Source organism: Syngnathoides biaculeatus, chromosome 8 (genome assembly GCF_019802595.1).
Source record: "Syngnathoides biaculeatus isolate LvHL_M chromosome 8, ASM1980259v1, whole genome shotgun sequence".
NCBI classification, from domain to species: domain Eukaryota; kingdom Metazoa; phylum Chordata; class Actinopteri; order Syngnathiformes; family Syngnathidae; genus Syngnathoides; species Syngnathoides biaculeatus.
Window position 1 is genome coordinate 32,400,512 of NC_084647.1, and position 207,573 is coordinate 32,608,084.

A 207,573-nucleotide genomic window follows, 5' to 3' on the forward strand; every position below is an offset into this window, starting at 1 on the left:
GAAAATAGGGACTAGTACACTTTTCCTCCATTCTTCTGGCATCTTCTCTCCCGCTAGTACACAATACCCTCAATTTCAAATTTCAGCCTCATCACTCAATCTGATACTCTTTTCACCTCCAAGACATTCTTAGGCAGCTCTTCTTTTAAAACAACCCCTACTCCATTTCTCTTCCCATCTATCTACTCCATGATAAAATAATTTAAACCCTGCACCTAAACTTCTAGCCTTACTCAGTGTAACATGCATAAATATTGGAAAGTGGAAAAACTCTTACAAAATCTGAGAAAAAAGAAGAGTTTCCAACCTGGATTTAAAAACATCGACACTTGGGTCTGACGTCACCTCTGTTGGCAACTTATTCCATTTGAATGCAGCATAATAGCTAAATGCTGCTTCACCATGTTTGCTTTGGACTCTGCACACCACTATTTGACCTGAGTCTGTCGACCTCATTGCCCAACTGGGTTTGTAAATCAATTTGCATTTCTTTCATGTATTCAGGACCTAAGCCCTTTAGTGATTTATAGACCAGGAGCAGAACTTTAATCACTATTCTAAAGAGGACTGGAACCCGGTGTAAATACTTTAGAATTGGATTTATATGCTCTGACCTTTTTGTTCTGGTCAGAACCGAGGTGCAACATTCTGAATGAGCTCTTTAATGTTCTTTTTAAGGAATCCAGTCAAAAGTTCATGACAGTGGTCAAGTCGACTAGAGATAGTATATTATGATCTTCCGTATCAAAACTTGCCCTGAGATCCAACAACACCAAAATTAAAAGCATTCCTGAGTCAGTATTAAACCTTATATCAGTGGTCCCCAATCGGGCCACGCACCGGTACCGGTCCGTGGATCAATTGGTACCGGGCCGCCGAAGTACTAATAAATTGACCCCTCCATACAGGGCACTTAACCACGTCTCCTGAAGTGACGTCACGCCATGTGCGCCTACGTCAAACAAACAATTAGCAAAAAGGGCGGTGCAGCAAGAAAAGAATAGAGCGAAACTGTCCGATTTACCGGTTGATTTCTCACTCACATTCTTAGCTAACAGTGAAATATCGTTGAAAAGCAGACAGCAGGGCTTCAAGTATTTCAGCGAGGGGTATTTCAATGGTATTTCCATGCATATCGACGGAGAAACCATTGACATTAGCGCAAGATCTTTCCAGAGTCAGAGGAAGACCGAGAAGCCACATAATTTAATATATTATAACCCAAAGACGAATTCGTCATTGACAGTTTCCTATTTTCGTGTTACATATCACACTTGTGTGCAGAATCTGTATATGTATCTGTATAGCCGTTTCTGAACCGCCGTATGAAGGAAAAGAAGAAGGCGAGGCTTGATTTACGAGTTGTTTCTCTCGTTTTCTTTGTGTAACGTCATGTGCTCCCCTCAATAATTATTCTTGAATTAGTGACGAACCTACGTAAATCCCGACCGAGTACGACAATCACTACTTTAGTGTACTCAAACATCCTTCCTTCAGTCTTGGTGTCTCGGTGCATGTCGAAGGCTTTTAGGACTGCTAGTCCGGTTTAGCTTAGCTAATTAGCCGCGAACAAAGGGACACGTTTGTGCAGTCAGATCATCGCAAAATATGGCTCAAGACAGATCAAGTGTGTCAATCATTCACACTTAGCTATGTTATGCAAGCGAAGAACTGCTAATTCATTTATATGAGACATGTAATGAAATTCTAATATAGGGCTTACCTTCGTGCAAACATATCTGTTCCGGTTGATTTTAGATGGATTCAGTTGATCATGCGATCTTCCACAAAGTGTGATCCATCGAAGACATTTTTCGTACTTGGTCTTCTGTTCCGGTTGATTTTAGATGGATTCAGTTGATCATGCCGTCTTCCACAAAGTTTGATCCATCGAAGACATTTTTCGTACGGGGTCTTCGGTTTTGGAAAGGGTACGAATTGAACTCCACCAACAAGCCTTTCAAGATACCTGTCGTCACTATTATAAAGTCCGTGACTACACCTCCTAATCATATCTATTGTTAAAGAACCCAAATACGCGATAAAACGCCAACAGAAGCTCTACTGGACCATGCAGCGTTGTCTGAGAAAACTGCCGGTCCAAAAATGGGGCGTGGTTTATGCAGATCTCTGGCCTCTGATTAGTTAGCGACGCAGATGACGCAATTTCTACGAAGGGGTCAATTAGTTCCGTTGTATTCATTATCCGAGTCTGAAAAATCTGTTATTTTGAAAAATGACCAGATTCTCTGGCTTACATCTCACTTGAGTGTCAAATTAACCCCCACAAGGTAGAAAAAGCACATCTTTGGAAAATTTATTTTTGAATGGGAAAAGGCCCAGTGAAGAGATCGAAGAAGAGCCTACAACTAACTCACGCCTTTGTGAGGAGCTTTGTGAAGAGATGGACACAGATGCTTCTCTAATTCACAGAAATAAGATGGTTATCCAAAGGGGAAATCGCTCACAAGAGTGTTTAAATCACGAGAGTCGCTGCAAAGATTTTTCTCATTTCTGACATATCTGTGAACCAGGGTTTTCTGGAGTGACAAAACAAAACAAAACTACGTAATAGACTGGATATAAACAACACACTTCGGGTGTCATTGTCTCCCATTACCCCCAGAAAGGACAATCTTGTTGCAGAGGAACAAGCTCAGGGCTCCCATTGATTTTGTGTTATGGTGAGTTGAAATTTTCATGCACTTTAAATTTATTTTCGCGGCGTATATGTATCTTATTTTGAAGGCCTGTTTAAACGTTACTCTAGCGACCAGTGAAGAGAGTGCTCGGGCTGTGGTTGCCAGCAGTGGGAAATGGTTCAAACTGACAAATGTATTTCAGCTGTTGAAAAATAACATTCATGGAGTGTTAATAATTGAAAAAAATGTTGAACTGAACGGTATATTTAGATAAAAGAAAAAGAAATTTAGAATGGCTGGTTCTTGTTCTTTATTTTTGCATGTGTATTTTTACATGTATTTTAATTAATTTCATGATTATATTCTTAGTTTAGTATTCATTATCATGTGTATTGTATTCGATATTCTATACAAACGATTTTCAATACAAACAAACTACGTAACGGCGCCTGTGTGGCTTCAGATGATGTATCATTTTATCATTTTGCTGATTTGTGCTGACATTTGACCTGACAGATTTTATTTTTTCACCAAAATAGGCAAACTCATTGCATTTATCAGCTGTTACGAGTGCTGGAGCTATCTGATTCGTGGGGATGTGAGCTTGTCAACCACAAGTATTGTTGAAGTTCTTCCTTGGGATTTCAGGAAATCTAGTCTTGACTAACTTAAAATTGCATTAAAATTGCAAAGACTTTGTCTGTAGAGGACATGGTAAATTTTGAGTTTAGTTTTTCTCCACTTAGCTTCTGCTTTCTTACACTTTACACATTTGATTTAGTGGTCTTGACGATCATTATGCTACTACTACAGTCTCCATAAACTTTGTGGCAGTACTCTCATTTATGTGCTTTTCTTAATAGTCATAGGATTGTCTGAACTTTTGGACAAATCTGTAATTTAAAAAAATATACAAAATTGTCAGAAATACCCATATTCTTATTGTCAGTTGATAGAATTTCAACATCCTTAGAGATGACCAGGTCTAAGATGTGACTTTGAGTGTGAGTTGGACTCTTAATATATTGAGAGAGGTCAAATATGCCTCATAGGTAAAAGGGTTCCTTGGATTTTTTTTCCCCCATGTTATTGCCAACATGAATGTTTTGGCCTCCCGCTTTCACAAAATAGTTGTAGTCAGTACAAATAATGGACAGCAGTTCTGAAATATCCTCCATGAATTCTTTAATGTATATTGGGTGACTAATTATTACAACAATAATCTTTTCGTCACCTTTCACTAAAAACACCCCCTGTATAATTTCTTTACACTGAAGTAATGACTTAAATATATCAATACAACTGGCTTTTCCCCCCTACAGTATTTGACACCTGTTCATAAAAATAAAATTTGCTGGTGTTGCCTCATTTAAAATATTATGACAGCTAGTTTCTGTTAACTACGTTTCGTACGATAAAAAAAATACAGATCATAGGTTGTAATTTCATCAATCAACATTAATTTGTTGCCAAGTGACCTGATCTTAACTGGAGACAATGTGAGAAGTTAGCAGCTCTACGTGTTTCGTGCCCTTTGTCTTTCTACATCTCGTGTCACTTTATCTCTTGTTCCTCTGTTTGTTTGGGAACAACTGCACCCTTTCATCCATGTGTTGTGCATGCATTTCCACTGTTTCCTTTTTGGGCCGTTGAATCACATGCACAGTAAAAAATATTGGCAGCCAATAACTTAACCACTTGTCTATTTTGACAGAACCGTTTGCCTTTTAAAGATGTCTGTGCTCCCAAACAATACAGAAATTGTCAATGAAACTAATTCATAGTTCAGTACACGCTTTGCTTAACCACTTGTTTAATTGATGGAGCCTCGAGAAACGTTCATCTCCAAATCATACAAGATGTTAGAATTACCTCACCCCACACACAGGTGCATCTCCTAATCTTCCAAGAGGTGGCCAGGGACAACTTCATCAACGCACACACATAATGATCAAAGAATGTGCCTTTATTCACTTGCTCACCCCTCCTTTTGACCTTGAGTGTTTTCGGAAATAAAGAGAGTACGCGAGAGGCTGGTTCAGAACGTGTTTGTAGACTGTAACTAGGCTGTCTCTCACATCCTCCTGATCAGAAGAAAGACGACTTCTTGTCCGTTATTTGTGCAATTATTCCAGCAAACTAAGTGATAAATCTAACATTTTATTTGGTCCTTCGAGCTGGATTCCAAGATATCTGAGAATCCAAGCATCAGAGTCGACCTCTAGGAAGACCCTGGGGCAACACAGACCCGTTAAGGGCCTAAGATGGGTGTGACAATATCCAATGGTGGTTACAAGAGAGAAAGCAGTCGGAAAAAGGAAAGGACAAGAAAAGGTGAACAGAAAAAAAAGCAAATGGTCAGAAAGATCTGTGGCTTCACAGACAGTAAGAAACCTGCCTTACACCACCACACAGAATGACTTGATGAGACGGAACTGACTTGAAATGGTCGAAAAGACGGTGAGGACTACTATCTCCCGCACAGACTGCTGCACAAATGACCAACTTATCACCAAGTCAAGGTGACTTGTACCCAATGATCCAAGCCATCCACCCCTACACACAAAATGGCGCTGACCTGACTATTTCAGTGTATAGGACTTGGACTATGGGTGATGTTAAAAAAAGGCTGTGGAAGATAACACTTCACACAAAGCCGACATGAATCAATATGTAGAAGATTTGGAAAATTTGAAAATTCAGAGAGCAACCCAGCATTTTAGACACAGCAAATTACACTAAAATGGGAGGAGAAAAACAAAAGATGAGTCCTTTGAGGAATACAGAGTGAGAATGACAGCTTTATTCGAGATTTACAGTGGCTTGCGGGAAGATGGAGAATAGGCCATTTCAACAGCAGTTGACATGGTCTCCATGCAGGTTCAAAAGACACAATTCACACCTGGGTTAACACACATTACATTGGCCTAACTACTGGCACGTTGGAAGACTATGTTAATCATGCCCTCCATGCAAAGAAAATTTGTGAAGGATAAGAAGAAACAAACACGCTACAACTTTTTATGGGAAAAGACACTGCTACAACAAAGCACAACAACAGGATAAAATGAATGAAAGACTGTTAATGTAACAACAAGGTAAAAAAAAAAACCCTCCAGGCCCAGATTTTCATTATGAAAACAAACTCACATATACACTCCCGAAAAAATAACGATTATCTGTACACAGATAATCTCAGAACAGCGTCCACTCTGATTCAATGTCCCCTGCCTCCTCCGGGACGTGAGCAAAGTTCTTTCGGAGGTGGGAGTTGAAATTCCTTCTGACAGGGGAATCTGCCGACGTTGCAGACCCTCACAATACGTTTGGGCCTGCAACGTCGGACTGGCATCTTCCCCCACCATCGGAGCCAACTCACCACCAGGTGGTGATCAGCTGACAGCTCCACCCCTCTCTTCCAAGGCATGCGGTCGCAAGTCCGGGCAAGGGAAACCAAGATCAAATTTTTGTCATCATCATAGGGGTTTTGGAGTCGTAGTTTGTCTGGTCGTTCACCTAGGACCTGTTTGCCATGGGTGACCCTACTAGGGGCACGAAGCTCCAGACAACTTAGCTCCTAGGATTATCGAGACACACAAACCCCTCCACCATAAGGTGACAGCTCGAGGAGGGGACAAATAAAAAAAATAAAATCATACATTGTGATTTCTGGATTTTTCTTTTTAGATTATCTCTATCTAATTTCTGGAACGGATCGGCTACCCCCCACCTTACAAAATAGACACCCCCCACCTTATGGCCCATCTCACAGGTGGTGAGCCCTTGGGAAGAGGGACCTATGGACCTTTTACTCTATTGGGCTGTGCCCGGCCGACCCCCAAGGGCGCCGGCCAGGCCAACAGGCATTTGCCTTTGAGCCCCACCTCCAGAGGGGGGCCCCAGTGACCAGGGAAGGGAAACCTGAATCAATTTGTGTAAACTGTATCATTATGGGGGTCTTTTCTGGTTTGCTTTATCTGGCCCCTCACCTAGAATTTGTGTGAAGCTCCAGACAACTAAGCTCCAAGGACCATTGGGACACACAAAGCCTTGCAACACAATAAGGTGTCAGCTCAGGGTGGGGTTCTACTGCCTCATTATTTATAAGTAGGTTGTTTTGGCGCATTCATTCAGATAGCTTGGATCCCAGATAAGATATATTTTGTTATAGACAATCCACTAATTTGTTGATGTCTGTACTGTAGTTGTTTCAGCGGTTTAAATTAAGTCATTTGGATACACTACCGTAGCTTTTTGTAGATTTATAGTAGTTTAAAAAAAAATAAAATAAATGGTTCAAGACTACTACCCTGTGGAATTCAAGTATTCATTCATTGTGGGGTGGAAGAGAATAGAAACTAGTCAAACTGTTTATATATCACCCCTTCTTACAAGTCTATGGTCCAACATCTCATTTGCTCTATAACTAAGCACCAACTGTATAATCTGTTGGAAAAAATATGAACTATTTAAAGTGTGTTGTACCATGACTGCAAACAAATGCAAGGTAATATACAAGATGTGAGACGAAACCAGTTTTTCAATGTTTTATTCTACTTCAATATGCTCTGTACAATGTAATTCATCTTCAGCACATGTATGTTTGATACAGAATTTAAAATAACTTTTGGCAGAAAATGCAAAAATATACTATGTAAAAAAAACACTTATGGAAATATAGAAATATACATAAAGCTCACAACTACAGTACTGATAAAATGAAGTAGCTGTAACTCAATGGCATTAAGGTTTTAAAGATTCAAGAAGGAAAATATAATACAAGTCTCTCACAAAAACATTTACACTGTAAATTTACAGAGACAACATGAGTACCAAACTTCAAGTTAAATAAACACATAACACAGTGTAGTGCTTGAAAGCTTTGTTTTTTTCCCCAGAAGAACGATGAAAACATGTTTGATGACATTTTGGGGTTTCTTGGATCAGTTTCCTGTCAAATTAGGTTGGATTCTTGCTTGAATGAGAAGGAATCTCTGGAAATTATTGATTAAACTCTGTGTCCAGCACAGGGGTTTTGCTTCAAATGTAAACACATTGAATAATTGGACAGGTAGAGAAATGATTTCGGCAGCAACCTCAGGTAAATTGTCATCTCTGACACTCTCTCTATATATGGAGACCTTTTTTGTCTTGTAGTGGACCCGCATGTAAATTTTTTTTGTCAAAAATAGGACATCTAAAAGACCTTGATCGAGGTGGTGTCTCCGACCTATAGCACCACATAGCTAAGAGTGACAAAATAAACAAATGGTTTATAGAACTGAATTAAGTGTCACATTTGAAAATTAGAGTTGTGTTGGCATTTTTTCTCAAGAAGTCCTCAGAAAGAAAGCCCAGCAGGACGCCACAGTGTGTTGTGTCATTAGTAATGGTAGACTCTGATCTGGTCCTTGTCATCCAGGCCCAGTTGGACAAGGTTGTTCTGGGAGGATGAAGCCTGATAGCGAGTGAACAGAGGTCTGAGGTACTCAATTAAGGACACTTACAGTTCACGCAACAGCCTGTTTCTTGTTTCTTCTTTTTTTTTTTTTTTTTTAAATCCCTGTCCTATTCGGCTCCTTGGTGGATATGTCAGCATGCTTTATCATACCGGAATAGAGAATGTGATCTACTGTACACCCCTGTTTAAATGATACTGCAATTTTTTAAAATGTAGGATAGATATTGAGAAGTGAAATAATACAAGATCAGTGTTGGGATCATTTTCTTGGCTAAGTCTTTCAAAGTTCGGTTAATTCTTCCCCAAAAAAACTACTTCAGTTCACAGTTTATAATTGAAAATTTAGAACTCATTTTACCAGTCAAAAAATTAACTAGTTCAGTCCCACCTCCTCAGTGGTACATATAGTAGTACCTCTACTCATGAACGTCTATAGTAACGAAAAATTCAGTTTACGAAATACAGAAAAATATTGTTTCTACATACAAGGGAAAATTCAGGATACTTCGTTTGAAAGTGGTGCGATAGAGCTGCTCTCCTATTGGCTTTCGCTGTACCATCTTCCGTGCATCTCATTGCTTAGAAGGTACGTCAATCTTTACCCATGATGCTTTTTGTTTCCCTTGGACACTTGAGCATCACGGAATCCCATGCCAGAACACATCAAAAAAGTACAACTTTTTCGTGAGTTTTCCATGTTAGTTCACCATGGGCTCCAAGATACTTTAGTGGAATTAAGTTGTGTGGGTACGTATGTTTTCTCTCAGCTGTCAAAGTTTCCTTCCTCCTCCACCCCCCACAATGCCTTTTTGCTTGTCACTCATTGTTCTCTTTGGCTAGTTTGCACAACACCAATGTTAAATGAACATATTTTTAGGATTTTTGACATTATGTACTTTAGATGCTTGATTTTATTTTATTTATTTTTTTTTTTTTGGGGGGGGGGGGGGGGGGCTGGGGTTAGGGGTGGATGGGGGGATTCGAATAGATTAGTCTATTGAGATGTAAAAAGCTCTTCTTCTTACCAAAAATTCACGTTACGAAATCACTTCTGGAATGAATTAATTTCATAAGTAGAGGTACCACTCTATATTACTGAGGGCCTATTACCATTACCATACTCGAATTTTACTTCCCCATCGTTGCCACCCATTCAGTCCACAGTAGTAGTCTGCTGCAGCTTTGACCATACTATCTCAAAACCGTGAAGAAAATCTTGATGAAACCATGGTGAAAGGACACTTGAGAACTTTGCATTCTTCACAGATCTGGCTGACTATATTAACAAAATTATTATTGTTGGAATCCATCTTTACATGACAAAACAAAATTCCATATTTTGAGATTATATTGTTTTAACAGATTTACTAATAATCCATCCATCCATGCATGCATTTTCTGAGCCGCTTATCTTAACAAGGGTTGTGGGAGTGCTGGATCCTATCCCAGCTATCTTCGGGCGAGAGGCAGATTACACCTTGCATTGCTTGACAGCCAATCGCAGGGGGAAAATACAAACAACCACTCACATTTACACCTATGAGCAATTTAGAGTCTTCAATCAACCTACTAAGCATGTTTTTGGGATGTGGAGGAAAACAGAGTATCCGGAGAAAACCCACATAAGCATGGGTAGAACATGCAATCTTTACATAGTAATCCAGTATTTGAACCCAGGTCCTCAAAACTGTGAAAAAGACTCTCTAACCAATTGTTCACCGTGCTGCCTACTAATAATCCACTTTTACAATTATGTATGGTATTATAAAAGAACACTTTCACTCCCATTTACGCAGTGTCCCTCTATGCACCTCACACACTGAAGTAGCTCCCGCGTGCCTAACTAATTTCATTCTAAACAGCGAAATAGAAAATGCAGAGATCTTTTAGTCTTTTGAGCATGTCCAAACCAGTCCTTTTGCTGGTCACTTTTAATATTACAGTTGATTCATTATATATGACAGTACACCAACATCGCAGCAGACCCTGTGATGTGACTATTGTGCACATGTACACCGCTATGATGATGCTCCAACAAAGTATTGTGCTTGCCTAACTTCTACTAGCCGTTTCCAATAGTGCTCATAAACAACAATCACCAGTCGTTACAGAATGTGTGCATTGGAGGATACATGCTGCTCTCTTTCTTTCGCATCTCCAGCCACCTCTTGTTGCTGTCAATAAGTTTCTGCAGTCTATGGCCATCCACTTTCATAGACTTTTGAACATGCAGGCTATGGGGACAAAAAAAAAATAAAATTGAATGTAGATACATTTGACATGACTGAAAGAAGCAGACTAGAGACTACTGCAATTAAAGGCACAAAAAATATACCCAGCAGGAGTAAAGGATACATCGGACGTGTATGTCCTCAGGGTAATGGAGTTGAGTGCTGCTGCTTCTGGGGAACAAAAACAATACTCAACACCTCAGCCTAAAAATAAAAATCACGCACTCAAACAAACAAGTGATACAGAATGACTCTATTGCGTATACCAGGAAAGATCTCTCTCCATCTGCGCCGAGTGACCTCGTCAGATGATCTCAGTCCACTTGTGATGGACCTGTCCAAGTAGGTAGTCATTCCAGAGCCACCTTGTGTTGATGACTTCCAGAGTGGAGAGTTGGGTTGGCCTAAAGACGTTGGGCGTGGACTGGGTGAATCACTTGTGAGAGGAGTACAATAAGACAGGGGTGCAGGAAAGGCTGGGAGAGATGCATTGCTATGCTTCTGGGTTAATGATCCCAAAGCACCCAAAACAGTGTTGAGCTGGCCTGAGATCTGCTGTTGGGACTCTGCTAACTCCTGGACTTTGGCCAAAAATGTCACATTGCCTCCTGATAAGTGAAAGGATAAAGAGATGAGAAGCAGACATTTGTCAAAATACTTTTTATTTCAATTTTCATGAGCAGAAGTCCATCATGCATCACCTTTCACATCAGGTGGGTCCACAGTGCTACTAAGGTCTGAATCTGTTAGATCAAAGGTGACCTTCCTCTTGCCAGCCAAAAGCGACGCACCTCGAAGGAAGGACTGTAAAGGGAATAAAGTAATCAGTGAGAGCAACATGCAGTGGTTATTGTTTTTTTTTTTTTTTTTTTTTACACCAAGTACCACCACTATAAACAAAATTAAAATACACAAACATTGTATGCAAAAGTATCTATAAAAATTGAGACACGTTTAATTCCTTAAAGTATTCTTTTAGTATTGTAAGACATTGTCGTATTATGCAGCTCGACACTGCGCTTACAAATACAAAACTAAAAACTGTACTTAAATAATGATGCAATTAAAATGTATTGCACCAAAGTTAAATTAAATGCATACCTAAACAAAAGGTTAAAAATCGATCCATTCTAAATAATGCTTATCCAGGGTCACTGGAGCTCATTACACCTGCCTTTGGAGAAAAGGTGGACTACACCCTGAACTATTCCCCAGTGACTCATCGGGCACATATTGACATGGACAACCATTCGCAACGTCATTGAGTGGGAGCTGAACTCACTCTGCCAAACCAAAGTCACGTGAGTATACCAAAACACCATTAGTGAACATCTTTAAAAAAAACAAACAAAAAAAACATCAACAGTTCTAAAAGTATTAAACGCAAACATATCCGTCAACAACAACTTTCGTGAGATAGTGATTTTGTGTCGAGGGATCTCTAGTTAATTAGTGTTACAAGTACCAGACTGAGAAAAACTGTTCTTGAGTGCTTTCTTGCAAAGGGCTTGGCTCGCACCTCCAGCAGCACAGAAAGAATTTCAACACTTCCTTTGATTGGGATTATTTAGGCTTCAACTACCATACAGTACAATTAGAACATGTGTATCGCATCAGAAAAAACTCACTTGCTGATGCAGAAAACTAGTTTTTTTTTCTTTCAAAAACAAATGGATGGATTATTGTAACTCCTTTATTGACAATTTGCTCCAGGAAATTTCAATTATCTTCAAAAATATTGCTGCCCATGTACTGTCTAGTGGTAATCAGAATCATTCAGTACTAGAGTCTCTGTACTGGCTCAGACAAGAATTTAAAATCCTTGGCCTCTCCTCAACAGCATCGAGTACCATTTTTTACAGACATACAGAACACCCTTGCCTCCACTAATTACACACAAACAGTAATATTACTATGCATTTTAACAATTTGGGAAAACCCAGATGATGATAAGTGTATTTGAGACATGAAAACACCAAAGGTATAAGAAATGTGACCAAAAAATTGTAGGGGTGGGCCTGGGGGGATCCCCCACAGAGAACTTTTTTTTTTTTAAACATACATTAGGAAACATGGAAGACTGATGAGCACAATTAGGCAAAATTAACATTTTCTTCACACAGAAAAACATTTATTTACATTTCTTATGTCCACATTGATGTACAAATTTAAGAATTAAATTGGGAAGTTAAAATAAATTAAATTAGCTTTTTTTTTTGGGGGGGGTGCCTACGACTTGAGCCAGGAACAAATCTCCACCTGTACCTGACACCTTCTTCAACATGTGCCATACAAACATCATCTTCTTTAAGTACTCTCATTCTGGAAAATAATTGACTAAATTTGTCTGTCTCACTTCGTTTTTCACTGTTATTACATTCAAAGGCTAATCCCAAATGCATCCTCCAGGAAAATATTAGGTGAAGGATTTTTCTTCCCTCATTTTTATTGTCCATTTCTGAATTTGAAGTTACTTCATTCTGTGTTGTGACATAATCCCTAACATCGCTTTGTCACTTAATAAATTTAACATTAACATCCGTAAACTAATTAAATAATTGTAGGCATGTTTAATACAAGCTGTACTAGCGGGTCAACTCTTGTCGCCGTGTGTTTGGCTCTTGTCACCGTGTGTTTGATGGTTGCGCTTGGACCGCAACAACAACAAAAAAAAAACTATTACTACTACTTCCACTACTAAAATTACTCCAAAAGTAACATCATAAAGCCAGATTATAGTTTGCAAATGCATAGAGGGACAAATGTATTTGAGAAATATTGTCTGATAAAACAAACAGCTGTTTGGTCATAATGAGGATTGTAATGTTTGTAAGAAAAATGACGAGCCTGAGAACACCAATCCAACTACGAATTACGGGAATGGCAGCATCAAGTTTGTGATCCCCCCCCCCCCCCCCCCCCCAGAAAGACATATGCGCTTCATAAATTAGATGGCAATATCACAACATTATGTGGAAATACTGAAGAAACATCTTCAGACAACAGCCAGCAAGTTAAACCTTGGGGACAAATGTGTCTTCCAAATGGATAATGACACAATGTATGTTGCAAAACTGGTTACAAAGTTTCTAAAGCAGGGGTGGTCAACCCATGGCTCTTGAGCTGTATGCTGCTCTGCCTCCTTTCATGTGGCTCTCATGAAGGCACGAAAGCATATTGAAGTTCTGTTTTTGTTGTTGTTTTTTTTTTTTTTTTTAATGTGCATGCACATTTTGCCTGAATTCATTGCAGTAGTTTGGAGCACTCTTTGGTTGCATTTCAGAATCAGACTCAGAATCATCTTTATTTGGCCAAGTCTGTGAAAAAACACACCAGGAATTTTTCTCCGGCGGACGGTGCTGCACTGGTACAACATACAGAACAACGAACAAAGCAGCAAGAACAAAGAACAAGAGAAATTTTTATTTATAGGAACTATTGCTTATAAAAGTCATGCAAGATGTAAAATCAAAACCAGGTACGAGATAAGTGTCTCAATGTCCGACATTGTATAAAGCTTGTACACTCCCTTTACCTGTTCGCAGTTCCCGTAATAGACCAGTGCAATGACAGTAGTGCAAAGGGAGCAGGTTAAAGTGACAAATCATGCAATAGTCTACAAAAAAAATTACTAATATTGTTGTTATTGATTGGACGAGCAGAATGTGAGTGTCCCAAAAATGGCACAAGGCACAAAATAGTAAATTTGCTGATAAAGAATATAATGACTTAATTGCCAAAGGGAAAAAAAAGTTTGAATGCATGTGCTTGTGTTTCGAGGGCTGAGTGAGACGGGACTATGCAGGCGTGTGCAGCGTGAGGATTTAGAAGGGGGAAAAAAAAAAAAATTAGTTTTATTGTCCCCACCAACCATCTTAGCTGTGCAGCGAGAGAAATTAGTTAACTCCGACGAGGACAACCACGGTCACGTGACCGTAGCAGCAAAGGTTAACACGTTATTTTCACAAAACTGCAATGCACATTGAATGAAAATAGCTTCAAATTTCTCAGTTGGATCGTGATCTGTGAAGACAATAATTTGTCAATTTTGCTTTCAAAATGCATGGATAAACAAAAATATGTGGATGAACACCAGACGTTTTTACCAGAGCGGGAGAGCTCATATTTTTTTTGTCGAGTGCACCGGCAAGCCACTTTGCCTTTTGTGTCAGACATGTATTTCATTCCACATCTTAAACTCTTCACTTCACCTCACTCTACACTAACATCGACCTGGAATTTCCAAAAGGGACTGAACTTTGCAGTCACACACAAAAGCAGATGCAGTTTTCAAAAATAAATAATGAATTATCCAGACACTAACACAGGCATCAAAAAGCCTAAAATGAAGGTGATTTTTTTTTTTTTTTTTAAATGTCTTGGTGACATAGCTGAAATCCAGTTTCCTGAAAACAAAAATCTTACACAGATGGCATCAGACCTTCAACTGTCCCGCAACACTGAACAGACTATCAGATATCATATATATATATATATATATATATATATATATATATATATATATATATAGATAGATACTATCAGCTACTGCTTCACAGTTCCACCCAGACCTCCAATCTTGTGAGTATTTTAGTGTTGCATGAGGTGAGAGTTGTGACATAAGCAAGACTTGGTTGAAGATATTTCTTATTTTGGTGTGTGACATTTAAAATAAATCTGGCTGAGCAAAGCTATGTGTGAGGAGAGAATGATGCTCATGTATATGATTTGGCTCTTTGCAGAAACACATTAAAAAATGGTGGCTCTTGATCTCTGAATGGTTGGCCTTTAGTCACTAAAGGATATAAAAAAAATAATGTTTTGGAGAGGGCATTGCAAAACCTTGATCTGAATCCTATTGAAAATATATGGGGAGACCGAAAAAGGCATGTGTGACCAAGGTGGATAACGAACTTGGTTCCGTTAAACCAGCTCTGTTATGGGAAATGGGCCAATATTCCTGCCAACTATTGCTTGTGGAAGGTTGGAAGATTTGACCAAGGTCATAGAGTGTGAAGGCAGTTTCTTTAACCCTTCCGGAAAGGCTTGTCACCAGGTTTAGGACTGTGTTTATGGGAATACATTCATTCATTTTCTGTCCCATTTCACCTCTCTAGGGTCATGGGAACAGTGGAGCCTATCCCAGCCATCTTCGCGGGAGAGGCACCATCCATCCTGAACTGTTTGGCAGCCAATCGCAGAGCACATTCAAACAAACCTTACTTTGATTAACACTCGCTTTCACACCAACGGTCAGTTTTGAGTCTTCAATCAATCAATCATGCATGTTTTTGGAATGTGGGAAGAGACAGGAGTACCCAAAAAAACAGCTATGGAAGGGAGGAACATGCAAAGTTCACAAAAGCAGGGCTGGGATTCGAATCTCGGTCCTCAGAACTGTCAGGCAGATGTGCTAAACTCAACCTAAATTTTCTCACAGGCCACAGTCCAGTTACCATTTGCCTCAGAGGGCCTTTAATCACCTCTTATTATTAAATAACCACAAAAAAGGCTTCTGGACAGAATGCCTGGCTTTCAGCCTCTACTCTAATTCCAACAAAAGTGTTCTATAGAGCTCGTGCACGTGACGTCACCATTTTCACAGTACCATGTTGCCGGTCAAAAAGAGCTCTTGAACAGTGTGGGGGACATTGAACCGGAGCAGACTACTTGCCGAGACTTGTTGTTACAAGAGACAAGACAGATATTCAAAGAGGTCATTTTGTAGAATAAAAGCTGAAAACACCAGAAAGGTTTGATGGATTTCGCAATAAAATGTGATAGATGGTGCCCAACCAAATACACACGACTGTGTAGCGGTCACTTCATTTCAGGAAGGAATTATTCTTCTCAATCTCAAATTCCCAAGAAGTATTTATAATGCCAAGTTGCCTCATTTGAAAACAATGGGTTAAAAAAAAAAAAAAAAAACAGGGAGTAGTCTGCAACGTACACAGAAGTGTGTTGCGGCTACACGTTAAACTTCGGTAAACCTCTCGCTGACAATTGTTTTGTTTTTTTTTTTAAATATGCATTGTTCTCAAATGAGTCCAAAGCGCATTTTAAAAAAGAAAATAAACTGTCGGTCACAGAGAGGTTTATGTAGGATAACGTGACTGCAACATGCTTTCGTGTACGGGAGCTGAAGCCTATCCAAGAGTGACGGGGAGAGGTTTAATGTGTGGCTGCAACACGCCTTCGTGTATGTTGGAGACTACTCCGTGTCGTTTTTTTTTTTTTTTAAATATACATTGTTCTCAAATGAGTCCAATCCGTATTTAAAAAAAAAGAAAAACCGTCAGTCACAGAGAGGTTTACCGAAGTTTAACGTGTGGCCACAACACACTTCTGTGGACGTTGGAGACGACTCTGTCTTTTTTTTTTTTTTTACGCATTGTTCTCAAATGAGCCAACTAGGCAAAATACTGTGAAGTATAATACTGCTATATTGCAAGTTCTCCCACTTAGGGATCAGAATACTGACCCTCAAAGACCTGTTAGTCCGCATTTAAAATTTCACCTCCACTCCATGTGTTATCCTGAATTAGTTGCACCTGTGTGAGGTCGTTGGCTGCATAAAGACACCTGTTCACCCCATTCAATCAGTAAGACTCAAACATGTAACATGGCAAAGACCAAAGTGCTGTCCAAAGACACCAGAGACAAAATTGTACAACTCTACATGGCTGGAAAGGGCTATGGAGAAATTGCCAAGCAGCTTGGTCAAAAAACCTCCACATTTGGAGCAATCATTGGAAAACGGAAGAAGCTAAACATGACGGTCAATCTCAATTGGAGTGGAGCTCCATGCAAGATATCACCTCGTGGGGTCTCAATGATCCTTAGAAAGGTGAGGAATCAGCCCAGGACGACACGGCAGGACTTGGTCAATGACGTGAAAAGAGCTCGGACCACCGTTTCCAAGGTTAGTAATACACTAAGACGTCATGGTTTGAAATCATAGATGGTACAGAAGGTTTCCCTGCTAAAACCAGAAAAGGTCAAGGCCCATCTTAAGTTTGCCAATGACCATTTGGATGATAAGAAGAGTCAAGGGACAAGGTTTTGTGGTCAGATGATACCAAATGCAACGTTTTGGTCATAAATCCACGAGGCGTGTTTGGAGGAAGACGAATGGTGAGTTCCATCCTAACAACATTCCTACTGTGAAGCATGGGGGTGGTAACATCATGCTTTGGGCGTGTTTTTCTGCACTTGGGACAGGACAACTGGATTGTATTAAGGAGAGGATGACCGCGGCCATGTATTGTGAGATTTTGGGGAACAACCCCTTTCCCTCAGTCAGAGCACTGAAGATGGGTCGTGGCTGGTTCTTTCAACATGACAATGACCCAAAGCACACTGCTAGAAAAACTAAGGTGTGGCTCCATAAGAAGCATATCAAGGTTCTGGCATGGCCTTGCCAGTCTCCAGACCTAAACCCAATAGAAAATCTTTGGAGGGAGGTGAAACTCAGTGTTTCTCAGCGACAGCCCAGAAACCTGTCTGATCTAGAGAAGATTTGTTTGGAGGCGTGGGCCAAAATCCCTCCTGCAGTGTGTGCAAAGCTGGTGAACAACTACAGGGAACGTTTGAACTCTATAATTGTAAAGGCTACTGTACCAAATATTAACATTGCTTTTCTCAGTTGTTCAAATACTTATTTGTAGCTGTGTCACACAAATAAATCGTTAAAAAAACATACATTGTGATTTCTGGATTTTTCTTTTTAGATTCTCTCTCTCACGGTGGACATGCACCAACAATGAAAATTTCATACCCTTCCATGATTTCCAAGTGGGAGAACTTGAAATATTGTACGGTGTTCAAATACTCATCTTCTTCACTGTATATGATGCTAAGACTAAGACTAACCTCCTCAGCGATAGAACTGTCGAGATGTTCTTTTCTATGGTTGAATGTATTTCCACTCTTTACCAACTGCTGGAGTTCAGACAAATTTCCTGTCTCCTGAAAAGAGAAAAGAAATATAATAAGATAGAGTGCTTCTTTAAACATGTAACTTGAAAAGGAATTCCACCATTTTCTACCATCTGCGGATTTACCCTTCTGTCCACCTTGGATTGCTGTGCGGAATTGTTCTGGGCCACATGCAAAGTCTGTCTCTGCATTTGTCGGTTGCTTTCCTTCTCAAGGAATATTTGAGTCTTTTGGATGGATGAATTTAACCCACCAAATCTGAACAGACAGGTGTGAAAACCTGTATTAGTGTTATGAACTTAACATCTTGATTGAATAGTGTTTCTTTAAAACAGAAAAATATATTACAGGTAGTCCTTGGGTTAAGACGGTCCCAACCTAAGACGTTTCGACTTTACAACGCCGATCCCCTGTCCGCCATTTTGTCTGGCTAATGCTTGTTCATGTTTGTGTGCCGGGAGTATCTTCGCATTTTTCGCCCTCCTTTTTAAACATTATCGCCCCAAAGAAGAAAGCTGTGTCTTTTAGCAATGCTTCTGCAGCCAAAAGAAAATCCATTATCATGGAAACGAAGCTGAAGATCATTAAAAGATTGAAGAAAGGAAAGACACCAACACCATCAATGCTTCAGTCGGTCGACCAAGGTGACAATTATTAAACACAAAGCCTGTATTTTAGCGCATGTGAAAGGTTCCGTTCCTATGTCGAATACAATGATCACAAAACAAGGTTCTTCGATACTTGTCAAGATGGAGAGGATTGAGGACCAGGTGTCTTTGCAATAGCTAAGCACAGACTCCCTTCTTCTTCTCCATCCACCTCTCAACAGTAATGCTCAGTACATAATCTTGTTTATTTCACTGTATTTGTTTTTTATCCAAAGTATTTTGATGTAAATTCTGATGTTAATGGTGTTATCCGACTTAAATCGAAGTTCGAGTTAAGTCACTACAGTAGGAAAGGATCTCAGTCGTAGACTAAGGACTCCCTGTATGTGTGTATATATATTTGAATTGAACTGAATGTCAGGAATACTGACCAAATTCTGATATGAATTCGACAATATTTAAAATGACTAATTGGTTTGGTGTTCCATGCAAAGCCCTCTTTGAAGCAAAGATTGTGATTTAAAAAAGAAACCAAAAATAAATAGAAAAAAAAAAAATATATATATAAATATACTGTAAATATACAGTGCTTTGTGAAAGTATTCAAGAATCAACAAGAGGGACACAATCATGGAGTGGAATGATATTTATTGGATATTTTATACTTTTTTAACAAATAATAAACTGAAAAGTGGGGCGTGCAATATTATTCGACCCCTTTACTTTCAGGGCAGCAAACTCACTCCAGAGGTTCAGTGAGGATCTCTTAATGATCCATTGTTGACTGATGATGATAAATAGAATCCACCTGTGTGTAATCAAGTTTCCATATAAATGCACCTGCTCTGTGATAGTCTCAGGGTTCTGTATCAATTGCAGAGAGCATCATGAAGACGAAGGAACACATCAAGCAGGTCCGAGATACTGTTATGGTGAATTTTAAAGCCGGTTTTGGGCATAAAAAAATTTCCTAAGACTCGCTTAAAGTTTGCCACAAACCACCTGGGAGACACACCAAACATGTGGATGTGCTCTGGTCAGATGAAACCAAAATCGAACTTTCTGGCCACAATGCAAAACGATGTTTGGCGTAAAAGCAGCAGTGTTCATCATCCTGAACACACCATCACCACTGTGAAACATGGTGGTGGCAGCCTCATGGTTTGGGCCTGCTTTTCTTCAGCAGGGACAAGGAACATGGTTGAAATTGATGGAAAGATGAATGGAGCCAAATACAGGACCATTCTGGAAGAAAACCTGTTGGAGTCTGCAAAAGACCTTAGACCGGGATGGAGATTTATCTTCCAAAAGGACAATGATCCAAAACATAAAGCCAAATCTACAATGGAATGGCTAACAAATAAACGTATCCAGGTGTTAGAATGGCCAAGTCAAAGTCCAGACCTGAATCCAATCGAGAATCTGTGGGCAGAGCTGAAGACTGCTGTTCACAAACGCTTTCCATCCAACCTAATTCAGCTTGAGTTGTTTTGCAAGGAAGAATGGGCAAGAATTTCAGTCTCTCGATATGCAAAACTGATAGAGACATACCCCAAGCAACTTGCAGCTGTAATTGCAGAAAAAGATGGCGCTACAAAGTATCAATGCAAGGGGGCCGAATAATGTTGCATGCCCCACTTTTCAGGTTTTTATTTGTTCAAAATAGTTTAAAATATCCAATAAATTTTGTTCCACTTCACGATAGAGTCCCACTTATTGTTAATTCTTGACAAAATATTTTAATTTTATATCTCTGTTTGAAGCCTGAAATGTGGCGAAAGGTTGAAAAGTTGAAGGGGACCGAATAGTTTCACAAGGAACTCTTTGTGTGTGTGTGTGTGTGTGTATATATGTATATATACACACACACACACACACACACATATATGCACACACACAGCTAAGAAAATAAGTATTTGAACACCCTGCTATCTTGCAAGTTCTCCCACTTAGATATCATAGAGGGGGTCTGAAATTTTCATTGTAGATGCATGTCCACTGTGAGAGAAATATTCTAAAAAGAAAAATCCAGAAATCAATCTATGATTTTTTTTAACGATTTATTGTGTGATACAGCTGCAAATAAGTATTTGAGCACCTGTCTATCAGCTCGAATTCTGACCCTCAAAGACCTGTTAGTCCGCCTTAAAAAGTCCACCTCCACTCCATGTATTATCCTGAATCAGATGCACCTGTGTGAGGTCGTTAGCTGCATAAAAGACAGCTGTCCGCCCCTTTCAGTCAGACTCAAACTTGTAACATGGCCAAGACCAAAGATCTGTCCAAAGAGACCAGAGACAAAATCGTTCAACTCCACACAGCTGGAAAGGGCTACGGAGAAATTGCCAAGCAGCTTGGTGAAAAAAGGTCCACTGTTGGAGCAGCAATCATTAGAAAATGGAAGAAGCTAAACATGACAGTCAGTCTCAATCAGAGTGAAACCCCATACAAGATATCACCTAATAGGGTCTCAATGATCCTCAGAAAGGTGAGGAATCAGCCCAGGACTACACGACAGAACTTGGTCAATGACTTGAAAAGAGCAAGGACCACCGTTTCCAAGGTGACTGTTGGTAATATACGAAGACGTCATGGTTTGAAATCATGTATAGCACGGAAGGTTCCCCTGTTAAGTTTGCCAATGACCAGGGTTCGGAATCAGTACAGAGGAGTCATGGGAGAAAGTTTTGTGGTCAGATGAGAGCAAAACATTTTGGTCATAATTCCACTAACTGTGCTTGGAGGAAGACGACTGAGTTCCATCCCAAGAACACCATCCCTACTGTGAAGCATGGGGGTGTTAGTATTATGCTTTGGGGGTGTTTTTCTGCATATGGGACAGGACGACTGCACTGTATTAAGGAGAGGATGACCGCGGCCATGTATTGTGAGATTTTGGGGAACAACCTCTTTCCCTCAGTCAAAGCATTGAAGATGGCTCGTGGCTGGGTCTTTCAACATGACAATGACCCAAAGCACACAGCCAGGAAAACCAATGTGTGGCTCCGTAAGAAGCATATCAAGGTACTGGCGTGGCCTAGCCAGTCTCCAGGCGTAAACCCAATAGAAAATCTTTGGAGGGAGCTGAAACTCCGTGTTTCGCAGTGACAGCCCAGAAACCTGTCTGATCTAGAGAAGATCTGTGTGGAGGAGTGGGTGAAAATCCCCCCTGCAGTGTGCGCAAACCTGGTGAACAACTACAGGAAACGTTTGACCTCTATAATTGCAAACAAAGACTACTGTACCAAATATTAACATTGATTTTCTCAGTTGTTCAAATACTTATTTACAGCTGTATCACACAAATAAAACGTTAAAAAAAAAAAAATCATACATTGTGATTTCTGGATTTTTATTTTTAGATTATCTCTCACAGTGGACATGTACCTATGATGAAAATTTCAGAACCCTCCATGATTTCTAAGAGGGAGAACTTGTAATATAGTGTTCAAATACTTATTTTCTTCACCATATATATATATATATATATATATATATATTATATATATATATATATATATAAGACAAGAAATGTCAGGTTTTATCTAATAGTATCTTGACATTTAATACATGGAATTTAAAACAACAATCAACAATTTCAAAAATAAGAAAATTTTCAAGTGAGAAACAGGATGATAAAATAAAAACTAATCATATTTAGTTGGAAAATCTGCTTGCAATAACTGCTTATTTTCTGTTGAGTTCAAACCCCACATATTTCAGACTTGGGCATTAATCAAGAATTGACCTCAGTGTGCCATTATTTTTGGAGGTGAGTGTAAATGCGAAATGCTGCCATAAAATATCAGACATTAACCAATGAGAGAAATCAGAAAGTCAGTATAATACAAAAAGCCATACTCAAAGATGTCGCCATTACTGTCAGGTACAGTGGAGACCGGTTCCTCCAGCTCATTTACTTGTAGTGATGAGTCTCTTTGGCCAATAGGGGGCGACATCACCCTGTTTTTGTCCATGTTTTGCTTGCTGGTGCATCCTCCATGTAATTCCAACTCACTAACAGGGTAAAATAAGTCAATTGGAGAAGAAATGTTCCGTTTTAAAATCCAGCTCCCAATTTAAACATGACTTAATTCGCTACTTCATGACTACACCCTTGGTTATTTCAGTGTACCTGACTCTGTGACTAAGCCGGTTGCATCTTTGCTCCAGAAAAGCCACCTTGCTCTCCAGTCGCTCTTTTTCCTCCTTCACCTTTCTGCTTTCATCCCTGACTTTGTCTCGCTCCTCCCTCAACCTCTCCTCCTTCTGCCGGGCCTCATTCCTCTCCTCCCGTGCCACACGGAGGATTTCTCGAGTGTGAGATTGCTCCTCCCTCATTCTCTCCAGCTCCAGGTTCAGCTGTTCTCTCTCCAGAGTCACTTTGTGTAAGGCCTGGACACGCATAAAAAAAGAATATTTATCAATATATAGTTTCCTTTCTTTCTTTACATAAGAAAACTCCCAACCCCTGTCCGTTTGTTGACATCTTCCTCCTCTTCCCCTAGTATCTTCCTCTTCATCTTCAGATCTGCTGTCTAATAAGAGAGAATAATAGTCAACACCCAGTTGCTTTGGATGCATTTTGATGAGTTAATGAACACACTACCTTGGAGTACAGCATTTCTTCCTCTCTCTTCAGCTCTTTTGCTCTCAGCTCCAACTGACTGAAAAGATCCTTAAGTTCTGATTCCTGCATGAAGAGAAGAATGATTGGAAGCAATTTGCACACAGTTTTCTAACATTGAAACGTATTTTTTAGGGGTGGGACTTCAATGGATTTATTGTGATTAATTATTTAATTTAATTAAAGAAAACAACACCTTTGTCGATGTACTGTTAGTTAGAAAGCTGTCACTCAGGTCTGCCAATGAACAAAAGCAAAACGACGGTTATGTTCAATAGTTACTGTCTTCAAAAAGATATCAAACTGGACAATTCCTTAGAGATCGTTGACATCTTCCATATTTTCACGACTATAAGTCTTAAATTTTCTCCAAAATGGATGGAAAGCCTTATAATGCAGAGCGGCTTTTGTGTGCACCAACGTCCAAAATTTGTACTGCCTGGGAGCATTTCCTGCTTACACATTGCTTATATAGAGGAAAAGCCAACGTGTAAGAGGATAGCATGAAGGAAGTGTGGGCGTGGGAGAGGACGCTAAAGGCACGCCCCCTGAAGGTATATAATGTTGGTTTGTGTTATGGCTAAGGACCCCCCAAAAATCTGTGCCAATAAAGAGACACAAAGAATAGTTTAAACTACAAGCTATCAGTTATGTGAAGGAACATAGGTTTCGAGCAGCTGCGAGAGAATTCAAGATCAACAAATCCACGGTTCGCAAGTGGAGGAAGCAGGGAAAAGAGCTGTGCTAAGACGCTGAGTTTTTTAGGAAGCAAGGCGAGGTTGCCCGAGTTGGAAGAGCAAATCGAGCAATAGATTAATGATCAAAGAACGAACAAGCTAAGTGAAAAAACAAGGGCAGCAAATGAACTCAGAGCTTGCTATTATTCTGGGAGTCTTGACAAAGCAACTTCAACCAGTGGACATTGGCGTAAACAGGGTGTACAAAATGAAGTTGCGAATGGCATGGGAGTGATGGATGATAGATGGCGAACACCGCATTACTGAGACTGGGACTGGGAGGCAGCGGCGAACGAGTTTCCCCACAGTTTGTGAATCGATTGTGGATCCTTGGGCTTATGTGCATTCTTCCACTGTTGTTTGAAAAGCCGGCATCTTATCTGAGGAGCCACGCGGCAACGAGAGTAACTGTGATGATGACAAAAGGGAACCTGGTGTGTTTGAAGGAGAACTTGCCCAGCTGTTCATTTCGGACACAGAAGATGAGGACTTTGGTGGATTTGTGGATCAGGATTAATCAAAAATAACGTGAGTACATACATTGTTAAATATCTAAATAAAGTGCAACCGAACTCACAGTTTACATTGTTAAAAACTTCAATAAAGTACAACTGAACTCAGTTTTGCTCGCGCTGCCATTATAAAAAGCGTCCATGCATCCTACAGTATATTTTAAGATAATGGTGATATTTAGCATCGCTGGAGGCAATCCCAGCATCCTTTGTGGCACTGAACATGTATGTAAATAGCGTTTGAAGTGCATATTTTGTGTCAATTATTTCTTCACTCATTGTTGTAGTTGTTTTGTTGTCTACTGGTTGTGCTGTTCTGTTTATTGTGGTGTAATAATTTTGGTTTGGTGTGACAACATGAGTGAGGATGCCATGTTGACTCAGTGACTTGCTTGCACCACTTGTCATGGAACAAAAAGTATAAGCTTGTTCTTCTGCCTATAAAAATAAAGGTACAATTGTGCCTCACTGTCTCGTGAGGGCCACCACATGCCTGTGCCCAATAATACGGTGCGCCTTGTGTATGTGTTAAATACTGAAAATGCACCCACAACTGAGACTGCACCTTTTAATACAATTCGCCTTATGGTTGTGAAAATACGGTATTTAGACCAAATTGTAACAATGGATGGAAATACAAGCACTGAAGTTCAATGCTGCATAAAACTTGCCTGGTAGGCTTACGTAAGACTTAGTGTTATATTCAAGAACAATCTTCCCATTTGCTTGAAAAGAACATTTTTCCATTCATGTATTTTACCAGTCCTCACTTACTGTAGTGAAACTTGCACAATGAATGACAAAGTTATACAGTCTACATGTAACTCAAAGGAACATGCAACACCAATTTTTGAAAATAAGCATTTGCAAAAACAAAATATGCAGCTGGATAAGACAGCAGATGCGAGTTAACAACGACATTCGAAAAATAAAAAGTCTTAAATTGGAATGACCTGGCCACATTGCCCAAAGAACTGACAAAAGATGGACCATAGAAACTATCAACTTGATACCACTGGACACAAAGTGACCAGGCAAAGACCTAAAAGTAGATGGATAGAAATCATTAAACACACCAGAATACACTGGCAAGAGATTGCAAAATGTCATAGTTGTTGGAAACGTAAAAAAGAGGCCTTCATTCTGCAGTGGATAGATAATGGGTGATGATGATAATAGTGAAATTGAATACATTATAATTATAATTGCTGAATATTTATATACTTGTAAAATATATTTGTATTGCTTTATTAGTGAACAAGTGTTGACAGACATTGGTGAACATGTGTGACATTCTTGCAAATTAACACTCTCGGGAGAGTGAAGACCTTAATACGGTGGTAACCCATAACTTAATAGATGTGATGTTTGAAAAATTTGACATTAGATTTATATTTAAGGAAACGGCATCTGATAAAGAAGCTATGCACAATTAAAACATAAAGCTTTGAGATCTTGGGAATAGTTCGATTTAATTGGCATTGGTTAGTGATAGACTAAGCCACATTCGTAAAGGAAAGCTCTGCAAAGACTGATCAACAGTGCCCAGAAGATCACTGGCTGCTCTCTGCCCTCCCGAGAGGACATTGCCAACTCCTACTCTCACAGCAGAGCCACTAATATTGTAAAGGACTCTTCACATCCTGGTCATCACTTGTTTAACCTGTTGCCCTCTGGCAGGCAGTACAGGTCCCACAAAACACGGACAACTAGATTCAAGGACAGCCTTTTCCCCAGACCCATCAACTCATTGAACTCAAACCACGAAAATAACAGTACTGTAATGGAATATTATGCAACGGCACTTTTGTGCATGTATTTATTTATTTATTTTAGCAATCACTGTGCCTTGATGTTTTATCTATTGTTTTTACCCAAGATGTTCTTTTTTTTATTGCACCTTGAGGAGAAGCACTCATCATTTTGTTGTATGCACAGCATATAATGACAGTAAAGGCTATTATTTGATTTTGATTTTTTTTTCATTTGATTCAGATTTGTATACAAATTTCCAATATGTTGCCACAGTAGGAACGGAACTCAGTTGTCAAACAAGGAGCCGCTGTAAAATATTTTGCATCTGACATCAGTGTACCAATCTCACTCTCTTGACACCCTGACTCTTTAACTTTCTTTCTTGTCAAAAGTTCAACATTTTCTTTCAGCATATGACAGGTTGCATTCATATCAATATGTGATTTTGATTGACCTTACCCTGTGTGAATGTGTCAGTTGTGCCTTCTCTATTTCACTGTCAAGTTGCTTGCGGAGTCTTTCCAAGTGTATAGCATGTGAGGCCTGAAGATGGTCTCTGTCAAACTGATGATTAGAAAGCAAGCGGTCCCTCTGGATACTTTCCTGTCACAAACAAACACACAAATCCAAACTTGAAAGTTGAAAGCAACACAAAGTTAATGGATTCAAGTTTGGTCCTGCCGCGTTGTACCGGCATCTTCCCTCACCATCGGGGACAACTCACCACCAGGTGGTGATCAGTTGACAGCTCTGCCCCTCTCTTCACCCGAGTGTCCGAGACATGCGCCTGCAAGTCCGATGACACAACCACAAAGTCGATCATCGAACTGCGACCTAGGGTGTCCTAATGCCAAGTGCACATATGTCCACCCTTATGCCTGAACATGGTGTTCGTTCGGGACAATCCGTGATGAGCACAGAAGTCCAGTAACAGAACACCAATCGGGTTCTGATCGGTGGCACCGTTCTTCCCAATCACGCCCTTCCAGTTCTCACTGTCATTGTCACTTGGGCAATGAAGTACCCCAGCAGAATGATGGAGTCCCCAGAGGAAGCGCTAAGAATATTATAAATGTATCCCTTGATGTCTGTGTCATTAATGTGTCAGTTTATAGGTTGCACGATGACACTTAAGAACTGTCCTCTTGATTTGAGGACAAACTGTACGAAATGATGTACTGAACAATTACTTGATTTGCCACAACTTTAAATTTCATTGAGTTTTCTGTAAAATCACTTTTAGATTTAATTAAAATTTTCTACAAAACCTCCTGTTGTGGTGGACCAGAGGATAACTGGTTAGCACATCTGACTCACAGTTCTGAAGACTGGGGTTCAAATCCCAGCTCTGTCTGTGTGGAGTGTGCATGTTCTCCCTGGGCCTGTGTGGCTTTTCACCGGGTACTCCGGTTTCATTCCACATCCCAAAAATGGGTGGTAGGTTGAAGACTAAATTGCCCGTAGGTGTGAATGTAGGTGCGAATGGATTACATGTGCCCTGCGAGTGGCTGGCGACCAGTTTAGGGGGTACCCCTCCTCTTGCTTGAAGATAACTGGGATGGGCTTAAACATGCCTTCGACCCTTGTGAGGATAAGCAAGTACAGAAAATAGACAGACTTCATGTTCTGTTTTGTGAGTTTAATAGTGAAACTACTATAATCAAAAAATTGTATTTCATTTATGTATCAGCCTTCTAAATTTCTGCGATTGAGTGCCATTTTTAATCACTTTTCCTAATTTTTTCACTTAAAAGAGGCATGGCACCTCTTTTCAAAACAAATAGTTTAATTGTAATGTTAAAACGTACAGTGGTACAAACGTGTTTAGTCACGATAAATGAAAAATTCAGGTTACAAAAGGAAAAAAATAGGTGCGGGACTCGCAGCCCACAAATTCCACTGAACGTAAACATCCTTTATCTTGTTTTGTGCGACGCGATAAGAGCTGCTCTCCCATTGGCTATCGCCATAGAATCTTCCTGGTATCCCACTGGCTAGGAGAGACGTCGATCTTTACCCATGATTTAAGTTGTGTGCGTGTGTCCCTCACGATGCCTTTTGCTTCTCACTCACCCTTCTCTTCGCAAAGTCAACCAACGCCAAGGGTAAATGAACTTAATTTTTATTATTCTTTACATTATGTACTTTGGATGCTTATTTTTGGAGAGTCAGGAGGCTCGGAAGGGATTCAGTCTTTTACTTGTAAAAAACACTTCTACTCACGAAAAATTCCCGTTAAGAAATGACTTTGGGGACAAATAATTAATAAAATTAATTCATAAGTAGAGGTACCTCTGTATGTCAAACGACACCGGAAGTAAATGCAGTCATTTGTTTCTGCTGTATTCTTGTATGCTTAACTAAAAAAATGCTGTAGGTAGGCTTTTGTCTTTGCTTAAGCAGGCAAATTAGGACTTGATGCGTTTCTTTTATGATTTTGTGAGACCACTCTGTGAGAAGTGCCACATAGATCAAATATACTTGCTTAATAACAAGCAGTAAACAAACACATGGTTATCAAATCCGTTTTAGGTAAAGGGCTAAAATAGATATCTTCACTATTAACTATTTTTAATTTGGAACTTATCAATGAAAACCTCAGATTTTGTGTTCTCCTGCTGAAATGCTCAAGCTTATACCAGATATCCATCAATCCATTTTCTGAGCCGCTTATCATCACAAGGGTCGCGGGAGTGATGGAGTCAATCCCAGCTGTCATCGAGCAGGAGGCAGCGTACAGCCTGAACTGGTTGCCAGCCAATCGCAGGGCACGTGGAGACACAGTCACCCTCACAATCATACCTAGGGGCAATTTAGAGTCTCCAATTAATGCATATTTTTGGGATATGGGAGGAGTACCCAGAGAAAACCCACACAGGCACTGGGAGAATATGCAAACTCCACAGAGGCAAGACCGGGATTTGAACCAAAGCTCAGGTCAGCCTGAGATGTGAGTGGATAGTCCAGAAAGCCTTCACTGCATGCAATTGTACGCACACATTTTTTTATTTTTGAATTAAAGTAATTGGAAAGCCATTATTTTTTTTTAGTTTGCTGTTATAATACAAATTTAAAATGATAAATTGTTTAGGGATCAAAGTGTTTTGCATTTACAATTTATTCTAGATCAGATGTAATTACCTGAATGCAAGCTTATGTCATGGGTGTGTCTTTCCTCGACCCGGCGTGCACCCGCTCCGATGAGCAGATGCGCTCACCTGCGTCTTCTCTTGGTAATTATGGTCCATTTAAATTGCCATGCATGCGCTCTGGTCCTTGCCAGATCATTGTACTTCTACGTCACGTTCCCGCAACCCTACGTTGATGCTCTGTGTACCGAACCCTGCGTCGTTAACGACCCTGCCTGTACGCCTGTTGATTCTGACCCTGCTGTCTGGTTGGATTGCCTACCTGTGTACTGACATTGGACCGAATAAACACGCTTCCCGAACTGTACCTGGTCTCATGAGTTGTGCATATTGGGTTCAGCCCTGTAACTGGTCTCATGAGTTGTGCATATTGGGTTCAGCCCTGTATTTTGGTCATGACAGTTAACTGAAATTATAGATGGATTAAGAAGGAAGTCTTTCCCAGCACGAGAGCAGATACGGCAGCTGAAATAACTACTTCATTTCACCATATTTCTCAATAAATCTATTTCCAAATTCAGTATTGACCTCAAATTTTGACCAGATGTTGGGAAGTAATCCATCCAGAACAAATTAGCTCAGAAATTAAGTTGTGTGTCATAACGTGAAATGACAGGGAAAAAGTATTGAACGTGAAGAAAGGAAGGTACAAAAAGGTATGGAAAGCCAAAACACCTAAAAACTATCAATCAAAGAGCAATGCAATTGGCAGCTGGTTCAGTCTTAATTGATGGCCAGGATATGAGTCAGACATCTCATGATGGGTAAGAGCAGCGAGTTGTCTTAAGACCAATACAAAATGAATTGTTGCAAAATGCATCAAAGGGATTGGTTACATGTGCATATCTTAGCTTCTGAAGTGAGCACAGTTGAGGACATAATGCACAAGTGGAAAGCACATTATACCACCATAAACCAGGTGGTCCTTTCAGGATATTTGACAGAGGAATGCAAAGAAATATCAGAAGAGTTGTCCAAGAGCCACGGACAACTTGGAGAGAGCTTTAAAAAGACTTGGAATCATCAGGTACCGTTGTTACAAGAAAAACAGTGAGTAATGCACTCTACCGCCATGGTCTGTCACGCAAGACCACAGTGGTGGGAGAGAGAAAAAACAAACCATCTCATGCTCATTTAAAGTTTGCTGAACAACATTTGGACAAGCCAGTTAAATACTGGGAAATACAGTCTGGTCTACTGAGAGCCAGCCAATCACCTGACTGGTATCCAAAATTTTTGGAAATAACTGAAATTAACGGTCCATATAAGAAGCCCGCAGAACCTTGAAAATTTTAACACTGCTTGTGTGAAGCAGTGAACCAAAATCACACCAGACCGTGATCTGACGAGTTTCTCCATGCAGGAGGCATGTTTAAGGCATCATTGTACAGAAAGCCTTTTGTACAAAGTATTAAATAAATAATAGTAGGTGTCTTTAATAGTTTTTACCTGTCATTTCACACTACCCAATACTTAATTTCAAAAGTTGTGTTCTAGAGATTGTAATAATTGTAATAATGATATTGGTAAATTCTTTTACATGTTAATTTTTGGAATTATAATGAACATCAAGTTTACAATTAATTTAAGTGTGTATAAATTTTTTGGGACACCCTGCTTTTTCAGTGAGAAAAATCCTAAAATGTTATATATTTATTTTATCCACTGTATATCCTTCTAACCTCCTCCATTTGTTTCTCTCTGATGATGTTCAGCTCTCGCCTGTGTTCTTCCCTCAGCTGTTCTAACTTCTTCTCATGGTCACGCTGCACTTGCTCCCGCACTTCCAGGAGCAAATCAGAAAGCTGCACAGGAAAAGGATGAATCAGTGTGAAGTTTATTACAATGGGATTGACATCCTGTAGAGTTTCATCGACTGGAGGTAAAAAAAATAAAAAAAGTGTAAAACTAACCTCTCTGTGGTAGTCTGTTAGCTGCTGTTCAGGACGTGGACCAATCATCTCCCTCCTCCTCTCTGTACCAAGGAACTTTATGCAGACAAAGAAAAACATACAGTATATAAATAATCATAATGTTGATGTGGAGTGCTTGTTCTTTCTCTCACACCGGACAAAAATTCGCAACAACTACCTCCTGTTTAAAAGGGTTTTGTTTCTCTTCCTGGAGTTTCTTTTTCTCTACTTGCAGCTTTTCTTCTGAATTAGCCTTTAGACGTTCAATCTCCAACCTCTTTTGAGCCTCCAACCTGTCACGCTCTGCTGCCCTTTCTTCTTCAAGTGTAATACGCAATTCTTTTAACAGGTCTTCACTCTCCTCCCTAAACATGAGAAAATAGTGATACATTAATACTCTGGTATCTCTACTTATGAAATTAATCCATTCCAGAAGTTGTTTTGTAACCAGAATTTTTCTTAAGCAGAAGCGCATTTTACATGTAAATTGCGCAATCCGTTCCGAGACACCCCCCCCCCAAAAAAAAGCAAAGTACACAATGTGATCAATCATTTTAAAAAATTATGCTCGTTTACCTTTGGTGTTGGACGACTATGCGAAGAGAAGGGTGAGTGACAAGCAAAAGGCCTCGTGAGGGATGGAGGAGGAAGCAAACTTTGACAGCCGAGACAAAATATACGTATGAATGTATGCACGCACACAACTTAATTCGATTAAATTTTCTTGGGGCCCATGGTGAAGAAAGACGGATAAATTTGCAAAAAACAAACGAAAAAGTTGTCATTTTCGAATGTGCGTTAGCTTGTGACAGCGCTAGCGTGATTCGGAGACAGTCGAGTGTCCAAGAGAGCAGGTCTATTGTGCCACACAAACCAAGATACAGGAAGTACATCATGGGTAAAGACCGAGGTCTCTCTTAGCAAATGGGATGCCAGGAAGATGCTATGTGATCGCCAATAGGAGAGGAGCGCTGTCGCGTCAAACAAACCATGATACAGGAAGTGGATCATGGGTAAAGACTGATGTCCCTCCTAGCCAATGAAATGTCAGGAAAATGCTCCGATGATAGCTAATGGGAGAATAGCTCTATGGTGCCACACAAATCAAAATATGGGATGTTTACGGTGGAATTTAGGGAATCCAGCGCCTAATCTTTCCTTTCGTATCCTGAATTTCCTTCGTAACTAGAGACAATATTTTTCCGAGGAGGCGTTTCGTAATCTGAATTTTTCGTTATTAGAGACGTTCGTAAGTAGAGGCACTACTGTAATTTTCTTTCACGTGACAATTCAGTCTGGTAAGCAAATATGTCACTATGCACTCATATCAAAGCTGAGTAACTACAGTTAATTGTCAAATAAGTTTACAAAGTGGCAAGTTAAACAATGGCCTTTATCAGGTGCCAATCAAGGTTCACAACAACAACAAAATTCCATTATTCATCGGTAGGGTGAGCACAAATTCTTGGGTTGCTCAAAATCTTCCAGCTTGAATCTTGAATTACCTGGGGAATCATCAGCTCAGTTAGGAAGTATTCTGCTAGGAGCATGCTTTCCTTTGTGCATGTCAGAAAAGGCACATAGCGACACACATTTTCACAATCATTCATGTCATTTAAGCTCCCTCATCCTAGGTACACACTAATAAAATGTGGGCATTCCCTGTCAAATATGGCCGTGCACACACAAATGACAAACACGAATCAAAATTGCCTGTACGTTCCTGGTATCCAGACATTTGTTGGCCAAGTGTCCAGAAAGTAGTTAATTTGAATTTCTCCATCTTATAGATGACACTAGCGAAGATCTCCTCGAAACTCTGCTCCCAAGCAAGTGCTGTCAACATTAACCCTAGAGAACCCATGGGGTCACATATGACGCACTGTATAAACACAATGCACCACAGTTAATCTTTTTACCCTAAAAGCCCAACGCCCCACGTATCTGCATTAAATGCTTTGTTTTTTAGTAGTTAAGGCCCACTGGGTCATATATGACCCATTATCTAAACCGGAAGTAAATTAGTAAATTTTTCAAAATGTGATGTTTTTGTGTTCCTTTGATGCTTATTGATTAATTTAGTGTGTACATGAAATTTTAAAAGAGGATTTGGATGTCTTGGGTTCTCTAGGGTTAATACATGTCACAGGTGGGTCTACTACATGGAGGCAACCTTCATTTTCCAAATATGGACAAAGCATATCCAAAACTGGATTAAACAAGTAGCTGTCAGAGGAGCCTTTTCTGGAAAACCTGAATGACAAAACCAAGGTGTTTTTCAAAAGGAAATTAACACTAAGTCCATGTGAGATTCACTCCAAGGTGATCTAAACAGCCAAAGTATGTGATCTCTCTCTCTCTCTCTCTCTCTCTCTCTCTCTCTCTCTCTCTCTCTCTCTCTCTCTCTCTCTCTCTCACACACACACACATGATATACGTTTCTGTAGAGCGTTGGCCTCACAGTTCTGAGGACTGGGGTTCGAATCCCGGCACCGCCTGTGTGGAGTTTACATGCTCTTGCCGTGCCTGTCTCGTTTTTTTTCTGAGGCTCTCCGGTTTCCTCCCACATCCCAAAAACATGCATTAATTGGAGACTCCAAAAAGCTGATGGAGACTGCTGCAGAGAAGCAAGCCTATACACAGGAGTGCAGCAACTCCAACAGACCAGTGTCATCCTTCATGTGTGACCTAAGCCTAAATCACTCACGCATAGGTCTTCACAGCCACAAATGACGCTGTTCCATAAATAACTAGGATGTCACCCCATTATCAACACTGATGGACAGAGGTCTATGATAGGATATCCAAAAACACAACATACGCTCATTTTAAGTGTACTAAAGAAAAGTCGTGTGCATGTTGCACAACAACAGTAGAAATGTAAGCTGTGTTCATATTTAAAGTGCTCAAGATTTTTTAAATGGATTTCAATTTAAATCCATGCTCTGTGATTTAGCGCCATCTTCAATGAGTCACACCTCTTCGGTGGTTGTGCACAACTTCGCAGGTTACACAAGGTGGGTATGTCAGGAGGGACACCACAATCCATATAGTTGGAAGATTCATGACAAGCAAATGTGAGAATATGGCCCTTACTCCACTGTGACTGGTCCTTTTGTTTCAGTCCCACCTTCCTGCAAGGTGTGACTGTGACAAATTAATATACTTTTCATAATAAAATCACTGCATAGAGTGATTGCACCCACAGACTTTTGTGACTCTGACCTGAGCTCATGAAGCTGCTTCTCTCTTTCCTTCAGAGCAGACTCTTTTAGTTCCTCCAACATCCTGTCAGACTCTTTGTTTAACTTGACTTCCTCTTCTTGCCTCTTCAACAAAAGATGATGTTTCAGAACCCTGATGAAATAGACAAAGTAGTACCTATAACAGATATTAAAGTTTTTTTTTAAACAGCATGCTTGAGGGCAGTGGGGATGGGGTCCAGCATGCTCGCGACACTGGTGAAGATAAGTGGTACAGAAAATAGATGGATGGATGTTTTAACAGCAAATGTAATTTAGGATGAATATCTACATTGTATGTCATATTAAAAGTAGATCTTTGACTGAACTGCACTCAAAATTAATGATGTTCTTGGTAAAACAATTATCAGTACAAAAGATTGAACAAATATTTTCAAAAAGAAACAAGAGATGTTTAGGATTGAGTAAGTGCATAATCTTGTACAACCTACACAACTTGTACAACGAGGACCGTGAGGACGACTCAACCAGCAACTACTGCAGTGAGAGCCATTGGTTTGAATCTCTTTCATCCCCATATCCTTTAAATCTACATATCCTTTATAATTTCATACTCGAACCTTCTTACCCACATACCCTTTTAACTTATCTTTAACACAGGCTAGGTAGAATGTGAATTGTGTTCCTTATGTGCTGACTTTGTTCATTTGATTGCTTTTTTAGACTATCTGGAGCCTGATGGGGAACACCATATTGTGCGACTTGTAGGCAGGTCCCAAGGCTGGATAAATGCAGAGGGTTGCGTCAGCAAGGGCATCTGGCGTAAAACTGTGCCAAACATGTATGAGTGTTCATCAAATGAATTCCACAATGGATAGGTCGTGACCCGGGCTAAATCTGCCCGCACCCGACACTGTTAATCTGCAAGGCGTTGATAGAAATTCAGATAATGTAGGTCGAAGGCAAAAAAGAGGAGGAAAGCAGCTTAGTCGGCAGAAGAAGAAGAGGAATGCACAGACCCTACAGCTGTGTGCAGGGACTTTGAATGTTGGGACTATGACAGGAGTCTATCAGTATATCAGGAGTTAGTTGACAAGATGATTAGGAGAAAGGTTGATATATTGTGCATCCAAGAGAGCAAGTGGAAAGGGAGTAAGGCTAGCAGTTTAGGAGCACGGTTTAAATTATTTTACCATGGAGTAGATGGGAAGAGAAATGGAGTAGGGGTTATTTTAAAGGAAGAGCTGGCTAAGAATGTCTTGGAGGTGAAAACAGTATCAGATCGAGTGATGAGGCAGAAATTTGAAATTGAGGGTATTGTGTATAATGTGATCAGCGGCGATGCCCCACAGGTAGGATGTGTGCTAATTCCCATTTTTAAGAACAAAGGCAATGTTCAGAACTGTGGAAACAACAGAGGAATTAAGATGATGAGCCACACAATGAAGTTACGGGAAAGAGCAGTGGAGGCAAGACTCAGGACAGAAGTATCTGCAAGCAACAGTATGGTTTCATGCCTAGAAAGAGTACCACAGATGCATTATTTGCCTTGAGGATGCTCGTGGAAAAGTACAGAGAATGTCAGAAGGAGCTACATTGTGTCTTTGTAGACTTAGAGAAACGCCATGAGAAAGTACCAAGAGTGGACTGTGGTACTGCATGCGCAAGTCCGGTGTGGCGGAGAGATATGTTCGAATAGTGCAGCACATGTATGAGGGCAGCAGAAAAGCAGTGAGATGTGCCGTTGGTGTGTCAGAAGAATTTAAGGTGGAGGTGGGACTGCCCCAGGGATTTGCTCTGGGCGCCTTCCCACCGTGCTGTCACACAAAATATTTTTGTTTAACAAAGGATGATACAAATAAGTAATAAAAATGTACAATGCTCATGAGAAACACTCTGCCAAGTCATAATTGTACCTACCTTAGTTTTTCGTCACCCTCTTCTTGAAGTTTCTCCTCCTCCTGTTCTTTGCTTCTTAACTCCTCTTGGAGGAGACCCTTTCTCCTCTCGTTTTCCTTCATTAATCGGTTCTTCTCTGCTGCCTCCTCTCTCTTTAGCTCATCTATGAGAAGAGATATTCGCTTCTCCTTCTCTCTTTTCAAACGTTTCTTTTCCTCTGCTTCATCTCTGCTAATTGTCTGCTGGAAATTAAATAACTTGGTGTTCTTCTCCCCAATTATTTTTTCTTTGTCCTCCACTGCACAAATTTCATCCCCACTTTTTCTGTCTTCCTCCCTGCTCCTCTCTTTTTTACATTTTTCTTTTTCAGTCTTCCTCCTCTCACTTTCTTCCTCGTTTTCATTTTTCCGGATTCCAAAGTTTGATTCTTTCTCCAATGGAGTCACATGTTTCTGTATGGTAGTTTCTGCATCATTGATTAGAGAGTTTGAAGTTCGGGACAGGCAACCTCGTGATATTTCAGGCCTGTAAAGATTCACAGCAGAGATGTGACTAGCTTCTGTTTGGTGATTTTGAACGCTAGAAAGGCGGACAACTTTGTCTACTTCTGGAGATTTGGCTTTATCTGCAGGCTGCAAATGCCTAGGGAGAAAGTGCATATTTAGTGTATATTCATTAAAACATCTACTGTTTCACAAAAAAATCTGTTTATTAATTTATCAGTTATACAAAAAATATTAAAATCTAATATTTTACTGTAGTTTTAAACTATAGTTTCATTCTGTCAAGTAATGTACCAGCAGTGAGACACTAATTCCTTTCCGCCCCCTGATATGCCACTGTCATATATGACAGTATTTTCCTCTTTAATTTGCTTGCTTTTTTTGTTCTTCAAAGTTGGCTTGTATCCGCTAAAACGCGATTCGAGCCAGACCAATGTGCCAAGTGTACTGTACCCCACAATCACCTTTTTTGGCGTTCTGTGACATAATGTGATTGTTTAGCCAGTGCCATGGTAAATCAATTTTTTTTTTATCCATCCTTAATGACTTAAGCGCCACTGACAACGAATTTCAAGCGACCTATCACCACTGTGGTTACGCCTCATATTTAGCCACATTAGCTGTAGCTTGTAGGTATCTGGAGCACATAACCGCGTGCAACAAGACTTCCAGTCCCAAACAACAGAAAGCAGCAAGGCTGAGGAACAATAGGGACTATCTTTTGACCAGCAGCTGCTTCAATGATGATGGAAAAGACACATATTTCCCCTAATTCAGTGTGGCATGCAAATTTGAATTATTACTGCAAAAAAGACGTTCATCTTTCTTGTGTTTATGTTACTAGTAGTTTGTTGAATATATGTGTTATTCAAAAACTATCCTTAATTCACATTTATGGTTACTCTTTGGCAGGATGTCATTATCAAAGTGTGCGTGCAACATGTGTGTAATAAATGGGCCTCCAAGGCAATACAATTTGGTATTCAGCAAAGCTTTATAGGGCATTGCTGGTTAATTTTACATGACTCTTTACTTTGATGTAGACAGACTTGCAGGCCACATGTGACAAGTTATACATTTTACTTTTACTTTTTACTATACTTTTTCAGAAGTATTTCACTCCAAAACCAAAAATACAGCTTTGGGCTATTGACAGCTGAAATTTCAGTGCATCACTAGTCGAAACACAATAAAGTAGCTGGAGTCTCTATTCAGAATAACTATACAGTATTCCATAGACAGCATGGAAACAACTGACCTCTTGGCAGCCTCGCCCTTTATATACTTATCCATCTCATCTTCCACATCTTCTCTGTCATCGTTGTCCTCCAATAGACTCACAGGGCCAGATTGATCATTAAGGTCCAAAAGCTTTTCTGACATCTTTATGAGACAAAACAGAGCAAAATAGCTATTCAAAAAAGTTTGTCCAGAAGAATTGGTATTCCTGCTAATATAGTAATAAGTGTATTGTTCAAAATTGTAAGCAAGCAACCGGATTTAAGGAAACAAACTATTTCCTTGGCCATGTTCTTTTTTATTTTCCGACAGAAAACATCCAGTTTTCTCACGAGTTACATTTGACATGTAAAAGCAGGTTCTCACTGAGCACATGACTGTTACATAAATTAGCCATGAGTTAAGATTCATGCTGCCTGTAATATACTTTACTGATGATCTAACAGTTGGGCTACAATGTGGAGAGATTTATTGTTTTGTCAATGCTATAATGGCCAACTGAAACAGCGGTGTCCGAATTACAGACCAGAGAGGATTTGCGGCCAACCATCTATTTTTTTGCACCCCGTGGCACAGAGTAAAAGAAACATTGGATATTGCCTGTGTCATTTGCCTGGCTGGAGCAAAGAAATGTTGCCCATTCTCATCTCTCATTTCTTTGTTTTCAAACAATCACACATCACTTGGTTAGATGCGACACTAAGGTCAGCTTACTAGGGAACGGTCATGTTCTGGTTCTAAATGTGGGGATGTGATTCTGCAGCTGCTCTGTGCAGGAGAAAGTTACAGTTTTTTTTTCTGTATGTGGCCTTGAAAGGAAATGTTTGTACACCTCTAAAACAGAATGTCCCTCAATATACCACAGACCTTTGCTGCAGGCGAGCTGTTGACAAAAGTGTCTTGTTCAGGGATGGGGATTAAAAAAAAAAGGTACAAAACAAACATTCAAGTGAGTGAGGGACAGATGGAACTTAACACACACAAACTGTGTCATGAACAATGTTCCCTCTAAGCTGCGCAACTGCGCATTTACGGACTTATCGCACACTCTCAGAGCAGAGGAAAACAGATCCAGCGCAGTGAACTACAGGCTGAGTATTTTTATTTTTTTAAATCACGGCAGAAAACTGTCTCTCACAAAGAGCTGCTGCTCGGCCACACCGAGCAACACACTCTACTTCCTGGTTTACCTGACACCGCCCTCCTCCATTTTAAAGGGGTACACTCATAATTATAAACACCGGGGTATGTGAATAAAGAAAAAGTGGTGAAACTGGACGAAATTTTCTCTTTTGTGGGTAAAAAGGTCTGGCTGAAATCAAAGTAGAAAGCACGGGATGAGATTGTGTATAATTTTAAAATTCCACCTTGGCACAGCCTGATCGAGGATGAAAGCACAGATGATACATTGCCCAAAAAACTAATTCTGTATTTTAAATACAGGAGGCAACATAACATTAACCCTAAATCTGTTTGGAAGCATCATTCAGCTTTCAACATGCGTTGCGAAAGATATTCTGCAAGCAATAATTCAGTTTTACACCAAGAAAAAGAGAGATCATTGTGGGTAAAAAAAATAATTAAAAAGTTGGAAGCAACATTTCACATTTATAGTAAATAGTTCGCTTGGTATGTATTTGTGTTGTATTTTTTTTTGTTGACATTTTCAGTATAAGTTTGCAAAAACACAAAATTGTTCTTAAAAAGGTTCTGATGGAATGTAATCTGAACCTTTTAATGAGCCATGTAACTTCAATGGATGACACTGATCTGACCACAGTGCATACGTCTGATGTTGCTCACAGTGGTCAAAAGGAGCGCCCATGGGCTTAGTGTGTTTCGGAGTGGTTTAATTCCAGAAAAAGGGTCATACATGATGTAGCAGTCCGATAAGGTAGAGGCACAAAAATCACAAACTTAAGGCAGGATTCAGAAATGTGAAACGAGGTCCAATGGCTATGAAACAAACTAAGAGTTGACAAGACGTGGATAAACAAAAGGGCACAGACTCGCTGTGACAAGGATAGCTCAACACTAGACTTGCAACTTACACACAGTAGCAGAGAATCCAACATGCAACGCAACGAACTGGCAACTGCCAGTGACAAAAACTCCAATTTAAATGCTTGGTCTAATTATAGTACCTAATGTGAAACAGCTGTGACAAGTAACAGGTGTCAGAGGTGGCACCGCCTATAGCAGTGGCCTGGCCACGCCACTCTTGGCAGTGGCCCGGCCTTGCTCATGACAAACTGTAGAAATTACGTAACCTCACAATTATAGAGGATCAACCCGCCATCGCTAGCATCAGAGTGCCACAATTACACAAATGTGCAATCATGTAATTTACAAGAAAATTAATCACTATGTGGTATTGGATTTTTTGCCTTGGTCAAATAAAATCCCAAAAGCAGAGTCTCAAGAAGCCGTACAGGCTGTACAGCTCCCGTGTATAAAATCTGCCAATGCAATTTTTTTATTGTGCAAAGCAACAAGTGTGGCCAAAACAGTGAGCATGTGTGCAGAAAAAATAGCCCAAGTTAGACAACAAAGGATTTGGGACTGTGTGTCTGATCCACTTAAAAGAAAAAAATAAAAGGTAAAACATGAACAGCCAAATTGTGATCTATGATCCTAAAGACTGGAGTTGGATTTTTGGGAATCGACACCGCATGCTTACAGTGGAAGGGTAAGATTGCAACATGTGAGCAAAAAGCTGTAAGATAAGCTAACACATTTCACAGAGGCCTGTGAAATGTATCTCCTCATGTGTCATAAATCTCTTTTAATTACTCTGTTGCTGTGCAGGGATGCGTGTGTGTGCTGTTTGTCTATGGGAAGTTTAAGAGCTCAAGGTGACTGCAAATTTATGATAGCTGCATTCTTGTGGGTTTTTGTAACAGGAAGAACTGTGTCTACTCAGAGGACACCCGGCCTTGAGAAGATTAACTGTCTCTGTATAACAACTTTACTTGTCTTGTGAAACCTGTTCTCCCCCACCCTATGTGTGGAGCTCAATAAAATGTGTGGTTTTGGGGAGACTCGGAGAGAGTCTTACGTGCGGGCTGAAGAATATATTCTTCTTCCCCGAGTTCTCCCCAAACTGCAGTTTGGTAAAAAATAACTCTGCCTCTGTCTCAATCATTCTATCCCGGTGCCGTGAGCTTCTGGGTCCACATTGAGCGAGAAGTCCGTGCTTTGGACCTAACATTTTCTCTGGTGCCGAAACCCGGGAACCCAACAGCTTGACGGCTGGAACGACGCGGGATCAACGAGACCAAGAATCTGGTACCAGTGTCCTCCATTGAAGGATCGGTCGCATCGCTGATCCAGCGCCGGACCGGACTGTCGGGTGACGGGTCCCAACGGACCAGGGCCACGGCACTGAGGTAGGATAAAACTTATTTGGTCTCATAGGATGGTTATATGGTATAACTTAACATCTAAAAATAAAATAGAGCGGAAATAAACCCAGATTTAACAAGTAGTAAAATTACGTTAAAATAGGAGACTAAAAGTGGTGTGTGAGGACCGCTCCGATACTTCCTGCCTTTAAAAACTTGTCTCTAGGTGAGACACAGACAGAATAGGTTTCTGTAAAGAGTAAAATACGTGTAGGTCTCTAGGTGAGACCAAGCAGAATAGGTTTCTGCATACGCGAAGTTTCTAGGTGAAACTAAAATAGAGTAAGTCTCTAGGTGAGACAAAGCAGAATAGGTTTCTGCATACGCGAAGTTTCTAGGTGAAACTAAAATAGAGTAAATGCTGCAGGACGCTGCACAAGTGAGCAGAGGAGGAGGAGGTTCGTGAGCCCCGACCACACCCGTCAAAATTCAGAATTTTCTAAAAAAAAAAAAAAATCTCGCCTTAGGAGCAACAAAGGAAAAAAAAAAAAACAAATGGGACAAGCAGAGACAAAAGAGGTGGCTGAACCTCCTGATGTGAAATTTATGCAGAGACATCATCCGGGTAGTTGTGAGTATTTGAGAAAATGAGTCAATAAATATGATTTCCGACCCGATCTTAAAGATCCGGAGGAAATTAAGAGATTAAAAGCATGCATGAAAACTCGATGGGAAGAGAAGGTGAGAAAGGGAAAGAAGACAGGGAAAGTTGAAAATTTGGGAAGACCAGTGTGTTAAAAGGCAGAGATATATAAAAAAAAAGAACAGAAAAAAAAGGAGAGACGAGAAAGACAAACGGGGGTTGATTGCTGCCCTTGGCATCAAGCCAGATGAAGAAACAACCGCGCCACAGAGAAGATCAGCAACAGGAAACGCACACCAGCAAGCTGCAAGCGCAAGAGGAAGTGAAACCACCCAAGCAGTGGGCCAAAGCCCAGCAGAAGGCGGGGCTGAAGAGGAAGAACAAGATTGGAGAGAGGCAACGGATCCTGCAGCCCCTGCATTCTCGCCGATCGCCACCAGAGGGGGACGCCGGAGGGCTGATGAGACAAAAGTGAAGATCTACCCCAGCTTATCTGATTGGCAGGAGCAGACCCCAGCAAGGAAACAACGCCACACAGCGGGGCCAAGTGGAACTACAAGTGGAGCTGCAAAGATGTACCCACTGTATGCTGTTGCCAATCCTCATTATGGGATGGATGGAGATAACGAACCCACCATCCTAGTGCCAAGGCCATGGACAGCAACTGAATGTTCTGAAGCCTGTACAGGCCTGGGGGCTCCAGAGACAGACCCAGCTTCTTGGTGTTCTAATTTCAGAGAACTAAAAAGCTCTTTTCACCTTAATGGGACTGAAGTGGAGACAGCATTCAAGACAGCGCTGAAACATCGTTGGGGAAGAGTGAGAGGAAATTTTAACCCCCGTGGAGGAAACAATGGACCAATCCTACGCCCAGATGACCCCCTCCTGACTACCAGGATGGATGAAGTACTGGAGTGAGTAATGACAGCTTACCAGAAGCCACCAGATTACAGCAAAATCAGACAGTGCCGCCAGAAACCAGAAGAATCAGTCCATGATTTCAAGATCAGACTGGAAGGAATATTCAAAACCAACAGTGGGCTGCCTGAAGATGCTAACGACAATGGTCCCTACCACAGCCAGCTAAGACAATGCCTTATGGACGGTTTCCAACCACACATCAGCGGGTTCATCCAAAAACACTGTGTGACTCACAGAACTTTGAACACCAACCAATTGATGGACTGGGCCAGTCATGCAGAGGAGAACCATAGAAGAAAGAAGGGAATGGACAGCACAACAGCCATGGCAGCGCTGACTGCAGCCATAAGAGGAATTGCGACGTCTACTGAGACACACGAGTCCTCTGAGGTGTACGCTATGCAAAGAGAAGGAGAAAGGAGAGGTCAAAGAAGAGGTCAAGGTCAACAAAAAGGGGGACCAAGCCTGAAGTGCTACAACTGTGGGAAAACAGGACACCTGACTAGAGAATGCAGGAGTCCCAAGAAGTGTTTCAACTGCCAGAAAGAGGGACACATGGCACGTGAATGCCCCCACCCAGACAGCCGGAAGGGAGGGAGCAACCGAGAACCACCAAGAGACCCCCCATTCAATCCACAATATGATCAATGACTATTAGAGGGAGAAGAAGATGAGGGTGATGAGCCAGAAGAACCACCAGACCCGGAGGAAGCATCATCAATCCAAGTTTTCGACCTCTCCATCTTAAATCTGGAAGACCGCTTAAGACCCAAACCATTTCGGTGGCTCAAAGTTGGGCCATTTAAAAAAACCAACAAAATTTTTATGTGACACTGGAGCAGACCATTCGGTCCTGATAGATCCAGTTAAGGGAGTAAAAGCTTCCAGAAGACAAATCATAGTGATAGGAGCTGGAGGCCTAGCACAACGCGAACTATGGTCTCACCCGGTGTTCGAACTATGGTCTCACCCGGTGTTGGTAGAGGATGAAGATGGCCAACAAATTGAAACCAAGTTTGTTATGAGCAACACCTGCCCTGTGAATCTAATGGGCAGAGACCTATTGACAGCACTGAGAATAAACCTGATTGCCACGGAAGATGGGATCAAACCAATCAAAACTATGGAACAGATGGACGCCTGTGTCAGCCAAGGAAACGGACCACCGGATGAATTTTATTCACTGGACCTTGACAACGTTGGTCCAACCTCAGTTGTCCGTGACCTAGAAAGAACTGCAACACAGATGACAGACGAAGAACAATACAGGCTATGCAGTGGTAACAGAAGAGGCAATACTCAAAGCGGGAAAGCTCCCTGGCAACTGGTCAGTGCAGGCAGCAGAAATCGTGGCACTCACAGAAGCATGCAAACTCTTCCAAGGTCAAGAGGTCACGATATATACGGACAGCCAATATGCCTATTCAACGCTCCACGTCTTTGCTGCACAATGGGCCAGGAGAGGCATGCAAACATCAAGTGGAAAACCAGTCCAGCATGCTGACCTGCTCAAAGCCTTACACCAAGCAGTTCTACTCCCAAGGAGAATTGCTGTCTGTAAGTGCAAAGCCCACACGAAAGCCACAGATCCAGTCTCCCAAGGGAATGCTAAAGCTGACCAAGCAGCAAAACAAGCAGCGATGGGAACCAGCCACACCCATGTTCAAGAAGAAGCAGACAGTACAGATGAAGATAAGTGTGAACGAACGACAGATCCTTCGCAGAAGCAAGACATCATCCCTCTCCAATTTCTGAAGGACATGCAGGACAATGCCCCGCCGAATGAAAAGCAACAGTGGACTGCAGCAGGAGCAAAAATGGACGGCCTGGGCATTTACAGAGTTTTGGACAAACCCTGCCTCCCTCGGAGTCTTTTTCAAGCAGTGGCTAAATTGAGTCATGGGCCAAGCCATGTCTCAACAGGGGGGATGGTGGGGATAGTAGAAAAAAACTTCTACTGGCCTCATTACCTATTTTAAAAATTTTTGCAGATCGTGCCTCACATGCTGCAAACACAATGCTCAGGGAAATGTCAGACCTACAAGAGGGAAGTGCCCACAAGGGTCTTACCCATTTGAAATCATCCACATGGATTTCAAAGAACTGAACAGATCCGGTCCACACAAATACTGCTTAGTAATAGTGGACTCATTCTCAAAATGGGTAGAAATCTTCCCAGTAAAAAAGCCAGATGCACTGACAGTAGCAAAAGCTATATGTAAAAACATCATCCCAGATCACGGTATTCTAAGAGTTATTTGGAGTGACAATGGGTCACATTTTGTTAACCAAATTATTGGAGAAATGGCCCAACATCTAGGGATCAGCCTAAAACATCACTGTGCTTATCATCCACAGAGTGCAGGACTAGTGGAGAGAATTAATGGCACTATCAAACTTAGACTCAAAAAGACCATGGAAGAAACAGGGAAACCATGGCCAGAGTGTTTGCCCTTAGTCAAAACATACATGAGAATAGTTCCAACAGTAACAGGCATCACACCTTTTGAAGCAGTAAAAGGAAGACCTTTTCATCTTCCATTATGGGAAGCGTCAGGAGTACAGGAGGAAAAAGGGGAACTTGACCCCATGACAGACTGGCTGCTTAGACTTTTCCAAAATGACAATGTGAAAAGAGCAAATGATCTGCCAGGTCCTTCTCTCCCTTCCACACAGGAATCGCTGACTCCAGGAGACCAGGTGCTGATAAAGGTCATCAAGAGGAAGTGCTGGTCCAGCCCGAGGTGGGAAGGCCCATTCACAGTGCTCCTGACCACACCCACAGCTGTCAAAATCGCGGAGAGAGAGACGTGGATTCACCAGTCCCACACCAAAAAGATCCATTCTGTCACTTAAAGCAGCTACTATGGGTTCCAGTGTGAGAGTTACAGTTGCAGCTGTAGCAACCGTCCTCCTGATCAGTGTAGGGACACTGATCTGGTTTAGTGGGGAAGGCCCCGAAGCATCGCATGACGAGACTACCATGGCCCTGACGGCCCTGGAGAGGAAGGCTCTCCACGAACTTGACGACCCGGTATAAATACTGACTGATTTCCTACTGTCTACGGGTGCGGTACTGAGAACCAAACCCCACCGGTGAGGACATGTGCTAGTAACCTCTGTCCTCCGCTTTCTTTCCCTCTTTATTTAGGTTTACTGTGTTCCCTGCCATTTTTTATTTGATTCCCTTCTCAGCCAGGCCATGAGGCTGTCGCTCCAAGCGGAGGGCAGGGGAGGAATTTTTCCCTATTAAGAGGGTTTTCGCCTCCCCCTGACTGGGTACCTATGTTGTGAATTATTATGATGTTGTGCTCTAAAACCTGTTATAGGACTGAGGATTGATGTTCCAAAAATCCACAACAGGGGGGAAATGTAAGATAAGCTTACACATTTCACAGAGGCCTGTGAAATGTATCTCCTCATGTGTCATAAATCTCTTAATTACTCTGTTGCTGTGCAGGGATGCGTGTGTGTGCTGTTTGTCTATGGGAAGTTTAAGAGCTCAAGGTGACTGCAAATTTATGATAGCTGCATTCTTGTGGGTTTTTGTAACAGGAAGAACTGTGTCTACTCAGAGGACACCCGGCCTTGAGAAGATAAACTGTCTCTGTATAACAACTTTACTTGTCTTGTGAAACCTGCACTCCCCCACCCTATGTGTGGAGCTCAATAAAATGTGTGGTTTTGGGGAGACTCGGAGAGAGTCTTACGTGCGGGCTGAAGAATATGTTCTTCTTCCCCGAGTTCTCCCCAAACTGCAGTTTGGTAAAAAATAACTCTGCCTCTGTCTCAATCATTCTATCCCGGAGCCGTGAGCTTCTGGGTCCACATTGAGCGAGAAGTCCGTGCTTTGGACCTAACAAAAGCACACAGATTTTATAGCAAACCCTACCTCTGCAGGAAGGAACAATTTTTTATTGACACTGTCCATCTTGGCAGGTTTCCTCTTTTCGTGGCACACTTTTAGGGGACCCAGTGTTCCCTTCTTGCTTTGCACTGCAGACTGAACGGTTTCCATCTCAAAACATTCCAGGGTCTCCTGCACATTCAGAGATGCCGATTCAGACTTTTGGACATCTGATTCATCTTTCAACTCTTTTCTCTCCCACTGTTTCTCTCCATCACTGGCTACACAACTTGCCAAAACATCGTCGTCATCAGTCAACTTTCTCTGGCTCAGGGAGCATCGTTCCAAATCTCCATGACTTTCACCATTTTCTTCTTCTCCTCCATCTTGTTCACCATAATCATTTGCAATTCTCTCATGCACAACTCCCACATGGTTACTTTCCTTCATGTCTGTGTCATTACTTTGAGAATCCTCAATGAGATGACTGCCTTCCTCTTTCTCTTGCACATATTTGTTCTCCTCTAAACATTCCATGTCCCTCTCACAGATCTGATCATTCTGGACTCTTTCAGGTCTGTCATCTTTGTCAACTACATTGTCACAATTATCCTGGTCTCTGAAAAAGTCTATCCCTTCACCATCTTCTTTGCCTTTCTTTTCACCCTCATCATCAGTGGAGTTATTTTGGTCATTTACTAGAGTCTCATGACCACTCCCCTGCTCTTGGTGAATATCGCCATCTTTCCCTTTTTTGTCAACACTTTTCTCGTCTGGTTCCTCATATTTATCTTGGGGTTTTTTTTTGTCCTCTCCGTTCTCAAAATTATCTCCTCCTTTGACAACAGTCTCATTGAGAAGGCTTTGAACCTCCAGAGGGGACACACGTCGTCCCCGTAAAGAGTCCTTGGTAGAGGTAAACAGTCGATCCATTCCAAACAGATACAAGGAGGAAAAAAGAAGGGGGGGGGGCAGACAAAGATAGGTTAGATCAATATAACACACATGCAAAGATGCAGAGATAGTGACAGTGATAATCTTGACAAATAAAAGTTGAACTAACAAGTGGCGTGTAGCAAAACATGAGAAAACAAAACAGTCAGTATGCATGGAAAATATAAAACAGACAAAAAAAACATGAATATCCTCGTAAGGATAAACAGAATGGAAGCAAAATAATTTTTAATGGGAAATCTAAAATGTACATACCATCAAATTTGTTCTTTTGAATGCACCATTACATAACACACACCAATTCAAATAAATATTTTTTTAGATTGGAAGTTAAAGGGAAATTTGCACGTTAAAAAAAAAATCAAGCTTTATCAAATTTGCTGAATCTGTTAACGCAAATCTGACACTACAGTAGTAAACTTGTCAACTGATCTGCACAGGGAAGAAAAAAAATGCCCTAGAATCCATATCTTGTACTTCTAATATGATTTTTAAGGAGGACCTACACCATTGATCTGTTACCTTGGGCTTCAGGACTTTTATTGAAGCAAAGACCGATTATACACCTCTGTAAAATAAAGATACCTATTCCTAATTTTCCAACAACTGTGCATAAGACTAACAAAATGAAAACAGAGCAAGGAACCTCAGCCAGGTGAGGATTTAAAAGTAACACGGTGGTAAAATTTTTGCTCAAGTTAGTCTGTTTATTACTTGATTTTAATTTTTAATTGATTGGATATTCCAAAAGATAAAACAAACAAAACTTCCGACCAATAACGTGGTGTTATAGTAACACTAAAACAATAAATCATGTTACCAATATAGGAGATGTAGTCAGCTTGTTTACAGTGCAAACTACTGTACCTGTGGTAAGTATCTCACGATTTAGTTTTTAGAGTAGTGTGGGCGAGTGGTGTCACAAAACTAAAATTGTGACTTTGATATGATATCTGAACAAAGTACCTTGATACCGGTACCGTATCATTACTATGCTAATCTAAAACATTAGCAAAAGAAGTGGAATGAAAACTGAGACACCAAAACATTATTCAATTTTTTTTTCAAATGTATTTTATTGTACATTTGCCAACACAAAATTAGATAAATATAAATACTATATAAATAAAATTGAATACTCCTGAACAATTGAGCAAAGGTTAGCAAGTCCTTTAGAGGTATCTCTCTTCGACTTAATATAAAAATAATTATATTCTCAGTTTGTGAGCAGGGGACATGGAATCGCTCACTTGCTCCTCATCTCTATTTGAATTTTCTGACTCGTCCCTCTTTTGGCAAGGATAGAAGGATACAAAATAATTTCTCCAGAATTAAAAAAACGTGGCAATCTTGATTATTTGGTTGTGGAGAAAGTTTGGAACCATCAAGACGTTTCCTAGATCCGACCTTCCAACTAAGCTGAAAAATCAAGGAAGAAGGGCCTAGGTCAGAGAAGTGAAAAAGAACCCAATGGTACTAAGGTGGAGCATTATCGTTCCCCTTGTGGGGGGATAAGAGAACCATCAGAAGGTCAACCACTGCTAACGGACTCCACCAACCAGGCCTTTATGGTGGAGCGTTGAGACGGAAGCCACTTCTTTATTTTTAGGATTTTTACATTTGCAGATATAAAATTCTCTGGTCTGATGAAACAAAACAAAATAGAAGCATGTTGGTGGCAGCATCATGCTCTGGCGCTGTTTTGTTGCTGCAGGAACAGGGCAACTAGTCCCACATTGAATGTAAGGTATACAGAAAGAATGAACAGAGCCATGCATTGAGAGATTTTGACTGAAAAACTTCTTTCATCAGCAAGGGCATTGAAGATGAAACATGCCTGGGTCTTCCAACACGACAATGACCCAGATCACACAGCCAAAATAATGTTAACGTGCTTAAGCGGACCAGACCAAACCCTGGACTGAATCTAATCAAACATCTGTGCAAAAACACAAAAAACAAGGTTACCCAAAAAAAAAAAAAAAAAAAAAAAAAAACTTAAGGTTCATAGAGCACAGTGGCCTGCATAATCCTTAAATAGAAGATGATTGGGAAGGTCAGAACCGTCCAGCCAAACTGAGCAATCTGGATAGAAGAGCCTTGGTGAGAGAAGTAAAGAAGAACCCAAAGATCACTGTGGCTGAGTTGTAGAGATGCAGTTGGGAGATGATAGAAAGTTCAAGAAAATAAAGTCAAAGCCACTTTTTGGCAGGGTGACCCAACGGAAGCCTCTCCTCAGTGCAAGACATTGAGGAAAAAAATGAAATTATTTTCAACAAATGGCTGCACTATAGGTAAGAGTGAGAAGTTTCAGGGGGTCTGAATACTTTCCAAACCCACTGTGCGTGTGTGTCAACACACGCACACTATAATCCATCTATCCATTTTCTGAGCCCCTTGTCCTCACAAGGGTCATGGGAGTACTGGAGCCTATCTCGGCTATCATCAGGCAGGAGGTAGGGTATGCCCTGAACCGGTTACCAGGTAATCACAGGGTGCATGGAGACAGGCAACAGTAGCACTCACAATAACAACTAATGGCAATTTAGAGTCTTCATCTGAGATGACACGCTGTGGCGACCCCAAAAGGGAAAAGCTGAAATAAACTTTCTTTTATCATTAAGTGCGTTAATGTGGACTCTCAATTTCAGGCAGCTCTCAACATTTTAATTTTTACAAAAATGAAATAAAATCTGATCTTTAAACTATTTTTACACACATTAACTGTTTCAGTACTTTTTGCATAATTTTCTGTTTCGTAAAAAAAAAAGAACCACAAAAAGCAAAATTCACAGCAGCTGTTTTTTTTCCCCCACCTGTTTTCCAAAAACATCCACTTGAACACCTTTGTTGCCACATATAGACACTGTGACACAGTAGTCCCTTAACTCTGAGAACAACCGGTTAAAAGTCTTGCAATCACAACGTTCTGTTGAACAATTTTTGGGTGGTGCCTGGATCTCTGATGTTAAAATGTCAACAGGATTATCACTGTGAGAAATGTTTAAATACCACTGCTTACTGAAACAGGAAAGGTATTGGTCAAGCACCTATTGTAAATTTTGGTATAAGCTCTTTGTGAGAGAACAGCAAATTGTGCAAAAAGTAAACATTGAACGTGAACTTAAGGGTTTAACGGACAACATAAGTTCAGCTGCTGAAGTGCATTTTAGGTCCACCCAGAAATTTCACCCAAAAGCTGTCTTAATTTTTTTTGTAGTGTATGAGACTGTATGTTGTCACTTAGCGACAAGTGAATCGTGACCTTGTAAATATGACAGGTGACAACGAAATACTGTTGAACATTACAAAAGGGATGACGGAAAAAAATAAAGTTTCATTTTAGATGAAAAATGAATAACAGCAGAAAAAAAATTCAGAACAACAAAGTATTTACATTGCATGTCTGTGAGCATACCTGTCGTGATGGTGGCTCAGAGCTGTGGGCACCAGATATGTCCTGCATTTCTGGTTCAGTCCTTTCCTCTGCTTGGACTACAGGACTAGCATCACTGTCCTGTCCCACATGCACACACGTGGGTAATAGATTAAGTCAGAAAGTAAGTTGAAAAAGATAAACAAATAAAGCACATCATTTTTACAAAGACCTATTATTTGCTGACAAGGGGAGAGAAAGGGTACATTTAACGTAACTAGAGATGCAAAAATGAATTGAAAACTCATTGATGATTTTTTTATAATCCATTAGTCATTTAGAGACCTTGTTTAACTCCAGTGTCCTACTCTTTGTAATTTTGGCTTTTCAACAGTAAGTAAGTTTTCTTTCGGCTTAGCCCTTTCAGGGTCACCACAGTGTGTCATCTCAGATGAACGCGCATATATGTTTGGCACAATTTTTACGCCGGATGCCCTTTCTGATGCAACCCTTCTCAGGGAGTGGAGGCCCCAGTGGGATATGAAGCCACAACCCCTGGTTTACCAAACCAGTGCTCTAACCACTGAGCTACCAGCTATTGTCAGGCGAGAGGTGGACTATACACTGAACTGGTCACCAGTCATTATAATCACGAACGAATAAGAATATATATGATAATAATAAAGCAGCATGATTCTCTTTGTTTCATCAAAATATAAGATTTGAAAATATTTTCTTTTACTTTGGATATCAATTAACATTTTTGCCCATTTTCTGATGTTACAGACCTTACAAGTAACTGAATTCTAATCCATTTGTTTATCCATTTTGTACACTGTCAATTTGAAATGTCTTGCTATCGAATAAATAAAATACCTGTAAATATCATTATTTTAGAACTTTAATAAATTAAAATTATTTTCATCAAATTCATCAATTAATCCCAAAAAAATTTCGAGTATAATTATTTGAAATATTCATTAATTGCAGCCTTCAACATTTTTTCAAATAATCCAAGTGTCATGTGTACCTCGTACTGCATGCCCGCTCTGAGGTCATCCATATCTAGGTGGAGGTTCATCAGTTCCCAGTCTGAAGACTGCTTACTTGACTAAAAAAAAACATTACATGGTGCTTTGAAACAGTGCCATGAAAAAGTATTCGTCCCCTTGCTGATTTCTGTTTTTTGCTTATTGATCACACACAATGGTTTCAACTCATCAAACCAATTTTAAAGTGCCACTGACACCTAAATATACATTTTAAAATGAGTATTGTTCTCAAAACTACATATCATATTACTCACTTTGATGGTAATACAAGTCGGAAAATGCGAGCTGGAAGCATTTTATAAAAGTGCAAAGTTGCAAAAGTATGACTCCACATCCCAGTGGCTACCATATTGTCTGTGACGTCATGTGCAGGCATCACACTGCACACTGGCACGCTATGCCAAATGCAATGGCAGATGAACAAGAGCGATTTTCGGATTTTTCTGATGCCCCTTCAGAGACTGAAGCTCAGTTGGAGGAAGAGGACATCTCAGAAGCAAGTGAAGCGACCGGGGCCATTTTACTCTATAGTTTCGCGTCATATTTAGATGATATGTGTTCACTGGCACCGGACTCCTCATCGGACGAGGGATCCAATGAAATATTCAAAATAAGTCTTGTGTATGTAGCATACTCAGGAGGACCCATGTCGGGTGAAGTAAATAAGTCAGGGGTGCCCAGACACCGGTGGCTTGTGGAGGGGAGAACTCCTTTCTCCTCCCCCCGCCCGGCCAGTTCACCGCTCGACCCACTTCCGCGTAGGGAGAAACAGCGGCGCACGTGCATCGACACATTGAGCACCCCGACTTACTATATATTACTATACATACTTTATTAAGTTATTATGACGCGGATCTTTTGTTACGTTCTGAGAGAAGGACTGGATGACGTCGTCGGACGTGGATTTCTAAAATGTTCCTGTAAGGACGAGGATGGCTGTCGATGGAGCTTTTTTATTAATACTGCTGCTTTCGGACAAGTACACATGTAAACGGACACCACACTGCCTTCTGTCTTTTAGACATATCCAGAATATTCGTCTATTTGGAACATTCGTTCGACTATGGTTACTATACATCGTTTGGCTAGTTAGCTTGTGTTACACGCGACTAAACTGTCTTTGTACTTCTATTTTGTTATTGTTTTGTGTTGTATTATGTGTGATTAAATTGTGTTAAACGAAATACAAGTGCTTTGTTATATTTTGCTGGTTTGACCAAGGGGATTTATTCTAAATTCACACGTAGCATATGCTATGCTATAAACTGTGAAACAAATTAGACCTCCCAACTATTATTTTTTTTAAATAGCTCTATACACATCGACCTGTTCGAGCAAAATCCAGCAACACAGCGAGCTGGCATTTTGGCTAACACAGAAAAAACAGCTAATTTCACACCGGTAAAAGAGGTAAAGTCAGCCAACTCCAGATATCTGCAAAATACACCACTTGCGGTCTTCTTCAACTCAAAACAGTCGACACAATTTTCATGGCAGGAGATTGGGGGGGGGGGGGGAATCGGTACACGGCAACATTCTGACGTGCTGTGAACAAAGGGATGATTCCATTCCAGCTAAATTTTTGGGTTAACAACATACTAGATTTCTGGTTTTAGGTGTCAGTGGCACTTTAATATCACGCAGAGACAACCCAAGAAAAAAAAAAATGTAGTTTTCAAAATGACAAATTTTATTAAGGCACAAAAAAAAAATCCAAACCTTTCTGATCCTCTGTGAAAAAGTAACTGTCCCATTAACCTAATAACGGGTTGTGCCACCCTTTGCAGCAATAACTGAAATCAAGCAAAAGCAATAACTGGTGATGAGTCTTTCACATGCTCAAGAGGAACTTTGTCCCACTCTGTTTTAACTGCTACATTGGAGGGTTTTGTAGCATTAAGTGCCCATTTACAATCACACCACAGCATGTCAAGTGGATTTAAATCCGGATTTGGCAACTCCCAACAAGATATATATATATACACACATATATATATATATATATTTTTTTTTTTTTTTTAATTTAATTTTTTTTTGAGCCATTGAAAGGTGGACATGCTGGTGCATTTCAGATCGTTCTCCTGCTGCATGATCAACGAGCACTTGAGGGAACAAACTGATGGCTGGACGTTCTCCTTCAGGATTTTCTGGTACACAGCATAATTCATTGTTCCAATCAATCACATCAAGTTGTCCTCATCCTGAGATAGAAAACCAACCCGAGACCACAGACTGCCACCATCATGCTGCACTGTCGGCATGTTCTTATCAAATGCTGTGCCATTTTTACACCATATGTAATGGGCCACACATCTTCTAAAATGTTAAATTTTTGATTTGGCAGTCCAGAAAATGTTTCTCCAAAAGTCTTGAGTATCATCAAAATATTTTTGGGCAAATGTGAGACGAGCCTTTGTATTCTTTGCTGACAGCAGGGGTTTTCACCTGGGAACTCTTCCATGGAGGCCAATTTTGGACAGTGTCTTTCTTATGGTCGTGTCATGAACACTGACATTAACTGAGGCCAACGAGGCCTGCAGGTCTTTAGATGTTGTTCGAGGTTCTTTTATTACCTCCTGGATGAGTCGCCTTCACACTCTTGGAGTAATTTAATTGGTCATCAACTCTTGGGAAGGTTTGCCACTGTTCAGACTTTTTTTTTTTATATGTGGATGATAGCTCTGAGAATGGTTCAGTGGCGCCCCAAAGCCTAGGAAATAGCTTTGTAACCTTTTTTTTTTCCATTTCTTCTTGAATTTCTTTGGATCGTGGCATGATGGTTCTTGAGATCTTGTAGCTTACTTCACATTCTGTGACAGATTCTATGTAAGTGATTTAATGATTCAATATGTTTTTCACAGAGGTTCAAAAAGGTTGTGATTTTTTTGGTGTCTTAATAAATTGAATTGTTATTTGAAAACCCCATTTTGTATTTCCTTGTTTTGTCTTCAGTGATATTAAAATCAGTTTGATGGTTTGAAACATTTGTGTGTGGAAAAAAATCAGGAGAGGGAAATACCTTTTCAGGGCACTGTAAATTTAATTCATTCTGTGACTGTTTTCTTATCTCGAATCACATTTCCCCATTAAAATGAACAGAAATACAATTAATCCAATCAAGTCATCATAAAAAACATTTTTAATCAAGAAAAGTAATAGTATGTTGTAAAATACAGTCATAAAAACATTATATAAGAATGTAACATTATCTGGTGTAAGGAAAGCACTATCATGCCAAACGTCACACGCGCGTAAACACACACACACACTCCCACACACACTGTAGTACATCACAGTGGGAAGGCTCTGTCTCTCATCTGCTGTTACTGTGGAGTCCCAAATTTTTTGTTTGACGTCTTTTGATAAGCAAACTTGCACTCAACAATAAAGTATTGAAGACAAAGCAACGTGTGTCGCCCCCTATAACTATATACTAAATAGCATGAAATGCCTCCCATGTTCAGCTGAACACTTCATTTTTGTATCTCCATAATTTCTCCGACGTCGTTCATCTCGTCACTTACCCAAAACGTTTTTTAAACTTTTTTTTTAACACCCTTGAGCGGTATTTTTTTATATTAATTGCAATCCTTATTGGCTGTGCTGTTTTCCAATGTATGTCTAATGAAAGCAATGCGGTTGCTTAAAATACACAGCATGAAATCTTTGCTTTATCGTTATTCTTCAAGTAAATTCCAACTGTAAGCGTCAAACAAACGTTTGAAGCATTTTTTTAAGAATGTTTACTCATTATTTCTGATGCTTGTTACTAAGTGAGTAGAGCCACCTGCCGCCACGCAGCAATTGCCTATCAAGTTTGGGCTCGCAAATCAAAGCAAAAACTCAGCCAACTGACGGTTCATTCTCGAAAAAATAAGGCAGGTCATCTGCATCTCAAAGCACTATTGTATTTGTTTAATAGATGTACTGTACCTCATTATCACCACCATCATCACAGCCAGGCATAGTAAGATATAATTTTTCTTCCTTCTTGGAACTTAAATCACTTGCAGCACCGGTGCTACGGAGTACCTGAGGAGGAGCAGAAAATAAATTGACACATTAATGTGAATTGACAGTCTTTGAGAAACAATGTAGAGAAATGCACAGCGCTGCTTAACTGACAAGAGAAAAAGGATACAGACAAATTTAAAAATGAAATGCGCGGCGAGCTCCTGTTCGTTGTAACGGACCTCTCTCTCTGATACATTGACGGAAATTCTGTGTCATGGAATCCGAGAAATGAAGGAGAAATTAACATAATGCAAATCATTGCGATATAGTACCTTACTAATACAATGTTGCACGGTTGGTATACACAGCACAAGTGATCATATCATTAGGTTGCAAAGATGATAACATAGTAGCAAAGGGTAAGAGTAAATGCTGCTTACTCAGTCGTTAGTGACACTCCAGTTGACATTCACTGTAAGACTAACCACATAAAAGTATACGTATTGAATTTTGAAAACCATCATACTTGGGTTTTTCATTTTTGTTCATAAAAATTACTAGCTCAAAGCGAACAATAGATGACAAACTACGGACAAGCTAACAAAAATCAGAATAGAACTCGCAGCACTTGTACAGTGAGGAAAATGGGTATTTGAACACCCTGCAATTTTGCAAGTTCTCCAACTTCGAAAATATGAAGAGGTCTAACTTTTTCATTTTAGGTGCGGGTTCCCTATCAAGAGCGTTGGCCTCACAGTTCTGAGGACCGGGGTTCAAATCCGGCCCTGCCTGCGTGGCGTTTGGATATTCTCCCCATCCCTGCGTGGGTTTTCTCTGGGCACTCCGGTTTCCTCACACATCCCCAAATAAAACATGCATTAATTGGAGACTGAACTCCCCCTGTGTGTGATTGTGAGGGTGGCTGCTGTCTGTCTCCGTGTGTCCTCCGATTGGCTGGCAACCAGTTCAGGCTATACCCTGTTTACTGCCCGATGACAGCTGGAATTAGCTCTGGCACTCCCACGACCCTCCTGAGGGTAAGTGGTCCAGAAAAATGGATCAATAGGTGGAAAATCACAATGTTTGATTTTTTTAATACAGTGGTGCCTCTACTTACGAACATCTCTAGGAACAAAAAATTCAGGTTATGAAACGCCTCCTTGGAAAAATATTGTCTCTAGTAATGAAGTAAAAAATAACCATACGAAAGGAAAAAAGAGGAATGCGCAGCCCCTAAATTCCATCGAACGTAAACATCCTGTATCTTGTTTTGTGTGGTGAGATAGAGCTGCTACCCTATTGGCTATCGCCGTAGTATCTATCTGGCATCCCACTGGCTAGGAGGTACATCAATCCTGACCCATAATGGTTTTCGTTTCTCTTGGACACCCGACTGTCAATGAATCGCGCTGGCGTTGTCACACACTAGCACATATTGGTAAAGTACTTGAGTTTTTCAGAATCAGAATCATTTTTATTGACCAAGTATGGAGTGAAGAAAATAAGTATTCGAACACCCTCGTACATTGCAAGTTCTCCCACTTAGAAATCATGGAGGGGTCTGGAATTTTCATCGGACGTGCATGTCCACTATGAGAGATAATCTAAAAAGAAAAATCCAAAAATCACAATGTATGATTTTTTTTTCAATGTTTTATTTGTGTGATACAGCTGTAAATAAGTATTTGAACAACTGAGAAAATCAATGTTAATATTTGGTACAGTAGTCTTTGTTTGCAATTACAGAGGTCGAAACTTTCCTGTAGTTGTTCACCAGGTTCGCACACACTGCAGGAGGAATTTTGGCCCACTCCTCCACAAAGATCTTCTCTAGATCAGACCGGCTTCTGGGGTGACACTGACAACATGGAGTTTCAGCTCCTTCCAAAGATTTTCTATTGGGTTTAGCTCTGGAGACTGGTTAGGCCACACTAGAACCTTGATATGCTTCTTACGGAGCCACTCCTTGGTTTTCCTGGTTGTGTGCTTCGGGTCATTGTTGAAAGACCCAGTCACGACCCAGCTTCAATGGTCTGATTGAGGGAAAGAGGTTGTTCCCCAAAATCTAACAATACATGGCCACGGTTATCCACTCTTTAATACAGTGCAGCCGTTGTGTCCCATGTGCAGAAAAACACCCGCAAAGCATTATGGTACTGCTCCCATGCTTCACAGAAGGAATGGTATTCTTGGGATGGAACTCATCACTTGTCTTCCTCCAAACACGGTTAATGGAATTATGACCAAAAAGATTCATTTTGGTCTCATCTGACCACAAATCTTTCTCCCATGACTCCTCGGTATCATCCAAATGGTTATTGGCAAACTTAAGACGGGCCTTGACATGTGCTTGTTTAAGCAGGGGAACCTTCTGTGCCATGCATGATTTCAAACCATGACATCTTAGTGTATTACCAACAGTCACCTTGCAAACGGCGGTCCCAGCTCTTTTCAGGTCATTGACCAAGTCCTGTCGTGTAGTCCTGAGCTGGTTCCTCACCTTTCTAAGGATCATTGAGACCCCACAAGGGGATATCTTGCATGGGGCTCCACTCAGATTCAGATTGACCATCAGGTTTAGCTACTTCCATTCTATAATGATTTCTCCAACAGTGGACCTTTTTTCAACAAGCCACTTAGCAATTTCTCCGTAGCCCTTTCCAGCCGTGTGGAGTTGTACAATTATGTCTCTGGTGTCTTTGGACACCTCTTTGGTCTTGGCAATGTTACAAGTTTGAGTCTTACTGATTGTATGGGGTGGACAGCTGTCTTTATGCAGCTAACAACCTCACACAGGTACATCTGATTCAGGACAGTACATGGAGTGGAGGTGGACTTGTAAAGGCGGACTAACAGGTCTTTGAGAGTCAGAATTCTAGCTGATAGACAGGTGCTCAAATACTTATTTGCAGCTGTATCACACAATAAATCGTTAAAAAAAAAATCATAGATTGTGATTTCTGGATTTTTCTTTTTAGATTATCTCTCTCACAGTGGACATGCATCTACAATGAAAATTTCAGACCGCTCCATGATTTGTAAGTGGGAGAAATTGCAATATAGCAGGGTGTTCAAATACTTATTTTTTTCACTGTAACAACACACAAGAAAATTATCGCCGGCAATCGGTGCCACCCTGGTACGACATTCAGAACAAAGAACAAACTAACAAGAAGAAAGAAGACTAGGCATTCAATTAATCGGAACTATTTCTGATCAGAGTCATAGTTGTGCAAGATGAAGTCTTCTTCATTTAGAGCAGTTCATAGTGTGTCAACGCCCCACATAAAGTAAAGCTTATAAAGAGTGCCATTACCCGGTCGTGGTTCACAAAAAAAAAAAAAAAAAAAAAAAAAAGAGAGAGAGACAGACATCAGCCTATCATCTATACCATCGTGTGATTCAGGTGTGGCAGATACGTCAATCGCACGCACATAAAGCACATTCTAGAAAGCTGGCCTCCTATTTACAGTTTCTCTTTTGCTTTCTCAATGACAGTCGCAGTGATGCTCGCATTTTGATTGTCCGTTGCAGTTTGACTTTTTCCTTTTTTGTGGAAGTCCCAAACCAGACTGTGCTGGAGGTACACAGTACTGATTGAATGATCACTGAGTAGAACTGTCTCAGCAGCTTTTGTGACAAGCAATGCTTACTCAGTAGCCCCAAGAAGTAAATCCTTTGGTGGGCTTTTTTGAGGGTGGGGTTTATGTTCATCCCCCACCTCAGGTCCTGTGAGACTGTAATTCACAAGAAACTTGAAAGTCTCGACGGTTGACACAAGACAGTTGGACAGCGTCAGGGGCACCTGTTGTGAAGGATGCCTCCTAAAGTCCACAAACTGTTCTACAATATTTATTGTTTAATGCCGAGTTGTGTTGGCCACATCAAAGCTCCAATCTCACCACTTGCTGTCTACACACAGACTCGTCATAGTCTTGGATGAAGATAATGATTGTTGTCTCATCTGCAAACTTTAGGAGTTTGACAGTTGGGTGCGTCGAGGTGCAATCGTTTGTGTAGGGCGAGAAGTGCAGAAGGGAGAGGACACAACCTTGGGGTGCTCCGGTGCTGATAGTGCACGTGGATGAGGTGTTGTCCCCCAACCTCACTTGCTGTGTCCTGCCCGTCAGGAAGTTGTAGCTCCACTGGGAGATTGCAGGCGAGCCACTGAGTTGGAGAAGCTTGGAGAAGAGGAGTTCAAGGATGATGATGGTGCTAAACGCAGAGCTGAAGTCCACAAACAGGATCCCCACATAGGTTCCCTTACTGTCGAGTTGTTCAAGGGTAAAGTGCAGACCCATGTTGAAGGCACCATCCGCAGACCCGTTAGCTTGATAGGCAAACTACAGTGGTTCCAGCTGGGGACCTGTGACATTCTTAAGGTGGTCCACCACAAGGAGTTCAAAGGATTTCATGACCACAAATGTCAATGTAACAGGCCTAGAGTCATCATGAGATCGCCTGAGATTTCTGTTTTTTTGGGGACCAGTTTGATGGTGAAGAGTTGGAAGCAAGGTGGTACTTCACACAGTGCTAAAGACCTGTTGAAGATTTTTCATTTGGTTTTTGCAAGTTTATTCATCTTTACTCACCATGGGCCCCAAGAAACTTTAATGCAATGAAGTTGTGTGCGTGTGTACATTAGTACGTTTGTTTTCTCTCAGCTGTCAAACGTTTGCCTTCTCGTTTCTCCCCCACGATTCCTTTTGCTTGTCCCTTCTCTTCCCTACCCTTCTCTTCCCATAGTTGCCCAACACCAAGGGCAAATGAACATATTTTTTTTTTATTCTTTACATCATGTACTTTGAATGTTTATTTTTAGGGAGGGATTTGGGGGTGTTTGGAATGGATTAGGCTATTTACATGTAAAATGTGTTTCTACCTACGAAAAATTCACATTACGAAACGACTTCTGAAACGGATTAATTTCGTAAGTAGAGGAACCACCATAAGAGATATAAGAGATTTGAGATCATTAGCTGTATTTAGACATGTCTATACCCTATATGGTAGTGTTCAAAATAATAGCAATCCAATGTGACTAACAAGATTAATCCAAGTTTTCAGTATATTTTCTATTGCTTCATCTCAAACAAGTTACCAATAGGTGTATAAGAGCCTCAGAAAACCAACAAGACCCAGCATTCTTGATATACACACTCTTAAGGCTGTACAATTGGGCTAGTTCTTGAAAGGTGTGTTGAAGAAAATTACAGTCTTTACAAATGAAAAATTTGTATGAACTTCTTTCTTTCTAGGCTTGACCAATTTTGAATCACTATACTCATATTTAGTCGTTTGACCACAGTTTTTTAAGACTGACTCACATCTGTGTGGCATGGAGTCTTCCAACTTGTGGCACCTTTGGCTGTTATTCCACTCCAAGATTCCGCAACGACATCACACAATTAATTTGCATTTATTGGTTTTGCTTCAGAAACAGCATTTTTGGTGTCACGCCACAAATTCTCAATTCGATTAAGGTCCAGGGATTGGGCTGGCTACTCCATGACATTAACTTTGTTTGTTTGGAACGAATACTTTGGATGTTTATTAGTGTGTTTGGGGTCATTGTCTTGTTGAAACACACATTTCAAGGGCATGACCTCTTCAAGTATTTTGACATATGCAAACCAATCCATGATCTCTGGTATGTGATAAACCAGCCCAACGCTATACAGTGTTCCCCCCTTACTTGTGGGGGTTACGTAGCTGATACGCTCGCAAATCATGAAAATCTGTGAATAAGGGATGCAGTATTAATACTGTATACCAATGTATATGTACCATATTAATGCAACCATAACATGCACTTCAAAGTTTTTATGGTTGTCTTCCGTTTTCTGCCACGTGTGTATAGTTTTGCTCTCTATTTTAAGGCATAACATTTTAGCTAATGTTAGTTAACAGACCATAATTCTTTGCACCTCTTTATAAGGTTTCCCCTCTCGAATGTTTTTCAATGTCCCATTTTGTGTTTTTTATTCATAATTGGCCATTGACTGAGTTACTGCAATTGACAGCTGTTGAATTCAAATATCAAATAATTAACATGCAGGCCTGGCAGTGGATTTAAAAAAAATCTACGTTGCACTCCCCAATGATGTATTATTTTTATTATTTAATAAAACCCCAACATCGGGTAGATGTGCGATTAACCTACAAAAAATTGCTTCTCAAAATTAGAGAGTTGCTTTTCAAATCAAGAAATCTTTGGCGGAAAACTCTCCTCATAGAAAAAAAAATATTTAAAGCCTTGCTATTACTAAGTGGGACTGCTTCCTGTACCCATGTCAGGCAAGTCTACCAAACACAATGACTTTGGTACTGCTGGTTGTATTTCTAGTACAGTTCTATTTTAAAATCAAATTTCCCCATGGTATAAGATTAATGTGAAGTAAACTGATAGGTTCCAGGGTCAAACTAAAAAGCAGACAGACGAGCATGAAGCGCGCCGGCTCGACTGTGAACACAAAGCAGCACCACTCGGCTCAGTCATAAGCCACACCGGCCGGCTGGGATGAGCCGCGATGGCTAATCTCCGCCGCGGAAGTGGATCGGATGGCCTATCATCTGAATATGGCTCAAAACTTCTTCTTCTTCTTCTTTTCCTTTCGGCTTGTCCCCTTAGGGGTCGCCACAGCGTGTCATCTTTTGCCATCTTAGCCTATCTCCTGCATCTTCCTCTCTAACCCCAACTGCCCTCATGTCTTCCCTCACCACATCCACAAACCTTCTCTTTGGTCTTCCTCTCGCTCTTTTGCCTGGGAGCTCCATCCTCAGCATCCTTCTACCAATATACTCACTCTCTCGCCTCTGAACATGTCCAAACCATCGAAGTCTGCTCTCTCGAATCTTGTCTCCAAAACATCCAGCTTTGGCCGTCCCTCTAATGAGCTCATTTCTAATCCTATCCAACCTGGTCACTCCGAGCGAGAACCTCAAGATCTTCATTTCTGCCACCTCCAGTTCAGCTTCCTGTTGTTTCTTCAGTGCCACCGTCTCTAATCCGTACATCATGGCCGGCCTCACCACTGTTTTGTAAACGTTGCCCTTCATCCTAGCAGAGACTCTTCTGTCACATAACACACCAGACACCTTTCGCCAGCTGTTCCAACCTGCTTGGACCCGTTTCTTCACTTCCTGACCACACTCTCCATTGCTCTGTATTGTTGACCCCAAGTATTTGAAGTCGTCCACCCTCGCTATCTCTTCTCCCTGTAGCCTCACTCTTCCCCCTCTACTTTTCTCATTCACGCACATATATTCTGTTTTACTTCGGCTAATCTTCATTCCTCTCCTTTCCAGTGCATGTCTCCATCTTTCCAATTGTTCCTCTGCATGCTCCCTGCTTTCACTGCATATGACAATATCATCTGCGAACATCATGGTCCAAGGGGATTCCAGTCTAACCTCATCTGTCAGCCTATCCATTACCACTGCAAACAGGAAGGGGCTCAGAGCTGATCCCTGATGCAGCCCCACCTCCACCTTAAATTCCTCTGTCACACCTAAGGCACACCTCACCATTGTTCTGCTGCCATCATACATGTCCTGTACTATTTTAACATACTTCTCTGCCACACCAGACTTACGCATGCAGTACCACAGTTCCTCTCTTGGTACTCTGTCATAGGCTTTCTCTAGATCCACAAAGACACAATGTAGCTCCTTCTGACCTTCTCTGTACTTTTCCACGAGCATCCTCAAGGCAAATAATGCATCTGTGGTACTCTTTCTAGGCATGAAACCATACTGTTGCTCGCAGATACTTACTTCTGTCCTGAGTCTAGCCTCCACTACTCTTTCCCATAACTTCATTGTGTGGCTCATCAACTTTATTCCTCTATAGTTCCCACAGCTCTGAACATCCCCTTTGTTCTTAAAAATGGGAACTAGAACACTTTTCCTCCATTCTTCAGGCATCTTTTCGCCCGCTAGTATTCTGTTGAATAAGTTGGTCAAAAACTCCACAGCCATCTCTCCAAATTGCTTCCATACCTCTACCGGTATGTCATCAGGACCAACTGCCTTCCCATTTTTCATCCTTTGTAGTGCCTTTCTGACTTCCCCCTTAGTAATCATTTCCACTTCCTGGTCCTTCACTCTTGCCTCTTCAACTCTTCCTTCTCTCTCATTTTCTTCATTCATCAACTTCTCAAAGTATTCTTTCCATCTATTTAGCACACTACCGGCACCAGTCAACACATTTCCATCTCTATCCTTAATCACCCTGACCTGCTGCACATCCTTCCCATCTCTATCCCTCTGTCTGGCCAACCTGTAGAGATCCTTTTCTCCTTCTTTCGTGTCCAACCTGGTGTACATGTCTTCATATGCCTTTTGTTTAGCCTTTGCCACCTCTACCTTTGCCCTACGTCGCATCTCGATGTACTCCTTTCGCCTCTCCTCAGTCCTCTCAGTATCCCACTTCTTCTTCGCTAATCTCTTTCCTTGTATGACTCCCTGTATTATGGGGTTCCACCACCAAGTCTCCTTCTCCCCTTTCCTACCAGATGACACACCAAGTACTCTCCTGCCTGTCTCTCTGATCACCTTGGCTGTCGTCGTCCAGTCTTCCGGGAGCTTCGGTTGTCCATCGAGAGCCTGTCTCACCTCTTTCCGGAAGGCCGCACAACATTCTTCCTTTCTCAGCTTCCACCACATGGTTCTCTGCTCTACCTTTGTCTTCTTAATCTTCCTACCCACCACCAGAGTCATCCTACACACTACCATCCTATGCTGTCGAGCTACACTCTCCCCTACCACTACTTTACAGTCAGTAACCTCCTTCAGATTACATCGTCTGCACAAAATATAATCTACCTGCGTGGTTCTACCTCCGCTCTTGTAGGTCACTATATGTTCCTCCCTCTTCTGGAAATAAGTGTTCACTACAGCCATCTCCATCCTTTTTGCAAAGTCCACCACCATCTGCCCTTCAAAGTTCCTTTCCCGGATGCCGTACTTACCCATCACCTCTTCATCGCCCCTGTTTCCTTTACCAATATGTCCATTACAATCTGCACCAATCACAACTCTCTCGCTGTCTGGGATGCTCAGAACTACTTCATCTAGTTCCTTCCAGAATTTCTCTTTCAACTCTAGGTCACATCCTACCTGTGGTGCATAGCCGCTAACCACATTATACATAACACCCTCAATTTCAAATTTTAGTCTCATCACTCGATCTGATACTCTTTTCACCTCCAAGACATTCTTAGCCAGCTCTTCCTTTAAAATAACCCCTACTCCATTTCTCTTCCATCTACTCCGTGGTAGAATAATTTAAACCCTGCTCCCAAACTTCTAGCCTTACTACCTTTCCACCTGCTCTCTTGGATGCACAGAATATCAACCTTTCTCCTAATCATCATGTCAACCAACTCCTGAGCTTTTCCTGTCATAGTCCCAACATTCAAAGTCCCTACACTCAGTTGTAGGCTCTGTGCATTCCTTTTTTTCTTTTGACGCTGGATCCGGTTTCCTCCTCTTCTTTGTCTTATAATATGGCTCAAAACAATAGTGTAATATTGCCCTGAGGGCTCGAAACAATAGTGTAAGATTGCCCCGGTAACTTCACTCGGTTGTGTGGTGTTGTCCTTTTCGAAAAGAGCTTCCGTGTCAGAAGGGGCATTGGAAAAATCCGAATATCTCTGTTGTAAGGCTTCCGTAGTTGCGACCACTTGGATGTCGAGGGACACTCAATTGCGCAACTTCGTGCATGGATGACATGCTCTCTGCTCACTTTTTTTTTTTTCATAAAGACATTGAAGTGAATACTATATATAACATATAATATATATATATATATATATATATATATATATAATATGTATTTTTCATTACAATATCTATTTTAGAATGTTTATAGGGATGTCACCCCCACTTTAAGGGTCGATGCTTAATGTTTTTCCCCATCTGTGATGACATAACAAAAAGCCTCAAATGGTTTAACCCCTGCCCCCATTTTTTTTAAAGCCATACTTTTTTGTTCATTTTTGTACTGCGAAGTTGTAATTGTACAACTTTGAGTCATTCAAACTTTGAGGTTGCACTACAGTTTTGAATCAAACTCAAGCATACACTTTTTATAGATTACCCCAAGAGGCCCAGGAGATGCTTTGAGTGGTTCCAATCCACCAGATCCAAGTGAGCGTGTGAATACAGATCCAGATATTGAACCAAGGACAGGAGCAGTGAGACCACCAAGAGGAGCTAGGCTTCCTAGTGGGGGCGGCAAAGACCTCAAGGTTGAACCTGGGCCCTACAAGATAGAGGTCAACAATTACAAAGTTAGAAGCATCAAATACTGTATGCATGTCATGATTGTGCTTAGTGCCATTGATGTTTTCGAACAAAAAACTTTTAATGAGTTTTATTTTTCTTCCCCTCTGGTTCTTGACACTTGTACTGTTGTAATTTTTGTCTCAAGTAAGCCAAGTATAAATGGTGTACTGTTGATTAAACATTCTGGTAAACACATGGCAGCGCCAGCAGGAGTCTCCGAGTGATGAAATGTAACTATACAGTAATATAATACAGTGTTTTATAATTAATATTATAAATTTATAATTCTCTATGTATAATTTATTTATAAGGTTTTATAATTAAGCATTTAACGAAATACCTCTATTTGTCTCAAATATGCAAAGTACAAATATTGTTCACATCTTTTAAACATTCTGGTACCCACATAAAAATACATCCCCTGCTATTTCGCGGTTTTTCACTTTTCGCGAGTGGTTCTGGTCCCAATTAACTGCAAAAAACGAGGGATTACTGTATAACTATCTTGTAATAGTTATGTGTGATGATAGTTTTGGTTTCTATTTTGTGCAATGTATTTCTTTGTATGCATACAAGAAGAATATAAGACATGTAAGAAATTTATGGTTCCATCCATCCATCAATTTTCTGACCCACTGATCCTCACAAGAGTCTTCAATTAATCTACCTCAGTCACTCACATTTGAAAAATGTACAGGCGTGATCAGTTGTGCCCGCAGATATAAATTCGTGGGTGTGTGGTCTGTTTGTAATTATGAGTGTACCCCATTAACAGCGGAGGGGGGCAGTGTCAGGTAAACTAGGAAGGCCGTGTGCTTCCGTGAAAAATAAATAAAGACGTCAGGCTGTGGTTCACTTTGGGGGGCCCCATAGCTCAGTGGTTAGAGCATCGGTTTGGTAAACCAGGGGTCGTGAATTCGTTTCTCAGTGGGGCCTCCAGAGGGGTTGCATCAGGAAGAGCGTCCGGCATAAAAACTATGCCAAACAAATATGAGCGTTTATCTGCAATGACACGCTGTGGCGACCCCTAACGGGAAAAGCTGAAAGAAAGAAGGGCTGTAGTTCACTTAGTGGGCTCAGCTAAGAGGGAACATTGTTCAAGACTACACAAATAAGCGACATCTTTCAAAATATATGTATTTCTACTCGTAACAAATTTTATGTGTGTGATTTTTCGTGCTCGACTGTGCAGATTTGTGAGTGCGATGGCGCGCAGGTGCATATGCACCTGTCAAACCACAGTGACTGCTACCTATTTGTGATAGGTGAGCAAACTGGAGTGCCTAGAAAAAACCTATGCAGGCACCGGGAGAATATGTAAACGCTATATAGGCGGGGCCGGGAATTTAACACGGGGTCCTCAGAACTGTGAGCCAGACGCCCTAAACAGACGACCCAATGTACCGCCATTAACCTCTCCACTTGCATGCTATGCTATGACATATTTCTATATCCACAATTGCTGAACAATGCAGATTTCCCCATTGTGAGACTTGTAAAGTTGATCTGATCTTTGAGGGAAGAGTAACCAACTTTGAACAACAGTTTTATGTTTGGAGGTAAGTATAAAATAATATATGTTCACACATATGCCACAACTGAGCCAGAAATTAAAAAAAAAAACTATGCATTGCTTCACATATCACTTCAGAACGAGGACAGGTTTACATTATGTTATTATGAATATGTAATTTTTTAAATTTCCGGCTCAGTTGTGGCATACGTGTGAACATATATTATTTTATAGTTACCTCCAAACATAACATAGTGTTGTTCAAAGTTGGTTACTCTTCCCTCAAACAGTTTCAGCCAGACCTATGTGACAAGTGCATTGTTTCACCAAATCACTTTGCTTGTTTTGCTTGTAACAATAGTTTAGTACTTATCATGGCTTTGATAATGTCTTTGCCAATCCACTCCTCGTCCTCCGTTCGTGATGCTTTTGTAAGCATGGTAAGAAGTGAAGCTGATTGGCTACCATGGAGGAAGTGATCAGTGACTTACAATGGATTGATATTGGATGCAAACAGAACGTTCACCACCGCAGTATGGCAGCCGTAGGAGCGCAGTAAAATAGAGTGCACCAAGCAGCTGTTCAACGTGGACGCACTGGGAATATCAGATACATTTTTTTCTCCCAACAATCAGTGCTACAGACATAACGAGTCAATGTTCAGTGAAATACCGATGTTCCTCAACATTTGACAGCTTTGAAAAATGATTTCTTACAGTTGCATGATTCATTTTGTGAACAAAAATAACATAAGGCACTCTGCTGAAATGAAAATTGAAGAACCACTCACTCCACTTTTGACTAAATCCTTCTTCTTTTTATCTTTTTTATCTTTTGTTTTCTTCTTCTTCTTGGGCCCCGAGCTACCAGCTGCAACAGTGCGCTGGATGCGTTCACGTTCTTGGATAACAAGGCGGCGGTAGTGCTCATCGCAGGGGTGATCCCAAGTGGACTCACCAGAGGAGAAGTTGTAATAGTAGATTTCTCCAGTTACATCTTGACTGGAGGGAGGATCACAAGATTGCACAAAGATAGCAAAACAATTTAATGTACAGTCACCACAGTGTTTCATAATATATATATATATATTTTTTTTTTTAATTAAAAATCTATGAGGAGGGCGGCATGGTGGCACAGCTGTAAAAATTGGCATTGGCTTCACAGTTATGAGGAACAGGTTTCAATCCCAGCCCTGCCTGCCTGCATGCATGTTCTCGTCATGCCTGTGTGGGGTTTCTCCGTGCACTCCGGTTTCCTCCCACATTCCCAAAACATGCATTAATTGGGTGCTCTCAATTACCCCAAGGTGTGATTGTGAGTGCCACAAGTGTTCAGAAAATTGGTGTGTGTGTCGATCGATCGATCAAAATAGATAGATAGATAGATAGATAGATAGATAGATAGATAGATAGATAGATAGATAGATAGATAGATAGATAGATAGATAGATAGATATAGATAGATAGATAGATAGACACCATTCCATATACAAGCCTCCTTCTGAGAGCTCCTTGGAGATGGCAAAAAAAATAAGTCCATATGTGCTGCCACACTCAGATGTCAAAAGCCATCTTTAACTCTTAACCAGATCATTTCTCCCAAACACTTTTAAAATGTTGGATTCACAGCCTTGACGTGTTTATGCAATCTATAGGAATGTATATTCTGCCCCCAAAAGCCACCAAATCTGAGAATTAAAGGCCAAAATTCCATTAAAATCTCTTATAATTGCACTGGGTTATGTGTGTGTACGCCACACATTTAGTATTATCTTACCTTTTTGGATGCTTTTACATTTCCGTCTTTTACCCCCTATCAAAATCCCATGGCAACTTAACAATAGTACATCACGTGACTTACCAAGGCTTCCACTCTGGTGGGAGAGGGGCAACAATGCCTTCCTTGGCCAGCCACATGAGCTCTGTCTCATTGTCAAGATCGATGCCTATCTGCACTGCATACTCTCTAATATCTGGAAAGATGGGAAAAATAACATTAAGATGCGGTGGTTAAAATAAAAGAACATAATTATGTGTAAAATTCTGGATTTATGAAAGAGTCAGGTATGACAAAAAAAAGACAACACATTTGTATGCATCTCCAATGTTTGTGCACTATGAAAATTCAATGTAGTAAACGGGCATCAGACACCTTTGGAGACACAGGAGCTCAAAGTTAAAAGGGGTTGGCACATGGAACAAAAGCTTGAAATGACTTGGTATAGCATTTCAAGATATTCACAAAAAGAAAAAGGATACTTGTCATACTAGCAAATGTACGCACCACGTGCTTGGTTGTTCATTGGATTGATGACGAGCTCCCACGACCCTTGTGAGGGTAAATGGCCCAGAAAATGGATGGATATTAGCATTGTGTCCAAAGTAATAGTCTCATGTCATGACTTGAGTGACTTTACATGTTTGGAGATATATTTTAGAAAGTGGTCCACTTCACAATCTAAATCCATGGGATAGCATTGCTTGTATGCCCTGAATCACATTGTAATTACATGGGTTTTATTTTTTACAATGTAAACTTAGACGAATTGATGACACACCTTCTGCTGGACTGTAAATAAAATCTCTCCCCCAACACACACACCACACACACACACACACACACGTTTTCCCCACGCCCCTGGTAGTATTTCCACATGCTCATGTTTACCTTGGTCAGATGGAATGTAGCTTTCATCAAAGTCTTCTTCAAGGATAAGCTGGTTTCCAATTACCATAGGCACGCTCATGGTTACTGCAGATATTTATCTCAGCATGAAATAACAATGGTATTTTTTAATACAGTAAAAGTAAAGAGAGAGAGACAGAGAAAGAGATCTACGAGACCAATTTATACATAAACGATTATACTGATGAACTTCTATACAAGGATTTCCGCAAATGAAATCGGGAAAACGTCTCAAATACACTAAATGTAGCTGAGCACCGTTTAGCTACAGCTAGCAAGGTAGGTCCCCAAAAATAAAAAAATACGTGCCTGTTTGTGGCAAAAGAGCTTACCTTAAAGCTATCGGACTGTCCTTTGCATCTCCAAATTCCTCATTAACGTAGGGATGGTTTTCGCTTGAAATGCAAAATAGGAAGCTAATACAAACAGGAAGGACGCTTCCTTGTTTCCTGTTGAGGCTGAGAAATGCGCTCGTTATTGGCTGGTCCGCGTGAGACGTTCAGGAAATCGCCGTAAAGTTTTTCTTCTTCCTCTTCTATTAGTGTTTGGCAAGAAACATTTAGATCCTTTACCGCTACCTACTGTTATGGAGCGTGAATTATGTATGCCTTTGAACGTGCAGTATTTCCCGCCCCAAATACAGTGCAAAAGCAAAGATCAATCCATTTTCCAAGCCACTACCTCAAGCAAGAGTGCTGGAGCCTAAACCAGCTATCGTTCTAACAATTATCCGAGTACTTCACTTGCAGGAATATTTGCAATTTTTAACAAACGGTAAATTGTTTTTAACAACTTTTACCATTTTTCATTTTTTTAAACAACTCTTACTATTTTTCAGGGGAACTACTTCAATTGCTTTTCCTTTTTTCAAAAGATCTATCATTTTTTTCTTTCCATAACATACCATTGACTGCATAATACAAGTGGTAAGCTATTATCTGGTTCTCCTCTTGTGCAACATATTCACACCACGATGGGGGGAAAAAAAACATTGATATGACACTGCTGTCTATAAGTTTCTGGAATTTGAAGTTCACAGTAACTATTGACAAGTGTTGCCAGTTACTATAAAAAGCCATGAAATGTCTAAAACTATGAGTAATCATTCACAGGTAAAGATCTTAAAATTCTGGTCTTGAAAAAAAATAAAACAAAATATGTATTAAATAACATGTGCTGAGATTTAACAATTGTTGGGAAATTAGTGACGACATTGCCTTGAACATCAACCTCTCCAACATGGCCGTCACATAAAAATGTTGGTTAGTGAGTGCTCCAGAATGCCAGTCTTCATATCTCATGCTTCTTACAATTAGATCTAATCCTGCTTTTGAGGTTAAAGGGAAATCCGAAAATCGATCAAAAACGTTTCAGATACTCTACATCTAAAACATTCCATGATTCCATTCTTCGAGCAACACAAAAAATGACAATTTTTTTTTTTTTTTTGCAAACAATGATTCAATTTGCTAACCCCAACACAAAACACCAGTTGTCTCCTGGATTTTACTGACAAGCCTATCCCACCACGCGTTAACCATTCACCAAGATGCGACGATCGGACATAATTAACGTTTTTGTTCCAGAATAACTTCAGCCATTTTTTTTATCCCTGTGATTTTAAGGGACATAAAAATGGTTAAATCAAACCAATGAAACTAGCATTAAAATATAAACTAAAACAATTGTCTCCAGTTATCCAAATCTGGAAACAGAATCCTCTTTATTTTCCAAGTATGTCAAAAACACAAGAAATTTGTATCCGCTAGTTGGAGCCACTATAGTACAACAGACAGCCGTTTTGACAAAAAATACTTTGTGGAGACATAAAAAACCGCAGAGAGTCACTTAGCAATAAAGGGTTACTGCTCATGTGGTCATGATAATAGAATTAATGTTTTGCAATATTATGTCACTACCAAATCACTTTTGGTTCATCACCAATGATGTAGACCACAAATGTCAAACTCAAGACCCCAGCCGGATTCGGGCCTGCTACATTTTTTTTTTTTTTTGTGGCCCACGACAGCAAAACATGTGCATGGAAAATGTGGAGAAAAGTTTTTGCAACAATTTTTGTGTTCCCAATGCCCCTTTTGAAATCAATTGAAAATAGCTCAACAAACCATTTCCATTAGGTTCAAATTTCAAAACATATCCACTGATGTGTATTTGTAATATGAGGCATTTATTTTATTGTTTTAGTAGTTATAACGGCGCTCAGAAGGAAACCATAACTACAATGTGGTTAGCGATTAAAAATGAGTTTGACACACCAGATGTAGACTTTTCGTTTCATAATAAAACATGGTTGACTGAATGTAGCTGTAACACTATTATACTGTTTATTAGGCAGGACCAACAAATTTTAGTTTCATGAATATTTTGAACAAATTGAGGAAAAAGTGGTGGAATTGCTGCCATTTTAGAGCTTTAGTTTCAGTGTAATGAATGTAATTTTCTTAGCATGTTTCCATGAAGTTGCAAAAAACAATTATGAAACATCATTGGACTGATATCCAGATCTTAGTGTACAATCAAGAGTTCACAGGTGTCTTATAACTAAATGAACGTAGCCTGCTGACATTGTTGACTGTAGTGACATTTGACAAAGATAGCTGGAGGCTAATTTAGGTCCCTTGATCAGATAGAATCCTTAGTACGCCTGTGCCAGACAACCATGATATTATTTAAACAAGTGACCAGAGCTCCTAGGTAAGCAGAAAGTCAAATTTCTATGATGTATGTGTATGTTTCGTATGCTCTTCTGGCATTTGCTTGCTGTCATCATCAACAGATGGTTCCTCTGTCAGCATGGCTGTGAGCTTGAGCTCCAACACTGGATTCTTGGACTCTGCAGACACCTGCAAAACAAAAAGCAAAGCAATACTATGATCCTTTGTTGAAACTTGGTAGTTTCAACCTTCGTCTTATTTGGTTATTTGAAAATTTCAATAAATCAATGACTGTCATGTTTCAACGTACTGTAATATTTTTGACAATATATAACATAACCCCTCTTTTATCACAGGAGTTATTTTCCAGAAAACCCCAGCAACAAATTAAATACACAAAGTAGCAATCAATTGATATTACAAAGTTTCATAGATGCCAATTTGCGAAACTCCACTTTAGACTGGAGTGCATGTATTTTATTCGTCCATTTGAGGTCACGTTCCACAAACAAACCAAACGCAATCTCTGCTGGGTATCCCCTGCTTAAATTATGAACATGCATTGTCTTTTTTTTTTTGAGAACAAAAGCCAGATTGACCATCTCTGACTCATTACTGCCACATTTACATCAATTAGCCTACAGTACAACACTAACTGTATTAAAGAGCGGTGAGTAACTGCACTACACTGACATAAAATCTGCAACGCCAATATTCACAATATTTGAAATTTGCGAGGGACTACTGGATATATAGTTTTCATTTTTCATACGCAGTACATGTGTACAAAGTGTATATAGTACGTACAGTATATCTACAGGGGGTTCACCATTTATGACAGATTTCTGTTCCGATGGCAGTTACAGTGAAGAAATTAACTATTTGAACACCCTGCTATATTGCAAGTTCTCCCACTTAGAAATCATGGAGCGGTCTGAAATTTTCATCGTTGGTGCGTGTCCACTGTGAGAGAGATAATCTAAAAAGAAAAATCCAGAAATCACTATGTAGGATTTTTTTAACGATTTGTGTAATACAGCTGCGAATAAGTATTTGAACACCTGAGAAAACAAATGTTAATATTTGGTCCAGCAGCCTTTGTTTGCAATTACAGAGGTTGAAATGTTTCCTGTAGTTATTCACTTGATTTGTACACACTGCAGGAGGGATTTTGGCCCACTCCTCCTCACAGATCTTCTCTGGATCAGACAGGTTTCTGGGCTGTCGCTGAGAAACACTGAGTTTCAGCTCCCTCCAAAGATTTTCTATTGGGTTTAGGTCTGGAGACTGGCTAGGCCACACCAGAATCTTGATATGCTTCTTACGGAGCCACTCCTTGATTTTCTTGGCTGTATGCTTCGGTCATTGTCATGTTCACAGACCGAGACATGACCCATCTTCAATGCCCTGACTGAGGGAAAGAGGTTGTTCCCCAAAATCTCACAATACATGCCCACGGTCATCCTTTCCTTAATACAGTGCAGTCGACCTGTCCCATGTGCAGAAAAACACCCCAAAACATGATGCTACCACCCCCATGTTTCACAGTAGGGATGGTGTTGGTGGGATGGAACTCAACATTTGTTTTCCTCCAAACATGATTCGTGGAATTAAGACCAAATTATTCCATTTTGGTCTCATCTGACCACAAACCTTTCTCCTATGACTCCTCTGTATCATCCAAATGGTCATTGGCAAACTTAAGACAGGCCTTGACATATGCTGGTTTAAACAGGGGAACCTTCCGTGCCATGCATGATTTCAAACCACGACGTCTTAGTGTATTACCAACAGTCACCTTGGAAACGGTGCTCCCAGCTCTTTTCAGGTCATTGACCAAGTCCTATTATGTAGTCCTGGGCTGATTCCTCACCTTTCTAAGGATCATTGAGACCCCACGAGGTGATATCCTGCATGGGCTGCACTCCGATTGAGATTGACCGTCATGTTTCTCCGTAGCCCTTTCCAACCGTGTGGAGTTGTACGATTTTGTTTCTGGTGTCTTTGGACAGATCTTTGGTCTTGGCCATGTTACAAGTTTGAGTCTGACTGAAAGGGGCGGACAGGTGTCTTTTATGCACCTAACGACCTCACACAGGTGCATCTGATTCAGGATAATACATGGAGTGGAGGTGGACTTTTAAAGGTGGACTAACAGGTCTTTGAGGGTCAGAATTATAGCTGATAGACAGGTGTTCAAATACTTATTTGCAGCTGTTTCACACAAATATTGTGATTTCTGGATTTTTCTTTAGATTATGTCTCTCACAGTGGACATGCACCTACGATGAAAATTTGAGACCCCTCCCTGATTTCTAAGTGGGAGAAATTGCAATATAGCAGGGTGTTCAAATACTTATTTTCTTCACTGTATTTATTGAAACTCAAATTCGAAAATGAGTCATTTAAAAAATATCAGAATCTATTAGTGAGAAACGTCAACATGGTGGTAAAGTCACTTGCATGAAAAACAGCATAAATATATAAATATATAAATACAGCACAACCTCACTTCGCAATGCTCCTTTGGTTTTAGTTTGTGAACAGTCGGAGCATCCACAGAGAACTCTTACTTACACTCACTCTCACACAGCGAAAAAAACTGTGTTCTGTGTGTCACATGTTTTGGGTCACTTCATTTTTCATGCCAATTAGCCCTCAGTATGTCTCCAAAGAAAGTGATAAATGGAAGTTATAGCTATCTTTAGTAAGTGTAACTTTTTCTGTTGGAAATAAAAGTTAAAACAACTAAATGTGAATAGTGTTTTTGTTTCTGATCTAGCAATCCAAGTTTAATTTGGTCAAATCGAGCATCTGTTGGGGAGCAGCTTCTTCTGCTTGACGTGTTAATTTGTTTTATGTATTTTGAGAAACAACGAATGAGAAACAAACAAACAACTTTGTTCTAGAACAGATTAAATCTAATTATTTAAAGTGGGATACAATTTGGTTAAGGAACAGAGTCTTGAAACAAATTAAGTTCAGAGAGACCGTAAATAGAAGGCCAGCTTGCTAGGATGTGCCTTTATGTGCATGCGATCAACATGTCTGCCACACCTGGATCAAGCAATGAGATGGATGATAGGCTGACGTCTTTTTTTTTTTTCGGCATGCCATCGCAATCGGCCCAAACTGTCTCAGACTGGCCGATCATGATCAACGCCTCAGCTGCGCCTAGAGATTCTTTCCATAAAAGTTACGAACAAAATCGGTGACAAAGGGCAGCCTTGAACCTTCAAAATTGAATTCAACTAGGTACAATTCGCTGTCTGAAATTCACCGTCCAAATTCAGTGTTAAGAAGGCAGGGTTACTTCAGGTCTTCTTAAAGGTCAAGTGTCATGCCTATAAACATTCTAAAACAGATATTGTAATGAAAAACAATATAACATTATTCACTTCAATGTCCATACGAAAAAATAAATATGAGCAGAGAGCGCGTCATCTATGTGCAAAGTTGTGGAAGTCTCATTTGACATCCAAGTGGTAGCCATATTGCCTGCATCCTCTGTTCATTACGTCACACCGCGACATTCCCCATTGAAAACATGCTGTGCCACCTACAATGGGACACGGAAGCTCTTTTCAGAGAACATCTCACAATCGAGTTAAGTGACAGGGGCAATATGACCCTATCGTTTCGAGCCATATTTAGATGATATGTGGATCACTTCTAACTAACAGACTCCCAGACAGTATGTATGAGCAAGCCCGGCCGAAACCAACCGCTGCCGACACAATCGAGTGAAGTGACTGGGGCAATATTATCCTATCATTTCGTTTCATTTCGAGCCAAATTTAGATATGCAGATCACTTCTAACGAACAACAGACTCCCAAAAAATATGTATGAGCCAGCCCGAACAAAGCCGTCCGCCACAGACACAATCGAGTGAAGTGACCGGGGCAGTATTATCCTATCTTTTCATTTCGTTTTGAGCCATATTTAGATGATATGCGGATCACTTCTAACTATAGAGATGAAAATTCCTGAAAATAGAAATGTGAGCACTGAAGGTGCAGAGTCCTCGTAGCGGGGTCCGGGGGTCATTTTTGAAAAAATGGATGGCTGTGGTGTATTCTGGTGATATCTGTGAACAAAATTCAGACGAAAATTGAAAGTAAAATTTCTAAGTCCTGACCAAAAAAAAGAAAAAAATTCGGTAGAAGTTCCAAGGGCCAAGCCCATATTTTTTTGCCCGCCCCATCCCCCTATCACTGGATAGCACAAAATCCCATTTGTCATTAAAACATGCTTAAAATATGCCATCTTATCTCAAGACAAATGAATTAAGTGAACAATTCAGTAAAAAGACATCTAAAAATGTACTTTTCCCCTCATTATACTTATTATAGTATGGATATAGAACATACACAAATATATCCGAGAATTTCTACACCGTACAGCAAAACATGTTAAAGAAGTTGATCTGTAGTAATTACTATTAACGTTTAAGTCTCAAACTTGTTACGTCGCGTTGTACTGATACTCTCGACCACATTGCTCACTATCTTAGATATAGATCTAGTAACACTAATAGTATAATGGGTTGCTGTTAATAAAATATATTATATATATATAAATACATGATGAGACATTATTTGATGTCAATTATTATAGTGAGATATATATATATATATATATATGTATACACACACACTCACACACACACAGTCACTCACATTTGAAAAATGTACGGGTGTGGTCAGTTATGCTCGCAGATAAAGTTGCGGTGTGATTAGGGATGGCCTGAAAATAACTTACTGGATTAATATAACATAACTGTAGATTAAAAAAAATAAACAAATACATAACTAAAAAAGAAAACTAACAAACTCAGAAATGATAATTTCCAATTTCAACTGATATTAGTAGAACACGATATAAAAACTTTATTTAAAAATTTTCATCAATAAAAATTCTTAATCTGACAAACTTTATCTGAAGAAAAGTTAGATGCACTGGCCTGTCAAGGAATAAACATGAACGGTCTATACCCGCAATGTATGAAAGATGCTGAAAGCTTAGTTCAACATAATCGGCGTTAGTGGCAACGAGCTAGCGATACATTAAAAAAACATTCCTGTCGGCAATCATGATGTATTGTTGGGGGGGGGCACGCATCACGGGACTGCCATAAATAGGAGGCCGGCATGCTAGAACACGCCTTTATGTGCATGCGCTCGACGTATTGGCCACACGTGAATCAAGCGACAATGTGGATGATAGTCTAACATCTTTGTTATTTTTATTTTTTTTTGGGGGGGGGCACGCCGTCACGCTGCCTCACGATCAACGCGATGAGCACCCCTGGTGTAACTGAATTTCCTTTGACATGGCTCATGATGTTAATATGGCTTTCGACATAAATGCACTCCCATTAGGTGAAGCAGCTCTGATCATGCCCTTTCGGCCGTACATGCTCAGTACGATGAACTTGCATTTCCTGTTTCTGGGTGAATACCAGTTGTTTTGGAGCAGGCTTGTTTAGTTAACAATATTAATGAAATAAAAACGTAAATTAATGTCAAGACTACACAAAATAAGCGACGTCTTGAGAGAATGCGAGGGGAGGGGCATTACTGTTACTCGCGTTAGTGCCTCAACATGGCTACGCTCGTGAGAACAAAACAACGAACTCAAACGCATGTTTGTTCAATGTTGTCAACTAATATCCAGATTAATTTGGGGCAATTTTTCCTATATTTTCTGGAGAAATTTTCGTGAAAACTTGAAAATCCGGAATTCCGGGAAAATCCGGAGGACTGTAACTAACAACAGACTCCAAGACAGTATGACCCAACCTGGTCGAAGCCGTCCGCCGCGGACGCAATCGAGTGAAGTGACCGGGGCAATATTACCCTTTCGTTTCGTTTCAAGCCATATTTACATGATATGCGGATCACTTCTAACTAACAGACTCCCAAGACAGCATGTATGAGCCAACCCGGTCGAAGCCGTGCCTCGCCTGCAGGCGGCACCTCGTCCACCCACCTATTATGAGACACTGAAGCTCTTTTCAAAGAAGAGAACATTTCAAAATCGAGTGAAGTGACCGGGGCAATATTATCCTATCGTTTTGAACCATAATTAGATGATATGCGGATCGCTTCTTCCTAACAACAGACTCCCAGACAGTATGTATGAGCCAGCCTAGCCGAAGCCGTGCCCCTCGTCCGAAGCCGTGACTGATGTCTGCGGATCTTTTGTTAGATTCTGAGAGGAGTAAGTCCCCCCCCCCAAACTATAAAAAATTTTTTTTGTAGCTGTATACCCACCTACCTGTTATTTGGAACCCACGAAGCTCTCGTCCTTTGCACCTGTGCAATCCATTTTCACGACAAACCTGGTCTTTTTGAAAAGTATGAAGAATGAATCCATCCTCCTGTTCGAACAATATCCAGCAATACGAGCCAGCATTTTGGCTAACAAAAAGGAACAACAAGCTACCTTCCAGCAGGTAAAACTAGTATAAAACATACGAGACTGCTTGAATGGATGTCTGTTCCTAACGTCAGTTCCTGCTTCTTCTCGAAAACAAATGCCTCTATAGGATTTTCATGGTGGGAGTGACAAAAAGCCAAATGTCAAAATCACGTTGTGTGGTGAAAAAACGGATGGATCCATTACAGCTTCCTTTTTTCCATTAATAACATACTAAAAATCATGCATTTCATGACAGTGGCACTTTAACACTGAACACTGAATTTAGGTGGTATTGTATTGGAATTGTATTGTATTGGAATTGTAACCAGTTGAACCTCAGGAGACTGAAAATATTGAGTTTGAATTTTAAAGGTTGAATTTTTCTATATGACAAATTTGTTAACATTGAAAAGTTAAACTGAAATACAGCTTTTGAAAATATGATCACTTTGAAGTAATGTCAATTTTATAACATGAAATTTTCAGTGCCATTTTTAATTCAAATCCTGATTGCATATATTTACTTCCATCGGTGTTGGCCTTTTCTATCCCTGGAGAAGGGACAAAATGGGCGTTTTCACACCCGAGGTAGAACCGGGAGTCAGACCATTCCCGTTTGATTCTTACTTTTCATTTTAAGATTAATATGATTGGACCAGTGGATTAATATAAAGTTATTATGATTAGTTATTATTGGGTTTCAATTATTGGGTTTCTTCTAGTGTTGACCAGTCCCACGGTCGAATGTTCATGCGTGACTATAGATCAGGAGTGGCCAAACAGTCAGAGATGAAGAGCTACATTTTTTACTGTTATGACAGAGAACCACATTATACAAAGAGCCACATCTCTCATCCATCCATCCATCCATCCATCCAGCAATCAATTTTCTGAGCCGCTTATCATCACAAGTGTCACAAGAGTGCTGGAGCCCAATTCCAGCTGTCAACGGGCAGGAGGCTGGGTACACGCTGAACTGGTTGCCACCAAATCGCAGGGCACATGGAGACAGACAAGAGTCACACTCACAATCACACCAAGGGGCAATTTAGAGTCTCCATTGAACGCATATTTTTGGGATGTGGGAGGAAACCAGAATGCCTTGAGAAAACCCACGCAGGCATGGGGAGAACATGGACACTCTTCACAAATGGTTCTGGGATTTGAACCCCGGGCCTCAGAACTGTGAGGTCAACGCGCTACAGCTGCGTCACCGTGCCATATCATACACATGGATTCCCTTCTCACAAACATATAGTGAAGAAAATGAGCATTTGAACATCCCACAATATTGCAGGTTCTCCCACTTTGAAATCATGGAGGGGTCTGTAATTTTCATCCTAGGTGCATGCCCACTGTGAGAGATAATCTAAAAAGAAAAATCCAGAAAACACAATGTATGTTTTTTTAACAATTTATTTGAGTGCTACAGCTGCAAAAAAGTATTTGAACACCTGTCTATCAGCTAGAATTCTGACCCTCAAAGACCTGTTAGTTCGCCTGTAAAATTCTGCCTCCACTCCATGTATTATCCTAAATTAGATGTACCTGTGTGAGGTTGTTAGCTGCATGAAGACACCTGTCCACCCCATACAATCAGTAAGACTCAAAATTGTAACACAGCCAAGACCAAAGAGCTGTCCAAAGACACTAGAGACAAAATTGTACAACTACACATGGCTGGAAAGGGCGACAGAGAAATTGTCAAGCAGCTTGGTGAAGAAAGGGCCACAGTTTGAGCAATCATTAGAAAATGGAAGAAGCTCAACATGACAGTCAATCTCAATCGGAGTGGAGCCACATGCAAGATATCACCTCGCGGGCTCTTGATTATCCTTAGAAAGGTGAGGAATCGGCCCAGGACTACACGACAGGACTTGGTCAATGATCTGAAAAGAGTTGGGACCACCATTTCCAAGGTGACTGTTGGTAATACACTAAGACGTCTAGCTTTGAAATCATGAAGGGCACGGAAGGTTCCCCTGCTTAAAAGGCCTGTCTTAAGTTTGCCAATGACCATTTGGATGATACAGAGGAGTCATGGGAGAAAGATTTGTGGTCAGATGAGACCAAAATTGAACTTTTTGGTCATCATTTCACTAACCGTGTTTGGAGGAAGACAAGTGATGAGTTCCATCCCAAGAACACCATTCCTTCTGTGAAGCATGGGAGCAGTAGCATAATGCTTTGCGGGTGTTTTTCTGCACATGCGACACAACGATTGCACTGTTTTAAGGAGAGTATGACTGCAGCCATGTATTGTGAGATTTTAGGGAACAAACTCTTTCCCTCAGTCAGAGCATTGAAGATGGGTCTTGGCTGGGTGTTTCAACATGACAATGACCCAAAGCACACAGCCAGGAAAACCAAGGAGTGGCTCCGTAAGAAGCATATCAAGGTTCTGGCATGGCCTAGCCAGTCTCCAGACCTAAACCCAAAAGAAAATCTTTGGAGGGAGCTGAAACTCCGTGTTTCTCAGCGACAGCCCAGAAACCTGTCTGATCTAGAGAAGATTTGTGTCACTCCTGCAGTGTGTGCAAACTGAACAACTACAGGAAACGTTTGACCTCTGTAATTGCAAACAAAGGCTACTGTATCAAATAACATTGTTTTTCTCAGATGTTCAAATACTTATTTGCATCTGTATTACACAAATAAAACGCTAAAAAAAAATCATACATTGTGATTTCTGGATTTTTCTTTTTAGATTATCGCTCTCACAGTGGACATGCACCATACACAAAATTTCAAACCCCTTTATGATTTCTAAGTGGGAGAACTTGCAATATAGCAGGGTGTTCAAATACTTATTTTCTTCACTGTAACTTTGCACAGCCAAATTTTTTGTAAATGTCACACACCAACATATATATAAAAAAAAAAAAATTGTGCGCCCTCTCATACAGACAAACTACCAGTTCAACCAAGTCTTGTCTTGTATATCACAACTCTCATCTAATTTAACACTGAAATACTCACATCATTGGTGGTATGAGTGCAACTGTGAATCAGTAGCCACGCTCATATTCGACATTTTCAGTTCAACAGTGTGGCGGGACAGTTGAATTAACACATTCAACATCAGACATTCAAGTTTGTAGCAATCCAGTCACCAGTGGTGTTCATTCTAGAGCTCAAAGTATAGTTTCATTATGTCCTCATATTATTAGTGAGGAAGACTGGTGTCTGCCGTGGTGCTCCATCGCCTGTAGGCATCGCGCTTGACCCAATCACTGTCCTGACCCGGCAGCCAAAATGGTATCCCTTTCAAATGGGGAACAGACCCCCTGGGCTGTGGAGTCCATCTGGGGTGGCAATTAATTAGTTTAGTGCCACCGTGCTAGCCACGCCTGTCCAGTCTTTTCTCTGATGTTCTTGGTGGTAATCCACTTCACAACAGAGTGCCACAACAACTGTGGTATCTTTTTGTCCTTGCGTTCCCATGGGAACATGGGACAAGTGCACCCAACTACGGGGTGTCATCTTCATGTCTCATGTTCGCAATACACCTGTGGCATGAGTTATAGCTTCAAGCATTTTTCAATATGATGCCACAAGCTCCTCTTTGCACCGCCTCTCAAGCTTTGTCTTTGTCTCATAAGAACGGAAATATGTCTCTCATGATCTAAGAATCCTTTCAGGTGGCTTTTAGCAAACTCCAGGCAGACTGCCATGTGCACTTTATTTAGCTGTGGCTTAGATCTAGCCACTCTACTATACAATGACTAATGGAGTGCTACAAAGATAGTTGACAAGGTTCTCCTCTCTTTACAGAGGACAACTGGAGCTCTGACAGGTTCTTTGTCACCTCCTTGTCAAAGGCACTTCTCTCCCGATTGCTCAGTTAAGATGGGCCGCCAATCCTAAAAAGAGTCCTGGTGGTTCGGAATGTCTTCCATTTACAGATTACAGAGGCCACTGTGCTAATTGGAACCTTCAGTGCAACAGATTTTTCTTTCCTGCACCATTGCCCCAATTTGTGCCTCAAGACAGTCCTTTCTCAGAGGTATACTGACATTTTTTGATTTCGTGCTTGGTGTGTGCTGTGACATACAGTGTCACCCGTGGGACCTTATAAAGATAGTTGTGTACCTTTCCAAATTCTGTCAAATAAACAATGTATCACAGGGGGAATCCAGTTAAGATGTAGGGACCTCTCAAGGATGAGTGGAAACCTGATCAAGTTTGAGCTTTGTGGACAAGGTCACGAATACTTACGTACAAGAGATTTCTTGTTTTTTTTTTAATTAATATATTTGCTAAAAGTTCTAAAACCATTTTTTCATGTCAGTAAGGGGTGTTGTGGGTAGAATTTGGAGCTGGGTGGGAGAACTTATTAAATTTTTGAATGAGGCTTTAAGAAAATGTATGCACTGTGAATACAGTAATCACTCTTTAATTCACAGATCACCTATCGCGGATTCAGATCATCGCAGATTTCCGGAAAAAAAAAAAAAAAAAAAGTTCACTACATACTAATGTGCCATCCCCGGCACGATGACATGGACCAATGAAGCAAAAACAAACAAACAAAAAAAAACATGCCAGCATTCATTAATACAGTACTGACCTGTATATTACGGGGGAAGGCAATGCACCATCGCCGGCGAAACAACATGAACCAACGAAGCAAAAAATAAATAAATAACATTTTTAAAAAGCGCAAGCATACATTAGTACAGTACTGCAGCAGAAAGCCGCATTGATAGGGTATAATGCGGCATCCCCATGAAGAAGATAAGGACCCATGAAGGTTGGGGCATCTGATTCGGATTTGCGGTTTTTCACTTTTTGTGGATGGGTTTAGTACCAATTCACCGCGAAAAACGAGGGATTACTGTACATTCCAGATGCACTGTTCTCTTTTCCCACCATTCAAAGTTATTCAGTGTGTGCTGTCTGTAACCTCAGAACAACGTGTGATGGGACCATGTAAAACAAAGACTAATCTCGACTCTCATCAATGACAACCACGTCAAGTGTTGCTCTACCTAGAGAGTAAGATTTTAAAGGTTTCTTGAAGGAGGAGATACCAATTTTGGGTACTGTTATGAAAATGCAAACTGTAAATATGTTTATGTATTACATACATATGAACATGCATTGCGTGAGATAGGTATGAGATATATATAAAGCCATTTTGACATCTTTGCAATGTGGTTTCACATCTCCGAATTACAAAAATTTATAATTAAATTTTTGATATTAACCACAAATAATTTTTGACACTGTTAAATTTCACAGGAGTTTAGACAAAAGCGATTGTGCTTTTGAGGCAGAGGAACGGATGTTTTCAAATGATCCAGAAGGAAAAACTCTTACCGTTGTTGCTCCTCTCCTTCTCAGAATGACACCCTCTGCAAGCAAAGCCTTCGCAGTCTCCTCAAACAGAGCACAGTCATCCATCCCGTACTGACTGTTTAACTCTGCATACTTGTCTACAAACCTACAGTAAAATATAAAATATTATGTAAATGTTAATGCTAATCTGAGTGTTCCATCAGTACAAAAATAAATTAAAAAACCCAAACGTTTAACATCATTTTGCATAAAAAAGGAAAAACAATACTAACCTCTGACTGGTAGAGACAAAGTTTGATTTGGAAAGATCAAAAGGCCGAAGGCCCATCCCATACTGGTCATAAAAATTCCTTAAAGCATAGTGAGACATAAATATTACGTAATGCAGTACACTGTATTCTACATCAGAGATGCCCACGGGCACATGGTTGCCCAGGAGGACCACTTAAGACACCTCCGAGGCATGTTCTAAAAATAGCACAGGTTACAAATTATTATTTGTGCTTTAAATTTTGAATCTAACTTGCTTCCATGATTTTTTTTTAAATGTCATATAAAAATTAATAAAAATATTTTATGTATAATGAACTCTGAAGTTTGCCGCAAACAGATCACATAGCCCTTCATACGATCATTGCTCACGAAGTGGCCCTCAGCTTCAAAAAGGTTGGTGACCCGTGTTCTATAGGATTTCTGTAAGTGATAAATTGTTATATACCTAGATGCTATTTCATTGCAAGAAATAGTAAAAACTTTACTTACGCTCTAATTTTATCTTCTGTATAGAAAATTTCAGGCACTGGGTCTGGTTTCTTGACCCTGGATCTTGTAAAAGGCTTGACATAAAGTGGTTGGCATTTTGGTGGAAAAACTTCATACACATCATACCAGATTGGTTTCTCCGTTTTCTTTATCACTCCAGAGCGCATTAGATCCCGAACCCTGTTAATCATATTTTGAGTTAGTCATGTTAAATTACAAACCAATCAAATTCAAAATAAAGCTCATACAAAGTCAGACAAATAAAAACAAAAGGAATTAAAATCACTTGTATAAACCACTTTTGCTGAAGATGTGTCTTTAACAAGATAGTTATTTCTTGGACAGGCTTCAGTGAGTTTAATAAAAACGAAAAATTTTCTTTGCAGGTGATTAAATTTCTAATGAATGCTTTTCATCAACAAGCCATTCATGATGGAACACTAACAACAAAAATTGTTGAAATGAGTTTCCTCGAAAGGGTGTTCGGGCTCTCCCTTAGAGGTAGTGAGAAGCTCGGTCATCCGTGAAGGGCTCAGAGTTGAGGAGCTTCTCCTACGCATTGAGAGGAGCCAGATGACGTGGTTGGGGCATCTGATTCAGATGCCTCGCTGACGCCTCCATGGAAGGAGATCCTGACTTCGACCCAGGACACCCTTGAGATGCTACGTCTCTCGAATGGCCTGGGAACGCCTCGGGATCTCCCCGGGAGCTGGATGAAATGGGTGAGGAAAGGAAAGTCTTCTTCTTTTCCTTTCAGCTTGTCCTGTCAGGGGTCACACCACGTGTCATCTTTTGCCATCTTAGCCTATCTCCTGCATCTTCCTCTCTAACCCCAACTGTCCTCACGTCTTCCCTCACAACATCCACCAACCTTCTCTTTGGCCTTCCTCTCGCTCTTTTGCCTGGCAGCTCCATACGACCCAACCTCAGATCAGTGGTAGAAGATAAATGAATGAATGAATGAATGAATATATCAAAATCAGAATCAGCTTTATTAGCCAAGTATGTAAAACATACAAGGAATCTGTCTCCGGCAGTCAGTGCCGCCCTTGTATTACATTCAGAACAAAGAACAAACAAAGTAACAAGAACAAAGAACAAGAGACATTCTGTTAGTAGGAAATATTCCTTATAAGAGTCATAGCTATGCAAGATGCAGTCTTCTTAATTTAGAACAGATAAGACATAAGAGTGTGTCAAGGCCCCACATTATGTTAAGCTCTTTAAGGGGAGGGGTGTCGTGGGCGGGTGTAATCTAAAGTAGGAGACAGAAAGTGTGGAGGCGCACCGGCCATTGTTTGAGAAAGTTCTGTGTGCTGCCAAAAGAAACCAGTGGCTTCCTCTTCTGATTTTTTACAGTACGTAGGTGAATTGTGACGTTGGATGTAACAACCAGTCATGCCTCACTCATTGAATGACATTGCAAAAGGCCACAAACTGAATAGCTGGATGTTATACTTTCAATTTGCGTTGTATTTATTTTTTTTTGCGCCCAACACAGAATATCTGCGAAGAGATTGCATCGGCGGTGGACAATTGCGCATGCGTGCAGTTTAGAGGGAACACTGGCTGATGTTTTCTTTTTTTATTATTATTATTATTGGCACACCGTCCTGCAATTGACCAAGACTGCCTCGCAACACATTGTGTCCCCCTGGACTAGTGCATGACAATAGCACAAAGGGAGCAGTTTAAGGTGAATATGAATATATCTGTTTTGCAGGTCAAAGCAGGTTTATATAAAAATGCATACTCCAAACCAGTCCGCAATACAAAAGGTTCGGGAACACTGGTTTAACACATGTAAATACCATGAAATAAAAGCTGTAATTCTGAATTGTTCTCTCATCTTCATTTTTTAATGGGAAACCCAAATGTTTCAGTACAAAACAAAAACCTGAGGTTAAGAGGGAGGAGGAGGTAGTGGGGGAAATCTGCATTTCAATTTTAGGCCATATCGCCCAACACTAGTCCCAATACAGCAAAATCAAATGTTGGCATCTAACCACCATCTAGCTCGTCTACCACTTTGGAATGAGAGTCAGCTGGAGCCAATTCCAGAGCCTAGATAATATACTTTACATATGTTTTTGGATTGTTCCTGAAAGGCAGAGTACCCTGAGAAAGCAGGGCAATAATGCAAACTCCACTCCAGACGGCCTGTGCTGAGCTTCAAAGCCAAACCTGTGAACTGTGACGCAGACACGGGAATCATTCCCTTCACCATGCTGCCATAAGTGACTGACAAAACAATTTCTCTTGGATTTACTCAAAATTGTGATGTGCCATGAATCTTTTATCCATATATCCATTTCCTACACTGCTTATCCTCACTAAGGTTGTGGGTATACTTGATCCTATCCCAGCTGACGGCAGGTGAGAGGTCCGGTGGACCATGAATTGGTTGCAGATAACCCCAGGACACATGTAAATAATCATTCACACCTACAGGCAATTTAGATTCTTTAGTTAATCCACCGTACATGTTTTTGGGACCACGGAGGAAACCGGGGTATCGGGAAAAAACCCATGGAGGGAACATGTCAACTGCACACGAGCGAGGCTGGATTTGAACCCGGGTCCTCAGGACTGTGAGGCAGACATGCTAACCAGTCAAGTGTATTATCGATGTGTATCTTTTTATTGATGTGTATCTCTTTATTGAGGCGTATCTTTTTATTGATATTTATGTCTTTATTGATGCGTATCTTTTGCTCACACATGCCAAATCATCAGTTAACCTTACTGGAGAGACCAGGGCATAGGAATGTGCCAGTTATTACCAGCTTAGTCATTATGATGAAGATAGTTTGTGATGCTCTTATTTTATGATGCGGTTCTCTTTGTGATGTTCTTTATTTGGGATGATGCTCTTTATTTCCCTTTTATACGTTTGTGATGCGGACCCTGATGAATAGTAGGGGAATGCTGTAAGTCCTCTGTATTGTTGCACTTCTGATCTGCAACAGCCATTGTCTGTCCCTCATTTGTGACCAGAATATTCTGTAAGTAAAAACTTCAAAGAAACTGTTCATCATCTCCAGCCTGTATTTGGATAACCAACATTCTCACTACCCGAAATTAAACGAACACGCGGGGAGGAAAAAAGCGTTCTTTTCGGAGAATCCTAGAGACTAGAATTCCTCATTCGAAATCACAGGACAAAGTGTGCACTATAAAAAGTTGAGAAGAAATACCCGGATGAACAGAAGTTGAGAAGAATTACCCGGATGAACAGTGAATTGCGCAATTGTGATTTTATTTTAGAGAGGTTGTTTCGTTCTTTCAAGAATCCTAGAAACTAAATTCCTCAAATAAAATAAGAGTTTAAGAGTACTTTTGAGAAAAAAAAAAATCAAAGAGGTTCGACCACTTTTGATAAAAGACAATTTAAATCAAAATGCAGGGAGAGTTTGACAAGGAAAGTGAGTGGTTCGATTTGTGGCAAATACCAAAACCATTCTGAACAAGTGGTGCTAAGTGAACAAGTGAGGAATGCATGTGATGTGTGTGTTGGAGGATTGCCTAAAAAGGAACGAGAGAATGAGAAAGAACAGTTGAAAGAATGGATGAGGAAATGTGAGAATGGATGGTTTCCTCCAATGTCTTCAACTGCGTGTTTGGTGACATTAATGAGGGAAACGGAAAAAAGCTTGTGGTAAAAGAGCGGCAGCTCTCAAATTGTAAGTAGAAAAAAACTAACAGGTTGTCTCCAAAAGGTAGAAAGGTGAGAGAGAATGCTGAGAAAGTGTGGAAATGAAAGCAAGAGCAAGGATGATGGCGATGGGATGTGCGTTAAAGTTGTCCCGTTTGGTTGTCAAGGAAGAGAGTGTTGGTCTGGTACCTTCAACACCCAAAGTGCCCTTCGCGCCGCCTCCTTACATCTTTTGGCGTTGTTTTCAAAAGACCCATGTGTACCACCTTACCATGAAGCCAGGAAATTTCAGGCTCCAGTGTTGAATGTAACTGCTGGTCGACTTGAAGTAGATGTAGATGATCAAACGTCTCTCACTCACTCACAACAAACATCAAACATGAATACGGTTGCAGTAATTCTGGCTGCTAGAGTCACCGCCGCCATTAAAGAATTAGAAGGAAAATTGGACAAAGTTGTAGATTTGAGAGCTGACCCATTTACACGTTTGAATCGGCTAGGAATGTACAAGGCGGAATTAAATAGACACCAAGAGGTTCCACAAAATATTAGCGATCAACTTGAGAGAATCACCACTGAACATGAAGACAGAGCGAACGCTGAAGTGGAGGAGCAGAAACGTGCCCTATGCACAGAACAAGAAGCAGCCCAACTGAAGAGAGAACAGGAATTTGCTGTCTACGCTGGTAGAGGCCCTTCAAGTGGGGAAGTGGAAAGCAGGTTGTACATTGATCAGTTCCAGAACCAAGTAACAGAATTAAAGTGTCATGTCCAGAATCTTTCAGGTTCCCACCACGACTCTGTTCTGGATCAAACCGGAGCTCCTGAAGACCCCGAGAAATCTTCCAAAAGGTCCAGCTTCTCCTCATCGGCCTGTGACTCGTTCCCAAATCTTACAGGCTCCCATGATGGCCAAAATTGATCCGGCTACTGGTAACTCTGCTATGTTTTACAAACCTTTCTCTCCCACTGATGTGAGTGTGCTGATGCAGAAACTTCCACCTATGCGATCTGGTGGTGTAAATTGGCTTCAATCAGTGCAGAGAGCAGTTACAGGACAAATGCTATCAGCAGGTGATATCCGTGTCCTTCTTACACAATCATGTTCGATTTCACAGTTGAACACTCTGATGCAAAATTCCGGTTTTTCTTCTCTCCCGGATCATCAGGCTCTTACACGAGAAAATTATTTGACCTTGTCTACAGCACTGGACGCTTTGTTTCCACTTCCCGAGTGTGTTATCTAAGATATAGTGTTTGCTCCCAAAGCAGATGAGGAGGCCGCGGGTTTTGTTGACCGTGCCCTCACTGATTATTCTCTGAAAACATGACACGGTCCTACGGACTCCGCCTTGCATTGGCAAGTGTTCCGAGCAGCTATTTTGAAGGGCGTTCTCAGGTCTGTGGCGCAGGCCATGGAGGCCAATCCAGACCTTCCTGGTGCTGAGGTTGACCGGTGGTTGTCACATCTTAAACATCATTTGAGGAGATATGCTAAAGAGAAAGAATCTAAGGTAGACAAACACAAAAGCACAGAAACAAAACTTGCTATGTTGCAGTTGCAATATCTGAGAAATCAGGAAGAAGCCACTCATGCTGTGATCTCATCTCCCTCTGTCGGTTCTGAGTGCATGATGTATCAAGCAGGTTCATTCATCGGTCGAGGTACGCTCCCTGGTGGCCATGACATGTGCTTCAATTGTGGGCAGCCTGGTCATTGGGCCCGTGCTTGCAGACAGCGACCTCAAGTGTCCGGATGGAGAGGCAGAGGCCAACAACCTGCACGCGGCTACAATCGACGAGGTTACAACCAATCCCGAGAGGGAGGACATCTTAAACAGCACCAGCAGCAGCAACAGGGATATCCCTCAGTGCCAAACCAGCAGTATCTACCGCCCTCTGGTGGACAGTTTCCGGAATGATGGTCCCCTGAATTCACATGTTTAGGCCTGCAGGACCCTTTGATGATCCTGACGGTAGGAGGATTAACTATTAACTTTATCATTTATGGTCGACACAGGAGCTCGGCATTCTAGTATCACAGCCCTGCCACCTGATACCTCTCTTACTAGGAAAACCATCTCAATTGTTGGATTCAAGGGTGAAGAAACTGCCCTGCGATTGACCACTCCAGTGACTGTTCAATGTTTTTCCACAGACTTTTTTGCATTCTTTTGTGTTTGCACCTAACTGTCCAGTCAATCTTTTGGGCAGAGATCTCCTCATCGCCACGTGCCCTCTCATCAAATGCAGCCCTGATGTACTTATCCTGGAATTTCCGGATGGTAACACGTACTGCTGCTCTGCCGCCTCTGCCTCCGATGCCACCTCCCAGTTTCCGCTTGTTGAACAACGCCCTGTGGCATGCGCCACTGCCGACATCTATTGGGCAAGAGTGGATATTGACTCCAGTGGTTGGCTCGAGGCTGAGCACTTTTAGACTCTCTGGTCACCTTGGGTCCGTAATCTCAGATCTTATGATATGGTAACTGATTGTATGCATTGCACACTGTACTATGACAGATCAGGAGAAGAGATCTATTGCGAGGCATTTGAGGACATTCATAACAACATATGGGAATTGAACATGGGTGATTTGTTTGTGGGCAAACCAGGTGTTGCCTTTTCGGTGTTTTTGACTCCTGAACAACTAGAATGGTATAAGATGGCGGATCCTCCGGATCCTTCTATGCCTCCTTGTCACCCACATGTCTCCTTGATGGTTTCGCCTCAGCACACAGCGAAGGATCTTGGTCCGTTTGTCCTGACATGCACCCAGGCCACAGATTAGCAAAATTCATTTCACTCTCAATTGCTCTATTCCTCATCCCTTGATGCTTATTGGATTCAGTCTAACACATTTTTGCCAACTTCTGTTTTGGAGCACCAGCTTCTGGATAGGCACCATGGATGTGAAACAACTGACAGTGACTTTGCTGGTCAACTTCTTGATTCCCTTCCTGCGTCGCTGTGGTCTACGAATCCCACTGATGTTGGTCTCTGCAATGTCTCACCTGTTGCGTTTCAGATGAAACCAGGACGAATATATGTTCCCCAATACTCTCTAAAAGAGGCTGGGATGGTTGGCATTTCGGACACAATTGGCGGCCTGCTCAAAGCAGGGCTGTTATGTAAAATTCCTGAATCTGATTATAACACACCAATTTTACCCGTTGAAAAGAAAGACACTGGAAAGTTTCGCAAGGTCTATGACCTGCGAGCAATTAATGCGGCTGTTTTAACTCCCACTTTGCCAGTCCTGAACCCTCACTCGACACTGTCCCAAATTACATCAGCCCACACTCATTTCACTTGCATTGACTTGGGTAATGCTTTCTTTTGCATTCCTCTCCATTCTTCAATGAGACAATTTTTTGCTTTCACTTGGAATGGTGTTTGTTACTCCTACAATCGCCTGCCTCAAGGTTTTGTCCTTTCCCCCGGACTCTTCAACAACTGTCTTCGCCAGTTGCTGTCTCCGCTTGAATTGCTTAATGGAGTTCTCCTGGTGCAGTATGTGGATGACCTCTTGCTGGCAGCTCCATCTGAAACTTCTTGTCTTGAAGCCACCAGGTCTTTGCTCTCTCATTTGGCCTCTGTTGGCCTGAAGTGTTCAAAGTCCAAACTTCAGATTGCCCGACCACAGGTTTCCTTTCTCGGACGACTGATCTCAAGCCACGGCACTGGAATGTCTCCATCTCACAAAGACGACATCCTTCACCACCCAAAACCAATGTATGTCAAAACCATGCTGGCCTTTCTTGGTCTTTGCAACTACTCCAGACATCATGTTCCAGACTTTGCTGAACTTACTCACCCGTTCCGACATAGTAAATGACCAGGGTATGCGGAACCTTTCTAATAGTCTTTGTTGGACCACAGAAGCAGATACTTCCTTCATTTCCTTGAAACAGCATCTTTCCGCTGCTGCGGCTCTTACGATTCCTGATTACAACCACATGTTTTATCTAGACGCATCTGAAAAGGTCAGCAGTTTGTCTGCTGCCCTTTATCAGAAGGGGGAAGGAGGAAGTCGACAAGTCTGTCTGTATCCATCCACTCCATTGGAAAAATACGAGCAAAGACATCCAATATGTTCTGCTTTCGCATCTGCTCAAGCCAGAGTGATTCAGAAAACATCTCACATTGTTCTCAATCACCCACTGACTGTGCGAACATCACACAGTACAGTCCAGTACGTCACAAGTCAAGCTTTTACGATGACCGGAGGAACACTGAGGAAAATTGAGGCAATTTTAATTCAACCACATATTCTCTTTATTCATGAAGGAGTAAACATGGCTGAAGGTCTGCTCGAAGGAGAACCACATTGTTGTGTACGAAGAACTAAGGAAGAAGACTCACTTCGGACTGAACTCTATGAGACACCGCTTGAGAACCCGGACTTCATTCTTTTCACAGATGGATGTTGCTTCAAGGGCAATGATGGCCTACAATCTGGATTTGCAGTAACCCAACCCACAGAAACAGGTTTTGAAGAAGTCCAGGCTGTAAGAATTTTAGGCTCACAGTCCACACAAAGAGCAGAAATTTTGGCATTGACAGCAGCTCTCAGGTTAGCAGAAAACCACTCAGTAAACATTTACACAGATTCAGCGTATGCACACATGACAGTTCATGTTGCATTAAAAAAATGGCAGCGAAACAATTTCCAAACCTCAACCGGTACACCCATTAAACATCAGGACAACATTCTCAAATTGCGAGATGCTTTACTGCTCCCAACAGAGGTAGCAGTAATAAAATGCAAAGGTTACTCTCGAACTAATGATTCTGTATCAGCAGGTAACGAATCAGCAGATCCAGCAGCAAAAAAGGTTGCAGGGTACTGACCAACACTCCAACTAATTGTGAGTCTGAATGTGAAAATCAACAGGAGGTGACAGTAGAAACAGTTAAGGTGTGGCAGGAAAAGGCAAGTCCAGAAGAAAAGAGTGTGTGGAAGTCAAAAGGGGGTGTCAAAGATGAGGATGGCATATGGCGAAAAGAAGGTAAATGCATTCCATCTCAGACACAATTGAAAAATCTAATTTCTGAAGCCCATGGAACGTGGCATGTAGGTGTGGATGAAACATTGAGACGACTCCACTCCTGGTGGCATCCTTTTATGAGACAAATTGTTAAAGGTGAACTGCAGGACTGCACTGTAAGCTGTAGGTATAATAGTATGCCTACAACAAAACCACCGCAGGGAGTACACGATCCAGACGTGGACGCTCCTGGTCAGGTGATTTCAATTGATTTTACTGACATGATTAAAACTGTGTCAGGTTACCGGTATTTGCTAGTTATAGTAGATTCCTTTTCAGGATGGCCAGAACCATATCCCTGCAAATCTGAAACAGCGAGCGTAGTGGTAAAACATTTGGTTAATCATTACATTCCAACGCATAGGTTCCCTAGGAAAATTAGATCAGACAATGGAACTCATTTCAAAAACAAACATCTCCAGGCTTGAGAAAAAACGTTATGTTTGAAACATCATTTTGGTTCTGTGTATCATCCACAATCGCAAGGTCAGGTTGAGCGCATGAACAGGAACATTAAGGAAAAGATAGGTAAGGCTTTAGCTTCATCTACACTCAATTGGTTGCAAGCTCTTCCATTGGCATTGATGAACATTCGGATGTCATTAAATTCTTCTAAAGGGTGGACTCCATTCGAGTGTCAGACCGTTTCCTGCACACACAGCTCCACTGGCTGTGGGTGACGTTCCAGGGCCACCTGGGCTCAGGCAACTAACCATTAATTTCTCCCATTTAACAGAAAGACTACCAGACGGTCCCCTCGGAATGAACATTTGCGAATCTGTGTGGTTAAAAGTGATTAAACGACAATGGTCTGAACCTAGGTGGACAGGTCCTTTTCAAGTTACTGAGCGGACAGCCACAGCAGTACATCTTGAAGGGGGACACATGGTTCCACATCTCGTCTACACGACCCGCCAGGTCCGCCTCAGGCTCAGTAATCCCTCCACCTGACGACAACCGGAAAACCGCGTCTCCAGTGCCGGCTGGCACCCTTCGATGACATCATTCTACAAGGGTTGATTTCACGGTACACGGGCACCATAATCCCGGTGAATCAACCTGGGACCAAGTAGTCTAACCCCAAGGTCCAGAAGGAGCCGACTGCGCCCCAGCTCGACTCATCCCAGAGGAAAAGGTCCCCTCTCCGTGATGTTCAACATGAGTCCCTCTTCGACATAGACATTGGCAGGGATGGCCATCGTCTGGGTCGTAGCCATCCTGGTGCGGTCAGGGGTCATTGCAGAAGCAACCTCAGGATGTCCCCAATTGATTACTGCCGCCATTGAGAAAAAGGATATTTATGTTCCTCCACCCTATATGATGGCTGAATTGCTTCCTCCTCCATGCTTGTCCGTTGTACCACACGCTCCAAACGATGACGCGGCTGGAATTTTCCTTTAATTCTGTTTATTTCGGCGTCCGAAAGAGGGATTGAAGTGTATTATCGATGTGTATCTTTTTATTGATGTGTATCTTTTGCTCACACATGCCAAATCATCAGTTAACCTTACTGGAGAGACCAGGGCATAGGAATGTGCCAGTTATTACCAGCTTAGTCATTATGATGAAGATAGTTTGTGATGCTCTTATTTTATGATGCAGTTTTCTTTGTGGTGTTCTTTATTTGTGATGACGCTGTTTATTTTCCTTTTATACGTTTGTGATGTGGACCCTGATGAATAGTAGGGGAATGTTGTAAGTCCTCTGTATCTTTGCACTTCTGATCTGCTACAGCCATTGTCTGTCACTCATTTGTGCCCAGAATATTCTGTAAGTAAAAGCTTCGAAAAAACTGTTCATCTCCAGCCTGTATTTGGATAACCAACATTCTCACTACCCGAAATTAAACGAACACGCGGGGAGGAAAAAAGCGTCCTCCAACACCAGTCACCAGTTTTCCACTTGCATGTAGCTTCATAAATTCAATTTAAACTCAAAATAGCAACAATTATGCTGTAACAACTGGAACACGTGTTGTAAATAAATTGTTACTCTACATTGTGAATTCACATTTGAACGATGATTTACCAAAATAACCAGTTACCATTTTAAAAATATGAGGTGTGCAGCATGGAATTTCATCATCTCCAGCCTGTATTTGGATAACCAACATTCTCACTACCTGAAATTAAACGAACACGCGGGGAGGAAAAAAGCGTCCTCCAACACCAGTCACCAGTTTTCCACTTGCATGTAGCTTCATAAATTCAATTTAAACTCAAAATAGCAACAATTATGCTGTAACAACTGGAACACTTGTTGTATATAAATTGTTACTCTACATTGTGAATTCACATTTGAACAATGATTTACCAAAATAACCAGTTACCATTTTAAAAATATGAGGTGTGCAGCATGGAATGCATGGTGCCTGACTTGCAGGGGTGGCCAACCCATGGCACTTTAGCTCCTTTCATGCGACTCTCATGAATGCACGAAAGCATATCAAAGTTCTCTTTATGTGGCTGCACACGCACGTGGGCTTTGCTTGAGTTCCTTTCGGTAGTGGCGAGCGAGCGTTGCTTGCATTTATTCCGGTATTTGCGTGCGCGCTTTGCTTGAGTTTATTCCGGTTGTTATAGGTATTGTGACAACAAGGTCGGTGTGCGTTGATGGATAAGTGAAACAGGACTGCGCAGCATACTGTATGCAGCGGGAGGGTGAGAAGGGAAAAAAGGGACGATGCCAACCAGGGGAGAGTGCCTTTACTGTTCTCCTCACCCAGCTCAACTGTGCAACGACAGAAGGAAGCGTTAAAACCAGAGTAGGAGGACCTCAGCATGGAGAAGACGTCTCCCAACCACAGTCACGTGACCGCAGCAGGAAAGCTTTCTGCAAACCTGCCTTTCACATTGAATGTAAATAGCTTGAAGTTTCCCAGTCAGATGACGATGTTTATAGAATTTAATTTGCCAATTTCACTCTGAAAATGCTAGGGAGAAGAAGGAGTAAAACAAAAATATGTGGATGAACAAAGGACGTTTTTACCAGTCAGGGAAGCTCATATTGTTGAGCGCAACGGCCAGCCACTCTTTGCCTTTTGTGTTAGACGTCTATAGCATTTCACAGCTTCAAATCTTCACTCCAGCTCATTCCAAGGTAACATAGACCAGGAATTTCCAAAAGGAACTAAACTTCCCAGTCACAACTTAATCACTTTGAAAAATCACACTGAAAAGCAGATGGCTTTTTTTTTTAAATGAAGCCTCCAGAGACGAATGCTTGCATCATATCAACTGGCTTGTGATATTTACAATAAAGCTGGCTGTGTGAAGGCATGTGTGCGAGGAGGGAATGATATTCATGTGTATGATATAGCTCTTTGATGTCTATGACCTATCTCTTTGCCAAGAAACAGTAAAAAATGTTGCTCTTCATCTCTGACTTGTTGGCCACCCCTAACTGGTAGAACACCAGCCTCAGTTCTGAGGACCAGGGTTCAAATGCCAGGACAGCCTGGTTGGGTTTTGTCAGGGCGCTCCTCCCACATCCCACAAAAAAATTGGAGACACTAAATTGCCCTGTTATCGTGAGTGTGAATGTTTGGTTGTTTGTATCTGCGATTGGCTGGCAACCAATTCAGGGTGTACCCCGTCCGGTGATAGCTCGGATAGGCGCCGGCACTCCCGAAACCTTTGTAAGGACAAGCAGCTCAGAAAATGGATAGATCATGTAAGGTCATGAAAGCATTTTTATAGTATGACTATACCAATCAATTGTCATTTACATTTTCAGCAGTCAATGTGTAAAACGGTGTACTAACATTGACAAGGGTTTTCTTTTGGCAAGTAGAATTCTGATATAAGAAAAATAAAACAATAATAGTGTCACAAATTAAATCCTTTGTTGACATTGACAGATTTGCACCTCAAATCAGGTAGTGGGCATGTAATACTATTTATCCAGTTGCTTGCTGTACAACTGGAAATGGAATAAAGCTCGTGCACGTGACGTCACAGTTTGTATGGCGTCATATTGTTGGTCAAACCTAGCTGCTTGGCAGTGCGTGAGTCGTTGAACTGGAGCAGATTTTTCAAACTGCCCACGATCTGTTGTGCTGTTGGTTGTCACAATAAATGAGAGGTTAACGTGTGGCCGCAATCGCTTCCGTGTACATTCCGTGGAGACAACTCCGTCCTCTTTTTTTTCCCACTAATAGTTAATGAATGCGAGTTTGTGTAAAACCAGGGGTCATTTATTTAAATATTGGTATTTGTATTGAATACTACCTTAAAAGATTGATGGATTCCGGCAAAGGTTAACGTGTGGCCGAATGCGCTTCCACGTTCACGAGCCGTCAACCCGTCGTCTTTTTTTATTCAATCATAGTTAATGAATGCGAGTTTGTGTAAAAGCAGGGGTCATTTATTTAAATATTGGTATTTGTGTTGAGCGGCTAGAAAGCGTTGACCTCAGAGTTCTGAGGTCCCGGGTTCGATCCCGGACACGCCTGTGTGGAGTTTGCATGTTTCCCCGTGCCTGCGTGGGTTTTCTCCAGGCACTCCGGTTTCCTCCCACATCCCAAAAACATGCAACATTAATTGGACACTCTAAATTGCCCTTAGGTGTGATTGTGAGTGTGGCTGTTTGTCTTGTTCTGCCCTGCAATTGGCTGGCAACCAGTTCAGGGTGTATCCCGCTACCTGGTGTACAACTACAGGAAACGTTTGACCTCTGTAATTGCAAACAAAGGCTACTGTACCAAATATAAACATTGGTTTTCTCAGGTGTTCAAATACTTATTTGTAGCTGGATCACACAAATAAATTGTTAAAAAAAATCATACATAGTGATTTCTGGATTTTTCTTTTTTGATTATCTCTCTCACAGTGGACATGCACCTACGATGAAGATTTCAGACCTCTCCATGATTTCTAAGTGGGAGTACTTGCAATATAGCAGGATGTTCCAATACTTGTTTTTTTTCACTGCACATGTGTATATCCAGTTGTCCAAGACAAGCGGAATTGAATTAACAGTACAATTTCTTATCTTCTTCTTTGACCAGCAATATAGCCAGTCACGTGATTTCAGTGATGTCGGTGTTTTGTCCGATACCGTTAAACATTTAGAAGGTGATAATCAACGAAGGTACGTGGAAAAATGAGAGACGTTTGGCATAGACAACCCATATTTAATGCTGCAGTCGATGTTTTCGGCGATGAGAAATTGGACCGTTAATTCACTTCTTGCTTGTCTTGGACAACTGGATCTACACATGTATCTGGTGAGTAAGTTGTCGAGATTTACATGGAAGAGTTTGAAAGCGGATAAAAGTCTGGACGTATACTAATACTTTGTTGCTGGATCTGTTCTCAATCAAGAATAAATATCACATAGTGATGGAGCCACTCAGATTTTTTCAAAACAAATACCAGCATTTAAAAAAATGATGCCTGGTTATACACAAACTCACATTCATTAACTATGATTGGGAAAAAAAAAAAAAGACAGTGAGTCAGCTCCTCCATACATGGAAGTATGTTGTGTTGCGGCCACATGTTAACCTACGTAAACATCACTGTGACCGACGGTTTATTTTCTTTTTTTAAATACGCATTGGACTCATTTGAGAACAACGGATACAAAAAAAACAAAAAGCTGTCAGAAAGAGGTTTACCCAAGTTTAACGTGTGGCTGGAACATGATTCCATGTACGTTGGAGACGACTCCCAGTCGTTATTTATTTATTTTTTTAAACTCAGTTTTCTCAAATGAGCCAACTTGGCATTATAAATACTTCTTGGGAATTTGAGATTGAGAAGAATAATTCCTACTTGAAATGAACTGATCGCTACACAGTTGTGTGTATTTGGTTGGGCACCATCCTTCACGTTTAATTGCTGAAATTCATCGATCTTTTCAGCAGGTATTCCATAGAATGTCCTCTTTGAATATCTGTCTCATCTGTTGTAACAACCAACAGAATAAAAAACAACCCTCGGGCATAGTGTATCTTTTGCTCCAGTTCAATGTCCCCCACAATGTCGAGGACCTCTTTTTGATCGGCAATATGTTGCTGTGAAAATGGTGACGTCACATGCACGAGCTCTATAGAATGACCTCTTTGTCTGTCTAAGTTTCTTTCGGCTTGTCCCATTGGGGGTCGTTTCAGCGTGTCATCTCAGATGAACGCTCATATTTCTTTGACACATTTTTTACACCGGATGCTCTTCCTGACACGACCCCTCTTAGGAAGTAGAGGCCCCGGTGAGATACAAACTCACGACCCCTGGTCTACCAAACCAATGCTCTAACCATTGAGCTATGGGGCCTCCTTTGACCGACAATATGGCACCGTGAATATGGTGACGTCACGTGCACGAGCTCAATAGGGCATCGTCCTTCAAAACAGATTATGATCACAGTGGCGAGACGGCGTCATCCGAATTTTGCAAAGTGCAAGTTTTTTTTTTTTTATTCAATTTATCCTTAGCCATACATGCCCGTTTTAAATCGTGAAATCTTTTTCAACCTTCTCTAGTAAATGTACAGCTTTTGACACACGTGATTTCGATGTTCGTCGAATATCCGCTTGGAAAATGTAAATACGCGTTAAAAATGTCCACAACCTTAAGCATAGATGGTCTATATTATTGACTTAATTAATAAATGGCATCTAACTCCACATAAAAAACTATCAATAGAGGCGAACTGCTGAACAGATGTTAATGCTCCTTTAAAACATGCCATTTCAGGCCAACAGAATGCTAACACGATCCACAGCGCGAACCACTATTAACTCTGAGGCTACAATAAGGTTTAGTAACAAAACATATAGAATATTACAATACTTTCTAACCGCGTAAACACGGTTCCAACCCTCTCAAGTCTGCTGCCAGCCATTTAGATGTTTTTTTGGTGTTGAGGAACCACTTGGACAACAGTTTTCTTTTCTCGTTTGAAGGAAACACGAGCACTTCCGGTAGTACTTCCACTTCCTTCACAATAAAGGGTATACCCAGATGTGACAGTTAATGTTCTTTCGTTGCCCTTCTTGTTCTGAATGACTTGTGATAGCTGCGCATATCATTCAGAGCATTTTGTTTGTCTTATATTTTGAGAATGAAGTGCAGTAATGATAATAAGATCATAATATAAACACTCAACGGCGAGGAAGATCTATTGGCTTCCAAGTGAACTCACAGCACTTTTTCTTTTGATTTATATTTGTTTTTCTTTTGGTTCAGATTGAATCAAGCAGCAATGCTCTATTTACAAATCTATCAATTTACAGTGGACAGGAAACGTCTACACACTATTCAAATGCCAGGTTTCTGTGATTTAAAATGTCCATCCATCCATTTTCTTAGCCGCTTATCCTCACAAGGGTCACGGGGAGTGCTGGAGCCTATCCCAGCTGTCAATGGGCAGGAGGCGGGGTACAGCCTGAACTGGTTGCTAGCCAATCGCAGGGCACATTAAAACAAACAGCCGTACTCACAATCACACCTAGGGGCTATTTAGAGTGTCCAATTAATGTTGCATGTTTTGGGGATGTGGGAGGAGGCCGCAGTGTCCGCAGGAAACCCAGGTAGGCACGAGGAGAACATGCAAACTCCACACAGGCGGGTCTGGAATTGAACCCGGGACCTCAGAACTGTGAGGCCAACGCTTTACCAGCTGATCCACTGTTCCGCCTGTAGTGTTTCCATATATTAATTGTTATAGCTTTTCTGTTCGTAGAGTCAAATTATCAAAGTACTCCTCAACACCATTCCAAAAAATAACAAAATATTGTTCCACAGAGTTACAGTATTTTTCAGAATTGTGAAGCTTTGTTCTCCCAGTATGCATTTGGGTTTTAAATTTTGCCACACTAAAGATATCAGTCCTTAATATTCATGAATAATAAGGATTAACTTAACAGTGATCATGTGTTTTTGTTTCCCGTAGTTCACTGAATGTGTGGTTGGGTGCAATCGAGTGATGTATGGGTGAGTTTTGCTGTATGCTAAGTGATTTATTCAGTCTACTTCTTTGACAAGTCTTCATGTGTGACCGACTGATACTGCAATTCATCAAAATATTGACTTAACTTAACTTGTATTTAACTTAGTGTATTACTGTTACTGTTTAACAGTGCAATCCCATTCAAATTTATGTTAAATAGGAGTCAGCACACACTTGCCACCAGTGCCGAAGAATATCTACAAGTGATGTTTACTTGTTCTCATCGAATTTTGTTGAATTCTAGCATGAGTCTGGAAGGTTTTGTCCAAACCTTTACCTTTTTTTCCCCAATTATTCATAATTCTTCTTTCCTTGTCAAAGACATTAGTTCCATTTGAAGGAAAACAGCCCCAAAGCATGATACTCTCAGTACCGTGCTTCAATATAGAGATGGTCTTCTTAAAGTGATGAGCAGTATTGCTTGTGTTGCCTTTGTTTTATTGGATAATGAGGATATCTTCAAATTACATAGAAAAATGTGCATTCTTTCAGTTGTTTGTTTTTAGATATTTTAATGGTGGAAACTATATATATACAAATATATATGCGCGTGTGTGTGTGCACGCATGTGTGCGTGTGTGTGTGTGTGTGTGTGGTGTGTGTGTGTGTGTGTGTGTGTGTGTGTGTGTGTGTGTGTGTGTGTGTGTGTGTGTGTGTGTGTGAACCTCCGGTACAGGGGTGGACCCAAATGCAGGATTTCGAGGCAGAGGCATAATGTTCAATGTGCTTTATTCTGGAAACTGGGTCATACATAGTGTAGCAGTCAGACAAGGCAGAGGCACAGAAATGCTAGGATAGGCGGGATCCAGAAGACATACGGCAAGGTCCGATGACTCTGGGACAAACTAACAACCTCAACAGGACAAGTTCAAACAAAAGGGCAAGTCAGGAGGTCGTCCAGGACGCCAAGCACCAATGTCCCCACGGGGCGATTCGGGTGGACGTCCTCGAGGAGGAACCCAACGACGAAGCAGGAATCAGATGGGAGCAGGCGATGGCTCCAGACGAAAACCTACCAGGACATGGTCGTGAGCCGGCCGGGGATTGGTCGCCGCCGAGGCTTGGTCGGAAGGCGGCCGGGGATTGGTCGCCGCTGAGGCTTGGCCATGAGGCGGCTGTGGATCGGTCACCGCTGAGTTTTGGTCGTGAGGCAGCCTGGATTCGGTCGCTGCTGAGGCTTGGTTGGAGGGCAGCCAAGTTTTGGTCATCGCCGTGGCGTGGTCATCAGACGGCAGGGAATCAGTGACCCTTGAAGCGTCGCCATCGAAGCAGGGGAGGGAGGCGGCCGCTGTCGAGACAGGAATGTGAGACTGTAGAATATCTGTCGCTGCTGAGACAGGAGCGTGAGGCGGCCGAGGACGGGTCGCCGTCGAAGCAGGAAAGGGGGGCGGCTGTGGGCCGGTCCTTGTCAAGACAGGAATGTAAGACGGCCGAATACCTGTCGCCGACGGCACCGAAATGAAGGAAACTGGGATGTTGTTGTTACCGGGGCAGCGGGTGACGAGCCTTTGCTGCCGCCCCCTGAACAGGAATGTGCGGCGGGCGACAACCCTTCGCTACTGCTCGGACAGGAACATGTAGCGGGCGATGAGCCTTCGCCGCCACCAAGACAGGAATGTGAGGCGGCTGACAAGCCTTCACCGCTACCTGGACAGGAACGTGAAGCAGCCGCATATCTGTTACCACCGCTGGGACAGGACCAGGAGGCGGCCGCGGAGTCGTCGCCACCGCCGCCTGAACAGGAGCATGGGATTTTTTTAGGGTGGTGCCTGAAGAACTGTCGGCCACAGAATGCTGCGTTGTTGCTCTTTCGGTTTCTGACTTGGGACACCTGAACTGGGTAATTGCCGATGAATGAGAGTCAGCAGCTTTAGTCGGAACCTAAATGGCTTCTCGTCTGGCTCAGAGTCAGAGTTCATGGGGGTAGACTGGCAGAAATTGAGGGGCATACATTGTTCTTGGAAACAGAATGGAGTGACGGGAATTATAAGGTCCTCTCCCTTTTCACTGGAGGAAAGTAGTTTGTCTCGTCTTTATCAGAATCCTCTCCATCATCTGCACTTTACCCTCTGCAGATCGCTTCTGAATTTTTGGAAAACAAACCCTCTTGGCGCTATGGCAGGCTTGTCTTCATTCGCCAAGTCTGCCATTTTACTTTGACCCTCACCCAGAAGTCTCACTGCAACGTCGGTGTCGTATGGCAGCGGGTCTGTTGCCACCTGCCACGTGAGCTAGGTTCGGAATCGGGTCGGTAGCTACCATGGCATTAGCGTGATTTATCAGGAAGTCCGTCGCCACTGCAACGTTGGTGTGGCATGGCAGCGGGTCTGTTTTTACCATGACGTGGATGAGGGTCGGTCGCCACTGCCATGTGGGCTTGGCTCAGTAGAGGGTCCCCTGCTACTGCGGCGAGAGCGTGGGTCACCAGGAGATCTGTTGCCATTGCGACATGAACTTGGGGCAGCAGCGACTCTGTGGCTACCACGACATAGACTTGGCTCGGCAGCAGGTCGGTTGCCACCACAACATGGATCTGGCTCGGTTGTGGGTCTGTTGCCACCGCAACGTGGGTCTGGCTCGGTAGCGTGTTGGTTGCTACCACAGCGTGAGCATGGGTCAAGAGCAAGTCTGTAGAAACTGCTACAACTGCAACTGCATGGCTCAGCCGGTTATCTAATTCCACCGAACCAGGTAAATCAGGACCTTAAGTTCGGCACTCTGCCGCTCTATTTCTGCCCGCATTTCGCGATAGAAGACCTCATGATCCTCGAGTCGCTAACCTCACGATTTACGGAACCCTCCTCCTTCTGGGCTGGAAGTTTCGCCATTAGTTCTGGTTCCGCTGGCTTGGTCGATGCCAGGATGCCCCCGGGTGCCTCCCGCTGCGTGGGGACCAAGACACCACCATTGTCCATCTTCACGTGGGAGATCGAGACCCAAGTGTAGGAGGCACTGAAGGACACTCCCAGCCCGGCAGTTGCCCCACCAACAGATTGTTTGTCATGCCCCCACTGAGGGGGAAGGTGATCGACTGGGCCCACACAAATCGGACGGTGTGTCATCCAGGCACAGCCAAGACCTAGTCAGTGGTGGAGCTGGTGTCCTAACCTCAGAAAGGACATACAAGAATTTGTTAATGCATGCCTGGTTTGTGCGGCCAATAAACCCTCTCGTCAATGGCACATTGGGTAGCTACGTCCGTTGTCTGTTCCCCAACCCCCATGGTCCCATATATCCCACCATCCTCTCGGTGGTGGGCAGGTTCTCAAAAAGGGTCCACTTCATTCTGTTGCCGAAGATTCCTCCCGCCAAACAGTCTGCCAAGCTCCACTTGGATAAGGTTTTCTGTTGCCATGGCTTGCCCACTGACTTGGTGTCAGATAGGGGCCCTCAATTATCTCCCAATTCTGGAGGGAGTTCTGCTCACTTATTGGGGCCACGCCAATTCTGACCTCAGGCCAGCATCCGGAGTCCAATGGCCAGACCGAACGGGTCAACCAGGACTTGGAGACTGGACTTCAATGCTTGGCCTCTCGCTGCCACAGCACCTGGAGCCAGCAGCTCTGCTGGGTGGAGTACCCACACAACTCTCTTCCCTCTGCATCGACAGGTATGGCCCCATTCCATGTTGTCTATGGCTACCTGCCTTCCCTCATCCCGTCTGTAGGTTCTGAGTCCCCGGTGCCGTCTGCATTGGCCATAGTGAGACGTTGCAAGTGGACCTGGGAGCTGGCCAGGCGGATGCTGCTGCGGAAGGGATGCACCGACAAGGCCGCGGAGAACCACAAAAGGAGGAAGGCACCAACCTATAAAGAAGGCCAGCGTGTCTGGCTGTCAACGAACAGTCTCCCACTCCGGATGGAGTCCCTCAAGCTGGCTCCCAGTTATGTTGGTCCGTTGCCCATCACTAAGGTGATTAACCCGGTTGCGGTTTCTTTGAAGCTCCCCAGAATTATGCGTGTCCACCCGACGTTTCATGTGAGCCGGCTCAAGCTGGCGCCGTCATCCTCGTTGGTCCCCGATACCCCAATATATATATTTATATATATTGTGTTATGTGACAGAAGAGTCTCTGCTAGGATGAAGGGCAAAGTTTACAAAACAGTGGTGAGGCTGGCCATGATGTACGGATTAGAGACGGTGGCACTGAAGAAACAACAGGAAGCAGAAATGGAGGTGGCAGAAATGAAGATCTTGAGGTTCTCGCTCGGAGTGACCAGGTTGGATAGGATTAGAAATTAGCTCATTAGTGGGAGGGCCAAAGTTGGATGTTTTGCTGACAAGGTTCGAGAGAGCAAACTTCGATGGTTTGGACATGTTCAGAGGCGAGAAAGTGAGTATATTGGTGGTAGGGTGCTGAGGATGGAGCTGCCAGGCAAAAGGGCGAGAGGAAGACCAAAGAGAAGGTTTATGGATGTGGTGAGGGAAGACATGAGGGCAGTTGGGGTTAGAGAGGAAGATGCAGGAGATAGGCTAAGATGGCAAAAGATGACACGCTGTGGCGACCCCTAACGGGACAAGCCGAAAGCAAAAGAAGACAGTCTATCTCTGATTCCAACATCTCTGGTTCCATCCGCTGAAAAAAAAGTACAGTACTTAAATTTTTCTTACAAAATACATATATTGTCCTTCTTGCCCTACGATATGTCAGGGTGTACCCCGCCTCCTGCCCGTTGACAGATGGGATAGGCTCCAGCACTCCCTGCAACCCTTGTGAGAATAAGTGGCTAAGAAAATGGATGGATGGATATATAGATATAGTGAAGAAAATAAGTATTTGAACACCCTGCTATATCGCATGTTCTCCCACTTAGAAATCATGGAGGGGTCTGAAATATTCATCGTAAGTGCATGTCCACTGTGAGAGAGATAATCTAAAAAGATAAATCCAGAAATCACAATGTATGATTTTTTTAACGATTTATTTTTGTGATACAGCTGCAAATATGTATTTGAACACCTGTCTGTCAACTACAATTCTGACTCTCAAAGACCTGTTAGTCCGCCTTGAAAAGTCCACCTCGGCTCCATGTATTATCCTGAATCAGATGCAACTGTGTGAGGTTGTTAGCTGCATAAAGACACCTGTCCACCCCATACAATCAGTAAGACGCAAACTTCTAACATGGCCAAGACCAATGAGCTGTCCAAAGACCCCAGAGACAAAATTGTACAACTCCACATGGCCGGAAAGTGCTACGGAGAATGTGCCAAGCAGCTTGGTGAAAAAAGGTCCACAGTTGGAGCAATCATTAGAAAATGGAAGAAGCTCAACAAGACGGTCATTCTCAATCGGAGTGGAGCCCCATGCAAGATATCACCTCGTGGCGTGTCAATGATCCTTAGAAAGGTGATGAATCAGCCCAGGACTACAGGACTTGGTCAAAGACCTGAAAAAAGCTGGGACCACCGTTTCCAAGGTGACTGTTGGTAATACACTAAGACGTCATGGTTTGAAATCATGCACGGCACGGAAAGTTCCCCTGCTTAAACCCGCACATGTCAAGGCCCGTCTTAAGTTTGCCAATGACCATTTGGATGTGTTTTAAAACATTTCTGATACCTCACTCAGGAGTTCGGTATCAAATTTTAATAGGTTCGTCGGAGATAGGCACTCAGAAATGAAGACAAGACACACTTCTGGCTACCAACAATTGGCACTTTATTGGTCCCACACAGAAATGGTAACACAAGCACAAGCACAAATCACGTGGTATGAAGCTAAGTAATATCCAACCAGCTCTTAGAAGAATATCCAGCTCTTACCGTGCGCCAATAGGAGGGAGAGCCAACACTCCAGGTAGAGAGCAGCTTCAATACCGGCTGGGCATCCGTACGCAACCCGCAGCAGACTCTACCGAGAGTATCTAAAGTTCTCCTTTTATACTCTAAGCGTGTGCGGAAGGAGGGGTGAGTGGCCAATTCATCCCGCGTGACGCCACACTATTCTTTGTTACCAACAAATGGCGTTGCACGACATCATATAACACAAAAACATCTTTTTATGACATTGCTGGTTATTCAAAGCTATTGCGATCGTCTTTTAGGTTATACAAAGCTATTGCGAAACATATACGAAGCTATTGCGAAACATCTTTTAATTATGGAAAAACAACACAATAAAATTATTCTTACTTCAGGATGATACAGAGGAGTCATGGGAGAAGGTTTTGTTGTCAGATGAGACCAAAATTGAACTTTTGGTCATAATTCCACTAACCGTGCTTGGACCAAGATGAATGATGAGTTCCATCCCAAGAACATCATCCCGACTGTGAAGCATGGTTGTGGTAACTTCATGCTTTAGGAGTGTTTTTCTGCACATGGGACAGGACGACTGCACTGTATTAAAGAGAGGATAACCATGGCCATGTATAGTTAGATTTTGGGGGAAAACCTCTTTCCCTCAATCAGAGCATTGAAGATGGGTCGTGACTGGGTCTTTCAACAATGACCCGAATCACACAACCAGGAAAACCAAGGAGTGGCTCCGTAATAAGCATATCAAGGTTCTGGTGTGGCCTTGCCAGTCTCCAGACCTAAACCCAATAGAAAATCTTTGGAAGGAGCTCAAACTTTCCCAGCGAAAGCCCAGAAACATGTCTGATTCAGGGAAGATCTGTGTGGAGGAGTGGGCAAAAATCCCCCCTGCAGTGTGTGCAAACCTGGTGAACGACTACAGGAAATGTTTGACCTCTGTAATTGCAAACAAAGGCTACTGTATCAAATATTAACATTGTTTTTCTCAGGTGTTCAAATACGTATTTGCAGCTGTATCACACAAATAAACCGTTAAAGAATTCATACATTGTGATTTATCACTCATTATTATCTTATTTATCTCTCTCACAGTGGACATGCACCTAAGATGAAAATTTCAGACCCCTCCATGATTTCAAAGTGGGAGAACTTGCAATATAGCAGGGTGTTGAAATATTTATTTTCTTCACTACATATATATATATATATACGCATATATATATACATATATATAGATATATATATATATAGATATATATATATATATATCTATATATATATATATAAACACATCCCGCCATAGTGGCGCAGCCGCAAAGCGTCGACCTTACAGTTCTGAGGACCAGGGTTCTGTGTGGGGTTTGCATGTTCTCCCCATGTCTGTGTGGGTTTTCTCCAGGCACTCCGGTTTCCTCCATAACCCCAAAACATCCATGAATTGGAGACAATTCCTGGGTGTTATAATGCTTGTGTTTTAAGGAATTCAGAGCGAGAGCTGTAAGGACATTACCAGCTGTCTTTATTGATACATGACCACCGACTCCCGAATGCTGACTGTACATCCTCTACATCCAAACCAACTCCTCGTATGTCCAGTAGAAAGCAAAGTTAAGCATCAAACACATCAAAACATCATGCACATCAAACATCATGTCATGATCGTTACATTGCCTTGTTTTTTTTTTTTTACTCAACAATGTAGTTCAACCACACAAACTTTCAAACTTTCGTAACTGTTAAACACATAGAATATTGGTGTAAAAAAATATCACCAGTGAACTTTAAAAAACATCTCTGACACAACAATAAAAAGACTGCAACGCGAATCAGTCACAATCATAGTTCTGCAAGTAAGATGGAGGGCGTATGTTACATATTGCAGGATACCTTGGTGTCTGTGGTGTGGAATGTTTTTGTGAAGAGGTATTATTATGCCTTGGTTACCCCCATCAACCACCATGAAGATACATTGGGATGTGTAGATCCGGAACCACTTTCTTGAAGAACGATCCATTTCTCACGATGGAGTGCCCTTGTCTGGAAACTGTCACCATATAGCCTCTGATTTTAGTCACAGGGTATGGCAGGTTGTTATATGGGGAGGTGAGCTTGTTCTGTTTGGGCTGACGATACAGCACCGTGTCGCCAAGGTTGAGTGTGTGTGGTTTTGCATGACAATGAGAATCTGCATGTTCTTTCATTTGGGCTTTAGCCTTCTTATCTGTTGCCCTTACTGTAGCATCTGAAGTTTTACTTGCAGCATCTGTGAAAGATGGAATCTTTGTAAACATTTTTGGTGGAATAGCAGTTCAGCAGGGGAGCTATCAATTGTACTTTAAAGTGCAGATCTGTACTCACGCACTCAGATATTTAGGTGCTGTTTCCAGGGCAGTCCTTGAGTGTTGGCCACATCAATAGCTTTGCCCATCGTTCGCATGAATCTTTCAGATGTAGCATTAGGTTGAGGCCACAGTGGTGTGATCCAGCGATGTTGGAATCAGAGATAGACTGTCTTCTTTTCCTTTCGGCTTGTCCCGTTAGGGGTCGCCACAGCGTGTCATCTTTTGCCATCTTAGCCTATCTCCTGCATCTTCCTCTCTAACCCCAACTGCCCTCATGTCTTCCCTCACCACATCCATAAACCTTCTCTTTGGTCTTCCTCTCGCTCTTTTGCATGGGAGCTCCATCCTCAGAATCCTTCTACCAATATACTCACTCTCTCGCCTCTGAACATGTCCAAACCATCGAAGTCTGCTCTCTCGAATCTTGTCTCCAAAACATCCAACTTTGGCTGTCCCTCTAATGGTTGTGTGAGGTTCTCTTCTTCGAAAAGAGTTTCCGTTTCAGAAAGGGCGTGTTCGTCTCCCATAGTAGGGTCCACAGCGTGCTTTCATTGGCGAATGTCCAGGGTGACATCATGGACAGGGGATGCAGCCAATATGGCGGCCACTTGGATGTCGTCAAATGACACTTCTGCAACTTTGCGCATGGATGACGCGCTCATATTTATTTTTTCGTGTAGACATTGAAGTGAATATTCTATGTAGTTTTCATTTTAATATCTATTTTAGAATGTTTATAGGGATGACACTAGACCAATAAAGGTAAATAATAAATATAAAATATAAAAGGTAATAAATAAATATGAGCGTTATCCATGGGCAAAGTTGCGGAAGTCTCATTCAACATCCAAGTGGTCACCATATTGGCTGCATTTACTGTCCATGACGTCACCACGGACATTCGCCATTGAAAACACGCTGTGGCCCCGACATGTTAAATACTTATGACAGCTGCCGACGGCGGAACCACATCCGACTTTTTCTACCGCCTCGCTGGCGACCAAGCCACTGCAGACTCACGGTTCCACCTCGCTGGTGACCGTGCCACAACCGAATCTTGTCCACACCTCGTGGCGACTGAGCCGCAGTTGATTATTATCCATGCCTCGGGGACCGAGCCTCAACCGACTCTCGCCCAGGGCTCGGTGGGGACCGAGCCACAGCCGAATGTCATTCACGCCTTGGTGGAGACTGAGCTTCAGACGATTATTGTTCATACCACAGTGGGGAACGAGCCACAGCCGATTCTCGTCCATGCCTTGTTGCCAACCCATCCACACCTGCCTGTCTCGGCCGTGATAACTCCACGGCCACCTGTCTCGGCGGCGACCCCTCCACGGCCGATCCTCAGCCACCTGATGACTGTGCCTTGATGGGGACTGATCCTCGGCCGCCTCCCGCTCCTGTTTCGGTGGTGACCAATCCACGGCCACCTGACGACCATGCCTCGGCGGCAAACGATCCACAGCCACCTCACAACCACGCCTCCGCTGTGACTGATCCTTAGCCGCCTCCTGCCTGATCTTCAGCAGTGACCGATCCTCGGCCATCTGACCATCACGCCTCGGCAGCGACTGATCCACGGCTGCCTGATGACCACGCCACGGGAGCAACCGATCCTTGACTGCCTCCTGTCCCATCTTCAGCGGTGACCGATCCTCAGCCGCCTGACGACTGGGCCTTGGTGGTGACCGATCCACGGCTGCCCAATGACCACGCCTTGCCAGCGACCGATCCTCAGATGCCTACCGCTCCTGTTTCGGCAACTAATCCACGGCTGTCTGACGACCATGCCTCGGTAGAGACCGATCCTCAGCCACTTCTCGCGCCTGTTCCACTGCCGACCAATCTCTGGCCACCTGATGGCCACGTCACAATGGCGACCGATCCTCGGCCGCCTCCTGCTCCTGTTTTGGCCAAACCACATCAGCCTTTCACCCAGGCCTTGGTGGCCCTCTACCTGCGTCTCGACCACATCTTGGGAGGCCTTCGTCCAAAGCCATCACCTGTCCCCGTTTGGTTCCTGCTGTGCCTTTGGGTCACCCCTCGAGGACGTCCACCTGAGTTGGCCCTGGTGCTTGGCGTCCTGGCCAACCTCCTGACCTGCTCAGCCTGACTCCTTGCTTTCGGTGGCCTCGGCGGTCCCCAGAGAGACTGGGGTGGGGGTTTGTGTCCTCTGCCCTCCCTTGGTCATTTTTTGTTGTTTTGTCGCATCTAGGATCCACCCCTTGGGAGGGGGCTCTGTCAGGGCATGGCCAAGCCACGGCCCTGGGCGATGCCACATCTGGCTGAAGTCCCACAGCTGCGCCGCATTGGACATTAATTGGAACAGGCATTTAAGCCTTGAGTGTGTCATCTACATTTGCCAGCTTGTTGTGTTTGTGTATGTAGAACACTGCTTTATCCGGCGTGAGTACACAAGCGTTTTGGTAGTACTACCCTCCGTTACAGCGATCGTGTGTCATCATAGACTTATGTTTTTGTACATGTTCCCAAGTTTGCCTTGAAGTTATAGGACCTCGGCTTTCATGTTTTTGGACCTTGTCTGTAGCCCCGCATTTTTTGACATCTTAGCCGTGTATGACCTCAGTTTGGAAAAAAAACACAACATTATGCCTTTGGCTGGAAGTTCGGCATTTGGGTTCAGTCCCTTGGTGTGTGCTCATGACAGACCTAAACAATAAATGGTATGGGGAAGGACATTGACATTATCATGAACAACAGACTGACAAGAACTAAAAGAAACCAGGGCGCTAAATACACACAGATTAACGAGGCAATGAGGAACACATTGACATGACACGAGTTGGTGGAGTCAGCTGATAGGTCGATGCAAGGTAGAGCGTTAACGGGAACAGGTAGACACAATCAACTGAGCATACAACACATGAACAAAAATTGAACACGGAAAACATGAAACAAAACAAAACAAAACGCAGACCGTAAGACAGTCGTTACCAGATTACTAGCAACATTTATTGCTCTGCTCTTTCACAAAGTCTTTATGTCTCAAGAGTATTCTCTGTCAATTGACTGTCTGTGGTCTTAATAGAGCAGCTCCAACTACAAGAGACAAATTCCTCATGTGTTTTTGATATACTTGACAAAATAAAGATCTGATTCTGAATTCATATGCCCAGAATAAGGGTACTTTTTCCAAATAAAAAAAAAGATTCCCTGTATGATAAATCCATCTTATTTGATTTGACTGCCAATTTCTTTATATGGTAATAAATTCTAATGTGCCGTAAAACTGCTTTCAGTCTGCTGTTAGGACAAAGGGCGCAGGACACAACATGGTTGAAGAGCGACACATACAGGCTAATTCCTGCTATCTAAAAAGGAGAAAGTGAACTTTAAACTCTTACTATCAGCTGACTAGAAAAAAATGATTTGTTTACGGTGGCCCTGGCTCAACAAGATCAGGAACATTACTTGTAGTTCTTAGCACATACTTTCACACATAGTCACTTACACTATCTAAGTTATTTTAAGTAATTTCTCTCAGCTTTTAACGTATAATTTTACTTTGCTTCAAGGCGGAGGCGAGAATCTTAAATGTAAAGCCACACTACACCGTAATCTGCCAGTGGTTCGCTTTTCTGGTTCGGCTACAGAATGTATTTTAGAGCAGAGAAGTAGCCGGGCAGGCCAGGTTGAGTTTAGGAATGTCAGCGCATTATAGGGTGGTGTAGAGTGTGGGACGGAGCCAAACAGAGGAGGGACAAAAAGTAGGAGAGGGAGTCATAAATACAATAATTACAGTTTAGGTAGAAATGAGGAAAGCACTCTAGTCTCACTGGGTGCCAGCGTAGCTAACAACAGAACTAAATGGAGAAGACCGAAGCAACATTGACCTTTCTGTTTTGAAGATTACACTACAATTCACTGCTCCTGCTTGGGATTTTCCTTCCCGATTTTAATGAATACAGTCACGGAAACCACTCATTTCTCAAGATGGATTTTCTTCTGGATTCTGGTTGATTAGGGTGGATTATTTTCACACTTCTTCCTTCACGTCTTATTGAATTTGATTAGTGCACTTCGAAATCGTGGATACATTCTCCATGTCCGTGGCTGCCCTGTTTAGGGGCAAGTGGGGAGCCAAATCCCAGGAAAGCCCTGACAAGCATCCGACAACTGTGGCTCTACACAGACCTGAGGAGGTCTATGACGATGACGATGATGATGAATCCAGGGTGGGCTTTAGCAGAGAGCCTATTCGCAGAAACTCCCGCTTTTACCGTTCAATGAGGAAGAAGAGAATGGCTGCATCTGAAAACTCAGAAAGTAAGAAAACATTTAATTATCTAGTGATCTAGTTTCACTGTGCTGCGATGCAAGCTGAATTCATACATAATGGCCACTATACATTTCAACAATCATGTCATTCAGTGGTTCTCAAACGGTGGTATGTGGAACCCTCAGTGGTCCCTGAGACAACACAAGTATACTTAACTTAATATTGTGGGTTTTTTTGTGACAGTGCCACAAACTACACATACAGTATAGTTTAAGTTGCATTTTCACATTGTTTACCATTTTGTAAGTGCAAATAATTTTGTTGTCAACTGTAAAACAGGAGAACATTAAAATGTGTGATGAAACGTAACGTTTGAGTACCGCTGGCAAAAAGCAATTTGTTTTAGTTATATTGTTGTCAAAGCTGCATTTCCTTGAAGTTAATTAGTCATTTTCCATGTCCAAAACTTCCTCTTCAGTCTGTGTGTTGACAGAGAGAAATCTGCAACATGGTCCTATGTGTTGAACCTATATTCAACGATAGAACATGTGTAAAGATACTAACACGTTACAAGTGATGTTTTAATTCCACACAATGAGAGAATCGAGAGCTTTTAAACATAATGCACGAATATACAACAAAGTCAGCTGATGTTGCGTTTTCAGGCTTCTGATTTTTTTTTTTTTACCCCCGAGGTCGGATTTTTAAAAAATATGTCTATTTGTGGACATAACCTGAGACATAACCTGATTAAATGGGCCTTAAACTGCAATTTGAGAAAGGATGAAAACAAAACAAAACAAACAGGAGTGTAATTCCATGTCTTTAAATTGAATAAAATGGAAAAAAAATGGACACTCTTCTGCTGGCGAGCAATATACTTGTCACCTCGGAGCTCTTTACTTATGGCTTCAACTTCATACGTCATATTGTGTAGCTCTGTATGACATTCAAATTGGCAAATAGATCTAGACGCTCCTAAAAGCCTCACTATGTCTTGGACTGTAGTGCAAATCTCTGCGACTGAAACCTGAGTAACCTGTTGGGTTAAAATAACACAGTTGTCTGAGTAATACCTGAATGTTCCATGTCAACCTCTGACTTCATCAGACAGAGCAAAAATATTTGGGAGTCAATGTTTAAATCCAGATCCCTTTTTACACACAGATTAACACTCAACAACTATTTGGTGAATGATAGAAATGCTTCATTTTTACTGTGTATAGAAACCATTGTTCTCAACAGGAATTAACCATTTTCGTTAAGCCACACCAAAGTGTTTGGGCTTGGACTTTGCACATAATAAAACCGCCGTCTAAGGAAGGGGTTACAGGGTGATAATACATAATGAGATAGGCGTGCATTAAAATGGCAGTACAAGTCATAAAATTATCTAGGCCTGTCAATGCTTTGTCAGAGATCTGTTAAGGTTGTTGATTTGGCGGCACGTACAGAAAAGTGGAAGTGCTAATATTCAGATTCCTCAGAACTGTGAGGCCTACACTCTAACCAGTTGCTCCAATGTGCCACCGTTGCATATAGTTAGTGTATTTATTCCCAAAGTCTTTCTGTATTCATTGTTAATTTTTCTTACATGTGAAAATGCACAAGATAGGCTTAGATGGAAAAAGATGACACGCTGTGGCGACTCCTAATGGGACAAGCCGAAAGAAAAAGAACAAGAAGTATTGGTGTCTACTTTGAGTTGTTAAAAAACTAAAAATATGTGCGTACAGTGAACAAATTTCATTTATATTTGGTTCTTTACTGGCATTTGCTGCTCAGGCAACTACAAGATTTTTCCCCATTGACAATGAAAAAGTATCCACACTTTTCGAGACTGACATTTTCATACAATTAGAAAATCTTTTCACTATATGCATTATGGACTGATGACACATTAACATGAAGTGCGTGTATCTTTTCAAGGCAATGTTTTAGGGAATGTCTCTGTTCTGCTGCTATTTAAAATATTGTTTTAGTACAAAAGAGTATGCAGGCCACTCAGATAAGAATAATATAATACACAGTAACACTACACATATTCTGCAGTTCAAGTTTGTCATTGGCTTTTTAATATTATTTATTGTCATTATATTGTGAATTTATTTATGTTGATTTAGCTCCTATGTCCTTTGTTTTCTCATCTCTCACTTGTCCGTTTTCTTTATTTACCCTTTGTGCCTCCTTGCTGACTCTCCATCTCAACCCAACCGTCTGAGGCAGACAGTTGCCCCACAGACTGTTCTTAAAGGAAATTTTTCTACACCTCTGTTGCTAAGTGCTTGCTAATATGGGTTTAAAGGGATTTTCTTACACACAAACACATGCACACACACACATCCATCCATCCATTTTCTGAACTGCTTATCCTCACAACTTTGTGGGAGTGCTCGAGCCTATCCCAGACTTATCTTCGGGCAGGAGGACAGTCCCATCCCCAATTACTCCAAGGGACAATTTAGAGTCTCCCATTAATGTATGTTTAATGGGATGTCAGAGGAAACCGGAATGCCCGGAGAAAACAGACGCAGGCACTGGGAATCATGCAAAATGATGATGCTCTCCCAAACCGTTTAAGATTAATGTTATATTGCCTCCTATATTTAAAATACAGAATTAGCTTTTTGTGCACTATATTATCTGTGCTTTCATCCTCTATCAGGCTGTGCCAAGGTGAAATTTTAAAATTACACACCATCTCATCCTGCACTTTCTGTCACGTCCCATCGGAAACGAGAGTAGGACCCAAATGCAGGAACTCGGAAGACGCAAGGTAGTTCAAGAAGAGACACGTTTATTGTGTGCAGAGGTCGGGGATCGAGCAGGCAGTCCGGTGCAGCAGCGGTAGTTGTGACGTCGGGCGAAGAGAACAGATGAGCGGACAGGCAGGAGTCGGTACATGGGGAAACAATCAACGCAGGCAGAAGTGTCAAGGAGTCAGGCTTACAGGGTTGGTCGGAGAACGGACGAAGGTCTGTACACACAGGATCAATCAGCAGTACGAGAGTGCTGGAACGGGACATAAAGGTCAACGAACTGGCGGAGGACCAGTCGTCACCGGGTCCTATATATACCAGGGATGATCAGGCCGCATAAGGCACAGGTGTGTGCCTCCCAATCAGCACAGCCACACAGCTCGTGCTGAAGCGGCAGGATCATGACACTTTCAACTTTGGCTCCAGACCAGACCTTTCCCACTCGGAAAAGAGAAAATCTCGTCCAGTTTAACCACTTTTTCTCCGATTATTCACTCTGACAGTCATTGCATCTTAAAACAGCAGCATTTCTTATTTAACTTTCTCCATTAATATCGAAAGTAAACATAACCAGCATCTCTAGCTCGTCTTTGCTCTACGTTGCCCAGACTGTGTTGGTAACTAAAGCAGCGGTGGTGGATGCTGTCATTATAAAACACATTGATGGGCTGCGTAAGTACTGTAACATTTGTAATTATGAGTGTACGTCTTTAAGAGCACAGGGGGGGCTTGTAAACTAAACTAAGAAAAGAGAATGTGGCGGAGCAGCGGTCATTGTTAGAGAAAGTTACGTGTGTTGGCCAAAGAATCCAGTGGCTTCCGCTTTTCATTTTTTGCAGTACATATGTGAATTGTGCATTGAATGAAACAACCAGTCATCCATCACTGTGAATCACATTGCAAAATGCCACAAACTGAATAGCTGTATGTTGTACTTTTTTTTTTGCGCGCGCAACTCAGAATATTTTTGACTGTATCAGCGGTGCACGATTGCGCACAGTGCAGTTTAGATGGAACATTGGCTGACGTTTTTTTTTTCTTCTTTTTGTGGCACGCTGTCCGCAATCAACCAAGACTGCCTCGCGGTCGATGCATTGAGTACCCCTCCTGTAGAGGAAAGTAATCTTACCAGCTTGTATGCATGACCTTGTTGTTTTCGTCACAACCCACACCTGGTGCCCATAGGAGAGGGTACGAATGTAGAACAAGCAGTAAATCCAGAGCTCCCCATTTCAGGTTAGCTCCTTTTTGAAAACAGATCAGCATCGTCCACATCGGTGGAGATGCTGCACCAATACACCTGTCGATATCCTGCTCCATTCTTGCCTCACTTGTGAACAAGACCCTGAGATGCTTGAACTCCTCCACGTGATGCAGGAATTCTTCCTTGACCAGGAGAGAGAACTTCATCTTTTCTCACCACCTGTGGGAGTGGCCAAACGGGTCGGGTGACCTGTGAGGTGGGTGGCAGCCAAAGGGCAGGAGTTCGATGGTTTGATGTTCTAAAGGGGCTGGCTCTAGAGGCTTGGAACATCATCTCTCTGGCAAAGACAGACCGTGCTGGTGTGCGAGCTCAAGAAATTCTGACTAGACATAGTTGGCCTCACCCCAACACATAGCTTGGCCTCTGGTATCAATCTTTTAAGTGGGATGGTACTCTTCAACTCCAGAGATGCCTAGTGTGAGAGGTGTCAACCAGGTGTGGGTATAATCATTGCCCATATTTTTGTGCCTCAAAGTTGGAGCTTAGCCCAGTATAAAATGCTATTGCAACTCTATTCTTGTAATATCAATCCATCCATTCGTTTTCTGAGCCACCTATCCTCATGAGGGTCGCGTGGAGTGCTGTAGCCTAACCCAGCTGCCAATGGGCAGGAGCGGGGGTACACCCTGAATTGTTTGCCAACCAATCGCAGGGCACATAGAGACAAACAGTCACACTCACAATCACACCTAGGGGCAATTTAGAGTGCCCAATTGACCCCTCTGAAGAAATTGCGTCATCCGCGTCACTGACCAATCAGAGGCCGGAGATCTGCATAAACCACGCCCCTTTTTTTGCACCCGCCGTTCCCTCAGACAACGTTGCATGATCCAGTATAGCTTTTGTTAGCGTTGTTTCTTTAACAATAGATATGGTTAAGAAGTGTAGTCACGGACTTTGTAATAGTGACGACAGGTATCCTGAAAGACAAGTTGGTGGAGTTCAATTCGTACCCTTTCCAAAACCAAAGACCCAGTACGAAAAATGTCTTCGATGGATCAAACTTTGTGGAAGACTGTATGATCAACTGAATCCATCTAAAATCAACTGGAACAGATAATTGTTTGCACGAAGGTAAGCCCTATATTTGATTTTCAATACATGTCTCATATTAATGAATTAGCAGTTCTTCGCTTGCATGACATAGCTACGTGTGAATCATTGACACACTTGATCTGTGTTGATCGATATTTTGCGATGGTCTGACTGCACAAACGTGTCTCTGTTCGGCGGCTCCCGAGCTCAGCTAAACCGGACTAGCGAGTCCTAAAAGCCTTCGACGTGCACCGAGACACCAAGACTGAAGGAAGGATGTTTGAGGACACTATAAAGTAGTGATTGTCGTACTCGGTCGGGACTTACGTAGGTTCGGCACTAATTCAAGAATAATTATTGAGGGGAGCGCGTGACGTTACACAAAGAAAACGAGAGAAACAACTCGTAAATCAAGCCTCGCCTTCTTTTCCTTCATACAGCGGTTCACAAACGGCTATACAGATACACATACAGATTCTACACCCAAGTGTGATATGTAACACGAAAATAGGAAACTGTCAATGACGAATTCGTCTTTGGGTTATAATATATTATATTATGTGGCTTCTCGGTCTTCCTCTGACTCCGGAAAGATCTCGCGCTAATATCAATGGTTTCTCCGTCGATATGCATGTAAATACCATTGAAATACCCCTTGCTGAAATACTTGAAGCCCTGCTGTCTGCTTTTGAACGATATTTCAATATTCGGTAAGAATGCGAGTGAGAAATCAGCTGGTAAATCGGACAATTTCGCTCTAGTCTTTTTTTCCTGCGCGCCATTTTTGCTAATTGTTTGTCTGAGGTTAGCACACGTGGGGTGACGTAACTTCAGGAGGCGTGGTTAAGTGCCCTGTACGGAGGGGTCAATTGATGCACGTTCATGGGAAGTGGGAAGAAACCGTTGTGCCCTGAGAAAACCCACCCAGGCACTGGGAGACCATCTAAACTCCACACAAGCGGGGCCGGTATTTGAACCCCAGTCCTCAGGACTGTGAGGCCAATGCTCTGCAGCTGCGCCACCATTCTTGTTGTATTATAAGTCTATTTAAAGGTCCTGTATTTTAGCTATTTAGACCAAAGAGTGTCTCTCTCACATGGACTTTGTATAAAAGTGTCAATTTCATTAAAATAGAGTATCATATAAGTGTCCAGAAAAGGATTGTTTGACCCAGATTTGTATCCGCTTTGTTTATATTTGGCTTTCTGCTAGCACATTGTCGTTCCGCCAGGCGTATCTCCCAGGGAACAGTTTCACTACAATAGAATGCTAGTTCTGAAATGTAGGAAATCGGAACCACAACTTTTTTTGGGGGGGTCCTTATCCATTATAGATTCTACAGTCCACATCTGTCCTCGTTGTTGAGCTAACTGTCTGTTTATCACACCTCTGCTGACCATTTTTAGACATCAGTAGAGTGGTTTCATTTCCCGACTTTCCATTGACATCCACATACACTTCAAGACGGTGGATATCCGTTTCTAGAATTGACACTCTCTGCCGCGGTCCATTATAATTCTGATTTGAAAATGAAGGCATTTTGATGGCCAATTTTGTTGCTCACACCAGTCTTAAGCTTTAACGAAATGGTGAGAGGTTATCTGAAAATATTTAAATATGGCAATAACTTGGCTAGTTAGCTCATTCGGCATTGAAGGCATCCCTTGGAGAGGGTGACTCTGAAGAAACAACAGAAAGCAGAAATGGAGGTAGTAGAAATGAAGATGCTGAGGTTCTCGCTCAGAGTGAGCAGGTTGGATAGGATTAGAAATGAGCTCATTGGAGGGACAGCCAAAGTTGGATGTTTTGGAGACAAGGTTAGGGAGAGCAGACTTCAATGGTTTGGACATGTCCAGAGGCGAAAGAGTGAGTATATTAGTAGAAGTGTGCTGAGGATGGAGCTACCAGGCAAAAGAGAGACAAAAGAAAAGGTTGATGGATGTTGTGAGGGAGGACATGAAGACTGTGGGTGTTAGAGAGGAAGATGCACTGTCATAACCAGAACGTGGAGTTGGACCCAAATGCACGACTCGGGAAATGTGGAGGCAGTTCGGGAAATATCTTTATTCAGTCCAGAGTCGGTAACCAGGCAGGCAGTCCACGAGAGCAGGAGTGATAATAACGTCAGGTTTACGGGGTAGGTCAGGAGACAGGCAGGGGTTGGTACGCCGGGAGTCGAGATCAGAATCAAGGAAGTGCAGGAACAAGGCATCAATGGAAACGATCTGGCAAAGCCAGACCGTCCGCTGGGTCCTATAAGTGCTGCAGGTAATTACTGGGGATGAGTTGCAAGTGTGCCCCACCTAACCCTAATTGGGACAAGCCGAAAGGAAAAGAAGAAGAAGACACTCTTATACATTCCATTGGGGTTTTACACTAACTTAGTGGCAACAGTTTACTTGATTCAAGTGATTGCTGTAGTGTGTTACTGTAAATTTGTTTACAGTACTTACTGACAAGGCCATTAAATCAACATTTCCATTCATTCGAGTGCTGATGGTTCACACAAGTTAAACAAGAGTTCTTTTGTCCTGCAGAAGAAGCAAGGTGACACTTATGTTAGCCTTTTGTAGGACACACTAAAGCTGACTGGGTTGAAACTTTATTGCACACTGCCCACAATCAGTTTTTTTTTTTCATGCAAGAGTTAATGCACCCATTCAATGAATTGACCCCTCCGTACAGGGCACTTAACCACGCCTCCTGAAGTGACGTCACGCCACGTGCGCTGACGTAAGACAAACAGTAAAAATGGCAAATACAATCCAATACAATACATTCTTAACTGAGACAGACTCCATGCTTCGGATTTCATTCAAATCAACGATATATTAAAGATTCTAAATACAATACATTCTTAACTGAGAGAGACGCCATGCTTCTGATTTGATTCAATCATTCACACGTAGCAATATTACGCTAGCGAAGAATGTCTCATTCATTTATACGAGACGTGTATTGAAAATCAAATATAGGGCATATCTTCGTGAAAACACAGTCTGGTTAAGCTTCGGCCGCGAGCCAACAAGAAAGCGACACGTTTGTGCAGTCCGATCATCGCTAAATATCGCTCTACAAAGAATAAGTGTGTCAATCGATCACACTTAGCGGTGTTATACTAGCGAAGAAGATCTCATTCATTTATACGAGACGTGTATTAAAAATCAAATTTAGGGCTTATCTTCGTGCAAACACAGTCTGGTTAAGCTTCGGCCGCGAGCCAGCAAGAAAGCGACACGTTTGTGCAGTCCGATCATCGCTAAATATCGCTCAACAAAGAATGAGTGTGTCAATCGTTCACACGCAGCAGTGTTATGCTAGCGAAGAACTTCGAATTCATTTATACGAGACATGTATTGAAAATCAAATATAGGGTATACCTTCGTGCAAACATATATGTTCCGGTTGATATTAGATGGATTTAGTTGATGATGCGGTCTTCCACAAAGTTTGATCCATCGAAGGCATTTTTCGTACTGGGTCTTCGGTTTTGGAAAGGGTACGAATCGAACTCCACCAACTAGCCTTTCAGGATACCTGTCGTCACTATTACAAAGTCCGTGACTACACCTCTTAACCATATTTTTTGTTAAATAACCCAAATACGCGATAAAACGCTAACAAAACCTATACTGGACCATGCAATGTTGTCTGAGAAAATGGCGAGAGCAAAAATGGGCTTTGGTTTATGCAGATCTCTGGCCTCTGATTGGTCAGTGACGCGGATTGCGCAATATCCACGGAGGGGTCAATTGAAGATAACATAAACACACAATGAATGTTACGTAAATTTCACGAGCATTAAGGGTTATTTAAAACAAAATAATATGGTGGCATGGTGGCTCAGCTGGAAAGCCTTACAGTTCTAAGAACCCGGGTTCAATCCCAGCCATCCCTGTGGGGAGTTTGCATGTACTCCCCGTCCCTGCGTGGGTTTTCTCTGGACACTCCAGTTTCATCCCACATCCCAAAAACATGCAACATTGATTGGACACTCTAAATTGCCCCTAGGTGTCATTGTGACTGCGGCTGTTTGTCTCTATGTGTCCTGTGATTGGCTGGCAACCAGTTCAGGGTGTACCCTGCCTCCTGGCCTTTGACAGCTGGGATAGGTACCAGCACCCCCGTAACCCTTGTGAGGATAAGCAGCTAAAAAATGGATGGATGGGTGGATGGATGGTGGCAAGGTGCCACCATCGTGATGCCAGTGTATAATTTGCATGTTCTCCCTGTGCCTGCATGCGTTTTCTCCAGGCATTGCAGTTTCCTCACACATCCCAAAAACACGCATGATAAGTTAATTGAAGGATCCTAATTCCCCATAGATGTGAATGTGAGTGTGAATGGTTTGTTTCTTTGAGCCCTGCGATTGGCTGCTGACCAGTTCAGGCCGACCCCACCTCTTGCCGAAGATAGCTGGGATAAGCTCGGCACACCCGCAGCCATAGTGAGGAGAAGCGGTCCAGAAAATGGATGGGAAATATCAATATTTCATCTTTTATTCCTGGTCTTTACAATTAATCTGCAAAAGACATACAGCTGAGAAGGCAGCATTATTTTTAATGAAAGAACAAATTTTCAGATGCACAAAAGTATTGGGACTATTTAGTAGGTAACATGCATACTATATCGCATTTGAGTCTGACTTGGCCAGGCTAAATCCATCCACATCTTTCCCCCAATGAATTCCATCCACCCATCCATTTTCTGAGCAGCTTATCCTCACAAGGGTAATGGGAGTGCAGGAGCTAATTCCAGATATCTTCAGGCACAAGGCGTGGTACACCCTGAACTGTTTGCCAGCCAATCGCAGAGCACATGGAAAAAAAACAACTGTTCACTCTCCCAATCACACCTAAGGGCAATTTAGAGTATCTAAATAATGCTTGTGTTTGGGATGTGGGAGGAAACGGGAATGCCAGTAATAAAACAACGCAGGCACAGGGAGAATATGCAAACTCTACACAGGTAGGTCTGGGGTTTTAACTCAGAACTGTGAGGGTAATGGTCTCACAAGTGTCAATCAACTCATTTGTTTATGCGCTGTGTTTTGGGTCATTATTTTGTTGCATGATAGGGAATCTCCTAATTAGGTCTGTTATCAGCTATCTTTAAATTAGAAGGTAAGATGTTTTTGTTTATTGGACTTCTGATGGAGATATCATGCAAAACCAAATAGTCACATTGCCTTCACAGATGAGCTTGTATGTTTGGCATCATGAGAAGACTGTCCTGAAGCTAGCCTTTCCATTATCTTGCCTAAAATTAATCTTTAACTCAGCTGTCCGTAAAACCATAACATTTTTTAAACTGCGTATATACAGTGATCATTTTTATTGTTTGAATAATCACTCCATTTATGATCTCCAGTCCTAGCTAGCATCTACCTAGCAAATTAGCCAGCTACAGCTAACTAGAATGGCTCGCCTGCATCTTAATGAATCTGATTTAATTTAAATTGTTGGATATTGTACACATATTGGACCTGATGAAAGACATTCAATTTATTGTTATAGTTAGTCCCATTGCAATATAATCACAGTAACACTATAATGGTCATTGCTTACTGACTCCTTTCTGCCATCAAAAAAATCCCAAACCATAACGCTATCTCCCATTATGTCTTATTGTACCTCATTTAATTAAATTTCATTTAACTTTTACCCCTTACACCAGGTTCTCCTAAGTCTGGAGTGGACCACAACATGCCAACGAACTCTCATTGTAATACTCCACCTCATAAATCACCTCAACTGTCTACGACTGGTCGGTGAGTTGACTTAACATGGCTCTCAAAATGAATACACCAAAAAGTTTAATGGTGAAAAAAAAGGAAAAAAAAACCTTCCTGCTGAAACATTGCTGGCACATGCATAAATGTTTGATTGCCGTCAAAACAGACCCAGCTTGGGTCATTTTAAATTTATACCGAGCACACTGTTACCACTTCAAATTGTGGGTTGAGTTCTTTTTATCAATTGAACTTTAAAGTTTGAGTTTACATGCTCTCCCCATGCCTGCGTAGGTTTTCTCCAGGTATATCGAGATTTGAACTCAGTCCCCAGAACTGTGAGGCAGATGCTCTAACCAGTCATATTACTGTCCCGCCTTATTATTATTATTATTATCCATCCAATTTCTGAACTGCTTATCCTCATGAGGGTTGCAGGAGTGCTGGAGCCTATCCCAGCTATCATTGGGCAGGAGGCCGGGTATACCCTGAACTGGTTACCAGCCAATCGCAGGGTACTTAGAGATAGAGAACAGTCACCCTCACAATCACACATAGGGACAATTTAGAGTCTCCAATTAATGTTGCATGTTTTTTGGGATGTGGGAGAAACAGGAGTGCCCGGAGAAAACCTACATGGGCACGGGGAGATCATGCAAACTCCATCATAATAATAATAATAGTTGTCATTATTATTATCATCATCATCATCATCATCATCATCATCATCATCATCATCATTATTATTATTATTATTATTATTGCAGCATGGTGGCACAACTGTAGAGCGTTGTCTTCACAGCTGAGCACTGGTGTTCAAATCCTGGCCACAGGTTTACATGTTCTGCCTGTGTGGGCGGTGTTCAAATCCTGGCCACAGGTTTACATGTTCTGCCTGTGTGGGTTTTCTCTGATTTCAAGTTTTTAATTTTGAGGCTGGTTGATTTTGGGGTCCCTCCTTTTCCAATCATGTGAATAGTTTTTAAAAACTCAGCTCGGCTCAGAAAATAGATAGATAGATCTACAGTAATATAATACATTTAGTGTTTTAAAATGTATATTTACATTATAAATTTATAATACTGTATATTTTATATTTATAAGGTTTTATAATTAAAGATTTTTAACTAAATACCTCTTTTTCTCTCAGATATGTAAAGTACAAATACTGTTTACATATTTTAAACATTCTGGTACACAGATAAAAATTCCTGGGGGGAAGCAAATCCTAATTTGTGGTTTTTAATTTTTCGTGGGTGGTTCTGTTCCCTATTAAACATGAAAAACTTCCATCCATTTTCTAAACTTCTTATCCTCACAAGGGTCACAGGAGTGCTGGAGCCTATCTCAGCTGTCAACGGGCAGGAGGCGGGGTACACCCTGAACTGGTTGCCAGTCAATCGCAATATATAGTTACTATTCATATTGTAATTTTTTTTAATCATATTTGGTGTTGGCATAATCAAAAACTAATTGTTTAATTTTACGTTACTTTAATATTTTGGTACTTTGATTACGTTATGGAATGAATATTTTTAACAGGTAACCTGTAATTCTATTAGAATACAATTTTAAAGTCTGCCCATCCATCTAACGCTTTCTGGGTTGGGTTGCAGGGGCAATAGCTCCATCAGGGATGCCCAGACTTCCCTTTCCCCAGCCACTTCATCCAGCTCTTCCGGAGGGATCCCAAGACATTTTCAGGCTAAATGAGGACCATGGTTTCAAATTTGGAGATGCTGATTATCATCCCAGCCGCTTCACACTTGGATGCGACTCGCTCCAGTGATCATTGGAGATCACAGCTTGATCAGGGTTCGCACGCGGCCCTAAAAGTCCCTAAAAACTCCAAAATTTTCGAAGGTGCATTTAGGGGCTCCTGCAAGTCCTTAAAAATCAGTGAAAACCGGTCAAGCCCCTAAAAAGGCCTTAAATTAAAAAAAATCAAAGGGAGGACCTCTACCGCCAAAATTCTCCCTAAAAAAATTATCTTTTATTTTCAAAAAATAGCGATCCGTCTGGCGTCCAAAACAGCCAGAAATTGTCAACAGAAGTCACCGTGTTGACAACTTGTCGCCATCTTGTCGATATTCCATTGTTTGTTTCTGTGACAGGCATTTCACTTCGTCTTCGTTACGATGTAGCGTAGTTCTTTCATCGATCCAACTCGTATCGTGGGGAAGTGCATTTTTCAATATGCTTGGGTTGAAAGTAAGGGGTTCGGGAGCTGGGTTCGTCGATATCCAAAAGATTGGCACATGTTTTACTGCCATCTGTGCAAGCAGAGTTACCGGCTTGAAAAGATGGGCGTCAAAGCGCTGGAGTCGCACCGGAAAAACAGGAGACACGCTGATTTGGCGAAGACTCTCTCATCTTCCGTTGGTATGAATCTGTTTCTAAAATATCAAGATAGTGAAGCATCAACTTCAGGCAGTGGTACTGGCATTGCATGCGCACCTACAATTGTCCAGTCATCGAGTTCAACCAGCCGGAAGTCAGGCTTTATGAACGTAGTTCAATACACGAAGACGGACTCGTTATAGGCAGAGATCGTGTGGACTTTAAAAGTGATCTGCAACCATTACAGTTACAAATCTTGTGAAAATAATTCGAAAGTGTTTCCAGTCTAAAAACTACCACTGTGGGGAAAGGAAGACTTCGTACCTGGCTACATTTGGCATCGCTGCCCACTTTTCATCTCTACTGCCTCAAAGCCAAAAAAGCCAGAATAGAGACTGACATATCTACGCTTATTGAGAAGGCTGACAGGCTGTGTAAGGAGGCAGAAGAAAAGAGGAATCTGAGATTGATCACCGAGGCCAATGCACTCAGAGGCAGAGCAAAGGACAAGAGAGCCACTTTGGCACCTCTGCAGCAACAAATAGAGGAGGCACTGGGTAGGCTCAAGGAGCTATAGTAGGGGTGCTGAGACAGACATCAGGAGAAGACATTTGTGTATATAGTTGCAATTGTAGTTAGAATCTGTTTTTCTGTAGACTGTTATGTGAAGACATTGACAATGGTCATATCAATGAGAACTACCACAAGGGGCAACAGGTGATCACCCTCACAGTTACTGAGTTACTGGAACATTTGATGAACCAAGAACGGTTGATGGCACCATTGGGTGAGTCTTTTTTCCTTACTCTTAATTTCCCACGATGGCCCTAAATTTTTCGTGTCAGCCCTAAATTTTTTCCGTGTCGGCCCTAAATCTTTCGTGTCAGCCCCTAAGAATGCCCCTAAAAAGCCCTTAAATTTTTTGGGTCAGACTGAGTATGAACCCTGTTGATGAAGCCAACAGAACCATATCATCTGCAAAAAAGCAGAGATGCAATACTGAGGCCACCACACCTTGGCTATGCCTCGAGATCCTGTCCTTAAAAGTTATGTACAGAATCGGTGACAAAGGGCACCCTTGGCGGAGTCCAACTCTCACCGAAAATTAGTCCAACCTTCTGCTGGTAATGCAGCCCAAACTCTGACACCGGTCGTACAGGGACCGAACAGCCCGTATCAGGTAGTTTTGGTAACCCAAACTCCCAAAGGCCCCCCACCCCCATTTCAAAGGAGTTTCCGAGGGACACGGTCGAATGCCTTATCCAAGTCCTAAAAACAAAGATGTCGACTGGTTGGGTGAACTCCCATGCAGCCTTGAGGACCCTGCCAATCATGAAGAGCTGGTCCACTGTTCCACCCCCTCAACGAAAACCACATCCTCCTGAATCCGAGATATGACTTCCTCTACGGACCCTTCTTTCAAGCACCCCTAAACAGACCTTACAAGGGAGGCTGAGGAGTGTGATACCCCTGTAGTTGGAACACACGCTGCGGTCCCCCTTCTTATAAAGGGGGACCATCACTCCAGTCTGCCAATCTGAAGGCCCTGTCCCCGATGCCAATGCGATGTTGAACCCTAAAGTTATTGATTTTGATCATCATAAAGAGTTATGGAGCTGCCCTTTGTCTGCTCCTTCACCTAGGACCCATTTGGCGTTGGTGACCCTGCCAGGGGTGTGAAAACCCAGACAATTTAGCTCCTAGGATCATTGGGACACACAAACCCTTCCACCACAATAAGGTGGTGGCTCAAGGAGGGGACATTGTTATACTAAACCTCCCAACTCTGGTTTATTTTACCTTATGTAACCTGTACTCTATCTGTTAAAACAGTTGTGTCAGTACAATATTTTACAGACCTTTCTGTTATGACTCTAATTTACTTAGACATCACAAGCCTAGTGATCTTTGAGATACCTTCCTTGACAAGTATCTTCTATGCTTTTGTATGTCATTTATCTTTTTCTTTAAACAGAGCACACACACCTTCAAATTATTGTCAAGATTGAAAACGGACGGGAAATACCTAGAATTATTAGTGAACAATTTCAACACAAATTGTGAAAATATTGGCATTACCTGCAAAGATGCGGTCCTTTATCCAAGCAACATCATGCTGTGAACAGGAACTAATGTTTCTAACATCACTGCTGCTACCTTCTGCCATTCTTGTTGGTGAAGATACACTGTTAGATGGATAGGGTTGAATTGCAGCAACGTTTCAATTTATTAGAGTTCTGATGGGGTACACAATGTTTACAGAAGATCGTCTACCTTGCAGAAGAAGTAGGCCAGGTACTGCTAATCTTAGCACACAACAGAACTGATTGTGATATCACTCTATTGCACACAACCCGCAGTCTGGGATTGTCTGTAAACCTTTGGCGGCACGGTGGCGCCGCTGCAGAGCATCGGCCTCACAGTTTTGAGGACCGGGTTTCAAATCCCGGCACCGCCAGTGTGGAGTTTGCATGTTTTCTCTTTACCTGCGTGGGTTTTCTCCGGCCACTCTGCTTTCCTCCCACATCCAAAAAACATACATTAATTGGAGACTCTAAATTGCCCCTAAGTGTGATTGGGAATCCGACTGTTGGCTATCTCTATCTACCCTGAGATTGGCTGGCAACCCATTCAGGATGTACTCTGCCTCCTGCCCGATGTTAGCTGGGATTGGCTCCAGCACTCCCCTGCGACCCTTGTGAGGATAAGCAGCTAAGAAAAAAGATGGATTGATGGATATGTATTGTTTCTACACAAGTTAACAACCCTCTTGTTTACCAAACACTACACTCTTGGTTATACTGTACGATTTTATATAAAACTTGCTTAGAAATTGCCCGATATCTCTCTTTGATTATTCTCATCTGTAGAGGGATTCCTGCTCACTTGTTTCTGGCTTGTCAAGAATGAAAGTATTGACAATTAAAACAAACTTTTATGTGTTCGCAATCGATAATTTGTGAGCAGCTGCGGTAATACAGCAGGTGAAATTCCAACAAATAGTTGTATATATGGCTAGACTTTTAGCACATCCTTGAAAACAAAGCAACAAATGTACAGCTAATGATCACAGTTTGCTTTGGAATTTCTCTTTCAAGAATGGCTTGGATAGTTGTTACTCTGAAGTGGCTTTTGTGTTATAAAATGCATGTCTCTGATTTCACCACATCTCCCTTATTCCAGACCTGTGTTGCCAAGCAATGGTGAGGCCAGCAGCAGATATTATTCTTTGTACATCAAGGATGCTGTGAATAAGGAAAGAGGAAGTGTGGGAGGAGGGAGCATGGACATATCTGCTACCTCCTACCACCACAACAGTGCTCTTACAGACGACTCAATCTCATACCGAACTCACAGCATTCATAGTGGAGACATTAAAAAGCTATCTGAGCAAACGACCACAGCCTGCACTGTGCGCGACATTGGAAGTACCATGAGTTTGGGAATGCCTAGCCCCGAGGGAGCTGACCGGAATAACTTCAACCACAGGTTTGACCAAATTACACTGGAGACATTGGATATGGACAAATAATTTAAGCCTGTGGGTTTCTGCTATAACTAAATGATCTGAAAACAAGCACACAAAGAAAATAAACAAGGAGAAAAAAATGCATATTTCTGTCTCATGTGCACAGCAATTTTAAATTCAAATTAAAAAGCAGTTATATTGTGGTGCTAGTGAGTGACTGTTGAGAAAAATTGGGTAAAATACAAATAACAGTGTACAGTATATGCTTTGACATAACAGCTGTACTCTTGCCTCATTTAAATTCATTTGTCTTCTGACACATAGTGAACATATTCTTCCACCTGCTTGCGTGCTTGTCTGAACATATATCTGTTTGCACTTTCTTTTCAGGCTACTGAACAATGGAGCTTATTCTAAGACACAGCCATTCAGCCAGAGCCTCAACATTGTCAAAAGCATTGGTGAGAACACTCATCACAGCGTACAGCGTGTTGTCTTGTAGTTATCCCCTTTGCGGCTGCCACACATTAGACTCTTAGTTGACATGGTACACTTGTTAAGAGTAGTATTGGTATCAGAGGTGTAACTGCTGTCTTATTGGTTAAGGGTCCATTAAACCTTGCAGCGTCCCAATAAACCATTTATCAGGTTAGATAATGCATACATTATTTGAAAATCATTGGAAAATGACAGTGTCTTATTATCGATAGATACTTGCATCTTTATCCTGTGCACTTTAAAGATGAATATTTTTTCACTCTTATGTAACTCGCAGTCCAGTTTGACGCCCACCAATGCAATCTGCAGTATATGATTATGCAACAAACTCCTCTTGTTTGGAGTCATCTTACCTTTTGGTATACATGCAGTCTATATGCCCTGAAAAAAATGTCTTTTCATCGAACTTTGAACCAACCTTAAAATGGCTGTGCTTCTCCAATACCTACATCTGAATGCACAACAACAGTACCTGTACCCATTAGTAGAAATCCATTGTCTTGCATTACTTTATGTTGAGACTCGTACTCTGTCTCTCTAAATATCAACAACAGTGAACTGCAACTTAATTTAGTATGATATATACAAACCCAATTCCAATGAAGTTGGGACATTGTGTCAAACAAAAAAAGACTACAATGATTTGGAAATCAAGTTCAACCAAAATTTAATTGAATACACTACAGAGACAAGATATTTGATGTTGAAACTGATAAACCTTTAATCATTAACTTGGTAATTTATGGTTACAACATGTTACAAAAAAGCAGGGGGACGGCGTCACGTTTAGATGGTTACATCAACTTTTCTTTTAACAACATTGAATAAACCTTTTGGAACTGAGAACACTAATTGTTGAAGCTTTGTAAGTGGAATTCTTTGCCTTTTTTGCTTGATGTACAGCTTCAGGTGTTCAACAGTGCTGTCCTCCAACAGTCCTCTATTGTCATATTTTACGCTTCATAATGCGTCACACATTTTCAATGGGAGACAGATCTGGACTGGAGATAAGCCACTCTAGTACCCGCACTCTTTTACTACAAAGCCACGCTGTTGTAACAAATGCAGAATGTGGTTAGGTATTGGCTCGGTGAAATATGCACAGGTGTTAATGAAAAAGGGATTGCTTGGATGGCAGCATATGTTTCTCTAAAACCTGTACGTACCTTTCAGCATGAAAGGTGTCTTCAAAGATGTGTAAGTTATCTATGCCATTGGCACGAACACAACCCCATACCATCACAGATGCTGACTTTTGAACCTTTGAACCTTTTTCTCTTTGGTCCGGAGGACACGAAGTGCACAATTTCTATAAAACAATTTCAAATGTGGACTCATCGGACCACAGAACACTTTTCCACTTTGCATCAGTCCATCTGAGAAGAGCTAAAGGTCAGAGAAGTCAGCAGTGTTTCTGGTGTTGTTGATAAATGGCTTTTGTATTGTAAAGTAGTTTTAAGTTCCACTTATGGGTCTCCGCTATATGGCTACATTTATTCATATTGGTTTTCTGAAGTGTTCCTGAGCCCATGTGGTGATATTCTTTTGACATTTATGTTGTTTTTTGATGCAACGCCGCCTGAGTGATCAAAGGTCACGGGCATTCAATTGTTTTTTCTGCTTTGTCGCTTACATGCAGTGATTTCTCCAGATTCTCTGAACCTTTTGATATTATGAACCGTAGATGATTAAATCCATAAATTCCTTCCTCATTCCTTCCTTAAACTGTTCAACTATTTTCTCACAGACTTGTTCACAAAGAGATGACGCTTGCCCCATCCATGCTTGAATGACTGAGCAATTCAGGGAAGCATCTTTTATACCCAACTATGACAACCACTGGTTCCAAATTAGCCTGTTAACCTGTGGAATTATCCATCCAGGTGTTTGATGAGTCTTAGTTTTAATCTTTTTTGCCACTTGTCCCAGATTTTTTGGAACATGTTCTCGCCATAAAATTCTAAATTACTGATTATTTGCTCAACGGTTTAAAGTTTATCAGTTTGAACATTAAATATATTGTCTTTGCAGTGAATTAAATTAAATAAAGGTTGAAAATTATTTGAAAAGCATTATATTCTGTTTTTATTTGTTTAACACAATGTCCCAACTTTTTTTTTGGAATTGGGTTTGTACTTAATCAGTCAGGCATTAGACAAGACCCCTTGTTCCCTCTAAAATTCAAACTATTCATCCTACCAAGACTTTTTGGACAGTACAGTACAATGTTTCCAACTTGGTGTGAACAATTTATTTACTTGCACCAAACTTGGTAGAGCTTGATGTGGCAGAACTTGCACAAAGCCCTGGCCTCTTCCCCGACAAACACCTCATTGAATCACAACAGATAGCGAGCCACCAAACCCTCTTTCTGATCCAGCGCCAGTGGCTTCTGACCTCATGAATGTTCTTCTGGATAAAAATTCCAAGAGACACTACAACATCTTGCAGAATGTTTTCTGGTACATATAGCTGCTGTGGGCGGCACGGTCAAACAGTTGGTAAAGTGTTGGCCTCACAGTTCTGAGGACCCAGGTTCGATCCCGGCCCCGCCTGTGTGGCGTTTGCATGTTCTCTACGTGCCTGCGTGGGTTTTCTCCAGGCTCTCCGGTTTCCTCCCACATCCCCAAAAACATGCAACATTAATTGGACACTCTAAATTGCCCCTAGGTGTGATTGTGAGTGCGGCTGTTTGTCTACATGTGCTCTGCGATTGGCTGGCAACCAATTCAGGATGTACCCTGCCTCCTGCCCGTTGACAGCTGGGATTGGCTCCAGCATTCCCCGCAACCCTCGTGAGGATAAGCGGCAAAGAAAATGGATGGATGGATGGATGGATAGATGCTGTGATAGCTGCAAAAGCAAACCAAGTATCTTGTTTTTCCATATTCATGTCATGTAGTGATCACGTGACCAAATACTTGTTTTTTTAACATAATGTTTACTTTATGATAGCCTTTTGAGTGGGATTTATCTACTTAGACTACTATATTGAACATGAATCTTAACGAGCGTTAATATACTTAACGAGTTTATACTATACAGACTATGTAGGAGGTGGTACCACTTGAATTCACGGCCATTGACAGCTGTTGAATTCAAATATCAATGTTAACATGGAAACCTGGCAGTGAATGAGCAAAGTTGTTCTTGTACTGGGTATAATTCTTCATCATATATCCTAAAACAATGATTCTCCAAATATAGTACAAGCACCAATTGTGTTGTACGAATTCTCATGCAAGTAGAATTTCTAAGAAAATCTCTGTCAGGTCACTGACCCTGCTCTTGACGATCGTATAGAGGGGCACACTAGTTGGCCATCCAATAGTGCACATTTGCCCATATGGCCTTTGCTGACGGTGCCATTTTGTCCAAGACCGACTCTGAGTGGTCCAGAAAGAGGAACCTGTGAAAAAAAAAATGCACACTAATGACACGTTTTGTTTTCCAGCCTTCTTGTATCAAGAATACAGAGATACATCTAAGAAGCAAGAGATTGAACAAAGGCGCCAGCGTGAGCATCGCTCTCCTTCCACCATGTTAGGAGGATCTAGTGTCTCATCACCCCCAGTGTTACAGTTACAGCTGAGGAACAACGCCCGTGCACTGAGCTTGTGGCAGAATTTGGATGTGGTGCTGGCCAGTGGACTACTTACCCAGTTGCCACAAAAAGAAATTATAATGCAAGAGGTGATCAAAAATCCTTTGTAACTGAGATGAGCAGGCACAACTGTCTTCCCAAAAGTTCATTTTGTTTTCCTTTTTTTTTTTTTTTTTTCAGTTACAGCACATTTCCATTTTGAGTGAAGTCGATCAAGACATTAATTTATTTTTTTGTCTAGGCACTGAATATCTATTGTTAGCATACGGCACAAGTGTCAAACTCAAGGAACGGGGGCCAGATCCAGCCTCCCACATGGTTTTATGTGACCCGTGGAGACAAATCATTTGTATCAACTTCCATGATTTTTTTGTTCAAATCTGTATCAAAACTTCAAATTGTCATATCATAAATTATAACATTGAGATATTACAAGAATTTTTGTGTGATCAAACTACAATAGTTGGAAAAACCCCTTACCCTTGATTTCTGATTCCAAAATTAGTTCATAAATTTCATACGGCAAGCATATTCTGGCATTACATACTCATGGTAACTACAGTTTATTCAGCCTTAAAAGGTTAGTTTAATATTAGTGTTAGTACAAAAGTATCTTTCAGTGTAAAGTAAATATTATATTTGTGATTTTGATTAATCCGCTTTTATTTTACACCTATATACTTTTTTCTAAACAGCACAAGTGCATAGTTGTTACCTCTCCAACTATAAGCTTTCAAAAATGAATTATTACTACAGTAATTTTAATGATGATTGTATTACAGCTAGGCCACAATGTGATGTATTATTTCCCATTTCTGTCCAGGCCATGTTTGAACTTATTACTTCAGAGGCATCCTACTACAAGAGTTTGGAGATTTTAGAAACACACTTCCTTCGTAACCCTTCTTTAGTAAACACTCTCAGCCAATCTGATATGCACTTTCTGTTCTCCAACATCGAAGAAGTTATGAAGGCCAGTGAACGGTAGTGCCAAGTTATGCTTAACACAAATCACTGGTCATATTTAATCCATTACAGCAATCATTAAATTCTTTTCATGTTCTCAGGTTCTTGATGGATCTCGAACACCGAATCGAGAAGTCTATTTTGATTTCGGATGTGTGTGACATTGTTTACAACCATGCTGTTGAGCACTTCAGTGTCTTCATCAAGTACGTCATTAACCAGGTTTACCAGGAGAAGAACTACAGGCGAATTTTGTGAGTATTCATAAGTTATTTCCTCTGTTGCTTTCTGCACTATAGTTCTTTAAATATATATCAATGAAGGTAATTTTGTTCACACACTTTTGATTATATTGTCTATAAACAAAAAATAATCCACCCTTATTCACACTGCAACACTTTTAGTGCCAGTCATTGCTGTGAGAAAAAAACGGGTTTGTTTAATTATGGCGCTCTAGTTTTGTTCCACAATAAACATCCTGATCATAAAGTAACTAGTAGTTGGTGATGCTCTAAGTTTGTACACATGCTGGCCTGAAGGCTGGGTGCTAATTCAGAGTTTATGATATATTCATCCATATGTTGTAACACCATAAAGTATTAGACAGTACAACTTTTTTCTCCCCGTGCCTGGGACTGGTCAGAGCATCTGCATCATGGTTCTGAGGACCGGGGTTCAAATCCTGGCCCCACCTGTGTGGAGTTTGCATGTTCTCCGCCTGCCTGCGAAGGTTTTCTCCGGCACTTCGGTTTCCTCCCACATCCCCAAAAACTTGCAGTAATTAGAGACTTTAAATTGCCTCTAGATGTTGTTGTGAGTGTGACTGTTGTCTGCATCCACGTGCCCTGCGATTGGCTTGCAACCAGTTCAGGGCGTACCCTGACTCGTGCCCGATGACAGCTAGGCTGCAGCACTCCCGCGACCCTTGTGAGGATAAGTGGCTAAGAAAATGGATGGATGGATGGATGGATGGATTTTTTGGGGGGGATGTCTGTTGTGTCCCATATCTGTTATCAGGTATTTTTACAAGTAGTAACATCCAATAGATTTCGTTCCACTTCACAATTGCTATTAATTCTTGACAAAAAAATGTAATATTATGTCTTCATGTTTGAAGCCTGAAATGTGGCGAAAGGTTGAAAACTTCAAGCCAAATACTTTCACAGGGTACTGTACATACTCTCCCCTCCAAAAGTCTTGGAACAGTTAACCCTATTCTTATTTTTTCCGAAGACTGAAAAATTCCTCAGGGTTTTCTTTTTTCCATTTTGTTGTCATCAGCGTTTTTCTGTATTTTGTAAGAAAGGAAAACCTGAAATTGTACTTCACCCCATTATTAGGGGAAATATATAGTACTACAAACATGACTCAGATATTTTGACCATTATTTTAACTTACTTGTATTGTGCAGTTGAATATTTTTCTATGGAAAGAAATTCTGTTTTTGCCCCCAAAACCTAGCAGTATACTGAAAGTGTTCCATCTTAATGCTATCTTGACTCAAATTTGAGTACTTTCAAACTTAAGGAAAACATCTGTATCAATTGTTTGTAGTATGTCGCTGATAGTGTAGTGGTACACACGCCTGCCTTTGGTGCAGGCAGCGTGGGATCGATTCCTGCTCAATGATGGTGTTGATAGCTGCCCTGCGACTAACTGGTGACCAGTTCAGGGTGTAGTCTGCCACCACTTGCCTGAAGCTATTTGGGATAGGCTCTGGCTCTCATGTGACCATTGAGAAGATAAGCGGCTTGGAAGATGGATAGATGGTTGTTTGTAGTGCAGGGGTCAGCAAACTTTTTTTTTTTTAATGAGAACCACTTCATGGATACTGATTAATTCCAAGGGGTACCAGTTTTATATATTTATATATTTATAAATAAAGCTGAAGCAACTGAGCCTATTCATGACAGTGAGGAGTTGATCATATTTGATTAACTGGTTGAAACCACTTCAGTCATGTGATTGAAGGTCTTGAGGTAATAACATTAGGGTTTGCAGAGTTCAAGTGTGTGAGCTACAAAAACAAACAAGAGTACACTAGAAGTCACACTTGTTTTCATGAAAGCAGGTTTGTTTATGGCAATGACAACTGCGCAGGGTGTGGTTGCCTGCGAATTAAAACTGTCTATCACTTCCCGTCAAACCCAAACCAGAGCATACCAGACTTAGTGAAATATTCCCACTGCATATGACAGGTACCACAGATGCACAAAAAACAAGAGTTTATTGTAGTTGAAGACATGAATGATGTCAGACGACATTATTTAGTCGTTCTTTGGCTTGTAATCACCTGGCATAGGTTCCAACTTTATTTTGATCCCTAACAGGATAATTGGCTTACAAAAGAGATGGATGGGTCAGTAGAGAATTCAGTTGAGAATCATAAAAGTGTTGGGAATTCCACTTTGTTACATAGAACATAGTTAAGTGTGTCAGTGAGAACCTGAGCATGAGAAGGATGTAGTCTGACTGTGCCGGAAAAAAGGTGTCTGATCAACACCTCTGTCTCTTGTACTAAAGCATCTTATTCAGGCAGGCTGACAGTTTTCACTGGGATTGATTGCAGGACAGAATATTCACTGGATCATTGTTAAGAAGCAAATTGTGATCTTGTATTCTTGTTTGTTCTGGTGGCTCGTGATATATTTTCATGTTAGTATTCCAGTGAGGAGAAGTCAAACCTGCATCGCTTGTTAACATACCATCCTCTCTTGTGTCTTTAACCCTTCATAATTGCCCTGTCATATCTCTTTGTTCTTCTTGGCAGGTGGTTTAAATGAGTTTGCCATTGTTACACAAAGGATTTACAGTACTGTAAGTCTTTATTGTGAGCAGAGGTTCTTCACTGGACCTCAGCTTTAAAAGTCATAGACATCTCTCTCTCTCTCTCACTCTCTCTCTCTCTAACTCACACGCACACCCACACACAAACACATACACACACACACACACACACACACACACACACACACACAGTTTGTCAGTCAAAAGTAACCCATTATCAGTCAAAAGTAACCCAACATCATCTTGCGAAAGGCAGATGTTTACAAACAGAAAAATGTGTATATGATTGGAAAGACACAAACTTAGACTGTTGCCCTGGCTGAAAGTGACAGAGCCAAAGTACCATCACCGCTGTCTATCTGTCTCTGTTTTTTTCTGAACTGGAAAAACTGTTGACAGTGAATAAGTGAGTGAATATTCAGTGGAAGTGAGTGTTGTGTAGATGGTTTTAGCATGACTACAAAACCATTACAACAAGGAAGTGACTCTACTCTTGTATTGTGTGTGTAGGTTGAAATAGACTACATCAGCATTTGCTAATCATCAAACTATTTGTTACACATCCACTCAAATGATACAGAGGCAAAACAAAACAAACTCAAAAATGTACTTCTGATTTATTTATAAAGACTGAACAGAGAGGTGGAAATAGAAAAAAAGGTGTGTTCTGGAAGAGCCGGCTTTTAAAGTTAAAGGCGCACCCATCTGACAGGTGTGTCTGAGCCAACACAATGAAACTGACGCTTGGAGAAAGATTACACACAAGAGTAATTACACTGCACATTACTCTTTTGATACTGTAGATATAGACAATGTTTAACTTTGCTGGTTTGAGTTTGAGGTGGAGATAGATAGATAGATAGATAGATAGATAGATAGATAGATAGATAGATAGATAGATAGATAGATAGATAGATAGATAGATAGATAGATAGATAGATAGAGATAGATAGATAGATAGATAGATAGATAGATAGAGATAGATAGATAGATAGATAGATAGATAGATAGATAGATAGATAGATAGATAGATAGATAGATATAGATAGATAGATAGATAGATAGATATAGATAGATAGATAGATAGATTTATGTGGGAATGGACAATGACGTCTGGTGTTATTGCTTTGTGCGTCATCCACTGAACAAGTATCTAACCCTAAGACAGCTCACATAAATCAACAGGTGGTTCCACTTGCTAGGTGTAATTGTTAATACTAATTACTGTAGCCATGTTACCACAAAGTAATAATACTACACCATCATATGCTTGCATTTTCCACCATGGGTGTGTCTCTGATGTTAGCTCAGCATACAGTAGCAGATAACTGCAAAAGCTGGCTAAAGTGTGTAAAATCATGGCAGCAATAACTGTGAAATGTACAGTATAACTCAGCATTGAATTCAACAATAAAAACCTCTCTGTGGTAAATCACAGATTTGATCTAAGACAAAAAAAAACACACAACACACGCAACAACCAAAATAAATAGGGATGTTTAATGCCTTTCTGACCAATAGGAGTAAAAGTGTTCACTCACGAGTATTCACTCATGATACTGATACAGACTGCTGATACCTTAGTACTTTCGATACTTTAGGCCCCTTGACAGTTATCAAGTTTTCCTCCCTGTTGGACACCCCTGCTAATATTAGTACTTGCCTATCTCTATAAACAGTGCAGCACATGGGTTTACAGCCATGCAATAAGTACAGCTTCTTAATCAAAGAAAAACTGGTTGCCATCCAATCGGAGGGCACATCGATACAAATAGCCGCACTCACAATCACAGCTAGGCGCAACGGCACGGTGACTCAGCTGGAAAGTGTTGGCCCCACAGTTCTGAGAGCCCGGGTTGAATCCCAGCCCTCCCAGTGTAGCGTTTGCATGTTCTGCCCGTGCATACGTGGGTTTTCTCCGCGCACTCCGGTTTCCTCCCACATCCCTTAAACATGCAACATTAATTGGACATTCAAAATTGCCCCCAAGTGTGTTTGTGAGTGTGGCTGTTGTCTGTTTCCATGTGTCCTGCGATTGGCTAGCAACCAGTTCAGGGTGTACAATGCTTTCTGGCCAAAGATAGCTGGGAGAGACTCCAGCACTCCCACGACCCTTGTAAGGATTAGCGCATCTGATAATGGACGGATGTATAGTGCAGCATTTTTTTAACTCACCACAGCTTATGGAAACGTGAATATCTGTGTTTCTCCAGAGAGGGAAACCAGGCATTCCGGGAGACCATGGCAGTATTGGAGAACCATCCATGTGTCAGAGGGCTGTCCTTTACATCATTCCTCATCCTTCCCTTTCAGAGGATCACAAGGCTCAAGTTGCTTGTTCAAGTAAGAATACCAAATTAATTCAGAAATAAGTTTTGAAGTCACTGTTATTTTGCGTTGACTGAATTATTGTCACAGAATATCCTGAAAAATGTTGACGAACACTCTGAGAGGGAAGCAAATGCAATAAAAGCTCACCAGCGACTGGAGCAGGTAAACATTATCATTAAATTGATGATTGTTTGTTTCCAAATAGGGCGGCGCGGTGGGTAAGCTGGTAAAGCGAAGGCCTCACAGTTCTGAGGTCCTGGGTTCAATCCCAAACCCGCCTGTGTGGAGTTTCCGAGTTCTCCCCGTGCCAGCGTGGGTTTCTTCCGGGCACTGTGGTTTCCTCCCGCATTCCAAAAACATGCAACATTAATTGGACACTCTAAATTGCCCCTAGGTGTGATTGTGAGTGCAGCTGTTTGTCTCAATGTGCTCTGCTATTGCCTGGCAACCAGTTCAGGGTGTACCCTGCCTCCTGCCCGTTGACAGCTGAGATGGGCTCCAGCACTCCCCGTGACCATCATCATAGGTGCATGTCCACTGTGAGAGAAGTAACCTAAAAAGAAAAATCCAGAAACCACAATGTATGATTTTTTTACAATTTATTTGTGTGATACAGCCCTGTGTATAGACACTGAGTGGGAACTGAACCCACACTGACTGCACAAAAGTGACTGTCAAAATGTAATATTATTCAGTACATTACTTATATATTAAACATTACCAGAAATAAAGATGAACTAAAGGTCCAGGGAATAATGTCACACTTTGCCTCACAAAATTGTTTTGTTGAATTACTTCAAACAAAATTATATTGGTGCATATCATAGCAGTTCCAAGATAATATATTGCTTGTACATGCCCTCATGGCTGTGAGACATCGTGGGATGGCATTATTCCGATGACCTCCTTGTTTATGCATATCATTGTTTACTGTCTATTATCCTGCTTTTGACCTTATGAATAATATGTTCTAGTATTCCTATATAGTCATAAAAGCAATTAACAGGTTCTTTAATTTGTTTGTACACAATATTGTTACATACAGAGATTCTCCCCAACATTCATTTTTAATTTGCCTATAAAAAGAAACCATTGACTAATAAATGAATGATATTGATAAATTTTCATTCATCTCCAATTGCCATGTGTTTTTTTTTTTGTGTGTGCGCATGTGTGTGTCTCCTACAGATTGTGAAAGAGTGTAACGAGGGTGTCCGAAAAATGAGTCGTACCGAGGAGCTTATCAGCATTGAAAAGACATTAGAGTTTAAATCCAAGGTAAAGAACTATACTGTACTTCTCTTCTGGCATTTTAACTGCAGAACTTCACATGTTCCTTTTGTCTGTGGCACTGATGTATGAGCATTCATATGCCAGTCATATATGTTTAACCTGTTCTCCAATTTAAGGTTATGGGTAAACTTGAGCCAATTTCTGAAAAGAATGCAAAAATGGATGCAAAAAAGCACCCAAAAGCACAATTCACAAGTTTGAAAAAGTAGTAAATTTATTGAAATATCAACAGTACTTTCTAAAATCACTGCAAGACTGAAAACATGATATCAAGACTAAGGAAAAATTACAGCAAAGCTTTAACAAACAATGTAAGAAAAGGAATACTTAACTCTCACCAAAGCTGGTACAAAATAAGCCCAAAAGGAACAACAAAAGTTCTCAGCAAGACTGGTGGTAAAAATAGACAAAAAAAATCATGGACTTTTGGTAACATGGAATGCAGTCGTGGGATACAGTAAGGCTTGTGAAAGGAACTGGTTCATGTTGTGAGAGGAGGCCATGGACAGATGCAGACTATGTGGACTAACTAGGTCATGACCGTTTAATCAGCCGACCCATTTAATTGGCTTTTATCAGCTCTTTTCCATTTACATATTAATACATAACAACTTTGGACTGAGATAATAGCAAAGTGGGCAATGCCAATGACCCAGGGGACTCTGCCTACCGGTCTTGAAGAAACTGAAACAAAAAGAAAAAACAACCAGCAGAGTGCAAAAACAAAATGGGATTTGAAAAAAGGCATGAGCGCAGGAAGTAATGTTTCTGAAATGATGGGAAACAATTACTGCAAAATAAAAGCAGGCAAGATAACATGAAAGAAAAAACTAAAAATTAATAACATAATGAGACATGACAGTCCCAGGTGACTTCAGATGACAGATACATAAAGACAAACAACCATTCACACATATGGGCAGTATATAGTCTTTAATTGTCCCCTCCGTAGAAATTGCACATTCCGCGTCACTGACCAATCAGAGGCCAGAGATCTGCATAAACCACGCCCCCTTTTTGGACCCGCAGTTTTCTCAGTCAACGCTGCATGGTCCCGTGTAGCTTCTGTTGGCGTTTTATCGCGTATTTGGGTTCTTTAACAATAGATATGGTTAAGAGGTGTAGTCATGGACTTTATAATAGTGACGACAGGTAACCTGAAAGGCTAGTTGGTGGAGTTCAATTCGTACATCACTTCCAGGTTAATTGACCCCACCGTACAGGGCACTTAACCACGCCTCCTGAAGTCACGTCACCCCACTGTTGCTAACCTCAGACAAATATTAGACAAAATGGCGTCGCAGGAAGAAAAGTCGAGAGCGAAATTGTCCGATTTACCATCTGATTTTTCACTCGCATTCTTACCGAATAGTGAAATATCGTTGAAGAGCAGACAGCAGGGCTTCAAGTACTTCAGCGAGGGGTATTTCAATGGTATTTCCATGCATATCGACGGAGAAACCATTGATATTAGCGCGAGATCTTTCCGGAGTCAGAGGAAGACTGAGAAGCCACATAACATAATATATTATAACCCAAAGACGAATTCGTCATTGACAGTTTCGTATTTTCGTATTATCTATCACACTTGTGTGCAGAATCTGTATGTGTATCTGTATAGCCATTTGTGAACCGCCGTATGAAGGAAAAGAAGAAGGCGAGGCTTGAGTTACGAGTTGTTTCTCTCGTTTTCTTTGTGTAACGTCACGCGCTCCCCTCAATAATTATTCTTGAATTAGTGCCGAACCTACGTAAGTCCCGACCGAGTACGACAATCACTACTTTATAGTGTCCTCAAACATCCTTCCTTCAGTCTTGATGTCTCGGTGCCCGTCGAAGGCTTTTCGGACTTGCTAGTCCAGTTTAGCTTAGCTCGCTAGCCGCCAACAAAGAGACACGTTTGTGCAGTCAGGTCCTCGCAAAGTATCGCTCAACACAGATTAAGTGTGTCAATCTTTCACACGTAGCTATGTTATGCAAGCGAAGAACTGCTAATTCATTTATATGAGACATGTATTGAAAATCAAATATAGGGCTTACCTTCGTGCAAAGATAGTCCGGTTTAGCTTAGCTCGCTAGCCGCCAACAAAGAGACACGTTTGTGCAGTCAGGTCCTCGCAAAGTATCGCTCAACACAGATCAAGTGTGTCAATCATTCAGACGTAGCTATGTTATGCAAGCGAAGAACTGCTAATTCATTTATATGAGACATGTATTGAAATTCAAATATAGGGCTTACCTTCGTGCAAACATATCTGTTCCGGTTGATTTTAGATGGATTCAGTTGATCATGCGATCTTCCACAAAGTTTGATCCATCGAAGACATTTTTCGTACTCGGTCTTCTGTTCCGGTTGATTTTAGATGGATTCAGTTGATCATGCCGTCTTCCACAAAGTTTGATCCATCGAAGACATTTTTCGTACTCGGTCTTCGGTTTTGGAAAGGGTACAAATTGAACTCCACCAACTAACCTATCAGGATACCTGTCATCACTATTTCAAAGGCCGTGACTACACCTCTTAAGCATATCTATTGTTAAGGATCCCTAAGACGTGATAAAACGCAAAAAAAAGCTCTACTGAACCATGCGACTTTGTCTGAGGTTATGGCGGACGACAACAAAGGGCGTGGTTTAGGCACATCTCTGGCCTCTGATTGGTCAGCTACGCGGCCCACGCAATTTCTTCGGAGGGGTCAATTGTGCAACACAGTGTGGGTGTTTAAACATATATCATGAAAGACAAAGGATTGGAAAGCCTTGCACATCCATATTTAAGAAATGTACTGGATTCACTTCTCCTGTAGCTGTCAGTGACGTCAAAGAACAGGCGAAACGTTTTAGTTTTTAAATGGCTGCTTCACTTTACCATAGCTACTGAGAATAGAGATACAGTGAGACATCTGTGATTTTATAAGAACAAAACAAATGGTCCCACTACACTTGTCAAGGGAGCTATCAAGGATTCAAAATTTGAGCTGTTCCTCTTTCTGGAGCTTTAGTCTGTCCTGGACATTGTCTTGTGTTTCAGGACTTTAAGGTTTCTCTGCTTTGTGCCTTGTGTTTTCTCTGAAAAAAAAAAAAAAAAAAAAATCTCCCTCTTACCCAAATTCTGCGAGATTGTCTTGAGAGATTTACAAATAGTGTAAAGTTTTATAACAGAGATGATTGCCCGAGAGAACAGTTTGAGAAAGAATCATGCAATATGTTCTCAGAAAATCCTCGGAATACTTCTGTGTGCAAACATTTTGTGTTTGTTGCATTTGTACATCCAAATAAAGCCCCTTCAATGCAAATCGAGTCAGACAGAATATGATCACTCTCCAATGGGAGCAAGCTCATTCGAGATGCTTTGCCGTGAGCCTGTTTTGTAGAAACATGTACTGAAAATACAAAACCTTCCTACTTCGCTTGTAGTCTGTGCCCATCATCTCCCACTCCCGCTGGCTGCTCAAGAAGGGTGAAGTGCAGCTCATGGCAGGACCCAAGAGCACCAGGACATTGCGAAGTCGTAAGCTCTACCAACCCGTCGTCTTGTTTCTCTTTAATAACCTGCTGTTGGTCACCAAGCGCAACTCAAGGTAAGCATTCATGAAGTCATTCTCACTTTAAATGCAGTCTGTCAGTTTCATCCTGAACAAAAAGATAATGTCTTTCCAGTGGGGACAAGTTTCAGGTTCTTGACTCCTGCACACGGGCTATGCTGAGGACTGAAGATCTTGAGGACCAAGGCCAGATGCTGGCCTATGTATTTAATCTTAGATTGCTAGAGAACCAAGAGGACCGTCAAGCCAGCTACATGCTCAAGACTTCTAGCATGTAAGTTCGTGAATCATCACGAGGAAAGTGATGGACTCTTAAGGCTTTAATTACTATCATCTCCTTGCCCATTTCTGATCTAGATTTCAAGTGGCACATATTGTATATTACTGTTTATTTGCACCGAAATGTTGAAAAAGCCTACAAGTCTATCAAAATCTTGACGAACAAATAAAAAAAGAGTTAACACTGAGCAGCAACAGCACAGATGCAAACAAAACTCAATTGTAAACAGCATTTACTTGGCCTGGCTTTACATTCTATTACCCATCCATTTAAATGAGCAAAACCATGGCATTAATATACTGTACTAGAAAACTTATTTAATGATCAATACACTACCATATTATACCATATCTATTCTTTATTTAATCCTCTGTACCACCTAATGGGGGACTGCAGTCCAGTTGCAGACACAGGAGCAGTCCCATACAGACGCACTATAGCCAAATAAGCATATATATCCATGCATTCATTTTCTTAGCCGCTTATCCTCACAAGGGCCGCAGGAGTGCTGGAGCCTATACCAGCTGTCAACAGAGAGGAGCCACTGTACCGCCTATATATACAGTGAAGAAAATGAGTATTTGAACACACTGCTATATTGCAAGTTCTCCCATTTAGAAATCATGGAGGGGTCTGAAATTTTCATCATAGGTGCATGTCCACTGTGAGACATAATCTAAAAAGAAAAATTCAGAAAGCACAATGTAAATTGTTCACCAGGTTTTCACACAGTGCAGGAGGGATTTTGGCCCTCTCCTCCACACAGACCTTCTCTCGATCAGACGGGTTTCTGGGCTGTCGCTGACAAACACAGAGTTTCACCTCCCTCCAAAGATTTTCTCTTGAGTTTAGGTCTAGAGACTGATGAGGCCATGCCAGAACCTTGACAGCTTCTTACGGGGCCAGTCCTTGGTTTTCCTGGCTGTGTGCTTCAGCTCATTGTCATGTTGAAAGACCCAGCCACGACCAATCTTCAATGGTCTGACTGAGGGAAAGAGGTTGTTTCCCAAAATCTCACAATACATGGCCACAGTGATCTTCTCCTTAATACAGTGCAGTTGTCCTGTCCAAAGCATGAAGCTACCACCCCCATGCTTCACAGTTGGGGTGGTGTTCTTGGATCATCTTTCTCCAAACATGGTTGGTGGAATTATTACCAAAAAGTTCAGTTTTGGTGTCATCTGACCACAAAACTTTCTCCCATGACTCCTGTGTATCATCCAAATGGTCATTGGCAAACTTAAGACGGCCCTTGACATGTGCTGGTTTAAGCAGGGGAACCTTCCGTGCTACATGCATGATCTCAAACCATGATGCCTTAGTGTATTACCAACAGTCACCAACAGGAGTGGAGGTGGACTTTTAAAGACGGACTAACAGGTCTTTGAGGGTCAGAATTCTCGCTGATAGGCAGGTGTTAAAATACTTATTTGCACCTATATCACAAATAAATCTTTGAAAAAATCATACATTGTGATTTCTGGATTTTTCTTTTTAGATTATCTCTCTCACAGTGGACATCACCTACAATAAAAATTCAGTTACAGTGAAGAAAATACGTATTTGAACACCCTGTTATATTGCAAGTCCTCCCACTTCATCGAAATGAGGAAGGGGTCTGAAATTTTCATCGAATCAGATGCACCTATGTGAGGTCGTTAGCTGCATAAAGACACCTGTCTGACTGCACTATATTAAGGAGAGGATGACCGTGGCCATGTATTATGAGATTTTGAGGAACAACCTCTTTCCCTCAGTCAGAACATTGAAGATGGGTCGTGCCTGGGTCTTTCAACATGACAATGACCCGAAGCACACAGCCAAGAAAACCAAGAAATGGCTCCGTAAGAAGCATACCAAGGTTCTGGCGTGGCCTGGCCAGTCTCCAGACCTAAACCCAATAGAACATTTTTGGAGGGAGCTGAAACTCCGTGTTTCTCAATGACAGCCCAGAAACCTGTCTGATCTAGAGTAGATCTGCGTGGAGGAGTGGGCCAAATTGCCTGCTGCAGTGTGTGCAAACCTGGTGAACTACTACAGGAAACATTTGACCTATGTAATTGTAAACAAAGGCGACTGTACCAAATATTAACATTGGTTTTCTCAGGTGTTCAAATCCTTATTTGCAATTGTATCACGCAAATAAATCATACATTGTGTTTTCTGGATTTTTTTTTTTTTTTAGATTAGCCCACTCACAGTGGACATGCTCTTACGATGAAAATTGCAGACCCCTCCATGATTCCTAAGTGGGAGAACTTGCAATATAGCAGGGTGCTCAAATACTTATTTTCTTCACTGTATATATAGGTCACTGATGGTATAGTGGTACACATGCCTGACTTTGGTGTGGGCAACATGGGATTGATTCCCACTCATTGCTGGTGTTAATTTGTACCCCCCGACTGACTGACAACCAGTACAGGGTGTTGTCCTCCTTTTCCCTGATGTTAGCTGGGATGGGCTCCAGCACTCCTGTGACACTTGTGAGGATAAGTGGCTTGGAAAATAAAATGGATGGATTAAATATATAGTACTGTACTGGAAAAGTCAAGAAAAAGTTATTGATATTTTGTTGGAGACATTTCAGTTTGACATTTATTCAAAGATGAATATGAGACAAGATCAACATTTCATTTGATATTTCTATATATTTAAGTATTGATCTAACACGCAACTAAGATGATATAACCTTTTCAACATCTTAGATTAGTTGAAGACTTAAAATTGCCCGTTGGTGTGAAATCTCCAGGTCACCGGTAACCCCCATCAGGACAATTACAGGCCCAATAATTCATTAAATTTCCCAAATCAATGACATTCATGCCCATGGTGAAGTCTTCTGACCACTACTGTAGCACAAGAGCATTAACAGTGGATCTAAATCATAAGACAAGTAAATGTCTTGAGTTGTTACTAATCACTTAAATCCTGTGGACAGGAGTGATAAGCTTCGATGGATGTGTGCGCTGACTCCAAACCCGCGCACTCGTTTTATGTCGACCAGCGCACACCAATCAGGTGTGATTTCAAATTACTTAATCAACATGCAAATATATTGCTATTATTTATTTGTTGTGATTTTAGACTCTTTGCAGGTGCAATGTATTCAGTCGTACTCCTCTCAGGAGCCAGATGAACTCTCCATTGAGATGGCTGATGTTTTGAATCTCTTGGAGAGGACAGATGATGGTCTGGAGCTATTGTTACACCTTCAAAGCTATTCAGTGTAACTTTTAGTCATTGTGCCTCTTTTTTGTTGTTGCTGTTGTTTCCAGGCTGGATGATGGGGGAGCGGCTCCACGATGGCGAAAGAGGATGGTTCCCAAGTCGACTTGTGGAGGAGATACAGAGTCAGGAAGTACGAGTTCAGAACCTGAGAGAGGCATTCAAGGTTCATCATGCTCAAGAGGGAGGCGGAGCACTACAAAGTGGAGCAAGGATTGGCTTAAGAGGTGGGAGACCCATTCCAAAAGTCTGCAACCTCTTCAGTTCGTGGAATGATCCAATAGGGAAGAAGTAAAGCGGAGACCTTGAAGAAACTGCATGTGCAAAATCATTGAGTCCTTTATATCCTGGACTATGGGCAGATAACTTACAAGCTTCACTCTTCTCACTAGCCTCTTTTACACTGAAATGACGCACAATTGAAGCGGCAAAGCCATAACAGAAGAGCTGACATTTATCCACCGTTTCTTTTCATGCTGAAACCACCAAAGGCAGGATATTGCTGCAACTGTGTTTTTGCACACAGAGAGAAGCCTTCCTGTAATCAGATAATGTTCGGTGTCAAAATTAGACAACTGCTTTCAACACAGCACCACAGTGCACGAGTGGGTGGCACATCAACACTTCTAAGATTTGGTGTGTCAATCTTGGCTCTGGCGTCCCCTTGTGGAATTTGCATGTTTTTTCTGTGCTTCCGCCCACATTCTAAAAACGTGCTACTTGGGTAAATTTAAGAGTCTAAATTGTACATATGTGTACTTGTGAGCTTGATTGGCTTGTTTCTCTATACTGCTGTAAATGTGCTCTGCATTTGGCTGGCAACCGGTCCATTCTAGGATAGTCTCCAGTTCACCCACGAAAATGGATGGATGGACAAAAGGTTAGAAAAAGTCAATATTAGATGTTTAAAGCCCTGCAGAATTTCCTTATATGGGCATCACACCATTCGACAAAGCCAAATTTGACTGGAATGGACCATTACAAAAAATGATAGTTGGCCACTCACACCCGCACGTTGAGCCTTTTTGTCTACTGATGCGCTATGACAGAAATCTCTGACCCTGCATCAGGTGTTGAAGCACCACATATCATATATTGTACTGTATCATGGTATTCATCCATAAAAGCATTGTGTAATGATCAAAGAAGGAGGGTTGGCTGCAAATAGTGGAAGTGTGTGAGAATTATGCAGAGCGTGTGGATATTTTCCAAGGCTGACTCGCCTGCATTCACTGACTGTACCCAGCCTGTACCCAGCACACTACGTTCATCGCTGGCCTCCATTTTGGCAAAAGAAACTGCATGGCGAAACTTGCAGTTTCATGTACATGTGAAATTATGACTACTATAATTCCCGGCCTACAGAGCGCACCCGGTTACAAGTCTCACTGAGTACATTTGTAAAGGAAATAGCATTTCCTACATACAGTACATACGCTGCACCTGTGTAAAAGCCACAAGTGCCCACATTGAAACCCACATTGAAATACGAGATATTTACAAAGAAAGACGGTACACTGAAAGAGTTTAATGCTAGCACGGCGCTATCGCTAATGCTAACGCTAACAAGACCGTTAAAATAAAACTTACCGGTAAATATCACTGAGACACGCCAGTAACACAGCAGCAACACGCTAGCACAGTGCTAACGCTAGCACAGTGCTAACGCTAGCGCAGTGCTAACAGGCCCGGTAAAAATCACTTACTCAGCACATATATTCCACCGGTCTCATTCTTACCTTTTCCGCTCGAATGCCCCCCTGCGGCCGTTAGAAAAAATGCAAAAATTAGCCACATCACCGCATAAACCGCAGAGTTGAAAGCCTGTGAAAAAGTCACGGATTGCGAGCCAGAAATTAAAGTATAGTTGTTTTATGTATTGATGTAAAACATGATATACATACCGTATACGTATGGCATGTCCGTGAAAGCAGATTGTCTGTTAAATTAAAGCCCTTTTTTTGTGGTCTAAAAACACCCAGAGCAGTACAAAATTGTTTTGTACTTTTTTTGTGGGCTAAAAAGGCTATATACAGTACAAAATAATTATAAATAAATATCTAAAAAGCTTGAAAATATTTGAAAAGTTTTCAACTTTATCTAAACCTACTTGGCTATTGCTTGGAAGGGCTAATTATAGTATGTAGCTGGTTGTGGGAGTGAGTTGAAGGTTGCTTTCATTAGCCACAAGGTTAGCACTCTTGCTTTTTTTGTTAGTTACTTTTTTTTTTTAAATTAACCTTTGTTAAGGTTGGATGCCATAGACCAGGGCTTGCCCAAAACACTTATTCTTTACCAGAATTCGTATAGCATGTTCGAGAGACGAGATACGATGCCCCTTTGAGTAAATAGCCATAAATGTGAATTTGAGTGGCATGACTAAGGTAATGCTAAGCTAATACGCACACATTGCTTTTGATCGGAATGTCGCATGTTGGCAGGTCTGTGAGCTGAATCAGTTCTTGTATTTGTGACATTAGCGACTGCCCAGATGTACAGGTACCAGTCTCGTTCTGTTGATTGCGCCAGTAAACAAGAGGAGCCAATTCTGGCACCATAAAACTTTGTCAATGACAAAAGGGCATTTGGACTTCCAACTGGACACTACTTCCTGTCCGTTAAATTGTATAGGTTTTTTTCTTTTTTGTTTACAGACAATGTACAAGGGGCTCGTGATTACAGACAAATCCAAACAACTTAAGTAATGTTGTATGGATCTTAATGTGCAATGAAGGTTTTTTTTTTTGTCTCTTTGTTTTGTGCCCAATTCCCTTACTCTAGTGTGTAATAAATGAAGAATTTACATTTGATAAGAAGTTATTTGTGGTGGGATGGCCGATAACCCCAAATTTTGTTGTAGCTAATTTATTGTTAAGACACTGTAAATATCCCACAAACAATACAACATTTTAGACTTTAAATATTTCTATCCAACATTTCTGTTTGAGCCTTTGGATTAAGACGCACACAAATGCAAATATGAAAAATTCAGGTATATTTAAAGCTGTAAATGTGTACAATTTAATATGTGTGGAGCAGCATGATTGTAAAGCCTGTATGTTTCTGACCAAAAATGAGAACTCAATTGTTGTTTCATTTTTTTAAATCTGTAAATTATTGCTGATAAAAAAAAGTAAAAAATATAATCATCTGAATTTTGTGTACTGTGATTTCTGAGAGTGGTGCAGTGTTTTAAACACAAACTACTTCTGATAAGAAGGTAAATAAGGGTGGAGTAATGATGTGCTTACAGTTCCAAAGTACATAATATTGACATTCTTTCATTTCTTTCTAATAATCATCACCATCATTATAATTTTCCTTGACTCCTTCCTTGCTCTGAATGTATCAGAGAAGTTATTCTATTTCACTTTGAAGTTCCAGCATTTTTTAATGTATCATTTTTAAACCATTAATTACTCTGAGCATTTTTTAATTGTCATTTATTATAAAGTGTCAAGAGTATAAGTATTTCATCTGATATAATTTTATTGTAAAATATGAAAGTAATCAGTACTTCTGCATGTCATTAGTCATGTATAGTATTGCTTACGACAGCTTTTGACAATTGAAATCCAGTGTAGCTTTTAGGGATTTTACTTTACTTTTTTAACTTGCACAGCCTTTCCAGGTATTTTGATTGTAAATGCAGCACACAGTTAATACACACCCTAATTATGGATTGTAACTCCTGTTACATGACACACTACTTAGGCAATCTTGTTGGTTATTATTCAAAGTCGGTTTGTGCGTGGCACTTAAATTTGTCTTTGGTGGAACCACAATAGCAACAAAATGAGGCCTGAGAACACAACACAAAAGAATAAGAACATTTGTAAGAAGAGTAAAAGTGTCTTTCAGTCTCCGACACTCAACAAAATCATGAAAACATTTTCATGGAAATCACAGAATGGACACTTACAATGTAAATTCCAAAGCTACAATGTGTGTGTTTCTTTCGGCTTGTCCCTTTTGGGGTCACCACAGCGTATCATCTCAGATGAACGCATATATATGTTTGGCACATTTTTTACGCCGGATGCCCTTCCTGACGCAACCCTTCTCAGGGAGTGGAGGCCCCAGTGGGATACGAACCCACAACCCCAATGTAACTTACAATAAACTTACAACAACCAAGAAAAGCGTTTGTCACAAAAACCTCTACTGTAGATCACCTGCCTGTTTTTAGAGGTGGTTTCTCTCCCCCTAGTATAGCGGTAATGGAATTATTTAAAATTAAAGTTTTAATTTATTAATAACGGGTGCTAAATAAAAGTATTTGTTTATGAGCAATATCGTTCCAGCTCATCATTTACGTTAATGGTTCTCTCTTACATCATCATATATCATACATTCCATGAAGAATTATATTGCACCCTAACACCTGTTTATTAGAAGCTGGGAAAGTTTATTACATAAAAGACAGGCCACTGCCTGAACAGTTTGGATCATGTAAAATCGGAGGCAGGGAGAGAAGCCAGAGATTGTTCTCAAGTAAGAGTACTATTACTTTTGAATATGACTCAAGTGAAAGTAAAAAATAGTCCTAAAAATAATTAGAGTTAGAGCAAGAAAGTACGTGCCCTATTGGGGCACAAGTCAGTGCAATCTGTAGGCCGGTCCCAACCCCAGATAAATGTAGAGGGTTGTGTCAGGAAGGGCATCCAATGTGAAACTGTGCCAAACAAATATGAGGGCTCATCTAAAGAATCCCATACCGGATAGGTCGTGGCCTGGGTTGACAACACCCGACCCCGGCACCGTTAACCTGCAGAGCGTTGGTGGAAATTCAGCTACTGTAGGTCGAAGACAGAGAAGAGGAGGAAGCCGGATTGGTCGACAGAAGAATAAGAGGAATGCACAGAGCCTACAATTGAGTGGAGGGACTTTGAATGTTGGGATGGTGACAGGAAAAGGTCAGGAATTGGTTGACATGATGATTAGGAGAAAGGGTGATATATTGTGCATCCAAGAGAGCAGGTGGAAAGGTAGTAAGACTAGAACTTTAGGGGCAGGGTTTAAATTATTTTACCATGCAGTAAATGGGAAGAGATATGGAGTAAGGGTTGTTTTAAAGGAAGAGCTGGCTAAGAATGTCTTGGGAGTGAAAAGAGTATCAGATCGAGTGATGAGACTAAAATTCGAAATTGAGGGTGTTATGTATAATGTGGTTAGTGGCTATGCCCCACAGGTAGGATATGACCTAGAGTTGAAAGAGAAATTCTGGAAGGAACTAGATGAAGTAGTTCTGAGCATCCCAGACAGCGAGAGAGTTATGACTGGTTCAGATTTTAACGGATATGTTGGTGAAGAAAACAGGGCTGATGAAGAAGTGATGGGTAAGTATGGCATCCAGGAAAGGAAAGTTAGTTCAATATTGCGTTATGGACAGAATTCAATGCTTAAACGTCTGAACAAAAAAATTTCTTGTTGCCTGCTGGTTTAAATTATATTCCGGATTGTGAAAAGAACAACTCACAAAGACCACAACCCATTTATTAGTAATCTCCTGTCATGCCCCTGGCATCCTCCTCAGGCTGGGCGTGATCAGCCAATTAGTTGACACACACCTGCACCCTTTTTGGCTGATTACACCCGGTACTTATAGGTCACGGGGGACAACTAGTCCTCCGCCAGATCGTCGATTCCCATGCCTCGTTCCCGCACTCCCGTATACCTGACCTACCGTGTACCGACCCTCGCTTGTTCCCTGACCATCCCAGTAAGCCTGCCTCTTCTGATACAGCTGCTTTTCCTGACTGACTCGCTGATCATTGACCACGGACCGAATAAAGGCTTTCTGTACACTACCTGCTTACCTCTGGAGTCGTGCATTTGGGTCTGCCCTCGAGCCTCGTTCGTGACATCTCCACCAAAAAGGAAGTGCATAAATAGTATAGTAAATCTAACTTTCTAGATTTTAAAGCTGCTCGATATTTATCTGAGGATGCTGTGGGGATTTTTTTTTAGTCTGTGACAATTTTTAATGTACCTCCCTCCATCGAGCTTCAGCACTGCTCGACATATACACATTGGGTTTGTTATCCATGTTCCTACCAAAAGATCCTGTAATAACAGAAAAACATGCAACTGACATATTCCAAAGATGACAGCATGTATCATTTCACACAGTTGCCCTTTTTACGATTACCTCCTCCACATACATTCCAAAAGTTGCATAAACATCACATTGCATTTGTTTTATATTTACCATTTACTAATATCGGCTTATACATCATTAAAAGATTAGATGAATGAACCACACAAGATCATGGTGGGGTTATGATGAAATAAAATTTAACAGATTACTCCCACGCAAACATTGCAAGACAGACTGCACCTGAAATGAATCCTGGGTTCAGCCAGCAGGGGTCAATGAGTACACATGAAGCTTCGAGATGATCTACTGCTTCTGTCACATTACATAATGCTTCCAAACTGTGTCATCCCTAACATGGTAGCTCATGTTCTGTTGCGTGCATCACATTCTAACACATCTTATTCACTTCCTCATCAGTGGCGTCACTGCCATGGCAAATGTTTTGACAGTTTAGCAAACTTGCCAGTTATGCATCACAATGAGGATGACACGTTTGCCAGTCCCGAGCTGCATTGTCTCACAGGCATCCCATTTTGTCTATATCGGTGTTCTCAACCGTGGCTGCCATGAGCACCTGCAAAATAATGTGAATTTAGCTTCGCTGGCAAGTGCACTAACATTTGTGAGCGGAGGTACACTAGTCCAGAAAAGGCATCCATCGGAAACAAAACAGAAACACCACAATAAATAATACAACTGTTGAGGAGAAGCAAAGCTCTAGTGGCTATCTGTGCACATTCCTATAGCTTTAATATATAATGACAGATACTTCTTTCATATATTTTCGTACCTGTCACATCCCATCGGAACGGGAGTCGGACCCAAATGCAGGACTTGGACGATGCAAGGTAATGCGGGGAGAAACGTTTATTATTTCGTGGTCGGGGATCGGGCAGGCAGTCAGATGCAGCAGCGGTAGTTGGGATGTCGGGCGAAGAGAGCAGGTGAGCGGGCAGGCAGGAGTCGGTACACAGGAGAACAATCAAAGCAGGCAGAAGTATCAAAGGAGTCAGGCTTACAAGGTTGGTCGGAGAACAGGCGAAGGTCGGTACACACGGGTTGTCGATCAGGGATACCGGAGCACTCGAACGGGACATGAAGCTCAACGAACTGGCGCTGGACCAGTCGTCATCGGGGTCATATAAATACGCCGGATAATCAGCCCGCATGAGGCGCAGGTGTGCACCTCCCAATCAGCGCAACCGCACTGGCACCCGCACAGCCCGGGCTTGGAGCAGCAGGATCATGACAGTACCATGGGTGCGAACGTACTCTGATCTGCGTCTCCCTTTTATCCAAACAAAGCCTTGACAGAATATGTAAAATGTGTCAGATCGTGATCACAAAGTAACAAGCGTAAGGAATCTCTTGAGGAAGCACCTGATCAGAAGGAAAGATACAGGCTTTAATGTCTAAGCCCGGGAGGAACAAACCGTAGTGTGTCTTTCAGTCTGGGACTCAGCAGACATGCCTCTTAATGATATTGTGATAGACTGTGAGAGAACGAAGCAAGACTTGACGAAACATGGAAAAGTGACCAAAATTTCATGTTGCACCAGGTTTTTGGTTGGACAAACGAAGCTGGTTAAAGAACTAAGTAATGAAAATTTCAACTAACACAACAACATTAGAGAAGCTGTCTAAACCAGTTAAATATCACCTTCTCAGAAGGCTAAAAAAATGTTGATGTCGCCATGGCAACATTACCTACTTTTGGTGTCAACTAAGACAATCATTCACCTAAATGACTAGTGAAAGCTGCTTTACAACTCAGTGTGTCAATATGTTGCATTGTTGACTGAGTATTTTCTAAAGCAAAACATATTTTGAGTTTTCACATTCTATTGTGTTTACAATGTACAATTTATCCTGAAAATCATTTGGAGGTGAAACAATGAATCGACAAATAATTATTGAAACGATCAATTATGATTTTTGATCATTTATTAATAATTTCAGAGAAATTTAACTTAAAATGCTGCCCTATGGGGATACAAGCCGGTGCAATCTGTAGGCCGGTCCCAAGCCCAGATAAATGTAGAGGGTTGTGTCAGGAAGGGCATCCGGCGTAAAAATTGTGCCAAACAAATATGAGCATTCATCTAAAGAATCCCATACCGGATCAGTCTTGGCCAGGGTTAACAACGCCCGGCCCCGGCACCGTTAACCTGCAGGGCGTCGGTGGAAATTCAGATACTGTGGGTTGAAGACAAAGAAGAAGAGGAGGAAAGTGGATTCATCGGCAGAAGAAGAGGAATGCACAGAGCCTACAATTGAGTGGAGGGACTTTGAATGTTGGGATGGTGACAGGAAAAGCTCAAGAGTTGGTTGACATGATGATTAGGGGAAAGGTTGATATATTGTGCATCCAAGAGAGTAGGTAGAAAGGGAGTAAGGCTAGAGGTTTAGGAGCATGATTTAAATTCTTTTACCATGGAGCAGATGGGAAGAGAAGTGGAGTAGGGATTATTTTAAAGGAAGAGCTGTCTTAGAATGTCTTGGAGATGAAAAAAGTGTTAGATCGAGTGATGAGGCTGAAATTTGAAATTGATGGTGTTATGTATAATGTGATTAGTGGCTATGCTCCACAGGGAAGATGTGACTGAGAGTTGAAAGAGAAATTCTGCAAGGAACTAGATGAGGTAGTTCTGAGCATCCCAGACAGAGAGAGAGTTGTGATTTGTGCAGATTGTAATAGACATGTTGGTGAAGGAAACAGGGCCGACGAAGAAGTGATGGGAAAGTACGCATCAAGGAAAGGAACTTTGAAGGACAGATAGTGGTGGACTTTGCAAAAAGGATGGAAATGATGGTAATGAACACTTTTTTCCAGAGGAGGCAGAAACATATAGTGACCTACTAGAGTGGGGGAAGAAGCACGCAGGTGGGTTTTATCTTGTGCAGAGAATGTAATGTGAAGGAGGTTACTGACACTAAGGTAGTGGTAGGGAAGAGTGTAGCTCAACAGCATAGGATGGTAGTATGTAGGATGACTCTGGTGGTGGGTAGGAAGATTAAGAAAATTAAGGTAGAGCAGATAACCATGTGGTGGTAGCTGAGAAAGGAACAATGTTGTCCAGAAAGAGGTCAGCTCTCAGTGGACAGGAGGAGCTGCTGGAAGACTGGACTACTACACCCAAGGTGATCTTAGAAACAGGCAGTAGAGTACCTGGTGTGGTCTTCTGGTAGGAAAGGGGAGAATGAGAATTGGTCGTGGAACCCCAAATTACAGGAAGTCATAAAAGGAACGAGGTTAGTGAAGTAGAAGTGGGACACCGAGAGGACTGAGGAGAGGCGAAAGAATACTTTGAGATGCGACGTAGGGCAAAGGTAGAGGTGGCAAAAGCTAAACAAGAGGCATATGATGACATTTACGCCAGGTTGGACATGGAAAAAGGAGAAAAGGATCTCTACAGGTTGCCCAGACAGAGGGATAGAGATGGGAAGGATGTGCAGCAGGTAAGGGCAATTAAAGATAGAGATGGAAATGTGCCGACTGGTGCCAGGTGTGTTCTCAATAGATGGAAAGAATACTTTGAGAAGTTGAGGAATGAAGAAAATGAGAGAGAATAAAGAGTTGAAGAGGTAAGTGTGAAGGACCAGGAAGTGGCAATGATTATTGAGAGGGAACTTAGAAAGGAAATAAAGAGAATGAAAAATGGAAAGGCAGTTGGTCCTGATGAGATACCGGTGGAGGTATGTAAGCAATTTGGAGAGGTAGCTGTGAAATTTTTGACCATCTAATTCAACACAATACTAGTGGGCGAGAAGATGCCTGAAGAAGGGAGAAAAAGTGTGCTAGTTCCAATTTTTAAGAACAAAGGCAATGTGAAGAGCTGTGGGAACTATAAAGGAATAAAGTTGACGAGCCACACAATGAAGGTATGGGAATGAGTAGTGAAGGCTAGACTTGAGACAAAAGTAAGTATCTGTGAGCATCAATATTGTTTTATGCCTAGAAGAAGTACCACAAATGTATTATTTACCTTTAGGATGCTCGTGGAAAGATACAGAGAAGGTCAGAAGGAGCTACATTGTGTCATTTGTGGATCTAGAGAAAGCCTATGACAGAGTACCAAGAGAGGAACTGTGGTACTGTCTTAAGTCTGGTGTGGCAGAGAAATATATAAGAATAGTACAGGACATGTATGAGGGCTGCAGAACAGTGGCGAGGTGTGCCATAGATGTGACAAAAGAATTTAAGTTGAAGGTGGGACTGCATCAGGGATCAGCTCTGAGCCCCTTCCTGTTTGCTGTGGTCATGGATAGGGTGACAAATGAGGTTAGACTGGAAGCCCTATGGACCATGATGTTTGCAGATGATATTGTGATATGCAGTGAAAGCAGGGAGCAGGTGGAGGAACAACTTGAAAGATGGAGGCATGCACTGAAAGGGAGAGGAATGAAGATTGGCCGAAGTAAAACAGAATATATGTGCATGAATGAATATATTAGTAGAAGGGAGTATGGAGCTGCCAGGCAAAAGAGCGAGGGGAAGCCCAAAGAAAAAGTTGATGGATCTTGTGAGGGAAGACATGAGGGAAGTTGGTGTTAGAAAGGAAGACGCAGGAGCTAGGATTAGATGGAAAAAGATGACATGCTGTGGTGACCCCTAACGAGACAAGCCAAAAGAAAAAGAAGAAGAAGAGTAAGAAAGTACTTAGTGAAAAAATGAGTACTGAATAATCAGTGAGTAATATGATTTATTTTTAAATCAGAGTTTGAACGTCAAATAAAATGAAAACAACAAAATACAAGGCGGCATGGTGTAGCAGCAGTTGAGGGTTGGCCTCACAGTTCTGAGGAATGGGATTCAAATCTCGGCCCCGCTTGTGTGGAGTTTTCTCCCTGTCCCAGTGTGGCTTTTCTCCGGGCACTCCGGTTCACTCCCACATCTCAAAAACATGCATTGATTGGAGACTCTAAATTGCCTCTAGGTGTGATTGTGAGTGTGATGGTTGTCTGTCTCCATGTGGCCAGCGATTGGCTGGCAACCAATTCAGCGTGTACACCGCCTCCTGCCGACATATGTTATAAAATTAAATCTTTGTAGAATAACAAATGAAGGCAAATTCAGCTCAAGAAATTGTCTTTGTCTGTTGCCTGCATTGTGCTTGTTAAACAGCACAATAATATTGTCTTATCAAACAAATAAAAACAGAAACAAGTCTGCAGTGGATAATAAAAGGCTACACACCCGTATTTTTAAGTATTTAAATTGTAAAAATATTTTGACCAATATAAATCACTTCCAAACTTTTACAATAAGCAATGTGGCCTGGAATTTGGACAACTCAACTGATTTATTGTTGGATCTTTTCCAGGGGGAAGCTGAAAATAATCAAAACTAACTTCAACATGATTGACATGGACTTGACCTTTGCCTTACTGCCTTCTTGGGCAGGTTATCGTTGAAAAAAATATGTTCTGTTTTAACTGGTCTGTTACCTGGTTAAATGAAGTTCAAATAAAATAAATAAAAAGTGAAGTTGCACAAGGATATAGGCAGCTGGTTCGCACTTCTGGCTCTCAGTTCTGACGACCTGGGTTCAAATCCCGGTCCCGACATTGTGGAGTTTGAATGTGATTGTGAGGGCGAATGTTTGTCTGTGACCTGCGATTGGGTGGTGACAAGTTTAGGGTGTACCCCGCCTCTCACCCAGCTGGGATAGACTTCACATGCCTGCGACCCGAGTGAAGATAACCTCTATGGAAAATAAACAAATGAATGAATGCAACGTAAACGTAAGTCACGGCTCACTTTGATTGTCCCGCAAAGGCCAAAAAAACACTTTGTGCACATCATTACCAAAAGACATGACTTTCTTGTTGTTTTTTTGAATGGTGTTTTCCAGTCAAACGGGACTGTGGTATTCATGGTGGATTGTAGCAATAGTGTCTGATGTGGAAATCAAAAATGAAAGTCTAAAATTTGATCACGTGCTCAATTATTGATCAATGAAAGCAGTGAGCAATGAAAATTATTCTAACAAAATAAAAGTACCCTTTCATCTAAACATAATTACTTAAGTAAACTACTTGAGTATTTCACTAAAACTACACTGAAAAATCAAATTTATTCTAAATGTTACTTGTGTAAATGTAGCCAAGTGAATGTAGCGCCTCCGTGTCAAACAATAAGTAGTTAACATACTTGGCTCTGTGAGTAACCTCTCAGAGCCAGTAGTAAGAGCCTTTCATGCTATAACCATTGTAGTGTCGAAGTTGATGTAATTAGATATGACAGTTAGATATCGTAGGAACAACTTTCTATATGGTGAATTTCAGATCTGCAGCAAAGCAAACCTACAACCAAGTGCAGCATAGGAATGCACTTCATCTTAGAACACCTCAATGGTGCAAGGACCAATGTGAGGATCCTGTTACTGGACTTCAAGTCTGTGCTCAACACCATCGTTCCCTCTCTTCCAAGCTTTTCCAGCTGAGCACCTCGCCTGTCATCTGCTAGTGGATTTACGGGTTCCTGACGTGCAGGAAACAGCAGGTGAGGCTGGGGGAGGCCACCACATCCACTTGCACCATTAGCACTGTGTCCTCCTGTCATGATCCTGCCGCTCCAGCCCGGGCTGTGCGGGTGCCCGCTTGGCCGTGCTAATTGGGTGGCACACACCTGCGCCTCATGCAGGCTGATTATCTCCAGTGTATATATAGGACCCCGATGATGACTGGTTCCAGCACTCTAGTATCCCTGATCGTCAATCCGTGTGTACCGCCATTCGCCTGTTCTCCGACCGACCCCGTAAACCTGACTCCCTTGATACTACTGCCTGTTTTGCTCGTTCTCCCGTGTCCCGACTCCTGCCTGCCCGCTGACCTGCTCTCTACGCCCGACGTCTCAACTACCGCTGCTGCACCTGACTGCCTGCCCGATCCCCGACCTTCTAATAATAAACGTTTTTCCCCGAACTACCTTGCATCTCACGAGTCCTGCATTTGGGTCCTACCTCCGTTCCAATGGGTCGTGACAGAACGATCTGGCCAAAACAGGATCCAGCAGGAAAGACCCGGCGTCGCCTGGACCAACGCAAGGTAGAGCAACTGCCGGAGGACCAAGCCTGTCCGATCCGGGTCGGCTCCATGACGTCCTCTGCTACCGTGCCATATGCTCCACCGGCGAGCTATGAATACGTCCCGACCACGACCCGTCCAGCACCGCATATTCTTTTGGACTCGGATTTTTCGAACTATGAGGAGGACCTTGATTTATATGACCAGTAAAGGAAATGAAATGTATAAAAGTTAATCAACAAGGCGATGTATTTGCAATACTGCTTAATGTGTGAAAGTCTGTGGATGAAAAGTTGCAGTATGAGAACGTGGCAAGAAAGTGATTACAGCAGATAGCGTGATAGAACGGAATGTTCTCGACGGTTGGGTGGTGATGACCACAATCAGCAGGTGTGACGCGACGCGACGCTTGACCCAGGTGACGTGACGCTTGACCTAGAGGGAGACGGGAGCAACAAAACGTCAACAACCGCAGGCGGGAGGAGTCAGCCCACCATCCTGCAGACCAAGAAAGCCCAATGAGAGAGCGCTAAGGATAACTGCAGGAGACACATAACCAATAGTGAATCAGTAGATTGTACTTTTGAATTGTCCTGGGCAACTCGGATGTGGAGTACGTCGGCTGGAGGGAACAGAGACGTACAGGGTTGTAATGAGAGGGACCCGAGACCCAGATGTTTGTTAAAGGAATAAATCCACTCGCGTGTGAAAACGCCGGCTTCCTGGTCCTTTCTTTGCAGAACGAGCGCGCAAATTGTTGGATGAGTGTGTGGTCGGGTAAGGTCACAATTTGAAGTCAGATGATTAACGGACTTTTGTATTGATTTAAAAATAATATCCAACACCAGCTGCCTGAGAACGACTCAGATTATTTCCATTATGAATCTCTTCGCCCGATCTTTCATCCCAGTCAGTTCGCTTCACCTCCCCGCGTTTCCAGCACCCGAGCGTCTTCGCCCAGTAGGTCCGAGTACACCAACCCGTTTGTGTGAACCCGCTTGGCCATCTACCCGGGACCTCCACGTGGCGGCCAGAGGAGACGCCCTGGCCGGGCGCTCCCTTGTGCCTCCTGCTGCGCGGCACCAAAGACGCCGTCCTTGTCCTCCCACTCCTCACCGGCAATGGTGAAGCTTCCAGCCCAGAGGGAGGAGGGGCCGCCAAATCACGAGGTGTTGTGCTGCGAAATGCGGGCAGAGATAGAGCGGCAGAGCGCCCAATTGGTGGCTCTCAGGGCCCAGGTCCAGCAAGGATTAGAGAACCAGCCGAGCTACGCCGACGTCGCGACTGCGACGGACTCATCACTGACTTTTGCTTACACGGCAGTGGCAACGGATCCGCTACCAAGCAAGGCTCATGTCGCTGTCGCAACGGATTTGCTGCCGAGACTTGCCCACGTTGCAGTTTCGACGGACTCGTTACGGACTTTTGCTCACGCGGCAGTGGCAACTGATCCGCTACCAAGCCAGCGCACGATGCAGTGGGAATGGATCCGCCACCTAGCCACGCCCACGTTGCAGTTTCGACTGACTCGTTACTGACTTATGCTCATGCGGCGGTTGCCACTGATCCGCTGCTGAGCAGAGCTCACGTGGCAGTGGAGACCGATCCGCCGCCGCCTCACCTTGCTGTCCAGGAGGTGGCAAAATCTCCGCAGCCGCTTCTCGTCCGTGCCCAGGAGTACCGGTGGCGACCGGTCCGCTCCACGCTCCTGCTTTGTCGGCGACCGGTCTGTGGTCGCCCCCCGTTCTTGCTTCGACGGCGACTAGCATGCCCACACGTTCCCGTCCAGGAGGTGGCGATGGTGATGCTGCCTCACCTTCCCGTCCAGGACGTGGCAATGGCACCACCTCACGTTCCTGTCCAGGAGGTGGTGATGGCTCGGCTGCCGCCTCACGTTCAAGTCCAGCAGGTGGTGATGGTGTGGCCGCTGCCTTCTCGCATTCCTGTCCAGCAGATGGCGGCGAGGGTTCCCCAGCCGCTTCACGTTGCTGTCCAGGAGTACCAGCGGTGACCGGTCCATGGTCGCCCCCCATTCCCGATTCATCGGCGACCGGTCGACGACCGCCCCACGCTCCTGCTTCGTCGGCGACTGGCACGCGGTCATTCCAGGCCCCTGTCTTGATGGCAACAGAGGATGGCGACGGCTCACTAGCGACCTCACGTTCCTATCCAGCAGACTGGTTGTCTTTGTTCCGGTCCCGGCCCTCCCACACCCCTGTCTCGACGGCGACAGGAGCTGGGGAGTTCCGTTAAGCCACCCCGGAGCTGGAGAGACTTCGGGATGGTTGTGGCGGTCATGGCTCTGGTCCTTCTCTCCATCATCCTCTTCGCTTCTGATGGATCCCAGCCGCTTCATGACCTGGCCTCGTTGGTGACCAATCCCTGGTCGTCTCGCAACCACAGCGTGGGAGGTCCTCGTCCGGAGCAGTTGTCTGCCTTGGTCTGGTTCCTGCTTCGCCGTTTGGTTCCTCACCGCGGTCGTCCACCCGAATCGCCCTGTGGGGATCCTGGTGCTTGGCGTCCGGGTCGTCCTCCTGACCTGTCCACCCGGACGCCTCGCGTTTGGTGGCCTGGATGGCCACCAGACTGGGGTTGGGTGTGGGGGGATTATTACAATAGTAGTCACTTTAAACTGCATACATCACTTGGAGGCACAATGGTCATTGCATCGGACTCCTGCTGTGTTTGTCATTAAAACTGCTCTAACTGCTTGAGGACTCTGCATCTTTTTGCACAAGTAAAAAAAAAGTTGTGGCATTACCAGGTTAGTAGCAATCTTTTGTTGCTCTATGAGACACTGATAGTGTTACATGGCGGTCCATATGCCTGACTGTGGTGCGGGCATCGTGGAATCGATTCCCGCTCAGTGATAGTGTTCAATGTATCTCCTGCAACTCAGTGGTCACCAGTTCAGGGTATTGTCTGCCTTTAGTCCAAAGTTAGCTGGGATAGGGTCTGGCACTCCTGTGACCCTTGTGAGGATAAGTGGCTTTGAAAATGGATGGATGGACTGTTTTTCTTTATGTCTCAAAAGTATTCTCTGTCAACTGGCTGTTTGTTTTTGTACTAGAGCGGCTCCAACTACTGGAGACAATTTCCTGATTTGTTTTGAACTACGGTACATTGCAAAATAAAGATGATTTTGATTCTGTTATTAGATTAATACCTCTCTGACGTTATCAGTTCAATGGATATCAAAGGGACATGGCCATCATGCTGAGACTGGTGGATGTCTGACATATATATATAGATAGTGACAGATTTGCAAAGTACAGATAGAGGGTTTAAAACGAAACTGTATATGAGGGGATGCGTTTGCATTACTCCCTTACTATATCAGGACATAATGAGAAAACTATTACATCCACGGAAAGACCTCATCAAGGTCTGAACAGAAAACAAACATCTGATACGTATTCTCCACTAGTGGTATGTAAACGAGTGATGAATGATTCAAAACATTCAATTTTAGTCAGATAATTGTTTATTGTATTTTCAATTTTTTGACATAATTATGCAGTAAAGCTAAAACAAAAAACATACAACACAACCAAAAGACTAATTTAAGTAAAAATACAGTAACTTTTCATGTCAAATACAATATAAAGCCGCTTCCAGTTTTTTGTTGTTGTTACAAATGCTACTTTTTACATGTGGTACAGATGTATTAAGTTTGCAATATTAATCAACATAGTAAGCACCAAACATGATTGCATGTTCTTTCCTGGTATCATAACTGGAGGTTGTGCAGGCACAAATAAAGCAAAAGTAAACTTGTTAATTTGTGTCTTAAATGCTAATTTGTTAGTGCATGAACACAATACAGACAATTATATGAAAATAACTTTGTATTTTGATTCAGATTTGACAGATTCACACAGTTCACGTACTGTAAGTACAACGTACAATGAGAACAAAATACCAAGAATAATTAATTTACAACCATACAAAAAAGAAACAATGCATCTAGCTTCAAGAATTATGTGAGTTCTAAAGTCATCTAAAGATAAGTGAAAAAAAAAACTATTGTGTACATTTCATTTTTCCAAGGGAGGCTGTACCTGTACACAGAGAGTGGAAACAATCTATGTCCACACGCAGATTGATGTAAAAAAAAAAAGTTTATGTGCTGTTTAGGGGACCTGATTGAACTACTGATGTGTTTAAAAAATGAAGAAATCTGTTGTGTTGAGGTAATACAAATTAACATTGAAATACAGTCAACACCTTCAGGAAGTATTTTAGCAGCGAGGTGTTTAGTAAAAAAATAAAACAAAACAAAGCCCATGTAAGAGAAGTTCTTTTATATAATGAGAATGATGACCTGGTGTAGAATGGAAACAGTACAAACCTGGAAAACAAGCTACCGCTCAGCTTTTATCTTATACCGGAGGACAAGGTAGGTCGCAAAACGCAGAACAATAAAGAAAATGCCCAGCATAATAAAATCAATGTGAAGCTTGGCGTCTTCTACGTCCAACAACTGAAGAACCTCTTTGGGCTGCTGGAAGCGACACGCCTTGCCTGGACACTCGAGCTCCGAACGATTCATCCCATAGATTGACAGAATCACACCTTCAAAGCCATACCTGTGGGAGATGTGTAAACTCACTGAACTTCTTCTTCTGGGCAAGCACAATACCCAAATAAATGTTACATTTTCTGAGGTGCTTATCCTCACGAGGGCTACGGGAGTGCTGGAGCCAATCCCAGCTGTCATCGGGCAGGAGGTAGGGTACACCCTGAACTGGTTGCCAGCCAATCGCAGCGCACATGGAGACAGACAACAGGCGCACTCACAATCCATTTTAATAACGAGCTTCATAATTCAAAGCACTGTAGAAGAAGTCAGGTTTTTTTTTTTTTGTGTTACGTTACTTTACAAGGGAGTTCTTGTTTTCCTCTCATTATTCGGGTTGGTGGCACGGTGAAGAAGCTGTACAGTGTCTGCCTCACAGTGCTGAGGACCGAGGTTCAAGTCGCAGCCCCACCTGTGTGGAATTTGCATGTTCTCTCTGAGCCTGTGTACGTTTTCTCCTGGCACTCCGGTTTCCTCCCACACCCCAAAAACATGCAACATTTATTGGAGACTCTAAATTGCCCCTAGATGAGATTGTGTGTGCAACTGTTGTCTGTCTTCATGTGCCCTGCAATTGGCTGGCTCTAAATCAAAGTGCTGAAAAGCAGAACGGAACTGGAAAAAAAAATTAACTCCAAATTGACTATTACTGCTCCAGACATAATCTTTGTTATTTTAACCATTAGTTAGTCAGTCAGGGCTAGACAGCAACAGTTTTCTGAAATCATCAGTAGGGATCTCAACAATACTTGCTCTCTGCTCTGGTTGTCAGGCTCACAACCACGCCACCCACCCACATCCCAATTACTCATTTCAATCTGGTGAGTTTCCTAAAGCTCTTAAAGTAGTGGCTGTTAAGCCTCTTCTAAAAACAGAGCACGAGACACTTTCATGTTCTCAAGCTATAGCTATACCCATTGGTTATCTCACTTTCACCGACTGTTGGAGAAAAATTCCTTGTGTGTTTTTACACACTTAGCCATTAAAGCTGATTCTGATTCTCATTCATAGCCAAGATTGTTGAGAAAGTTATTTTTAATCAACTCAGCAATTTCTTGAATTTAAATGGACTATTTGATAAATTTCAATGATGTTTCCAAACTCATCACAGTACAGTATGTGCTCTTATCAAAGTGCTAATTAATATAAGGTTGAATACTGTCTCAGGAAAGGTGTCAATTTTGGTCTTGTTGGATCTCAGCGTGGCCGAACTGGCAAATACCGCTGAACCATTCACCACTTAAGTGCCTGGTCAATTAGTGTCCAACAAGCAACACAGCTGTGTGACAGCTGTCAGAGGTGGTACCGCCAAGGGCAGTGGCCTGGCCACGCCCCTCACAGGAAACACCGCCCATGGCAGTGGCCAGGCCATGGCTCTGACACAAATAATTGCTCACTTCACTCTGGTGAGTTTACCAAAGCTCTTATAGTGACTGCTGTTAAGTTTCTTCTAAAAATCAGAGCACTGGACGATTCTGTGTTAGCAAGCTATACACCCATCTCAAATCTTCCGTTCATAGCCAAGATTCTCAAGATAGTTATTTTTAATCAACTCAGCAATTTCTTGAATTTAAATTGACTTTTTGACAAATTTCAGGTTTCCGAACTCATCACAGAACAGAATCGGCTCTTATCAAAGTGCTAATTGATATAAATTTGAATAATGACTCAGGAAAGATGTCAATTTTGGTCTTGTTGCATCTCAGCGTGGCTTTTGATATGGTAGCTCATAATATACTGCTGAACAGGTTGGAAACTTGGGTAGGACGAAATGGAATGGTCCTTAAATGGTTTAGGTCCTACCTGGAGGAAAGGAGCTACTGTGCAACCATTGGAAGTGGGTTTTTGGCAAAGCAAAGTTTGGTTTGAAAAATTTCAAAAGCGTTACGCCCTCAAGCGTACGATATAATGGTACAAGCTGTCGAGTTTAACAACTGTGTTGACGGGGTTATGTCCTTGTACAGGGTGTTGGATTAAATAAATTAATACTACATAAAGTTATCTCATATTTGCTCTCTTGTTTTGTTTTTAATGCTCTTCTGTTTTTCTTCATATGCTTCAACAATTTGATGTAACAAAAAGCACATTACACTGCATGCGAAACAGCACTTGACCGAATGGAGAAATCCCTATTGTGAGACGAACATGATGTCAGAACGGCGAGACGGAAGTCGTGCCTCAACGGTGTATCGGAAACTTTCTGTGCTCTACAGGAGAGGACATCATGCATTTGCTTTGTCCCTTTCCGTACTGCAATAAAAATTTGCGCTTTATTGTTATTGTTTAACTAGACACTTGTACTGTTGTATTTTTTGTCTCAAGTAAACAAAGTATAAATACTGAACCCTTGACATATTTTAAATCATTCTGTTTGTTTAAATCACCCCCCCCCCACACACACACACACAAACATGGGCAGCGCCTCCAGCAGAAGTCTACGAGTGATAAATGGTAACTATACAGTAATGTAATACAGAAAGTGTTTTATAACATATTTATATTATAAATGTATAATACAGTATGATTTTTATTTAAAAAACGGTTTATAATTAAAGATATACCTAAATACTTCTTTTTGTCTCAAATATGCAAGTACAAATACAGTGGTGTTTACATATTTTAAACATTCTGCTCCCGATATAAAGATAGATACCCTGCTACTTTGCAGTTTACCACTTTTCGCGGGTGATTCTGGTCCCAATTAACCATGAACTAACATTATCAAAAGGTTTATTCAGCAGAAGATTATGGCGCCCTCCCAGATGACTGATGCCGATACTGCACACACCTGACATATGACAAATAAGAGCTCCACTGGAGGTACGTTGGAATTGTGTCAAAGTTCACAAAAAATCCAGAGAAAAGCAGCACTGGGATGGCTGTGACTGGTCCAACAAATGTGGCCACCTGTGTGCAGATACATACAGAAATAGTCATACACACAAGATGACTTACCACCAATAACGCTTTGTTCCTTTTTATTTGTTTACTGTATTTCTTTTTTGTTTTTGGCCAAGTGGAGTACCTGCAGCGAGGTGGAGGCAGCGCCAACAAGCAGCCCGAGGGATTGTGCTACCAGAGATGTGCAAATGGACAGAGCGATGAAAAGAAGGTAGCGGCTGACCTCAGGAGGTTGCTCTGTCATCCAGTACACGATGCTGCAGTACATGATGGGGCAGATCACCTGAAAGATGATGATGACAATATTACTGGCTTCGTTTCCATCTGACAATATTACATATAGTATTGTTGATATCACCACATTCAATACTGCTGCCTGTAATTACTGATAACATATTATTTTATCATATAAAATTGTCAACTCTTGATTTCATTCTCAACTACTGTTATCTATACGTTATTGATAGCCTTTTGTTCTTTCATTTTGATTTTTGCTCCATTGAAGTCTGCCAACAATTACTGATGCTGTCGTAAAAGGAATTAAAGTATGTCCTCGCCATTCGCGGTTCATGCAGATTTAATCAATCAACCCTTTAATCAACATGTTGTTCGCACAAATAGTGTCTCATCAAAACTAAATTTATCACACACAGCAAAAAGAATAGCATAACAAGCAAATAACACAACAAATAAAACAGTGACTGAAGAAATAATTGACACAAAACATGCACTGTGTCATGATCCTGCCGCTCCAGCACGAGCTGTGCGGGTATCCGCGCAGGTGCGCTGATTGGGAGGTGCACACCTGCGCCTCATGCAGCCTGATTATGCTGTGGATTTATATGACCGCGATGACAACTGGCCGGCGCCAGTTCGTTGATCTTCATGTCCCGTTCGTGTGCTCCGGTATCCCTGATCGAACCTGTGTGTACCGACCTTCGTCCGTTCTCCGACCAACCTTGTAAGCCTGACTCCTTCGTTACTTCTGCCTGCTTTGATTGTTCTCCTGTGTACCGACTCCTGCCTGTCCCCTCACCTGCTCTCTTCGCCCGACGTCCCAACTACCGCTGCTGCACCGGCCTGCCTGCTCGATCCCCTACCTCTGCATATAATAAACGTGTCTCCTTGAACTACCTTGCATCTTCCGAGTCCTGCATTTGGGTCCTTCTCTCGTTCCGATGGGACGTGACACACTGTAAATGTGAATTACATTCAACACTGTGTGCGGAGTTGGCAATGCGTATGCTGTTGCTCAAACAACTTCATTGCACATTAAGGACATTGAAAGATCACAACGTAAACCAAGGGTCCTATCCATAGTAACTCAAATTTATCATGTCCATTCATTCTCATTGGTGGGTGTGTTAAATATTAAACCGTTTCAATACTGCTTCTCCTAATTGGACTGCAGGTGAACTGGGGCCTAACCCAGCTAGCAAACAAATAAATGTGAGAACATGATCTGTCAATTACAGACGTCGTATACAACCCCAATTCCAATGCAGTTGAGATGATATGTTAGACATAAATAAAAACAGTTAAAATGTTCAAACAGATAAACTATTGTTTTTAGCACAAAATCATTAAAGGTCTACTGACACATATGGCATGATTTTTAGGATTTTTTTAATTTTAAATAAAGGCAGCCGCAATGGACCCATCTGTTTTTTCACCATACGTCATGATGTTGTTGTATATGGATTTTTGTATCTCCTGCCACGAAAATCCTCTCAAGGCATTCATTTTGGAGAAGAAGAAGCAGGAAGTGACATTTTTCCCAGACGCCCACATGTTGAGTTCATGTGTTCATACCAATTTTATCGGCAGGAAACTCGCTGTTTTTTCCTGCGTGGTAGCCAAAATGCCATCTCGTTGTATTGCTGGATATTGCGCAAACCACCGGTGTCTGGGCACCCCTGAAATAGTTACTTCGCCTGGCATGGGTCCTCCTGAGTACTCTACATACATACTATCAGGGAGTCTGTTGTTAGTTAGAAGTGATCTGCATATCATCTAAATATGCCTCGAAATGGTGGCGTAATATGGCCCCGGTCACTTCACTCAACTGTAAGGTGTTCTCTTCTTCGAAAAGAGCTTCTGTGTCAGAAGGGGCGTCGGAAAATCCGAAAATGTCTGTTGTTCGTCTCCCATGGCAGGTGGCACAACATCTTCTCAATGGCAACTGTCCCAGTGTGACAGCTGTAAATGACGTTGCAGGCAACATGGCTGCTACTGGGATGTCGAGTGAGACTTCCTCAACTTGGCACATGAATGACGTGCGCGATTTGACATGTCATTAGCTCAACCTAAGGCTTGGTTACGTTCCTACACAGTTATTGTCAGTGCTGATTTCTCGGATTTACCCTCATCTGATGAAGATAGAGAAGTGTCGCGGCCGACCCTTGGAGCTTGTCCCCTCGCGGTCGGCTGCCAGACAAAGCTCGCTCGCTCGCAGCCGGCTGCCAGAGCTCCCGGGGCCTTTGTTTACGCACTTATGTCCTGCGCGGAGGCCTCCGAGTGGTCAGACTCCGTGTCATTCTCGTCCGAAGAATCATCAGGATATTCAACATTATTGACAGCCAGAGGTTCAAATCAGTATGGGCGTATTTCTCCGTCTTCCCAATCAACCGATACTTCTATTTCTTCATCAGATAAGGATAAATCCGAGAAATCAGCGTTGACAATAACTGTATAGGAACATAACCAAGCCTCAGGTTGAGCACATAATACGTCACATCGCACACGTAGGTCATGTGACTCACCAAAATGTCAGCGACCGGGAACATTCAAAGTTGCTGATATAAACAACCTTAAAGGATATCTGATGAAAATCTTTATTTTAAAGTTACAGTACCAATGACATTACCAATCTAATTCATTATTATTTTCAATGAGTGGACTTCCCCTGTAACTTTGAATTTTATGGCTGCAACATGTTCCAAAAAATGGGACAGGTCGCAAAAAAAAGTGAAGGAATGCTCATCAAACAACTATTTGGAACATCCCATAGGCGAACAAGCTAAGTGGTAAAAGGTGTGTGACAGAATTGTGTATAAAAGGAGCTTCCATGAATTGCTCAGACATTCACGAGAAAAGATTGCAATGAATAAACAATGAATGCCCATGACCTTTAATCATTCACACATAATTGTGTAAAGGATATCACCACACGGGCTCAGGATCACTTCAGAAAACCAATATGAAAAAATATAGTCTGGCACTACATCCATAAGTGGAACTTAAAAGTTTTCTATGCAAAGCGCAAGCCATTTATTAACTTCTTCTTTTCCTTTCAGCTTCTCCCATCAGAGGTCGCCACATCGTGTCATCTTTTTCCATCTCGGCCTATCTCGTGCATCTTCCTCTCTAACACCCACTGTCCTCATGTCCACCCTCACAACATCCATCAACCTTTTCTTTGCTTTTCCTCTCACTCTTGCCTGGCAGCTCCATCCTCAGCACCCTTCTACCAATATACTCCTTGTCTCCAAAACATCCAACTTTGGCTGTCCCTCTAATGAGCTCATTTCTAATCCTATCCAACCTGCTCACTCCTCGCGAGAACATCAACATCTTCATTTCTGACACCTCCAGTTCTGCTTCCTGTTGTCTCTTCAGTGCCACCATCTCTAATCTGTACATCATGGCCGGCCTCACCACTGTTTTATACACTTTGCCCTTATCCTAGTGGAGACTCTTCTATCGCATAGAACACCAGACACATTCTGCTCGCTGTTCCACCCTGCTTGGACCCGTTTCTTCACTTCCTTACCACACTCACCATTGCTCTGGATTGTTGCCCCCTCTCTATCTCTTCTCCCTGGAGCTTCATTCTTCCCCCTCTCATTCATGCACATATATTCTGTTTTACTTCTGCTAATCTTCATTCCTCTCCTTTCCAGTGTGTGCCTCCATCTTTCTAATGGTTCCTCGGCCTGCTTCTTGCTCTCACTGCAGATCACAATAACATCTGCGAACATCGTGGTCCAAGGGGATTCCAGTCAAACCTTATCTGTCAGCCATTCATTACTACCACAAACAGGAAGGGCTAAGCCTGGATCCCTGATGCAGTCCCACCTCCAACTTAAATTCTTCTGTCACACCTACCACATATCTGACTGCTGTTCTGCTGCCATCACACACGTCCTGGACTATTCTAAAATATTTCTCCGCCACACCAGACTTGGGCATGCAGTACCCCAGTTCCTCTCTCGGTACTCTATCATAGGCTTTCTCTAGGTCTACAAAGACACAATGTAGCTACTTCTGACCACCTCTGTAATCTTCCACGAGCATCCTCAAGGCAAATAATGCATCTGTGGTACTCTTTCTCGCATGAAACCATGTTGCTCGCAGATACTTACTTCTGTACTGAGTCTAGCCTCCACGACTCTTTCTCATAACTTCATTGTATGGCTCATCAACTTTATTCCTCTATAGTTTCCACAGCTCTGAACATCTCCTTTGCTCCTAAAAATGGGGACCAGCACACTTTTCCTCCATTCTTCTGGCATCTTCTTGCCCGCTAATATTCTACTGAATAAGTTGGTCAAAAACTCCACAGCCACCTCTTCAAATTGCTTCTATACATCCACTGGTATGTCATCAGTGTCATGATCCTGCCGCTCCAGCCCGGGCTGTGCGGGTGCCCACGCGGTTGCGCTGATTGGGAGGCGCACACCTGCGCCTCATGCGGGCTGATTATCCCGTGTATTTATATGACCCCCATGACGACTGGTCCGGGCCAGATCGTTGAGCTTCATGTCCCGTTCGAGTGCTCCCGAATCCCTGATCGACAACCCGTGTGTACCGACCTTCGCCTGTTCTCCGACCAACCCCGTAAGCCTGACTCCTTTGATACTTCTATCTGCTTTGATCGTTCTCCTGTGTACCGACTCCTACCTGCTCTCTTCGCCCAACGTCCCAACTACCGCTTCCTCACCTGACTGCCTGCCCGATCGGAATAATAAAATAATAATAATAAACGTTTCTCCCCGAACTACCTTGCATCGTCCGAGTCCTGCATTTGGGTCCTACTCCTGTTCCGATGGGTCGTGACAGAACGATCTGGCCAAAACAGGACCCAGCAGGAAAGACCCGGCGTAGCCGGGACCGACGCAAGGTAGACCGTCTGCCAGAGGACCAAGCCTGTCCGATCCGGGTAGGCTCCCTGACGTCCTCCGCTTCCGTGTCTTACGCTCTGCCAGCGAGGTATGAATACGTCCCGAACACGACCCGTCTGGCTCCTCATATTCTTCTAGACTCTGACTTTTCGGAATATGAGGAGGACCTTGATTCGTATGACCGGCTGCCTGAGTGCGACTCCGATGATTTTGATTATGAATCTCTTTGCCCGGTCTTTCATCCCAGTCAGTTTGTTCCACCTCCCCGCGTTTCCACCACCCGAGCATCTTCGCCCGGTAGGTCCAAGTCCACTAACCCGTTTGTGGGAACCCGCTTGGCCATTTACCCGGGACCTCCGCGTGGCGGCCAGAGGAGACGCCCCGGCCGGGCGCTCCCTTGTGGCTCCCGCCGCGCGGCGACTAAGACACCGTCCTCCCACTCCTCGCCGGCAACGGCGAAACCGGCAGACCCACAGCTGGTGGCGAAGCTTTCAGCCCAGAGGGAGGAGGAGCCGCCAAATCACAAGGTGTTCTGCCGCGAAATGCGGGCGCAGTTAGAGCAGCTCTCACGGCCCAGGTCCGGCAAGGACTGGCGAACCAGCCGAGCTACGCTGACGTCTCAACGGCGACGGACTCGCTGCTGATGCAGATTCACGCTGCAGTGGGAACGGACCCACCTCCTCGCCAAGTGCACGTTGCAGTGGGAACGGACCCGCCACCTCGCCAAGCGCACGTAGCTGTGGAAACGGATCCGCCTCCTCGCTATTACCACATCGAGGTTTTGGCTGTTCCGAGCAGAGCTCACGCGGCAGTTGGAACTGACCCGCTCCCGAGACACGCCCATGTGTCAGTTTCGACTGACTTTCTGCCGACTCTCGTTCACGTCACCCTGGAAACGAATCCGCCACCGCGCCACGCCCACGTTGCTGTTTCAACGAATGCACTGCAAGCTCACGTGGCAGTGTGGACCGACCCGATGCCGCCTCATGTTGCTGTCCAGGAGGTAGCGACGTCTCCGCAGCCGCTTCTCGTCCGTGCCCTGGAGTACCAGTGGCGACCGGCCCACGGTCGCTCCCAGTTCCTGCTCCTTGGGCGACCAGTCCGCGGTCGCTCCCTGTTCCTGCTTCGTTGGCGACCGGTCCCCGGTCGCTACCCGTTCCTGCTCTGTTGGCGACCAGCACGTCCATACGCTCCTGTCCAGGAGGTGGTGATGGTGCCACCACCTTCTCACATTGCTGTCCAAGAGGAGGTGGTACTGACGCCTCCTTCTCACGTTCCTGTCCAGGATGAGGTGGCACTGATGCCGCCTTCTCACGTTCCTGTCCAGGAGGAGGTGGCACTGACACCACCTTCTCATGTTCCTGTCCAGGAGGAGGTCGCGATGTCGCCGCCGCCTTCTCACGTTCCTGTCCAGGAGTACCAGCAGCGACCGGTCCGCGGCCGTCCCACGCCCTTGTCTCGACGGCGACAGGAGCTGGGGAGTTCTGTGGAGCCACCCCGGAGCTGGAGAGACTTCGGGATGGCTGTGATGGTGGCGGTCATGGCTCTGGTCCTTCTCTCCATCATCCTCGTCGCTCCTGATGGCTCCCAGCCGCTTCATGACCTGGCCTCGTTGATGACCAATCCACGGCTGCCTCCTGACCAAGCCTTGGTTGCGACCAGTCCCTGGTCGTCTCGCAACCACGGCGTGGGAGGTTCTCGTCCGGAGCAGTTGTCTGCCTCGGTCTGGTTCCTGCTTCGCCGTTTGGTTCGTCACAGAGGTCGTCCGCCCGAATCGCCCCCTGGGGACCCTGGTGCTTGGCGTCCGGGTCGTCCTCCTGTCCACCCGGACGCCTTGCGATTGGTGGCCTGGATGGCCACCAGACTGGGGTTCGGGGGGGGGCGTGCCCTCCTCTGGACCGCCTTCCGCCCACCCCTGCCTGTGTTAATTATTGTCTGTTTCTTTCGTTTAGGCACGTATGGGAGCCGTGGCTTTGGGGGGGGGGGACTGTCATGATCCTGCCGCTCTTGCCCAGGCTGTGCGGGTGCCCGTGCAGTCGCGCTGATTGGGAGGCACACACCTGTGCCTCATGCGGGCTGATTATCCTGTGTATTTATATGACCCCGATGACTACTGGGGCCCCGCCAGATCGTTGAGCTTCATACCCCATTCGAGTACTTCCGTATCCCTGATCGTCAACCCGTGTGTACCGACCTTCGTCTGTTCTCCGACCGACCCTGTAAGCCTGACTCCTTTGAGACTTCCTTGGTCGATTTCCCGTATACCGACTCCTGCCTGCCTGCTCATCTGCTCTCTTTGCCCGACGTCCCAAATACCGCTGCTGCACCTGACTTCCTGCCCGATCCCCGACCACGGAATAATAAACGTTTCTCCCCGAACTACCTTGCATCTTCCGAGCCTTGCATGTGGGTCCTACTCCCGTTCCAATGGGTCGTGACAATCAGGACCAACTGTCTTTCCATTTTTCATCCTGTTCAGTGCCTTTCTAACTTCCCCCTTGCTGATCATCGCCACTTCCTGGTCATTCACACTTGCCCCTTCGACTTTTCCTACTCTCTCATTTTCTTCATTCATTCTCAAAGCATTCTTTCCATCTACTTAGCACACTGCTGGCACAAGTCAACATATTTCCATCACTATCCCTAATCACTTTACTTGCTCCACATCCTTCCAATCTCTATCCCTCTGTCTGGCCAACCTGTAGAGATCCTTTTCTCCTTCTTTCGTATCCAACCTGGTGTACAAGTCATCATATATCTCTTGTTTAGCCTTCACCACTTCTACCTTTGCCCTATGTCGCATCTCAATGTATTCCTTTCGCCTCTCCTCAGTCCTCTCTGTGTCCCACTTCTTCTTCGCTAATGTCTTTCCTTGGATGACTTCCTGTATTTTGGGGTTCCACAACCAAGTCTCCTTCTCCCCTTTCCTACCAGAAGACACTCCAAGTACTCTCCTACCTGCCTTTCTGAATACCTTGGTAGTAGTATTCCAGTCTTCTGGGATCTCTTCCTGTCCATCTCGAGCCTGTCTCATCTCTTTCCGAAAGGCCACATAACATTCTTCCTTTCTCAACTTCCACCACCTGATTCTCTCCTCTACCTTTGTCTTCTTAATCTTCCTACCCACTACCAGAGTCATCCTACACACCACCATTCTATGCTATCGAGCTACACTCTCCCCCACCACTACCTTAACAATAAGTAACCTCCTTCAGATTATATCGTCTCTACAAATGAAGAAAATGTGTGGCATATCATGAACTGTAAATCAAAGTGGACAACTAGTGTCCCCAGCTCCTGAACATTTATTTAATTTTGGAGAAAAAAAATGTGATGTAACAGTGGTAAACATGACCCTGTCCCATCTTTTTTTTTTGGGGAATGTGTTGCATCCATAAAATTCCAAGTTCATCATTATTTGCTAACCCAATTAACTCCCAACTTCATTGATATTGGGGTTGTATACAAAGAATCATCCACACTCACATTCACACTTATGAGCAATTTATTCTTCAGTGAGCCTAACGTGCATGTGTTTGGATTATGAGCAGTAGTCGAGTAGGATGCATGCTGCTGAGGAATGTTTCCTCTAAACCGCGAAACTGCGCACTGGTCACACACTCTCAGCGCACAAGAAAACCTATTCAGCGCAGTGAACACACTGCAAATGAATTAGATATCTAACTTTTTTGCTTTATCATTTTGTTGTGTAATTCAGTGAGTAACAGGTGTCTAGCCAATCATACGATACGATGCAATTGCGCTCTGCAGTCAATCATGCCATTGACAGTACTTGTGCATGTGTTCTGCTTGTAAACACTACATAACATGCGGCGGAATTCAAGTAACGCTCATGCCAACAACCCCTTATCATGGCGAAACGAGCGGGCGATGAATGTGATACGTCAACTCCCCAATGCCAAGTAAAAAAGAACTGTGGTTCTTTTAAGATGGAATTGCTGTTAGAGTTTGTCCAAATAGAAAAAGAAGAGGTGAAACTGGGTGAGATCTTTTCTTTTTCAAGTGAGAAAAGGCCTGCTCTGCAAAACATGCAGTGAGGCTAAAGTTGTGAGTGAGTTTTCCGATGGAAAAATATGGACGAAATGGAAGCTGGACTACCTCAAGCGATACATTCAGCAGAAAAGTCATTTGAATGCTGTTGGAATTACGAAATACGAAGAATCAAGATGGGAAAAGGGACTGATATATTATTGCGGGAGCGCGCAAATGACCGGGAGAAAAAGAACAAGTTGTCACACAAAAAAAATAAAAATCCGACCCTGAGCAAGTTAACATTCTCACAATATTGACAATATTTTACTTGCCATTAAAATGAATGCATCAATGCTGTCTGTTCAACAAATCCACAATCACATGGCAAAGTATGTGAGTACTGTATACAAGAAAGCTCGCTAAGCAAAAACTATGCCTTTGAATTTGTGAATTCAATCAATGAGTGCAGAATGGGACTATGGGTAAGTTTAAAAATGCACCCTGCCGTACCCTAATAGTTGATGAGAGCAGAGACAAAAACAGTACACAAAATGCAAGTCATACATATCAAATTCAGGGAGGAAAATGATGTCGCTATAAAAATGTGTAAGTTAGCCAAATGAGTTATGTTAAAAGTAAACTAATGGAAATTGCTGTTGTAATTTGATTCTTTTAACAAGCCATGAAACTTTCTTTTAGCCCAGGTGTAATACTGGTGTGTGGCCACACAGTGAGCACTTCTGATGTTGCTCACAATGGTCCTCAGTGTACTCAGGGAGATTGTCTCTATGTCCAGACATATGAAAAATGAAAAATTAGAGGGAACATTGCTGCTGGACATTTGATTCTGATGAATCTGCCTACTTGGAAAGGAATGTCAGCCATGGTCTTAGCCAGATAATAGGCTTTCAGGCTGTACCAGTAGTTGAGATGCTCTCTCAGAAACACTGACATCTCCAGAGGAACTGAAATGGAAGAAACATCTATACTAAATGACACGAACATGAACATGAATTTACAGCTTTCTTTTCTTCTTCATACTCACAAGTTAAGACAGTTGGCATGAGCGCTCCAAACATGATGAAGAGCATTGAGAAGAAGAGAAATCCAGTGTTGTTAAACACCTTGCTGGCATCATTACCAATGTTCAGATACAGCAAGCCAATCAACACACCTAAGGCAATGTGGGACATCAGTCTGAGGTGGGTCAAAACCTGAAATCAAAGGAAAGTCAATATCTTTCATTGCAATGTGTCTGTATTTTATAATTCAGGTTGCATTTCAAGCATTTGTGTGGCATCGTAATTCATTACCTGGTCTCGACATATAGTTATGAAGGTTCTCTTGAAGAGGATGCAGAACTGTGTTACCGTGCTTGTGGCAAAAGTATGTCTCTCTATGTGTCCAGTAGCCTGAGCAAAATAAAGAAAGAAAGTTGGTATTTTAATATATGATTAGGTATATTTTCAGGCGGCACGATGACTCAGCTGGTGAAGTGTTGTCATCACAGTTCTGAGGTCCCTGGTTCAATCCCAGACCTGCCTGTGTGGAGTTTGCATGTTCTCCCTGTGTCTGCGTGGGTTTTCTCCGGGCACTCCGGTTTCCTCCCACATCCCAGAAACATGCAACATTAATTGGACACTCTAAATTGCCCCTCAGTGTGATTGTGAGTGAGGCTGTTTGTCTCGATGTGCACTGCAATTGGCTGGCAACCAGTTCAGGGTGTATCCCGCCTCCTGCCCGTTGACAGCTGGGATAGGCTCCAGTACTCCCCGCAACCCTCGTGAGGATAAGCGGCAAAGAAAATAGACGGATAGGTATATTTTCAGCGCAACCACTTTTTGTCCAGTTATAGTGACTCAGGTGGCACGGGTTTGTAGATGTAGTATTTTAAAACAGTGAAGTGTACCTTTTTTACTTTTGTCTTTGAACCAAGTTTAAATAGGGATAGATGAAGTGTAGACTGAAATCGTTCTTGAAAATAAATTGGTAGGTGTCAAATGAAACAAGCATTTAAGTTTTATCCATCCATTCATTTTCTGAGCCACCTATCCTCACAAGGGTCATTGGGAGTGCTGGAGCCTTTCCTAGCTGTCAACAGGCAGGAGTCGGGGTACACCCTGAACTGGTTGCCAGCCAACCGCAGGGAACATAGAAACAAACAGCCGCACTCACAATCACACGTAGGGGCAGTTTAGAATGTCCAATTAACGTTGCATGTTTTGGGGATGTGGGAGGAAACCGGAGTGCCCAGAGAAAACCCACACAGGCACAGGGAAAACATGCAAACTCCACACAGGGAGGGCTGGGATTGAACCCGTGTCCTCAGAACTGTGAGGCAAATGCTTTCCAGCTGAACCACCGTGCCGTCGGTTTGAGTTTTAATTAAAGCTGAATGGGTACTGGATGGTAGTTCATGTTACATCCTGTAAGATAATCTTGCCATATATTTTATTATTAAAATATTATTGTGCCGAGATTTGGGGCAGGAGCTAAACAAGTTCAGTCAGCCTACTAATAATTACAATAAAGGGCAAAGCAGGATGATCCATAAAGTGAGCCACCTGGACAGACTCTTCGTGGATTCAAAATGATTACCATTTGTTGATATAATGAAATTCCAAAAAGCACAGATCAGGTACAAAATCAGTACTACTACTACTACTAATAAGTTTCTTTTGGCTGGTCCCTTTTGGGGTCACCACAGTGTGTCATCTCAGATGAATGCGCATGTATGTTTGGCACAATTTTTTTTTTTTTTTACACTGGATGCCCTTCCTCATACAACCCTTCTCAGGGAGTGGAGGCCCCAGTGGAATATGAACTCACAACCCCTGGTTTACCAAACCAGTGCTCTAACCACTGAGCTACGGGGCCTCTATTACTACTACTACTACTACTACTAATAATAATATATGACAACAAACCCTTCAAAAATGCTTTGAGATATAGTAGGGGGATATCTATTAGGAGGAAAATATAAAATCAAAATGAACAGAATTGGATCATACAGAAAAACATTCTGTATTTCATTCTGTGGGGTGATACCATGTAACAGTTAGGGTGAGGGATTAAAACTGCACAAACCTAAACTAATTAAAGCCAAATAAAAAATAACATTTTCATGGCTAACTGAGATGAAATGGGTCACTACCATTTATCTTTTTAGACATAGTATTTATGTTTACTATTAATGCAGCCCTATTGGGGCACAAGCCAGTGCAATCTGTAGGGTGGCTCCAAGCCTGGATAAATGCTGAGAGTTGTGTCAGGAAGAGCATCCAGCCTAAAACTGTGCCAAACAAATAACACCATTAAATCTAAAGAATCCTATACCGGATCGGTCGTGGCCCGGGTTAACAACGCCCGCCCCACCACCGCTAATCTGCAGGGCTTCGGTGGAAATTCAGCTACTGTTGGTCAAAGACAAAGAAGAGGAGGAAACCGGATTTGTTGGCACAAATAGAAGAAAAATGCACAGAGCCTACAACTGAGTGTTGGGACTTTGAATATTGTGACCATGACAGGAGTTGGTTGACATGATGATTAGGAGAAAGGTTGATATATTGTGCATGCAAGAAAGCAGGTGGTCCATAAGTTTAGGAGCAGGATTTAAATTCTTTTACCATGGAGCAGATGGGAAGAGAAGTGAAGTAGGGATTATTTTAAAGGAAGAGCTGACCAAGAATGTCTTGGAGGTGAAAAGAGTTTCAGATCGAGTGATGAGGCTGAAATTGGAAATGGAGGGTATGTATAATGTCTGGGCTTCCAATTCCCGAACTGGTGACAACAAAACAAGGAGGCGTCGACCTGCAAGACCGTACAATAAATAAATCCTGCTGAATTTGGACTGAATGTTGTGAATATTTGACGTGGGACACCCCTGGTAACGACTTCAGTGGACTAAAACCATCATCTGTGCAATCTTAGTACCCAAATTGGATCTGTATTCATTCACGTTGAAGCTAGTGCTCTAGCCTAGCCTAGCTTAGCTCGATAACACCAAGCAATGTATGTAATCAAATATTTGCTGAGGAGGTAATCATCAAACATTAGTACTTACACGACCGGCAAAACCTGCGTTTCGTTTACAACGGGGACTGTGAGTACTTAGTAGGAAGTTGGGCAAGTTGAAACGTTGACTTAAACTTGCTTAAAGGCCGAGAGGACCTTAGCTTAGCTGGCTAACAACGAGACGCGTTTGTGATCAAACTGTGCTGTTGAAGAACCATCGAACATGAGTAACTTCATAACTTGTACAACGAAGGCCGTGAGGACTTATAAGAAATTTAACAAGTCTTAGTACATCTTTGTACCCAGATTGGTGACATATCGATCGCGTTGAAGCTGCTCGGCCTAAGTTAACCTGGCACACTAACAACATTACTTATATAGAGTATACAACGAGGACCAAACATCGAACGTCGAATCAACCTTCAACTACTAGAGTGAGGGCCATTGTGGTTTGAATCCCTTCCATCCACATATCCTTGAAATCGCCATATCCTCTATATTTTCACACTGGGAGAATGTGAATTGTGTGTCTTATGTGCTGACTTTGTTTATTTGATTGCTTCTTTTGACTATCTGCAGCTCGAAGGGTGGCATAATTCCTGTGCGTCCTGTAAGCCGGACCTGAGCCCAGATAAATGCAGAGGGATGCGGACGGAAGGGCATCTGGCGTAAAACTGTGCCAAACATATATGAGTGTTCATCAAACAAATTCCATAATGGAAGGGCCGTGGCCCAGGCAAACTACGCATGCCCTTGGGAATGTTAAGGCATAGGTAAATTCAGATAATGCAGGTCAAAGACAAAGAGGAGGAAAGCGGCTTAGTCGGCAAAAGAAGAAGCAGCACGCACAGACTCTACAACTGTGTGTAGGGACTTTGAATGTTGGGACTATGACAGGAAAACTAAAAACTGTGCCAAACAAATATGAGTGTTCATCTAAAGAATCCCATACCGGATCGGTTGTGGCCCGGGTTAATAACGCCCACCCCCGGCACTGCTAATCTGCAGGGCGTCGGTGGAAATTCAGCTACTGTGGGTCGAAGACAAAGAAGAGGATGAAACCAGATTTGTTGTCAGAAGAAAAAGAGGAATGCACAGAGCCTACAACTGAGCGTAGGAACTTTGAATGTTGGGACTATGACAGGAAAAGCTCAGGAGTTAGTTGACATGATGATTAGGAGAAAGGGTGATGTATTGTGCATCCAAGAGAGAAAGTGGAAAGGGAGTAAGGCTCGAAGCTTAGGAGCAGTGGTCAAATTATTTTGCCATGGAGTAAATGGGAAGAGAAATCGGGTAGGAGTTATTGTAAAGGAAGGCCTGGCTAAGAATGTCTTGGAAGTGAAAAGAGTATCAGATCAAGTGATGAGTCTGAAATTTGAAATTGAGGGTATTGTGTATGATGTGATTAACGGCTATGCCCCACAGGTAGGATGTGACCTCGAGTTGAAAGAGAAATTCTGGAAGGAACTAGACAAAGTAGTCCTGAGCATCCCAGAGAGAGAAAGAGTTTTAATTGGTGCAGATTTCAAAGGATATGTTGGCGAAGGTAACAGGGGCAATGAAGAAGTGATGGGTAAATACGGCATTAAGCAAAGGAACTTTGAGGGTCAATGGTGGTGGACTTTGTAAAAACCATGGAATTGGCAGTGAACAGTTATTTCCAGAAGAAACAGGAACATAGAGTGACCTACAAGAGCACAGGTAGAAGCATGCAGGTGGATTATATTTTGTGCAGACGATTTAATCTGAAGGAGGTTACTGATTGTAAGGTAGTGGTGGGGTAGAGTGTACCTCGACAGCATAGGATGGTGGTGTTTAGGATGACTCTGGTAGCGGGTAGGAAGATTAAGAAGACAAAGGTAGAGCAGAGAATCATATGATGGAAGTTGAGAAAGGAAGAATGTTGTGTGCAGCAAGTAAAGTGATTAAGGATAGCGATGGAAATGTGTTGACTGGTGCCAGTGGTGTGCTAAGTAGATGGAAAGAGTATTTTGAGAAGTTAATGAATGTAGAAAATGGGAGAGAAGGTAGAGTAGAAGAGGCAAGCGTGAATGACCCAGAAGTGGCAATGATTAGTAAGGGGGAAGTTAGAAAGGCACTGAACAGAATGAAAAATGGAAAGACAGTTGGTCCTGATGACATACCAGTGGAGGTATGGAAGCAATTTGGAGAGGTGGCTGTGGAGTTTTTGATCAACTTATTCAACAGAATACTAGAGGGCGAAAAGATGCCAGAAGAATGGAGGAAAAGTGTGCTGGTCCCCATTTTTAGGGGCAAAGGAGATGTTCAGAGCTGTGGAAAATAGAGAGGAATAAAGATGATGAGCCACACAATGAAATTATGGGAGAGAGTAATGGAGGCTAGACTCATGATAGAAGTAAGTATCTGCGAACAACAGTATTGTTTTATGCCTAGAAAGAGTGCCACAGATGCATTAATTGAGGGTGCTCGTGGAAAAGTACAGAGAAGGTCAGAAGGAGCTACATTGTGTCTTTGTAGACCTAGAGAAAGCCTATGATAGAGTACCAAGAGAGGAACTGTGGTACTGCATGCGCAAGTCTAGTGTTGTGGAGAAATATTTTAGAATAGTACGGGACATGTATGAGGGCAGCAGAACAGCGGCAAGATGTGCCTTAGGTGTCTCAGAACAATTTCAGGTGGAGTTCATCAGGGATCCGCGCTGAGCCCCTTCCTATTGGCGGTAGTAATGGATAGGCTGACAGATGATGTTGGACTGGAATCCCCTTGGACTATGATGTTCGCAGATGATATTGTGATCTGCAGTGAAAGCAGGGAGCAGGCAAGGGACAATTAGAAAGATGGAGCCACGCACTGGAAAGGAGAGGAATGAAGATTAGCGGAAGTAAAACAGAACATATGTGCATGAATGTGAGGAGCGGAGGAGGAAGAGTGAAACTCCAGGGAGAAGAGATAGCGAGGGTGGAGGATTTCAAATACTTGTGGTCAACAATAGAGAGCAATGGAGAGTGTGGTAAAGAATTGAAGAAAGGGGTCAAAGCGGGGTGGAACAGTTGGCGGAAGGTGTATGGTGTTCTATGCGACAGAAGAGTCCGCGCTAGGATGAACAGCAAAGTTTATAAAACAGTGGTGCGGCCGGCCATGATGTACGGATTAGAGACGGTGGCACTGAAGACACAACAGGAAGCAGAACTTAAGGTAGCAGAAATGAAGATGCTGAGGTACTTGCAGCAAGTGAACAGGTTGGATAGGATTAGAAATTACCTCATTAGAACGACAGCCAAAGTTGGATGTTTTGGAGACAAGGTTAGAAAGAGACTTAAATGGTTTGGACATGTTCAGAGGCGAGAGAGTGAGGATATTGGAAGACGGGTGCGGAGGATGGAGCTGCCAGACAAAGAAACGAGAGGAAGACCAAAGAAAAGGTTGATGGGTGTTGTGAGGGAGGACACGAGGACAATGGGTGCTAGAGAGGAAGATGCACGGGATAGTCTTCAATGGAAAAAGATGACAAGCTGTGGCGACCGTTAACGGGAAAAGCTGAAAGGAGAAGAAGGTGGTGTTATGTATAATGTGATTAATGGCTATGCCCCACAGGTTGGATGTGACCTAGAGTTGAAAGGGAAATTGTGAAAATAACTAGATGAAGTAGTTATGAGCATAGCAGACAAAGAGAGAGTTGTAATTGGTGCAGATTGTAATGGACATGTTGGTGAAAGAAACAGGGGCGATGAAGAAGTGATGGGTAAATACGGCATTCAGCAAAGGAACAAAGGAAGAAGTGATGAAGTGAAGTGAAGCAGAAGTCAGAAGTGTGTAGGGGAGGGGTGCTCAATGCATCGATCACGAGGCAGTCTTGGTCGATCGTGGGATGGCGTGCCAAAAAAAAAAGCGTCAGCCAATGTTCCCTCTGAACTGTGCGCGTGCACAATAGTGCACCGCTAATGCAGTCTCTTTGAAGATATTCTGCGTTGCGCACAAAAAAATGAAAATAAATCCAACGCAAATTGAAAGTATAACATCCAGCTCTTCAATTTGTGGCATTTTGCAATGTGACTCATTGAGTGAGGGATGACTTGTTTTTACATCTAATGGCACAATTCACATACGTACTGTAAAAAAATGAAAAGAGGAAGCCACTGGTTTCTCTAGGCAGCACACTGAACTTTCTCTAACAACGACCGCTGCTCCACCACACTTCCTTTTTCCTAGTTTACCTATCACCCGCCCCCCATCCCCGTTCTTAAAGATGTACACTCATAATTACAAATGTATACACTACTTACGCAGCCCATCAATGTGTTTAATAATGACAGCGTCCACCACCACTGCTTTAGTTCGCAATACAGTCTGAGAAACGTAGAGCAAAGACGAGTTAGACATGCTGCTTATGTTTACTTTCGATATTAATGGAGAAAGTTAAAAAAGAAATGCTGTTGTCTTAAGTACAACTCCACACGGCTGGAAAGGGCTACGGAGAAATTGCTAAGGAGCTTGATGAAAAAAAGTCCACTGTTGGAGCAAAGATTAGAAAACGGAAGAAGCTAAACATGACGATCAATCTCAATCTTAAGATGCAATGACTGTCGGAGTATGTGAATAATCGAAGAAAAAGTGGTTAAACTGGATGAGATTTTCTCTTTTGTGGGAATTAAAGGTCTGATCTGAAGCCAGCCAAAGTAGAGAGTGCAGGATGAGATGGTGTGTAATTTTAAAATTCCACCTTGGCACAGCCTGATCTAGGATGAAAGCACAGATAATACAGTGCACGAAAAGCTAATTCTGTATTTTTAATATACATATATATTTATATATAGTATATCACACAACATTAATAACATAATATTGGGAGCATCATCAGAGTGAGCAGGATAGATAGCATTAGAAATGAGATCATTAGCGGGACAGCCAAATTTGGATGTTTTGGAGACTGTTCAAGAGAGCAGACTTTGATGGTTTGGACATATCCAGAGGCGAGAGAGTGAGTATATTGGTAGAAGAGTGCTGGGGATGGAGCTGCCAGGAAAAAGAGCAAGGGGAAGACCAAAGAGAAGGTTGATGGCTGTTGTGAGGGAAGACATAAGGGCAGTGGGTGTTAAAAAGAAAGATGCAGGAGATAGGCCAAGATGGAAAAAGATGACACCCTGAGGCAACCCCGAACGGGACAAGCCAAAAGGAAAAGAAGAATTTATGTTTACTTTTACTTGGCGTTCCACTGTATCAATTTTCTGAGGTGCATATCCTCTAGAGGGTCGCGGACGTGCTGGAGCCAATCCCAGCCGTCATCGGGCAGGAGGCAGGGTACACCCTGAACTGGTTGCCAGCCAATCGCAGGCCACATGGGGACAAACATCAGTCACACTCACAATCACACCTGTGGGCAACCTAGAGTGGGTGGATACACACACACAAACACATACACACACATCAAACACGCAGACACACACGCACACAGATAGATAGATAGATAGATAGATAGATAGATAGATAGATAGATAGATAGATAGATAGATAGATAGATAGATAGATAGATAGATAGATAGATAGATAGATAGATAGATAGATAGATAGATAGATAGATAGATAGATAGATAGATAGATAGATAGATAGATAGATAGATAGATAGATAAATAGATAGTATCCCTCAAAGGCCTGTTAGTCCGCCTTTAAAAGTCCACCTCCACTCTATGTATTATCCTAACTCAGATGCACTTGTGTGAGGTCATTAGCTGCATAAAAACACCTGTCCACCCCATACAATCAGTAAGACTCAAACTTGTAACATGGCCAAGACCAAAGAGCTGTCCAACGACACCAGAGACAAAATCGTACAACTCCACACGGCTGGAAAGGGCTACGGAGAAATTGCTAAGGAGCTTGATGAAAAAAAGTCCACTGTTGGAGCAAAGATTAGAAAACGGAAGAAGCTAAACATGAAGATCAATCTCAATCGGAGTGGAGCCGGAGATATGACCTCGTAGGGTCTCAATGATCCTTAGAAAGGTGAGGAATCAGCCCAGGACTACACAACAGGACTTGGTCAATGAAGTGAAAAGAGCTGGTTTCCAAGATGACTATTGGTAATACACTAAGACGTCATGGTTTGAAATCATGCATGGCACGGAAGGTTCCCCTGCTTAAACCAGCACATGTCAAGGCCAATCTTTGGAGTAATTTGGATGATAAGAAGTGTCATGGGAGAAGGATTTGTGGTCAGATGAGACCAAAATTGAATTTTTGGTCATAATTCCACTTACCGTGTTTGGAGGAAGACGAATGATGAGGTTCATCCCACCAACACCATCCCTACTGTGAAGCATGGGGCTGGTAGCATCATGCTTTGGGTTTTTTTTTCCACACATGGGACAGGACAACTGCACTGTATTAAGGAGAGTATGACCGCAGCCATGTATAGTGAGATTTTGGGGAACAACCTCTTTCCCTCAGTCATACCATTGAAGATGGGTCGTGGCTGTGTCTTTCAAGATGACAATGACCCGAAGCACACAGCCAGGAAAGCCAAGGAGTGGCTCCGTGAGAAGCATATCAAGGTCCTGGCATGGCCTAGCCAGTCTCCAGACCTCAATCCAATAGAAAATCTTTGGAGGGGACTAAAACTCCTTGTTTCTCAGCGACACCCCAGAACCCAGTCTGACCTAGAGAACAGCTGTGTGGAGGAGTGAGCCAAAATCCCACCTGCAGTGTCTGCAAATCTGGTGACCAACTACAGGAAACGTTTGACCTCTGTAATTGCAAACAAAGGCTACTGTATCAAATATTAACATTGGTTTTGTCAGGTGTTCAAATACTTATTTGCATCTGTATCACACAAATAAATCGTTTAAAAAATCATACATTATGATTTCTGGATTTTTCTTTTTAGATTATCTCTCTCACAGTGGACATGCACCTATGATGAATATTTCAGACCCTTCCATGATTTCTAGGTGGGAGAACTTGCATTATAGCAGTGTGTTCAAATACTTGTTTTCTTCACTGTATATACAGTAGATAGATATCCCTTGTTCCTTGTTGTCATTATTTTGAATCACTCTTGTTTACATGCTCAAATAAATAATCACAAGTAAATATAAATGACTTTACTGTGCATATTGCTTCTCTGACATGTGATATAAAAGCAATCATCCCGAATGTAGTTTTATCCTTTGTTGGCACTTTAATTCTTGGTTATAATCTGTATAGTGGTTTTAACCATTTTGTGTTTTCTGCACTATCAATTGACTCTTTAATGAAAAGAAAGGATAAAGTGATCTCTTCCTTTGTTTGGTGAAAAAAAAAACTCACTTCATTTTCAAATGAACGCACATCAGCACTTTTTTTACTGCCCACCTTGGAGTGTTTTGAGGTCCAGACCAATGAGCCATTGTTATCGCACTGGTTCTTCTCTTCAATTGTACACATTCCTCGTTGGACTGCTTCAAACAAAACGGGGTTCAAATCTCCATACTCTCCCGATGCCACTTCAATGACTGAATCAGAAAAATTTAATGTTAACAAAAGGGAGCACAAATTAAGACGATTGATGATCTTAAATGGTCCATAGAACAAAGGTAGACCTACTGAAGTCTGCAGGGTTGTGATACGTAGGACAGTAAAATCCCAGTCCCTTCAAATAGGGGATGAGGTAGGGGACTGTGCCTTTGTAAATACACCTACCCTGACCAAGAATGTAGAGCTGTTCAAGGACAGATTTAAGAAATCAATTACTGTTTTTTTTTTTTTTGGAGGGGGGGTGATATTATGGAGAATAAGTCAGTAGAAACCAAAGTGATCAATTTGGCATCAGGCCCATCAATTTGTGATTCAACAAGAAGCAAAGGTCACTAAATTTTTGTCAAACCAGGAAGTGAAATACATGTTTTCTCCTAAATACAATGGAAAAATCAGCAAGAATTTCAATGGGCTGGTATGAAACAAGATTTGAAATAGAAACAAAAGTGATCCTGCAATCAAAAACAGGTTCACAGAATGAGGAAAGCAGAATGAATGACTCATGTAACAAAAGTAAGAGGGCAGGGCAAATAAAGGATGATCTATGAGTGCAGTGCAAAGAAAAAGAGATGAACAAAAGCAATTAGAACAACAACAAAACTACATTAAATAATACTGTATAGAGTATGGATTTATACAGTATGATGCAAATGTTGCATGCATGTAAGATTGAGTACATGCTTTTCGTGAAATAATGTGTACCTTGTCAAACATCTCAAAAAGTTTTGCACTTGGTTGGTGGATAGTGCAGATGATCGTTCTTCCTCCTAGTGCTAAAGAACGCATGAGGGACACGACCTGATAACATGACGCGCTGTCTAAGCCACTGCAGAGACAAACAAAGACACAAGTTCAATGAGCACAAGGAAAATTGTGCACAGAAACAGGTTTCTATCAAAGCTTGGTCTGTTTTTCAAGGACAATCTGGCTAAGAAGGTGGAGCACGATTCTTGTAATAAAAATAATGTACAGTATTCGGTAAATAAGGCAACACAGTATTGGATGCAGAAAGGTAAACATATAAGTATGCCGTATATGGAAGAACATAAAGGAACAGAGTAACTGCCAGCTGCAGAGTATTATCCATCCAGTTATAGAGAGGAGGAAATACTGACCAAATGTACAAATTGCCAGCTCAACAGAACAACAGAAGTTGAGAATGTCACAATGCAATGTGGAATATTTACCAGGTCAGAGTAAAAAGAAAATGTTACACATAAATGAAGAAGCAACCGGCATCAGGAAATTCAACAACCTTTTAATACTTCTGGTGTTTGTGCATGTTGTTTCAATCATTTTTTTATTATATGTGATATTATAAAGGGCACTGATAGTGTTGTGGTACATGCTGACTGCATGGGTTCTGTTCTTGGCCAGTGCCCTCATACCCAGTTGAAGCTGACGCTCATAGTAGGTTTAGGTTTCTATGACAACAGAGGTAAAACGTGTATCTATTGACTTTACAGTTTGCATGTACTATATATTTATAGGCTTCAACTGGTTAGAATGTTGGCCTCACAGTTCTGAGGACCATGGTTGAAATCCCCGCCCTCCTTGTATGGAGTTTGCATGTTCTCCCCATGCCTGCATGGATTTTCCCTGGGCACTCTGGTTTCCTCACACATCACCAAAACATGCATTAATTGGAGACTCTAAATTGGCCTTAGGTGTGAATGTGAGTGCGACTGTTGTCTGTCTCCATGTGGCCTGCGATTGGCTGATGACCAGTTCAGTGTGAACCCCGCCTCATACCTGATGATAGGTGGGATAGGCACCAGCACTGACGCGACCCTTGGCTTAACAAACGTGAAGGTGGGTCAAAGTACTGGACTAAAAACGAAACTGATAGAATGGTCCCTTGCAAAATAAACAGGTCTATTCTCAAACTGAAAGAACATCAGAAAGTGCTATGAACGCAAATCTGAAAAGGAATATTTAAAGCATTGGGCCAGTGAAACCAAGAACTAAAAGTGAGTGAACAAGGTTCTGTCTTGGAGGCAAAAGGGCACACCGAATTGACAGCTAAAAAATATCAATGACATCATCACTTAAACAATGCCAGTTTTACTGTCATCACCTCAGTTTTCACTACAAAAAAAATCTAAAGCCGTTCAACCCAGACTGTGGATTGCACACGATTGTTTATAACAATTTTCAAACCTTATGACTATACAGTATACAAAATGTTCATTATTGAGCTCTGGTTCTGATCCTGTAATTTTGTATCATTGTTTTCTCTTAACAAGTGTCCTTGGGAGTTATTATATAGTCCTCACAAATACTAATTCATTATTAGAGTGTTATCTTACAATTTGGAATATGTGTATCAGTCAGCAGTAAATTATTGTAACTCGGTCTCACCTGGTAGGCTCATCAAAAAACATGACTGGTGGATTGTTGACCAGCTCAAGGGCAATGGCAAGCCTTTTGCACTGACCACCTGATAGTGAGCTGGTACGAGTATGAGCACAGTCAAGAAGTCCCAAGGCAAGCAGAATCTCATTGATCTATCAGAGAAAAATGGGCATCAATAGTGATGAAAAAGGATTGCTAGAATTCCAATCAACACATAAGGGACACATCTCTTTCAATAGCCAACTACACTCAAAATGCATCCAGACTCTCAAGAAAGAAAAAAGAATACTCTTGTGGGGTCTTGGGATAGCGCTTGGGATAGCGCTTGGGATAGCCAGTCCTTCCTTTTTCCCATCAGTGGCCCAATGCCTTTTGATAATAATTAACTTTTCAGCTAATTGGCACATCATTGTATGGACACTACAGTATGCAGTGAGGTCATTTCCAAGCCAAACACATGGCAGTAAAAACAAAAATACCATGTTGTTTGGCAGTTATTTTAATTTTGGTTTTCTCAGTAACTAACTGCAGTTACTGTATGTGTGAAAAATCCAGATATTAGTTAACAGGTCTATATTACTTTACTATAGTTCTCAAACTGCTTGAATTCATCATTTGTGCCAAAGAAACTTATTGACTTATTCTGTCAAGTTTACCACTTTTTTCTTCATATCTGTAGACTCACTGAGCTTCAAGTTGGCTGACACCTGTAACATAAAGACAAATAGTGAGTAACAATAAAAATCCACAAGAAGAAGCTTCATGTAAATGTTAAAAAAAAAAAATCTGTTAGTACTTACCATCATGGCTTCCCATGCAGTGAGATGTGGAAGTAGCATGTCTTGCTGCATTATATAACAAGACATTTTCCTAAATGACCTCAGGTCTCTGGGTCTCCCATTTACAAGAATCTGACCCTTCATTCCCGTTTCCCTAATCACAGTAAAGGCTATATTAATTTTTGAAGGAAATTACCAAAGTGCAAAAAATAGCAATGCATAAACAAAACAGTACAGTGCTGAATTTACCAAAATGGAAAAAAAATGATAAACATCTTAATCTGCTTTGCACTTAGTACTTCAAAAAGTCTTGACGTTTACCCTAAAATATTTTAGGCGTTACAGGAAGGTTACCTCACCTGTATCCTGCTAAAATGTTCATGAATGTAGACTTTCCAGCACCGGAGGGACCCATGATTCCTACTAGCTCTCGACTGCAGAATTTCCCAGAGAGGCATTTCAATAATGCTTTGAATCCTAATAAATCAAACATTGAGGATAAGCATGGCACTTATCATTCATTCACACACACACACACACACACACACACACATTTGTCCATTATCTGAGCTGCTTATCCTCACAAGGGTCACGGTATTGCTGGTATAGCTATCTATGTGGTATCACAGCTATCTTTGGGCAGGAGGTGGGCTACAACCTGAATTAATTGCCAGCCAGTTGCAGGACACATAGAGAAACACTACCTCAGAAGTCTCACTCACAATCACACCTAGGGGCAATTTAGAGTGTCCAATTAATGTTGCGGGTTTTTGGGATGTGGGAGGAAACCGGAGTGCCTGGAGAAAACCCACGCAGGCATAGGCAGAACATGTAAACTCCACACAGGCAGGACCTGTGACCTCAGAACTGTGAGGTCAACGCTTTACACTTTACAGCTGTGTCACCATGCCGCCTCTCTATAATGTGTGTATATATATATACTGTATAGAGAGAGAGATGTATAGTATATGATGAGTTTAATGTGCATTACCTCTCCTCCTACAGCACGATCCCACCTGAATGCTGTAAGAGATGTCAATAAACTCAAGATCCACCGGTGAGCGTTTGGGTAGGTGGGTGAAGCGCTGTGCTTGAGTGAGCTGATTCTCAAACTTCTTCAGCTTCAACACGGAAGTCTCCTGTTTCTGAGTAGCTCCATTACAAATGATACTGGCCTCCATGGAAATACTCACAGAGTCAAGTTCCAGTGCTTTGTTCTCCATACTTGTCCTCTGTGAGTGTGAGATAATAGAGTGGTAAAATATCTGATAAATGCTGTTACTCCAATATAGAGTGCATAATCTCTATGTGCAAGAGTAATTATTACATGATCTTCAATTAAGAATTGTTCCAAGTTAATTTGATGCAGTTCATGTCGATAATCTAGTGAATATGCTTGGGATACAAAAGATTTGGAATCCAATTCCATTCTCCTGACAAGACTAAGGAGCAGAAATATGTAGTCAAACCCTTTATCGCAAAGCTAACATCAAAATGGAGATATAATCTACTTGTTTTATCCAAAGTATTGTATAAGCAGTTCCCAAGTCTGAGGTGGTACAGTACTTTGTCCTCTTTGAGGGAGAGGTCTCATCTAATCTTTCCTTGGGGGTTTTAATCCTTTGAGGGATTAAAATCAAGTTTCTTTTCCAGGCTTGATGTGTTGGGAGCAGGAGGGGCTGCAATTTCCTCCTTGGGAAAAATTTGCAGACTCATGTACGATACCAAGACAAGCTAATGTATGGGAAAGAAATGCTGTTTCACTTGCCCTTCATTTCACACTTACTTGAGACACATTTGTTTTATGGATAGCATGGTGCCGGAGGTCTGAGCCTTCTCTTTTAGGTATCAGGGTTCTGATCAAGAAAATGCAAAAAATGGGAGAGATACTTTTCATGCCAACATGTCACGAGTCAATGTGAATAGTTCTTTGGATGAGAGGCAAGATCCACAGGGAGAAGAACTCAGTGACCCAGGATCACACCACCTCATGCGTACCGTTTTTCTTCAATCTTATTTGAAATCCATCAATTCAAATATCGGTGTATAATGTACTGTTCCAAACAAATCTACCAATGTGGCTTCTTCTACACAACAAAATTGGTGAATCAAAGTCATTACAATAAGATGTTGCATTTGAAGTTCAATGTTCAAAGACGTTTTCCATTGATGGCAATACTTACATGTTTGACTAAAGCTCTAAAATAAAGTCTGGAGACCACACTGGAGGTGAAGGAGACCATACATGGGCTGAACAGACTGATATGGACATCATATATTGTCATAATCAACATATTTAATGGAACTTGAAAAAAATCCAAATTTGTTCAATAATTTTTCCTTCAAGCCAAAAGTCACATTTTTCACAGATTGATCAATGCTTGCTTCATGCTGGTGGGATCATACAGGTGGTTGTAAAGACATGTTATAACTAGAGCCTAAAGAATATTCATCACTGCACTCTTGAGAGTAAATATGACATTAGATAATTCACATAACAGTGTGTAAAAGATATCAACTTTGTAGGAACGATTCCTCAATTTAAGATGACCTGACGTGAACTATGCTCACTCATTTTTGTACAGGGATGCATAAAGGTCAATTGTCATCCCTATAAACATCCTAAAATAGATATTGTCATGAAAAATACATATAACATTATTCATTTCAATGTCTATACGAAAAATTAATTGTGAGCAGAAAGCACGTCATCCCTGCGCAAAGTTGCAGAAGTGTCATTCTACAACATCCAAGTGGTTGCCATATTGGCTGCATCCTCTGTCCGCGACGTCACCCGGACATTCACCAATTAAAACACGCGGTGGACACTACTATGGGAAAACAAACAAACACGCCCCTTCTGACACGGAAGCTCTTTTCGAAAAGGAGAACAGCACACAACCGAGTGAAGTTACCGGGGCAATATTACACAATTGTTCTGAGCCATATTCAGATGATATGCGATCACGGCCAAAACGCGCCGAGGTGGCTTATCACGGAGCCGTGCCGTGCTGCTTTTGTTCTTAGCCGTACACTACGAACAACACCGTCGAGCCAGGGAGATTCACTGCATTGTTGTTAATTTCAATATCACGTTTAGCCAAAAGTGCCCAGCGTAGCAAGATGAATAATGAAAACCCAGCAGGAGCTTTTTCTAAGTCAGTGTACCAAAATAGGGCAACAGTAATAGCCAAGATAATATCTGTGACAGTCTGGAGTTTGAGGTTTTCTGTTTCTCTGTGCTATGAAAATCACATGCTTTTTTGAAAACAATACAATCAAAGCAGCGGAACTGACACATTGTATTTTGCGAAAGTTGGTGTGTGTTGCTGACACGAACCAGGGTTTTGTTTTGTTTTGTTTTACAAATTCCTCTTGGACCCTCCACATTCTGGTCACCACCTTTTCCAGCGCCTTTCGTCGGGTAGGCGGTACCGAATAACTCAAACAAAAACTAATAGACATTCCAAAAGCTTCTTCCTTCTTGCAATAAACTTCTTAAACAGCTAACTCACTGCATCTTATCTTTTGTCTTGAGTGTCTCATTCTACCAGGCCAATTATAATTATTATTATATAGTATACACTCCTTATTTACTCACTGTAGTAGAATCATCATGCTACACTTTTTACATAGCTGTTGCTGACCAATACTGGCCACTCCTATGCCCGAGACACATATGCACTACTTGACTGAGCAGTATCTGCAAAGAGTTGCATAATCGACATTGTCCTAGATCATCGCACGACTAGTCACTTCAAACTACATACATTCGTTGAAGTCTTGATGCCTTAGCACAATGGTCATTGCACAGGACTATTACCGTATTAGGCATACAAACTGCTCTAAATGCCAGAGACTGTGCATCCTTTCCACAACTGCCAAAAAAAAGTATTCCATCATTGCCGGATAACTTGCAACCCTTATTGCTCCGTGACTGTTATTGTAATATCTTTATGTCTCAAATGACTGTCTGTCTGTTCTCGTACTCAACATGTATGTCGTACTAGAGTGTCTCCAACTACCAGAGGTGAGTTCCTTGTATGTTTTTGACATACCGGGACTTGGCGAATAAAGATGATTCTGATTCTCACATTGAATTGATGTGGAAGTTCAAAATTAGGCATAATTAAAAGCTATGCTCAAAATGTTTGCAAAATGTTAACTTGGTAAAAGAGCAGTTAGCAGATTTGCCTCAGTTGTGAATCCAGGCAATGTTTTTACTCTGTCGAGTTTAATTGTTGTCCCTGCCCTTATGTGGGTTTTCTCTGGACACCTCGGATTCCTCACAGATTCCAAAAACATGCATTTTAAGTTCATGATGACTCCTAATTGTAGAAAATTGCTCATGTTTTTTGTGTACCCTTTGACTCACTGCTTACTAATCAAAACCAACGAACATCATCAAGAAGTATGAAGTATGTCGAGGATCATGAGTACATTCAAGCTTCTAGGAGTTGTGAGCCCTTAGATGGCTAAACAGTCCAAATTGTAGACTGTGTTGATGTTGACATGAAATGAAGAGCACTGAAAAGTGGTGTCTGGTGTGGTTGAAGGTGCATTGGCCAATGAAATATGTCAACAGATTCGGCCTTCCTCAGCAGTAAGGTCTTATGGTTTGGAAATTGACAGTACCACACTTGCAAACGCTTCGCAATTTTCTGCAGTCACTATTGACTCCAGTCTCCAACTGCATGGGTTCGAGCCCACATTTCTTCAACAGAGCTGTCAGGTGATTCTTGAGGTGCTTCTATAGGTCACTGGCTGAGAGACTTTCATCTTCATGTTCACTGTACAGCACACAAAAGGGGAGCTGGTTGGTTGGCATCCTGATGACATGTCCAATGCACCTAAGTTTTGGGGTGGGCAGAAATTCTTTGCATATTGGTAAACCTCAATGTAATGGACTTTGTCCCACCAGTGCAGATCAAGAATGCAATGGAGCCAGGAGACATGAGTGAATATGTTCCAGGATCTTGATGTGACGGCGGTAAAGAACAGATGCTTTACATCAATATAAAAGTATTGATTCACAGACTGCTTTGTGTACAGCCACTTTTGTCGGATTATGAAGTTGCGGTTGAGGAAATTGATAGAAGTAACCCTAACTAACCCGAAAAAACACTGACCCTACGTTTGTACACCATTGTAGTTCTTGCATTAAGTTGTGGATGTTGTTCAGCATGGAACCTAGAAACTGTATGTGAATTTGTGATTAGTGTGGTTTCCCTTTCGTAAAACGTGTTTTTAGTGTGATAGTGGCCAGATTCCTGCTGCCTAACCTCTGTATTCCTGGCAGTGATCAAGAAGGCAGCATCCCCATAAGCCTAGTCATAAGTGGCTGAAGACATGAAGGTTTATGACTAAATTGGGCCGTGTCCTCTGCATATTGTAAATCAAAGACATAATTGAGCGATATTGTAATTGTTTAGGAGGTGACACGTGTTGAAAACTCTGCCAAGTCAATATCAAATTGACCCGCTGTTTTCTCAGTTGAATAACTGTCAAGCATAGAAGGTCACTTCTTTCATGAAAAGGGTAAATGTGACTGGTGCCATAAAGCATCAGTTTCACTCTGACATTCACAGGGAAGAACTTTGATTCAGTTATTCCACATGCATCCCATTGTGAAAATTGTGAATGACAGACAGGAAGGTCAGCTGGCAGCCAAACTTGATTAAGACATTCGATAAAATGGAACTGTAGATTTCATCAAATCCATTTGTTGTTGTTCTTTTGTTGCTCATGGCGCTTTCCTAGCAGCTGTTGAAATACAAACACCATGTCAACAGTAGAGCATTCAGAGTGAAAACCGCATCGTCTCTGCTAATACCATGTTGGTCACCTGTGACAGCAGTGGGGCAAGCATTACCTGTGTCAAATGTTTGGCAGCCACAGATAGCAGTGAAAGGCCTCAGTTGTTAGCATCGTCAGCATTGTTTTTCTACTACTACTGATCATCTTGGCATCCTTCCACTTCTGAGGTATGCGGCTTTTAACCCAAACTGAGCCAATAAAAATATGGAGCTCAATGAGAAGGTCATTATCACCAAACCATTTCAGCCACAATATGATCTACCCCAGTTGCTTTGTTAGGGTTTAAGCCACAGACCACAATCAGCACCTCATCCGGTGATAGTATGTGATTGATGAGTGGTTTGGACAGCAAGGGCTCCCAAAAATGAGGCATCTGAACGTTTTTTACTGTTGAGCAACATGTTGAAATGCTCTGGATATTGATTTGGGATTGCTGTGTGTTCCTTTATCAGTGTGCTCCTGTCACCACACTAGACTCCATTCTGTGGCTGATTTTCAACTTTATGACTTAGACTACTTCAGATACTAACACCAAAATCCTGCAGGCAAATGTCCAGCTATTACTGTGTACCATCAAGCTCATACACTCTTGTGTTATACAGCAGGAAAGTAATCCAAAAGATCTCCACCACTGGGCCTATGGCTAAAATGATCCCAAAATTATGGTTTTAGTGTAGCTGAGTCAAAGTCCAGACTTGGATCCAATCTGGTTCCAATGGTATGAGTTTGAACAAAAAGAATCCAATTGGACTGAGTTGAAACTATTCTGTGAAGAAGAATGGGCTAAAAGTCCTCCACGGTAATGCAAAAGATTAATTATCAGTTATCACAAATACTTGATTTCATTAACTGCTGTCATGCGTTGTACAACCCAGTCTGCTTCAGGTGACAATTGGTTTTTCACTTCTGGTCAGATAAGTTTGGAGTTTTTTTCCCTTAAAAAGTAATATCTTCATTTAGAAACTACATTTTATATTTACTTGGTGTTGTTGGGTTGTCTTTGGGTTGTATTCAAATGTGTATGATATTCTGAAACATCTAAATGTGATAAATGTGAAAAAAAATGAAATCAAGAAGGAGGCAGATTTTTCACAGCAATGTATGGGTTTGTGTCTTAGTAGAAACCAAGTTTTTACTCTAGTATTTAGCTGGGGGAAAAAAAACTTTGGGAAAGTCTGGATCAGTTATCCAAAATGGATAATTTTGCTTTCCCACATTATTGGTTAAATTTTGCCATCCACTTCAGATCATTTTTTGTTCACATACTTGGAAGTAGTTATGTTACAGTCGAGGCTTTGAAGTGTGTCCCGAGTAATCAGCAAAAATCCTGATGAAGTGTGGTTCAGAGCATAGTTTGATGAGGTATGTGATGACGTTCGAAGCATCCTGAAACACCATGCCATGTGACTGATTCCCTAAATGGTTTGATGGTTTGGTGTGTGAACCGTGTGTCAATTGAAATGTCAGACACAACGAAATGCAATTGAGTTAAGCCGCACATCTTGTGTTTGGTTGGTTTGGTGTTTAGTTAATTATTTGCAAGACTTTGAAAGATCGAAACAGGACCACAAGAAAATTTCCCCTGTTTTGAAGTACTTGGACTTGATCAGTTTTCTACATCGTGACATATACTGGTTTTCTCTCTCTGGGAGCAAACTGTGGCATTGCCTAAACAGATCCATGCAACAAAGTAAAACTCCCACATCTGCATCACTGACAGTAAATGCAACAATCGAAGTACAGAAATGCTTGGCGTAACCAAACAGAGACAAACAGGAGGACAAACTACAGCGTTGGAGAGAACAAAGAAATTACAACCCCAATTCCAATAAAGTTCAGAAACCCAATATCACTAAATACAGTTTGGCACAACATCAGTAAGTGCAAATTAAAACTCTACAATGCAAAGCAACACCCAGAAACGCTCCCAAATTCTCTTAGCACGAGCTCATCTAAGATGGACTGATGCGTAGTGCAAAAGAGTCCACATTTGTTTTTGGAAATTGTAGCTGTCTTGTCCTCCGGGCCAAAGAGGAAAAGCAACATCCAGACTCTTTTGGACGCAAATCTCAAAAGCCAACATCTGTGGATGGTATGAGGGTGTGTTAGTGCCAATGGCATGGGTAACTTATGCATCTGTGAAGGCACCATTAATGCTGAAAGGTACATGTAAAACTGTGCCAAACAAATAAGAATGTAAGAATGTAAAGAATACCATATCGGATCAGTCGCGGCCCGGATGAACAACGCCCACGTGCAGCACGTTAACCTGCAGGGTGTCAGTGGAAATTCCGCTACTGTGGGTTGAAGAGAAAGAAGAGGAGGAAACCGGATTCGTCGGCAGAAGAAAAAGAGGAATGCACAGAGCCTACACCTGACTGTAGGGACTTTGAATGTTGGGACTATGAAGGGAAAAGCTCAGGTGGTTGGCACAACAATTAGGAGAAAGGTTGATATATTGTGCATCCAAGAGACCAGGTGGAAAGGTAGTAAGTCTAGAAGTTTAGGAGCAGGGTTAGAATTATTTCACCATGAAGTAGATTGGAAGAGAAATTTCATAGTGGGTTATTTTAAAGAAAGACCTGCGTAAGAATGTCTTGAAGGTGAAAACAGTATCATATAGATTGATTAGGATGAAATTTGAAATTGAGGGTGCCATGTATTATGTGATTAGCGGCTATGCCCCACAGGAAGGACGTGACCTAGAGTTGAAAGAGAAATTCTGGAAGGAACTAGATGATGTAGAGCTGAGCATCCCAGAAAGAGAGAGAGTTATTATTGAGTTGATGTTGGTGAACGAAACAGGGGGCGATGAATATGTGATGGTTAAGTATGGCATCCAGGAAAGGAACTTTGAGGAACAGATGGTGGTGGACTTTGCACAAAGGATGGAAATGGCAGTAGTGAACACTTATTTCCAGAAGAGGGAGGAACATATAGTGACCTACAAGAGCGGAGGTAGAACCACGCAGGTAGATTATATTTTGTGCAGACGATGTAATCTGAAGGAGGTTACTGACTGTAAAGTAGTGGTAGGGGAGAGTGTAGCTCGACAGCATAGGATGGTAGTATGTAGGATGATTCTGGTGGTGGGTAGGAAGATTAAGAAGACAAAGGTAGAGCAGAGAACCATGTGGTGGAAGCTGAGAAAGGAAGAATGTTGTGCGGCCTTCCGGAAAGAGGTGAGACAGGCTCTCGATGGACAACCGAAGCTCCTGGAAGACTGGACGACGACAGCCAAGATGATCAGAGAGACAGGCAGGAGAGTACTTGGTGTGTCATCTGGTAGGAAAGGGGAGAAGGAGACTTGATGGTAGAATCCAAAAATACAGGAAGTCATACAAGGAAAGATATTTGCAAAGAAGAAGAGGGACACTGAGAAGATGAGGAAAGCCGAAAGGAATACATTGAGATGCGTCGTAGGGCAAAGGTAGAGGTGACGAAGGCTAAAAAAGAGGCATATGACAGCATGGATACCAGGTTGGACACAAAAGGAGGAGAAAAATATCTTGACTGGATTGGATAGAGATGGGAAGAATGTGTAGCGGTAAGGGTGATTAAGGATAGAGATGGAAATGTGTTGACTAGTGTCTGTAGTGTGTTAAGTAGATGGAAAGAATACTTTGAGAATTTGATGAATAAAGAAAATGAGAGAGAAGGAAGAGTAGAAGAGGCAAGTGGGAAGGACCAGGAAGTGCCAATGATTTGTAAGGGGGAGGTTAGAAAGGCACCTAAAGAGGATGAAAAATGGAAAGACAGTTGGTCCCGATGACATTGCTGTGGAGGTATTGAAGCAATTTGGAGAGGTGGCTGTGGAGTTTTTAACCAACTTATTCAACAGAATACAAGAAGGAGAGAAGATGCCTGGAGAATTGAGGAAAAGTGTGCTAGTTCCCATTTTTAAGAACAAAGGCAATTTGCAGAGCTGTGAGAACTATAGAGGAATAACGTTGATGAGCCACACAATGATGTTATGGGAAAGAGTAGTGGAGGGTAGACTCAGGACATGCAACAGCATAGTTTTATGCCTAGAAAGAGTATCACAGATCCATTATTTCCTTGAGGATGCATGTGGAAAAGTACAGAGAAGGTCAGAAAAAGCTACATACTCCACCCTCGCTATCTCTTCTCCCTGTAGCCTCACTCTTCCCCCTCGACCTTTCTCATTCACACACGTATAATCTGTTTTACTTCGGCTAATCTTCATTCCTCCCCTTTCCAGTGCATGTCTCCATCTTTCTAATTGTTCCTCTGCATGCTCGCTGCTTTCACAATATCATCTGCGAACATCATGGTCCAAGGGGATTCCAGTCTAACCTTATCTGTCAGCCTATCCATTACCACTGCAAACAGGAAGGGGCTCAGAGCTGATCCCTGATGCAGTCCCACCTCCACCTTAAATTCTTCTGACACACCAACGGCACACCTAACCACTGTTCTGCTGCCCTCATACATGTCTTGTAGTATTCTAACATACTTCTCTGCCACACCAGACTTACGCATGCAGTACCACAGTTCCTCTCTTGGTACTCTGTCATAGGCTTTCTCTAGATCCACAAAGACACAATGTAGCTCCTTCTGACCTTCTCTGTACTTTTCCACGAGCATCCTCAAGGCAAATAATGCATCTGTGGTACTCTTTCTAGGCATGAAACCATACTGTTGCTCGCAGATACTTACTTCTGTCCTGAGTCAGGCATCCACTACTCTTTCCCATAACTTCATTGTGTGGCTCATCAAATTTATTCCTTTATAATTCACACAGCTCTGAACATCGCCTTTGTTCTTAAAAATGGGAACTCGTATATTTTTCCTCCATTTTTCAGGCATCTTTTCGTCCGCTAGTATTCTGTTGAATAAGTTGGTCAAAAACTCCACAGCACATCTCTCCAAATTGCTTCCATACCTCCACCGGTATGTCGTCAGGACCAACTGCCTTTCCATTTTTCATCCTTTCGAGTGCCTTTGTAACTTCCCCCTTACTAATCATTGCCACTTCTTGGTCCTTCACACTTGCCTCTTCAACTCTTCTTTCTCTCTCATTTTCTTCATTCATAAACTTCTCAAAGTATTCTTTCCATCTATTTAGCACACTACTGGCACCAGTCAACACATTTCCATGTCTATCCTTAATCACCCTTACATGCTCCACATCCTTCCCATCTCGATCCGTCTGTCAGGCCAACCTGTAGAGCTCCTTTTCTCCTTTTTTCGTGTCCAACCTGGTGTATATATCTTCATATGCCTCTTGTTTAGCCTTTGCCACCTCTACCTTTTCCCTACGTCGCATCTCAATGTACTCCTTTCGCCTCTCCTCAGTCCTCTCAGTGTCCCTCTTCTTCTTCGCTAATCTCTTTCCTTGTATGTCTCCCTGTATTTTGCGGTTCCACCACCAAGTCTCCTTCTCCCCTTTCCTACCAGAAGACACACCAAGTAGTCTCCTGCTTGTCTCTCTGATCACCTTCGCTGTCGTAGTCCAGTCTTCCGGGAGCTTCTGCCGTCCTCCGAGAACCTGTCTCACCTCTTTCTGAAAAGCCGCACAACTTTCTTCCTTTCTCAGCTTCCACCACATGGTTCTCTGCTCTACCTTTGTCTTCTTAATCTTCCTACCCACAACCAGAGTCATCCTACACACCACCATCCTATGCGGTCGAGCTACATTCTCCCCTACCACTACTTTACAGTCAGTAATCTCCTTCAAATTACATCGTCTGCAAGAAATATACTCCACCTGCGTCCTTCTACCTTCGCTCTTGTAGGTCACTATATGTTGTTCCCTCTTCTGGAAATAAGTGTTCACTACAGCCATCTCCATCCTTTTTGAAAAGTCCACCACCATCTGTCCCTCAAAGTTCCTTTCCTGGATGCCGTACTTACCCATCACTTCTTCATCGCCCCTGTTTCCTTTACCAATATGTCCATTACAATCCGCACCAATCACAACTCTCTCGCTGTCTGGGATGCTCAGAACTACTTCATTTAGTTCCTTCCAAAATTTCTCTTTCAACTCTGGGTCACATCCTAGCTGTGGAGCATAGCCGCTAACCACATTATACATAACACCCTCAATTTCAAATTTTAGTCTCAGCACTCGATCTGATACTCTTTTCACCACCAAGACATTCTTAGCCAGTTCTTCCTTTACAAATAAGCCCTACTCCATTTCTCTTCCCATCTACTCCATGGTAGAATAATCTAAACCCTGCTCCTAAACTTCTAGCCTTACTACCTTCCACCTGCTCTCATGAACAGTATATCAACCTTTCTCCTAATCATCATGTCAACCAACTCCTGAGCTTTTCCTGTCATAGTCCCAACATTGAAAGTTCCTACACTCAGTTGTAGGCTCTGTGCATTCCTCTTCTTCTGACGGCTGAATTTCCACCGACGCCCTGCAGGTTAGCAGTGCCGGGGGTGGGCGTTATTAACCCGGGGCACAACCGATCCGGTATGGGATTCTTTAGATGAACACTCATATTTGTTTGGCACAGTTTTTACGCCGGATGCCCTTCCTGACGCATTTATCTGGGCTTGGGACTAGCCGACAGTTTGCACAAGATTGTGCTGCCCAACAGGCTGCAGATAGTAAAAAAAAAAAAAAAAAAGAAGAAGGAATCAAATGAACAAAGTCAGCATATAAGATACAGAAATCCCATACTGTCTAGTCTGTGTTAAAGTTAAGGTCAAATGAAAGTAATAATACATAGAGTGGAGGTGGACTTTTAAAGGCGAACTAACAGGTCTTTGTGGGTCAGAATTCTAGCTGATAGACAGGTGTTCAAACACTTATTTGCAGCTATGTCACACAAATAAATCGTTTAAAAAATCATACATTATGATTTCTGGATTTTTCTTTTTAGATTATCGCTCTCACAGTGGACATGCACCTACGATGAAAATTTCAGACCCCACCATGATTTTTAAGTGGGACAATTTACAATGTAGCAGGGTGTTCAAATACTTAATTTCTTCACTGTAAGTGACGAGTTCAGGGTTGCTGTATTTTTGTTGTTACTATATAGCACCGCAATTAAGGACTTTATTGTGGTTTACCATAGGTTCAGGTTGTTTAAAAATTATATGCAACTTGAAAAA

General features: G+C 42.0%; 4 protein-coding genes and 3 long non-coding RNA genes across 15 annotated transcripts; 2 read left to right on the top strand and 5 right to left on the bottom strand.

Moving 5' to 3' along the window:
* Positions 1-7,175: 7,175 nt before the first annotated feature.
* Positions 7,176-71,483, bottom strand: LOC133504530 (centrosomal protein of 164 kDa-like). 6 transcript variants are annotated; one of them, XM_061826852.1, is made up of 28 exons: positions 71,332-71,483; positions 70,982-71,065; positions 70,175-70,286; positions 69,272-69,315; positions 69,105-69,184; positions 66,614-66,778; positions 56,491-56,589; positions 52,536-52,616; positions 51,548-51,646; positions 47,221-48,081; positions 38,440-38,564; positions 36,700-37,320; positions 34,802-34,933; positions 31,755-31,941; positions 31,577-31,651; positions 31,346-31,468; positions 26,974-27,117; positions 23,493-23,576; positions 23,353-23,421; positions 23,019-23,278; positions 22,745-22,900; positions 18,401-18,533; positions 18,210-18,305; positions 11,036-11,138; positions 10,601-10,942; positions 10,439-10,505; positions 10,236-10,337; positions 7,176-8,122 (listed from the first exon to the last, which is right to left on the bottom strand). In XM_061826852.1, exons 2-28 carry the CDS (start codon positions 71,058-71,060, stop codon positions 8,026-8,028), a joined length of 4,536 nt encoding a protein of 1,511 aa, XP_061682836.1. In that variant the 5' UTR covers positions 71,061-71,065; positions 71,332-71,483; the 3' UTR covers positions 7,176-8,025. The 6 variants fall into 6 exon arrangements, with proteins under 6 accessions (XP_061682836.1, XP_061682837.1, XP_061682835.1 ...); XM_061826853.1 differs by having other exon boundaries at positions 47,221-47,367; positions 47,470-48,081; positions 69,105-69,315; XM_061826851.1 differs by having other exon boundaries at positions 10,439-10,502; positions 69,105-69,315.
* Positions 71,484-73,166: 1,683 nt separating this feature from the next.
* Positions 73,167-101,815, bottom strand: mrps23 (mitochondrial ribosomal protein S23). 3 transcript variants are annotated; one of them, XM_061826761.1, is made up of 5 exons: positions 101,671-101,815; positions 86,163-86,342; positions 85,673-85,750; positions 85,422-85,545; positions 73,167-73,863 (listed from the first exon to the last, which is right to left on the bottom strand). In XM_061826761.1, the coding sequence occupies exons 1-5, from the start codon at positions 101,712-101,714 to the stop codon at positions 73,735-73,737; spliced, it is 555 nt and encodes a 184-aa protein (XP_061682745.1). In that variant the 5' UTR covers positions 101,715-101,815; the 3' UTR covers positions 73,167-73,734. The 3 variants fall into 3 exon arrangements, with proteins under 3 accessions (XP_061682745.1, XP_061682747.1, XP_061682746.1); XM_061826763.1 differs by having other exon boundaries at positions 101,663-101,799; XM_061826762.1 differs by lacking the exon at positions 101,671-101,815 and adding an exon at positions 87,034-89,210 and having other exon boundaries at positions 86,163-86,925.
* LOC133504488 (uncharacterized) lies at positions 89,075-100,071 on the top strand. The gene is made up of 2 exons (XR_009795978.1): positions 89,075-89,167; positions 95,690-100,071. It is a non-coding gene; the product is annotated as an uncharacterized LOC133504488 (long non-coding RNA).
* An 11,710-nt stretch (positions 101,816-113,525) lies between the features above and the next one.
* ngef (neuronal guanine nucleotide exchange factor) lies at positions 113,526-153,438 on the top strand. 2 transcript variants are annotated; one of them, XM_061828239.1, is made up of 15 exons: positions 113,526-115,213; positions 125,901-125,994; positions 131,479-131,784; positions 132,155-132,225; positions 135,717-135,955; positions 136,690-136,850; positions 136,934-137,086; positions 141,833-141,962; positions 142,038-142,112; positions 143,139-143,228; positions 146,661-146,824; positions 146,904-147,062; positions 150,010-150,089; positions 150,156-150,260; positions 150,347-153,438. In XM_061828239.1, exons 1-15 carry the CDS (start codon positions 114,991-114,993, stop codon positions 150,589-150,591), a joined length of 2,295 nt encoding a protein of 764 aa, XP_061684223.1. In that variant the 5' UTR covers positions 113,526-114,990; the 3' UTR covers positions 150,592-153,438. The 2 variants fall into 2 exon arrangements, with proteins under 2 accessions (XP_061684223.1, XP_061684224.1); XM_061828240.1 differs by lacking the exon at positions 113,526-115,213 and adding an exon at positions 118,359-118,597.
* On the bottom strand, positions 115,065-118,202 carry LOC133505215 (uncharacterized). The gene is made up of 3 exons (XR_009796176.1): positions 118,117-118,202; positions 117,865-117,927; positions 115,065-115,198 (listed from the first exon to the last, which is right to left on the bottom strand). It is a non-coding gene; the product is annotated as an uncharacterized LOC133505215 (long non-coding RNA).
* A 2,998-nt stretch (positions 153,439-156,436) lies between the features above and the next one.
* LOC133505209 (uncharacterized) lies at positions 156,437-157,496 on the bottom strand. Its single transcript, XR_009796172.1, has 3 exons — positions 157,416-157,496; positions 157,187-157,229; positions 156,437-156,970 (listed from the first exon to the last, which is right to left on the bottom strand). It is a non-coding gene; the product is annotated as an uncharacterized LOC133505209 (long non-coding RNA).
* Positions 157,497-167,038: 9,542 nt separating this feature from the next.
* LOC133504691 (ATP-binding cassette subfamily G member 4-like) lies at positions 167,039-195,902 on the bottom strand. Its single transcript, XM_061827204.1, has 14 exons — positions 195,653-195,902; positions 195,021-195,138; positions 194,683-194,815; positions 194,539-194,589; positions 193,889-194,034; positions 192,230-192,353; positions 191,597-191,711; positions 191,366-191,505; positions 181,335-181,433; positions 181,067-181,235; positions 180,886-180,986; positions 171,030-171,188; positions 170,793-170,911; positions 167,039-168,014 (listed from the first exon to the last, which is right to left on the bottom strand). Exons 1-14 carry the CDS (start codon positions 195,882-195,884, stop codon positions 167,789-167,791), a joined length of 1,932 nt encoding a protein of 643 aa, XP_061683188.1. The 5' UTR covers positions 195,885-195,902; the 3' UTR covers positions 167,039-167,788.
* Between the last annotated feature and the right edge of the window lie 11,671 nt (positions 195,903-207,573).

What these genes read in the sequence shown, in the direction of transcription:
- mrps23 (XM_061826761.1), bottom strand. Translation starts at nt 101,714, where the DNA reads ATGGCTGGCAGCAGACTTGAGAGGGTTGGAACCGTGTTTACGCG. An exon ending in ACAGAAGATAAAATTAGAGC is followed by an intron (nt 85,751 to 86,162) that starts GTAAGTAAAGTT and finishes CTATGCTTTAAG; the next exon opens with GAATTTTTATGACCAGTATG. An exon ending in TTTGTCTCTACCAGTCAGAG is followed by an intron (nt 85,546 to 85,672) that starts GTTAGTATTGTT and finishes ATTTTACTGTAG; the next exon opens with GTTTGTAGACAAGTATGCAG.
- LOC133504691 (XM_061827204.1), bottom strand. Translation starts at nt 195,884, where the DNA reads ATGGAGAACAAAGCACTGGAACTTGACTCTGTGAGTATTTCCATGGAG. An exon ending in TTTTTTGATGAGCCTACCAG is followed by an intron (nt 192,354 to 193,888) that starts GTGAGACCGAGT and finishes TTGTCTCTGCAG; the next exon opens with TGGCTTAGACAGCGCGTCAT. An exon ending in TTTTTGAGATGTTTGACAAG is followed by an intron (nt 191,712 to 192,229) that starts GTACACATTATT and finishes GTCCTTGAACAG; the next exon opens with CTCTACATTCTTGGTCAGGG.
- ngef (XM_061828239.1), top strand. Translation starts at nt 114,991, where the DNA reads ATGTCCGTGGCTGCCCTGTTTAGGGGCAAGTGGGGAGCCAAATCCCAG. An exon ending in CTCACCAGCGACTGGAGCAG is followed by an intron (nt 142,113 to 143,138) that starts GTAAACATTATC and finishes TGTCTCCTACAG; the next exon opens with ATTGTGAAAGAGTGTAACGA. An exon ending in GTCACCAAGCGCAACTCAAG is followed by an intron (nt 146,825 to 146,903) that starts GTAAGCATTCAT and finishes ATGTCTTTCCAG; the next exon opens with TGGGGACAAGTTTCAGGTTC.
- LOC133504530 (XM_061826849.1), bottom strand. Translation starts at nt 71,060, where the DNA reads ATGAGCGTGCCTATGGTAATTGGAAACCAGCTTATCCTTGAAGAAGAC. An exon ending in CATCTCCTGGGCCTCTTGGG is followed by an intron (nt 56,590 to 66,613) that starts GTAATCTATAAA and finishes GCTCCTCCTCAG; the next exon opens with GTACTCCGTAGCACCGGTGC. An exon ending in AATCCAAGGTGGACAGAAGG is followed by an intron (nt 18,306 to 18,400) that starts GTAAATCCGCAG and finishes TTCTCTTTTCAG; the next exon opens with GAGACAGGAAATTTGTCTGA.